We start from the raw sequence: 288,358 nt of genomic DNA on the forward strand, positions 1-288,358 counted from the left end.
GCTGTTTGCTCATTTTTCTTGATTTTCTTGCATCACTCTCAGTTCTCATCCCAACTTTTTTCTCCATTTCTTTCACTTGATTTTCAAAATCCTTTCTGAGCTTTTCCATGGCCTGACACCAATTCATATTTTTCTTGGAGGCTTTGGATATAGGAACTTTTACTTTGTTATCTTCATCTGTTTATATGTTTTGATCTTCCTTCTCACCAAAGTAAGATTCCATAGTCTGATTTCTTTCTGCTATTTGCTCCTTTTCCCATCCAGTTGATATTTTAGTGCTATGTTAAGGTCTCTGATTTCAGTGTGGAAGGTGTACCATCCCAGGCTTTAGGGGTTTTGTGCTACTCTTTTCCAATATACTTCTAGAGACCTGTAAATTTTCAGTTATCCCAAATTTGTATGAAAAAAGGAGAGATCTTTACTCGTCTCCTTGTCTGTGTTCTAGTCTGTGAGTTACAACACACATTCCTTTCTGCCTTAGAACTATTAGGAAGATTCCCTCCTCACCCCCTCCACAAGTTCCATTATGCCAACACTCCTTCTCATCCCAGGACTACCATCAAGGACTGTGACCCAGATCAAAATAAAGGTGAAGAAAGACAGTCCTGCCTCAGTGCCAACAAACAGGTCTTTGCAATTCCTTTCTGATCAACTGCTTGATCCCCCCCACAGTCTATGAACTGAGAGCTGCAGAAAAACTACTAATACTGTCCCCAATGTTACTACCCTGGGATTGGGGCTAGAAAGTGCTACTCTCTCACTCAGGTCAGAAAGACCTTTCCTACTGACCTTATAAGTAATCTTTGGTGTTTGTGTATTGAGAAGTCAGGAAACCATGAAATCTGCAAGTGATTCAGTCCCTGGGGCCTGCTTCAGCCCTATCTGTGCTGGCATGGCCTGTGCTGGACTGTGCAAAAGACATTCCCTTTTAATGTTCCAGGTTCTCTTGGGCTGGATTTTTTTTTCATTCTGTCATTCTGTGGGTTCTGCCACTCTAGAATTCATTTAGAGACATTTTTTTTTTTTTACAGGTATTTATATGGTTGTAGGGCAGATCTCAAGAAAACCCCTGCTTTATTCTGTTATCTTGACTCCACCCCATATGACAGCTATTCTCAGCAATGCAATGATCCAAGACAATTAATTCTAAAGTGTCAGGGGCGGAACCCCGACCACCGCATCAACTTACCCTGCCCAGGGTCTTCAGACGTCTCTGGCTCCCCCCTTGGGGATCAGGGGGAGAAATTACCAGGCAGAACTCCGGAGGTGGATAAGAGCACCTTTATTACATGATAGTCAGCCAGAAGTCCCCCCGTCCCCTTCCGTGTTGTGCCTTATATCCCCCAGAACTCACCCTCCTATTCCGGGTAAGCCCCTCCCCAGTTCCTCCCTGAGGGCGGAGCCCAGCCCAGCATAGAGCCGCCCCAGTGCTGAGGTGGCAATGCCGCGTCAGCAGTGCCACCGTGGCAAAGCCACGTCAGCAGGTCCAGACCCTTGGGCGTCTCCTATCCTCTCAGGGGGGCCCAGGTCCAGAGCGCCCCTCACAACTCCCCCTTTTTGTTTTAATGATGGGGGCGGGCGAGTTCTGCCTTTATGGACTCAAGTGACTCACGGACAGCTCTAAACAAACATGAGATGAGGCACGGTAAGCATAAGCAGACAAGAAACCCAAGAATCAACATGACGCCCCCTAAGGACACCCACTGGAGCAGCTGGTGCAGGTTCAACCCGTCCCACCAATCCCTTGCATCATTATAGTTTTTCTCCCAGTCCTCATGGAATTGTATTGTTGCATTCTCCATAGCTCTAATCACCAAATCTAGTGCTGCTAACTCAGAGGTAAAGTTAGTGACCGTAGTGGCAGTTTTCAATATGTCCTCGAGCTCTTTGTATCCGGCAAGGGGGCCTTTGCTCCCCCCGCAATGAGGGTGGCATTCCCCGTCACTATGAGCGGAATTGCCTCATGGTGCCAGGTCACTAGCTGAAACACTGGGAGATGGGGAGTGATGGCCCAATGTGTAGGCGGCTGCGACCGTGCAGGCGCTAGAAGGGTCTCGTTAAAGTGAATCCCAGTCGTCAGGGAAACTGCCTGAACTAGCGTCAGGAGCTGCAGCATCCTAGCCATCTGCATCTTTCGCCGACTCCGAGATTTCCTCTTCCCCTTCTTTCCTCTGCGCCATCTCTTGCTCTTCTGTGGCAGGCGGTGCCTCTCTCGTCCTTCGGAGGGGGACCCAGACTCCAGGTTCTTTGTTGCCTGTGGAGACACAAAGATACCCTTTCCCCCTCACAATGACCTCGTTGGGACCCTGCCATTCTCCCTGGTCGTCTTTCCACCAGACTTTACTCCCTACCGGACAAGGGGGTGCTTTATTGCATTCGGGACTTTGGGGGCTCATGCTTTTACAGTGCCCGTAGAACCTCATGGCTGGGGTGAGGCCATCGTCCCGGAATTGCAGAAAATTTAAGGTATAGACAGCGCGGGCTAGCTGTGCGCGTGTCAGCTGTCCCACAACTCCCCCTTTTTGTTTTTTGAGCATGTTTTTTAAGGTCTAGTGTGCTCGCTCAACAATGGCCTGTCCGGTGGGGTTATAAGGGATCCCAGTAACATGGCGTATGCCAAATTCGGCAAGGAAGGTGGCAAAGCCGTTAGAGGTGTAGGCAGGGCCATTATCGGTCTTAAGGACCTTAGGGACGCCAGCCATGGCAAAGCATTCAAGGAGATGGGCAATAACGGCTGAGGTCGTCTCTCGGGGTTGTAAGGTGGCCATAATGAACCCTGAGGCGGTATCTACACACACATGGAGGAGAGACGTATGGTAGTGGGTAACGTCCATTTGCCAAAGATCATTGGGATGTTCCCCTTTGGGATTAACGACCTGATCAGGAGGGGGTGGACAGAAAGGAACACATGCAGTACAGCGCTTTACAATCTTTCTAGCCTCGTCACATGGGATGCCATAGAGCATCCTAAGGGAGCGCGCAGAAAGGTGGAATCTATTATGCGCCTCCATGGGGGTGACATAGAGAATGTACGAGGCTGGGGAATAGAGGGAAGAATCAGCAACATGATTACCATGAAAGATAGGGCCTTCACGAGAAACGTGAGAACGAACATGAAGCACGTAGATAGGGTGCAAGCGACATTGAAGAAGACTCTTAGCCTTGGAGAGTAAGTTAGCAATAGTAGAGCGAGATGGCACCACAATAGCTTCTTGCAGCTGGAGAATAGCATTAGCACAATAAAGACTATCAGTAATAAGATTAAAAGATTCTGCTGAGAACATCTCAAGAGCACAAATGATGGCAGCCATTTCATTCTTTTGTGCTGATGAGTATGGAGTAGAAAACACATGCAAAATTTTCCTCTGTGGAACGTAGACTGAAGCCCTCCCAGCCTTAGTAGCATCTGTGAATACACTGGGTCCTTTTACTGGCTGTGATGCTACAATTGGCGGTGGCCTGGAAAGGGGTAAGGTGTGCCATCCGCGTAAAGGGAGTGGTAGTGGAGTATTTGAGACGTCATGGTTGACATAAAGTGCAGCCCACTGCAAGGAGGCCTGCGCAAGGGCACGCAGGGCCTCGGGAGAGGCCGACAGGTTTATGATAGGCCGGACCCCAAAGTTCTGCACACACTTTTCGCTAGCTCGTAAAAGGAAAAGTGCATGTACCTCCCACTCATTAGGCAGAACCTTCTTCTGCTTAGGGCTGTAAATCCACTCTAGAACCCCATGGGATTGGTAAAGGGCTGCGATGCCTCCCAAGTCCTGTAGTAAGGCCAATTGAACAGGTTTATCGGGATCAATGCGAGCCAAGGAGGATGAGGCTTTTTGATGAATGAGTTCTATAACACGATAGGCCTCTTCCGTCCATTGACGAGGGGACATAAGGTTAGAGTCACCCCGCAGAATACGATATAGGGGCTCCATCTGTTGGTCGGTGAGGGGAATGACTGACCAGAGCCATTGAATGGATCCTATAAGTTTCTGAAAATCATTGAGGGTTTTTATTTCATCAGTTCGTATATGTGGGACGGAGCTAGTGATCCTGTCCCCATCGATGTGATGACCAAGATATTGATAGGGGGAGGTGATCTGAATCTTTTCAGGAGCTATGTATAGTTGGTAGGCCTTAAGGGCATTGATGACCTCCTGTAAAGCCCGTTGGGTTTGTTTTTCGGTGGCGCATGATACCAGGATGTCATCCATGTAATGAATTATCATGGCCTCTGAATGTTTCTTTCTGACTGGTTGTAGGATGGCGGCTACATACGCCTGGCACATTGTTGGGCTGTTTGCCATCCCTTGAGGGAGGACTCTGAATTGATATCTCTCTGCGGGGGCAGCCAAATTGATAGAGGGTATCGAAAAGGCAAATTTCTCTTTATCTCTAGGGTGCAGTGGTATTGAATAAAAGCAATCCTTAATGTCTATTATTGCCATAGACCAACGTCTGGGGATTGCGGTTGGTGTAGGGAGGCCAGGTTGCAGCGCGCCGAAAGGTAGGAGTGCCGCATTGACTCTTCTCAGATCAATAAGCATGCGCCATTTGCCACTTTTCTTTTTAATCACAAATACTGGGGAGTTATAGGGGCTAAAGGATGGCTCAATTTGCCCCTTTTTCAACAAATCACTAACAATCTCTCGGAAGGCCGTTAGTTTTTCCATTGTAAGGGGCCACTGCTCAACCCATATAGGGGTGTTGTCTTTCCACTGCATTCGAATGGCCCTCACTGGAGGAGTGACCCCAACTAGTTTAAATGGCTCTCTGTGCAAAGGTGGGTACCCATAGCGCTCAGAACGTCCCTTCCCCATAAGTTAACGGGGAGACCAGGCACGCAGAGCGGTTTGAATTTCTCTTGGGTATCCTCATATTGCCACGCCAGAAAGCGCTCCGACTTCCGAGCTAACTGGGTTCCCCCTACCCCGGCCACAGTTTGTGAAGCTCGCTGGGTAGGCCATTGGGAATCCCAATCTGAGTCTTTGATCACCGAGACGTCTGCCCTGGTATCTACCATTCCCTCCAGGGGGCGCCCATCCACCATTAAGGTGATTGTGGGCCTCTCTGACAGAATTTGTTGTGTTCAATAGAGAAAGCTTCGTGGGCCCTGTGGACGGTGATCCTTATCGAGCCAAGGTAGACTGATGGCCTTTGCTATTTCAGTTTCGGGAGTCAGCGTCACTGACCATGAGTGAGGGTTGGTGACCCATATCTCTCTTTCCTGGGGGGAGAGGAGTTGGCTGTGGACCACCACGGAGGGACAATGTTCTGATCCAATTACCAAGCGGGGGAAATTACGGCTCAGGACTGAGACCGACACGGTGGTCCAGGGAGGGATTTCTAATGGGCATTTATTCTTTTGGTCTACCATTAAAACCTCCATTAGTTTTGGGGGTGTTGCTGAGTCCTCTGAGATGAGTTTCGGGGGCCCCCTCCCCCTGGAGACCCCCTCTTCCCGTTTCCTGACCCCTGTGGGTTGGATCTACAATATTTAGCTATGTGCCCGGGCTTTCCGCAAGAAAAGCACTGAACTCCTTTAGGGGTTTTTCGGCAGGCAGCCTTAAAATGCCCTTCAATGCCACAATTAAAGCATGTTGGCCTGCCTCCCTTCTTGTCCAATACTGCCGCTAGGAGGCGCTGTTGGCCCTCCAAGGTCTCGGCTATGGCTGTAAAGGGGTCTTTCTGGGGGAGGTCCATTAACTTCTCAACTATTTGTTCTAGGGTGGGTGGATACGGGAGTGAGGAAAAGACGGTGCCAAATTCTGGCTTGAGCCCTTCTTTGATTAATTGCACCACTAGATGGGGGGCTGCTCCCTGGTTACCTCCAAACGTGGCATGGACAGTTTCCTTTACCCTGCTTACAAAGTCAAGGGGGCTCTTGTTCTTTCTCTGTTTTAGGGAGGACAACATGGTCCCCGCCCCAGGGGTACCTAACCTCTCCAGAGCCTTAAGATAGACCACATTCACGGCATGCCTGACATTCCCATCAAAGTCTAACTGCCTCTGTAGCGTGGACCAAGTTCCCGACCCGGTGATCATCTTCAGGGCTTCCTCGGTGTTGGCTATTCTGGCTTCCTCTATATAGGCTTTAGCAGTGCGACGCACATAGGCTTTATAGGCTATGAAGGTGGCTGGGTCAAGGATCGCCTGCATCACCTCTAGGAAGTCATATGGAAGCCAAGGAAAGGCTGCCACTGAGGAAGCCAATGCCTTCTGTACGAATACTGAGCCTGGGCCATACTTGGACACGGCCTCTTTCAATTCCTTCATAAACTTAAAGGGAACTGGCCGATGATGTCTAGTTTCATTTTCCTGGCCGGGATTCTCAACTAAGACCAGGTAAAAGCCTGTCCCCCACTCCGCCCATTCTACATCTTCCCCGTCTCTCGCAGCTTGCTGGAGGCTATGAGCGAGGAGGCTCATTGGCGGGGGGGGGCTGTCTGCGAGGGCGGGCGATATTCAAACCCTGCATTCTTACCAACCTGCTCGGACTTATACTGAAAGTTCACTGGGGGCCCGGTGGATAACTGGGCCATAAGAGTAGTAACTCCTCCTACCCCACCCTCTTCCTTTTGTCCTGCTCCTCTGTGGGTTGTTACCCCTTTAGGCGTTTTCTGAGCAGCCTGAGCTCCCTTTGGAGCTTTCCACTGTTTCTGTTTTTCTAGCAGGTCCCAGTCGGGAGGCGGAGGAAAGTCCCATTTAGGGGGGTCAGTATTCTCACTTCGCCTCATCTCTTCCCAGGGGTACAGTTTCTCTCCCTCGTCCTCGCTGTCCGACCCCATAATAGAATCTCCCACCTGAGTACTCTGATTTCCAGAAATGGGAGGCGGCACGGGGTTAAATGCCGTGCCAATTGCTGAGTATACTACAAAATCCTTGGGCGTTAGGAGCGAAGGATTATCCTTATGGTAGGAGGCCATCTGTTGGCCCACCACCGCCCATCTGCCCAGATCTATTCCTGCGTGCTCTATCCAAGGGCTGACTATCCAAATCTTATTCACCCATTCTCAGCAGTCTCTGATGTGAATCCTGATGCCTTGTTCTTTACAGACTTTATAAATCTGACAGGCGAGAACGCCTTTATCCTCTGGATCAATGCGGGCTTTTATCTGCTTCTGTCCCATTCTTCCTAAAGTCCTCCGACTCTAGGGCTGCCTGATCTTCCCCCACCCGCCTGCGGTCTGGGGGGCTAGCGGTCTCCTACGGCGGTCCCTGTTTCGGGCGCCAGCTGTCAGGGGCGGAACCCCGACCACCGCATCAACTTACCCTGCCCAGGGTCTTCAGACGTCTCTGGCTCCCCCCTTGGGGATCAGGGGGAGAAATTACCAGGCAGAACTCCGGAGGTGGATAAGAGCACCTTTATTACATGATAGTCAGCCAGAAGTCCCCCCGTCCCCTTCCGTGTTGTGCCTTATATCCCCCAGAACTCGCCCTCCTATTCCGGGTAAGCCCCTCCCCAGTTCCTCCCTGAGGGCGGAGCCCAGCCCAGCATAGAGCCGCCCCAGTGCTGAGGTGGCAATGCCGCATCAGCAGGTCCAGACCCTTGGGCGTCTCCTATCCTCTCAGGGGGACCCAGGTCCAGAGCGCCCCTCACACTAAAGGACTAATGATGAAGCATATTATCAGCCACCAGAGAAAGAACTGATATTATTTGAATAGAGACTGAAACATGCTAGCTTTCACTTGAGTTCCTTGAGTTTTTCCTTTTTATTTAAGTCTTCTTATACAAAATGACTAATATGGAAATATTTTACATAATTACACAAGTATACCATATTTCTTTATTCTTTATCATCCCAAGTGGTGGGAAGGTAGGTACACAAGTAGGGATACAATTTGGAACTCAAAACTTTAAATAAAAACCTTTATCAAATTGAAGGAAATAGCGATGACACTGAAGGAAGCTCAATTTTTTAAAAATAAACTATCATTGGATTATTAATTTTTAAGATTTAAATTTATTTATTTACTTTTACTTGTCAACATTAACTTTCATAAAATTTTGAGGTCCAAATTTTGTCCCCATCATTCCCCTCCCCCCATCCTGAAATACCATGCATTCTGATTGCCCCTGACATGATTCTGCTCTCCTTTTTTATCATCCACTCATCTTCTTCATTTTTTTACATTCCTATTAAATGCATTTTCGCCTTAGTAATGTTTCATAGAAAAATTTAGAATGAATGGGAGAAATCATAAAACAAATCAAAACATAATACAAAAGGAAATCATCTGCTTCATTCTGATATCAAATTCCATTGTTCTTTCTTTGGACCTGAAGGCATTAGAAATTTTTTAAGTTCATGCATTGAAATTAAGTAGTAAGTCTACCAGAAAAATTTCTCACACACTGTGATTGTGGCTGTGTACAAAGTTCTCCTAGTTCTTCTCCTTTCACTCAGCATCAGTTCATACAAGTCTTTCCAGGACTCTCTTAAATCTTCCTGTTCATCATTTCTCATAGCACAATAGTATTTCATTACATTCATATACTACAAGTTATTCAGTCTTTCCCCAATTGATGGGCATCCCCTTGGTTTCCAGTTTTGGGCCACCACAAAGAGAGTTGATATAAATATTGTTGTACATGTGGATCCCTTTTTCCATTTTTATGATCTCTTGGGGATACAGTCCTAGAAGCGTTATTGCTGGATCAAAGTGTATACACATTTTTGTAGCTCTTTGACCATAGTTTCAAATTGCTCTCCAGAATGGTTGGATCAGTTCACAGCTCCACCAACAACGAGTTAGTGTTCCAACTCTTCCACATCTTCTCCAGTGTTTATCATTTTGCTGTTTTGTCCTGTTAGCCAATCTAATAGGTGTGATATGGTATCTCAGAGTTGTTTTGATTTGCATCTCTCTAATCAAAAGTGATTTAGAGCATTTTTTTATATGACCATAGATGGCTTTAATTTCATCTTCTGAAAACTTCCTGTTCATATCCTTTGAGTACTTATCAACTGGGAATAACATTCTTTCTTCTTATGCTCTTCCCTTTTACTTTCTTGAAGGGCATGATCAATTTCTATGCTTCATTGCTTGTATATCTTGTTTTCCGGTTGAACATAAAAACAATTTTTTAACGTTTATTTCAAAAACTTTAAGTTCTAAATTCTCTCCTTTCTTCTCTCCAACCCACCCACAATGAGAAGGAAACCAATTCAATACATTATGCATGTGTAGCTATGCAAAACACCTCCTTAATGATCATGTTGTGAAAGACTAACTATATTTCCCTCCATCCTATCTTGATCCACAATTATTCCATTTTCTCCTTTGACCCTGTCCCTTTTCTAAAGTGTTTGCTTATGACTACCCTTCCTTTCTATCACCCCCCTTAATTCCCTTCCTGCCTGCTTTCCTTAAGGTTGATTTTTTCTTTCATTTGATCATTTGTTGATTTCTTTCAAGCAAGTTATTTCAGGATAAAAACACATTAAGGAACCCAAAACAGCAATAACAAAAAAAATCTATTTGACACAGTAGTATCAAGTACAAAAGATACAGTAAAGTCAAAATTCCAAATTAAATACAATATTTTTTTCAGATTACGTTACTAAATAGAGCTTTAAATAACAGAGTTTTTATTTTACACATTGAGAACATAGATATTGAAAGCACAGAATTTTTAAAAGCTCTTAAATACAGCATTATGAAACTTTTCATAAAGGATATTATAAGAAATCAAATTGCCGATTAATGGGTGAAAAAGCTTCCAATGTCTTTATTGGTGTGATAACTACACATTTTAAAATGGAATGAAGTAGGAAGCTTTATAATAACATTACAGTGTTCCCCTCTGAGAACAGCATTGTCAAATCCTATTTAATGATCCTTTTTGAATCTCCCAAATTATAGAGTGAATGAAAGAAGTAAAAGGAGTATATTACATTTTTAATATTTCTGAAGTAGTTTTTCCAACTTTAAAGGGAGAATAAATGTTATACTCCCATCAAAAGTTCATTCAGAAATACCCAAGGTGGATAAAAAGAATATGAATTTCTTTTCTTGCACAACAGATATGAAAGCACAAATAAAGATTTATCTATAAATATATTGTATAAATTAATCTAGCTAGGAAAGGTTCTTAGCAAAACATGTAAAGGAAGTGCCTATTTTCAGTAGCTAGGTATGTGCTTAATCACAAATGTAGGTCTTCATCTTTCTTCTCATCATAGGTCTAAGAACAACAGACTACATTTTGCATTCCAGAGAGCCAGCCCACTATTGCAGTTTTGTGCATTGGAAAATAAAAACATTTTAGGAATCAAAACTGTCATCCAAGCACAGGGCCAAAATGGAAGCATTTGGTAGACTAGAGTCAACATTTAACTGTGATTATAGATCCAGAATATTTGAAAGTGTTTTAATGACATTCAGCAGAAATATCCCTGCATTCTTCCCTACAAAGAGAAAGATCAGTCAAACACTGAGTTAGGATAGAAATCATAGTATCCCTATCTCTTCTTTAAGGTAGGCATAAAATGAAAATATGTCAAACAAATAGTTCTCCTTGTATCATGTTCCAGATTCTCTTAATTGGTGGACCATTATTTAAAAAAATAATGACTTTAATAGTTCCAGCAAGCAAGATGGTATAGTAAGCAGTAAATCACTGTAACTGTCCCATACTCTCTTAAAATCAACCATAAAATAGTGACCCAAAACAAATCCTGGAATAGAAGAACCAGCAATAAAACAGGGTGAAGTGATCTTTCAGGCCAAGAAACTTCAAGGATTGGCAAGAAAGGTCTGTCTCATTTGGGAAAAGGGGGAATGAAGTCCAAGGCAGTATAAGCCCTATCAGAGCAAGTCAGTGGGAAATCTCAAGCCCCAGTGTGGTACAGCAAGCAAAATTCAACACCAGGACCCTCCCATATGCTTTAGCATAGACACTGGAACAGACAGACTCCAGCTTCAAAGAATGCACAGCCCCAGGGAAACAGGCAGATGCCAACCCTACACGTACCTAAGCAAACAGACAGCTTCCAACTCTAGGACCCCTCTGCATTTCAGTGCAGCTCCAGATGAAACATGAAGTCTCCAGAGGCCAGACTGCCATATGCTTCAGTGGATCCCAAGAAAAATGCTGAAACACCCTACCTACCTCAACATACACCAGACACCAGCATGAGAAGCGTATCAGGTAACCTGTGAGACCAGTACTGCTTCCAGCAGCACCACCACCCAATAGCCAAACCCCTCAGCAAAGCACCAGTCAAAAGGATCCCTTGAGGGCATCAGTGCAACATCAAGTAAACAAGCAGGGCCTGCAGCCACTGGTTAGAAAAGTCTGAGAGTGCCTCTTCTGCCCTGGGAGCAGAGCTCAAATTTAAAAGAAAGGAAAAAGGCAAAAAGAAAAGATGGATGAAAAACAAAAAGAGAAGAATCTGACCATAAAAAGTTATGATGGCAGGGAAGATCAACACACAAACTTAGAAGAGAACAATAACAAAACAGTTGGGAACAAAAGCTCCAGGAAAAAATGGGAAGTGCTCTCAAGCACTGAAAAAACTCATAAAAGAGCTCAAAAAGGACCTTAAAATCATATAAGAAAGGTGGAAGAAAAAAATGAGAAAACAATAAGAATGATGCAAGAGAATTATGAAAAAAGAGTCAACAGCTTGGAAAAAGAAAACAACTCTTTAAAAAGCATAAGTGACCAAAAGAAAAAGAAGATACAAAAACCCACTGAAGGAAATAGCTCTCTAAAATATACAATTGGCCAAATGGAAAAGGAAGTATAAAAGCTAACTGGCAAAAACAATACGCTAAAAGTTAAACTTGGAAAAGTGGAAGTTAAAAACATCATGAGACACAAAGAATCAACCAAAGAAATTCCAAAAAAAAGGAATAAATAGAAGAAAATGTAAAATCCCTCATTCGAAAAACAACTGACCTGAAAAATAGATATGGGAAAGACAACATCAGAATCACTGGATTACTTGAAAGGTATAAGAAAAAAAGAAGAACACGTACAGTATTTTTGAAGTATTTATCCAAACTTCCCTGATACCCTGGAACGAGACAACAAAATAGGCATTGAAAGAATCCACCAAACACCTCAGGAAAAAGATGTCAAAATAAAAAATTAGAAGGAATATTAAAGCAAAATTACAGAAATATCAAGTCAAGAAAAAATACAACCAATGACCAGAAAGAAACAATTCAGATACTAGGGATGCACAATCAGTACTACAGAGAAATTAGCAGCTGTAACATTAAAGGATCAGAGGTCATGGAACATGATATTCTGGAAGGTATAACTGCAGCCAAGAATCACTCACTCAGTGAAATTAATCATAATACTTTAAAGGCAAAAATGGTTATTCATAAGAAGACCAGAATTGAAAAACAATTTGATCCGAAATATTAAGACCCAAAAGAAGCCTTAAAAAGTTTAAAAGGGAAAAGAAAACATGGAATTCAATTGAGCTGTACTGTTTATATTTCTCCATGGGAAGATGTTACTTATAATTCTTAAAAAACTTTATCACTAATAATTCAGCTGGAGGGAAGATACATAGACAGAGAGTATGGTAATAAGGTAAATTTGAGGAAATGGCATAAAAAAACTAAGAAATGAGAAAGAGGCATGTGATGGGTGCAGAAGGAATGGAGAGGTAGAATTAGGCAAATTATTTCACATAAAGAGACACAAAAAAACTAATGTGGAGAAGATGGGAGGGTAGGTGATGGGCATCAATTGAACTTTACTCTCATCTGTATTGGCTCAAAGAGAGCATAATGAATTGGTTGAATGTAGAAAAGTGTCTCACCCATTAGAGAAGTAATCAAATTTCTAACAATACAAGCCATTCTCCAGTTGTTAAATGGTCAAAGGATATGAACAGGCAGTTTACAGGTAAAGAAATCAAAGATATCTATAAACATATGAAGAAGTGCTCTACATCACTTTGGATTAGAGAAATGAAAATAAAAATAAGTCTGAGCTACTACGTCACACCTATCAGATTGACTGATATGACAAAAATGGAAAACGATAAATGTAGGAAAGGATGTGAGGGAAATGGGACAGTAATACACTGTTAGTGGAATTGTGAACTGATTCAACAATTCTGAAGAACAATTTGGAACTATGCTCAAAGGGCAACCAAACCATGCATGCCCTTTGATGCAATAATACCACTACTAGGTCTGTAATTAAAAGAGATTAGTAAAAAGGCAAAAGTACCAACATGTGCAAAAATATTTATAGTAGTCATTTCTTTGGCAGCAAAATATTGAAAATTGGGGACATATTCATCAATTGGTGAAGAGCTGAACAAGCTATGTATATGAATATGAGGGAGTATGATTACATAATAAATGATGAACAAGCAGATTTCAGAAAATTCTAGAAAAACTTGTATAAACTGATGCAAAGTGAAATAAATTGAAGTAGGAAAACATTATACACAGTATAAGTAACATTGTGTGATGATCAACTATGAAGAACTCAGCTCTTCTTAGCAACACAATGATTTAAGATAAGTACAAAGGATTCACAAAGGAGAATGCTATCCATATCCAGAAAAAGAACTGATGCCCACGTGCAGAGAAACAACTAAGGAGTCTGTAGAGGGCCAAGCTCTGGACCATGGCCCCCTGGTGAGCCCGGAGCTGCCCAAGGGTGAGAACCCACCTCTGGGTGCTGGGAACACTCTTACGGAGCTGGATCAGCCTCCAGGGCAGAACATGGGAGGAGCCTTGGCTGGGTATATAAGGGGGAAGAGAGGGAAGGGAGAGGAAGGATGTAACCAACAAAGTGAAGCTCAGCTGCCTCCTCGGGTGCTCTGTTTGGTCATTCCCCTCTCCCACATGAGGGGCCAGAGACGTTGGAAGACCAGGAATGGTAAGCTTACAGGAACAGTAAGCATCCAAGCGATGGCTCGGGGACAGCCCCTAGCAGCTGGCGCCCGAACAGGGACTTGAGCCAGGGAATCTGCTTGGCCTCCCCATAACTGGGGAGAAGGACCAAACAGCCTCACTGTTAGACAGCGGGAAGGAGGGTGAATCATGGATCAGGGGAATAGCATCCCACTGATTAAGCCCAAGGAGAAGGCAGTGCTCACCTGTCACTTATTTAAGCTTTGCAAGAACCCCACCTAAGGCATTGTTGTGACTTTGTCGAACATATCTGGGAGATCTCCCCATGCCTAGAACATTCAGGGATTACAGGGAGCAACTGGACGCTAGCAGGCCAACAGATGGCTTCCTATGACAAAACTACGCCCAGCTTGTTAACAGACATGGATTTTACCATGTAAGGGCTAATAAAGATAGTCCTCCAGGGTGCGCTGGGCCCTGCCGCAGCAGTGACATGTGCAACCCAAGTGGGGGAGTCTCTAGGTGAAACATCTGAGAAGGAAGAAGAGAGGCCCTTGCCAACCGTACCCCCACCATACTGATATCCTTTGCGAGCCGTGGCGCAGCAAGAATTACAACCTGGAAGTATTCCTTCCAGACTTGGCATGCAGCCCAGATCCATAGCGCAGCAGCAAAAAACAGCCTGGAAGTACCTCTGGAGCTGGCGCAAAGCACAAACAGTTCTCACCTCTGGCCAATACATAACATGGGAAGCATTACAAAAAAGAGAGGCTGAGCTATATATTGAGGAAAAGGACATCACTAATGCTGATGATGCCTATGAAATGTTCACTGGCACTGGGCAGTGGAAGAACTCTCGGGATCAAAACACTTACCACCCATTGGTTTCGCAGGGGTCACAGCCTGTGCTATAGGAGCCTTTTCCAAAAAAAGGGGGGCCCAGGGGAACTTCTAGTGATGATTGTGAGGATTGCACTCAAATTTGAAAGCAAGTGCTACAGCACCATCTTGTGGCCCCAAATCCTGTGTGCAACACGTAGTGTGAGCACTGAGACAACAAGGGGATTTTCAGACTATGGATGAATTGGGTTTGTTACATTATCCAGTATTGGAAACACCCCAGAAAAATGGTGCCCCTGTTCAGCGAAGTCATGGCCCTGTACCCTCTTATGAAATCAAAGAATGGAAAAAGGCTATAACTGAGTATGGTTTGCAGTCACCCTATGTAAAAGTTAGACTTAAAGACTTGGCTCACCATGTTCTCACACCAAACGAATGGAAACTGGTATTCCAGACAATATTAGAGCCTGGTGATTATGTTATGTTTCATTGCTTTCTCACCAAAGAATGCAGAAAAAATGGCTATAGAGCATAATCCTGATAATGCTCAAAATACTCAAAGATATTTCAACATGTTCTTTGGAGTTGGCGAATTTGCTACAGATGCTGTGCAAATCACACATCCTATAGAGGTATATCTAAGATTGGCTACCTGTGTAGAAAATGCTTGTGAGAAAATCCCTGCTAGAGGGGACAGAAAATCATCCTTGCCTAACATAAAGCAAGGAAATGATGAGCCTTTTATAGATTTCTGCGCTAGGGTGCAAAACATGGTCACCAAAGTGATGGGTGAGGTGGAAGGCACAATGATAGTTATCAAAGACATATTGAGAAATGGATGCAATACAGATTGTAGAATGGCTATGATAGGATTGCCCAGAACTGCAGGAGTGGAAGAGATGATGCAAAGGTGTGAAGATGTAGGTTCGGCAACATTTGCAGCTCACATTACAGAACAGGTAAAGACACAGTATAGAACTGAAACTGCCAGCATGAGACAAGGACAGAAGTGTTATAGCTGTGGAAAAACAGGTCATTGTAAAAAAGACTGTAGGAGCAGGCCAGGAGTTAGGCCTAAAACACCATGCCCAAAGTGTAGAAGAAAGGGTCATTGGGCCTCAGAATGCCGAAGAGCCCTGTCACAACAATATGTAAAAGTCACAGCGGACAGCCCTCTAGCCCAGGATCTGAAGGAAGGACAAATGTTCCAACCCAAAGCTATGACAGAATGGAGAGACAATCTCAACAAGGAGACTCAACACCTCAGACAACAGTACTGACGACTGGCCACAGTGAAAGAAAGCAAGCCAAATACCTAAGCTGTACAAAGAATTTTCGACAATCCTTCCTCAGGTTTGGATTTTTTAGTGTCTGTATCTGTGTTCTGTCTTTCTGTATTTTGTGTGCATGTGTTTGTGTGTTATACAGCTGGTGCCCTTGTGCTGGTTGGAATTCAGTCTTTTCTTTTCCTCCCCCTCTGTCTCTCTCTCTCTCTCTCTCTCTCTCTCTCTCTCTCTCTCTCTCTCTCTCTCTCTCTCTCTCTGATGGCTGTAGCATCAGGGAAGAGAATGGGAGAGAGAAAGAGAGGAACTTGTCTGGTTTAGTTTATATGACTGCTAAAGTCAGTTCAGGTCAAAAACATGTACCAAGAAACAATGTACGTGCAGTTTTAAAAGGGGCTGCTATCAAAGCCCACTAGGAGAATGACATGTAAAATACAGTTTCAGAAATTGTTGGAAAGTTGTTGGTAAAATTCTCTCTCTCTCTTTCCACCTTCTAACCCTGGCCAGATTGTGAAGGTGGGGAGACAGACCAGAAATTGGGGAAACTTTTCCCCTCGTATTACAGAGGCAAACTGACTAGCATTTTAATTATCTCATGCCCCTCTTGGCACTAAGGCAATTTGGGTTTATGAAATAAGACACCTCAGAAATAAAGCTTTGAACTCCACAATGGAAAGGAGGGGACTAGCCGCCACTGGATCTTGTTCCAGAAGTCTCCCTCATTTCCACTGGCAGATTCACAAAGTTTTAAGGAGTGGACACAGAAGATTTTTTACCCTGTAGTCCCAACTCCCACCATCGAGCTAGGACTGCAGTGAATACTTAGTACAGTTAAAAACATTTTAGTGGATTCTGTTAACTCCTCTCATCCTGGATTAGTGTTAGGAAAGAGGGTGTTAAAAGATAGTAGGGAATTTAAGTCATCCTCCCTGGGAGTAGGGGGGGGACCAGGGTAGTACAAGATCACAAGCCAACCAGCCTCCACATTTGGTAAGCCTAGTCTTCTATTAATAATTTTATAATGGATATGTAATAATGGTACCTAAAGTTCACTGTTTGGGTTACTATTGTGTTTCTAAATTGTAATAAAACTGTCTTGTATTGTAAAAATTAAGTGATCATGGTAATCCAGAAATGGTGTTACAAAAGGCAATTTTAACTCTGAATTTTGTTGAAACTAGAGATGTTGGGAAAATTGTGTAAAACAAGTTATGTTATTTTAAACTTTATCCATCCTGCACCCTTGTCTTATAATGTTTTGTAATTGCCATTTAGAAAACCAGGTATTTTCATCTTTGGCTGTTAAAGAAGTTACAGCTAAAACACTTTGACTATCATTTATAAAAGTCGTAAGTAAGATTGGTAACTAAATTTTTAGGGTTTACTGTAGTAGTGCTAAAACCTGACATTGTCATTGGCTCATTGTGTGTGGATAGAAAGAAATTGAGTAAAAACTTTACTTAGACTGGTTCTGCCCATTCAGAACAGTCCTCCTGTACGTTTAGGGGTTGGTAGGCATGGGATCTGTGCCAATTCCTTTTATTTTGTAAAACTACTAAGGACCCTGGAAACCATCCATGTGAGCAAGGTCATCAGTACTAAGAAAGAAATTTGTATAAACAATGAATGTGACTTGCTCAAAAGTTGTTATAGAGAGAAAGGATTTTTGACAATTGGCTTCTATAGCAGGACAAGTATTAAATTTAAGAAGGATAAATGTTAAATGGAATCCCTTATGTATGTGAGTCCTGGTAAAACTTTATTGCTTATTGCAACTCCATGAGAATAGAAATAACTGTATCTGGCTCTAAGCTTTATTTAGTGAAACTTGCTGTGTAAGGTAAAAGGCATTTGGGACTATAGCTATTTTCATTTTTAAGTTTAGTTTGAATTTGGGTATAGTTGCTTGCATTAAATCAGTATCTGAGAGAAATGCCACAAGTTATTCAGAGGGAATGTGATCCTGCACTGTTAACAGGTGAAGTTTGTATCTAGAAAGGAGACACTGAGGGGACAATTCTAGACTCAGTCTTGGATGGGATCCTCCTGGTCAGTTTCCCCATTGTGTCCTTTGAAAAAGGAAAGTTTCTCATCTGACTATTCCTGAGTCTGGCTTTGAAATAGATACTGCATGATTTGGAGAATTTCACTGTTATCCAATTCAAACAGAGTCAAGGATGTTTTATCCTGTCATATTTGGTATGCCACATGTCCTTACTTTTTCCTCTTATAGCAAATTTCTATGATCTATAGCAAGTGACCAGCAAAATATGTGAGTCCTTTTGTACTGGGAACACTAATATTATTTGTATCTGAAATTGGAAATGATCAAAAATTTATGTAAATTCCTTTCACCTTAAGATGTCCCTAATGTTTAAAAGTATTTTGAAAGCTGTAGCATTTTTCTATAATCAGTCTCGTACTGTTACCAACATGAAATTCCCCTGCACATTTTCCCTAAGCATTCTGTAATAATTATGGCTTTGGTTTGTTCGATGGATGTTACTTTCACTTTCACAAGGTTATTTTATGTCCAAGAAAACTATCATTGTAAATGGTTTTGACTCCTTTTTCTTTGTAAGCGTTTGGTGACTCTCAAATTGGGGTAAAAATTGACACTGTTTTAAAGGCAGTGGACATATTTCTGGAAGACGTGTTTCCACCCAAACCAACTACCATTGTCAATCTTCAAGATAAGGCATTATGAAGCAGAAAATATTTTGCTATTTTGATACGCAGCAGTTGAAATTCATGTGTGAATGTATTCTCCACTTCATTTCTACGAATTTTTCTTCCAGCATGAACATTATCTAGAGGATGATAAACAAGCCTGTGCAACATTGATGGAAATCTCTTCAGTTGTGCAGTTCAAGTTAGGGGCCTCTTTTGTTTATGGTCCTACAGATCTGCTAGTGACGCTATGCCTTGTGCACTATCCTGTCTGTGGTAGGAAGATTGCGGAAGGTGAAGCAGTCTGGATGATGGGTTCAATGGCTTTGGATACATAACAGGTTTGATTGACACTGTGGAAGGCAAATGGGAAGTTGGGGTGTATGGGGCCGTCAAGGCCCTTCATATCCCCCGATAGTTGCTGTGGGTACTTTTGTGCCACTCTCAGGGGGTTTAAGTATGTTGGGAAAGTGTGGGGACGTATGTTCAGAAGACAGCAGAATGATGTAACTACCATTTTTAACCCCTTCTGGTCAATTTTGGCCTTTGCTTGCTTCACCTCCTTGCCAGCTTTGTCTCCTCCAGGTTTCGTGTCTTCCACTTTAAAGATGACTGTTCTGGCTCTATGTGACCTACTATCCAAGACTCCTGACCCTCTGGACTGCTAAGACCTCTCCACTGTCAGGACCTTGTGTGCCAGGGACAGCTCTACGTCTACTCTCAGCGGGAAGCAAATTGCAGAAACCGAGACCTTCGTCCCTTACCCCACAGATTTGGCTTCATCTCTTTATCAAAAACAAAAAGGGGGAGTTGTAGAGGGCCGAGCTCTGGACCGTGGCCCCCTGGTGAGCCTGGAGCTGCCCAAGAGTGAGAACCTGCCTCTGGGTGCTGGGAACACCCTTACAGAGCTGGCTCTTCCTCCAGGGTGGAACATGGGAGGAGCCCTAGCCGGGTATATAAGGGGGAAGCAAGGGAAGGGAGAGGAAGGATGTAACCAATAAAGTGAAGTTCAGTTGCCTCCTTGGGTGCTCTGTTTGGTCATTCTACTCCCCCACCGGAGGGGCCAGAGACTTTGGAAGACCAGGAATGGTAAACTTACAGGAACGGTAAGCATCCAAGCGAAGGCTCAGGGACATCCCCAAGCAGGAGTCAAAATGTAGATCAAAGCATAATACTTTCACTTTTTTGTCTGTTTATTTTCCTTTCTTCTGGTTTGTCTCTTTTGTTCTGATTCTTCTTTCAAAATATTATTAATGTGGAAATTTTTTTTGCCATTATTGTATTGCACAACCTATATCAGATTGCTGGGGAAAGAGGAAAGGAAAGAGAGGGAGGAAGAAAACTTTGAAACTCAAAATTTTACAAAAAAAAAAAAAGAATGTTGAAAACTATCATTAAATATAATTGATAAAATACTATTCAGGAAAAAATTTTGGAAAAGAATTGATGGACTCTGAGTGCAGATTGAAGCGTACTTTTTCACTTTCTTTAATCTTTTTCATGACTTTTTCCTGTTGATCTATTTCCTCTTTCAAAGCTGTGACTAATATGGAAATATGATAGCACATACATAACCTATATCAAGTTGCCTACCACTTTTTGAAAAGTGGAGGGGAAGGTGGAAGGGAGAAAAATTGCAACTCGAAATCTTGTAAAACAGAATGCTAAAAATTGTCTTCACATTTAATTGGGTAAAAATAAAACAGTTATTTTTGAAAATAAAATATTTTCATAATTGTAGTATAATTGGTTTCTTTTATAATTCAATGCATTTTATTTATTCATTTAAAAACGTAATGCTTGGCTGAAAAAGTTGTCATATATGAATATAATGGAACACTATTGTATTATAAGAAATAATGAGCAGGTGGAATTCAGAAAAACCTTGAAAAACTGATATGAATTGATGCTGAGTGTGGGACACAGAACCAGGGGAATATTGTACACAATTATAACTACACTGTGAGATGCCTAACTTTCATTGACTTGGCTCTTCTCAGCAATGCAAGATTCTAAGACAACTCCAAAAGGTTCAATATGGAATCTGTTATCCACATCCAGAGAAAGAAATGTGGAGTTTGGATACAGATCAAAGGATACTATTTGCTGTATCTCTTTTTTGTTTTGTTTCTTCTTTCTCATGGTTCATTCTATTGGTTATAATTGTTCTTTACAACATGACACATGTGAAAATATGTTTTTTCTTTTTTTTTTTTAGTTTATTTATTTAACTTTTAACATTAATTTTCACAAAATTTTGGGTTCCAAATTTTCTCCCCATTTCCCCCCTCCCTCTCCACCAAACGCTGAGCATTCTAATTGCCCCTATCACTGATCTGCGCTCTCTTCTAACATCCCTCCCTTCCCTTATCGCCATCTTCTCTTTTGTCCTGTAGGGCAAGATAACTTTCTATACTCCATTACCTGTATTTCTTATTTTCTAGTAGTAAGAACAATACTTGACAGTTGTTCCTAAAACTTTGATTTCCAACTTCTCTTCATCCCTCCCTCCCCACCCATTCCCTTTGGGAAGCAAGCAATTCAATACAGGCCATATCTCTGTAGTTTTGCAGTTGACTTCCATAATAGTCATGATGTGTAAGACTAACCATATTTCCCTCCAGCCTATCCTGCCCCCCATTGCTTCTGTTCTCTCTTTGGATCTTGTCCCTCCCCAAGAGTGTTGACCTCAAATTGCTCTCTCCTCCTACTGCTCTCCCCTCCATCATGCTCCCCACCCCCCCATCCTCTTCTCCTCCACTTTCCTGTATTGTAAGATAGGTTTTCATACCAAAATGATTATGCATTTATTCCTTCCTTTAGTCGAATGTGATTAGAGTAAGCTTCACGTTTTTCTCTCACCTCCCCTCTTTTTCGCTCCACTGAAAAGTCTTTTGCTTGCCTCTTTTATGAGGGATAATTTGCCCCATTCCATTTCTTCCTTTCTCCTCCCAATATATTTCTCTCACTGCTAATTTCATTTTGTTAAGATATGATCCCATCTTATTCAACTCTCTCTGTGCTCTGTGTGTGTGTGTATGTGTGTGTGTGTGTGTGTGTGTGCATAATCCCAACAACTACCCAGATACTGAAAAGTTTCAAGAGTTACAAATATTGTCTTTCCATGTAGGAATGTAAACAGTTCAACTTTAGTAAGTCCCTCATGACTTCTCTTTGCTGTTTACCTTTTTATGCTTCTTTTCATTCTTGTGTTTGAAGGTCAAATTTTCTTTTCAGCTCTGGTCTTTTCATCAAGAATGCTTGAAAGTCCTTGGTTTCATTGAAAGACCATTTTTTCCCCTGAAGTATTGTGCTCAGTTTTGCTGGGTAGGTGATTCTTGGTTTTAGTCCTAGTTCCTTTGACTTCTGGAATATCCTATTCCATGCCCTTCGATCCCTTAATGTAGAAGCTGCTAGATCTTGTGTTATCCTGATTGTATTTCCACAATACTTGAATTGTTTCTCTCTAGCTGCTTGCAATATTTTCTCCTTGACCAGAGAACTCTGGAATTTTGCCACAATGTTCCTAGGAGTTTCTCTTTCTGGATCTCTTTCCAGTGGTGATTGGTGGATTCTTTTAATATTTATTTTGCCCTCTGGTTCTAGAATCTCAGGGCAGTTTTCATTGATAATTTCATGAAAGATGATGTCTAGGCTCTCTTTTTGATCATGGCTTTCAGGTAGTCCCATAATTTTTAAATTGTCTCTCCTGGATCTATTTTCCAGGTCAGTTGTTTTTCCAATGATCTTCTATTTTTTCATTCTTTTGGTTTTGTTTTGTGATTTCTTGGTTTCTCTTAAAGTCATTAGCCTCTATCTGTTCCATTCTAATTTTGAAAGAAGTATTTTCTTCATTGAGCTTTTGGACCTCCTTTTCCATTTAGCTCATTCTGCTTTTTAAAGCATTCTTCTCCTCATTGGCTTTTTGAGACTCTTTTGCCAATTGAGTTAGCCTATTTTTCAATGTGTTATTTTCTTCAGCATTTTTGGGGGTCTCCTTTAGCAAGGTATTGACTTGCTTTTCATGCTTTTCTTGCATCTCTCTTATTTCTCTTCCCATTTTTCCTCCACCTCTCTAACTTGATTTTCAAAATCCTTTTTGAGCTCTTCCATGGCCTGAGCCCACTGAATATTTATTTTCGGTGTTTTGGATACAGAAGCCTTGACTTTTATGTCTTTCCCTGATGGTAAGCATTGTTCTTCCTCATCTGAAAGGATGGGAGGAGATATGTGTTCACCAAGAAAGTAGTTTTATATGGTCTTACATTTTTCCCCTTTTTTGGGCATTTTCCCAACCACTTACTTGACTTTTGGGTCCTTTGTCAAGAGTTGGGTATACTCAGGGAATCTGTGAGATCTCAGTTCCTCTAAGGTGGCACAATCAAGCGTGAACTGGTCTGGATGCAGAGAGGGATTTTTGTACCCAGAATCTTAGCAGATACCTCTCTACAGTCACTTGGCCTCCAGTTCCCATGTCAGCACTAGGGGCTGGTTTTCAGATAAGCTGGATGGGCAGGGTTGCCATTCAGTGTGAGACAAAGACCAGCTCTCCCAGGGCCTCCACCCAGGGCTGAGGTAAGACTAAGCTCTTCAATGCCTCCAGGGGTTTTTATGCTCCAACAATGGAGCTTCCCTATGGGCTGCTGTGCAGGCTCTGTGACCGCTGCCTGCTGCGGGAGCTATGGGAAAGCCCTTCTCCCTTCCTGGCCTGCTGATTAAACCCTGTCACTGACTTTTGGGGCCTGTGGGCCAAGGGATCTGTGTCCCCGCTATTGCGACTGGATGTCGCCCTATGGTGCAGCTCGGCCAAGTCTGGTCTGGGCTCCGCGCTTGGCTCCATGTCCAGCGCAACCAACATTTCTGTCGGCCTTTCAGGTCATCGTGGGCTGGAAATCTCCTCCACTCTGTTGTTCTCCACTTTTGCTGCTCCAAAATTTGTTGAGAGTCCCTCTCTACAAGTATCTTATAGGCTGTGGGGAGAACCCTAAGGAAGTGTCTTTCTAGTCCACCATCTTGGCTCTGCCCACCTAAAAATATATTTAATGTCAATGTATATGTACAGCCTATATCAGATCACATGACATCTTGGGAAGGAGGGTGGGAAAGGAAGAAGAGAAATTTAGAAACACAAAAGCTTATAGAACTGAATATTGCAAACTAAAAATAAATAAATAAACATATTGTACTAAGGAAGATCCATCATCTTCAACAGACTATCAAAGGTGGACCATTTTACAAGCCAAATTTCAAGAACCTCTGTTTTATGCCATATTTCAACCAGAATAATTTCTATTACTCATACCTCTCTTTATTAGGTTTACTAGAAATAGTCACATTTCATCCTTTAGTTTTGTTATTATGACAGTTATTATGAGGTTAAAATATTTTGGACTCCCTACCTTAGAAGGTCATTGGAAAGATAATTAATAAGCTTAAGACAATAAAAATGTGATAATTTTTTTTGTAAAATGTGACATAGCTGTTGTTGTTTGGTTGCTTGCTTTTTTGTTGTTGTTTGTTTTGTTTTCCCCCATTTGCCTGAGATTCACTGCATCTTTTCTATGTTTAAACTTAGGAGAGAAATAAATTCACATAACAGAACTATTATAATGTGAAGATCTCTATTCTTGATGTGATTGTGTGAATTTATTCTTTCTGTGTCATTATCACCTTGTTTTTGCTGTTCTCAATTATCTCTATATATAGACTTACAAAAAGTAAGTTGAATAAAAATAAACCTTTGTTGTGCAGGTTATATAAGACAACTATTACATGACAAGTAATATCCACAACTGAATTAGTAGTCAAAAATGAGTATTCAGAGTTAAGTTTATATTTACATTAAGTTACTGGGTTTAATTAAAAAAATGGAGACATTCAGAGAAACAGCTAGAGAGACTGAATGGAGATTGATGCATACTATTTTTTCTTTGTTTTCTTTTTTCTTCATGTGATTTTACCCTTTTGTTCTGATTCTTCTTTCACAACTTGATCAAAGCAAAAATACGTATAATATGATAATACATGTATAGCCTATATAAAATTGCATGGCATCTTAAGGAGAGGTGAATGGAGGGAGAGGGAAACTAATAAAAGTGAATGATAAAAAGAAAAAATTAATTAATCAAAAAATAAAGATAATTAAAAGTGGGGAAGAATATCGATGATTACAGGACTATTAGAGCATAAACCAAAATTTCAACTTTTTGACCAAAGATAAAAATGAGGAAATATCTCCCATTGACTAGTTGGTGAAAGTTCTGATCCCTTTCTTTCACTGTGTTAGTGTACTAATTGACATATTAGGATCTAAGGGAATACAATATAGAGGCACAGGAATTGCTTCTGTAAAATTATAAAACATTTCAGAAGATGGCCAAGTAAAAGCAGGAACTTGCTTGAGTTCTCTCCCCAAATCCCTACAAATACCTATAAAAATGACTCTAAACAATACAGAACCCACATAATGATGAAGGGAAGCAAATCTCCAGCCATAGGACAGCCAATAATGGGAGACATTTAATGCCCTAGCCTGGCACACCTAGTGTACTAATGCACTGGGAGCATAGGGAAGAGTAGTCCATCAGGAACTGCACAGGCACTAACAGGGTTGGACCAGGGCTCAGGGGACAGAATCACTGACAGGTGTGGCAGGCTCCAGATTTTTAAATCACAAATGCTAAAGACAACATAGAAAGTCAGTGGGAAAACTCTGTTTTACCTGAGGGAAGGAAAGGTGTTGTCCAACAGGGTGTCCAGTCCCAGACTTGGAGCAGAGTAAGAGGCAACACCTGAAGCAGCTGTGGAAGCAGCAGATTCTGGAGTTCTGGGTCCCCAGACCAGGAATGAAGCAGCTGATACAAAACCCTTGAAGTCTGCAACAGCATATCAACCCCCACCACAACCCCCACTGGAAGCAGAGTCCTACCTTGACAAAAATCAGAAAGTAATATATTTGTCTCGAACATAAAAGAGGGGGGAAAGTCAGTTATTTTGGTAACAAAGATCAAAACACGGAACCAGAAGAAAACAAAGTCAAAACTGCAACATACAAAGCCTCCAATAAAAATATGAATGGGGCTCAATCCATGGAAAGGCTCAAAAAAGGATTTTGAAAATCAAGAGAAGTAGAGGAAAAATTGGGAAGAGAAATGAGAGTGATACAAGAAAATCATGGAAAACAAAACAGCAGCTTGCTAAAGGAGACCCAAAAGAGTACTGAAGAAGATAACACTTGAAAAAATAGACAACCCCAAATGTCAAATAAGGTTCATAAAGCCAATGGGGAAAAGAATGCTTTAAAAACAGGATTTTTTCTAATGGAAAAAGAGATCTAAAACCTTCCAAAAGAAAATAATTTCTTAAAAATTAGAATCGAACAAATGGAAGATAATAAGTTTTAAAGAAATCAAGAAAATATAAAACAGAATGAAAAGAATGAAAAAAATGCAAGACAACGTGAAATATTTCACTGAAAAAATAACTGACCTGGAAAACAGATCTAAGAGACACATTTCAAAAATTATTGGACTACCTGAAAGCCATAATAAAAAAAAAAATAGCCTAGGCATCATCTTTCGAGAATTGCTGATGGGCTGAGTCAAAATCAGGGGGGTGGGGGGAACAGATCCAAGATGGCAGAGTGGAAAGATGCACCTACTCCAGCTCATAAAATACCTGTAAAAAATGACTCTAAACAAATTCTAGAGCAGCAGAAGCCACAAAACGACAGAGTGAAAGATATTTCCAGCCCAAGATAGCCTGAAAGGCCAAAAGAAAGATGTATCACATGGGGCTCTGAGCAGAGGGCAGCCCTTTGAGCCCAGGACAGCCTTGGCTGCACAGCACCCGCAGGAACAGGACCAGAACAGGACTCAGGGGTGGAATCCCTGGAGGCAATTGAAGTTCTCAGATACTTAAACCCACAAATGCCAAAACCACCTTCAAACGTCAATGAGAAAGCTTTTTCACCTGGGTGCGAAGAGAGAAGGGCCCTCCACTAGCCCTGGCCCCAAGCAGTGGCAGCAGCAGCAGCAACAGGATCAGCAACGACAGCAGCAGCAGGGTCCATTTTTAGAACCCTCAGCCTAAAGAACCTGGAGGAACTGAGCTGCTAATCTTGGTCTCAGGCCTGAGGGGTGACTCGAGACTGAGGAAGAGTGTTTGCTGTTGGGGAGGAGCTGGTGGAAGTTCTGGAAAAGTAATTTAACTTGCAGACCCTGGGCAGAAAAGCTTTGGTAGCTCTCAAACCAGAGTGCAGGCCAGGAGAAGAGTAAACTCCTCTCCCTAGATTGTGCCACCTTGTAGGAACTGAGAACTTACAGGTCCCTAGAATATACCCCCTTCCTTGACAAAGGACTCAAAAGTCAAGTAACTGGCTAGGAAAATGCCCCAAAAAGGAGGAAAAACGTAAGACTATGTAAGGTTACTTTCTTGATGAACAGGTATTTCCTTTCATCCTTTTAGATGAGGAGGAACAATGCTTATCATCAGAGGAAGATATAAAATTCAAGGATTCTGCTTCCAAAACCACCAAAATAGATATGCAATGGTCTCAGGGCATAGAAAAACTCAAAAAGGATTTTGAAAATAAAATAAGAATTGGAGGAAAACTTGGGAAGAGAAATGAGAGCGATGCAAGAAAATAATGAAAAGCAAGTCAACAGCTTGCTAAAGGACACCCAAAAAATGCTGAAGAAAATAACACCTTGAAAAATAGGCTAACTCAATTGACAAAAGAGGTCCAAAAAGCCAATGAGGAGAAGAATGCTTTAAAAAGCAGAATTAGTCAAATGGAAAAGGGTGCTTCAAAAACTCACTGAAGAAAATAGTTCTTTAAAAATTAGAATGGAACAGATGGAAGTTAATGACATTAAGAGAAACTAAGAAATTACAAAACAACACCAAAAGAATTAAAAAATAAAAGAAACCATGAAATATGTCATTGGAAAAACAACTGACCTGGAAATTAGATCCAAGAGAGACAATTTAAAAATTATGGGACTGCCTGAAAGCCATGATCAAAAAAAGAGCCTATGCATCATCTTTCACGAAATTATCAAGTAAAATTGCCCTGATATTCTAGAACCAGAGGGCAAAAAAAGTATTGAAAGAATCCACTGATCACCTCCTGATGAAAGAGATCCAAAGAGAGAAACTCCTAGGAATATTGTAGCCAAATTCTAGAGTTCCCATGTCAAGGAGAAAATGTTGCAAGCAGCTAGAAAGAAACAATTCAAGTGTTGTGAAAAAACAATCAGAATAACACAATATCAAGCAGCATCTATATTAAGGGATCAAAGGGGTTGGAATATGATATTCCAGAAGTCAGAGGAACTATGATTAAAACCAAGAATCACCTACCCAGAAAAACTGAGTAGAGTACTTCAGGGGAAAATGGTCAATCAATGAAAAAGAGGACTTTCAAGCATTATTGAAGAGAAGACCAGAGCTGAGTTTGACTTTGAAACACAAGAATCAAGGGAAGTATAAAAAGGAAAACAGGAAACCAAAATCACAAGGAATTTACTACAGTAGAACTGTTTACATTCTTACATGGAAAGATAATATTTGTGACTCCTTAAACTTTTCTCAGTACTTGGGTAGTTAGAGGGATTATACACACATACATGCACACACATATGTATAGTTAGATAGATAGATAGATAGATAGATAGATAGATAGATAGATAGATAGATAGATAGATAGGTAGGTAGGTAGGTAGACAGACAGACAGGCAGGCAGACAGACAGACAGACAGACAGACAGACAGACAGACAGACAGACAGACAGATAGATAGATAGATAGATAGATAGATAGATAGATAGATAGATAGATAGATAGATAGATAGATAGATAGACAGACAGACAGACATAGAGCACAGTGTGACTTGAAAAGGAAGGTATGATATTTTAAAAAATAAACTTAAGGGGTAAGAGAGGAATCTATTGGGAGGAGAAAGGGACAAATGGAATGAGGCAAATTGTCTCTCGTAAAAGAGGCAAGAGAAAGCTTTTTTCAATGCAGGGGAAAAGGGGGAAGGTGAGAGGGGAAAAGTGAAGCTTACCCTCATCCCATGTGGCTTAAGGAAGGAATAACATGCGCACTCAATTTGGTATGAAAATCTATCTTACAATACAGGAAAGTAGGGCAGAAGGAGACAAGTGAGGTGAGGGGGTGATGGAAGGGAGGGCAAATGGGAGGAGGGAGTAATTAGAAGTAAGCACTTTTGGGGAGGAACAAGTCAAAAATGAGAATAGAATAAATGGGGGGCAGGATAGGATGGAGGGAAACACAGTTAGTCTTACACAACATGACTATTATGGAAGTCACTGTAAAACTACACATGTATAGCATATATTGAATTTCTTGCCTTCTCAGTGGGGGGTGGATGGGGAGCAAGGAAGGGAGAGAAGATGGAACTCAAAGTTTTAGGAAAAAAATTTGAGAATTGTTTTTGCATGTAACTGGGAAATAAAAAATACAGGTAATTAGATATAGAAATTTGTCTTGACCTACAAGACTAGAAAGAAGATGGGGATAAGGGAAGGGAGAGGTGTGATAGTAGGGAGAGCAGATTGGGAGAAGACATAATCAGAGTACATGGTGCTTTGAGGTGGGAGAGGAACAAGATGGGAAGAAAATTTGAAACTCAAAATTTTGTGGAAGTGAATGGTGAAAGTCAAAAATAAATAAATAAACTTAAAAAAAAAAAAGAATTATCAAGGATTACTGCCCTGATATTCCATAACCAGCGGGTAAAATAGAAATGGAAAGAATCCATCTATTGCCTCTGGAAAGAGATCATAAATGAATACTCCTAGGAATATTGTACTCAAATTCCAGAGTTCCGAGGTCAAGGAGAAAATGTTGCAAGCTGCCAGAAAGAAACAATTTATGTATTGTGGAAGTAAAATCAGGACAGTATAAGATCTAGCAGCATAAATATTAAGGTACCGAAAGACTTGAAATCTGATATTCTGGAGGTCAGAGGAGGTAGGATTAAGAACAAGAATCATCTACTCAGCAAAACTGAACATAATACTTTCAATGAAATACAGGACTTGCAAGCATTCCTGCAGAATAGTCCATCATGACTTTCAAATGCAAGAATTGAGTGATGAAAAGATAAACAGGAAAGAGGAAATATAAGAGAATTATTCAAGTTGAATTGTTTGCATTCATACATGGAAACATGATATTCATAACTCATGAGACCTTTCTCACTGTTAGAGTAGTTGGAGAAAACAGGTAGATAAATAGATAGATAGATAGATAGATAGATAGATAGATAGATAGATAGATAGATAGGTAGGTAGGTAGATAGATAGATAGATAGATAGATAGATAGATAGATAGATAGATAGATAGATAGATAGATAGATAGATAGATAGATGCATACATGCACAGATGGATAGATAGACATATAGAAAGAGAACATATGGAGTGTTTAATATGAAAGAGTGATATATAAAAATAAAATGAAAGAGTGATAAAGGAATATTTTGGGAGAAGAAGAAAGGGAAAGATAGACTTGGGTAAGTTATCTCATGTAAAAGAGGCAAGGAAAAGGTTTCACAGTGGATGAGCAGAGGGGGAGGTGAGAAGGAATGAATGAATCTCAATATAATCAGATTTGCCTTAATGCACTCAATTGGGTATCTTTCCTTACAGCAACGTAGGGGAGAAAGAATAAGGGGGGCAATGATAGAAGAGACAATATACTGGGGAAGGGGGTACTCAGCACCAAATACTTTTAAAAGGGGCAGGGTCATTTTCCAGATCCAGGACCCAAGATGGCAGAGTGGTCAGTAATTGCTGTCTTCCTCCCTCTATTGACCTTGAGGAGCCCAGAGAATATCTTCCTTGGGAAAAACCCTGGAACATTGAGAGCAGCTGAAGGGGTAAATCAATTCTAAGCCTGTGAGGCTAGGAAGATCGCTAAGGAGAGTCCCTCTTGCTGTGGCTGAAGGGCACCAGTGTAGGATCAGAGCTGTCCCACACAGCCTGTATTAAGAAAGTTCGGATTCGCTCCTGTAAATGACGCTCTCGGACTCAATCAAAACGAAAGTAAAAAAAAGCTTTAATTACACAAGGCACAGCACAGACAGTTTAGGACAGCAGAATAAGCAGAAGGCAAATATAATGATTATTAATACAAGAGCTATAACTACGATAGGCAGTGGAAGAGAATACATCACCAATTCAAGGGAACCTCCAATAACTCAATCGGCTGGGAGACCCGTTGCAGCCGGAACAACTTGAATTGTGTAAAGATGGTCCTGCGCGAAGCGTCCTCCCATGGGTGAGCTCAACAGGACTTTGTAGTCCGAGCTTTTTATAGGGTTGGCAAACAAAGAAGGCTCTCAGCCAAGGCAGTTACATACAGAGTTTTAGCACACGTCCATAGCATGTGCAGCTTGTGTGACTGGATCTAATTCTGGCTTTTTAATTGCTGACATGTTCAAAAACCTTGAAGCTCAGCACATTTTATCACTGTCAAGTGTTCATGTTCAAGGAAGGGGCCACGTTCCCTTGAACATAAGCAGTTCCAGGAATGGTGAGTTCCTGGTTTTTATTGCCAAGGACGTACAAGGTTCAAAGAACTGTCAAGTCCTGAGACTAAACATTCAATAGCTCAGGCCTATTAAATCTGAATGATATTACAATTTTAATAAGAAAATCTAATTTCTTATTCACAGCCTTACATCAACAATCCAAAAGAAGATTCTGAGCCCCAGGGGGGTGAAGCCAGCAACTGCCAACCCCAGGACCCCAGGCCTGCCTCAGCACACCAGGAGAATCAGGAAGACATTAGCGCAAACAGGATCACAAACCACTCACCTTGCCTATACTCTAGCTCAGCAGATAAGGCCTCCTTTGGCCAGACCATTCTTCCTCCACACTTCGTTAGCTGACCCCAGGGTAACTGCAGGGCAGCCCAAAATGCCCTCACCTGGTCTCTGCTTTCCAACGCCAGCCAGCTCGCACCAGGAAAGCTACATTTTAGCTTCTAGCTGAAAGAACCAGAGGCCACGGCACACAAAACCTCAAGTTTTAGACACAAGAACTCTGGAATAGAGCCCCCTGTGCTTCAGATGCAGAGATCTACTTTAAAAGGCAGGAAAAGGGTGACTATCACGAGTAAGGAGCATAGCAGAAAAGAAAAGGCCATAGCATCTTTCTATGGGGACAAAGAACAGAACACAAATGCCAAAGAAGTCAACATTGAGACTCTCCTCCCATCTGAAACTTCAGAAGAGAATATGAACTGATCTAAAACACAAAGAGCCTTCTTGCAAGAGCAAAGAAAGGATTACAAAAGTCAAATTAGAGAAACAGAAGAAAAGCTAACCAACGACTTAAAAAATACGAAAAAAGAAATCAGAATAATTTCAAAGGCATCTTGGACCAATTAAAAAAGAAGTATAAGGCGTAACTGAAGAAAATATCTCATTAAAAGGAAAAATTGAACAGATGGAAAAGGAGATGCAAAAGTTAACTGAAGAAAACAACTTGATAAAAAATAGCATCAGGCAAGTAGAAGCTAATCAATCTATGAGACATTAAGAATCAGTCAAGCAGAACCTAAATAATGAAAAGATAGAAGAAAATATAAAATATCTAACTGGAAAAACAACTGACCTGGAAAATAGATTCAGGAGAGAAATTCCAAGGAATATTGGTCTACTAGAAAGTAATGATGAAAAAAGAGCCTGGACAATGTCATCCAAAACATCATCAAGGAAAATTGCCCAGAAGTCCTAGATCCAGATGGCAAAATCATCATTGAAAGAATCCACAGTAAGGCACAGCAAACTAAGAGAAACATCATTGCCAAATTTCAGAATTATCAAGTGAAGGAGAAAATACTGCGGGTAGCCAGAAAGAAACCATAGAAATATCGAGGTTCAGAATACCAAGGGAACTAATGAAAAAAATGCGACGGAACATGGCTTAGCCCTACCAGATCTCAAATTGTACTATTAAGCAGAAATCATCAAAACCCCTTGGTACTGGCTAAGAAACGGAGAGGTAGACCAGTGGAACATGTTAGGTAATGAAGACACAACATTTAAAGAATATAGCAATCTGCAGTTTGATAAACCCAAGGACCCCAGCTTCTGGAATAAAGACTCATTGTTTGACAAAAATTGCTGCGAAAACTTAATCACAGTTTTTGCCTGACATCATACACAAGAATAAAATCCAAATGAAAACACGATCTAGATATAAAGATTGGTAGTATAAACAAATTAGAGGAGCAAGAAATTGTGTGTTTGTCAGATTTATAGAGGACAGAGAAATTTATTATCCTGCAAGAGACAGAGTATATTAAGAGTGCAAAATAAATAATTTTGATTACATTAAATTCTAAAGTTTTTTCACAAACAAACCCAATTCAACCAAGATTAGGAGGGAAGCAGAAAACTGGGAAAGAATTTTTGCAGCTAGTGTCTGTGATAAAGGCCTCATTTCTAAAATATATAGAGAACTGAGTTAAATGTACAACAAGTTAAGTCATTCCCCAGGTGATAAATGGTCCAAGGATATGATCAGGCAGTTTTCAGAGGATGAAATTAAAACTATCTATAATCATTTGAAAAATGCTATAAATCAATTTTAATTAGAGAGATGCAAATCAAAGAAACTCTGAGATACCACATTACACCTATCAGATTGGATAACATGACAAAATAGGAAGAAACAGATGTTGGAGAAGATGTGGGAGAGTGGGAACGTTAATTTCTTACTGGTGGAGCTGTGGAGTGATCCAATCATTCTGGAGAGCAATTTTGAACTATGCCCAAAGGGCTACAATAATCTGCATACCCTTTGTCCCAGCAATATCACTTCTGGAACTCTGTTCCTAAGAGATCCTAGAAATGGGAAAGGGTCCCACATGTACAAAAATATTTATAGCAGCTCTCTTTGTGGTGGCCAAAAACTGGAAATCAAGGGAATGCCCATCAATTGGGGAATGGCTGAACAAGTTGTGGAATACGACTGTAATGGAATACTATTGTACTAAGAAAAGCAATGAACAGGAAGACTTCAAAGAAGTCTGGAATGGTTTATATGAAGTGATACTGAGTGAAAACAGCAGAATCAGGAGAACTTTGTACACAGCAACAATCACAATGTGTGAGGAATTTTTCTGGTAGACTTAGTACTTCATTGAAATGCATGGACTTAAAAAATTTCCAATGGACTCTTGAGGCAAAATGCCTTCCACATCCAGAGAAAAACTATGGAATTGGATTGCAGAGAGAAACAGATAATTTTTCTTTTGTATTGGTTTTATTTGTTTTATGCTTTCTCTCATTCATTTTAATTCTTCTATGCAGCATGTATTTAATAGAAATGTACATGTAGAACATATATAAATTTGTACACTGTTTTGGAGAGTGAGTGAGGAGGGAGTGGGGAAGGAGGGAAAGGGAATGGAAAGCAATCTAAGATATGTGGAAGTGATTGTCGAACAGTGCAAACAAATAAAGTAATTCAATTTAAAAAAAGAAAAGACAGCGTAAAAAGAAAAAATAAAATAATTGTGGATGGAAAAATGGAGATAAATATAGTTAGTTTTTCAGAACATGAGTATTATGAAAGTGTTTTCTATAACTGCACATATATAACCTGTGTTGAAATGACTGCCTTCTCAATGAGAGTGGGTGGGGAGGGAAGAAGAGAGAGAATCTGAAACTCAAAGTTTTAAAAACAAATGTTAAAATAATTGTTTTTATATACAACTGGGAAGTAAGATATGTAGGCAATGAGGTATACAAATCAATCTTGTCCCTCAAGAAAGTAAAGAGGAAGCAAATAAGGCGGGAGGGATAATAAAAAGGAAGGCAGACTGGGGGAAAGGGTAATCACAATGCATGCCACTTTAGGGTGAGGTGGAAGAGAGAAATGGGGACAAAATTTGGAACTCAAAATCTTGTGGAAATGAATGTTGAAAGCTAAACATAAATATTTTAAAAATTAAATGCAATATTTTTAAAAAATCTTATGAAACATAGAAGAAAAATGTGAAAAATAAATGAGTGATGCAAAAGAATTAGGAAAAAAGGGTCAGCTGCTTAGGAAAAGAAAAATAACTACTTACAAGTAGAATTGGCCAAATGGGAAAGGAAATATCAAAAAAAAATGAGGATAACAACTCCTTAAAATTTTGAATTATGCAAGTGAAAACTAATAGCTCTTTAAGACATCAAGAGTCAAACAAATTCATAAAATTGAAAAAAATAGAAGAAAATGTAGAATACTTCATTGGAAAAATAACTGACCTGAAAAAATAGATGCAGGAGAAACATTCTTAGAATCTTTGGAAGACCTGAAAGCCATAATGCAAAGGAGATTGTGGACAGATTCTTTTCATGGTATGTGAATGCAATGATTTACTACTGTACACAAAGAAATTATGAATAGGCAGATTTCAGAAAAATATTTGAAAACATTTTTTTCAACTAATGCAAAGTGAAATTAGCAGAATGAAGAAAATATTGTACACAGTATCAGCAACACCATGATGATCAACTATGAATAACTCATCTCTTCTCAGCAACACAATGATCCAAGGCAAAAATGAAGGACTCACAAAGGAAAATGCTATCCACATCCAGATAAAGGGTACTTTAAAACAAATTATTTATTTGTTTTAAGTTTTAAAGAATCACTTCAATAAATTTTAAGTTATCTTCCCATATATCCCCCCTCCCTCCCCATGATGGCATTCAATCTTATATTGGTTCTACACAAACATTCCCATTAAACACATTTTCACATTAGTCATGTATCATAGAAGAATTAACAAAAATGGGAGCAACCGTGAGAAAAAAAACAATATATAACAAAAGAGAGCATAGTCTGCTTCATTATACGTTGTGTTTCTATAGTTCTTTCTCTGGATTTGGGTGGAATTTTGTATGAAGAATCCTTTGGAAAAATTTTAGGTCCTTGTATTGCTGTGAAAGGCTAAGTCTATCTGGAACCAGTCCTCTAATACTGTGGCTGTTACTAGGTACAATGTTCTCCTGGTTCTGATCATTTCACTCAGCACCAGTACATATAAGTTATTCTAGGTTTTTTCTGATGTCCACCTGTTCATCTTTTCTTATAACACAATAGTATTTCATTATATTCATATGCTACAAATTATTCAGCAATTCCTCAAATTGATGGACATTCCCATGATTTGTAGGTCTTGGCCAACACAAAGATTGATGCCATAAACATTTTTGTACATGTGGGTCCTTTTCTCATTTTTGTAATTTCTTTAGGATAAATTCTAGAAGCTGGGTTAAAAGGTATGCACAATTTTATAGCCCTCTGGGCATAGTTCCAAATTGTTCTCCAGAATGATTGAATCAGTTCCCAGGTGCACCAACAATGAATTAGTGTTCCAACTCTGCTACATCTCCTCCAACATTTATCATCTTCCTATTTTGTTGTTTTATAAAATCTGATAGGTGTGATATGGCACCATGGAGTTGATTTGATTTGCATTTCACTACTAATAGTGATTTAGAGCATCATTTCATATGACTATAGATATCTTTAATTTCTTTCTCTGAAAGCTGCCTGTTCATATACTTTTACCATTTATCAATTGGGGAATGATTTGTTTTCTTGTGAATTTGACTCAGTTTTTCATATATTTTTGAAATGAGGCCTTTATCATAGAAGCTAATTGTAAAAAATTATTTCCCAGTTTTTCTACTTCCCTCCTAATCTTGGTTGCATTAGTTATTTTTTGTGCAAAAACTTCAACTTAATGTAATCAGAATTATCTATTTTGCATTTCAGAAAGTTCTCTATCTCTTATATGTTCATAAATTTCTCCATTCTCCATAAATCTGAAAAATAATTTATTCCTTGCCCCCCTAAATTTGTTTATAGTACCAGTATTTATAGCTAGATAGTGTACTTAATTTGGACTTAATTTTTGGGTGCGGTATGAGACATTGATCTATGTCTAGTTTCTGCCACAATATTATCCAGTTTTCCCAGGAGTTTTTGTCAAAGAGTGAGTCCTTATCCCAGAAACTGGGGTCCCTGTGGTTTGTCAAACAGTAGACTGCTATAATCCTTGACTACTGGGTCTTGTGTAGTACTTAACATATTCCACTGATCTACCCCTCTATTCCTTAGCCAGTAACAAGTGATCGGCAGTATTACAACTTTGCAACATAATTAGAGATCTGATATTGCTAGGCCACCTTCCCTAGCATTACTTTCCCTTAATTTCCTTAATATTCCACACCTTTTGTTCTTCCAGATGAATTTTAATATTATTTTTTTCCAGCTCTAGAAAATAATTTTCTGGTAATTTGTTTTTTTTATGAGATGGGTTTATTTAATATTTATGTATTTTACTTCCTCTTCTGTCAGTCTGGATTATGGAAACACACACACATATGCATTTATACATATACATACATATATACATACATAGATGCATGTACATGCATACATACAAATATATACATGCATATACATATATTCATATGTATGCATGTACATGCATACATACAAATATATACATGCATATACATATATTCACATGTACATATATACATATATAAATATATACACATATGTATATATATGCATATATATTAAAATATTTATCTATTTCACTGAGATTGTAAAATTTTTAGAAATACAGTTGGACAAAGTAATTTCTAATTATTATTTTAATTTCCTCTTCATTGGAAATGAGTTCCCTCTTTTCATTTTTTATGTTGGTAATTTGTTTTTTTCTGATCAAAGTGATTGGAAATTATTAATTTTATTGATTTTTTTCCATAAACCAACTCTTAGTTTTATTTCTCAGTTCCATAGCTTTGTAGAAGGGGTCAGGGACAAGAAGGTGGAATGAGAAGAACTACTCACCTAAGCTCTTAGACAAACTCCTTCAGAAACCTCTCAAAAGAGATTCTGACAAAATTTTGGAGTTGCAGAATCCAATAGGAGACAGACTGTGGCAGATTCACAGATGAGGACAGACTGGAACATGGGTGGGAAGGATATGTTCTACGGGTTTGGAAAGCCCACAGCACGCAGCATAGAATGTCCTGCCAGAGCATGGCCAAGCACAAAACCACCAGAGTGGTTTGAAGCAGTGGAAGCATGGCAGAATGGCAGAGTGGCAGCCCAGGGCAGGAGACCAGCCAAGTCAAGTGAGTGACAGCAGCTGAGCACCAGGTATTAGCCACAGCCCTCTTGAGACTTTCTGCCTGCAGATTAAATGTCTGTAAGTCACCTCTTTGAACTTCCAGAAGCCAAAATGGCAGAGTGATAAGTAAATGCTCTCTCCTCCACCCCTTGTTGACCTCAAAAAACCATAAAATATTTCCTCAGAAAATTCCTGGATCAGTGGGATCAGCAGAAGGGGCAAACAGTCTAGTAGCAACTGAGGCTAGGAAAATAGCTAAGGGCTATTCCTCTTACTATGGCAGAGGGGAACCAGAAGGACAGGCTCCCCAGGTCAGGGGTGGAGGGGGACTCAAACTAGGACCCTTGCTTACCTCAGTGTTCCAGGGCTGAGATCACCAAACAATGAGCTTACCTTTGCTCTCAGTCAGTTGAGGAGAACTACCATGACCAGACCACGCCTCCCCCACACTTAACAAGCTAGCCCCAGGGTTGATGCCGGGATACACAAAACAAAAAGAAATAAAAAGCACCTGCTCTTAGCTTTTTCTCACCAGTCTGCTCAAAACCAGGTTCTCCAGCTTCTAACTGAAAGAACTAGAGGCCACAACACACAAAGCCTCACTATCATGAGCAAAAGAAAGAAAAGCAAGCAGGAAAAGAACATAGAATATTTCCATGGGGACAAGGATCAAAACGCAAATACCAAAGAGGTTAGTATTGAGACTGTACACCCATCTGAAATTCCAGAAGGGAATATAAACTGCTCACATGCTCTCTTTGAACAGCTGAGGAAGGAAATAGAAGAAAAGTTGGCTAATGATTATAAATGTATGAAAAAAAGAATTCCCTGAAGAGAATAGCTCTTTAAAAAGGAAAATTGAACAAATGGAAAAGGAAGCACAAAACAAAACTGGAGAAAATAATTCCTTAAAATGAATAAATGGACAGATGGAAAAGGAGATGCTGAAGTTAAGTCAAGAAAACAACTTCATAAAAAATAGAATTAAGCAAGTAGAAGCTAATCAATCTATGAGACATAAAGAATCAGTCAAACAGAATCTAAAGAATGAAAAGATAGAAGAAAATGTAAAATATCTAATTGGAAAACCCACTGACTCAGAAAATAGATCCAGGAGAGAAAATTTAAGAATTATTGGCCTACCAGAAAGCCATGATGAAAAAAAAGTCTGGACAATATTTTCCAGGAAATCATCAAGAAAAACTTCCCAGAAGTGCTAGATCCAGAGGGCAAAATAGTCATTGAAAGAATCCACTGTTCATCTCCCAAAAAGGAATCACAGACTCAAAACCACAATAAATATTGTTGACAAATTCCAGAACTATCAAGTGCAGGAGAAAATACCACAGGCAGCCAGAAAGAAATCATTCAAATATCGAGGAGCTACAGTCAGGATCGCACAGGACTTTGCAGCTTCTACTTTAAAAGACCAAAGGAATTGGAATCCGATATTCTGTAAGGCAAAGTAGGTGGGACTACAACCAAGGATCAATTACCCAGCAAAGTTCAGCATAACATTTCAGGCAAGGAGATTGATATTCAGCAAAATTAAGATTTTCCAGACCTTTCTGACAAAAAGGCCAGAACTCAATAGAAAATTCATTTTTCAAATACAGGTCTCAAGAGATGCGTAAAAAGGTAAACAAGGGAAAAAAAACAACAACTTGTTACTCAATTTGGGCAAACTGTTTATCTCCCTATAGTGGAAGATGATACTTGTTAATCTTGAGAATTGTACATCTATCATGAAATATAAAAGGGATATACATAGAAAGAACGAACAGGTATAAAGCAAATGATGTGTTTATAAAAATATGATTTAAGTATGTGACTGGAATTGTAACAGGAGATGTGAAAAGGAAGAAGCAGAAAATGGTAAGCTACATCACAGAAAGAAGTACAAAATTATATTATATTAGAGGGAAAGAGGGGAGGGAGATGAGCATGGTTTGAGAAGTACTCTCATCTCTTTGCAGATGATATGATGATATACTTAGAGAATCTCAGAGATTCAAGTAAAAAACTACTTGAAATAATAAACAACTTTGGTAAAGTTGCAGGTTACAAAATAAACCTGCACAAATCTTCAGCATTCCTCTACATTAGGAATAAAGTCCACTAACAAGAGACAGAAAGAGAAATCCCATTTAAAGCTAGGGTAGACACCATAAATTATTTGGGAGTTTACCTGTCAAAACAAACCCAGGGACTATATGAACACAATTACAAGACACTTTTTTCACAAATAAAGTCAAATCTAAGTAAGTGGAAAAACATCATTTGCTCATGGATAGGCTGAGCCAATATAATAAAAATGATAATTCTACCCAAATTAATTTACTTATTTAGTGCCATACCAATTAAACTATCAGATAATTATTTTCTAGAACTCGTTAAAATAGTATCAAAATTCATCTGGAAGAACAAAAGGTCCAGAATATCAATGGAACTAATGAAAAGAAATGCTCAGGAAGGTGGCCTAAAGCAACCAGATTTCAAATTGTATTTTAAAGCAGTAATTATCAGAACTACTTGGTTATGACTAAGAAACAGGAGGGTAGACAAGTGAAATATTCTAGGTACTCAAGACACAGTAGGCAATGAATATAGCAACCTCCTGTTTGTTAAACCCAAGGACTCCAGCTTCTGGTATAAGAACTCACTGTTCAACAAAAATTGCTGGGAAAACTGGATAACAATGTGGTGGAAACTAGGCATAGACCCATGCCTGACACCATACACAAGAATAAAGTACAAATGGGTACACTATCTAGATATAAAGATTGATAGCATGGACAAACTGGAGGATCAAGAAATAGTGTATTTATCAGATTTTGGAGAAGGGAAGAATTTTTGACTAAAGAACAGATAGAAAGCATTATGAAGTGCAAGATGAATAATTTTGATGACATTAAACTGAGAAGTGTTTGCACAACCAAACCCAATGCAACCACAATTCAGAGGGAAGTAGAATATTGGGAAAGAATTTTTACAACTAATCTCAGGAATAAAGGCTTAATTTCTAGAACATATAGAGAACTGAGTCAAATGTACAACAATGCAAGTCGTTCTTCAATTGATAAATGGTCAAAGGGTATGATCAAGCAATTTTCAGAGGAATAAATTAAAGATATGTATAATCATATGAAAAATGCTCTAAATCACTTTTGATTAGAGAGATGCACATCAAAGGAACTCTGAGTTACCACATCACACCTATCATATTGGCAAACATGACAGAACAGGAAAATGATAAATCTTGGAGGAGATGTAGCAGAGTTGGAACACTAATTCGTTATTGGTGGAGCTGTGAGCTCATCCAACCATTCTGGAGAGCAATTTGGAACTATGCCCAAAGGGCTACAAAAAATATGTATGCCCTTTGACCCAGCAATATTTCTTCTAGGACTGTATCACCAAGTGATTGTAAAATTGAGAAAGGATCTCATGTACAAAAATATTTATACCAGCACTCTTTGTAGTGGCCCCAAACTGGAAATCAAGGGGATGTTCACCAATTGGGGAATGACTTTATAAATTATGGTATATCAACGTAATGGAATACTATTGTGCCATAAGAAATGAAGAAGACTTCAGAGAGGCCTGGAAAGACTTATATGATCTGATGCTGAGCAGAAGGAGCAGAGCCAGGAGAACTTTGTGCACAGCAACGATCACAGTGCACAAGAGCTTTTTTTCTGGTAGACTTGGATCTTCATAGCAATATAAGGACTTAAAAAAAAAGTTCCACATGGTCTTCTAAGGCAAAATGCCTTCCACATCCAGAGAAAGAACTATGGAATTCAGTTGCAGAATGTAGCAGATCATTTGTGTGTGTGTGTGTGTGTGTGTTTGTATTATGTTTTGTTTTGTTATATGATTTCTCTCATTTATTTTAGTTCTTCTACACAGCATGATTAGAGTGAAAATGTATTCAATGGAAATGTATGCATAGATCCTATGTAGAATTGTATGCCATCTTGGGGAGTGAGGGGGGTGGTGGAGGGTAGGTAGGGGGAAAGAAAAAATATAAGTTTTATGGTAGTGATTTTAGAATACTAAAATTAAATAAAATTTACCATATATGTATATGTATATATTCATATACATATATATATTCTAAAAAATTTCTTTATATGTTATTGGGAAAATAAATAAGATACTATTTAAATTAATCAAACAAAGAAAACTGAAAGAAAATGGAGAAATAAGAAAATTTTGAAAAAGAAACCAACCGACCTGGGGAATAGATACAGAAGAGACAAAGGGGGAATCATTGGACCACCTGAAAGGTATAATCAGAAGACTGACCTGGACAGTATCTTTCTAGAAATCATTAAGAAAAACTACCTTGATATCCTAGAGCCAAAGGACAAAATAGCCTTTGAAGGAATCAGTCAATTACCCACTGAAAGAGATCCCTAAATGAAAACTCCAAGAATATTGTAGCAAAATTCCAGATATATCAGGTCAAGAAGAAAATACTGCAAGCAGTCAGAAAGAAAAGAAAAGAAAACAGTCAGAATTCCACTAGACTTCAATAGAAAAGGATCAAAGGTCCTGAACTATAATATTCCAGATAGCAAAAGCACTTGGTTTACAAACAAGAAGCAATTATCCAGCAAAACTGACCATCCCTTTCAGGGTAAAAGATGGATATTCAATGAAATAAAGGATTTGAGAATTTTCAAACATTTCGGATGAAAGGACTAGAAAATTCAACTTTCAAATCAAGACTCAAGAGAAGCATAAAAAGGCAAACAGGAAAGAAGGAAAAAATATTCAATAAGATTAAACTGTTTACATTCCCTGTTTTTTTTGTTTGGATGATATTTTTATTCCTTTTTTTTCTGTTTGGTGTTTTGTTTTCCCCAGTTACATGCAGAACTATTTTTAACATTCATTCTTAAAACTTTGAGCTCTGATTCTCTTCTTTCCACCCTCCCTAAAACCCACTGACCATTTCTAATGTTAATTACAGAGTTAAAAATCTCCCCCACCCATTGATGGGCCTGCCCATTAAGGGAAGCTTGATTAGGAGAGACCCACACCTTTTTGTTAAGTTCTAATGAGGCACTGGCTCTCATGGGTTGTGATACCTTCTGGTTCTGAAAAATATATATATACTCAGAGGTGAGGTTTAATTTGGGGCTTTCTCATTGGAAGTGTTTATTTGGACAGATGAAACTCTGGAAAGCTGCTAAGGAGCCACCCAGTTTGAAAACTCATATGTTGGTGCTTCTCTCTCAGGTGACTATGTATGTATTGCTGATGGTCAGACAGTTGGAAGACCTATCTGTTTTTCTTTCTCTGTATTTTCTCTAAAGTTCCAAGTGCTAACCTTTTCCCCTGAACTAAGTGAATAATATTTGTGCGTGATTAAAGTAGATTGTTGCTTTCCTTTCAAAATAATCAGATCTAAGACCCTGTAGAGTAAGCCCCCTTGTATATGCTGGGCTCCTTGCTGATATGCTGTTGAAAAGCCAAACAATTCAATTTAGTTTATACATGTATAGTCTTGCAAAACATTATCATAATAGTCTTCTTATGAAAGATGACATAAATCCCTCCCCAAAAAATCCCCCTCAGAAATATAGTAAAAAATGCATACTTCAGTCTGTATTCAGACACCATCAGTTGTCTCTCTGAGGATGGATAGCGTTTTTCATCACAAATCCTTCAGAGTTATCTTAGATGATTATATTGCTGAGAATACTTAAGTCATTGAAAACTTACATCTTACTTTCATCTTACAATATTGCTGTTACTTTGTACATAATACTTCTCACTTTGCATCAGCTTATGTAAGTCTTCTAGGTTTTTCTGAGAACATCCTGCTCATCAATTCTTAAAGCACAATAGTATTCCACTACAATCACATACCACAATCTGTTCCACCATTTTTCAACTCATGGACATCACCTCAATTTCCCCAGAAAAGAGCTGTTATAAATAAATATAATATAAATATAAATAAATATATAGATCTTTTTCTTTCTTGTTTTTTCTCTTTTGGAATACAGACCAAGTCGTGGTTATTGCTAGATCAAAGGTCTATATATTTATAGCCCTTTGGGCATAGTTCCCAAATGCTCTACAGAATGATTGAATCAACTCACAACTCCACTAGCAGTGTATTAATGTCTCACTCACTTCCAACATTGTTCATTTTCTTTTCCTGTCCTATTAGCCAATCTAATAGGTTTGAAGTATTACCTCAGAATTGTTTTAATTTTCAATTTTCCAACAAATTCTGAGTTAGAGTATATTTCATATAGCTATAGATAGCTTTGATTACTTCATCAGAAAACTGATCATATGTTTTGATCATTTATCCGTTGTGGAATGGCTCTTATTTTTTATAAATTGGATTCAGTTGTCTACATATTTGAGAAATGAGGCCTTTATTGGAGAAAGTTGATTCATTTTTTTTTTCAGTTGCTATTAGGAACTGTTTTTCCCTCGATCCTATTTCCTCATTTATTCTATTGGTGTTTGTTCCACCCCCAAACGTGTTTTGTTTCTGATTAGCCCTTACCCAATCTACCCTCCCTTCTATTTCCCCCTCCCCTTCTATTACCCCTTTAACCTTCTATTTTCCTGTAGGGTAAAATAGATTTCCATACCCATTTGAGTGTGTATGTTATTCCCTCTTTGAGCTAATTATAATGAAAGTAAGATTCACTCATTCCCCTTCTTCCTTCTTCCCATCTGCTATCAAATCTTTCTCTTGCCTCTCTTATATGAGATAATTTACCACTCTCTACCTTTCCCTTTCCCTTTCTCCCAGTACATTCCTCTCTCACTGTTTAATTTTATTTTTTTAGATAGCATCCCTTCATAGTCAACTCACACCTGTGACCACTGTTTATATATACTCCTTCTATCTCCCCTAATAATGAGAAACATCTTATGAGTTACAATTATCATCTTCCTGTGTAGAAATGTAATAAGCTATTTATATTCCCACATGAGAAGACACTTTTAACTCTTGAGAACTGTATCTCTATTATGGCAGTTAGAAGGAGTATACATAGACAGAGAGTGTGAATACAAGTTCACTTTTACATGATGATATAAAAAATTAGGGAGTGAAAAAACATAATAGGAGAAGTGGAAAAGGAGAGGCACAATGCCATAAATTACATTATGTGAAGAAGCACAAAAGGCCTACTACACAGAGAGAAAAAAATGGGAAGGGTCAAGCATTGATTAACCTTGCTCCTGTTGGATTTGGCTGAAAATGGGAATAGGAGACACTCAGATGGGTATCAAAATCCTTATTCTATAAGAAAGTCGGAGGAGAAAAGGTAAAGAAAAAGAAGGAGCAACTGATAGAAGGGAGGGTAGACTGAGGGAGGTGATGTTCAGAAGCAAAAAACTGATCAGGAGTGACTGGGTGAATGGAGAGAGAGAAAAATATAAATGGGGAAAATATAGAATGGATTGAAATACACAGTAATCATAGCTGTGAATGTGAATGGGAGAAGTGGATAGCAGAGTGGATTAATTAACATAATCCTACAATATGTTATTTACAAGAAACATATTCGAAGTAGAGAGATACACACAGAGTAAAGATAAAAGTTTGGGATAAAATATATTATGTTTCATCTGCATGTAAAAAAAAGGAAACAAATAAACAAGGGATAGCAATCCTCATCACAGATAAAGCAAACTAAAAGAGGTAAGGAAGCAAACTACATCTGACAATGAAGTAATAAAATACTCAACATACATGCACCAATGCTATATCATTCAAATTTTTAGAGAAAGAGTTAAATGCATTACTGAAAGATATAAAGAGCAAAACTCTACTAGTGTGGGACCTCAACATCCCCCACTCAGAACTAGATAAATATAGCCACAAAATGAACAGGAAAGAAGTTAAGGTGGTGAAAAAATGTTTTGAAAAGTTAAATATGATAGCCCTCTGGAGAAAACTGAATGGAAATAGAAAGAAATATCCCTTTTTCTCAGTGGTGCATGGCACCTACACAAAAATTGGCCATGTATTAGGGCATAAAAATCTAAAGATCAAAGGCAGAAAGGCAGAAATATTAATACATCTTTTCTAGATCATGATGCAATAAAAATATTATGTAATAAAAGGTCATAGAAAGGTAAATTTAAAAACAAAGGCCAAACAAAACACTTTACCAGTGAAATCATAAATTACAAAAACCAACAAAAGGCCTCTGTTGAACTTATGACATGGAATATGATTCAGACATCAGTGTAATTATTATAAATTCTAATTAGTCTCAGCATCTCCCCAATCTAACCTCTATGCAGTTATCAAAATTATATTCTTAAAGCCCAGGTCTTACCCATATCACTTCTATGTTCAACAAATTCCAAGAACTCTCCATTATTTTAGGATCAAATACACATTTCATCTTTTGTTATTTAAACCACTTCACAACCTGACTCAGTTCTGACTTTCTAGATTTTTATAAATTACCTATCTTCCTCAACTTCATAATCTATCCAAACTGGATTTCTAACCACATGACCTCCCATCTGTTCTTTTATGCCTTTGCAAAAGCTATGGATTATGTGGGGATTATAAGCTTCTTGTGGGCAGGGAATTTCTTTTATCTTTCTTGGTCCCCAGCTCATTAAAGTTTCTAGTATACTACAGGAGCTTAAGAAATGCTTATTGAATTGAATTTCCTTCTTCTATTCAACTTCTTGGAGTCTTTAGTTTTCTTTGAGTTTCAGCTCAACTGCCATCTCCTCACAAAAAGCCTTTCATGATTCCCTCAGATTTTAGAGGTTTTAGTGCTGGGTGATCTCCAGTCATCCTCAGCTGTATCTGGCCATTGTACCCAGGTGGCTCTAGAGGAGAAAGTGAGTCTGGTAACTTCACACAGTCCTCCCTCCCTCAAATCTAATGCAATGCAAGTCATGTCATCATCTCCCCAATGTCATAGTCCTCTTTGAGAAGGAAGGACAAACCACAACTCTTGAGTAGTCCAAGTTGCCAGAATGGGGACCCACCTGACCAGTTCCAGTTGGGTAACTTAACTCTTTCTCTCCAATCCTGTCCTCTTCTTTCTTCTCCTCTTTTCTCCCAAAATGAGATATCATACCCTTACCTGAGGGTGTTCTGCCCAAAGGAAGGTAAATTTTGATAACTCAAACCCATCTAGGTATCTTGGAGTTAGATTTCTTTCTCAAAAACCATACCTTAAACCTAATTCATTCTAGGTCTCATTGATCAGACAACAACTGGTCTCTGCTGAAACACCACTTAATGGTTACTCTTTGGGCCTTCCTGGTTCAGAGTCAGTGTAAATAATAATTGTTTCATTTTTGTCCAGCAAGCATGAAAGTCTTCCCCTCCCATTTTGATTTTTTTTTTCATTAAAAGGTCCATCCTTTGACTCAGTTCAACAGGCCTATTCAGTCTGTAGGAATTGCCTCACTCAGAGTGAGAACTAAGAATGACCTTAGCTTAAAAAGGCTAAGTTCTCCCACTAAATCCTGGGCCATCTCCAGTTGTGCTGAGCTATATTTGGCCACTGAATCAAGATGGTTCTGGAGGAGAAAGTGAGTCTGGTGATTTCGCACAGCCCTCCCTCAATCAGTTCCAGTTCAGTACAAGTCATATCATCATCTCTCTCATGTCATGATCTTCTTCAAGAATAAAGGACAAATGCCCCTCCCCCCATGCCATCACCACACACACACACTCACACATAGAGTTTTTAGTGTTTTCCCACAACCCAAATTACTTTGTTTTAACTATCTTTATTTTTTTTTTTTTACTATTTACTATTTTTTTTACTGTTTTAAAATTTTCCATTCATGTATTTGTGCACGTGTCCTCCCGGCCCCATTAGAATATAAGCTCCAAGATGTTAGGAGGTTTTTTTTTTTTTTTATATCACTACATGTCTCTCAATTGAGGTACAGTCCTGGGATAAGTTAAATCTCACAGTAAACATCATCTCTTCACTGCATGAACCCTGACCTACATTAAATCGGCCCAATCACTTCAATCAGTGAATGATATGAATAGCAAATTAAACAAGTACAGTGAGGGGATCATTGAGCGGTCCTCAGGTAGGTTATGCAGTAATTTTACCTGCATAAACTCCTGTAATTTCTCAAAATCCTTGTAAAACTCTGTGACAGTCACCTCACTGCCAATTTGGTGACCCCTACTAAACAAATCAATAGAATTCCAATTCATCAGTTCATCTTTCAACTTTTTTTCCCCACTTTCTCCACTGCTTCTTTCTTCCCTAATTCCTATTTAGCACAGTAGGGGCATAGTAAAAGTTTACACTCTCCTTAAGTGCCTCCTGATGTCTGCTTATTCCTCTCCTTTTCTAGATATATCTCCCACACCTTAAGAACAGGTAGGTACTGTAACTCAGTCTTAGGCCTTAGTCTCCTCTTTCTCTATACCATCTCTCTTGGTGATGTCATCAGTTTCCTTGGGTTCCATTATCACCTCCACACAGATCACTCCTATAGGTATATATTTAACCCTAATGACTCATAAGAATTCCAATTCTGCTTCATCAAATGGTTGTTGGATGCTCCACTTGAATTTCCAACAGTACCTCAAACTCATCATTTCATAAAGTTGTCTTGTGACCTTATAAAAATTTCCCCTTTGCCAAATATCAACATTTATTTTGAAGGCATAATCATCTTCCCAATCATCCATGGTCATTATCTCAGAATATTCTTTGACTCTTCCTTTCTCTCTTGTCCTGGGATATTCATTCAACAGTCAAGTCTTGTTGATTCAACCTCTATAGCATTGTGTATCTGTCTTTTTCTCTCCCTGCTACAGAAATTATCTTAGTTCAGTGCCAAATAATCTCTTGTTGGGATAATGGCAGTAACCTCTTAATTTGTCCTATTACTTCAATCTCTAAATCTTCATTTACATGTTTCTTCTACATGTAGTTGAAAACAAAAAAGACTCTGTGAGTCACAAGTCTGACCTTGTCTCACCACTGCTTAAAAAGTCTTTAGTGATACTCGGTGTCAGTAACATTATTCAGTATCGTTTTAGGCAATTTGCTAGACAATATAAAACACTGGATAGTTTAGGTGCCAAAATAGACAGAGGAAATATGTGAAAATAAATGTAAAACATTTTTATACAAATAAAGTCAGATCTAAATATTGAAGTAACATTTGTTGTTTGTGAGTAGGTAAAACCAACATGATCAAAAAAGACAATGTTATGTAACTATTCTACTAACTTAATACCATCCCAATTAAATTACTAAAATTTATCTTACTGATTTAGAAAAAATAAAAATCAGAACAAAAGATCAAGAACTTCAAAGAAATCAGGGGAAAAAAGATGTAAAGGAAACAGATTCAGTAGTACCAGACCTTAAACTATATTATAAAGCAAGAGCATTTTTGAAGTATAAAATTGCTGATTTTAATTACTTGAAATTAATTTTTTAACATGCAAATAAAACCTATGAAATCAAGAATAGAAAGAATGCAGAAATTTGAGGAAAAACCTTTTGTAGACAATGTTTCAGATAGATTATGATTGGGTTGGAATATTGCTGTGGTGTAGGAAATCATAAGATGGTTGATTCAGAAAACAAGGAAAGACTGAAACTTATGAAGGAAGATGCTATTCACCTTCAGAAAAACAGATTACAAGTGGAAATAAGCATAATATGATCTTTTATATGTGTGTATGAGTGCTCATGTACATATGTTCATAGATATCTATGTATATGTGTATGTATATATACATATGTACTCATATATATGTGTGTAATATGTAGACATTTGTATTTTTACACACATACACTCACACACACATATGCACACTTAATTATAACTTTATTTAATGGCAGAGTGGGGAAAGTGAGAGGAAAAATTAAGTAAAATGTTCAGAGAAGAGAAAAAAAGAAAACATACAAGGAAGCAAAAAAAAACTAGGTAGCTTTGAAAACAATGCATTGCATTTATTACATAGACTTTCTTGAAACGGAAATGTATTGCTTTATATTGAATCCTCTCTTGTTTTCCACTATGTACATGACTGTTGTTTTTTCTTTTCTCATTTTGTATTTAAGTTTAAAATAAATTTGAAAATTACCAAAAAAAAAAAAAAAACAAAACAAAAACAGAACTTGTTTAAGTGTTTAGTAATCCCTTACTGCCAATTGAATAAAATATAAACTCCTTAACTTAGTACATAAAACTTCATATTATCTGGTTCTAACTTATGTTTCTGTCCTTATTTTACATTATTTTTCTCTATTGATTTTTTGTTTCAGTTAAACTGGACTATCAGATGTTCCAGTATAGGACACTTCATACCCTCTGCCTCTATGGTTGTAGAAACCAAATCTCATGCCTGGAGTATAATTCTTTGTTTCCTGCTTGTGAGGACCAGACTATTACTAGACCCTAGCTGAGAGAGTTTAATCCATGTTTAACCACTCATTGACACTCCTATATCACAGGAAGTTCCTATGTACCCTACAACCTGCTTGATCAGCCACATTCTGAGTTAGGAATGCAATATAATCAAATTATCATCTATATTATTTCATCCTAGGAAACTAAATGGGACAATGTTTGGAGCCCCAGGTCTAGAATTCAATTCATATTGGCATCAGACCTTTACTAGCCTTGTGATCCCCCACAAGTCAATTAACTTCAATTTATCTCAGTTTCTTCAACTGCAAAATGGAGCTATAATAGCAACCACCTCCTAGGATTGCTGTGTGGATCAAATGAAATAATATATATATATATTTTTAAGTTCTAGGCAAAATGCCTGACACATACCTGGTGATTATATGTTTATTATTATTTTATTTCTATTATTTGTCTGTGAAGCTATAGAGAAAATTAGATGCACATTTGAATGTCTGCTAGTAATAAACTTCCTGACTCATGATCCTCTGAATGCTTACGTAACTTCTATCTCCTCACCTATTACCGGTTCATATTGCTGTTTGCAATCTAAGACTTAGCTCTCATGTGACTTTCTTCATAAAAGGTTCCCTGATTCTCTCAGATATTAGATTTTTCTCCCTGCTTGAATTTATATAGATCACTTTTTTCTGATGTCTTGTTTGACCTTCTGTGCTCTATGTTCCATTATACTCTCTCACTATCCAGTCTCCTTCTTCTAACATAAACTGCTTGAGATCAGCCGCCCTCCCTCTTCTCTCTCTCTCTCTCTCTCTCTCTCTCTCTCTCTCTCTCTCTCTCTCTCTCTCTCTCTCTCTCTCTCTCTCTCTCTCTCTCTCTCTCTCTCTCTCTCTCTCTCTCCCTCTGTTTGTATTCCTACCGCACAGTACCATGCTGTCCACTTAGGAGTCACTTAGAAAATATTTGTTGAGTTGAACTGGGTTGTTTGATACAATAATTTAAATTCTCCTATGACTTAGCTGTGGCTAATTCATGTTTCTGTCTTACCTTGTCAGTATTTGGGAAGGTAACAGCAGGTTCCCTCCAGGAACACAACCTGGACAATTTCCTAGCTGTACTCAGTTTAAGTGACATGTCTAATGTCTAGAACTAATAGTGCCTCTCTTTCTGAGTTGCTGCTGAGCCTACTTAACCCGCTTTAAATTGCTCATTCATATTCAACCTTCACTTTCTTCTCACTTTCTCCTGAAGAAAACAGGCACAGAAAGTATAGTCTGAAGGAGCTACAGACAAGGTAATGAAAGTTCTTAAATTAGAGATAGGAGTAGAATGACAAATATGGAAATGACTGGTTTCTTCAATTTTCACACTTCTCTCTTTTCTGATTTTTAAAATAAGATCTTCAGAATTTAGGACAACTGGGACCTTCAGGAAACTGCTGTTCTAACAGAGAGGACACTTTAATGTCTTTAATTTCCTGTCTCTCATTTAATTTGGTTCTTAAACAGTGAATTTGGTTCTCAAAACTAAGTAATTTACTTGGATAACCTAGTCTCCTGATGTATATGGTATATCTTCCAAACAGAAACACTAGGGAAGGAAATGCTTTCATTTCACATATCTGTTTATCAGAGACTTTAACGGCATTACAAGACCTTTCAAATCTCAGAGTGAAACAAATAAAATATAGGTGCTAGGTTCATTAGCATTTAATGAATAACAAATTAGTTTGCCTGTTCTAGTAATCTGAACTTGTCTTCCTCCTGAGTTTTTCATTTATGTTACCTTCTTTTATGCAAATTAAGAAACTACACAAACATAATTAGATGTGGCAGCTCTCTCTGTAACAAATAAGAGAAAAGGGGCTTTACAAAATGCATTACAGATCTTTCTTTTTTCACACCACTAAAGATCAAATATATCAGTTTAGGCAATCTTTAGCCTTCCTTAGTTTTCACCTCATGTAAGTTAGAGAGGAAGCTAATACAAAGTTAAAATTTTCTTTGAAAATAAATTAAGTTGTTTTTCCCTTGTTTCCATTTTTTACTTATGCATAATTCATTTTATGAAGTCTTGAGTGATGCACATTATAGCATCTCGGTTAAATGCATGAGTTTACTAACCTAGAATAAACAACTTATTCAAAGAATGGCCCAATGAACAGATTTCACATTCTTCTTTGCTACGAGACATTATTCAGCATTATATACACAATAACACTTGTTGGCTTCTTTATTGGAAAATAGGTCTTTGTCTCAGGCTCTTCAGGAACACTGAGTATAATTAATGGAAGGAGAAATGGACAATAAAGTCAAAAGGGATTTTGTAGGTCATCTGGTCCAACCTTCTCCTTTTTCAGGAGAGAAAACAGGCCCAGACATTTGCTTGGAGTTACCAAAATCACTTTGAGAAGAAATTGACAGTGAAACCATGTTTACCAATTTCAAAACTATTATACTTTCCAATGTGCCACAATGTGTCTCCCTTTTAGTCATTCTACCATATAGTCAAACAAGATTACTATCATCAAACGTGAAGTCAAAGGCCTGAAGTTCACATCATAGCTCTCCTGTATCTCAACCTCAATCAGCTAAGTGACACAAGAGGCAGAAAACTGGGTCTGGAGTCAAGAAGATCTGAATTCAAATCCAGCCTGAGATACTCATTGTGTGACCCTGAGCAAGTCATTTAACTTCTGACTGGCTCTATTTCCTTGAATGTAAAATGAGAATAATAATAGCACCTATTTAGCAGAGTTGCTCAAATGTTTGCTTACCATCTCTCACTCCAAACACCTTGGACAAATCTTACTTTTCTGGACCTCAGTTTAACTTACTTATATTTTTGTTGACTTTAAAATTCTCTTATAATTCAAAACATGGGATTCTGTGATCTTTTTAGGTAGGCAAGTTTTTGAAGAAAATAAAGTTTATTCTGTTTTTCAAATTCTCTCTTCTCACACAAGCACACACATACACACACTTAAAAAACTGAATATCTTCTATCTTTATCTCCATTTCCTCCATCTTCATAGCCATCTATTTCTCTCAAACTCTTTTTTCCCCTTTTTTCCATTGCTATTTCTGTTTCTGTCTCTGTCTATATGTCTGTCTCTGTCTCTGGATATTGATAGGTAGGTAGCTATGGTCCTATTTTCCATGTGATTTGTGCTTCTAAATGTTAGGCTATTGAGGTTAGGCCAAGCCTAGCAGACAGATCTATTTTTGGACCTTCTTGACCTTTGGGAAAGGCAAAGCAAGTTCCCTTTCCTTATTCTAAATTGGCCTTTGGAAAGGGATAAATAGCCTGGAGTTTATTCATTTGCCTTGGTCATCTTGCCTAGAGTACTCACAATTCATAGAGATCATAGATTTAGAAGCATAAGGGATGTTAAGTGGAGTACATATACATAGGGTACAATTTCTTGTACATGAAATTTAGGCAGAAAGAAACTTTTGTAGGTGTCTGAGATAATTGTTAGGCATGCATATCACTGCCCTTTTGGAGTGTGCAAATTTTTTGAGGAAAAACTATAAACATAATTACAACAATTACCCAACAATCCAAAAACAGCATATGAGGAAGTGACCTGAAGGAATGATACAGAGAGTATTCTCAGAACTTTAAGAGTTCAAACTGGGAGAGATTAAGGTAAGTGATAGGTTATGTAAAGCTCCTGTGTTCCTTTCTTGGTACCTATTTGTGTCTTCCCCACCATGCTATTAATCTTTATATCAAATAATCAATTCTTCAACAAATGATGTTGTCATAGTGTTGTCTATGTCATTAAATATATAAAATTGAGGAGGGGCATGAGTTAAAACAACATAGCAGGCATGGAATTATGATTTTCAAAGATTTATTAATTTGTAATCATGTAGTAATTGTGAAGTTTAATCCTTATATCCAAGGAAATACACTTCATTTATTCAAGGAAATACATTTCATTTATTCATAGGCACTCATGCTCTTGTGTAAAATGTCTAAAGTTATTAAAGTCATGAAAGGTGGGAATAGTAAACTATGACAGTATTTGAATTGAGACTTTAAATTATACTTCAAGAATATTGCTCACATTCTTTACTTTTCTGCACTCCAAAAATAATCCTATTAGTTTAAGCTTTCCTCACTTCTTGCCTAGACTGTTGTACTAGCTTCTTGATTAATCTCTCTTTTTCATGTTTATTCTTATGTTAGACCATTAGATTATGTTAGACCATTGGTGGTGGTTATGAATATGTTGGCATAGTCCTCAATTGCAAAGTATAGCAGACTCTTCATATAGAAGGCAGAAGAAAAACATTTATTCAGACACCAGAAAGCCAAATCTCCAAACCAGAAAGTTAAATCTGTCATGGTAGCCAAGAAGTCAAAACATACTAGCACTGATGAGGACAAAGGTATTCCCAAGCCTCCCCTACCTTACCTTGGCCTTCTCACAAGCAAACATTCACTAGCCTTGCTATTCCTGCTGGCCTGCATCCTCTCTCCTCTGCCAGACCACTCTCACTAACTTCCTCCCTGTTCTGCTCCACCCTTTTTGCTCCACCTCTTCAGCAAGCTCCTCCCACCACATGTGACTTAGGCTTCCAGATTCAAGCAGGTCACATGGGCCTATTAATGAATGAGAAAGATCTTAACATTTAAATTGCCATTACAAGAACAAACTGTCTTTTGCTTTTCTTCCTGTGACCAACATTTAGCACAATGCCTGTTGTTTTTCAGTCATTTAGTCATGTCTGATTTTTTTGTGACCCATGTGGAGTTTTCTTGACAAAGATACTAAAGCTCTTTGTCATTTCCATCTCTGGTGCATTAGGCAGTCAGAGATTAAGTGACCTCCCCTGGATCACAAAATTAGTGAAAGTCTGAGGCCTGATTTGACCTCTGATCTTCCTGACTCCAGGCTCAGTACTCTATTCGCTGAGCCCTCTAGCCACCTTACTATTTACTTAATAAATGCTCATCAACTGAGTTATGTCACTCCCCTGCTTTGTCAACTCCATTGGTTCCCTATTGCTATTGAAAAGGAATAAAAAACATCTAATTTGTATTTAAAGCCCTCACACTCTAACTCCAAACTATTTTTTTAGACATACCAAATTACTTTTCCTCCTGTTCCCTACATTTTAGCAGAACTGATCTAGTTAGTGTTTGCCCTACCTAAAATAATATTGCCTAATTTCATAGTTCCTTAAAAGCTCATTTCAGGTGCTCTCTCCTACATGAGACCTTTCTTTACCCACCAATTCCTGCTCTTTCCTTCTGAAACAATTTTGTATTTACTCAATGGGATGACTTAGTTGTAACACACCTTTTATAAATGTTTATCTGAATACATGTTGTCCCTGTTCTACCTTCATTCCCAATAGAATATATGAATCTTGGGGCTATAAATTGTTTTGTTTTGTTTTTGCATCCCAGTCTAGCACTATATATGTCTAAATAGGTAACTAGTGTTTTCTGATTGATTAACTGTAAAATGATTAGTCATCCTGATACGATTCCAAGGGAATACACTAAAGAAACAATTCACAGGATCATGTTTTACAAAATGTCTAATGATTGTTGCTTTAAAAGTCTCTGTATTATATAGCAAATATACAATTATCAGGCAGCTTTCTTTTGCTAGATGATGCCATGAATGATATCCTGGAAGTTGGGCTCTTACTGTGTATGAAATTTCGACAAGTAATGACCCTCATTTCTTTGATGCTATTAATGGAATGCTTTTCATTCATTTATATAACATTCAAACAACCTAACAGATATGATTAGGTACCTTACTTCATTTGAATTAAATTAGATTTTTAATTTCCACCATATAGTTAGCATAATAACTTGTTAATTCAATTTACTCAAGAACTACTGTATTGCTTAAATAACATTTATATTATCCTCAGAAACTATTACAATAATATGCATTGTGAAGGTCTAAAATAACTGTTTATCAAACTGAATTGAAGGGATAAGTGTGCTAATTTTAATTCTTTTGGAATATTTTTTAATGAATGTAATAATGTTTTAATTATTCAGAATATATTGTGTTTAGCTCATCATCAAGAACAGGTGAAGTATTGTTTTGTTGTTGCTATTTTTGCCAGAATTAAGTTTCTGGTAACAAAAGAGGTGATGCTGGAAGTAGAAAGCAAAGGTTGTTAATGAATTAACTTCTTATTTGATAACTGACCTTGACAACTGCCTTACTCTAACAATGGAACCAAGCCTAGAGAAGGAAAGGGAACAAAGTCAACAGGAAAGAAAATGTCACAAAGAAACAAAGTATCTCTTACTTCCAATATATGCCTTCCTCTGCCTTGTAAAAAAACATGATTTTAGGACTAAGAGAGGTGGGACTGGTTGCCATCCTCTCCCTTTTTAGACTCATGAAAAGATACTTAGGAAAAAGCAAAAAATATATAAATAAATAAATTAAAGCAAAAGGCTTTGATCTGGCAATTGCAATAGCTTTGATACTAATAGCTTGCCAAAATAGATCTTAAAGAGTATCATTAGAAAAATAAGCTTCTATCTGCTACTCTCTGGACAAAACAAGGATCCACAGGTTATAGTTGAAGTGGCTGGGACAGGCAAGATTGCAAGCTTTGATGTATCTTCAAAGAGAACTGCCAATTTAATCTGGAAGTGTAGCAGTAAGGATTTTAAGAAAAAAAAAAAAAGTCTTTAAGTTACTGTAGAATAAGAAATAGCAAATACACATTAAAAAATTCTTTAGTGTGTTTCTGCCAAAGTTAAAGTTCCCTTCAAAGTTTGATGATGAATTTGATTAAAAAAAAAATACATTCTGACAAAAAATTCCATGTGTCAGATGAAGCTCTAGTATTTACTGAGCTACTGACTTTGTAAAAGAAAGATACTACCACTGCTACTACTGCTATCACTGCTACTACTATTACCACTACTACTACTTCTACCACTGCTACTACTACTACTACCACTGCTGCTGCTGCTGCTACTACTACTGCTACTACTACTACTACTACTAGTGTTTAGATAGTGTTTTATGGTTTGCAAAGTATCTTTTATTTTCTAAATCATATATAGAAACAAATTTGAAGATTATTTTTTCATATTTTAAGTTCTCAATTTTCTCCCTCTCTCCTTCTGCTCATCCTTTCTTGAGAAGGCAAGAAACTTGAGATAGATTATACGTGTGCAGTCATGTAAAACATATTTCCGTATTAACAATATTACAAAAAATACATATAAAAACAGTAAAATATATTTGTTTGTTGTTGTTAATATTCTGTCTATATTCAGACTCCATCATTTCTTTTTCTAGAGATGGATAGTATTTTTTATCATAAGTTCTTTGGAATTGTCTTAAATTATTATATTGCTAATAATAGCTAAGATATTCACAGTTGTTTGTTATACATTATTGTTGTTACTGTGAACAACGTTCTCCTGGTTTTGCTCATTCCACTTTTCATGAGTTTATGTAAGCCTTTCCAGATTTTAATTAAACCATCCTGCTCAAAATTTCTCATAGCACCAGTGCCTATTCTAATTCCTTCAATTTTGTTTTTCCAATTATCATATAGCCAGCAACTCTATTATAATATTGAACAATAGTGGTGATAATGGGCATCCTTACATCAAGCTTGATCTTATTTGAAAAGCTGCTACTTTATCCCTGTTACAAATAACACATTAATGGTTTTAGATAGACACTGGAGATGACCAAAGATGCAATGGGAGACCCTATCCCTTTTAGTCTAAGGTCTTTTCAGGTTCTCACTTTTAATGAGTTAATTTCCATTCCGTGAGTAGGCCTCTTTAAGTAGATACTCAAGGGATAGCCCCTTAAGTTAAAAAAAAAAAAATCAGACTTGCTGTGGGAGACCCTCATGGTTCTCACCAAAACAGAAACAAAAGTTATTATTTAGTATTTGCATTCAGTCTTTGTTAGGAGGGCAGGGGCCTATTGTCCAATCTATGAGCTCCAGAGCGCTCTGGAGAAGAAAGTGAGGCTGGTGATCTTGCACTGCCCTTCCTTACTCAGCTCAAAGTCAACTGCAAGTCATGGTCCTCTTCGAGAAGCAAGGACAAACACAACCTATGAATGAGTAGCAGCTTCTCCTCTACCCTTCCTTGTTCTCCTCTGTCCTTACCTGAAAGTGCTCTGACAAGGAGATGGTACACTGCCTTTTTTCCTTTGGGTTTACTGGATAGATTTCTTTCTCAAAGACCAAGCCTTAAGCTCAATTCACTCTGGAGTTTATAGACTGGACAATAGGTCCCTCCCCTCCTAGCTCAGAGTGAATATAAATACTAACTAGTACCTATTTCTCTTTTGACCAGGAACCCTGAGTATCTCCCCCTCCCAGTTTGATTTTTTTTTTTAATTTTCATTAAAGATGTCAGCCATTGAGTAACTACTTAAAGAGGGCTATTCATTGAATGCACATTATCTCACTCAAAGTGAGAGTCTAAAAACACCTTAACCTAAAAGGGTCATGTTCTCTCATTTCATGGTGGACCATCTCCAGTCATTCTGATCTGGTCACTGCCTCCAGATGGCTCTGGAGAAGAAAGTGAGACTGGTCACCTTGCATGGTGCTCCCTCATTCAAATCAAAGTCAACTGCAAGTTATGTCATCTCCCTGATGTCATGTTTCTCTTTGAGAAAGAAGGACAAACACAGATAGGTGCTACTTACCATCTGAAGGAAAGCTCCATTTAATTTTCAGTTGTTTTTTTTTTTTTTATATGGATGTGTTAATTTTTTAAAAATCTTTTTCTACATCTATTGAAACAATCACATGGTTTTTGTTGGCTTACCTAACGATATGATCAATGATGCTAATGTCTTTCCTCATATTTTACTAACCCTGCATTCCTGGTGTAAATTCTACCTGGTCATATTGCATTATTTCTGTTATATATTGCTGCAATTTCCTTGTCAGTATTTTATTTAAAATTTGGCATCATATTCATTAGGGAAATTGGTGATGATTTTCTTTATGTTTATGATACTCTTGGTTTAAGTACCATATTTGTGTCATTAAAAAAAATGGTAGCACCACTGTTTTACTTATTTTTCCAAAAAGCTTCTATGGCATTAGAATTAATTGTTCTTTAAATTTTTGATAGAATTGACTTGCTAAATCTTCTGATTCTGAGTTGTTGGCTTTCTTTTTTCCCTTCACTGATGTTTTTAAATCTTGATTTCCAAAATATTTTCCAAATATTATTTCATTTTATCTTCTCAGAAATTCTGGGAGGTAAGTACTATTATTGTACTCAATTATTGGATTGAGGAATCTAATAGTGACAGTGGTTGTGACCCACCCAGATTCATAAAACTAGCAAGTGTCTGAGGCAAGTTGGATTTTGAGTCAGATCTTCCCAAGTATAGTTTCTGGGCTCTAACTATTGACAACTTTCGCTTTTATCTTCTTTTTCTTCACTTGTCCAAGCAAAACCATTGTGGAGAAGGATTGTACCTTTCTTAATGCTAACTGGAGCCACATGGTAATATGGAAATCTTGCTAAGGGAAATCAGCAGAGATCACAGTTGAAGGGCAGATAAAAGCATGATGGTAAGATAAATATCCTATTCTTGATGGCATTTTTTTTTTGAAATCATGAATTTATACTAAAGCTCCAAGAGAGTACTTTTTCCCAGTCTACATCTCAAATTACTTAAATCTAGGGCTTAGTTATTTAAAAACCCTAGAGATATTGATATCTGTTCAGCCCATCACACTGATCCTATTTTGAACTTGTTAATGAAATAAAGGGAGCCAGGCATATATTTCTTTTGTTTACACATTAAAACCTTATTATATATGACTACATTATGTAACTTCATCAACTGAACTATGGGGATAGGTGCAGAATCATCACGTCTCCCTTACAAAAATAAATAGCACTTAACTCTACGTGGAGTAGATGTTTGTCTACCCTGTCAAAAATGTGTGTAACTATACAGTTAAATAATAACTCAAATGCTATTGAAGAGTATCACTTACTGATGGTGGCATAATCAAACTAAAAACAAGTGAACCTTCTAACTGCTTCCCCTTCAAGCCTACCTATCAAGAGATGAAGAAAAAAAATAACTTAGAAAGGTGCAAAAATAAAAGGTTCTCCTACTTCCAAATGCAAATAGCAATTGATAATGCTTGATACTACAAATAAAACACTAAATTCTTTTTAATTCTTTCAAGGAAGAGTAAAGTTATCTCAGAACAATTTTCCTCTCTCTTTTTTTGCCTAGTTTTGAATTTCCCTTATCTAATTTCAACAAAAATATGGGTCAGTCTTGTTTCAGGTACACTGCTATAGTCTTTTTTATTGTAATCATATCTTTTAAACATGAAATATAGTTTGATAATAAAATCAGATACTTCTGTATTGGCTACATAAAAATAGTAAAACAAGTAGTTAATAATAAGGAGAGATCAGAATTTATTAAAATAGTACTCAACATGTTTAAGAACTAATATTAACTGTCACATTAGACTAAACAAAAGAATAAACATTGTTTCTGAGAATCAGGAAGTGCTGAGCCTAAGTTATAATTCAGATACATTATGACTGTTTGAACTATGGTAAGACATTTGTCCTTGTGTCTGCTACTAAATTTTCAATTCTCTGTGATCTTAACCGAAACTACATGAATAGACTGAGTTTCCTTACCTGGAGTGTCCCATGCCAATGGAATCAGAAGTTCTTCCAGACCAAAAATAAAGAAAAATAACCAAACAATAATTCACCTTCCTACTGTATCAAATCCTGTGAACAAAAGCATTACTCTGGATAAGACCTATATTGCCTCAATTCAGAAATATCCCTTTTCCTTGTGTAATAGTACCCACTTTTTTCACATGATTGTATATGTTTTATGGGATAGGAAAACATTTTAGAACACATAAGTTCATACTCATAAATAAATACAATAAATTCTTCAGCATATTTTTTAATTGGGAGCTTTGAGAAGATTCCAGGAATCTCATGATGTGTCAAAAATGTACATATTTGTGTGTGTGTGTTTATGTTTGTGTGTGTGTGTATTCTGCTTTCCCAAATTTGGCCATTCCCTTTCCTTTCCTCTATGCACAAAAGGAAAACTGATTTAAGAATAATTTCAAGTGTAATAAATCATTTACATGCATAATCAAACAATGTGCATTTCTTCTAATTATGTTAGGCAACTTGAGAAGAAAATTACCAATTCCAGTGATTAGCAAGAACTTTCATAGCATGTGGGAACTTTAAAGTTATGGTTACTAAAGGATGTTTACCAAAATTAAATTTAGAATTGACATTCTTTCTTTACCTATTGTCAGATTTATATCAGAAAATGGTCCTCAGGCAAGCAGCAATAAAGGTGCTACTCAAGTCAACTCTATCAAAAAAACCAGCATGAAAGGGAGTAAGGTCAGAGAAAGACCTCAGACAGAACATGGCAGAGCCTTGTGGAAGGTGAGACTCTGAAAAATTATGTAGAAATGTTTGTCAAAGACCCTCTGACAGAGACCTCATTCGTGGAGATACCAGAGATCCAGGGGAAATGGCATCACAGAAATTTCAAGATTTTTTTTTTAATACTAACCCCCTATTTTAATTAATTCTTCTTAGTGAGTAGATACTCAACTCAGTTGTTTTTTTCTACCTGGTAAAGGAGTATAAGTGCTATCAAGACCCTTTAAATTTAGTTAGCCTGGAATAGGGTACTGATCTTTCCTACTTATAGAGTATCTCTAGGTATTATATTCATTTCTATTGGAAACTGAATAGTTCAATAACAAACAGCACTTTAGCTATTTGGAACAAACACATTTAGCTGTTTACAAGAACTGCTATTATTCAATATTTACTACACAAGAAGAATTACCCATGAGGAAACATGAGGAGATTAAAACTGTTGTGATCATTCCATGGTTTGTGTTTCTAAAGTCACAGATTATAATAATATTTGCATGCCATGTTGCAGAAAGTTTTGCTCAAGTCCTGTATTGAAGGTTTATCTACATGGCAGGAACGCAGAGGTTTTCTCTGCCATCCACATGGACAATTTTATTGTGATAGTATTAATTTGTTAAAAACAATTTATGATTATGTGCTTCATTGTAAACAAGGAAGAATTATGTGGGAGGGAGGAATGAGAGATTGGTGGTATGGATGCCATGACTGACCTACTTGCTTTAAACATATCCAGAAGTCAAAATTTCGATTTGTCTTGGCTTCCATTCTTCATTTTCAATGCTGCCAATTTCCAGAGTACCAAGAGATGATGCTATCAGCAGGCAATTAATTAGGTCACTTAATCTCATATCTTCTAGAAGGAATTTAAAGGTGGCATATTTAAGCAGCGTTCACCATCGATTTATCTACTTCATGAGATCCAAGAAATTCCTAGGGTACATTCAAAAGAGAAACCCTTATGACATAAAAAGTCCTGGAGAAGTTGTGGGAGAAGCCAAATTTGCCTGTGTCATTTGTAGAGAAGGCATTAAAGTTATTTGTGAACATGTTTTACACTCCATCTTCCTTATGCTTTCTATTTTTGTTGACAGGGAGTATTCCAATAGTGAGATAGTTCAGTAATCCAGGTAAAATATTGATCAGTGTATCTAGTCCCCTCATTTTTTGTGTACCCATTTATTTTTGGGGTTTTTTTGGCCCTTTTAGCTTTCTATTCTACTCAGCCTTTCTGACTCCACTCTCTTACATTTCAATTTAACAGCTTTCTCAGGAACAGAATCTGAATTCCCCAGATGATTCTGGAAATTGTAATTTTGGTTCATCCTTCTCAGGTCTTTGTGTGTGGGGAAGCCTAGGAATTTTTAAATTAGAGCGATGAAGAGAATGAAAAAGATGGCACATGTTTCCATTAGGACTATAGAGACTGGCTAATGAGTTGCCTAGCACCAATAGGTTTCCTGTCCTAGGAGTACCAGGAGCAGGTAGAAAGATATTGAAGGTGACTTATAAAATAACAACTGGTCCTGGAAAAGGGGAAATATCTCTCTCACCAAAGAGCTGAGAATGCAACCAGTTTGCTTCACATTCCCCCTTAATTCTGAAACTATAGCCATAGGGGTAAATAATAATATTTTCTATTTTCCTGCTAAGCTGCTACCCCTTATTTCAAAATAACTCAAACACTGAGTAAAGTGGCCTTTTCCACACACATAGAACAGAAAAACATGATATTATGTACTCTACCATGCACAGCTTTTGCTTTTATTTACACACATTAACTTAAAGATTTTAAAACTATCCTGCTTATTTATGCTTCTTTCTTCTTTCCCTTATATTTTCATAGCTGCGTTTAAAATGTATCTTAATGTCTTTTTTGCTATCCTATATTTATTCTCTCTCTCTCACCCACCCCAACTGAAAAAGAATAAAACATCAAACTCTGAAACTAATATGTATTGGGAAATTCTCTCTACCAAGATGATGAGACCATTGGGAGAGGAATATAGTCAGCAGTGGTCTGATAACTATGGAATAAGTTAGAAGGGTAGTCTGAAAGCCAATGAATGTATTAGCATGTGAAAGAAGACTGTCCTTAGCAGCTTCAATTTTTTTAAGACATATTTTTTTCTTGTTGTTTACATAACTTTTCAGGCCTCTTTAGTGTATATAGTCCATCAGTAGCATTCTGTAGCAATTTAAGATAGACAATTAAGGCCTTACATAGGGAAGAGTAGAGAAAATGGAAATATTGAAGGGGAAAAAAGGAGTTTGTAAAAGGATATTCATCATGCAGATGCAATAGATTATTGTAAGAAGGAGAGGACATTCTCTTTTCAAAGCCAAGAAACAAGGGGAGATGACCAAATTCTTTTAAGTTTGTTAATGCAGTGCTTTTAGACAAAATTGCAGGGTGGAGGTAACCATTTGTATAAGACTGTAGGTATCTTTATTGTGCAAGGACAAACAGTAAATTTTCCAACAAAAGTGAATGGGACTTATGTAGATTGCTCTATTTTATTTCTCCTTACTTTCCACTATTAAGAGACAAGATAGTTGGGACATTTTTATATTGTTAGTCTATCAAGATGTCAAAAGATTTTGATTCTTATTTTTCCCTGACATATATGTAATCAAGCAAAGCAAATTCTTATATTGGTGATATCTGAAAATATATGTCTTGTTTATCTTGTATTTCAACACATTGAATTTCTTTTGAAATTCTTTGTTTCCAGATATATCTTTGGTTGTGATGAGACTTCAAAAAGTGTACCAAAGAAAGGCGGTATAGCTCCCAGGACAATGAAAGTTGGACGTTTCTCCCTTCCGGAGTTGTAGGTAGGACTTCCAGGGATCTCACTAGGACATGACAATATCTTTTCAAATCATTCTATACTTCTTCTCACTCCCAAATCCCTCAAACCTGTGTTTGGGTGTTCATTTAATTTTCTCCTGAATAACTGAGTCTGCTGGAAATAGGTTGCAGCTGAACTTGAAAGTAGGGTAGAAGCAGGGTAGTTCAGGAACGAAACTCTTCAGGAAGAGGAGAGTGTCATTCTTTCCACCAACTGATCACATCTTTGCTATACAAAGATACAGTAACACCTAACCATGGCAACTTGTACCTACTTACACTTATAAGAAGAGCTTGCAGCCTTCTTACAACCAGGGAAAGGAAGTCACGTGACTTCTCTAGGTCTGCAAAAGGCCCATAATGTTCTCTTAGCAATTGAGAGTCTTACTCTCTAGCTCACATCAGTTCTCTTTTTTTCCCCTTAGGATCTAGATCTAATCACTATTTAATGGGTTTCTCTATTAGCCTTAGTACAAGTTTTTGCCTTTTACACACTGGCCCTTGTCTCAGAAAAGATCTGTTTCTTTTGCAGGACTGATCTTGCTGCACCTCCTAATCTCCTGTATATATTTAAATGTTTACAGAGTTTTTAAAGAAATATATTAGTGATTTCTTCATGGTTATATGTCTATACCATTTTATGTTTAATGTTTCTTCAAATGCTTTTCTTATCTATTGTTTCATATTTTTGCAACAACCATATTTTGAGAAGCAGGACAGCTGCTGAATCATCATTTAAGAGATAAAACTAAGAAGTGCTACTAGTTGTTAGTGAATTATTGGAGTCCAATCCACCAGCCTCAAATGTGGTAGTTCATAAATATTTTGACACTTTTCAATCATTATTTACTTTCTAAGGAATACTTGTTCTGAACTGCTTTTTTCTCTTTCATATATTATTGGCCATTTTGTGGGGACTCAAAAGATATTGTTCTGAGCATTTTAAAATAAATTGGTTCTCTAAAGGTAATTTTTCTTTGGCTTTCAGAAAAAACAAATGAAGAGTTAGCATGTGAAAATTTACTATCCACCACCAAGGACATGCAGGTCACTGCTGACCCTATCTAAGATTTAATTTAGGTAAATTTTTACATCTAAAAATGTGCTGATGTTTCCTAGAATGAGATGAGATTAATGGATTTGTTTTGCTATCAATGAAATTGATTTTAGATAGACTTTAAAGAAATACTGTTCTAGAGGACAGAGTGTGCTTTCAATGAGAGAGAAGCTTTAGATGTAGGTTATTTGAAAGTCTTTTTCTTGTTAATATAACATTTGTCATTAGGACAGTATACCTACACCTACCATAAATTTTAAAATGCCCATACTACAACTCTAGAATCTCTTCCTCCACTCTGTTTTCTGTTACAAATTCATGTAAAATAATCCTTCTTCAAAATATCTCTCTTGTTTGTTTTTCTTTAAATTCTTTTATATCATTATCAGAGTTCAGGCCCCTATTACTCAACTTATTATTTTTAAAGGCATATTTTGATGCTTTTTTTCTTTATATCAGACTTATTTCTTGAAAAGGAAACTTATCTCCAGGTAAACCCATCCTTGTAGTAAAGGAAAATAGTTAAACCAAAGCTTCTGATGAAGTGATTATATCTGACAATGTATACAACATTTTATCCCTCTACCTCTTTGTTGAAATGAAGAAAATAGATTTCATTGTCTGTTCTCTAGTACCATCATCGATTGTTCATTTGTTCAGATTTTGACTTCCTTTCACTGAATATTTTTCATTTACGTTGTCATTGTCAAAGTGCAGTTTATGGATTTGGTTTTTCTTATTCCTTTCAGCATCATAGGATATAGAACTAAAGAAGAGAAGAATCTTAGGTCATTAAATTCAACTCTGTTATCTTTAAATAATAAAAAATTATGTATCATAGAAGCAGTGACTTTCACAAAATGATGAACACAGGAATTATTCAGCAGAAGAAGGATTTTGACTGAGCTCCTTTTACTCTAAAGTCATGCCTCCTCATATGACACAAAATTTGCTGTAGTTCTCTGAATTCCTCATATTCATTTTTTTTTCCTAATGGCATTAAGAAATTCTCTTACATTGATATCCCACTTTAGGTAACTTCCTAAATGGTGGGTACTCACTTTGTAGGTCTTTGATAAAACACACTATTGGTATGAATATTTTGGTATGTATTTGATTTTCATTTCAATCTTTGACTTCCTTAAAAGCATATACTCAGTAGTGGGATCAGAGGGAAGGGTTATAGAAAATTTAGTCACTTTTTTTTGGTCAAAGTTACTCAGATTAGATGAACCAATTCCCAGCTATACCAACAAGCTGGCCTTCCCCACAGCACCTCCAAATTGGCTTCCCTGCTACAGTACCTGGCACATGGTAGTAATTTAATAAATTCTTGCAGATTGATTTATAAAGTCCTCTATAGTTTCCTTATATATAATTATAAAATAAAGATGACAGTAAAACAATATAACAACAATAATGAATTGGTTTTTATCAAGATAAAGTTTATGAAAACACAGTATCATCAATAATATAATTATTCATTTTTAAGTGAGTATTAGAGTTTGATTTTTCTATGATAGTCATAATAGAAAACTTAATTTCAAATCAATAATATTAATGACAGTAGCACTTGCCTTGCTTTGTTTGATAAACCTGAAAATTCTCTATTTGCCCAGAGCCAAAATATAAGATTTTCATATTCATATTAATTTCAAAGGAAGATACAAAACTTGTCTATCAACTACTATTTTCAGAACAAGAACAAATTCATATTTTTCCTTAAAAATAGATTCCTTAGCTATTCACATTACGGTAAAATAAAATGAAAACTGCTTTAAATAGAGCAGTCAAATAATTAAAAATTGGTTTTTACTTCCTTTTCAGTTATATTACTGATAGTTTTCTTTTAATTGAGAAACATACCAAATGATTTTGAAAATGTTTATCCATAGCTTTAACTTTTTCATGATTGCATTTATCTTTCTGGATCAGAGTATGGATTTGGGAAAGTTGTACAGTTTTTTGTTTTGTTTTGTTTTGTTTAGACTTCTCCATTTAAAATATATGTCAACCACTCACAAGCGTTTCCGTTAGAAATTTTTGTTATAAAATGAATTGGCTTAGTCTTTAATGAATATATTTTTACTTGTATCTAAAATATTTTTCAAAGAACTAAAGATAGAGAAAAGCAGAATAAGTTACAAAATATATAGAATTTTCATGTGCTCTGTCCTCATAATCTGAGGTAAGCTTTTAATGAACTATACTTTATAAAGCTTTTTTCTGGTTTGTGACAGATTGAAAAATTCTATATAATTCTTCATCAAAGTATCACAATATAATTTATTATTTTGTGGATTGCGTTCAAGGTTCATGAAAGGCCATACATTTATCCAGTGATTATAGACCTACGTTTTGTCCTGACATCACTTGATCCTCATTAATGTGGAGTATAATATCATTCTGCCATCATTTTCAATATGAAATTCAACAATTATACTGGAAAATTATATTGATGTGGTGTCACCATCAATAGTTTTTAAAATAATGAATATTTCTTTACATCAATTTCAACAACATACCATACATATAATGAAATAAGCATTTTTAATTACATCTCTTGCTTCATCTACTTGCAATGCAAAAAAAAATTATTTCATGTTCTTGATTTAATTGAGGATAAAAGCTTATCCACTCAATCATCACCAACTAGAACTTATCAAAGCTGCTTTACATATGAATCACCAAGTATTATTTTAAATATATGAGTAGCTGGATGAAGCATCAGCATTTCTCCTAATAAAATGAGACCCTTTTACATTAAACAATTCCATAATCAACTTTATATAATATAAAAAATTCTGATGTTACAGGCATTTTTTTTAAGTTTCCTTTTGTTTTCAATGCATGTGCTTTACTCTAGAAAATTCAACTGAAATTTAATGTCTGCAATTTCTAACAGTTTTCAATTATTTGAATTGTCAACTTGGCAGGTTTTTGTTTTTCAAAAAAATCATAGAAAAATTGTAATTAAAAATAAGCAAAAAAACCACCCAACTACCATATAGTTTTATTGACCCTTAATCATAGAAAAAACTATATTTGTTCATAATCTTTGATTTATAGCTAAATATGCTCATCTTCTTTTTGTTTTTTCAGTTTGCATGATGAACATTCTGCTTATCAAATGGTTCTTTTGAAGAGTAGTTTTTTTTTTTTTACTTTTTACTTTTTTTTATTTTAACTTTTACCTAATACAGTGCCTTGCTCTTAGGAAGCTTTCCCTATGCTTCATTACATTTTATATATACAAAGTATATGTACACTTATATATGTGTGTGTATACATATACATGTAAATATATATTCATATGTGTGTGTGCATGTAAATCTATATATCTGTCTGTCTGGACAATAAAGGAAAAGTGAACAGTGAATACAACAAAGAGGTTGTAAGTATTGCATTCTGTGGAACAATTATCCTTCTGTCTTGTAGTTAGGTATGTATTTTGATATGTTTTGTGCATTGGAATTCCTAACACTAGATGAGGTTTGATTTCATAGCTGCAGAGAACAAAACAATCAGCACTTTGGAGCAGACATGCTTTGAGTTGCTGAGTAGCATTTTATATTATTATATGTTGTTTTTTTTTGGTTAAGCTTTAAGGTTAAAGAGGAAAAGGTATGAGATACAGCACTCAGTCTTATTTTTTTAAAAAAAGTTCAATAAGGAGAACTGCTTAATGGCATTTTCACGTAGTCAACACCTTCCCACATTTATTTCTATGATCATGTAGGAATTGAAAAAAAAACAAACATAGGAATCCATTTCAAGTTCAGGATATAGTATTCATGCACACTGAGACAGAGAGAGAGAGAGAGACAGAGAGAGAGAGAGACAGAGACAGAGACAGAGAGAGAAGACTCCTTTTCTTCTCTGAAAAAAAAAATCTGTGAAAGCAATAAGATGGGATTAGTGTTACATTAAACTTTCTCTTTCAAAGCCATGGCTATAAGTCCTACAGGTATGTCATTTAGGGCTTATTTGGACAAAAGACAAAGATAATGAAATATCATTTAAAATAAGGTATTGAAGTTGTACTAATTGTCATTGGTCATAAGAAGACTATTCTGATGATACTGAATACTATGATGATTTGTTATATCATAACCCAAGTAAAACTTCTTATCTAAGGAGATACTTGTTCACATCTTTCCATCAAGATATACTCACTTCACTAATGACCCTTGTCTAGTACCTTTATCATTTTGTTGAATCAATTCAACATAATGGAAATCTATTTATTATTCTTCATTTTTAATACATAACTGGCATTCCACCTTTTCTGAACAAATGAGTCCTTGACAATGTTATTATTATCCCTTCTCATGGACAAATTAGTTTTGGTAATATGTTATCAGCACGAAAACAAATCACCTAGTTAACAAAGTTTCCATGATGAATCCCTCTGTACTTAAATTGATCCTCAAATAGTAGAAGCAGTTGCCAAGGGCAAACTTTTTTTTTTCTTTCTTGGCAGAGTATTTTATAGAAAATATTCATTTGGTATGCTCCTTTAAAACTTTCTTGTCTTGAATATTGCAGTTACAGTTCATCCATGTCTGCTCCATGTTTCAATGAGACTACAGAAGTCTTTAGCTCAGTAACATATCCTAATTTTAAATAGCTTTTTTGGGTACCTGTATAGAATGGAAGAATCTCCATCAAAGTTCATATGCAAAGTAGTGCAAATGGATTAAAGGTACTTTTCAGGGGCAACATTGTCTATGTTATACACACACACACACATACACACACACACACACACACACACACACACACAATTTATCATTTAGAGCCTGACCACTTTTTTTCCATCAAGAACTATGGAACAAATTCATTTAAGGTATAGAGGGCAATAAGAATAAAATGTACCATAGCCTTGATTATTATACAATTCAAAATAATCTGGTCATATAAAATCCATTTGAATTCCTTTGCTTAAGAGAAATTCATTACATGTCAAGGCTGTACATTACACATTTTGAGAGGTCTAAATAATATTTTTTCCCTTTCATTGTATGAATTTGTCTCTTTGCAAATTCTAACAAGGTTTTCTAGTTATGCCTCTGGAGCCAAGCAGGATGAGTCTAAATTCTTTTGACATGATAGCATAGAATATTTTAAAAAATGGGTATCAGGTTTCATTTATGCATTATTTTTTCCAGGATAACATTCAGTTTTTGAAACTGATTCATGTAAGTAATATCCCTAATACCTGTTCTCATCCTGGTTCCTGTCTTCTGGATTTTCATCAATTAATCAATTTTTCATAAAATATCATGCCCAGACACAATCCTATAGATTTGGTTTTACATTAAAAGATAAGAAGGACTGAAATATTATATTCTGTAAGGAAAAGAAACTTGGACTACAAGCTAGGATTAATTACTCAGCAAAATTGAGTATAATATTTCAGGCAAGGAGAAGGGCATTCAGTGAAATAAGGGATTTCCAGATCATCCTGATGAAAAGACCAGAGCTTATTAGAAAATTTGATCTTCAAACACAAGTCTCCAGGGAGGCACAAAAAGGTAAACAGGGGAAAAAAAAACTTGTTATTGAATATAGGCAAACTGTTTACATATGTATATGAAAGAGTGATACTTTTTAATCTTGAGAATTGTATATTTATTATGACATTTAAAAGTGATATACACAGACAGTATGAGTGGGTATAAATTGAATGACGTGATGATAAATATGTGATTCAAGGGTGTGAATGAATTGTAAAAGGAGACGTGAAAACAAGGAGACAGAAAAAAGTAAATTACATCACAGGAAGAGGCACAAAACGTATTACAGTAGAGGGAAAGATGGGAGGGAGATGAGCACTGTTTGAGATTTACTCTCATCTGATTTGGCTCAAGGAGGAAACAACAAACTCAGTTAAGTTTGGAAATCTAACTAGCTCTATAGGCAGTAGGAGGGGAAAGGGGAAAGAAAAGGGAGGGGAGGCTAAAAGGAAGGGAAGAAGTAGTAAAAGAAAAGGGAGTAAAATGGAGGGGGCTGAAAAAAGAGAGGGAAGACTGAGGGAGGTGGTGGTCAAAAATTGAAATTATTGTGGAGGAGAAGGGAGAACTAAGAGAATAAAGAGAGGAAGAGGATGGAAGGAAAAACACAGATAGTAATCACAACTGTGAATGTGAATGGGATGAACTCTCTCGTAAAATGTAGGCAAATAGCAGAATGGATTAAAAACAATAATCCAACAATATATTGTTTACAAGAGACACATTTGAAACATGGGGATACACACAGGGTAAAAGTAAAAGACTGGAGAAGAATATATTTTGCTTTAGCAATTTGTAAAGTTGTAAAAAAAGCAGAAATAGGAATCCTGATCTCAGACAAAGCAGAATTAGGAAAAGATCTAATCAAAGAGATAAGAAAGGAAATTATAGGCTGCTAAAAGGCACCACAAATAGCAAAACAATATCATTACTAAACCTATATGCTCCTAGTGGTGTAGAATACCTATTCTTAGAGGAGAAGTTAAGGGAAGTACAGGAAGAAATAGACAGCAAAATTATACTAGTGGGAGACCTCAACCTCCCCCTCTCTGAACTGCATAAATCTAAACTTAAAATAAACAAGAAAGAAGTTAAAGAGGTGAATAAAACTCTAGATAATGAAGATATGATAGGTCTCTGGAAAAAAGTAAATGGGGATAGAAAGGAACATACCTTTTTCTCACTGGTACATGGCACATATACAAAAACTGACCATGTACTGGGGCATAAAATCCTCACAATCCAATGCAGAAAGGCAGAGATAATCAATGCATCCTTCTCAGACCATAATGCAAGAAAAATTAAATTTTATAAAAGACCATGGAAAGGTAGAAGAAAAATTAATTAGAAACTAAATAATCTATTCCTAAAGAATGAGTGGCTTAAACAACAAATCATAGATACAGCCAAGAACTTCATGTAAGGGAATGACAATAATGACACAACCTAGCAAAACTTACATGATATGGCAAATGCAGTTCATAGGGGAATTTTTATATAATTAAAAGCCTACATGAATAAAATAGAGAAAGAGGACACCAAAAATTGGGTATTCAGCTGAAAGCTCTAGAAAAAGAACAAATTGAAAATCCCCAAGTAAATACCAAATAAGAAATACAGAAAACCAAAGAAAGATTAATAAAATTGAAATTAAGAAAACTATTGAACTAATAAATAAAGTGAAGAGTTGGTTTTATGAAAAAAACAATAAAATGGAGAAACCTTTGGTCAATTTGATTTTAAAAAAGAAAGAAAACCCAATTACCAATACCAAAAGTCGAAAGGGTGAACTCAATTATAATTATAATTTACTTTGTCAAACTCTATGCCCAAAAATTGGATAATGTAAGTGAGATGGATGAATATTTAAAACAATATAAATCTCACAGATTAACAGAAGAGGAAGCTGAATACTTAAATAATCTCGTCTCAGAAAGAGAAATTGAGCAAGTCATCAATGAACTCCCTAGGAAAAAATCTCCAGGGCCACATGTATTTATAAGTGAATTCTTTTAAACATTAAAAGAAGAGTTAATTTCAATAGAATATTGGGGAATATTGGGGAAGAAGGAGTCCTACCAAATCCTTTTTATGATACAAATATGGTTTTGACACCTAAACCAGGAAGAGCTAAAACAGAATATATATATATATATATATATATATATATATATATATATATATATATATATACACACACACACACACACACACACACACACACACACACACACACACACATATATATGTATATATATATATATATATATATACACACACACACACACACACACACACACATATATATATATAGACTCATTTCTCTAATGAATATAGATGCAAAAATTTTAAATAAGATATTAGCAGAAAGAATACAGCAACTTATCATAAAAATAATACATTATGATCATGTAGGATTTATACCAGGAAGGCAAGACTGGTTCAATATTAGGAAAACTATCAACATTATGGGTCATATCAACAACAAAATTAACAAACATCATATGTTTATCTCAATAGATGCAGAAAAGGCTTTTGACAATATACAACATGCATTCCCATTGAAAACTCTGGAGAGCATAGGAATAAATGGAACCTTCTATGAAATAATAAGTAATATCTACCTAAAACCATCAGCAAGCATTCTATGCAATGAGGATAAGATAGATACATGTCCAATAAGTTCAGGGGTGAAACAAGGATGTCCATTATCACCTCTGTTATTCAGTATGGTACTAGAAATATTAGCTCTAGCGATAAGAGAAGAAAAGGAAATTGAAGGAATTAGAATAGGCAAAGAAGAAGCTATTATCATTCTTTGCAGATGACATGATGATATACTTAGAGAATCCCAGAGAAACAAGTAAAAAACTCCTTGAAATGTTAAACAACTTTGGCAAAGTTGCAGGTTACAAAATAAACCCAGAGAAATCACCTGCATTTCTATATATTACTAACAAAGTCCAACAGCAGGAGACAGACAGAGAAATCCCACTTAAAGCTACAACTGACAATGTAAAATATCTGGGAGTCTATCCACCAAAACAAACCCAGGGACTGGATGAGCACAATTATAAAGCCCTTTTCCCATAAATAAAGTGAAACTAAGTAAGTAGAAAAACATCAGTTGCTCATATGTAAGTGGAACTAACATAATAAAAGTGACAATTCTACTTAAACTACTTTGCTTATTCAATGCCATGATGATCAAACTACCACATAATTACTTTCTAGAGCTGAAAAAAATAGTATCAGAATTCATCTGGAAGAACAAAAGGTCCAGAATCTCAGGGAAACTAATGAAAAGAAATGCTAGAGAAGGTAGTCTAACACTACCAGATCTCAAATTGTATTATAAAACAGCAATCATCAAAACTACTTGGTACTGGTTATGAAATAGAGGGGCAGACCAGTAGAATAGATTAGATACTCAATATACAGTAATCAATGAATATAGCAATCTACTGTTTGATAAACCCAAAGACGCCAGCTTCTGGGATAAGAACTGACTGTTTGACAAAATCTGCTGAGGAAACCAGATAACAGTGTGGCAGAAACTGGGCACAGAACAATGCTTGACACTGTATACAAGAATAAAATCTGGAGGCGGAGCCAAGATGGCGGAGTATAAAGACGCACATACACATAGCTCCGAACCGACAACCCACAGAACTGCTAGAGGGGAGTAACTCACGGAGAATTCTGCACCCAGAGGCCACGGAATATTGGAGCGAGGGAGATTTCTGTTCCGGAGAGACCTGCAAACCTCTCATGGGGGGGTCCTTCGTGCTGTGGACTGGGCGCTGGGACTGGGAGCAGAGGGCAGCCCTGCAGCAGCCGCCACACCGTGAGGAAAAGATTGGAGCAGGCTACGGAGACGGGATCTCCAGCGGCCACGCGGGTCCCTCCACCCACAGAGGGACCTGCAAACCTCTCACAAAAGGTCCGTGGCGCTGCAGATGCAGAGCCCAGTCCAGACCTGTGGCAGGCGGGGCTCCGAGAGGTACAGATCCTAGCAGGCTTCAGGGACGGGATATCCAGCGGCGGCACAAGCCCCGCCACCCACAGGTGATGAGGGTCTGTGAGAGAGTCTCTTTGACGGGTTGAGAGGGGAGTGGGGTGTCCCCATGGCTCGGGCCCCCCTTGGAGATAGAAGCTGAGAGGCAGCTGCAGACAGGGGCTTCCCAAGCGGGCGGGAGCCTGGATCCATTGTGGAAGGTCTGTGCATAAACCCCCCGAGGGAACGGTGCCTGAGAGGCAGCCCTGCCCCGACCTGACCATCTGAACTTAATTCTCACACTGAATAGCAGCCCTGCCCCCGCCAAAAGCCCTAAGGTGGGAAGCAGCATTTGAATCCCAGTCCCCAAACCCTGGCTGGGAGGATCAGGAGGTGAGGTGGGTGTGAGGAAAATATTCAGAGGTCAAGCCACTGGTTGGGGAGAATGCCCAGAAAAGGGAAAAGAAATAAAACTGTTGAAGGGCACTTTCTCGGAGAAAAGACACGTCCTCCCTTCCTTTCTGATGAGGAAGAACAATGCTTACCATCAGACAAAGACACAGAAATCAAGGATTCTGTGTCCCAGCCCACCCAATGGGCTCAGGCCATGGAAGAGCTCAAAAAGAATTTTGAAAATCAAGTTAGAGAGGTGGAGGAAAAACTGGGAAGAGAAAAGAGAGGGATGAAAGAGAAGCATGAAAAGCAGATCAGCTCCCTGCTAAAGGAGAACCAAAAAAATGTTGAAGAAATTAACACCTTGAAAACTAGCCTAACTCAATTGGCAAAAGAGGTTCAAAAGGCCAATGAGGAGAAGCATGCTTTCAAAAGCAGAATTATCCAAATGGAAAAGGAGATTCAAAAGCTCACTGAAGAAAATAGATCTTTCAAAACTGGAATGGCACAGATGGACGCTAAGGACTTTATGAGAAAGACAGATATCACAGAACATAGAGAGAAGGTTCGAAAAATGGAAGATAATGTGAAATATCTTATTGGAAAAACAACTGACCTGGAAAATAGAATCAGGAGAGACAATGTAAAAATTCTGGGACTACCTGAAAACCATGATCAAAAGAAGAGCTTAGACATCATCTTCCATGAAATTATCAAGGAAAACTGCCCTGAGATTCTAGAACCAGAGGGCACAATAAATATTCAAGGAATCCACAGAACACCGCATGAAAGAGATCCAAAAAGAGAAACTCCTAGGAACATTGGGGCCAAATTCCAGAATTCCCAGGTGAAAGAGAAAATATTGCAAGCAGCTAGAAAGAAACAATTCAAGTATTGTGGAAATACAATCAGGATAACACAAGATCTAGCACCCTCTACATTAAGGGATCAAAGGGAATGGAATAGGATATTCCAGAAGTCAAAGGAACTAGGACTAAAACCAAGAATCACCTACCCAGCAAAACTGAGTATAATACTTCAGGAGAAAAAATGGTCTTTCAATGAAATAGAGGATTTTCAAATTTTCTTGATGAAAAGACCAGAGCTGGAAAGAAAATTTGACTTTCTAACACAAGAATGAAGAGAACCATGAAAAGGTGAACAGCAAAGAGAAGTCATAAGGGACTTACTAAAGTTGAACTGTTTACATTCCTACATGGAAAGACAATATTTGTAACTCTTGAAACATTTCAGTATCTGGGTAGTGGGTGGGAGTACATACACACACATGCACACACGCACACATACATAGAGACAGAGTGCACAGAGTGATTTGAAGAGGATGGGATCATATCTTAAAAAAAAATGAAATCAAGCAGTGAGAGAGAAATATTGGGAGGAGAAAGGGAGAAGTTGAATGGGGCAAATTATCTCTCATAAAAGAGGCAAGCAAAAGACTTATTAGTGGAGGGATAAAGAGGGGAGGCAAGAGAAAAGTATGAGGTCTACTCTCATCACATTCCACGAAAGGAAAGAATAAAATGCACACTCATTTTGATAGGAAAACCTATCTCATAATACAGGAGAGTGGGGGACAGGGGCACAAGCAGGGTGGGGAGGAGGATGGAGGGGAGGGCATGAGGAGGAGAATGCAATCCGAGGCCAACACTCATGGGGAGGGAAAGGATCTAAAGAGAATAGAAGTAATGGGGGACAGGATAGGATGGAGGGAAATATAGTTAGTCCCATACAACACAACTAGTATGGAAATCATTTGCAAAACTACACAGATTTGGCCTATATTGAATTGCTTGTCTTCCAAGGGGAAGGGGTGGAGAGGGAGGGAGCTAAAGAAGTTGGAACTCAAAGTGTTAGGATCAAATGTAATGTTCTTACCACTGGGAAATAAGAAATACAGGTTAAGGGGTTAAGAAAGCTATCTGGCCCTACAGGACAAAAGCGAAGACGGAGACAAGAGCAGGGAGAGAGGATAGAGGAGAGAGCAGATTGGTCACAGGGGCAACTAGAATGCTTGGGTTTGGGGGGGGAGGGGATAAAAGGGGAGAAAATTTATAACCCAAAATTTTGTGAAAATAAATGTTAAAAGTTAAATAAAAAAAAAAGAATAAAATCCAAATGAACACATGATCTAGGCATAAAGATTGATTCTATAAACAAAATAGAAAAGTAGAGAATAGTGCATTTCTCAGATTTATGGAGAATGGAGAAATTTTTTACCAAACAAGAGACAGAGAATATTATGAAATGCAAAATTGATAATTTGGATTACATTAATCTGAAAAGTCTTTGCACAAACAAACCCTATGCAACCAAGATTAGGAGGGAAGGAAAAAACTGGGGGGGGGGGGAGTTTTGCATCTTATGTCTGTGATAATGACCTCACTTCTAAAACATATGGAGAACTGAGTAAAATGCACAAGAGTGCAAGTCATTCTCCAGTTCATAAATGGTCAAAGGATATGAATAGGAAGTTTTCAGAGGAAGAAATTAAAGCTATCTATAGTCATATGAAAAAATGCTCTAAATCATTATTGATTAGAGAGATGAAAATCAAAGCAATTCTGAGCTACCACATCATACCTATCAGATTGGCTAGCATGACAAAACAGGAAGAGGATAAATGTGGGAAAAGATGTGGGAAAGCTGGAACACTTATTCATTGTTGATGAAGCTGTGAACTGATCCAACCATTCTGGAGAATAAATTGGAACTATACTCAAAGGACTACAAAAGTATGAATACCCTTTGACCCAGAAATATTGCCTCTAGAACTGTATCCCAAAGACATAACAGAAATGGGAAAGGGTCCCACATATACAAAAATATTTATAGTAGGTCTCTTCGTGGTGGCCAGCAATTGGGAATAGAAGGGATGGCCATCAATTGGTGAATGGCTGAACAAGTTGTGGTATATGAATGTAATGGAATACTATTGTGCCATAAGAAATGATGAACAGAAGACATAAGAGAGGCTGGAAGGACTTATATGAACTGATGCTGAGCGAAAGGAGCAGAACCTGGAGAACTTTGTGGACAGCAACAACCAAAGTGTGCAAGGAATTATCACATCCAAATAAAGAATTATGGAATTGTATTGCAGAATGAAGCACAGCATTTTATCTTCTGTTTTGTTTTGTTATGTCTTGATTTTTTCTCATGGTTTCTCCTAATCATTTTGTTTCTTCTATAAACATGACCAAGGTGAAAATGTATTTAGTAAGAATGTATGTATAGAATCCACATAACATGGCACGCCATCACAGGGAGGGAGGCGGCAGTGGAGAGGAAAGGAAGGGAGAAGGAGGAGGAGAAAATATAAGATTTATGAAAGTGATTGTAGAAAACAGAAAACAAATAAATTCATTAATTTAAAAATAAATAAAAGTACTCCCAAGAGGAAAAAAAAAAAAACAAGATAGTACCTTCTTGATTAAAAACTTAATTGTCCCTTAATAGCAACAAATTAACTGACCTTCATATATTATTGCATAGACATCATAGAGTACAAGGAACCTTTCAAATTTCAAAAGTCAGTGCTAAGTAAGCCTAGAATATAGGAAGACCAAAAATACAGTAAATTATGAATGAGTAACAGCATAGGCCCAGACAATACTGGAAGCACTAGGTTTTATGTATTTAACACCTGCTATTGTTAAATCTTATTCATCTCAGACATAGGCTAAATAACTCCAGTTCCTTTAACCTCCTTTCATAGGTTATTTTCAATATTAATTTAACCATTTCTACTGCTTTGCTCTATGCTTTCATGGTTTAGCACTCCAGGGTTTCATTTTATACACATAACACATATGGTAGACTCCACCCCATGTGATTTTGTTAAGATATTTAAGATAAATACCATAGGCAAGAAAATCAGGAAAATGTAATTGAAGTAGATTTTCTTATGATATTGGATTTATCCAAATTGTATAGGTATGAATCATTGTGACTCAATCCATATTAAATTCAGTACAAAGAGTTCTTGTTATTATTTAACATTCAATACTTCTAAGCCTAATAGCAAGATCTTTGCATACCTCAAGATTTTGGTTTTTTGCAGAAAAATTTTCCTTCATATAAGCATGTTATGAAAAGATAAGCACATAACTGAGATTTCATTAAAGTTTTTAAGTTGTTAATCATATTCTTGAAGCTTTGCAAACATAAAGATTGAAATGTGAAAAAAACGTTTTTCAATTTCAAATCATACCCTTAGTGACAGATGTTTGATATTTTAAGCATTTAAAAACAAAGGTGCACTTGTCCATTTCTAAGACTTAAAAAGTTAACCTACTAAGTTGGCATAATTGTATCAGTCCTATTGTTTTTATTGTGGTTTAGTTTTTGTTTTGTTTTGTTTTTTCAGTCATGTCCAACTCTTTGTAGGATGCTGGGTTTCTAATGCTGCATCTGCCCCTTTTTAATTTGGTGCTTCTTGGGCAAATCATTCTACCTCTAATGACCTTAGTTTTATCCAATGTAAAACTAAAAGTGTGATTTAAAATACTTTTTTAACAGCATTGTTATAGTTTTGTGATTTTTTTTTTTTGTTTTGACTTTTCTGGTAGTAGTTACAAAGCATATGCATTAAAGAAAACTGAGAGATTTTGCTTTACTTTTTTCTCACTCAGTTAAATTTACATGCGTAAAATCTATCTATATTTTCTGGAAAACCAGCAAAAAATGTGCTATCATGCAAATACTCCTAGAGTTTTTTGAATTGAATTTTATTTCATTTTAAATTACAAATTCTCTCTCTCCCACCACCCCTTGTGTACCAATTGAGAAGGTAAGAATTACAAAACCCATTACAAATATGAAAATAAAAAATTTATATTGGCCATATTCCAAATGAGTAATATAGAAAAAAAAAGAAAATTTTTTTCAATTTGCATTCTGAATCTATCAGTTTTCTATCAGGAGATGAGAAGATGTTTCATTATAATTTCTTTCAAATGTGGTGGATCATTTTGTTGATCAGTTAGTAGACTTTTTACAGTTGATTATCTTTACAGCTTTGTTACTGTGTAATTTTTTTCTCCTAGTTCTATTTACTTCACTTTATATGAGCTCACATAAGTTTTTCCAGATTTTTTTTCTAAAACCACCTCTTTCATTTGTTTCTTAGAACACAATAAAATAATTTCAAATGCACGTACCATAAATTGTTCAGCCATTCCCCACTTGATGGGCATCCCCTCAGTTTCCAATTCTTTGTCATCACAAAAGGAGATGCTATGAATGATTTTGTACTTATGGGTTTTTACCTCTTTCAGATATTGGCCTAGTAGCACTAGTGCTTTGTTACAGGATATATACTGCTTAATAAATTTTTGGGAATAGTTCTAAACTATTTAAATTACTTGGAAGTCTAAGTCACATGTGGTAGAAGGAACTTGTTGAAAGGGTGGGACAGGAAGGATGGAGCGGAACTGAAAGGAAGTGAATGAGAACAGTTGGGGCCGAGAGAGACAGAGGGAGAGAGAGAGAGAGAGAGAGAGAGAGAGAGAGAGAGAGAGAGAGAGAGAGAGAGAGAGAGAGAGAGAGAGAGAGAGAACACAGGTAGGCAGACAGCCAGGTTCCTGAGTGTTTGTTTGTCTGTGGGAAGGCCCCAGCAGTAAGTGGAAGGAGGCTTTGGGATGGCTTTGTCCCCTGTAGTGCTAATGTGTATTGACTTCTTGGCTACTATGATGGATTTGGCTTTCTGGTGTTGGGATTTGGCTTTCTGGTATCTGAATAAATGTTTTGGTTCTGTCTTCCATGTGGCGAATCTGTTGTATTCTGTGATTCAGAATTGTACTTGCATATTCATGAACATCGTAGGTGCTGTGAATATTGAACTGGCACTATAAATGGTGACAAGGATGGGGAAAGAACTAGTAGGGGTATATAGTAGAGGCTGGGCCTTGCTAATAAGTTATTGTATTATGTGTGAAAGCAGAGAAAACCTGCTGGAAGAGAAAGCTCAGATGGTAAGGAGTTGGCTGGTTTGTATAAGAGGCTTCTTGTGCTGCAACATTCAAACCCTTTTCTAGAATAGCAAGCTGGAGAGTCTCAGGGTAGAAGAAAAAGCTAGTGTTGATTTAGCTTACAGAAAGAAGCAAAAACATATCAAGAAAAAGCATAGGTGGCTTCTCAGACAGAAGCATGCAGGAGAAACAAGGGGGGCACACAGTGGTTAGGGAGGTAATTGAGGAATTTACTCAGCAGGAGGTCAGATATTTTGAGTCTGTTCACCCAAAGGATGGGAGAGTCATTGCTGTTTTGGATAGTGAGAATGACTGAAAAAGATGAATCTCCTCAAGAGAAAAGTTAATGACCAGCAGATGCAAAGTCAAAATAGACTGACAAGAATTGTTTACTGCCCTATTGAGATCAGGGGTAGATTTTGGAAGCAAAGATGGCATTCCAACTAATGAACTATATAAAATGTATTCAAGAAAGAGGCTTGATATTAGACTGAGCAGGAAATTAAGAACTGCCCAGGCCGATCCTCCTGAAACATTGTATCCAAGTTCATCACCCCTGCAGCGATTATGGGAGGTTGCCCAGGCCCCAGCTCAGATTAAAGAAAGTATATCTCTAGTGAAAATGATGACCCCAAAACTGCAAATGACAAAACAGTAAACAACAGTGAATGAAGCTATAATAGAAGGACCCCAGAAGCATGATTGACCCTATGTCTATCCTGCTTCTGGTTGTTGTGTCCTTGTTTCTTTTTTGGCTTTTTATCTGTTCACCTTGTTTGTCAGATGTGTTTTCTACAGGCTTAATGCACTCTACCTGCTGATGTCTGATCACTTATGATCAGGAAGAATGTTACCCCATGCCTTATGTGCTATGTCACCCCTGACCTAGCATTGACCTAGCTCTGGATGCCATCTGAGAAACTGACCCCTCTAATGGGACCTCTTGGGGCAGGAATAGCTGTACATCCAGTTTCAGCAGGAAGAAGAAACCTTTGCCCCTTATCCCAGATTTTAGACCTCATTCATTTGAGGAAGGAATGATGGGGTGCTTGTGCTGAAGTCCTACCCTAGGATATTGTTTTATGTGCTCATTTTGTGTGATTCCTGTTATATTGTTGTAAAGTTCTGTTGACACCAGCTGTCTAAGATATTGTTGTTGTTTTCTTTTCTTTTCTTTTTTTTTGCTTATTTTCTGTTATCCTTGCTAAAGTTCTGTTGATACCAGTTGCCATGCTAACCTACATAATGAACACAAAAGATCTTGGTAATGGTAATTTAAATGGGAAGATCTTTTCCATTCATTAATAGACCCATGTGACCTGCCTGTGTCACATTGAAGCCTGAGTCACATAGAGGCTGTGGTGGTAGGAGTTTTCTGAATGGGTGGAACAGGAAGGAGTGGAACAGGAAGGGCAGAACAAGAGAAGGTGGAGTTGGAGCAGAGCTGAGAGAAATTTGGTGAGAGAGCAGTCAGAACTGAAGGACTCAGGCAGGCCCCCAGCTGGCTGTGAGACTTCTCCAATCTTTTAATATGGAAGCTGCTAAATCTTGTGTTATCCTGACTGTGGCTCCACAATACTGAAATGATTTCTTTCTGGCTTCTTGCAAGATTTTCTCCTTTATCTGGGAGCTATAGAATTTTGCTATAGTATTCCTAGCAGGTTTCATTTTGGAATCTCATTCAGGAGGTAATTGGTGCATTCTTTCAATTTCTATTTTATTCTCTAGCTCTAGAATATCAGAGCAATTTTCTTTGATAGTGTCTTGAAAGAAGATATTTAGGTTCTTTTTTGATTTTAGCTGTCATCTAGTTCAGTATTTTTTAATTATCTCTATTAGATCTATTTTCCAGGTCAGTTGCTTTTCCAATGAGATATTTCACATTGTCTTCTATTTTCTTTTCATGCTTTTGGTTTTCTTTTCTTTTTTCTTGATTTCTCATAAAGTCATTAGCTTCCATTTGCCCAATCTTAATTTTCAAGGAATGATTTTCTTTACTGAACTTTTATACCTCCTTTTCCATTTGACCAATACTACTTTTTAAGGAGTTTTTGTTTGTTTCCTTTTTACCTTCAGTGAAATTTTGTGCTTTTTCTTCCATTTGGCCAATTTTGCTTGAAAGTCATTTCTCTCTTCATTAGCTTTTTGTATCTCTTCTGTCATTTGGCCTAGTATGTTTTTAAGTTGTTATGTTCTTCTGTATGTTTTGTGTGTGTTTCCTTTACCAAGATGCTGATTAATTTTTCATAATTTTCTTGTATCACTCTAATTTTTCTTCCCAGTTTTTCCTCTACTGCTTTTACTTGATTTTCAGAATCATTTTTTGAGCTCTTCTATGGCCTGAGTCTTTGGATATAGAAGCTTTGACATTGTTTTCTTCTTCCCAGTATGTGTTTTGATATTGCTTGTCACCATAGCAATGGTCAGAATTTTTTTCTGTTGTTTGCTCATTTTCCCAGACTATTTCTTGTCTTTTTAATCTTTGTTAAAGTATGGCTCTGCTTCCAGGATGAAGTACACCTGTTCAGGGACTGGTGTACTGTCCCAGGCTTCAAAAGTTTTGTGTAGCTGCTTTCAGAGATATTTCTAAACACCTGTAAGTTTTCATTTCTTCTAAGGTGATATGATCTAAGAAGAGATGTAATTACTATTCTTCTCTCCTGTACTCTCATGTATGAGTGACCACAAACACTCTTTTCTGCCCTTGGACTGTTCTTAGGGTCTTTGTTCCACTGTAGCTGCAAGCTCTGGTGTGCTACTGCTTCTCCTTCCCCTGAGACTGCCACCCAGGACTGTGACCTGGATTTGAGTATGGGAAAAGCAACAGAGTTCAGCCTCAGTACTAGCAAGGAGATGCCTGTCATCTCCTTCTGACCAGTTGTTTGATCTATTACCATGCAGGGGCTGAGAGTTAAAGAATCTGCTCCTGGTACTCTTGATTCATTGACTCCCAAGGCTTATTCTTCAATAGCTGAGGCTGAGTCGGTGCTGGCATGTCCTGTACTGGACTGTGCTCCACTCTCACCCAGGTGTGACAGACTTTTCCTGCTGACTTTTTAAGTTGTCTTTCCTATCTGTGGTCTGAGAGGTGTGGAAACTAACACCAATTCAGTCACCCTGAGATCTGTTCCTCATTTGCTGGGGCTGGTCTTTGTTGGTCTTGCCTGCATTGGAACTCTGCTCCTCTCTCACCCTGGTACAATAGGCTTTTCCTGCTGTACTTCCAACTTGTCTGGGGCTGGGAAATTGTTTCACTTCACTTTTCTGTTGGATTCTGCCACTCTAGAATTTTTGAGAGTCATTACTTAAAGCTAATTGGAGGGGTTTGGGGGAGAGTTCAGGCAAGTTCCTGACTTTACTCTGCCATCTTAACTCTGTCTCTATATTTTAATTGGTTAATCTAAAATATTTAGAGGTATAAATTTTCTACTAAGTACAACTTTGCATCCCTCAAATTTTGAAAATGTTTTCTCATTGCTGTCTTTATCTTTAATGAAATTATTGAATATTTCTATGATGGTCTTTGACCCACTCTTTAGTTTTAGATTATTTAATTTAAAATTAATTATAAATCTGTTTCAGAAGGTAATTTTGTTACATTTTCATCACAAAAGCTACATTAAATATTTCTGCTTTACTGCATTTGTTTGTGAAGTTTTTATGCCCATGTATATACATGGTCACTTTTTGAGAAGGTGTCATGCACAGCTGAGAAATAGGTGTATGCCTTTATATTCCCATTCATTGTTCACCAGAACTCTGTTATTTCTAGCATCTAAAATTTTATTAAATCTTATAATTTTTTTCTTGACATATTTATCAAAATACGAGAAGGGTATATTGAGATCCCCCACTAGTACAAAACAAATTAGAGAAACAACATTTGAAAAATGAGATTGCACACACCTGTAATCCAATACCATACTCCAAAGTGATGCAAACCTAAATGTTATATAATGAAAGGGAAAACTACATAGTAATTTTACTTGGTTTAGAATGATAGTGGTTAGTTGAGAATGTGGAGAGTAGATTTCTGGCAAGATATGTTACTGATGTGAGTAAATGGTTTGTTACATTCTGTTGATGAAATGAAATAGGATGTTGGCCCATAACCTCATAATTATTAAAGATCTCATGGTTTTAAAACCCATGAGCACTAATTAGCAAACTGGACTTGGAATTATGAAGACCTGAATTCAAGTCTTGTCTCAGACACTTACTAACTATATGAAATCTCTCTCTTCTGCTTGCCTCTATTTCTCCTTCTGTAAAATTGAATGCTAATGACACACCTCTCAGGATTGTTGTGAAGATAGGAGATATTTTCAAAGTACTTTGTAAAGCTTAAAATGTCATGTAAATGCTAGTGTTATTTCATTAGTCTTCTTCATGAATTGGTGGAAAAGATATTTTCTACCTATTTTTCAGCTCCTTCATAGATTAAATCTCATGATATCAATGTAAATGGAAATATTATTGTGTTACATTTAGTTACTATCAACTGTCTAGTCCATTGAAAATATTATTTTATAAAACATAGAACCAAATTTTTTCATTGTAGAGATCATCACTAAAATGGACCCTTAGAATTTGATCATATTACCCATTACATAATAGCATCTTTTTTCCAAATTTGTGATATGATTTAAGGTAAAATAGGAGTCATGTCATATTACCTATTAATGGCTCCTTGAGACTCTGGACAATATGTAAGGGATAATATGCTGTACATGACTAAAGTGTCCTTAATGTTTCTCTACAATAGCTTGGATAAGAGCCCTTTATCTTTTTTAATAGCTTCATTATCTCTTTCAGTATTAGACCTAAGAAATTCCAGGAAGGAGAAATTAAAAAGGAAAGATCAAGCATGTAGAACTTTCCTTTAAAAGATTTACAAGTTTAATAATGATAAATAGGATAGTTTAATCTATTACATTCCAGTAATGTATTGAAATGCTATTCAAGTTTCTCTCAAGTGCTGATTTACTTCTTATAATTGTTTCAATTTTTAAAAATTTATTCTTTCATAATACAATGCTCTGCCTAAAAACAATGGTATTGTGCTGCTTAACTCACTCAGGGCTTTTCATATAAAATAACTGGAGAATGGAGGCAACTGAAAAGTGAACAAGAAGGTTGCAGGAACCCAAAGTTGAAAAAAAAAAAATGAAGCCTCTGGGGCTGTTCAGAAGAACAATTATAGCTCAGACAATCACTAGTTTGCATGAAACTTAACAAAATGCACATTCTATTTGCATCTGGTACACCCATAGATAGGCTCGTAACAAGAAGTTACTGTTTAAATGATACTTCTTAACTAAATTAAAACAAATTGTCAGCATTGACCTTAATGCCTCCTGCTCTCCCTTTGAAGTAAAAATTCTTTAGTACCCTTGGGAGATCTTTTCATCAATATCTGTCACATTTAATGAATGAGAAGGTCATTTTTCCTGTTAATTGCTTTTGAATTACCATTGCATGTATGTGTGTATATAGGACATAGAGAACAGATCTCTGATTCCCATGGTAAAGAGAACTCTCAGGTAAAGAAACTATCAATGAGTTCCCATTTAAATATAATGCTTTGGGATCACCTTTAACACTGAGTGGTTACTCTGCTACCTTCATATAGCCTCCATATTTGAGGCAGAACTTGAACCCACAGCTCCTAGCTTTGTGGTTTCCTCTCTATCAATATCAATAACACCAATAATACCCGACATTGATGTAGTTTTAAAGTTTACAAAAGCACTTTAGAACTATCATTTCTCCCTTTCAGCAAAGGTAGATGCTACTATTATCCCCATTTTACCAGTGAGGAAAGAGATCCAGACAGGTTAAAGTAACTTGTCTAGGAACATATAGCTAGTTAGTTTCTGATAGCAAATTTGAACTCTTGATATTCCAGACTTCAGGTTTAGCACTTTATCCATGGGGCCACCTGGCTACCTAATTATTTAAAACAGACTGCGTGTGTGTTTATGTGTAAGTTTGTGTGTATGTGTGCATGTGTGAAATAGTTAATCTTAAGCTCATATGTAGGGGGAAGATCAAATATGGTACATATTTGTAGTAATATTTTTGGAAATATACTTATGAAATGGCTCCTATTGGTGCTATCAGTTAGATTTGAACTCCCTGTTTCAGATTGGAAAGAAGTTACTCTCTTTTATGTGGCTCTCAGAATTCTCCTCAGCCCTAATGCTGCAAACAAAGGTGCATCAGATAGCATAAGGACTGTGTCAAGTTGAGAAATAATATTAAATTGGTAAAGGTATTCTTTAGCAGATTTTTTTAAAGCACAATAAAGCTGATTAAGGCAGGGGAGGGGTATAGTACACATTCTTTCTATCTGACTTGTTTTCATTTTTCCCGCTACTGAAGTGAAAACACACTTTTTTATAGACTTTTCTATTTGTCCATTTTCAAATCGTCTCTCATGGTTTTGAAGAGGGGAACATACATGTGTGTACATATAGCATACATGTACACATGCATATGTAGACAGATATCTACATATATGTATATGTATATATGTTAGATTTATATTACATCCTTTAAGGTGTGCCCTGGTGAATATTTAATAATTTGTTTCCTCAAAAAAAATGCACAATGTATTTTAAAGTTTAATATACATGTAAATATTTTTGTCATCATTTTTTTTAACCCTAGCTAATCAACAACAGCAACAAAAATTAAGTTCTGATTTGTAGAATTTGCTTATTTTTGAGGTGTGGAATGTTCATACAAAATGAATTCACAGAATTCAAAGCATATCCTTCATAGCTGTTGAACATATATATGTTATATAAATGTGTACATAGTAATAGACATGTACATACATGCTCTATGGATGCATCTTTGAGAGAAGATCTGTCATAGAGGATAGGTAAAAAACCTGGATTCAAGTCTTGACTCAGACACATATTAGTTGCATGGCCCTGAGCATGTCACTTCAATTTTTATCACCCCTACAATTTTCTCAATCTGTAAATTATAGACGAATTGTCCTTGGTATGTGTTGGTGGTATTTTCATAATAGTGTTTCCTTGTGATTGTGAACTTGCAAGCCATAGCAAAATGTATACATCAACGTCTGTATGCTCATTCATTTATACAATTCAAAAGAGCCCATTTTCAAAATTCTGAAAGACTGGAAGATGGCAATTATGTAAATGAAATCCTTCTTTAGAAGTCTTTTTTCAAACTAATTCCTTCTTGGACATAAAACTAAGTCCAACTGAGCAAAGAAGTTTGATATGGCTCATGTGCTTGACATAAAGAACTATAATAATCATATTTCTATAATAACAATGTTCCTAGGTAGAATATACCAAAAGACTTTTTGTAGTTTTAAACTACTAAAGCATCAAACTACACTAAGACTTGTGGGACATCTTGTATAGACACCAATTGTTATAGCTATGACAGACAGCATTATCAAAGTACAGAAAAAGGGAGATATACTTTGGTTACTTTGGAGATAAATACTAAAGAGGTGAATATACATCCACACACATATACACAATCACACAGATGTGAGTGTGTGTGTGTGTGTGTGTGTGTGTGCTTTGAATATAGTTATATGCAAACATATGTAGAGCTAGGTGGCATAGTGGATAAAATGACAGGCCTGGATTTAGGAAGACCAGAGTTTAAATCTGGTCTCATAAACTTACTAGCTGAGTGATGCTGAGCAAGTTACTTAACTCTGTTTTTCTTAGTTCTTTGTAAGTAAAAAATGAGCTAGAGAAGTTAATGTCATGCCATTCAAGTATCTTTGATAAGAAAACTTATCTTAAAACTTAGCTTAAAAGACACAACAGTAGCAACTCCGAACACATGAGACCTGCTTAAAGAACTATAATGAGGATGTTATTTAAATACAAACCATCTTAAAACAGTCACTGCATTTAGAAATATATGTGACATTAAAAATCATCTTTTGCAATGAGTTTATTCTGCAATTAGGACATTGAAACCCAGAGATGTGAAGGAGTTGCACAGTCACACACATAGTAAGTAGAGCTTGGAATTTGAATATACACATATGTACATAATCTCCTTTGATTGTCTTTGAAGTAAGTACTATTTTATAAGTGATAACATTAAGTTAGTTAATGTCAAGTGACTTCCCCAGGGTTATAGGTCTTGTAAATAAATACAGTGCAATTCAAATTCAGATCTTCTTAACTCCAACCCTCATCCACAATTAACTCATAGTTATTAGTATTCTTTTGACTCTAATACACAGTGGTGTCCAACAGAAATAGAAACAAATATGTATCTCCACATATTGACTTAGAAAATTACAAATTTACATTATGCTGTGTTGTAGTTTTATTTTGTTAAGCATTTCTCACTTACATTTTAATCTATTCCTTGAGGTCAGCATGAGTTTCCTATTTTTGTAAATAAACTACTACCCTTGTGTTAAAGTCCTGGTAGTTGTGAAATGTATATGACATCAAACATGTTCCTCAACTATTCTTCTAACTAAGAAGACATCTCTAGTTACACCTAGTTTTTTCAAGGACTCAAATGTCATCATTAATCATTGACTCATGAGTTTTTCATTAGCATTCATACCAAATTTTTACCCACACATACACACAAAAGTCAGACACCAGACCCTGATGCAAAATATAGACAAAGAAATTTGGTGCTTGGTCACAGAACAAAGTTTCTCATTCTGATCAAAGCACACAATCAAGTGAAATGGAAAGAAATGATTACTGTGATCAAGGAAGGCTTCCTTCCAGTGTTGGCATCTGATCTGGGTCTTAAAGTATGCATAGAAATTCAATAGCTATTAATAAGAATTAAATGGGAGGACGTTTTATACAGAGAATAATATAAGCAAAGGTGGAAGGAGAAGAAAACAGCATATTTTTGGGAAGAAAAGTCATCAGACAGTATGGAAAATATGAATAATATAAAATACTACTGGAAAGGCAATATAAAACACGGTCTTGAATACTAGGCACTTCAGTTTGGAATTTTATTTGAAAGGTGATAGATCTTTTGTTAATAGAAATGACTTTACTAGTTCTAACAATTAACAATATTCTGGAACTCTCTTGAAGGATGAATTGTAAGGGATTGATAAGAGTGAAACTTATGAATGTATTTGAATAAGTTATTGCAGTATTTCAGAGGAGGGCTAATAAGACATTGTATTTGAGTGTTGACATTGGAAATAGAGAAGAGGAAGCAGATATATGAGATATTATGGAGGCAGGATTTTGACAACTATTTGACTATGATACACCAAGAAAGAGGGAAGAGTCAAAAACAACACAGGTTTGAGCATGGAAAACAACCAAATTGATGCTGTTTCTCTCACAAAAAATTGAGTCAGATTGGAGAGTGATTAAATAACCAATAAATAATGATTTTTGTGCCTGTTTTGTACCAAGAATTGTGGTAGGTGCTAGGGGAAAAAGTACAAAGAAAAAAATGATAATCTTTTCTTTCAGGGAAATTAAAAATACATAAATAAATATATAGTGCACAAATATAAAGTGAAGAAATATAAACAATAAAAAATTGTTAAATATAAGATCATTTGGGAAGGTGTGCATGTACAGAATGACACGTTTCAACTGCATGTCCAATAAAGAGAGGGCCTTTGTGAGCTGGAAATGAGGAGTGAGTGAACTAGACATATGGGCCAATCAGAACAAAGGCACAGAGAGGTATATGGGAGGAGAGTTTTCTGTGGAGAGAGAAAAGTAGATTTGCCAGAGTTTGGGGGGTTGAGGGAAGTAATGTTCAAATATGTTCTCTAAATAAAGCTTGCATCTATGTTGTAAAGGGCTTCAGAAGATAAATAAATATGTTTATAATTCATCCTAGAGGCAATAGAAAGCCTCTGAAGTAGATTGGATAGAGGAAGCCTCATACCATCTGAAGTTTCAGTGAATAAGGATAATAAACTGAGAATGAAGTACTGGTAGAATATCTGAGCCAAATTATCTTATTAAAAGTTTGAGGGATCTAAGATGGCAGAATAGAGAATGCACTATAGCTGACTTCAAGCAATTTTAAAATAATGCCTCAAATCAAATTCTAGAGTGACAGAATCAACTTAAAGTCAGATAAGATATTTTTTCCAGCCCAAGACAATGTAGGAGGATGAAAGCAGAGGTCTTTGACACTGGAGTGGTTGCAATGTTAGCTGTGGATCTTGAAGACAGTGACAGAAGTAATAAAAGCTTTAGGAGCTTTCAAGCCTGAGATAATAAAGGGACGTGGAAACTGGTGAGAAACAGATTTAAAGGGACCCTTATGCTAGCACTGGGCAGTAGACAGAGAACTGTAAGCAAATTCCATGGTTTAGACCCACGAGTGGGTCCCAAGTCCGGGAAGTACTTCACTGATGAGGGAGCAGAGACCCTGAGGAGCAGTATAACATAGCTGCAAGAAATCAGGGAACCCTCCTGGATAGAGATCAGAGTGCAAACTAAAAGAACAATGAGTATATCTCTCTGTGGATCATATCACCCTGGAAGCACCAAAAACTTCCAAACATCCAGAACTAGATGTGAAAACATCAGTACAAAAAAACATGAAGTTTGAGATATGGACTCCATTCCCACCACCCAGTTTGACTAACATTAACATAAAATTCTTAGTCAAGAAATAGGAAGAAAAACAAACAAAGAAATAGAGCAACCAAAAAAAAATGCCTAAATGTGACTATAAAATACTTATGTGACAGAGAAGATCAAGACAGATACTCAGAAGACAATGATGTCAAAACAGTTGTTAAAACAGCTTTGCTCATAGCAAAGCCTTGAAAGGGGGTGGGGGTGGGGGGAGACAGGAAACATATGAATAGGACCCAGTCCCAACAAGAACTTTTCAAAGACATAAAGAAAGACTTTTAAAATTAAATAACAGAGTGAAAAGAAGTGATAGCAATACCATATGTTGTAAAAATCAAGAGGCAGTCATTGTATTAAGTTAATGAGAAATTTATTGTCACATGTAGTGGATGAAATGCATGTACTAGGCTGAATACATGTATACAGGTAGCCCGTGAAAGAAACTATAAAAATTTCCCCTAAGTTACCCTAAATTTCCTATCCTTGGTGAAGCAACTTGTGATCTTCTCTTCTCTAACCATTGTTCCCTAGGTAACATAATATTGATTTAACTGATTTTTCTTATCCTGAAGACATTTTGTTTTTAAGACCATTTAGTCTCCCGTAACAAAATCCCACTGGTATCAGCAACTCTATTTCTTCCTCTTTTTTATATTTTGCAGTCTTATGGGTTAGTAAAAACTATTCTCCCTCATTAAAGAACTCTATTAGTCTTATATAAAAATTTAACCCTTCACATACAAGAAACTTACGGAAAGGCATTTAATGATTTAGACAAAGAGTCACAAAAATATTGAAGAATATAACAACTTCAAAAACAGAATTGATCAAGTGGTTAAAAATGTAGAAAACTTTGTTAGTGAAAATAACACCTCAAAGTCAGAATTGATAAAATGGAAAACAAGAAATAGATAAGCTCACTGAGGAATAAAATTCCTTAAAAATTACAAATGGACAAGTTGAAGGTAATGACATGAGACAACAAAAAGATAATAAAACAAAGTCAAAAGAAGGAAAAAAAGAGAAGAAAATATAAATTATTTCATAAAAACAAATAAAGTTAAAAATAGAATGTAAAGAGATAATTTGAGAATTATTAAATTACCTGAAAGTCATGATCAAATGAAGAGCCTAAATATCATATTTCAAAAATTTTAAGGAAAATCTGCCCTAATATTATAGATCCAGAAAGTAGAGGAGAAACTGAAAACATATGCTCATAATCTACTGAAAGAATTTCAAACGTAAAAACTCTCAGGAATATCATAGTCAAATTCTAGAACTCCCAGCTGAAAGAAAAACATTACACATATTCAGAAAAAAGAAACTCCTCTAATAATATAAAGCCATAACAAAGACTACACAAGATTTAGTAGTTAACACATTAAAGAAGCAGAGAACTTAGAAAATGATTTCTGGAAGGCAAAGGAGCTAGGATTACAACCAAGATTAACCTGCTTAGCAACACTAAGCATAATCCTTTGGGAGGAAACATATATTTAATGAAATCAAGGGTTGTCAAGCATTTCTGGTGAAAAGAAGAGAGATAAATACAAATTTGCACTCACAAATACAAGACTCAAAAGCAGCATAAAAATGTAAACCCAAAAGAGAAATGTGACTCAGTACGTCTAAACGTTTTACATTCTTATATGGGAAGATGATAAATGTAACTCAGAACAACACTGTAGTTATTATGGTAGTTGGACTGACTCCAAACAGTTAGAGGGCACAGGTTCATGCCTTGATTATGTTGGTATGATCTCAAAAATAGATATGTTAGAAAGAGGGATATTAGTAGAGGCAGATTGGGGGAAATTATTTCTAGGAGGGAGATGTAAAAAAGAGTTATTACAGTGGAGGGGAAAATGGACTGGGCAGGCAACACTTGAACCTCACTCTCCTCTGAATTCATTGAAAGACTGAAGTCCCAGGATAGGAGGACCGCACTAGAGATGCTAGCAGCAAAGGAGCAGGGAACAGTATTTGTGGCTGCTCACAAACCAAGAGAACAGTGATCAAAACTCTCTTCAGGTGGCACCATCTCAGAAGAACTGAAAACCATGAGACTCTCAGAACTAGCTTTGCAAACAACAGAGTAAACAACCTGAATGTTATGACAGTTCCCCCTCCACTCAGTAGCACCACTGCACTTTAATATAAAGTTAAATGTCAAGAAATGAACTGGAAAAAAAGAACAACAAAAAAAGAATTTGACCATAGAAAGTTACTATGGTGACCGAGAAGATAAAAATGCAAACCTAAAAGATACAATGTCAAAAACAACTACATGCAAAGCCTTAAACAAGAATGTTATTCTCAAGCCCTAAAAGAATACATGAAAAAAGCAAAAAAAAAAAATAATAAGAATAAGAATTTTTTAAATGAGAGATAGAGGAAAAATAGGCAAAAAAATGAGTGACACCAGAAGAAAACAACACTGAATAACAAAAAAGGCCAAATTGAGAAAGAGGCCCAAAAATTCATTGGAAAAGGACTCTTTAAGGAGAAAATTGACCAAAAAGATTTTCTTAAATGAAGAAAGGTTAATTATAGCAGCTCTTTTTGGAGTGAATAAGATATTGAGAGGATTTCGATCAATCTGTAAATGGCTGAACAAGCTTTGGTATGTGATTATAATGGATTTCTATCACTCTATAAGAAGAGAAGTTCAGAATGATTTCAGGAGAATCTAGAAAACCTTACACGAAATGATGAAAAGTGAATTGAGTAGAACTGGGAGATAAATGTAAAAGCAATATTTTAAGACAAACCATTGTCAATGACTTATTTATTCTCAACAATATAATGATATAATACAATAACAGAGAACTTATAATGAAAAATATTATTTGCCTATAGATAAGGAAATGAGAGTTTCTGAATGCAGACCCAAAATATATTTTTCACTTTCTCACTTTCTAATTTTTTGGAGAGATTGAGTTGTCTTCCAAAAAATGACTAATATGCTTCCTGTCTCAAAAATTGCAAAAGATTGACTAAAGAATATAACTCATAAAATGTAGCGTTGGCCAAATTTAAAAGAAGGTACAAAAGTTCATTGATGATTTCATTTTAAAATTAGGATTGGTCACGTGGAATCTAGTGACTCAGGAAGACATGAAGAAATAATAAAACAAAATCAAGAGTAGAAATAATAGAAAACATGAGAAATATCTCATTGAAAAAATTACATGGAAAATAGATGGAGAAAAATCTTGAGAATAAACAGATTAGCTAATAACTATGATCAAAGAAGAGTCCATATACCACGATTGAATAAATAATTGATGAAAACTGCACTTATAACCTAGAATCAGATGGTTAAATAGAAGTTGAAAAATCTACTGATCGCCTCTCTGAAAGATGTCCCAAAATCGGAACTCCAGGCAGTATTATATATGAATTCCAGTGTTCCCAGGTGAGGCAGAAAATGGTGCAAGCAATCAAAATGAAAGAATTCAGGTACTGTGAAGTTACAGTGAGGAGTAAAAAGTATGGAGCAGTTTATATATTATATGATCGAAAGAGATGTAATATGATATTTTTGAAGACAAAGGAGCTAGAATTACAGCTAAGAATCATCTACCCAGCAAAAGTGAATATAGTTTTGGGGGATGGGAAGTGAGAGGAGAATAGATTTTAATGAAATAGGGGATTTTCTTTTTTTTACGTGTCCAGTTATGTAAAATATTTCTGTATTAGTCATTTTGTACAAGAAGACGCAAATCATAGAAAAAAAAAGAAAGTGAAAATTGCATGCTTCAATTTGTATTCAATCAATACAAGCTCTTTCTCTGGAGGTGGACAGCATGCTTCATCAAGAGTCCTTTGGGATTGTCTTGGATTATTTTGTTGCTGAGAATAGCTAAGGCATTCACAGCTCTTCATTGAACAATATTGCTGTTACTGTGCATAATGTCCTCTTGGTTCTGTTCACTTCACTATGCATTACTTCATATAAATCTTTCCAGGTTTTTCTGAAATCATCCTGCTTGTTATTTGTTATAGCATAATACCATAATACAGCAAAATCATGTACCACAGCTTGTTTACCTGTTCCTCATTTTATGGGCATCCCTTCAATTTCCAACTCTTTAAAAATACATGTATTTTTTGTTTGTTTGATACGTTCATTCATTTTTCTATCTGTTTGTTTGTTTGTTTGTTTGTTTATGGTTTTCAACATTCACTTCCACAAGATTCTGAGTTCATAATTTTCTCCACATCTGTACCCTTGGACTACCCCAAGACGTTGTACATTCCAATTTCCCCTTACTCCAATCTGCCCTCACTTCTATCACACCTCTACCATCTCTTACTTCCTTCCCCTCTATTTTCCTGTGCTGTAAGATAGATTTCCATACCCCATTTCCTGCATGTCTTATTTTCTAATTGCCTGTGAAAGCAACTTTTAGCACTCATTTTTGAAATATTGAGTTCCAACACCTCTCCTTTCCGTCCTCCCCACCCATCCTCAGTGAGAAAGCAAACAATTCAACATAGGTTATACATGTGTAGTTATGCAAAGCACTGTCATAGCAGTCATATTGTGAAAGTCTAACAATATTTCCCCCCATCCTCCTGCCCCCTATTTATTCTATTTGCTTTTGACCCTCTCCCTCCTAAAAAGTGTTTCCTTCTAATTACCCCCTCCTCCCATTTGCCTGCCCTTTTGTGATTCTCCCACCCCCCACTTATCCTCTTACAGTCTATTTTTCTGTAGAGTAAAATAGATTTTCATAACAAATTGAGTGTGTATGTTATTTCCATCTCAAGCCAAATGTGATTAGAGTAAGGTTCTCTCTTTCCTTCTCAACTCCTCCCTCTTCCCCTCAATTGAAAAGGCTTTTTCTTGCTTCTTTTATGAGAGATAATTGGCCAAATTCCATTTCTCCCTTTCTTTTCCCAATATATTCCTCTCTCACCCCTTAATTTTATTTTTTTAGATATCATCCCTATGTATTCAATTCACTCTGTGCCCTCTGTCTTTATGTATATAATCTCTCCAACTACCCTAATACTGAGAAAAGTCTCAAGAGTTACAAATGTGACATTTCCATGTAGGAGTGTATACAGCTCAATTTTAATAAGCCCCTTATGATTTCTATTTCTTCTTTATATTTTCATATTTCTCTTGATTCTAGCATTTGAAAGTCAAATTTTCTATTCAACTCTGGGTTTTTCAACAAGAATGTTTGAAAGTCCTCTATTTCATTGAATGATCATTTTTTGCCCAGAAGTATTATATTCAGTTGTGCTGGGTAGGTGATTTTTTTTAATCCTAGATCCTTTGATCTCTGGAATATCATATTCCAAATCCTGTAATCACTAAAGTTGCAAGTGGCCAAGTCTTATGTTATCCTCATTGTATTTCAACAATACTCAAATAGTATTGCTTTCTGGCTGCTTGCAGTATTTGCTCCTTCACCTGAGAGCCCTGAGATTTGGTTACAATACTCCTAGGACTTTTCCTTTTGGGATCTCTTTAAAGAGGAAAGCAGTGGATTCTTCCAATGTTTATTTTACCATCTAGTTCTGCAATATCAGGGCAGTTTTCCTTGATAATTTCTTGAAAGATGATGTCTCTGCTCTTTTTTGACCATGACTTTCAAGTAGTTCCATAATTTTAAATTGTCTCTTCTGGATCTATTTTCCAGGTGACTGGTTTTTCCAACTACGTATTTCACATTGTCTGCTATTTTACCATTCCTTTGTTTTTGTTTTAAAATTCCTTAATTTTTCATGAAGTCATCAGCTTCCATCTGCTCCACTCCAGTCTTTAAGGAAATTATTTTCTTCAGTGTGCTTTTGAGCCTCCTTTTCAATGCTTCCAATTCCACTTTTTTAAGGCATTCTTCCACTCATTGACTTTTTGGGTTAGTGTATTTCTAAAAGTGTTATTTTTTTCAGCATTTTTTAAGTTTCCTTTAGTAAGTAGTTGACTCGTTTTTCATGATCTTCTTGCTTCACTCTCATTTCTCTTTCCTTTTTTTGATCTACTTGTTTTACTTGATTTTCAAAATCCTTTTTGAGCTCTTCCATGGCCTGAGATCAATTCATATTTTTTCTTGGAGACTTTGAATGTAGAAGCTTTAACTTCATTGGCATCTGTATGTATACTTTGGTCTTCCTTGTCACTACAGTAAGATTCTAAAGCCTGAATTTTTTTCTGGTTTTTGCTCATTTTCCCCACCATTTACTTGACTTTTGAGCTCTTTATCAATGTAGCTTTCTGTGTTCAGTGTGGGTGGGGAGTTTATTATCAGCTGCTCAATCCTTGCTGCAATCAGAGTACCTAAAGCTCAAGAAACAGCTGCTGCCACTGCCTCTGATGCTGCTGTTGTGACTGCCTTGGAATTTCCATTGATCTTCCAAAGTGTCCTCAGCATTTGGGATTGTGAATTCAGGAAACTGCCACAGGTACCAGAAATTCAGTCCCCCTGAGGCCTCCTCAGGTTCAATCTGTGCCAAGCAGTCCACACTGTACTGTGCTCTGCACCCAGCATGGTGTGATTGTCTCTTCCTGTCTACCTTCTAGGCTGTCTTGTACTGGAAATTTACTTCACTCCGTCATTCTGTGGTTTCTACAGTTCCAGAATTCATTTAGAGTCATTTTTTACAGGTATTTGGTTGGTCTTGTGCGGAGAGCTCTAGCAAGTCTTTGCTTCCACACTGCCATCTTGGCTCCCCTCACCCCATCTGAAATAGAAGACTTTCAAGCGTTGTGGTGAAATTTCTACAAGTGAGAAGAAAACTTGTCTTTCAAATATAATACCCTCAAAAAGGCATAAGAAGGGGAACAGGGAAGAGAAATCATAAGGAGTTATAAAACGGATAACAATATTAAAAAAAATATGGTGAAAGATAGAGGAATGCACTTGGAGAAGAAAGAAGAGGTAGTATGCTAAATTATCTCACATAAAAGATACACGAGATAGCTTTTACAATGAAAGGTAAGATGGAATAGTGACAGGAAATGCTTGAACATTATTGTGTCTGAATTCCCTGAAACAGATAATAACATAAACACTTAGTTGGATAGAGAAATCTGTCTTACCCCGTGAGGAAGTAGGAGAGGTGGGGAATAAAAGAAAAAAAGGTGCTGATAGGTGGGAAGACAGATTGTGGGAGCACTGATAAGAAACAAAGCACTTTCAAAAATGGACAGATTCAAAGGAAAAAGAGACTGAGAGAAAGAGAGAGAGAGAGAGAGAGAGAGAGAGAGAGAGTGAGAAAGAGAGAGAGAGAGAAAAGGAGAGGAGGATAAGAGGGGTAAACAGGAAGGAGGGAAACAGATACTTGATAAATACAACTTTGAATGTTAACCCATAAAACAGAAACAAAGAGAAGAGTGGATTGAAAACCAGAATCCTACAACATGTTGTTTACAACAACATATATGAAGCAGAGAGACACAAATAGAGTAAAGATAAGGGCCTGGAACAGGATCTATCATGCTTCTGCTGAAGTAAAAACAAAACAAAACAAGTCTAGCAATCATCATCTCAGAAAAACAGAAAGCAAATCCAGATATAATTAAAAGAAATAAGCAAAGAAACTACATCCTGCTCAAAGGTACCATAGACAATGATGTTATATCAATATTGCACAAATGTGCCAAATGACATAGTATGCACATTTTGAAGTAAGATTTAAATAACTTACAAGAGGAAATTGACAATAAAATATATCCACAGGGATCTCAACTTTCTTATCTCAGGACTAGATGAATCTAATCATAAAATAAATAAGACAAAAGTTAAGGAGATAAGCACATGTTTAGAAAAGATATGATAAAAGATAAGATAAGAAAATTGAATGGGAATGAAAGGAATGTAACATTTTTTTCTGTGGTAAATGGCTATCACAGAAATTGACCAACTATTAAGACATAAAAACCTCACAACCAAATGCAGAAAAGGAGAAATATTAAATGCATTCTTTTCAAATCATGATACAATAAAAGTAATATTCAATAAAGTGTTTTGGAAACATACTTTGAAAATTAATTGGAACTAAATAATCTAATCATAAAGAATAAGTCTGTCAAAGAAAAAAATCATAGAAACAATAAATAATTTCCCTAAGTGAAAGGAAAACAGTGAGATAACATGACAGTGATGCAAGAAAATTAAGGAGGTCCAGAAAATAATGAAGAAAATAACACTATAAAAAATAGACTAATTCAAATGCCCAAAAAGCAGAATTGGCCAGATGGAAAAGGAGGTTCAAAACTCATTGAAGAAAATAAGTCCTTAAAGAATAGAATGGAGGGCAGAGCCAAGAAGACAGAGTAACACATGGACTTTCTAGGGTGTTCCCACCAAGCCCAGCGAAACACCGGTAAAAAATGACTCTAAACAAATTCTGGAGTTACAGAATACACATAATGACGGAATGAAACAAATCCTCATGCCAAGACAGCCTGGAAGGTCATGACCCAGGAATCGTCTATTCTATCACAGTGAGGGCAGTGTACAGTCCAACTTGGACCACACCAGCATAGCTAGGACCTGAGTAGGCCTTGGAAGGACTGAATTCTCTCATCTATGGCAGTTTTTAGAATTCTAGACCACAAAATACTAAGAGTGAAGTGAAAGGTAAGTGGTACCAGTGCAGGAGAATGGAGTGGACCCCAGGGTGGTTAAGGGAAGAAGGGTGGAGGAGCTGACAGCAGCAGCAGCCACAGCAGCAGTAGGGGCACAGGTAATAACTGTTTTTGGAGCTCTAGGCCCACAAATTGTGTGTGTGTGGGGGGGGGGGACAAATAGCTGATAGTACACCCCCCACCTCCACTGGAAACAGAAATGTACTTTGACAAAGAGCTCAAAAGTCAAGTAAATGGCTGGGGAAATGAACAAAAACTAGAAAAAGAATCAGGCTACAGGATCGTGTTTTGGTCACAAGGAAGACAAAAGCATGCAAACAGAAGAAAATAAAGTCAAAACTCCTCCCTCCAAAGCCCCCAAGAAAAATATGAATTGGTCTCAGACCATGGAAGAGCTCAAAAAGGATTTTGAAAATCAAATAAGAGAAGTAAAGGAAAAATTGGGAACACAAACAATAGTGACACAAGAAAATCATGAAAAACAGATCAACTGCTTGCTAAAGGAGACGTAAAAAATGCTGAAGACTATAACTTTTTTAAAAAATAGACTAGCATAAATAGCAAAAGAAATCCAAAAAAGACAATGAGGAGAAGAATGCCCTAGAAATTATAATCGGCCAGATGGAAAAGGAGATTCAAAAGTTCACTGAAGAAAATAATTCTTATAAGATTAGAATGGAGCAGATGGAAGCTAATGACTTTATGAAAAATCAAGAAATTATAAAGCAAAACCAATGTAATGAAAAAATAGCAATGTAAAATAGCTCATTAGAAAAACAAATGACCTGGAAAATACATCCAATAAAGACAATTTAAACATGGTAGGACTAACTGAAAGCCATGCTTTAAAAAAAAAAACAAAAAGCCTAGACATCATGTTTTTGGAAATTAGCAAGAAGGGGGTGGAGTCAGGGTAATCGAGATAGAATAACTACTCTCCTAAGCACTTAGACAAACTCCTTCAGATATCTTGAAAAAGATAATCTGAGTAAATTTTGGAGGGCTAGAATCCAATAGGAGACAGACTGTGGCAAATTCCCAGCTCAGGACACACTGGATGGTCAACAGGTAGGATATGTTCTGTGGGGCTGCAGAAGCACATAGTGCACAGCCCACAGGCTGTACCAGCTTGTCCCTGCTGCAACAGGGCCGAGCAGGAAGCCCCAGAATGTCTGAGGCAATGGCTGCCATGCGGGATCTTAAGCATATCTGTCCAGGATGGGAGTCCAGCAGACCTGAGCAAATGAGAGCCACGGAGTCCCAGGTATCTGCAGTGCCTGCTGCTGAGACTATAAGACTGAAGATTAAATGTCTGTAAGTCACCTACTTGAATTTCTGGGAGCCAAAATGGCGACCTGATTGGTAAATACTCTCTTCCCCTCCCTGGTTGACCTTGAAAGAATCATAAATTATTTCCCCAGAAAAGTCCTGAAACAGTGGGATCAGCAGAAGGGACAAACAGTCTCTTAACATGTGAGGCTAGAAAACTTCTAAGGACAGTCCCTTTGGCTGCTGCTGAAGGGAACCAGTGTAGGACTGGAGCTGTCCCAAACAACCCCACCTCAGCAAAGTAGAAGGAGATGAGGAGCCCGAGAGGATGGAACCCCAAAACCACCAAAACCAGGACCCCAAGTGTGCCTCAACACCTCAGGGGAAGCAGGAAGACACTAGGACAACCAGGATCAACAACCACTGAGCTTACCTAAGTTCTAGCTCAGCAGAGGAGACCTCCTATGTTCAGAGTACCTCTCCCCCACACTTAACAAGCTAGCTCCAGGGTAAATCGAGGGAAGCACAAAAAGACTTCACCTGGCCTCAGATTTCTCACACCAGCCAGTTCAGAAATAGGTGAGATACAGTACTTTAGTTTCTAGCTGAAAGAACCAGAGGCCAAAACACACAAAACAAAGCCTCAAGTTCAAGACATAAGAATTTTGGGACAGAGACTCTGGTGCCCTAGAAGCATAAATCTACTTTAAAAGTCATTAAAAGTGTGATTATCATCATCATGAGTAAGAAGCAAAGCAGGAAAGAAAGGACCATAGAATCTTTCTATGGGGACAAGGACCAAAAGATGAATACCAGAGAGGTCAGCATTGAGACTGTACTCTCATCTGAAACTTCACAAGGGGCTATGAACTGGTTGCAACCACAAAGAGCACTCTTGGAAGAGCTGAAGAAAGCTTTTAAAAGCCAAATTAGAGAAACAGTACAACTGTCCAATGATTTCAAAAGTATGAAAATAGAATTCATGGAAAAGAACAGCTTCCTGAAAAGGAAAATTAGACAAATGGAAATGGAAGCACAAAGCCTAACTGGGAAAATTGGACAAGTGAAAAAGGAAGTACAAAAACTAACTGGAGAAAATAACTCCTTAAAAGGAATAATTGGACACATGGAAAAGGAGACACAAAAGTTAACTGAAGAAAACAATTTGATAAAAATTAGCATGGGGCAAGAAGAAGCTAATGACTCTATGAAATATCAAGAATCATTCAAGCAAAATCTAAAGAATGAAAAGATGGAAGAAAATGTAAAATATCTACTTGGAAAAACAACTGACTTGCAAAATAGATCCAGGAGAGAAAATCTAGGAATTATTGGTTGATCAAAAAGGCATGATGAAAAAAAGAGTCTGGACAATACCTTCCAAGATATCATCAAGGAAAACTGCCCAGAAGTCCTAGATCCAGAGGACGAAATAGTCATCAAAAGAATCCACCATTTACTTCCCAAAAGGGATCCCAAACTGAAAACACCAAGGAATATCATTGCCAAATTCCAGAACTATCAAGTGAAAGAGAAAATACTATAGGAAGCCAGTAAAAAAACATTCAAATATCGAGGAGCTACAGTCAGGATCACACAGGACCTTGCAACTTCCATATTAAAAGACTGAAAGAATTGAAATGAGATATTCCTTAAGGCAAAGGAGCTGGAACTACAACCAAGGATCAATTACCCAGAAAAGTTGAGCATAATATTTCAAGTAAGGAGATAGAAATTCAGTGAAATACGTGATTTCCAGATCTTCATGACAAAAAGGCCAGAACTGAGTAGAAAATTGGATCTTCAAATGCAAGTCTCAAGAGAGATATAAAAAGGTAATCAGGCAGAAAAAAAGAAATTATCAAGGAAAATTGTTGTGATATTCTAGAACAAAAGGTAAATTAAATATTGAAAGAACCCACCAATCACCTCCTGAAAGAGAAATCAAAAGGAAAACTAGAACTATCGAAGCCAAATTCCAGAACTCAAAGTTCAAGGAGAAAATATTGCAAGCAGCCAGAAAGAAACAATTAAATCCAGTGGAAATACAATCAGGATAACATAAAATGTAGTAGCTTCTGCATTAAGGGATCTTAGGGCTTGTTATATGGCATTCCAGAACTCAAAGGAGCTAGGATTAAAACCAAGAATCACCTACCCAACAAAACTGAGTATAAATCTCCAGGGGAAAAATGGTCATTCAATGAAATATAGGATTTTCAAGCATTATTGGTGGAAAGACCAGAGCTGAATAGAAAATTTGATTTTCAAACACAAGACTCAAGAGAAGCATGAAATGTTAAACGGGAAAGACAAATCATAAAGGACTTATTAAAGTTGAACTGTTTATATTCCTGCATGGAAAGACAATATTTATAACTCTTGAGACTTTTCTCAGTGCTAGGGTACTTGGAGGGATTATGTACATATAGACAGAGGGCACAGGGTGAGTTGAATAGGAAGGGATAATATCTAAAAGAAAAAGGTAACAGTTGAGAGAGGAATATTTGGGAGGGAAAGGGAAAAAAAAGAATGGGACAAAGTATTATGCACACAAAAGAGACAAGAAAAAGCTTTTTCAATGAAAGGAAAGAGAAGGGAGGTGAAAGGAAAAAAGTAAAACTCATCACATTGGCTTATGGAGAAAATAACATGCATACTCAATTTGCTATGAAAATCTATCTTGCACTACAACAAATTATGGGAGAAGGCAATAAGTGGGTGGTGATAGAAGGGAGGGCAAATGGGAGGAGGGCATAATTAGAAGCAAATACTTTTGAGGTCAAGAGGGAATAGAATAAATGGGTAGCAGGTAGGATGGAAGGAAATATAGTCTTTCACAATGTGAATTTTATGGAAATCTTTTCAATAATTACACACGTAAAATATATGTCAAATTGCTTGCCCTGTCAATGGGGATGGTTGGGGAGGGAGGAAGGGAGAGAATTTAGAATTCAAAGTTTTAAAAATTAATGTTAAAAATTGCTTTGGCATGCTACTGGGAAATAAGATATATAGCCAAAAAAGTATAGAAATCTATGTTGACTTCCAAGTAAACAGACTGGATAGAGATTAGAGAAGGGAAAGGTGTGATGGAAAGGAGGGAAAATTGAGTGGAAGGGGTAATCAGAATGCATGATGTCATGGATTTCGTGGAAAGGAGAGATGGGGAGAAAATTTGGAACTCAAAATCTTAAGAAAATGAATGTTGAAAACTAAAAATAGACTATAAATATGTAAATGAATAAATTAGAAAAAATAGAAAACCATTTTTAATGTTTATTTATTTACTTTTAGTTTCAACTTTCATTTTCACAAAGTTTTGAGTTTCAAATGTTCTCTCTATCTCTCCCCTCTCCCCACCCCATAACACCTCGCATTCTGATTACCCTTTGCCTCAACATGCCCTCCCTTCTATCACACCCTTCCCTTCCCTATCCCCATCTTCTCTCATTTCTTGTAGGGTAAGACAGATTTCTATACCCCATTACCCGTATTTCTTATTTCCCAGTTGTATGAAAACACAATTCTCAACATTTATTCCTAAAACCATGAGTTCTGACTTCTTTCCCTTCCTCCCTCCCCACCCAACCCCACTGAGAAGACGAGCAATTCAATATGGGCTACATATGTGTAGTTTTGCAAAAGACTTCCATAATAGTCATGTTGTGAAAGACTAACTAAATTTTCCTTTATCCATTCTGCCCTGCATTTATTCTAGTCTCTCATTTGACCTTGTCTGTCCCCAAAATTGTTTACTTCCAATTACTCTCCCTTACCATTTGCCCTCCCTTCTAACATTCCCCCACCCCACTTGTCCCCTTCCTCTCTACTTTCCTGTAGTTTAGCATAGATTTTCATGCCAAATTGAGTGAATATATTATACCTCCTTTAGCCAAATGTGAAGAGAGTAAGCTTCACTTTTTCCCTCTAACCTCCTCCCTTTTCTCATCCATTGAAAAAACTTTTTCTTGCCTCTTTTATGAGAGATTATTTGTCGCACTCCTTTTCTTCATTTCTTTTTCCAATACATTCACTCTTACCTTGTAATTTTATTTAGATATCCTCTCTTCTTATTCAACTCACCGTGTGCTCTCTGTCTATATATACATATATACACATATGTATATATGCACATATACGTACATATGCATATGTGTACATTTACATGTGCATATATGCATATATATACATGCCTGTGTGTGCATGTATGTGTAATCCCTCCAACTATCCATATACTGAGAAAAGTCTTAAGATTTACAAATTTTATCTTTCCGTGTAGGAATGCAAATAGTTCAACTTTAGAAAGTCCATTATAATTTCTCTTTCTGGTTTACCTGTTCATGTTTCTCTTGATTCTTGTGTTTGAAAGTCAAATTTTCTATTCAGTTCTGGTGATTTCATGAAGAATGCCTGAAAGTTCTCTATATCACTGAATAACCATGTTTTCTCCTGAAGTGTTATACTCAATTTTGCTAGGTAGGTGGTTCTTGGTTTTTAATTCTAGATCCTTTGTCTTCTGGAATATCATATTCCAAGCCCTTTGATCCCTTAAGGTGGAAGTTTCTCAATCTTGTGGTATCCTGATTGTATTTCCACAATACTCGAATTTTGTCTTTCTGGCTGCTTATAATATTTTCTTCTTGACCTGGGAACTCTGGAATTTGGCTACAATATTCTTAGGAGTTTCTCTTTTTGGTTCTTTTTCAGAAGTTGATTGGTGGATTCTTTCAATATTTATTTTGCCCCCTGACAATTCTTTTCCTTGATAATTTTCCTTGACAATTTCATGAAAGATGATGTCTAGGCTCTTTTTTTGATCATGACTTTCAGGCAGTTCCATAATTTTAAAATTGTCTCTCCTAGATCTATTTTCCAAGTCAGTTGTTTTTCCAATGAGTTACTTGCAGTATCTTCTATTTTTTCATTCTTTTGGTTTTGTTATGTAATTTCTTCATTTCTTATAAAGTCATTAGCTTCAATCTGCTCCTCTCTAATTTTTAAAGAACAATTTTCTTCAGTGAGCTTTTCAACCTCCGTTTCCATTTGGCTAATTCTTCTTTCTAAAGCATTCTCCTCCTCATTGGCTCTCTGGACCTCTTTTGCCTATTGAGTTAGCTTATTTTTAAAGGTGTCATTTTCTTCAGCATTTTTGGGGTCTCCTTTTGCAAGTTGTTTACTAGTGTTGCAAGATTTTCTTGCATTACTCTCATTTCTCTTCCCAATTTTTCATCCACCTCTCTTCCTTGATTTTCAAAATCCTTTTGAGCTCTTCCATGGACTGAGACCATTACATATTCATTTTGGAGGCTTTGGATGCCGGAGCCTTCGTCTGATGGAATGCATTTTTCTTCCTCATCTGAAAGGATGAAAGAACATACGTGTTCACCAAGAAAGCAACCTTCTATTGTATTATTTTTTTCCTCCTTTTTGGGCATTTTTCCATCCACTTACTTGACTTTTGAGTCCTTGGTCAAGAGGAGGGTATGCCCTGAGGACCTGTAAGTTCTTAGTACCTCCAAGGTGACACAATCAAGAGAGAGGAAGTTACTCCTCTCCTGGCCTGTGTACTGATCTGGGAGCAACCAAAAACTTTTCTATCCAGAATCTGTGAGTAGAATTCCCTCTCTGCAACCACCTCCAGCTACACCACGTAAGCCCTCCTCTTCACCCCAGGGATGTGCTAAAGACTGAGATTCAAATCACCTGCTCAATTCCCCCAAGGTCTTTAGGTGAAAGGCTTCAAAAATTGATGATGCTGCTGCAGTGACTGCTGCTGGCAGTCCAGACTGCGTTACATTCTCCTGGCTGAAGAAGTTTTCTCCCTGACCTTTGAAGTTGGCTTTGGTGTTTCTGGGTTGAGCAATCTGGGATCTTCTTCTGCTGGTGACTCCCTAAAGGCTGTTCCAGGTCCTGTTCCTGCCACACTGCATGGCCCACTCTGGGTTGTGCCACGCTCTGTGCCTGGTGTGATAGAACTTTCCTGTGGGCCTTTCAGGCTCTCTTGGGCTGGAAATATCTTTAACTCTGTGGTTTTGTGGCATCTGCTGCCTTAAAATTTGTTTAGAGTCATTTTTTTACAGATATGTAAGGGAGCTTCTACAAGTCCGTCTTTCTACCCAAAAAACCATTTAGGTAATAAATAAACTAGGAGTGGGTTTTATGAGACAAAGCAATAAAACAGGTAAAATATTGGTTAATTATGATTAAAAGACAAAGAAGAATACCAAATGAACACTAGCAAAAATGAAAAAAGCAAATTCATCACCACTGAAGAGGAAATTAAAGCAATTATTAGGAAATATTTTATTCAATTAAATCTTAAGAAATCTGACCATTTAAGTGAAACAGATAAATGTTTTTTAAAAAATATAAATTGCCTAGATTAACATAATAGGAAGTAGAATACTTAAATACATTTATCATAGAAAAATAAATTGAAGACGACATCACTGAGCCCTTCAAAAAAAATCTTCCAGTTCACATAACAATATAGTAGAATTTTTTGAAACTTTTAAACAATTAATTCCACTAATACATAAACTCTTTGGAAAAACAGGCAAAGATGGAGTCCCAGAAAATTCTTTTTATGGCAATAATGTGGTACTGAATACTAAACCAGTAAAGTCTGAAAACAAATAAACAAAACTGTAGACTGATTTCCCTTATGAATATTAATGCAAAGTTTTCAAATAACATACTACCAAGGACATTACAGAAATATATTACAAAGATCATACAGTATGATCAGATGGGATTCATAACGTGAATGCAGGGCTGGTTCAGTTGGAGGAAAACTATCCACATAATGGACCATTTCAATAACATAAGCAACAAAAATCATATAATTCTTAATACATGCAGAAAAAAAAACTTTTGATAAAGTATAATGTACTTTCCTATTCAATGCTGTAAAAATTAGTAATAAGTGGAGCTTTCCTTAAAATGGTTTGTACTATTTATCAAAATGAAAAACAAGTATCTGTAATGAGAATAAGGTAGAAGCCTTCTGGATATATCAAGGGAGAATCAAGAATGCAATTATTACCACCGTTATTCGATATTGTACAAGAAATGCTAGCTACAGCAATAAGAAAAGAAAAAAGTTATAGAAACTAAAATAGGCATCATGAAAACAAAACTACATCTCTGCACAAATGATATAAGGGTATATTCAGAGAATCCTACAGAATCAACTTAAAAAACTAGTTGACAATTCACATCTTTAGCAAACTCACAGAATATAAAATAAGCCAAAATAAATCAACATTTCTCTATATATTATGAACAACGTATAGCTGCAATAGATCTAAAGAGAAAGTCCATTTAAAATAACTGTAGGTAAGATAAAATACTTGAGAGTCTACCTGTCAAGAAAAATACAAAAACTATCTGAACACAGTTACAGAACATTTTTCACACTAAAAAAGTAGGATCTAAAAGCGAATAAAACCTTTAATTGCTCATGGGTAGACAATGTACCAATGTACCAATATATGTAGAAAGAAAACTTCACCTAAGTTAATATACTTATTCTTTGCCATATATAGCAAAGCATCAACAATTATTTTGTACAGCCAGAAAAAGCTATAACAAAATTCAACTGGAAGAAGGAAAGTTCATGAATATGAGGGAAATAGTGGGAAAAAAAATCAATGGAAAGGAAAAGGGACTAGCCCTACCAGAACTCAAACTGTATTATAAAGAGGTAGTCATCAATACAATCAGACACTGGTTAAATTGAGGTTGAGCAATAATTAGGTACAGAATAACAAAATAGGAATTGATCATAATAATCTTCTGTTTGATAAACACAAAAGTCAAGACTTTGGGGACAAAAAGTCGCTATTGACAAAAACAACTAAGAACACTGGAAAGCAGTTTGACAGAAACTAGGTATAAACCCATACCACCCACTGTACACCAACACAAGATCAAAATGAATATGTGATTTAGACATAAAAGATGATATCATAAAGAAATTAGAGGATTGTGGAATAATTTACCTGTAAGATTTATGGATAAGACAATTAATCATTAACAAACAGGAGATAGTGTAATGAGATATAAACTGGATAATTTTGAGTACATTAAATGCAAACTGTTTTGCACAGCAAACCCAATAGAGTCAAGAACAGAAGGAAAGCAGAAAACGGTGAGAAATAGTTAACATCAAATTTCTGTGAGAAGGGTCATGTATCTCAAATGCAGAGAGAACTGGATAAAATTTATAATAGAAATCATTTCCCAATTGATAAATGATCAAAGGATATGAATGATTTTCAGAATGAAATGAAATGAAAACTATCTGTGGCTATATAAAAATTATATAAATCACTATTAATTAGAGAAATGGAAATGAAAACAATCCTGATCTGTCAGATTTCCTGTTAGATTACCTAATGTGATAGATGAAAGGTTTAAAATGTAAGAAGGGATATGCAATCACTGAGACCATAATACACAGTTGGTGGAATTGTGAATTGATCCACTCATCATGGAGAGTAATTAGGAACTTTTTGCCAAAGAGCATAAAATTATCCCTTGGACAGAGTAATAAGACTGCTAGTTCTATACTCCACAGAGATAAAAAAGAAAAAGGAAAAAGCCCTCTTTCTTTAATATGACAACCCAATAATACTACACTGATTGAAATATTCCTAATAAGAAAAAGAACAATTAATTTCTAGTCTGTTTAAAAGTTACTTTCAATATTTAAAAAGCCCATAACAATTGTTAAGAGTGTTAAAAAAAAAATAAAACCTTGCTTTTAAGACTAGAATATATAATAAGAGCAAAAGGCTAACTTCTATGAAAAATACTCCAAATCATTAATAAAAATATAAGTTAAATAACAATTCAACCATAAAAATGGCAAGAGTTAATAAAAAAGTAAAAATGTTGGAAGGGTCATGGAAGAGAAGTAGAGTGCACACTTTATTTGGAGTCAGAGGCCCTGAGATCAAATTCCAACTCTGTCACTTAACAAACATAAGTTCTTATGAAAACACCTTAAACTTATCTTGGCCTCAGTGTTATGATCTTTAAAATGAAATATTTTGACCCAATAAACTTTGAAGTCCATTCCTTCTCAATTATATGACCTTGTAATCTTTCAACGTTAAGGCAAAAATGTTAATACACTATTAGTGGACCTGGGAATTCATTAGACTTTGGGGAAATGGAATTCAGAATTTTATTAGAAAAGTGACTAATCTGTTCATGACTTTTCACCCAATCCTGCAGACATGTTCTAATGATGATATCAAAGGCAGAAAGAAATATTTATGCAATACTTTTTGTCTTAAGAAAAAACTGGACAAAAATGGGAACACCAAATATGGTTGAATAAACAGAATTTTAAGAATCATACCTATGAGGATTTCACAAAAAATATGGGAAGACTTATGTGTACCTGTACAGAACAAAGAAAGCAAAAGTAAGAAACTTACATTAAGGACTACAACAACGTAAATGAAAACATCAGAGAAAAGTAGTTGAACTCCATTTAAATCTAATTATTAATACTGATTCTTGAGGATAGATGATGAAACACACTTTCCTCCTCCCCAAAGAGGTAAGGCAAGAGTTCAATGGTTGGAGATTATTACAAAATCTGGTCTGAGACGGTCCTTGTACTAGTTGATTTCCCTTCCCCCCCCCCCCCATGTTACAAGGATGATTCCAATGAATGTATTGTATACAAGGAAATGATTGGGTTATAAGAAAGCAAAATGCATTGATATTTTTTTTAAAGCTAGTAAATTAAAAACCTTTTGCAATAAAATGGAATAAAGTAGTAAGAATATAAATGCAGAAAACATTATAACACATAATATGCTCATATCTGTCCATTGAGATTGATATATTTTGGTTGTTTATTATGTGTATCAAGATTTTGGTAGCATGTAAAAAGTAATCATAAAAATATATTAAACATAATAATCTTTATGCTACACCCCAAAAATCTTGGGCTGTTTCCTCCTCTGTCCTCCCTCCCATATCAATATCTTATGACTTTTGACTCCTAGAGAGGTGACACTTGAGATTCTTCCAGTGTGTTGTCTGAACAGTCACAGACAATTTAACTTCCTTAGAATATATTAGTTTATGCTGTTGCTATAAAAGATCCAAATTGAATTCCCCACAGGGATTTTTAACTGCCATATTAGAATGTACAAAGTAATTTTTTTCCTGAGCAACAGGGACTACAATAATGACTGCTGAATATCATTTTGATTATGACAGATGTTGCAGAGACAAAAGAGGAATTCTAAATGAGCCTTTGGGTGTTTTCATCATAATTTCATTTGTTAGTACATTTGAAATGCATGCAATGTTGGAATGAAAAGAAAAACTCTACATGACACAAATGTTCGTTAGTTTGTTATTTTATATAACTTCCTTTTGTTTTTTTTAAAGACTTCTCTATTTTCTGCTGCCTTGATTGAGCTTCCCAAATGGTAATAACAAAATAGCAAAATGTGAAAATTTTCATTTAACTTTTGGAATTGATGACCTAAGAATCAACCTGAGTTTATCCAAGTCCATGTGAATAGTTTCTTGTTTTATATTTAATCAAAAGAGTTTCCTGTGATTTCACATAGATCTAGAAAGTGCAGTCATGGTGCTTTTATATTTCTCTGAGACTTTAAATTGCAAAACCATGCAATTGAAATCCCTTAAAGGAATAAATATGATTTATATAATTCTATTTTGAATTTCAGTGAAGCAAGGTATGAATCTCATTTATAGTGCAGTCTCTAAAATGTATATAGAATGAAGTAAATATGTCTGGGTAAAATAAGCTGGGTAAAATCCTATATTCTAATCATCTCAGATAAAAAGTCCATATTTTCTAATGTTGAATTTTTATCTGGGAAATAAAATACTTTGATTCAAATTAATTTCATGGCATACATCAAAATAGATAGCTCCTTCTACTGAAAATTCAATTAACCCAGCCAATACAGGTAGATATCTGGTTTTGATTTCACTTGGAAGAATCACCTGAATGATCACTAAATTTCCCACTGAACTGATCAGGTATTTTAATATCACATATGCATAGCCTCAAACATATGATATATGTTTTTATGCTGGTAATTAACAAATATCTTGCATATAGAAAGTCCTTAATAGATGCTTTCCAGATAGATGAAAATGAGGAATAGTAATCATTCAGAGACTGTTATCTAACACTTCCAATATTAATAATTGTGACATAGTAACCATATGCCATGTCCTCTGGGGAAATATATAACAAGTAAACAATACAACGTGATACTACTGATATTAATTCTGTAACTTCATGTACTGCCACGATTCTCATCAACATTTTACTAACTACAATCCATTAGCAGAAACTAAGTATTCCTAGAAATATAATTTTGTTTTGTTGTTGTCTTTTTTTTTTTAAGGTACACAATATAGAATTAATGAAGAAAAGATAGGCTATGTTCTGATTGTTTGAACTACTTCCCAGAAGAAACTGATAACCGACATAATGCTAGTCACCTCTGCTTGCCTGCCATGTGTTAGAAAGGGTGGTATACATAGCTTCTCTCATTGTTCTCATTAGCTGTATCTTTAGAGCTGGAATAGTAATGATTGTTCAAGTTGTTGCAGATCAATATTCAGTCATCTTGAATACTTCATTTCCCTCATTCTTGTAGTCAGGAGAAAGAATTTGGGTTTCTCAGGAGCACTGGGCCTGTGGCACATGATGTGGCAAAATCTGAAGCAGCTGAGGTTTTAATCTGCCTTTGGTACCTCCTGCTTTTGATGCTTTGTTCTCCTACCTGTGGGAGGAAATTCCCAGAGGCTCCAACTTTGCCATAATTGTCTCTAGCATGTAAATTGAGATAGGAACTGGGTTCAAAGCAAATTCATTTAAAATGAAAACAATGAAATATTAACTGTTCTTAAAGTGCCTTCATAAAATGAGATATTTTAAAATAGACCTAATTTACTTATATTGTAGCTTATATTCCAATATTTTAAAACATATGTAATTTATTTATTTTTCAGTTTTTGACATTTGCTTCCACAAGAATTTGAAGTAAAAATTTTCTCCCTATCTCTCCCCACACCCCATCTCAGGAAAGCATGCATCCCATTCACCCCTTCCCCAAGTTTGCCCTGCCTTCTATTACCCATCCCCCTTCTTTCATTCCTCTCCCTTCTATTTTGCTGTAGAACAAAATAGATATCTATAGCCCATTGCTGGTACATCTTATTTCCTAGTTGCTTATTTTTGACATTTATTTTTGAAGTTTTGAGTTCCATATTCTCTCCCTTTCTCCCTCCCTACCAACACTCATTGAGAAAACAAGCAATTCAATGTAGGTCCTGTGTGCGCATAGCCATGCAAAACACTTCCATAATAGTTATGTTGCAAAAGGCTAACCACATTTGTCTCAGTTCTATCCTGCCCTCCATTTACTCCATTCTCTCCCTTGACCTGTCCTCCCACAATAGTGTTTTCTTCTAGTTATCCTTTTCCTCAGTTTAGTGTCCCTTCTATTATCTTTCCTCTCCTATCCCCTTCCTCCCTGCCTTAGTGCATGGAAAAAATAGATTTCCAAATTCAGTTGAGTGTGTTATTCCCTCCTTAAGCCAAATCCCATTGGAGTAAGGTTCACTTATTCCCTTTCATCTCCCCCCTCTTCTCCTCCATTGTAAAAGTTATTTCTTGCCTTGTTTATGTGAAATGATTTGTTACATTCTACCTCTCCCTTTCTCTTATTCCTAGTACATTCCACTCAAGCATAAATTTTATTTTTTTAAGTATTCTCCCTTCATATCAAGCTCACTCTGTGCCCTGTCTCTCTTTTTCTGTATCTGTCTCTGTCTCTCTATGTATGTATATGTATGTATGTATGTATGTATATATGTGTGTGTATGCATATATGATATGCATATATGTGTATAAGTGTATATATATATGCATGTACATATGCATACTTATGTGTGTCTGTGACTCTGTATCTGCATGTGTATATATATATATGTGTGTGTGTGTGCATATATAATATAATATACACACATGCACTCATGTACATATGCATACCTACACATATATAATGCACACGTGCATATACACCCCTACATACCTAAATATGTGTGTGTGTGCATTTTCTCTAACTAGAGAAATACTGAAAAAGGTCTCATGAGTTAGAAACATCATCTTTCCATGCAGGAATGTAAACAGGCCAACTCTAACAAGTCCCGTATGACTTCTCTTTCCTATTTATCTTTACATGTTTCTCTTGATTCTTGTGTTTGAAAGTCACATTTTATATTCAACTCTGCTCTTTTCAACAAGCATTCTGAGAAGTCTTCTATTTCATTGAAATTTCATTTTTTTTCCTCTGAAGTATTATACTCAATTTTCCTGGATAGGTGATATATTCTCCTTGACTTAGGAACTCTGGAATTTGTCTAAAATATTCCTAGGAGTTTTCCTTTTGCAGGCTCTTTCAGGAGGTTATAGGCAAATTCTTTCCATTTCTATTTTACCCTATGGTTCTAGAATATCACAGCAGTTTTCCTTGACAATTTCTTATAAGATGATGTCTAAGCTCTTTTTTTATCAGTCACACTCCCCTCTCACCCTCTCATCCATGTGAAAGAGCTTTCTCATTGACCTTTGAAGCTGTCTTTGGCGTTTGTGGTTTGAGAAATCTGGAAACAGAAGCACCTGCTCATGATTCAATACCCTGATGCCTGCTCCAGTCCTGTCTGTGCCAGCATGGCCCATGCAAGGCTATGCTCCTCTATGAGACTGGTTTCATAGACCCTTCCTGTAGACCTTCTAAGCTGTCTTGGCACGGAAATCTGTTTCACTCTGTCATTTTGTGGCTTTGGCTGCTCTAGAATTTTTTTAGAGTCATTTTTTTCTTTTTTTTTTTCTTTTTAATTAATTTATTTAACTTTTAACATTCATTTTCACAAAATTTTGGGTTCCAAATTTTCTCCCCTTTTGTCCCCTGCCCCCCAAAACACCGAGCATTCTAATTGCCCCTATCACCAATCTGCCCTCTCTTCTATCATCTCTCCCTTACGTTGTCCCCATCTTCTCTTTTGTCCTGTAGGGCCAGATAATTTTCTATACCCCTTTACCTGTATTTCTTATTTCCTAGTAGCAAGAACAGTACTCGACAGTTGTTCCTAACACTTTGAGTTACAACTTCTCTTCATCCCTCCCTCCCCACCCATTCCCTTTGGAAGGCAAGTAATTCCATATAGGCCATATCTGTATAGTTTTGCAAATGACTTCCATAATAGTCATGTTGTGTCAGACTAACTACATTTCCCTCCATCCCATCCTGCCCCCCTTTGCTTCTAGTCTCTCTTTTGATCCTGTCGCTCCCCAAGAGTGCTGACGTCTAATTGCTCCCTCCTCCCATTACCCTCCCTTCCATCCTCCCCCTCACCCTGATTATCCCCTTCTCCCCTACTTTCCTGTATTGTAAGATAGGTTTTCATACCAAAATGAGTGTGCATTTTATTCCTTCCTTTATTGGAATGTGATGAGAGTAAACTTCATGTTTTTCTCTCACCTCCCTTCTTTTTCCCTCCACTAAAAAGTCTTTTTCTTGCTTCTTTTATGAGATAAAATTTGCCCCATTCCATTTATCCCTTCCTCCTCCCAATATATTTCCCTCTCAGCACTTAATTTCATTTTTTTAAGATATGATCCATCCTATTCAATTCACTCTGTGCTCTCTCTGTGTGTGTGTGTGCGTGTGTGTGTGTGTGTGTGTGTAATCCCACCCACTACCCAGATACTGAAAAGTTTCAAGAGTTACAAATATTGTCTTTTCATGTAGGAATATAAAGAGTTCAACTTTAGTAAGTCCCTTATGACTTCTCTTTGTTGTTTACCTTTTCATGCTTCTCTTCTTTCTTGTGTTTGAAAGTCAAATTTTCCTTTCATCTCTGGTCTTTTCATCAAGAATGCTTGAAACTCCTTGATTTCATTGAAAGACCAATTTTTCCCCTGAAGTATTATACTCAGTTTTGCTGGGTAGGTGATTCTCGATTTTAGTCCTAGTTCCTTTGACTTCTGGAATATCATATTCCATGCCTTTCAATCTCTTAATGTAGAAGGTGCTAGATCTTGTGTTATCCTGATTGTATTTCCACAATACTTGAATTGTTTCTTTCTAGCTGCTTGAAATATTTTCTCCTTGACCAGGGAACTCTGGAATTTGGCCACAATGTTCCTAGAGTTTCTCCTTTTGGATCTCTTTCAGGCAGTGATTGGTGGATTCCTTGAATACTTATTTTGCCCTCTGGTTCTAGAATATCAGGGAAGTTTTCCTTGATAATTTCGTGAAAGATGATATCTAGGCTCTTTTTTTGATCATGGCTTTCAGGTAGTCCCATAATTTTTAAATTGTCTCTCCTGGATCTATTTTCCAGGTCAGTTGTTTTTCCAATGAGATATTTCACATGATCTTCCATTTTTTCATTCTTTTGGTTTTGTTTTGTGATTTCTTGGTTTCTCAGAAAGTCATTAGCCTCCATCTGTTCCATTCTAATTTTGAAAGAACTATTTTCTTCAGTGAGCTTTTGAACCTCCTTTTCCATTTGGCTAATTCTGCTTTTTAAAGCATTCTTCTCCTCATTGGCTTTTTGAACCTCTTTTGCCAATTGAGTTAGTCTATTTTTCAAGGTGTTATTTTCTTCAGCATTTTTTTGGGTCTCCTTTAGCAAGGTGTTGACCTGCTTTTCATGCTTTTCTTGCATCTCTCTCATTTCTTTTCCCAGTTTTTCCTCCACCTCTCTTACTTGATTTTCAAAATCCTTTTTGAGCTCTTCCATGGCCTGAGCCCATCGAGTGGGCTGGCGTACAGAAGCTTTGACTTCTGTGTTTTTCCCTGATGGTAAGCATTGTTCTTCCTCATCTGAAAGGAAGGGAGGAAGTGTCTTTTCTCCGAGAAAGCAACCTTCTATAGTCTTATTTTTTTCCCCTTTTCTGGGCATTTTCTCAGCCAATGACTTGACTTCTGAGTTTTCTTTCCACCCCCACCTCACCTCCAGATCTGACCAGCTAGTGCTTGGGGTCTGAGATTCAAATGCTGCTTCCCAGCTTCAGGGCTTTGTGTGGGGGTGGGGCTGCTATTCAGTGTGAGATTAAGTTCAGGTGCTCAGGTAAGGACAGGGCCTCCACTAGGGGCTCAGTTCCCTCAGGGGGTTTATGCAGAGACCTTCAACAATGGATCTGGGCTCCTGCCTGCTTGGGGAGCCCCTGTCCACCGCCACCCCTGCTGCTGTCTCCCAACGGGGCCTGAGTTATGAGGACACCCCACTCTTCTCTTGACCAGCCAAAGAGACCCTCTCACAGACCCTTGTCACCTGTGGGTGGAGGGACCTGCGTGGCTGCTAGAGATTCTGTCCCTGAAGCCTGATTGGATCTGCTCCTCTCCGTGCCATGCGGCCAAGGAAGGGCTGGGCTCTGCTCTGGGTCCTGTGCATGATGGACCTTTCGCATCAGGTTTTCAAGTCTCTCTGGAATAGAAATCTCATCTGCTCTGTTGTTCTGTGGCTTCTGCTGCTTCAGAATTTGCTGGGAGTTTTTCTTTACAGATATTTTATGGACTGTGGGTTCGGAGCTAGCATATGTGTGTCTTTCTACTCCACCATCTTGGCTCCTCCCCCTAGAGTCATTTTTAACAGGTATTTTAAGGACTCTTTAGGGAGAGCATGAGCAGATCCATGCTTCTATTCTGCCATCTTGACTCTGTTCCTGTACTGACATTTTTTTTTGCCAGGAATGAAGAGAACTATTAATGGCAATATGATAAAACTCTCTGAAAGAAATTGATATATAGTTTATAAAACTATATTTAACTATTATGTCAACTAGTGGGAAGCATATGGAAATAAAGTGTAAAATGTATTGAAAAGTATAACTCATGAGTAATAGATATACTAAATATTTATAGATTACATTGAAATAACAACTATACGTCATTATTATTTTCTCCAAGAAAATATTTTGTAGTACCTGTTCTTGTGGACACCAAAAACATCACTAAAAAAATCCATTATTTTTTTTAACAGACAAGAAGTCAGATTATTGCTTGGGGAAGTCATTTCTAAGTAGGGTATCTATAAACTAACGAAACCACCAGCATGATTGTGTGAAAGTAAGGATCAAAAATCAAACTACAAAAAAAATTAATAAAAATTAGGAGATATAGCATGCATTTGAGGCAATTTAAAGCTTCTCTGTCTGTTGAGGAAATGGGAAATAGACAAAAGAAAATACACCTATCCTAATTATAACAATGAAACCTAAATGTAATGAGTATAAAAGCTACCTGAATTACAAAATGCTTGATATGCTTGCCAAGAAAATGTTATGGCAGTAGAAAGAAACAGTTTTAGAAGAGTAGTTTCTAGCAAATCATTTTTGTTTTTATTCTGCAAATCCCGTCCAATAACAACAAAAGGTGTTATGAACATCCAAAGATAATTTAATTTGATATTCATAATATTCTTTTAGATTTATTCATTAAGTACTTACAAAAACTACAGTGATAAATTTTGTTGAAAGTCCCCAAAGTAAAATTTGCGTTGTGCCATAATTATAAATTTGCCATCCTACCTACAATTATCAAAATTCTAAATATGAAATTACAAAACATAGTATAAAGTAATCATAAATATTTTATACAGAGGATTATTTAATAATTAAAAGAAGTATTGCAGCAACAACTCATATGGATATTATTCTGTATACAAGAAATACAATTTATATTTTTGCAAAATATTTGTGATGGTCCACAATTGTTTCAAGAAGGCTTATAGCACAAATGTCTAAAGGTCTTGATTTTCAAGTAGCCTGTCAGTTATGGTGGGAAAAAACAAAAATTCATAATATCAGGTTACATGAGTAGACAACTAGTGAGTTATAATTACAGGGCAACAGAGTAGAACAAAGGACCTAGTGTGGTGTAGTGAATAGAATGTAAGTGAGGGTACACTCATTAATATGACATTAGAAATCAGTTTTCCATGGAATGTAAAATACTTGTGGTATTTTCAAGACAGTTTAATTGTGGGTTAAGAAACTGAAAAGATACATTGTGCACAGAGTTTGTACTCACTATGCAAAACACCACAATCATTTTGGGCAAAATCATGGCATTTTAAAATCATGATGAAAACAAATTTATAATGCTATAATACTTTAAACATGTACAAACTGGGCACAAAGGATATTTTATAATACAGATGTATATATCTATATGTACATATGTATATAACATAAAGATTTTGTCCTTAAGGGACAATTTTTTTGTACAAACTTTTGGTATGCTCATCATGAATCCCTAAGGTATCTATGAACCACTAAATAGGAGTCAATGATTTGGAATATAAACTAAATTGTAAAATCTTTTGGAGAATATTAATGCAATATTATGAATATTATTACCTCACAAAATAATCAGAATCAATGGGGGGAGGCAAAGGATTTCTAAATGGCTTATTAATGTATGAAATTGAGATACATCAGAATATTTAATGATGAAATTGGATATCAATAGCTAGAGAGATGGGTAGATAAAACATTTGTTAAAAGATGTGACTAAAAATACAAGCAAAATGAGACATACTTCTTGTCCTTGGGGAGCTTGCAATGTAAAGAGGAAAGACAACATATAATAGGGAACTGCAAAGTAGGGGTGGGGCAGCTGTGAAGAGACAATATAAAGAGTTCTAAGGAGAGGCAGAAGCATAGCTGAGAATAGAGTGAATATTGCAGAATCGGTCATTTCCTTGAATGAAAGTTCTAAGGAGGAACTTACCAATAAGAGGTGGTCTTCTACAGCCAAAAGTCATACTTTCTTCTTCTTTTTTTTTTTTTTACAGAAAAAATGGTCTGTTTCTATCTGCGATCCAATTCCATAGTTCTTTCTCTGGATATGGAAGCAATTTGCCTCAAGAGTCCATTGGAAATTATTTAAGTCCAGGCATTTCAATGAAGTACGAAGTCTACCAGAAAAATTCCTTGCACACTGTAGTTGCTGCTGTGCACAAAGTATTCCTGGTTCTGCTCCTTCCACTCAACATCAGTTCATATATGTCTTTCCAGGCTTCCCTGAAGTCTTCTGGTTCATCGTTTCTCAGAACAACAGTATTTCATTACATTCATATACCACAACTTGTTTAGCCATTCTGTAATTGATGGGCAGACCCTTGATTTCCAGTTTTTGGCCACCACAAAGAGTGCTGCTATAAATATTTTATGTACATGTGGGATCCTTTTCAATTTCTGTGATCTCTTTGAGATAGAGTCCCAGAGGCAATACTGCTGGGTCAAAGGGCATGCACATTTTTTTAGCCCTTTGGGCATATTTCCAAATTGTTCTCCAGAATGGTTGGATCAGCTTATAGCTCCACCAACAAGGAATTAGTGTTGCAATTCTCCCACATCTTCTCCAACATTTATCATCTTCCTGTTTTTTCATGTTAACCAATCTGATTGGTGCGATGTGGTACGTCAGAGTTGTTTTGATTTGTGTCTCTCTAATCAATACTGATTGACAGTATTTTTTTATATGATTATAAATAATTCAATTTCTTCCTCTGAAAACTCTTTGTTCTTTGAACATTTAACAATTGGGGAATGACTTATATTCCTGTACATTTCACTCAGTTCTCTATATATTTTAGAAATGAGGCCTTTATCATAGACATTAGTTGCAAAACTTCTTTTCCAGTTTTCTGCTTCTCTACTAGTCTTGGCTGCATTGGGTTTGTTTGTGGAAAAAATTTTCCATTTAATGTAATCAATACTATCCATTTTGCACTTCATATTGTTCTCTATCTGTTGTTTGGTCACAAATTTCTCCATTCTCCATAAATCTGACAAATACACTATTCCTTGCTCACCTAATTTGTTTATAGTACCAATCTTTATACCTTGATCATGTATCCATTTGGACTTTATTCTTACCTACGATGTCAGGTTTTGGTCTATGCCCAGTTTCCGCTGCACTGCTATCCAGTTTTCTGAGCAACTTTTCTCAAACAGTGAGTTCTTATCCCAGAAGCTGGGGGCATTGGGTTTATCAAACAGTAGATTGCTATATTTATTGACAACTGTGTCTTGAGTACCTAACCTATTACACTGGTCTACCCCTCTGATTCTTAGCCAGGAAAACCATAACTTTTTAAGGAGAAAAGTAGAAAGTGTATTTCAAAATTTCCCTCTCTAAATGAGGATGTGTTTCAATTCATTCATGCCATTACTGCATATAGAATTCTGATTATGACACTCAAATAGCATTTATCTTAAGTTACTTTATATTTTAGTTATAAATATAAATGTCTTATCTCACCAGTAATCTACATGCAACTAGAGGGCTAGGTGTTATATCTTGCATCTTTCTAGTCAAAAGAGTGATTAGAACAGTGCTATGCACATAGCAGAGATTTTTAAAAAGTATCTATTAAATGAACTGGGCACTGTATCAATGTTCTAAGGTGATGTGTGATGATGCACTGTTTAGGGGAAATGTAGCTCACTGAGATGAGTTGTCTAGATTGGAATATAAGTAAGAAAGGCATTTCTGAGATGAGATAAAATATTGTCAGCACTTATGCTTTTAAAACAGAAGTTTTCTTATGCATCATTAATTGACATTCCTTTCTCCTGCTAAGAAACAGAAACAATACTCCTTTCTGGAAATGTACCATTAAATAAGTAAATATTAAATCTTACTAAACTAAGAAAATTATTATACTCTGAAATGATAACACATACACACCTAAGGGAATTATCTTTATCCCAGGGGTTGGAGTTAGTAACAATTACCAAAAATGGAAAATAGAGAGATAGATAATAGATAAGTAGATAGAGAGAGATAGATGATAGATAAATGTGTGTGTGTGTGTGTGTGTAATATTTGTATAAATAGTATTGTTCCTCAATACCATGATAACTTTTTTCAGAATGAGACAACAACACAAAATACAAATGAATATAATAATAAAAAAATCTGAAGATGTAGAATATTTTTTTTAAAAAATTGAACAATGATAAAGAGCTAAGTTAATTGACAACACAATAAACTCTTTAGCTGTACAAAAACAACTAGAAACCAATAAATATTTTCAGTCATGTGGAGTGATCTTTGCACTTACATATTTCTCCCTCTGTAGCACTGAAATGCCTAGCAGGACAAGAATAATGACTATAAATTTACTAAAATTCATTGTCTACTCAAATGTTCTCTAGTATATGTTGTATTCTCCATTATTAAACCATAACATTATAATTTTGCTAGGCATGGCCAGAATTTTCAGTGAATATATAAGGAAAAAGAACAATCGTTTATTAAGCACATATAATTTGCCAAACACTACACTGAGTTTCAAAATATTTTCTCATTTGAACTCACAGCAACTTTGGGAGGGAAGTGCTATTATTATTCCTATTTTATAGTTGAGGAAACTGAGCCAGACAGGTAAAGTAACTTGTCAAAGGTCACATAGGTAACAAGTCTCTGAGGTCACATTTGAACTCAGGTCTTTGTGACTCTATGCCAAGCATTCTATTCATTTTGTCACCTAGCTGCCCCTGTGTATGAAAGGCTCTTTGAAGCAAGTATAATTTTTGCCGTTATTTTTATTCAAAATTGATTTTAAAATTCCATAAATATTGGACCTTGTTCAGGGAAATCTATTCATAGAAATACTTGTATTTTTATTCAAATTCTTGGATGGATAGAATGTTTAAAAATTGAGTTGTTCATTTCTTAAAAAATATCAAAAGAATATTATGTTTTATACATTTTTTTGTTATTTAAGGTTTAAATATGTATTCAGCTGAGATATTTGCACTACTGTGTTTCCATTTGGATCAATAAAATTTACTTTAAACTTAGCATGTTTATCCACCCTTCTTTTGCTTGTCATACTGACAGAAATTTTTAATGAAATTAAATTATTCAAAAGGAGAAGTAGTATGAAATAGAGTTTTGCTAACAGAAGTAACAAGTTCATTGTGGGTGGGTTAAGATAATAAAGCATTATTTTGATCAGGATGTTGAATTGAACAAGAGCAAAAAAACATGAAAGTACTAGAGCAAAAGGGACAGACTAGTCATAGTTTTCAGAGTATATTGAAAGGTGGTTACCAATACTCTTTTGTTGCTAGATTAGAGAATCTTGAAGAAGCAAAGTTTGTAGCAACACAGGGAAAAGTAGAAAAGAATTCCTGAAAGTCATTACAAATTGTAAGGTAAGAAGAAATACCTTGTGATCAGAGCTGTGGTATCTTGACATTAAAGAGAAAAAACTGAGTAGAAAAACAAAAAGATACTATTGTAATATTTTAATTCAGTCTGTCAGGGAGCATTTACTATGTCCATCCTTGGATGCCATTTTAAGTAATTTACATCCCCATTTTAAGTAATGGGAATATAAAAAAGTCAAAACAATATCTACTGTCAAGAATCTTAGAACTCTAATAGGGGAAATAACATGTAGACAGTTATGTAAAAAACAATATGCATATATATGTATATGCTAAAGGGAATAAGGTATGAAAATACTTGAAAGTTATGAAATGGTCAGGTTAGGAAGGACTTTAAAAGCTAAAAAGAGAGAGAGTTTGGGGGTTGGTTTTTCATCCTGAAGGTAATGTGAACTCCAGGAGTATATTGAACAGTGGAATGAATGAACTCCCTAGGAAAAAATCTCTGGAGTCAGATGTCTTTACAAGTGAATTCTGTCAAACATTTAAAGAACTGTTCATTCCAATTATATAGACTATATTCCAATATTATATAGACTACTTTGGAAAATTGGGGAAGAAGGAATCCTCTCCAATTCTTTTTATGATGCAAATATGGTTTTGATACCTAAACCAGGAAGAGTCAAAACAGAGAAAGACAGTCATAGACCAATTTCTCTAACGAATATAGATACAAAAATTTTAAATAGAATTTCAGCAAAAAGAGTAGAGCAAATTATCACCGGAATAATATATTAAGATCAAGTAGGATTCATACCAGAAATGCAGGACTAGTTCAATATTAGGAAAAATATTATTGTTATTGATTGTATCAACAACAAACCTAACAGAAACCACATGATTATCTCAAAAAATGCAGAAAAAGCTTTTGACAAAATATAAAAGTCATTCCTACTAAAAACACTGGAGAGCATAGAAACTAATGTAATGTTCCATAAAATATTAAGCAGTATCTAGATAAAATGTTCAGCAAGCATTATACGCAATGGAGATAAGCTAGATTAATTTCCAATAAGATCAGGGGTGAAACAAGGATGTCCATCATCACCACTAGTATTCAATAGGGTACTAGAAATGTTGGTTGTAGCAATAAGAGAAGATAAAGAAATTGCAGGAATTAGACTAGGCAAAGAAAAAACTAAGTTATCACTCTTTGCAGAGGATATGATGATATGCTTAGAGACTCCCAGAAATTAAAGTAAAAAAACTATTTGAAACGACAAATATCTTTGGAAAAGTTGCAGGTTACAAAATACACACACACAAATCTTCTGCATTTCTATGTATTAGTAACAAAACCCAACAACAAGAGACAGAAAGAGAAATCCCATTTAAAGCTAGGGTAGACATTATAAAATATTTGGGAGTCTGCCTGCCAAAACACACCCAGGGACTATATGAACAAAATTACAAGATACTTTTCACACAAATAAAACCAGATCTAAGTAAATGAAAACCATCAGGTGCTTGTGGGTAGGCCAAGCCAATATAATAAAAATGACAGTTCTACCTAGCTTAATTGACTTATTTTGTGCCATACCAATCAAACTATCAGATAATTATTATCCTGTGTTGCAAAAAATAATAGTAAAATTCATCTGGAAGAAGAAAATGTCCAGAATATCAAGTGAGCTAATGAAAAGACATTCCAGGGAAGGGGGCTTAGCTCTACCAAATCTCAAATCGTATTATAAAGCAGCAATTATCAAAACCACTTGATACTGGCTAAGAAACAGAAGGGTAGACCAGTGGAATATGCTAGGTACTCAAGACACAGTAGTTAATGAGTATAGCAATTTAGTGTTTGATAAGCACAATGACCCCAGCTTCTGGGAGAAGAGCTCACTTTTCAACAAAAATTGCCGGAAAAACTGGATAACAGTGTGGTGGAAACTAGGCACAGACTAATGCCTGACACCATACACAAGAATAAAGTCCAAAAGGGTACATCATCTAGGTACAAAGATTGACACTATAAAAAAAAATTAGTAGAGCAAGGAATCGTGCTTTTATTAGATTATGGAGAAGGGAAGAATTTTTGACTAAACAAGAGACACAAAGCACTATGAAATGCAAAACGAAGAATTGTGATTACATTAAACTGAAAAGCTTTTGCACAACTGAACCCAATGCTACCATGATTAGGAGGGAAGCGGAAAACTGGGAAAGATTTTTTGCAACTAGTGTCTGTGATAAAGGCCTCATTTCTAAAATATATAGAGAACTGAGTCAAGTGTACAGGAATACAAGTCATTCCCCAGTTGATAAATGGTCAAAGCATATGAACAGGCACTTTTCAGGGGAAGAAATTAAAGATGTCTACAGTCATATGAAAAAATGCTCTAAATCACTATTGATTAGAGAGATGCAAATTCAAACAGCCCTGAGATACCACATCACAAGTATCAGATTGTCCAACATGACAAAAGAGGAAGATGATAAATGTTAGAGAAGAAGTGGGAGATATGAAACATTAGTTCCTTGTTGGTGGAGCTGTAAGCTGATCCAGTCATTCTGGAGAGCAATTTGGAACTATGCACAAAGGGCTACAAAAATATGCCTATCCTTTGACCCAGCAATACCACTTCTAGGACTACATCCCCAAGAGATCATAAAAATGGGAAAGGGTCCCACATGTACAAAAATATTTATAGCAGCACTCTTTTTTGTGGCCCCAAACTGAAAATCAAGGGGATGCCCATCAATTGGGGAATGGCTGAATAAATTATGGTATATGAATGTAATGGAATATTATTGTGCTATAAGAAATGATGAACAGGAAAACTTCAGAGAGGCCTGGAAATACTTATATGAACTGATGCTGAGTGAAAGGAGCAGAACCAGGAGAACGTTGTAGATGGCAATAACCACAGTGTGTGAGGATTTTTTCTGGTAGATTTAGAACTTCATAGCAATGCAAGGACTTAAAAAATTCCCAATTCTCTTTGAAGACAAAATGCTTTCCATATCCAGAGAAAGAACTGTGAAATTCAATTGCAGAATGTAGCAGAACATTTTCTTTTATACTATGTTTTGGTTTGTTATGTGATTTCTCTCATTTGTTTTAATTCTTCTATGCAGCATGACTATGGTGAAAATGTGTGTATGTGTAGAACCTGTATATACTTGTATCCCATCTCAGGGAAGGAGGTAGAAGGCAGGAGGGGGAGGAAGGGAAAAAAATCTAAGTTATGTGGTAGTGATTGTAGAACACTGAAAATAAATTTTAAAAAGTGAAAAGTGAAATAAGCAATTAGCTTCCTTATATATTTAAAGACAATAAAAAATTCTCATTGAGTACTTGGACATGTTATTTGGCAGTCAGAATTAAAAATATTTCACAAACACTATGAAGATAATTGCAGATGATGCATCGGGGAGAAACATTTTATAAAGGATTGAGGAGACCTTTTTATTAAAGAAACATAAATTTTAATACCTAGTGATGTCAATTCAAAGATAGGTATGGGAAAGGTATTGAAAAATTATGTTCTAAACATGATTCAAAGGAAGAAATGAAAAAGTCAAAAGTCATAATAGCTATGTGGTAACTATACTATATACAAATACTTCATTTATAAAGAGAGGCAATCAATCAAAAAGTATTTACTAAGTCCCTACAATGATCCGAGTCTTTTGCTAAAGCCTGGGAATAGACAAAAAAGGCAAAAATGTCATCCCTGCCCTCAAGCATCTCCCATTGCAATATCAATCAGGAACAGTAGATATTTCAGCACTGGAATGAAATATATTCTAACAGATCAAACATAATTACTGGAGGAAGGTATTTCTGAATTTTGTGGTGAGTAGAAATGTCAGTTTTTCAAAACAAACAAAAATCAATACCAATTTAGAAAATTTAGAAGTGTGTGTGACATGCAATTGAAGCAATTCTAAACTGAATTTGTTCAACAGACTATTGATACAAAAAAGGGGAGAAATGGAAAAATAAGATTCTGATAGTCTATTATCTAAGCAATGTTATATAATGGAAATAAGCTGCACTAGTGAGTAGATCAAAATAGTATCAAAAATCTCTCAACTAGAAAACATTTCATTTCCTTATCAAAGACAGACCTACCAGACAATGACATTAGTGTAGAAAATATGAATTTAGCTTTTGAAAACTTTTTAAATTTCTTATACTCAAGCTTATCCATTTAATGTCCCATGATTATCACTACCTCATTTTGTCACAAACACCTCCCTTATCCTTAGATCTGACAGAAAATTTTTCTGTGTTCCCCTAATTTGTTTATGATATTGCTCTTTATGTCTAAATCAAGTACTTATATTGACCTTATCTTGGAATACTGTGTGAGAGGTTGGTGTATGTCTAATTTCTGCCAGAATACTTTCCAGATTTCCTAGCAGTTTTTTTTTTGTCTTTGTGTTCATAAAAAAACTAAATTACTATGAATGGGAAGCTAGGTGGTACAGTAGGTAGAGTTCAGGGCCTAAATTCCAGAAGACTCATCCTCCTGAATTTGAATTGGAACTCGTCTGAATAACTCTGTGACTCTAGGCAAGCCACTTAACCCTGTTTGCCTCAGTTTCTCATATGTTAAGCATAAGTTGGAGAAGGAAATGGTACACCACTGCAATATTTTTGCCAAGAAAACTGCAAATAGGGCCCAAAACAGCTGGAAATGACTGAATAACGACTGAACAGCAAAAGATTACTCTGGTCATCTAGTATGATATATTCTGTACTCAATCTATTACTCTGATCTTTAATTTAATTGTCAGTATTCTCTTTATTTTTGCATCAATATTAGCTAGATAAATTGGTTTATAATTTTATTATTTTTTTGTTTTTTGCTGTATCCAGAGGGCATGAAGGAATCCACTGTTCACCTCCTGAAATGGACTCCAAACTAAAATCACCAAGGAATATCGGTGCCTTTGCCCCAGCTCAGCTGAAAGAAGTTGGTGATCCTGGCTGCCCTATTATCTTTCCTATTTCTGCTTTTGCTTTGTCTGAGATTAAGATTGCTACCACTGCTTTTATTATATCAGCTGAAGTACAATATATTCAGGCAACCAGAAAGAAACTATTCAAATATAGAGGAGCTACAGTCAGGATCACACAGGACCTTGCAGCTTGTGCATTAAAAGACTGAAGGAATTGGAATACGATATTCCATAGGGCAAAGGATCTGGGACTACAAAGAAGGATTAATTACCCACCAAAGCTGAACATAATATTTCAGACAAGGGGATGGACAATCAATGAAACAGGGGATTTCCAGACCTTCCTGATGAAAAGGCCAGAACTCAATAGAAAATTTGATCTTCAAATACAGGTTTCAAGAGAGGCATTAAAAGGTAAACAGGGGGGAAAAAAAACTTGTCACTCAATATGGGCAAGCTGTTTACATCCCTATAAGGGAAGATGATATGTGTTAATCTTGAGAACTGTATATTTATTGCAAAATATAAAAGGGATATAAATAGATATAGAGAGTGTGTATAATTTAAATGACGTGATGATAACAAATGTGATTTAAGGGTGCAAAGGGATTGTAATGAGAGACGTGAGAAGGAAGAGGCAGAAAAAAATAAATTCCATCATAGGAAAGGGCAGAAAAATATATTTCAATAGAGGGAAAGGTGGAGGGAGATGAGTATTGCTTGAGAGATACTCTCATCTGATTGGATTCAAAGGAGGTACAACAAAATCAGTTAAGTATAGTAATATAACTAGCTCTATAGGCCATAGGAGGGGATGGGGAAAAGAAAAGGGAGGGGAGGCTAAAAGGGAAGGATGAAGTAAGGGAAAAGGGGAGTAAAAGGGAGGGGGGAAGAAAGAAGAGAGGGAATACTGAAGGATGCAGTGGTTAAAAATTAAAACTCTATTGGGGAGGTGAAGGGAGAAGGGAGAACTAAAAGCATAAAAAAGGGGAAAGAAGATGGAGGAAAATACACAGATAGTAATCATAATTGTGAATGTGAATGAAATGAACACTCCCATGAAACAGAGAGAGAAGGCAGAATGGATTAAAAACTGTAATCCAACAATACATTGCTTACAAGAAACACATTTGAAATAGGGGCATACAGACAGGGTTAATGTAAAAGGTTGGAACAGAATATTTGGTCCTTCAGCTGATGTAAAAAAAAGCGGGACAGGAATTCTAATCTCAGACAAAGCAAAAGTAGAAATAGATCTAATCAAAAGGATTAAGGAAGGAAACTATATTCTGCTAAAAGTCACCATAGACAATGAAGCAATTTCATTACTAAATATATATGGTCTAAGTGCTATAGCATTCAAATTCTTAGAGGAGAAGTTAAGGGAGTTACAGGATGAAATAGACAGCCAAACGATACTAGTGGGTAACTTCAACCTCTCCCTCTCGAAACTTGATAAATCTAACCTGTAAACAAGAAAGATGTTAAGGAGGTGAATAGAACTCTTGATAAGGTAGATATGATAGACCTCTGCAGAAAATTGAAAGGGAATAGAAAGGAATATACCCTTTTCACAGTGGCACATATACAAAAATTGACCATATTCTAGGACATAAAAACCTCACAATAAGTGCAGGAATGCAGAGATAGTCAATGCATTCTTCTCCAATCATAATGCAATAAAATTATCTGTAATCAAAGACAAAGGAAATTTAAACTAAATCTATTTGGAAACTAAACAATCTAATGCTAAAAAATGAGTGGGTTAAACAAGAAATTATAGAAACAGCCAAGAACTTCATTCAAGAGTATGACAGTAATGGAACAACCTACCAAATCTTATGGGATATTGCAAAAGCAGTTCTGAGGTGAAGTTCAATATCTTTGAATGCCTACATGGATATGATAGAGAAAGACGAGATCAATGAAGTAGGTATGCAGCTGAAAAGCTCTAAAAAGAACAACTTGAAAATCCCCAAGTGAATACCAAATTAGAAATACTGAAAACCAAAAGAGAGATTGATAAAACTGAAATTAAAAAACCTATGGAACTAATAAATAAAACTAAGACTTGGTTTTATGAAAAAGCCAATAAAATTGATAAAGCCTTGGTCAACCTGATTAAAAAAAGAAGAAAACCAAATTACTGATATCAAAAATGAAAAGGGTGAACTAACCTCCAATGAGGAAGAAATTAAAACACTAATTAAAATTACTTTGCCCAACTGTATGCCCCAAAATTAGACAATCTAAATAAAATGAATGATTATTTTAAAAGATATAAATTTTCTAGATTAACATAAGAGGAAGTTGAATACTTAAATAATCCCACCTCATAAAATGAAATTGAACAAGTCATCAATGACTTCCCTAGGAAAAAAATCTCCAAGTGAATTCTTTACAAGTGAATTATATCAAATATTTAAAAACAGTTAATTCCCATCCTATATACAGTATTTGGGGAAATTGCCATAGAAGGAGTCATCCCAAAGTCTTTTTATGATACAAATATGGTTTTGATACCTAAACCAGGAAGAGCCAAAACAGGGAAAGAAAGTTATACACTAATTTCTCTCATGAATACAGATGCAAAAATTTTAAATAAGATATTAGCAAAAAGAATACAACAATTTATCAAGAGAATAAAATATGATGATCAGGAAGGATTTATACCAGGAATGTAGGGCTGGTTCAATATTAGAAAAACTATTAGTGTTATTGATCATATTGGCAGCAAAACTAATAGAAACCACATGATTTGCTCAGTAGATGCAGAAAAAGCTTTTGAAAAATACCACACCCATCCCTTTCAAAAACACTGGAAAGCACAGGAATAAATGGAACTTTCCATAAAATAATAAGCAACGTCTATGTAAAACTATCAGCAAGCATTATATGCAATGAGGACAACCTAGATGGATTTCCAATAAGATCAGGGGTGAAACAAGGATGTCCATTATCACCGTTATTCAATATGATATTAGAAATGGTAACTGTGGCAATAAGAGAAGAAAAACAATTGAAGGAATTAGAATAGGCACAGAAGAAAGTTATCACTCTTTGCAGGTTACATAATAAACCCACATAAATCATCTGCATTTCTATATATCACTAACAAAGCCCAATATCAAGAGACAGAAAAAGAAATCTCATTTAAAGCTATGGTAGACACTACAAAATATCTGGGAGTCTACCTGCCAAAAGAAACCCAGGGACTATATGAACACAATTACAAAATACTTTTTACACAAAGAAAGTCAAATCTAAGTAAGTGGAAAAACATCAGTTGCTCATGGGTAGGCCGAGATAATATAATAAAAATAACAATTCTATGTAAATTAATTTACTTCTTCAATGCCATACCAAGCAAACTACTAGATAATTATTTTGAAGAGCTAGAAAAAATAATATCAAAATTCATCTGGAAGAACAAAGTGTCCAGAATATCAAGGAAACTAATGAAAAGAAATGTTAGGGAAAGTGGCCTCGCTCTACCAGATCTCAAATTATATTATGAAATAGCAATCGTCAAAACCACTTGGTACTGTCTAAGAAACAGAGGAGTAAACCAGTGGAATAATTTAGCTACTCAAGACACAATAGTTAATGAATATAGCAAACTACTGTTTGATAAGCCCAAGGACACCAGGCTCTTAGAAAAGAACTCACTGTTTGACAAAAATTGCTGGGAAAACTGAACAACAGTGTGGCGGGAACCGGGCATCGATACAGCTAACACTGTACACAAGAATAAAGTCAAAATAGATACATGATCTAGGTGTAAAGATCAATACTATAAAAAAATTAGGGAAGCAAGATATAGTGTATTTGTCAGGTGTTTGGAGAATTGAGAAATTATGAGTCAACAAGAACATTATGAAGTGCAAAAAGAATAATTTTGATTATATTATATTGATAAATTTTTGCACAAACATACCCAGTGCAGCCAAGATTATGAGTGAAGCAGAAAACTGGGAAATAATTTTTTGCAACTGGTGTGTGTGATAAAAGCCTCATTTCTAAAATGTGTAAAGAACTGAGTCAAATGTACAAGAATACAAGTCACTCCCCAGTTGATAAATGGTCAAAGTATATGAACAGGCAATTTTCAGAGGAAGAAATTAAAGCTATGTATAATCATATCAAAAATGCTCTAAATCAGTATTGATTACAGAGATGAAAAATCAAAACTACTCTGAAGTGCTATATCACACCTATCAGATGGGCTAACATGAGAGACAGGACAATGGTAAATGCTGGAAAAGATGGGGGAGAGTTGGAGCACTAATTCATTGTTGTTGGAAGTGTGAGCTGATCCAACCAGTCTGGAGAGCAAGGAACTATGTGAAAAGGGCTACAAAAAATGTGCATACCCTTTGATCTAGCAATATTGCTTCTCAGACTATAGCATAAAAATGTGAAAGGGTCCCATATGTACAAACATATTTATAGCACCTCTCTTTGTGGTGGCCAAAAAGTGGAAATCAAGGGGATTCTCCTTAATTGGAGATTGGTTGAAGAAATTGTGGCATATGCATGGAATGGAATACTATTATGCTATGAGAAACGATGAGCAGGAAAATCTCAATGAAGCCTGGAAAAACTTATATAAACTGGTGCTGAGCAAAAGGAGCAGAATCAGGAGAACTTTACACACAGCAACAACCACAGTGTGAGAGGATCTTTTTGGTAGACTTAGATCTTCATTGAAGTTAAAGGACTTAAAATATTCCCAGTGATCTCTTAAGGCAAAATCCCTTCCACATTCAGAGAAAGAACTATGGAATTCAATCACAGAATGTAACAGATCATTTTCTTTACTATTACATTTTGGTTTGTTTTATTATTTCTCCCATTCACTGTAATTCTTCTATGCAACGTGACTAAGGTGCAAATGTATTTAATAGGAATGTATGTGTAGAACCTATATAAAATCGTATGCTGACTCAGGGAGGGAAGGAGGAAGGAGGAAGAGGGAGGGGGAAAAATCTAAGTTATATGGAGGTGATTGTAGAACACTGAAAACAAATAAAGTAAGAAAAAAGAAAAAAGAAAAAACAAAGACATGCATGGACTTAAAAAATTTCCAGTGGACTCTTGAAGTAAAATGCCTTCGACATCCAGAGAAAGAACTATGGAATTTGATCTTAGATAGAAGCAGACCATTTTCTTTTTTGTTATGTTGTGTTTTGTTTTATGGTTTCTCCCATTCATTTTAATTCTTCTATGCAATATGCATTTAATAGGAATGTACGTGTAGAACCTACATAAGATTGTACACTGTCTCAAGGTGGGTGTGGGGAGGGAGGGGGAATGAGGGGTGAGGAGGTGAAAAAAATCTAAGATACGTGGAAGTGATTGTCGAACACTGAAAACAAATAAAATAATTCATTAAAAGAAATGTAATCCTGCAAAAAAAAAAAGGAGGGGTTTAAATATTTTGAGAGTCAGATTTTACTTTGCGGCTTAGTTTATGTAGTAAGGTTTGAGTGCCATACTCAAGTTCCTTTCCTTTTCTCCCAGTACATTCCTCTCACCCATTACTTTTATTTGTTTTATGTACCATCCTTTCATATTCAACATCCTCATGTGCTCTGTCTATATACATATACATATATACTCCTACCTACCCTAATAATGAGAAATTCAAATTACAAACATCATCCTATCATGTAGAAATATAAATAGTGTAATCTCTTTAAGACCCTTATAATTTGCCTTTCCTGTTTACCTTTTTATGTTTCTCTTGAGTTTTTTATTTGAAAACTAATTTTTCTTTCCAGTCTTTTCATCAAGAATACTTGAAAGTCCTCTATCTCACTGAAAATTCATTTTTACCCCTGAAGAATTATATTCAGCTTTGCTGGATAGGTGATTCTTGGTTGCAGTCTTATATCCTTACTGCTCTAGAATATCATATTCCAAGCCCTCTAAGACTTTAAAATAGATGCTGCTAAATCTTGTGTTATTCTAACTGTGGCTCCACTATACTTGAATTGTTTCTTTCTGGATGCTTGCATTATTTTCTTCTTGACCTGGGAGTTGTGGAATTTGGCTATAATATTCCTGGTAGTTGTAATTTGGGAATCTATTTCAAAAGGTGATCATTGGATTATTTCAATGTCTATTTTATCCTCTGCTTCTAGAATATCAGAGCAATTTTCTGTGTTAGTTTCTTGAAAAATGTCTAGGCTTTCTCTTTTTCTACTTTTTGATCATGGTTTTCAGGTAGTCTAATAATGTTAAAATTTTCTCTCTTGGATCTATTTTCCAGGTCAGTTGTTCTACCAATGGAATATTTCACATTGTCTTCTTTTCAATCTTCTTTGTTTTGTTTCTTTTTTCTTGATTTCTCATAAAGTTATTAACTTCCATTTGCTCAATTTTGATTTTTGAGGAATTATTTTCTTCACTAAGCTTTTGGACCACTTTTTCCATTTAGCCAATTCTACTTTTCAGAGCATTCCACTCCTCATTAATTTTTTAAAGATTTTTTTTAACATTTAACCTAATCTGTTTTTAAGATGCTATTTTCTTCAGTATTTTGTGTCTCCTTTATCAAGCTATTAACTCATTTTTTCAAAAGTTTCTTGTATCACTCTCTTTTCTCTTCACAGTTTTTCCACTCCCTCTCTTACTTGATTTTCAAAATCATTTTTGAGTTCTTCCATGGTCTGAGACCAATTCATATTTTTCTTTAAGGCTTTGGTTGTAGGAGCTTTCATATTTTTTATCTCCTTCTGAGCATGTGTTTTGATCTTCCTTGTCACCATAGCAATTTTCTTTGGTCAGAAGTTTATTTTTTGTTTTTTTGTTTTTTTTTCCTGTTCTTTGCTCATTTCTTCAGCCTGTTTCTTAACTTCTAATTCTTTGTTAAGAGTAGGGTTCTACTTCAAGGTTGGAGCTTCAGGAGTTTTGTGTAACTGTTTTCAGACATACTTCTAACAACTTGTAAGTTTTCCATTCTTCCAAGGTACTATAAGCTAAACTCTGTATTTAGTTCTTTCCCAGCCTGTGCTCTTTTCTGTGAGTGACCACAAGCATTCTTTTCTGCCCTGGAGCTGTGAAGAGGTTCTCCACTCCACTGTGGCCAGAAGCTCTGGTTTATTTGTTCTCCTCTTTGCCATGAGACTGCCACCCAGAACTGTGACCCAGATCTGAGTATAGGCAAAGCAATAGAGTCCTGCCTCGATGCTCATAAAGAAAGCCCTGCACTCTTCTAATCATTTGTTTGACCCCCTTACCATTTGTGGACTGAAAGTTCCAGAAGCAACAGTGGCAGCTACTGCTGCTAATTCAGTGCCTTGCAAGGCCTGCTCCTGGTTTACTATGAATGAGTCTGTGCTGGTGCCTCCTCATCTGGATGGTGCTCCTCTCTCATCCTGATGTGACAGATCTTTTCTACTGACCTTCTAAGTTGTCTTTGGATGGAAAATTATTTGACCCTATCCTTTTGTTGGTTCTGTTGCTCCAGAAATTATTTTATGGAAATGTTTAAATATGTCTGGAGGGTTTTGGGGGAGAGCTCAGATGAGTCACTGTCTTTTCTCTGCCATCTTTGCACTTCCCTTCCTCCTGGTTTCTTCTGCCCATCTTTCTTTCTCTATTCTTTTCCTCTTTTTCTCCTCAAAAGTCTGTTTTTCTTCTGACTATTGCTTCCTTTAATCTCTCTTCCCTTTCATTAGCCTTCTCCTCTTTCTTTTACCCCTTACCCCTTCTACTTCCCTGTTGGATAAGATAGATTTCTTTATCCAACAGAATGTTTGTGTATACACATATACACATGTATACACACATATATGTATACATGGGTGCATAATCTTTCCCTCTTTGACCTAGTCCAGAGAAGTTAGATTGTTCTTCTCCCACCATTTCACCTACTTTATGAAAACTCTTCTTTGCACACTTCTTTTCTTTGAAGTAAATCTTTCATTCTTCCTGTTCCTTTCTCCTTCAAGGGCATCCATCTTTCTCACACCACCATTTTTTGAAATACTATCAACATAATTAATTTATACCTATGCTCTCTGTCTACGAAGATACCTTCCACCTGCCCTAACAATGACAAAGTTCTTAGGAGTTGTGTATAGGAATATAAACACTTTAACCTTATTAAGTCCTTTATGATTTTTCTTTCATATTTACCTTTTGGTACTTCTCTTCAGTCATATTTGAATGTCATATTTTCTACTCAGTCTGACCTTAGAATATATAGATTTTGAATATATATATATATATATATATGTGTGTGTGTGTGTGTGTGTGTGTGTGTGTGTGTGTGTGTGTGTGTGTGTGTGTGTATCTATATCTGTCTGTGTCTATCTATCTATCTATCTATCCATATATATATCTATATATATCTATATCTATATCTATATATATCTTTTGGGAAACTGTAATGTCCAGGAGAATAGAAGATTTTATACAATATCACCTCATGAAACAGTAAAATATGGAAAGTAAAAGAAAAAGTTTCCAGAAAACTCAGCGAAAATCTATTTCTTTTTTTTTACCATATCATGTTTTATGTATTTAAAGTACCAGAAATACATTAGCCAGGATATGAATGATTGATCAATAAGAAATTATTTTCTGTAAGAATTATCGTGAACCTGCCACATTTGGACTCCAACATTATGGAACTTCATATGTTCTAGGAAGTGATAAAAATAGAACAAAAGGGAACAAAGTGCAAAGAACAACTGGGTTACCCCAACTGTACAAAGAGGAGTCCTTCAATGGTGATGTAATTTTGTGGTTATTCGAGAATCTGTTTTCATGGTAACTGAAAGAGGGGGAGGTAAGGGAAAATATAGATTTTGGGGGGAAAATAATTAATCTTACTATCAAAAATTGGTTTGTCAGAAAAAAAATATCAGTAACTAGTGAGCCACAAACTTCCATAAAGAGGTTTCCATTATCTTTTTAAATAAGCAATTTCCAGTTCCTCAGAATATTAAAAAAGGATATTCTCTGTATATAATGTGGTCATCCTTATTGAAACCTGAAGAGAGAACAAGAACAGATTTGCAAACATTATTCTACTGAAGATCATCTCTTTGCAGTAATATGTTGACTGTAAGGCACAGATATAACATAACCCTAATGCATTTATTTGTTTCTTTTCCTTCTTTGCTTACAAACAAACAAAAACATTATCATCATCTTCATCAACAACAACAACAAACTTGATGCCACTGGGAAAAATATAGCATTTAAGCCTTCAAGTCTTTAAGTTATATAAACAAGCTAGATTGCATTGTAGATAGAGTGCTGGGTCTGGAGTCAAGAAGACCTGAATTACTTAACCTCTGTGTGACTCAACTGTAAAATGTGGATAAACACCTACCTGTTGTGAAGATCAAATGAGATAATATTTGTGATGCATTTGGACAGTATTTAGGGCATAGTAGGTGCTTAATAAATGTTTATTCATTTCTCTACCCTCATTTTTCTTTCCCTTCATTCAGATGGAGTGTTTACTATGCATATTTTAAGGTAATACAGATGTAATGGGAGTTGATCATTCCCAGACTCAGTTGCAAGATTGCCCTTTAATTTCTGAAATATAGCAAAGTATAAACAAGGCAATAAAGGTGTTTTCTTCTGTCCTGGAGGTTGTCCAATGTGAAATCAAGATGGAATGTCAAGGATGAGATTTACCAGAAGCTTTTCTTTATGTATACCTTGCACTACTTCACTCAAGCTCCTGAACATTGCATAGCCAAAATAATAGTAGTAATAGCTAACATAATAAAAGAGCTTTAAGATTTATGGAGTTATTTATATAGTCTATTTCATATAAAGGCTAAAGAGCCTTGTGAAACTATTATTGTTCTAAATTTTCTAATGAGAAAACTGAAATTGAGAGTAACTTTTCTAATCCTTTAGAGTTAGTAAACATCTGAGACAGAATTTAAATCAAGGTTTTGTAATTCCAAATCAAGCATTTTCTTCACTGTAACATACAACTTCTATTAAGATCAATAATTATCAATGTAAAGTATACATACATAGACACACACATATGTGCATATGTGTGTGTACATGAAAATATGTGTGATTTTTCTAGTTCTGACCTAACAATTAACATGGAGAAAACAGAGGTTCTCCACCAGCTAGTACCACATCATCCACACTTGGAAGTGTTGGTTATAGAAAAATAGAGAAATGTTGAATGCTGTGGATAAGTTCACTTACCTTGGCAGTTTACATTCCAGGGATATATACATAAATGAAGAGGTTTATGCACAATTTGATGGAGCTAGCTCAGTGTTTAGGAGACTCTAAAGGAAAGTGTGGGAGGGAAAAGATATTATACTGTCTACCAAACTGAAGACCCGTTGTGCTGACCTCATTATATATCATATATTATATTATATAACTTCATATAGTTGTGAAAAGTATTATACCAGTGTCATGCCAGGATATTGAATCACTTCTATTTGAATTTTCTTGGAAGGATTATGAGGATTACGTGGTAAGATAAGGTATCAGAAAAAGAAGTCTTTTCTCAAGCTGAACTACCAAGTATTCAAACTTTCCTGTATACACTGAAACTTTAATAAGATGACCACATTGTTCAAATGCCAAAAGCATGCTTGCCTAAAAGACTATTTTACAGAAAATTCACACAAGACAACTTCTCACATGGTGATCAGAAGAAGCTTGCAAGAACACTCTCAAGTTCTCCGTGGAAAAACTTTGGAATTGGTTGTGAGATATGGGAGACACTGGCACAGAACCATCCAGCACGGCATGCCTGAATCCAAAAAGGTGCTGTACTCTATGAGCAAATCAGTATGGCAGTACTGAAAAGAAACCCGAGATACACAAATATAGAGATATATTTAATGCAAATGTTCATATGGATTACTTGTGTCCAACCTGCAACAGAGGCTCCCAAGCTTATATTAGTCTGATCATACAGTACCTTGATTTAGTGGTGTAATTTTGATCCTCTTTGAAAATGAAGGGCAACAATCACATATGTGTAATTATGCATACATTCATAAACACATATATACATATATACATGCACAAATATATGTGTATGTATATATTATATAAAGCTATTTTGTATGAGTGCATATGTAAACTACATATATGCACATATAACTATAACTGAGTGTGCATATATATACATATGTATATATGTCTATTTCTATATACATATACATATAACTATTCAAAAGAATTTGACCTGTTTAGAAAACAAAATTTAATAGGTGAATAATACTATAATATCTGTAGTCTAGATTATTAATTCAGTTACATAAAACATGGCATTGTACTTGATAATATGCACAGCACTTTAAGTTATCACACACTTTCTCTGAAGTAAAGATATATTATTTTTTCCACCCATCAAGCATTTACTTTTCCCTGTCCTACTTCATCATAGCATTGGAAAAAATATAGGAACCTTGTAACAAAGCAAAAGAAAAACAAGTTTCCATGTTGATTAAATCTAAAAATATGTTTCTTATTCTACCTATTAGTGTATCATTTCTCTCTCATGAGTTGGGAAGCATTTTTCATTATTAGTCTGTAGAATCATAGTTGACATGTCTTTTAAACATAAAAATAATAACAAGAGTTTACATAACATTTTAAGATTTTCGAAGTAACTTACAAATTTTATCTCATTTTATCTTTACAACAATCTTGTGAGTTAGACATTATTATAACCCCCTATATTGTAGATGAAGAAATTCTGGCAGTTATAGTCTAAGTGACTTGCCCCAGATCATACATATATTCAGTGTCTGTTACCATATTTCAAATCATGTCTCCTTGACTACAGGTACAGGTACTGCATTGTCTCCACTCTTTTACCTTGCTGCCGCTATATCTACATTATTCAAGTATGGCATGTGGATTTGAGTCATAGAATATCAGTCTCCACAAAGTTAATTTGAAAACCTCCAAAACAACTCTGGAAGGACTGATGATAGCCGTGAGTATGCTGAAATTTATAATGAATCATATATATTATCAACTGATATATTGGGGCAGCTAGATGGTGCAGTAGATAGAGCACCAGTGCAGGAGTCATGAGGACCTGAGTTCAAATCTCACCTCAGACACTTGACACTCACTAGCTGTGTGACCTTAGCCAAGTCACTTTACCCCAATTGCCTCATCCTGGCTCATCTGCAGTCATTCTGATGAATATCTGGTCACTGGGTTCAGATGGCTCTGGAGGAGAAGTGAGGCTGGTGACCTGCACAGCCCTCCCTCTCTCAAAACAAAAGTCAAATGCAAGTCACGTCATCATTTCTCTGATGGCATGGTCTTCTTTAACAACGAAGGATGAATACACACAAACACACACACACACACACACACACACACCTTATAAATATTGACTAGAAAAAGAAGTGGGCTGGTCATATATCAAGATAGTGGAAGAACCAATGGGTATATTCTGTATGCCACTGGAATTGATTCAGTTGTGAAAGTTGAAAAGGAAGGATCCTGACACACTGGTTTGATTCCCTTCAGACTATTAGCAGGAGGATATAGAGAAGGAGTGTGATGTGTACTAGTAGAGGAAGAGCTTGCATCAAAGAAATCCAATCCAGGTATGAAGTTACTATATAATAAAGAATATTTAATATGCATTATTATTATATTTTAAATACAGAATAATTATCAATTCATTATTCTTCCTATATTATGAAAGAAAAATCTAGAATTTATTAAAGAGTTACTGTTAGCAGAATGAGATTTCCAGAAAACAGCTGGAGAGAAAATGACCTATACTTCTACCTCATATTTTACCTATGTTCCAGTTAGTGTTACTATTGTGTCTCTCCCTTCGTATTGTACATTCTATAGTGTATTGCCACATCAATTGTCATTATTTCACTTTCTCTTCCTCTGTATCCAAATTCTTTGCACTGTGAATCTACTTTAACGTTTAAAGCTTCCCATATAGGTGAATACCTTGTCAATGTACAATATGTCCTCCATTACTGATATATTGAAATCTCTTGAAAGTTGGGCTTCCATTGTAACTTCCAGGTTATTATTCCTATTCAATCAAAGATATTGTGTGGTTCTAGAAGGAGAAAATATATTCTTCCTTTATGCCATATTATTTAACTCTGTTGGTTTTATGCTTACTAGTCTAGTGTTACTATATAGTCTGTACAAAAACAAGACAAAATCTGAATCATTGGTGGACATCACAATGGAAAAGATAATAGTAGATTTGAGAATTGGCTCTTTTTACCAGGCCCTAACAATACCTTTTTTCTCCTGAAAATTCTGATGAGTTTAACAAATATAATAAATGAATAGTTGAAGAAGAATTGACTGCTATGGTTGTTCTATAGTAAAAAAGGTATCAGTATTTCAGTATTTTCCAATCTCACCTCTAAATATGCAGACATCCTTTATTCTAGACATTTTACATAGTATAAGAGAGGAAGGTTTCCTTTGTTTATTCATATAAGAATGTATTTAATAAATGAATATCAAGGTTAATGTAATGATGCCTAAGTATAACTGTGCAAGCAAATGACCCAAACAATTTATGATACTGCTTTGCTTTCTACAAAATGTTTCTTATTTGTTTGTTTGTCCTTATGTTCCTCCATATGTCATTGCTTGAAATGATGTTGAGGAATATTGCTGTCATATTACTTGGCATAGTTGTTACTTTAATTGATTGAACAAATAAGCTGCCTTAAATTAAATATGGGGAATTTTGTACTTTTGAGATATAAATTGCTTTGTAAACATAGTCATTTTCATGAGCTAAATTTGTTGGCTTCTAAAGATCATGTCCAGTTAGCATAATTTTAAAATGTCTATAAATACTATAGAGATAGGAAAAATTGTAGCAAATGATATTGATGCAATTGAGAGAAAGAGAGAGAGAGAGAAAGAGAGAGAAGCATAGTTCTGTACAGTGGTGAGAGAACACACATTGGAACCATTTTGGTTCAAAAGTCAAATTTGAAACTCACTGACTGTGTGACCCTTGGCAAGTCAAAACCTCTCACTGATCTAGGCAACTCTCCAAAATTTAAGTTAATGTGTTTCCCCATTTGGAGGTTCCCTATACCAATTATGTTACAGGTATAGTATCTAAATTAAATTGATACAGAACTATAGAAACACACATTCAGCTGAGGGAAAAGAGTTTGAGAAATGGATCCCATTTCAACATTTTGAAGATTTATTGTTCTGTTTTTTCCGTTTTCAGAAACTGTGTCTAAACATGGAAAAGATAGCACATCTGATTTATTGAGATTTATATGTTTTACTTTCTTTTGATAAGAAATACTATTTTATTTGGGTTAAGTGCACTCTGTTGTTGATGTGTTCATCCTTTGTTGCCAAAGAAGACCATGACAACAGAGAAATGATGACATGACTCACACTTGATTTTGTTTTGAGTGAGGGAGGGCTGTGCAAGGTCATCAGTCTCACTTCCCCTCCACAGCAATCTCAATCCAGTGACCAGATATTCATCAGCATGATTGGAGATGAACCAGGATGCAATGGGAGACCTTGGCCCCTTTAGGCCAAGTTCCATTCAGAAACTCACTTAAGGTGAGGTAAAGCCCATTCATTGAATAGGTCTCTCCTCACCTCTGCTCTCCTCTCCACTCTTTTGCCTTCCTTTCCTTTCTCAAAACTTTAAAACCACTGCACTCTCAAGTTCCTATATTGGAGGACCCTAGGCCCCTGAGTAAGGGCTCTCTTCTGGACCCTCCTGGCTTAAGACTGATTATCAATAGTAACTTTTGCTGTTTCCCTCCCAGCCTGATGTTGTAGTTATTTTTTTCTATGCCTCATTAAAGGGGCCATCCTCTTTCTAAGTGCACTCTATATTAGCAAAGGGAGCAGAAGAATTTTCTTATTCTTAAATGCTAGTTAGAGTTTACAGAATCACCACGTCATTGCAACTCTCTTCCTCTTTCAAGTGAAATACAAAAAAAAGAGGTCAAGTCCCTGGTCACTGAGTAAATGCCTATTTTCTGGAGTATTCTGATCCATTCAAGTTATATTTGAGGAGTAATGATAACATTTACTACTAACAACAAGTTATGGCAAATGCCAACTTCCAGGATATGTCCCAAGGAATAGTGGGCAAACTGTAATTTTGCCTTTTCCATCTTTCTTTTTTATTTGACAAAGCAATTAAATGTTTTCTAATTTCACTTTTTTGGAAGCTATCAGTTAGTTCTTAAGTGAAAGCAATATATGTTATATCAAAGTAAAGACTCCACTCTGTTTACCTGTATGTATTAGCTTCTCCATTTTTAGCTGTATAGTATGAAAACTGAAAAGAAATTCCATCTTAAACAAAGGAGAAACAGGAAGTCAATAATAAACATGACTTAAGGAAAAACTGAAATCTGAAATGTAACTGTTACCATATGAAATATAAGAATCAATAAATTGTAATTTTATATTGGCCTGTTGATTTTGATTTTGTTTTATTTGGAATGTGGAACCTCCTTTTCCATTAAGGATGTGGGAAAATTGAGAAGCTTCCAAAAAGCTTTCCAACACTTTGCAGAGTTCTCTAAACTTAGTAGAGTTTACAGATAGGTATTAGGACATATGAAGGCAATTAAAAGTAATTAGGGCTATTTATCCTAGGGAATATAATTTTGCATTTTATTAAAATTTTCAGTTTTTTATAAGCAAGATGAAGGATGTCAAATGTATTTCTTTTTTTAGTTAAAATATTTAATTTAATTTAAAAAGAATACAAAGGTATTTGCTAAGATATACTAAGTACAAAGCGTCTTCCCCATAAAAGCCTGGGGCACACTCACCAACAAATATGTAAAGGTCAATGAGAAAAGTAGGTTCCAAATTGCAGAACGATGGGAGTGAAGTTCCTGTAAAGCCCACAAACCTTTAAAATGTTCTTTATTAAGGAAAAGTTGTAGAAACGTTGCTCTAGTTTCACCTATCTATTGTATGAGAGTTTCTCACTTTATTAATTGTCCCCGTCCCTCCCCATTGTAGAGCTGAATAAACTTAAAATAAATTTAAGTTAGTGGTACCCTGGAGTAAAAGGCTAGAGCAAGTTAAATGATGAAGACGCCAGCCAATGTATATTCAATTCAACTTCAATGAACATTTATTAGCATACCTCCTATGCCAAGGTACCATGCTTCCACAGTACAAAACAGTTATTTTCTGTCACATTTTAGGAAAATCTCCAAAATTTCTCCAAATAATAAAATAGTATATATTTTTCAAATCTGTGCTGACCATAGTAGTATGGAAAACAGAAAAATACTAAGAGGTATATTTTATACTCACCAAGTATCCTCTTTTTCCTTTCCCTCCTCTTCCTTTCCCCCCCCTCCCATAAATGTAATTATAGGTATAATAAATAAAGCATGGCACTGAAATCACAAATCTGGAGTATGTTTGATGAATAAAGGTGAATTACTATAAAGATTATACATTAACTACTTAGTAATAATAAAGGAAGTCACTCTCCACAACTGCTCAACAGAGTAAACAGAACTATTTTGTTCCCCTAAATGCCTTGCACACAGTAGGTGCTTAGTAAGTACTTGCTATTTTGAACAGAATTTGGAGTCAGAAAATATGAACTCAAATTGCTCCTCTGCAACCTTCCACCTCTATGACTCTGAAGAAGGCACTAAGTCTTATGGATCTCAGTTTTGTCTTATGCAAAATGAATTGATTGGATTAGATGATCCAACTTGCCAGCTAGAATCTTATGATTCTATTCCCTGGGCATAATTTGTGCCTGGACACATGGCAAGCACTTAAACACTTTTCTCTCTTCAGGTACTCTGTAAGTACCTGAAACTTCCCTGTGGTAACAGAAGTTCACTCTTATAAACACTCAGGTCATTAAAAATAGAACTACTTTTATTTAAATTATGGTAAGAGACATTAAAAAAAGTGGCACTAGAAACCATAAAGAATACAGACAGCCCCTTTGTCCCCTCCTGGTATGTCCCTGCACCCTCACCCTTCAGACCTGTTGTTCTTTTCTTTTTTTACTGTGATTATTTATTTATTTTTAGTTTTCAACATTCATTTCCACAAAATTTTGAGTTCCAAATTTTCTCCTTATCGCTTCCCTCCCCTACCCCAACACACTATGCGTTCTGATTACCCCATCCCCCAATCTGCCCTCCCTTCTATCACACCCCTCCCTTCCCTTATCTCCATCTTCTCTCTTTTCTTGTAGGGCAAGATAGATTTTTATATACCACTATCTGTATGTCTTATTTCCCCGTTGTATGCAAAAACAGTTCTCAACATTCCTTCCAAAGACTTTGAGTTCCAACTTCTCTCCCTTCCTCACTCCACACCCATCTCCACTGAAAAGGCAAGCAACTCAATATAGGCTATCTATCTATCTATCTATGTATCTATCTCTCTATCTATCTATCTCTCTAACTATCTATCTATCTATCTATCTATCTATCTATCTATCTATCTATCTATGTAGTTTTGCAAAACGCTTCCAAAATAGTCATGGTGTGTAAGACTAACTATATTTCCCTCTATTCTATCCTGCCCCCCATTTATTCTATTCTCTCTTTTGACTTGTCCCTCCCCAAAAGTGTTTACTTCTAATTACTCCCTCCTCCCACTTGACCTACCTTGTATCATTCCCCCACCCCACTTATCCCCTTCTCCCCTACTTTCCTGTAGTGTAAGGTAAATTTTCATAACAAATTGAGTATGCATGTTATTCCTTCCTTGAGCCAAATGTGATGAGAGTAAACTTCACTTTTTCCCTCTTGCCTCTCCCCTTTTCTCCTTCAATGTAAAAGCTTTTTCTTGCCTCTTTTATGAGAGATAATTTGTCCTATTTCATTTTTCCCTTTCTACTCCCAATATATTCCTCTCTCATTCCCTTAATTTTATTTTTTAGATATCATCCCTTCCTATTCAACTCACCCTCTACTTGCTTTCTTTTTTCTCTTTTCTATTCAGCTCTGATCTTTTCATCAAGAATGTTTGAAAGTCCTGTATTTCATTGAATGACCATTTTTCCCCTGAAGTATTATACTCAGTTTTGCTAGGTCAGCGATTCTTGGTTTTAATCTTAGCCCCTTTGACTTCTGGAATATGATATTCCAAGGCCTTTGATCCCTCAGTGTAGAAGCTGCTAGATATTGTGTTATCCTGATTGCATTTCCACAATATTTGAATTGTTTCTTTCTAACTGCTTGCACTATTTTCTCTGTCACCTGGGAACTCTGGAATTTGGCTACAATAGTCCTAGGATTTTCTTTTTTTGGATCTCTTTCAGGATTTATTTTGTCCTCTGGTTCTAGAGTATCACAGCAGTTTTCCTTCATAATTTCATGAAAGATTATGTGTAGGCTCTTTGATCATGGCTTTCAAGTAGTGCCATAATTTTTAAATTGTCTCTCCCGGACTTATTTTCCAGGTCAGTTGTTTTTCCAATGAGTTATTTCACATTATCTTCTATGTTTTTTTCATTCTTTTGGTTTTGTTTGGTAATTTTTTGGTTTCTCATAAAGTCATTAACTTCCATCTGCTCTGATTTCATTTTAAAAGAACTATTTTCTTCAGTGAGCTTTTGAACCTTCTTCTCCATTTGGCTAATTCTGTTTTTTAAAGCATTCTTCTCCTCATTGACTTTTTCAGCCTCTTTTGCCAAATGAGTCAACCTATTTTTAAAGGTGCTATTTTCTTCAGCATTTTTTGGGACTCCTTTGAAAAGGTGTTGATTCACTTTTCATTATTTTCTTGCATTGCTTTCATTTCTCTTCTCAATTTTTCCTCCACCTCTCTTACTTGATTTTCAAAATTCTTTTTGAGCTCTTCCATGGCCTGAGACCATTGCATATTTATTTTGGAGGCTTTGGATGCAGAAGACTTGAGTTTTAGGTCTCCTTCTGATGATATGCATTTTTCTTCCTCATCTGATAGAATGGAAGAAAATAGCTCTTCACCAAGAAAATAGCCTTCTACAGTTTTATGTTTATTTCCTTTTTTTGGGCATTTTCCCAACCTGTTACTTGACTTTTGAGTCCTTCCTCAAGAGGAGGGTATACTCTGGGGACCTGTAAGATCTCAGGTCATCCAAGGTGGTACAATCAAGGGAGAAGAGTTTACTTCTCTCTTGGTCTGTGCTCTTGTCTGTGAGCAACCACAAGCACTCAGTTCTGCCCAGGATCTGTGAGTACAATTCCTTCTCCACAACTGCCTCCAGCTCCACTACATCAGCACTCTTCCTCAACCCAGGAGAGCCACTCAGGGCTGAGAGTCAGATCAGCTACTCAATTGCCCCCAGGACTTTATGAGGAGGGCTCCAAAAATGGATACTGATGCTGAAGTTGCTGCTTCTACCTGTAGGGCCACACCCTGTTCCCTTCTCCCTCAGGTAATAGAGCCTTCTCATTGACCTTTGAGGCTATATTTGGCGTTTGTAGGTTGCACAGTCTGGGAACTGCTGCTGCTGCCGACTCCCTGAAGCCCGTTCTCGGTCTTGTTCCTGCTGTGCTGTGTGGCCCACACTGGGCTGTGCTTTGCTCCTTGCCCAGTGCGAACTTCCAGGCTGCCTTGGGCTGGAAAATCTCTTTCACTCTTTCATTTTGTGACTTCTGCTGCTCTAAATTTTGTTTAGAGTCATTTTTGCAGGTATTTTATAGGCTATGTGATGGGAGCTCTACAGGTCCATCTTTCTACTTTGCCATTTTGGCTCCACCCCATGTCACTGAGAATATGCAAGGGAAAAATAGGATTCAATCAATGAATATATAGAGAGCACCAACCACATTCCAGGTACTGTGCTAGGTGTTGGAGCTACAAAAAGAGGGGAAACTGAATTCCTTCCTTCAAAGAATTATGAACTAATGGGATTAATAAGGAGTTCTGACTTTGAAGGTGTTCATGTTCCTCATTGACTCAAAACTAGATATTTTTGTCTGCTGATTTATAAAACAATGACAATATTTTCAGAATAATATAGAAGATTTTGTCAATCTATAGAACCCTTAAACTGTTACAATATTTATAAAAAGCTATCACTTACTGTTAGAGAACCATAAGCTTTATCTAGTGACTTACTTAATTGGGTGCACTAGCCAATCAAAAAATAAATACAGAGGGTGGCATAAGGAGAGAGAAGATTACTATGATTTCCTTAACTGGAGTTGAACTTTCTACATGAATTTAAATGTTTGAAAGATCTTAATACTAAATTTTATCACATTTCTCCTACCCAGCACCTTCATCCATAAACCTCTTGCTTAGTGAATTATTAGGTTGTTTTATTGCAAATCTGAGACTGTCTGTCTACATATGACAGCCTAACCACTCATCAACCAGCATGGAAGGATGAGTAGAGAATGACCTTGAAGTTTGGAAGACTGCATTTGAATTCTGCTTCTGATGCATACTGAATATATTACCCTAGGCAAGTCATCTAACTTTTCTGTGTCTCAGACTACTTTCTACCAGACTACTTACTGAAACTATCAGTTTCAGAGTAGGTGTCAACAACCTGAATTCATAAAGGGAATTTCTCTCATTGAGATTTCTTTATGCCAATGAAATGATGGACAGGTGTCATTCTTGCTCAGTCCCCTCTCCCCACCAAAAAAAAAAAAAGCCAAACAAAAGATGAACAAATACCTTTATTTCAGTTTGTTATATGCTGTGTAGGTGCTTCTGTGACAACGAAACTTGCATTTATCAAGCCCAATTTCTTGTTTTTGTCATGTCAATTTATGCTAAACTATACTTATATTTTTCACCTGCAGTTATGTTTTGCTCTGACTCATTCTTTCATAATCAAGCTGTTACATCTGCCTCTCTGGATTATAAGATACCCTAATGGGGTGGATGGGATGACTTTTTAACACTCACCATTACACTGATGTAGAGCCAATCATAGCAGCACACGAGTACTACTGCTGTGAAAGACTTAAAGTTTCTAATCACATATTATAATGAACTCTCTGTTTATTCAGCAACAAACTAAGCATTATTTGACAAAGGAAAGCATAAGATTTATATCAACATCCTTAAGCAAAATAACTAGAACTGGTTGCAGAAAATCTTTTCATTCTCCAGAGTCATTACAGGTGCATGCCTTACACATCATCATGACTTTCCCATAAGCGACATCCTGAACTTTGCATAAGGACAAGCTGTATCATTTTAGCAAGCTGAGGAAGTCTTTGTATGTGCTAGATGTTGGTTATGCAAATTCAAACGTATGTGGAAATTCAGTTAAATTTAAGTTTGGATAATTGTCTGTCTGGGAGAATAAGTATAGATGTGAAAACAGTACTGGATTTGGAGAATTTGGGTGTGAACTGTGTCTTTACTATTGACTTGATCAAGACAATTAACTTTTCTGCGTTTCAGTTTCCTTATTTTTGAAAAGATAGTTGGACTAGGAGGCCATGAATATGTGTGAACAGAAGAAGGAAAAATTCAAGCAAGATGGCAGAAGATGAACGCCAAGACACAACGTTCAAAAGGCTATATTTTGAGCTGAAATATGGGAAGAGACATTACATTAAAGAAAAGAAGGCATAGATTGTATAGTGCATTTTATTTCTATGAATAATAACAAAAATAATTTTAAAAAAGAAAGTACTTAAAAGAGCCAATGGCAACATACTACATACCTATGGCATCCAGATGGAGGTGAGTATGGAATAGAAATAGCACATGGAGATGGCAAGGTTTAATAAATAAAAAGAATTAAACAAGAGAGTGAGCATGAAATAACTCACAGGCTGGCAACTGAGAAGTTAAAAAGTTAAGGGTCAGGCGGTATAAGGAAAGTAGCCAATAAATCAAATGAAACCTAACAGCAACCAGTTATATGTTGAATTGATTATGTATGTCCTGGTGAAATAAACAGAAACAATATGGGGGTGAGCACAGTGTTATTTAAAGGAGCATTCTATCATGTTGGGGTTATTAGGTCTGATGAGAGGAGAAAATGAAGAAATTTACTCACATAACTATGAAACTTTACCTATACATCAGACTCTCATATATCCCACAGTTTCTTGTCCTTATGAAAAGAACTTCTGAGTCAAAAAGTTACACTGAGTTGGCATTGATCTGGATTATTTAAATGAAAAACAATTGGAATTAAAAAACAAAACAAAACAAAACACTTTTCCTTACGTCATATAACTTCTTCTTCTAAGACTATGAGAACTGTATAAGGTAAGCATTAGATAGATGGTTTTGTCAAAATTCAAGAATATATCCTAAGTGAAGCACTTTAAATTTACTTGAAATTTGAATTGAATCAAATATATATGCTCTCCAGATCCATCAGAGCTGTTTAGTTATAAATTACTATATACCAATCTTCAACTGAAGCATTGAACATTACATATGTGATCCTATCTTTAGACAGTGATACTTCTTTTTTTCTCTCTGAAATGTTTATGAAAAGTTTCAATAAATTCAAACTATTCAAAAGGACATTCAAAAAGTAACATTTTTCTATACAGTCAGACCATACTTATTTCTACAAATCTAGCAATAGGATTAAAAATAATAAGTGCTGCAGGCCAGTGTAATCTGTTTTTTCAAGTCTGAAACCTTTTATGGCTACAGCTCAGGCATAGCTATGGATTGGTGAAGAGAATGATGGCTCAAAAACGCATGTTTGTGTGAGATGCAAGCTTTGTCCAAGAGCTTAGAAAGGAAAAACATTACACATTCGGACTTCAAAAGCGCTATCTAAGGTTTTAGATTTTCAGAGTAGAAATCTGTGGAGAGGCGGAAATGACCTTAGGAAGTAGCAGACATGTAAAAGAGCTGGCTTTTTAACATGGAAAGGAACTGACAACTGACTTCTAGCTTACCTCCCTGGAAACTGTGGCTAATAGCTTTTTGGGTAAGACATCCTCCTTTCTTTTAAGAGAGCTAAGATCACACTTCCAGTGGGAAAACTTCTTTAACTCTGTGTCTTTTCTGAAATTCTAATACGTTCTCTTTGCAATCTGTTTGGAAAAATTAATTAATCTTCGCACATTAGTTGTGATAATTTTTATGTAACTGATATTTGGTGGAAAGGAGTTGTGACTATTGATGTAAGTTTAAAAGTTAACCCTTCCCTTTTAAGAGATAATGGAAAAGAAATGGCTTGAACCTAAAACAAACAAAAATACCTCTAGACCAGCAGTATTTAGGGGAGTGGGGCACATGGTTATAACTAGAATTCAATATCCTTCTCACTCAGAGAAGAACAGAGCAGTTAGCTTGGTGGACCTTTCTGCTCCCTTCCAAGCAGGAATCAGTTTCCCTTGGAGAGAGCTGTGTCAAAATCCAAAGATATATGTGACTGTCTGTTAGCCACATTTACAGAACCCATGTGGACATATATAGCATACAAGGGCAACACAAAAAAACAGATATGTCTCTTGTAAATGTTTCTACAAATGTTATTCAAATGATTAAACTTAATTCAGTCAAATTTTTATTGAAGACACAACATTCAGTCTCTTTTAAGAAAAATTTTGCAATTATAGAAGTGTCAACAATACCAATGCATAAAGAAAGAAGTGGTAGTCATGACTACTAGAATACAAATCAACCCCTTAAATGATTTGTAAATGCAAAGTCAGGAAGATTTGGATGGTCTATTCAATTTACTTGAAACCAAGTTTGTGAACTGAAGCATCACTATTTTTGTCCTCTCCTCCTCTATCCCATAAAGATAGGGATTGTAAAAATTGCATGTAGAATTATATTGGAGAACAAAAGATAATTTCTCTTTCAAAATGTATCTCCATTTATGGGCACATATACCTAGAGCACATCTGACAAGCTGGATAAGTAAAATGTTAAGACATTAGACAAACTGAAAAGGGGTACAATGGAGCTCATACCCTTGTGGTTATCTGAGGACAGCACTACAGGGGAATACAGAGACATGTTTGGCCCCATGCTTTAATTTGTCTGTACATGGTTTGTTAAGCAAACAAAGGGATGTGGGATGGAAGTGTTCTTGTCAGTGTAAGCCAAGGCTGCAATCAGTCACTTCATCCATTACAATATAGTCTGCCACCCCTTGTGAGAGCTGCAGATGCAGAACAGCTGGCTGCTGCACCCAGTTAAACAGCAGTGCACTTTCTAGAAAGAGTTTTGAACCACTAAAGTATTCACCACCAAAACTTGACTGCTGTGAAAAGGCAGCCACAGCATTAAAAATTTCAAAAGGCAAAAAGCATATGATGACACTCCTGCTCTTGGCTCTCTAAAAGTAGACAGGTGTCCCAATGAATAAACGCCAGTGATGACAGTGACTGAATCTGAGAATAACAGCCAATCACATGATAGCCAAGCTTCGAATAGTGAAGTAGTTCTGAGCACATGTGAAGTGTCACCAAAGTTCAAAGCTGTCATTCAGGGCCCTGTCCCTTTACCTAAGTCCCTCCTCCTCAGTTCTGGTTGTATAATTATTTCTATCCATCTTTCTGGGTCTACTTCAAATGTTTTCCCTTCAAATGCCCTGAAACACCTTCCTCTTCCAAACTTTCAGGTGGAAGTAACTGGTTCAACTCTGAGTTTCCATAGCATTTAATGCCTTTCAAAAGACCTAGACAAACCTGGCCAAATGACATCACTTCTTAGTGTGCCTAGAAACTAAGAATACTTTCACATCCTACCTTGCATTATAGTTAATTAAGGATATTTCAAATTCTAACAGGTTACGATCTTTCATAAGAGCAAGGACCTAAATGGTGTAGTTTATAGAGTGCCAGGACAGAAGACAGGAAGATCTGAGTTGAAATCTGGTGTCAAATACTTACCAACTGGATCACATTGAGCAAGTCACTTAAGTTCAGCTTTCCTCAGCATCTTCATCTATAAAATGGGGGCAGTAATAGTCCCTCCCTCTCAGGATTGCTGTGAGAAGCAAATGAAATAGTTGCATAGTGTTTATCACAGTGTCTAGCAGTGCCAAAGTTGTTTATTATTTGAAGTACTTTTTTACTTGAATCTCTAGGATTCTCTAAGGTTATCATCATGTCATCTGCAAAGAGTGATAACTTAGTTTCTTCTTTGCCTATTCTAATTCCTGCAATTTCTTTTTCTTCTCTGATTGCTATAGCTAATATTTCTAGTACCATATTGAATAATAGTGATGGTAATGGACATTCTTAATTCCCCCCTGATATTATTGGAAATATATCTAGCTTATCTCCATTGCTTATGATGCTTGCTGAAAGTTTTAGGTAGATACTGCTCATTATTTTATGGACAGTTCCCTTTATTCCTATGCTCTCCAGTGTTTTTAATAGGAATGGGTGTTTTATTTTGGCAAAAGCTTTCTCTGCATCTATTGAGATAATAATATGGTTTCTTTAGGTTTATTGTTGATATGATCAATAATGCTAATAGATTTCGTATATTGAACAAGCCCTTCATTCCTGGCATGAATCCTACCTGATCATAATGTATTATTCCCATGATAAGTTGATGTATTCCTTTTGCTAAAATCTTATTTAAAATTTTTGCATCTATATTCATTAGGGAAATTGGTCTATAATTTTCTTTCTCTGTTTAGTTGTTCCTGGCTTAGGTATCAAAATCATATTTGTATCATAAAAAAATTTGGGAGGACTCCTTCCCCAATTTTCCCAAATAGTGTATGTAATAGTGGCTTTAACGCTTCTTTAAATCTTTGATAGAATTTGCTTGTACATACATCTGGCCCTGGAGATTTTTTCCTAGTGAGTTCGTTGATGGCTTGTTCAATTTCTTTTTCTGACATAGGGTTGTTTAAGTATTAAATTTCCTCTTCTGTTAATCTGGGCAACTTATGTCTTTTTAAAAATACTCATCCTTCTCATTTGGATTGTTGAATTTATGGCCATAAAGTTGTACAAAGTAATTTCTAATTATTGTTTTAATTTCCTCCTCACTGGAAGTGAGTTCACCCCTTTCATTTTAGATGTGGATATTTTGGTTTTGTTCTTTCTTTTTTAAGCAAATTGACCAAAATTTTATCAATTTTGTTAGTTTTTTCATAAAACGAAGTATTAGTTTACTTATTAGTTCAATAGTTTTCCTACTTTCAGTTTTATTAATCTCTCATTTGGTTTTCAGTACTTCTATTTTGGTATTTACTTGGGGATTTTCAATTTGTTCTTTTTCTAGCTTTTTCAGCTGCGTGCTGAAGTCATTGATCTCCTCTTTGTCTATTTTATTCATGTATGTATTCAAAGATACAAAACTTCCCCTAAGAAGAATATTTGAGGTTTACAATAAGATTTGGTAGGTTGTCTCACTATTGTCTTTCCCTTAAATGAAACTGTTGATTGTTTCTATGATTTTTGCTTTAACTTACTCCTTCTTTAGGGTTAGCCTATTTAGTTTCCAATTAATTTTTCATTTATCTTTCCATGGCCTTTTATTATATATAATTTTTATTGCTTTAGGATCTGAGAAGTATGCATTGACTACCTCTGTCTTTCTGCACTGGAATGTGAGATTTTTATGCCCTTGAACATAGTCAGTTTTTGTATATGTGCCACATGCTTCCACAAAACAGGTATATTCCTTTCTATTCCCATTCAATTTTTTTTTAAAGCCAAAGAAAACAAAGTTTATTAAAGATTCGCTAAATTGGGTTGCCTCTTATGGAACCTAAGCATTTGTGATGCTTGTATTCACAAGCAGGCCAGATAGAATCCCAGCTCCAGATAGAATCCTAGCTAGACAGAGTCTGAGCTGGATTGAATCTGAGTACCTTCATGAAGGCAAAATGGAACTTAAATACAGAAAAGAGTATAGGCAGGATCTGGGGAGTGGTCTGGCAATCCATGGTGAAGGGAGGAGGGGTTTAGGAAGGATCTTGAGGAAAAGTCCAAGGAGGGAATCCAAGGAGGGTCAAAGGCTGGTAACACCTGGAGGCTATCAGGAGATATCAGAAAATGGAGGGTTTGGGTGGGAAGCAGGTGGGGCAATGAAGACATAACAGACAATGGTCACAGATTTGAGTATGAAAAGCCGGGTTCTGTGGAGAGATACAAGGGGATCTCAATTTGAGTATGAAAGGCCAGATCCTGTGAGGAGATACAAGGAGAGCTCAATTTGAGCATGAAAAACCAGGTTAAGTGAGGAGATTCCAGGGGAGCTCAAGGAAGTTCCCAGAGTCTGAACCTCATTATTCCCCCCTCAAACAGATTGAATCCAAATTCTTTTGGGGTAAAGGGCTAAGGCCTCAGTTTCTGAAACTTCTTCCTGCTGGCAAGGGGCATAGAGCTGTCCCTGCCTCGATGGGTCCTGTTCAAGGGGTCAGACTTCAGAATCTGGGTGGTGCCAGGTCCAGTGGGATGGAGACCTTGGATTCAGATGGAGGTTGGTATGCAGCATGGGCTGTCATCTGGAAGCTGATGGCTTATGCTCTGGAAAAGACAAATCTGGCAAGGAGGTTAGTCAAACACACACCAAACAGGTACAAAAGAAGTATAAAGAAAAGACAATTTCCCTGGCATAAAAGATAATTTCTCTGGACAGAATCAAAGATGACTGTGGCAAGGCCAAAACATAGAAGGGCATGTTTGATAGGGTAGTTTTTTGCTGTCAGATATCCCCTTTCTTTCCAGATTGCTCCATGGGCATGTAGAACAAGGAAAGCATATTTTGAGTAAATAAAACATCTACTGGCCTGGGGTCAGGTCCTAAGGAATGTGGTAAGACTCCCAAAGCCTGTCCTCTCCTTTCATCAACGTACAAAGTGAAAGGTTTTCCCAGACTAGGTAGGTCTAGTGATGGGGTAGTGGTCAAATTAGTTTTCAGTGTCTCAAAAACTTTAGCCTGGTCTGAGTCAGTGTCCTGAGTAGGGTCATAAAGGGGTTTAGCAGTAAAACCAAAATTAGGAATCCAGAGTCTATAAAATCCAGTCATGCCTAAAGACACTTGAACTTGTTTCTTAGTGGCTGGAACAGGGATAGACAGGATTGTCCTTCTTCTCTCAGAGGTTAAGGAGAGAGAGGTGGGCTTGAGTTCATGGCCCAGATACTTTATGGACTGGCATGCTATCTGGACTTTGTTCCAAAAGACCCTATAGCCTCCAATGCCTAAGAAATTAAGGGCTTCTATGGAAGCAGCCAAAGAACCTGCCTGGGTGGGACTACAAATAAGAAAATCATGCACATACTGAATTAAGCTACTGCCTGCTAGTTTCAGGTGCCTTAAATCCCTTCCCAAAGCCTGGCCAAATAAATGAGGATTATCTAGAATTCCTTGGGGCAAGATTGCCCATGTTAGCTGATATGGACTTGAAAAGTACATTCAAAAGCAAAAATAAATTGTGAGTATTCTCCATTAGGCCTTTTTGTGGGAAGAGTTGCAGTGTTGCAAGTAGATGAACAAGGGACAAAGATTCTATACTTAAGGAATTTTTCAATTAAAGGTTTTGGTCCTTCCCAGGTCTCAGTCTTAATCAGATACTGGCTGAGATGGCGGAGCACTTTAGGGTCTGGGACACTAACAATGGCTGGGGTGGCACAAGTACCTCGCTCTGGAATCCCAGTATCCCAAATATTTGACCTGACTGTCTCCCATACTCTCAAGCAGGGAAGATGTAGTAAATAGAGGCAAAAGGGAGATGGGAGGTTTAACTAGAGAAAATTGGCTTCCCAATTTCACCATCAGGTCCCTTCCCAACAAGGGGGCAGGGTCAGAGGAGGGCATAAGGAAGGAGTGTTTGAACAACAGATCCTCAAGCAGGCTGTGGAGGGGGTATGTCTGAAGACATTCCTTAGTTTCCCTCTCAATGCCTATGACCTGAGGGGTCAAGGAATGGGTAGGGCCAGAGTGAGTGGTTAAAGCAGAGAATTTAGCCATGTTAAAGAGGGTAACCTTACCTTCAGACTTCATTTTTGCCCAGGGCTTGGTGAGAGAGGTGGAGAAAGTGGGAGCACTGCCGGCACCCAGGCTTTCCCATTGTTCCAGGCCTTGAGAAGACTAGAGGACAGGATACTGGGGGGGTGACTCCACCACTCTTCCAACCTGAGGGACGATCTTTCCTCCAGTGTCACTCCTGGTCACATAGGCACGATTCCACAGGCGTTGGTTCCTGGGGTTACCTCTGGGGGGGGGGGAGCGCCCTGGAGGGGCACTCCTTGGACCAGTGACCCTCCTTGTGTCAATGAAAGCAGGTTTCCCCACTGCCCAAGTAGCCAGCCTTCCTCCAGGGGGGGTGCCCTGGAGGGGTGCTCCCTGGGTTTTTTCCTAGCCAAGGCAGCAGCAAAGAATTGAGCGTGTTCCCTGGCCCTGGCCCTTCTTCTTCATTCTCTTTCCTTTGCTGCAAAGAGGTCTCTGTTGTTAAAGACTCCAAAGGCCATGTCCAGTAATTGGGCCTGAGGTGTTTGGGGTCCCATTGCCAATTTCTGCAGTTTCCTACCAATATCTGGGGCAGACTGATTAATAAAATACATGCTAAGAATTGCTGCCCCTTCTGTGGAGTCAGGATTAATAGCTTCTACTAGCCAGTTTTGAAAAAGGGCAGGGTTTTCCTTTTCTCCCTGAGTAATTTCCCTACTTTTTTGAAAATTACTTGTTTTTGAAATGCAGTTTTTAGGCCTTCTAACAGGCAAACTGCAATAAGGTCTCTCTTTCCCCTGTCCCCACTCTTTTGATAATCCCATCTGGGGTCACTAGTGGGAACAGCAGCTGTTCCTGGGGTGTATTTTATGGGATTATTGCTAGCCATACAATCCCCAAACTTTTGGGCATGTTCCCAAATTCTTCCCTTCTCTTCAACGGTACAACAGACAGAGAAAAGAATATGCAGATCCTTCCAAGAAAGTTCAGATTGTAGGGATATGTCCCTAAAACCCTCAGTAAACATAGTGGGATCTTCCAAGTATCTCCCCAGTTTCTCTTTAATCTGGGTGAGATCCGATAAAGAGAGTGGAACACGCATCCTGGTTGTCCCACTGGGTGGGGTAGGTACTTCTCTCAAGGGAAACAGCCCTGATGGCCCAGTGGGGACAGGGGCTTGTGGAGGAAGATAAGAAGTCCCACTTTTTGTGAGGGAGGGGCTGGGGAATGCCTGCTGAACTGGATTCGGCTGCAGGGCTAGAGGATCTGGCTGGCAAGGGGAAAGATCCCCTGGTATCTGAGGAAGAGTAGGGATCAAAGGGGGAGATGCCCCAGAGAATGCCACTGGAGCGGGGCCTAAGGCCTGAGTGAATATTGCCACAGCAAGAGGGGCTGCAGAGGGAGGCACCTCAGTAAGGCCTGTAGTTGGGGCCTGAGGTAAAGTGCCCAAGGAGGGGTGGGTTATGGGCAGTGATACTGTAGAGACTGCCGTTGGGGTGGGGCCTGAGATCTGAGTGAATGTTGCCCCAGCGAGAGGGGCTACAGAGGGAGGCACGGAAGCAAACCCAGTGGCTGGGAACTGATTGGGGGTTAGCAAGGGGGGGAGGGGCACAGGAGGAGATACAGGATAGGTAAATGAGGCAAGAATTGAGGGGGGTTGGAGTAAAGGAAAGGTTGGGGTAGAGGTGGCTGAGGGGGAGGTGGAAGGACTGGGGGGGAGGTGCGGGGGCAGTAGGAAGTTGGGGAGCTGGAGGAGGGCTCAGGAAGGATTGGGGAGGGAGAGGGGGTTGGGATGGCAGTAAAGGAGGTAGAAAAGGAGGTGAGGTCGAGACCCTAGGAGCCATAAACAGGGGGTCATCCAAAATATCCAATTCACCCCCATTTCCCTTTTGCATGACGGCTCTAGCTAGAAGCATCTTACAATCTTTACTGAGAATGGGATCCTGAGAGAGTTTGACAAAGGCCCTTATGTAAGATATTTCTATCCATTTTCCCTTTTGGAGGCAATATAATTGTAATTGTAAAAGGATATTACATTTTAAGGTCCCATATATGGGCCACACTTTGTTGTCCTCCAGGTGATACTGAGGCCAAAGTGTGTTGCAAAAGAATACCAACTTTTTCTTTTTAAGGTCTTTAGAGAAGTTAAATTTTTTCCAATTTTGTAAAAGACAGCCCAAAGTCGAATTCCTTGGAACTGATGAATTTTGACCCTTTTTTTTTTTTCTGTGGGGCTGGAAGTTCCCCCCCCCTCCTTAAAGGAGGACATGGAAGTAAGCCTTGAGAAAAAAAAAAAAAAACACAAGAGGACAAAAATAACCAAGCTTTCCCTGATTTCCTTGCGCCCAGGAAATCCAGAGAATTGGGCACCCACTTAACTGATGTTTCTCTAACGTTCTAGCACCCAGAAAGTTCAGAGAATTGTGCTTTGGAAGGTACGACCAGAACCATGGCCTCAAACACGGCCACTGGACCAACAACCTGAGTCTCTAACTCTCTAGCACCCAGAAAGTTCAGAGACAGCCTGATAACTAGGACCTGAAGCTAGGACCTAGAAAATCCGCTTCGAAAGTGCTTGGAGAGCAAGTAGGGGATAGGGAGACGGGGAGGCTTACATACCTTCCAGTTTGAGCAGAAGAATTTGAGATTAGCAGCTTTTCCAGATCAGGGAACCATAAATGAAGAGCTGAGGGGTGATGGGGGACCCCAAAATACCAGCAGTCTGGGTCGTGCTCGAATGAATTCGACTCAAGCCTTCTTAAAGCCAAAGAAAACAAAGTTTATTAAAGATTTGCCAAATTGGGTTGACTCTTATGGAACCTAAGCATTTATGACGTTTGTATTCACAAGCAGGCCAGATAGAATCCCAGCTAGACAGAGTCTGAGCTGGATTGAATCTGAGCCCCCATTCACTTTTTTCCAGAGATCTATCGTATCTACCTTTTCTAGAGTTTTATTCACCTCCTTATCATCTTTCTTGTTTATTTTGAGGTTAGATTTATCAAATTAAGAGAGGGAGATATTGAGGTACTCACTAATATGCTTTTGCTGTAAATTTCTTCCTCTAAATCCCACAAACTCTCCTCTAAGAATCTGGATGCTATAACACTTGGAGCATACATGTCTAGTAATGATATTGCTTCATTGTCTATAATGCCTTTTAGCAGGATATAGTTTCCTTTCTCATCTCTTTTGATTAGATCTATTTCTGCTTTTGCTTTGTCTGAGATTAAGATTGCTACTCCTGCTTTTCCTACATCAGCTGAAGCACAATATTTTCTGCTCCACCCTTTTACCCTTACCCTTTGTGTATCCCCCTATTTCAAATGTGTTTCTTTTAAACAACATATTGTTGGATTATGGCTTTCAATCCACTCTGCTATCTTTCTCTGATTTACTGGAGAATTCATTCCATTCACATTCAGTTATGATTACAATCTCTGTCTTTCCCTCCATCCTCTTTCCCACTGTGATTTTAGTTCTCCCATCTGCCTTCTTCTCCTCAATAGAGTTTTCACTTTTGGTCACCACCTCCCACAGTCTTTTCCTCCTTCTTTCAGCTGCCCTCCCTTTTACTATCCTTACTACTTCTTCCCTCCCTTTTAGCTTCATCTCGCCTTTCTTCCCCCTTCCCCTCCTACCGTCAAAGGAGCTAGTTAGATTTATATACTTATTTAAGTTTATTGTTCCCTCCTTGATCCAAATCAGATGAGAGTGTCTCTCAAACTGTGCTCATCTCCCTCCCCTCTTTCCCTCTATTATAATATAATTTTACTTTTTCCTGTGAGGTAATTTGCCATTTACTGTTTCCTCCTTTCCACATCTCCTGTTGCAATCTCTTTGGATGCTTGAATCACATTTTTATCCTCATATCATTTACTTTATGTCTGTTCCCTCTATCTATGTATATCCTATTTATATTTCATAATAAACATACAATTCTCATGATTAACAATTATCATATTCCCTTATAGGGAGGTAAACAGTTTGCCCCAATTGAGTAACAAGTTTTTCTTTTCCCCTGTTTAACTTTTTATGTCTCTTTGGAGACCTGCATTTGAAGATTGAATTTTCTACTGAGTTTTGGCCTTTTTGTCAGGAAGGTCTGGAAATCCCTTATTTCATTGAATTTCCATCTCCTTGCCTGATATTTTACACTGAACTTTGCTAGGTAATTGATCCTTAGTTGTAGTCCCAGTTCCTTTGCTTTTCCAAATCTCATATTCCAATTCCTTTGACCTTTTAATGTTGAAGCTGCAAGGTCCTGTGTGATCTTGACTGTAGCTCCTTGATATTTGAATGTTTTCTTTCTGGCTGCCTGTAGTATTTTCTCCTTCACTTGATAGTTCTGGAATTTGGCAACAATACTTCTTGGTGTTTTCAGTTTTGGATCCCTTTGGGAGGTGAACTTTGAATTCTTTCCATGACTATTTTGCCCTCTGGATCTAGTACTTTTAAGTAGTTTCCCTTGATGCTTTCTTGGACAATGTTGTCCAGACCCTTTCTTTCATTGTGGATTTTTGGCAGACCAATAATTCTTAAATTTTCTCTCCTAGATTTATTTTCCATGCCAGTAGTTTTTCCAGTTAGATATTTTACATTTTCTTCTATCTTTTCATTCTTTAGATTTTGTTTGACTGATTCTTGATGTCTCCTAGAATCATTAGTTTCTACTTGCCCAGTTCTAATTTTTACCAAATTGTTTTCTTCAGTTAACCTTTGCATCTTCTTTTCCATCTGTCCAGTTATTTCTTTTAAGAAACTATTTTCTCCAGTTAGTTTTTTACTTCCTTTTCCATTAGTCCAATTTTCCCAGTTAGGTTTTTTCTTCTTTGTCCATTTGTTCAATTTTTCCTTTTAAACAGCTGTTTTACTGACAGAATTCTTTTTTCATACTTGTAAAATCTTTGGCCAGTTTCTCTTCTATTGCCTTCTTCAGCTGTTCCAGGAAAGCTCTTCTCTCTTGCAAGTAGTTCCTGGTCCCTTCTGAAGTTTCAGATGGGAGTACAGTCTCAATACTGACCTCTTTGATTTTTGTGTTTTGGTCCTATGATCTTTTCATTCTTGTTTTGCTTCTTCTTTGTCATGATGATGACCCTTTGTGTATTGTGGCCTCTGGTTCTTTCAGCTAGAAGTTGGAGAACCTGGTCTTGAGCTAGCTGGTGTAAGAAAGCAAGAAGCAGGTGTCTTTTTTCTGTTTTGTTTTGTGTTTCCCTGGATTAATCCTGGGGCTAGCTTGTTAAGTGTGAGGGAGGGATGGTCTGGTCACTGGAGATCTCCTCAGCTGAACTAGAGCAAAGGCAAGCTCAGGGCTTGGTTATCCTGCCTGCCTTCCACTTTCCCCTGGAGCACTGAGGCACAGCAGTGTACTAGTGTGAGGCTCCACTCCCTTGCCCCCTGGTTCTGGATCTCCTTGTGGTTGGTTTGCTGAGATGGGGCTGTTTTCATCATAATATTCCCAGTCTTGGGTGCTATGAGACTATTTTCCTCTTCTGCTGATCCCACTGATCCAGGATTTTTCTTTGGAAATATTTTATGGTTCCTTCAAGGTCAACAAGGGGAGGAGGAGAGAGCATTTCTGAATCACTCCACCATTTTGCCTCCCAGAAGTTCAAGTAGGTGACTTACAGTCGTTTAATCTTTGGGCTGATACCTGGGGCTCAGCAGCTGTCACTCACTTGGCTCAGCTGGTCCAGGAAAACCAGTCTGTCTACCCTAACAGAGTTTAGAAATTTGAAATTAATTTTTTCTTTGTCTCCCTTTTCAAAAAGTTTTTAAACAGGACAATTGTGTAAAGTTGTTTAGTGATCATTCAACTGCTTAAAATACTTTCATTTAAAATAAAAGATTAGGAAACAGCTTTGCCACAGTAAAAAGAAAGCCAGACAACATACAAGAAGTAATATGAAATTTTGCAGTACTTCGTGGAAGATCATTATTATTATTAATTGCTAACATTTACATAGTGCCTATTATGTACTTGGGACTATGATAAATGCTGTACAAATATTATTATTGTTTGTCCTGCATATACTATACAATGCCTATGAGACCCTGGTCAATCCTATGACTTCTTGATGTCCCAGGAAACTCTCTAAGACTAGACGGCGAAGCAGATGCTTATTTGCATGCTAATATATAACCTGTCTGATAATTCCCTAAATAAATGAAATCACAGGTCTAATTAAATTAAAATGAATAACTCAGTTCCATTATGGGAAACAAATCAATTTACCTTTCTCATTTCTTCATATAAGACCTATACCTTACTCAGAGATGAGGGATAAGAGTCCATTAAACCAAACAGTTTCGATGTAGAAGGTTTACTTCATAAATTTGTCCATTTATTCCAAAAATCACTTTTTATTGGTGCTGCATAGAACATTTTGTTGGTGCTAGAGAAATCAGACCCATAAATCCAATTGCATAGAAAACTTGCATAGTCAAAAAAATATTCACATGACAATTTCCTGGGCCACTGAGAGACTACCTGGCTTGGTCATGGCCACACAGTTATTGCATGTGATAGGCAGGTTTTGGTTCTAGGTCTTTCTTATACAAAGCTTGACACACAGTATATTGTTCCACAGTGTCACATTAATGGATGTTCCAAAACTGTTTTTGACTAAAGTTCTTGAACAAATTCCTTTTTGAGAATATAAGTTCATGATTTGTCTTTCCAGTTCTTATTATATATTTTGGACATTATTAACACAATGAAATTCCAGGAAAAGTAAATACTGCAGGCACCACATTAATGTTCATTATAATGAGTTTTATCTTGAACAAATGTTGAAGAAGAAATGAATCAAATTACCCAGATTTTGACTGCAATTTTAGAGAATTAAGGTATTAATGGAACTCAACTTGTATTTCTGATTGGGTATAAAGTGATCTAGTTTTTATAGATCTTAGCTCTTAAATGGGTGGTGTCCAGATGGAGGTGTCTATTCTGAAGTCCATGGAGCCATAGGTAAAATCTGTTGACTCATTAGGGTGCACACCATCTGTCTATCTCATTGAAGTTTACTTATACTGAAATTCGTTGTTATATTTCATTATTATCCTTCTCTGCTGTGTAATTGTAGAGTATGAAAAAGCCTTCCTGTAAACAATGAAGATATAAAAAACTGAGAAATTTATGTACTAGAACCAGATACATTGTACATAGTAACAGAAGGAAAATATGTTCAATTAGTTATTTAATAACCGTGTTTCAAATGTATAAAAATGAATTATTATTAATTCTTGCCAATAGGTAATAATTTGGACATATGCACATATTAAATATAAGCATCATGTATATTTAACATAAAGCATTGAAAATTGTATTTTTAAAGTTACATGACAGTTTATGTGCATGCTTTATTTCATATGTGTGTATGCACATAAAATAATATAATAGTTTTTAAAGTATAATTCTTCAGTCTCTCATAGTTGGGAAGATGTATATAACCAACATTTTACTTGCTCAGTACTGCTGTCATAACAATTTTAACTTCCATGGAATTATTTTGTTTAAAAAATGTCATTAACTTCAAAACTTAAAAAATATTTTCCTGCATAACAGCATTGAAGAAATGTTATCCCTCTGCTATATTCTATCATATGTGTAAAAAGAATCTAAAGAGATGAAAGAACTGTACTTTTAAAGTTATAGTATTAAATGTGTGCCCATATGCATTTAATATATGTGTATATGTATGCATATCACATAACAATTTTAATAGTTCAATTTTTTCACTTCTTTAAATCCACTTTATATATGTGATAGAATACAACAGAGGGATAGCATTTGATCAGTGGTGTTATGCATTAAAATGTATTCTAATTAATGAGATTATTGAGACTTTATAACAAAATAATTCTATAAAAGTTGAAATCAGAATCACATCAGTGTTGGGCAAATGAGGCTTTAATCATACATACTTCACCTATGAGAAATCATTGATTAATAATTCGCATTTTCTATTAAAGCCGAAGTGTGACTCATTCATTTATTTAATTTACAATGAATCATGAAAATAACCTTAGATTTGACTGCATAACTGGTGGTGAATTGTTTAAACTACCAATTTTTTTTTCAATTGAATAATAGTTTAGAAACAGATATTGATGTTTCTATTCTTATTTCTTTTCTGTAGTACTTCAGAATTGTATGAAATGCGAAAATTCATTATGCTTGAAGATTTATACCCTTTAAAAGTCCTTTACTAAACTTTACTTAAAAGCCCTTTTGTTAAATTTTTCCTCTTATATTAGCTGCAGAGAGGAAAGAGCATTCTCTATTGTTCAATGAAAGATGTGTAAATTCATTCTTGTCCAATACCAGGTATAATAAAATGAGTGTCCTCTCTAAGAACTGGAAGAATTTGGTGCCTTTCTCTCCTAATCAAAAAAGATAAAGACCTGAAGACAGGACAAGAGCCACTCACTTAGTAGCCTTAAATTCTGTAATCTGTTGAAGAAAAAAAAATAAAAGACTGTCACTCTCTTTGCACATTGTCAATTACTAAGCATGGCATTGCTACAGGACCTTGACAGAATTTGCATTTCTTTGTTTCCCCTGGAGTTCTTGTATTCTGGTTTTTCAGGTGAACCAAATCACTTATATTTACATGTTAAGTGTAAACTAATTTTGAATGTGATATGTATGTATTTTTGCATTCTTCCATATAAAGATAACCCTATTAAACTAATGTAGGCATGAATGAGGATGACATAAGAAAATTCTTGAAAACCTATTGCAATTGCAGTCAGCTTTCAATACTTCAAATTTTTTTGTTGTTTTTTGTTTTGTTTTGTTTTGTTTTTTGCTTTCCATCATTCATGGGTGTGACTCTGAAACTTATGGTATAAAATCTATGCTGACTGAGACCACAATATACTTTTTACAAATTTTGCTATCATCAATTACATCTAACAGAAGAACGGTAAATATCAATGAAGTCATTGATTCATACTTTCTATACCGAGAACATGAAAAGTCTATGTTCAGGTTAATGACTGTGTAATCCTTGTTCCAAGTCTATTGTGACTCCTTACAGTTGTTTTTTAAGGTATATCACTTTCTGATAGGAATTACAAATAAGTTCTTTCATTCAACAGAAATTTATACTGAACAGAAATTTATGTCACATGGAGCTAGGTTGGCAACGAGGACATACTCCATATATAACTGTACAGTAACAATATGTGAAAAGTAAATCTGTATGTAATATAATTTCAGCATGTGATGCTCAAGGGAGAAAGGAGAATTTCTGAAATTCTCACTGAATCAGAAAAAGTTTTATAGAAAACGTGGTATTTAAACATATTTTAGGTCTCATGGCTTAAGTAGATTTCTTTATTTTTACATTAACTTTTATTTTTTTTAACTTAAAAACATTTATTTTCTTTCTCTCCAGCCCCCATCAACAGCATTTTAGATGTAAGGAGGTGAAAAAAAAGTAGGGATGGTGGGAAGTATTGAAAACATTTGTGAGATAAGTAGATAAAGACAAAAAAGTAGGGTAAGGAGATGCCAATTTGTGGAGCAATTGAGGTGTGAAGTTGAGGGGTTTTAGATTTATTCATGAGGCAATAAGGAGCCTTGAATGCATTTTCACAGAAGGTGAAAGGTAAAGGTATGTTAGATTCTACTTGAACCCAACTTACAAAAGTAAATTGTTAAATTTTCAGTGTGAATATTTATACTTTGAAAATCAGAAAGTGCTAAAAATCAGGGCTTGGTTTATTGCTTCATAGATTGGCTAGACTTAAGAAGATGATAGAGAAAATAATAATTATGCAGACTAAAATTAAAACTATGTAATGCATGTAACTCCCCAGCTAGTCCTGAAATATTTAATGGCATTCTCTTGGTAGCAGTCAATAAAACTTTATTAGGCAACTACTATATTTCAAACCGTTCAAAGTGCTGGACATACAAAAAAGATAGAAGACAGTTCCTACTCTCAAGGAGATTACATCAAAGAAAAGAAGGGAAACAACAAGCAAACTGCTATGTACAAATATTTATACAACATAAATTGGAAATAATATAAGTCAGAAATTATTTAGGTGACACAGTGGGTAGAATGCTGGGCCTGGAGGTAGGAAGAACTGAATTCAAAGCTAGTCTCAAATATCACATATGTGATAATGGGCAAGTCACTTAACCTCTGTTTACCTCCATTTTCTCAACTGTAAAATGGGCATACTACCCTTCCCCATAGAGTTTGTTGTGAGGATCAAATGAGATGGCATTAAAGGAAGCCAGGGAAGTCAGGCAAGAAAGGAAGTGAAGACAGGGAAGGGGGGCTTTTCAGGCATGAGGGATATTTAGTGGTAATGTCCAGAGTGAAGAGATTAAGTTTCTTATGCAAGGATGCCAGTGTCACTGGATTGTAGCATACTTGGTAGAGTTTATGGAATAAGAAGACTGGAAAGATTGGGGGAATGCACTTATGAAAGACTTTGAATACCAGGATTCTATATGTGATCCTGCATGTGATAGGGAGCCACTATAGTTTACCAAGTGTGCAAGGGAAAGGGTGGCATTATCAGACCTATAGTTTTGACATCTCAATGGTGAAATGATTAGAGTGAGGAAAGACTTGCATCCAGGAAACCAACAGCCAACCACTTGCCTATTGTCCAGATTTGAGATAGCAAGAGACCTCAGCTAGGGTGGTCACTGAATCAAGAGAAAGAAAGGGAAATACATGAAGGGTGTCATGAAGGTAAAATTGACAAGCTTTGGCAACAGATCAGATGGAGGGAAGAGGTAAAAGAATGAGAATTTGAAGATGGCATCTATGTTGTGAGCCTAGATGACTAGGAAGGTGACAGAGCCCTTAATAGCAATAGCAAAGTTTGGAGGAAGCTGTTGTTTGTGGGAAAAGATAAGTTCAAGTCTGAAGACATTAGCTGTAAGATGTCTATGGGACAGCCTGTTCAAGATTTCTAGTAGATATTTTGAGATTTCAGACTGGAAGTCAGCAGAAAGGATAAGGCTATGTAATTAGATTTGAAAATCAACAACATACAAATATGTTGAAATATGTTCTCATTGAAGCCATGAGAACAGATATTACCAAGTAAAATAGTATATAGAGAGAAAAGAGGACAGCTAAGGACAGAATTCTCAGGAACAATAAGTTAGCTTCTGTGACCTGAATGGTCTAACAACAAACAGAGAAAGAATAGATGGATAAGTAGGAGGAGAAACAGAAGAAATTAGTGTTACAAAAACCTAGAGAAAAGAAAATATCAATGAGAAATGGGTATTAAATCAAGACAAAGGCTGCAGAGAAGTTAAGAAGGATGTGGATTTAAAAAAGGCAAATAGATTTGGCAATTAAGAGATCATTGGTAGCTTTGGAGAGAGCAGTTGTGGTGGATAAGGCTTGAAGCTGTAATGTAAGGGATTAAGAGAGTGAGGGCAAAGTGGAGGCATCTATTATAGAAGACTTTCTGAAGGAGTTTAGCTACCTAAGGGAAGAAGGCATATGGTACAATAACTAAAAGGGTTAGATGGATCAAGTAAGAATTTTTTGAGGATAGGGGAGACATAAGTATGTTTGTAAGCAGTATGGAAGCAGCTAGTAGACAGAGAGAGATCAAAGATAAGTAGGATTACAACAGCATTTGAGGGAGCAATCTCCTTGAGAAGATAGGATATCTGTGCAAAAAGTAATTCATCAGGCAGCAGTATAAAGTTAAGATTAATGTATGAAGAATCCAGAGGTAGGAAGCTATGTACGAGACTATTCTAATAGTCTCCTACTAATAAGAATATTAATAAATCTGCATCATGGTGATATCTCTGAGCTAGAAAAGACAATTACCAAGTAAGGATTAAAATACCCAGTATAGAACTTTGAAGTTTTTGTAGAGATTTCCTCACAACAGTCCTTTAAGATAGGTAATATAATTTCTGTTGCTCCCATTTTATAGATGAGTATATTGAGGCTTATAAAAGTTACATGATTTGCCCAGAAAGAATTGAAATTTGAACTCTTCTGATTCTAAACACTATAATATGATATATTATATCACACTGAGGGAAAGTTGATATGCTTTAATGAGTGGATATGGAAGTTGAAGGAGAAGGAATAATCAAAGATAAAATGATATCAAGTATTTATTCCTATATTTTCTTTACTGAGAGGACAAAAATGGAAATAGTGGGTAAAAGTTACAGAGCAGTAGGTTTCTACATACAGTAATGAAAAATCTTCCTAATAATTTGAACTTTACTAAAGTACAAATTGAAAAGGGAGTAGATTTTACATGAATGTAAAATGGTATCTTCACAAAATTATAGGACACTCAGTTCTCATCTGTGGCTCCAAGAAGTTGTAGGAAACACAACACACACCAGCAAACCATCTCAGCAGACAGGTTAAGCCAGGTTAGGTGTAACCAATAAGGCTCAAACTTGTTGTTTAATTAGGAGACTGTCTCCCCAAAGAATGTGAAGGTTTCTAGTAGAATGGATGGATAAGTACATTTTTTCCCAATAGTCATGAAGGCAGTTGAAACAGATGCTGTGGAGAGCCCAAATGTTGAACAGATATCAAAGGCAACATGTTCATCCACTGCATCACAGGCCATCATCAGTTGTCCTAACTTTTTTCTTGCTACTGGACTTCAGTGACTCAGGAAGAGAGAAATTGATGACTTTGTACTCCTCTGCTTTACTCAAATCCAATTCACCCACAAGTCAGGATATTACCTATGATGTCACTGGTCCTATTTGAAAATGAAGGATGAACAACAAGAGATCTTAAAGGAAAGACCATATGACCACTTAGGTGATTAACTGTAAAGAGTATTCTTCTTCAGTTATGAAGTAAAACTCCAATATTTCCTTTGTCTGATGTTCTATTATTCTATGATACCTAAAATATTGTTTTTTTTCTATCTTCATTTCTCCTTTCTACAGCTGTGCTTATTGTCCTCTCACTGTCTCTGTTTGACTTAACATATGACAATTGTGAAGTCATCAAGTCAACTATATAGTTTAAATACAAGATTTTTCATAATTGCATCACAGAACATTGTGGCTACAAGGAAGCTTAGAGAGTCCAACTCCCTAATTTTATAGAAGGAACCAAATACATTAATTCAGAGGTGACCTAACCAAGTCTGTTACTTCCTTGGTCCTGGATACTGTACCTTTATTACCTAACTTTACATTCATATGAGCTATCATATTGTTGAGCTGGCACTTTTCCAAGCTCCCACATTTTTTTTTCCAAATGACTATCTAATGATATCTCTCCCAGCTTTTATGTTTAATGATGTCTTTTTTAATCCACATAGGACATTTTGCTTATCACTATTAAATGCACATTTTCAGGCAATGCCAATTTTTCAATTTGCTTTCTCTTCTCACTGTTCTCCTCCTCTTCATTTCATTACTCTCCTAATAGGGTATTAAATGAATCTTTCTTTCTGTATACCTTTCAATATTAAATGTGCCCATTATATAAAATCTTTGCCAAATTGTTGTTCATGCAATAAAACCTTAGCATTGTCATGTGTGAATTTTCTTTTCTTATTAATGATATAGAAACCATCTTTCTTAAAATTTTAATTGTTTCAGATTCTCATTTTAATACTGATACCTTTTGACCACTTATCCACTGAGGAATACCGCTTTGTATTATATATTTGTATTAATTTCCTACATATGACAAATTTTACATAAAAATATTTCTCAGTCAATAACTTAACTTCTTTCCCTACCTATATAAATATCCAATTTTTTCCGACATTTTCACTATGTATGCCTTTATCAATCCATTCTCTAATTGTTCCAGTAATCAAAACCAAGTTCAATGGCATGTAGTGTGGTTGCTCTACTGTCCTTGAAAATGAGATTATTTGCTCTTCTCCTTTCTTTATCAAGTCTTCCATTTTACTTTATTTTTATTTTGTTAATCAGAGTATCTCAAACATCCTGTCAAATAGATGTCCCACCCCCAGAACACAATTCATTCCAACATGGTGATTTGAGATCATCAAGAGTTTCTATCAGCTATTTTTATTGTTTTAGACCAGGCATCTGAGAAGAGCAATTGACTGAAATCAAACAATTAACTTAGCTTCATTCTGCAACCCAATTCCCTAGTTCTTTCTCTGGATGTGGAAGGCATTTAGGTTCAAGAATCCATTGGGAATGTTTTAGGACCTTGTATTGCTGTGAAGGGTTAAGTCTACCAGAAAAATTCCTCTCACACTGTGGTTGTTATTGTGTACAATGTTCTACTGGTTCTGCTCCATTCACTGAGCATCAGTTTGTATAAGTCCTTCCAGGCCTCTCTGAAGTCTTCCTGTTCATCACTTCTTATAGCAAAATATTATTCCATTACATTTATATACTACAACTTGGTCAGTTATTCCCCAGTGGATGGGGACCCACTCGATTTCCAGTTCTTGGTCACAACAAAGAGAGCTACTACAAATATTTTTGTACATGTGGGACCCTTTCCCATTTTTATGATATGGTCTGAGAAGCTATATTGCTGGGTTGAAGGGTATGCACATTTTTGTAGCCCTTTGGGCAGAGTTCCACATTGCTCTCCAGAATGGCTGAATCAGCTCACAGTTCCACCAAAAATGAATTAGTGTTCCAACTCTGCCACATCTTCTCCAACATTTGTCATCTTCCTTTTTTGTCATGTTAGCCAGTCTGATAGATGTGTACCTCAGAGTTGTTTTGATTTGCATCTCTGTAATCAATGGTGATTTAGAGCATTTTCTCATGTCACTATAGATAACTTTAATTTCTTCCTCTGAAAACTGCATGTTCATATCATTTGATTATTTATCAATTGGGAATGACATATTCTTATATATTTGATTCAGTTCTCTAATTATATTTAAGAAATGAGGTCTTCATCACAGACATTAGTGGCAAAACTTCTTTCACAGTGTTATGTTTCCCTCCTAATCTTGGTTGCATTGGGTATCTTGATGGAAAATCTTTTCAATTTAACGTAATAAAAATTATTCATTTTGCACTTCATAAAGTTCTCTATGTCTTGTTTAGTCATAAATTTTTCCATTCTCCATAAATCTTACAAATACTGTACTCCTTGCTCCCCTAATTTGGTTATAGTATCAATCTTTATGTCTAGAACATGTATCTACTTGCACTTTATTCTTGTGTGCAGTGTCAGACATTTTTCTATGCCCAGTTTCCACTACAATGGTTTTCTGTTTTCTCAGCAGTTTTTGTCAAACAGTGAATTCTTAATACAGAAACTGGGGTCCTTGGGTTTCTCAAACAGTAGATTGCTATATATATTAACTACTATGTCAGGAGTACCTAATTTATTCCACTGGTCTACTCTTCTATTTCTTAGCCAGTACCAAGTGGTTTTGATGACTGTTCCTTTATTAATTTTTTTTTTTTTGTAAATAGAACAGTAAGTCCTTTAATAGAAAAATAATGGCTGTGTATCACTGCCATAAAGTTCATCTGTCGTACACACACTTCTGTTAGACATATGCACTCCCCTTCCCTTTACCAAGATGAGAAATTGATATCGTAAGCAATCACAGCCTTCTCTTTAAATTCAATTTCATTTTACTGGAGTGGATTGTGAATCATTTATCCCATAATCCTCTTAGATCATAAGGCAAGATAATCCTTGTGATACATCTTTATGTCACTGCATACTGAAAACTTTAGTAATGAATTCGGAATTGTCTTAAAAAAAAACAAAAGTTCATTATTTTAAATGTTAGAAATTCTGATAGAAATAAAGCTATTAAATTTGATCATCTTGATCTTAGTGAAATTGATTTGGTTTCTCCCTCCCTTTCTGTACTATAAAATGCATTCAGCATGAACAGAATTTATTTTTTATCTCTTTATAGTCATCAAATCAGAATGAAAAAGTGATCAAATTAACTATATTTATCAACCTATATCTCTTGCTTAATTAGTCCTTGATTTCTGATGCTCTGCAACTTAGTTAATTAAATTTATATATTCCCTATTCAATAGTTATCAATGAAATTTGATGGCAAGCATCTTTCATAATTTTCCATTTAGTAATCACTTTGTAGTAATAATTTGCATCTTTTTTGTTGAATCATAAAGAATACATAGGTTCAGGCAACTACATTCTCACGATGTATTTTAATAAATAAAATAGCAGATGGATATGCAAATTCCACAATGATGACTCTTATTGCATCATTTTTCAAGAGTTACAAATATTGTCTTTCCATGTAGGAATGTAAACAGTTCAGCTTTAGTAAAGTCCCTTATGACTTCTCTTTGCTATTTACTTTTTCATGCTTCTCTTCATTCTTGTGTTTGAAAGTCAAATTTTCTTTTCAGCTCTGGTCTTTTCATCAAGAATGCTTGAAAGTCCTCTATTTCATTTAAAGACCAGTTGTTCCCCTGAAGTATTATACTCAGTTTTGCTGGGTAGGTGATTCTTGGTTTTAGTCCTAGTTCCAATACATTGATCTCTTCTTTCTCTATTTTAATCATGTAAGCATTCAATGTTATAAAACTTCCCCTAAAAACTGCTTATTCAGCATCTCATAAGTATTGGTATGTTGTCTCATTATGATCATTCTCTTGAATGAAGTTCTTGATTATTTCTACCATTTCTTGTTTATCACATTCTTTATGATTAGATTATTTAGTTTCCAATTAATTTTGGTCTATCTTTCTGTGGTCTTTTACCACATATAATTTTTGTTGCATTATGATCTGAGAAGGATGCATTGACTATCTTTGCCTTTCTCCACTGAATTGTGAGTGTTTATGTACTACTGCACGGTCAATTTTTGCATATGTGCAATCTACGGAGGAGAAAAACATTTTTCTTTCTATCTCCATTCAATTTTCTCCATAGATCTATCATATCTACCTTATCCAGAGTTCTCTTCACCTTCTTAACTTCTTTCTTGTTTACTTTGAGGTTAGATTTGTCAAGTTCACGAGGGGGAGGTTGAGGTCTCCCCATATGGTTTTTCTGTCTTTTTCTTCCTGTAACTCCTTTAACTCCTCCTCTAAGGATTTGGATGCAATAACACTTGTAGTATATATGTGTAGTAATGATACTGCTTCATTGTCTATGGCAACTTTCAACAGGATATAGTTTCCTTCCTTATATCTTTTGATTAGATCTATTTCTGCTTTTGCTTTGTCTGAGATTAGGATTGCTACCCCTGCTTTTTTTACATCAGTTAAAGCTTAATATATTCTACTCCAACCTTTTACCTTTACCCTGTGTGTATCCCCCTATTTCCAATGTGTATCGTGTTAACAATATATTGTTTGATTATTGTTTTTAATTCATTCTACTATTCATCTCAGTTTTATGAGAGGGTTCATCCCATTCACAGCTGCAGTTATAATTATATCTTTTTCTTTCCCTCCAGCCCATTTCTCACACTTATGCTTTTAGTTTTCCCTTCTTCCTTCCCCTCCACAAAAGAGTTTTAATTTTTGACCACCTTGTCCCTCAGTCTTCCCTCCCTTCTCTCATTCCTCCTCTCTTTTATTCCTCTTTTCCCTTACTATTTCTTCCCACCCTTTTACCCTCCCTTCCCTTTTCTTTCCCTTTTCCCCTTTCTTTCTATTGAGCTAGTTAGATTTCTATACTTAACTTAGTTGTAGTTCCCTCCTCGCACCAAAACAGATGACAGCAAAGCTTAAACAGTGCTCACCCTCCTCCCCTCTTTTCCTCTACTGTAAAATATTTTGTGCCTCCTCCTATGATGTAATTTACCTTCTTCTGACTCCTCCTTTTCACATCTCTGATTACAATCTCTTTGCACCCTCTAATCACATTTTTTTATCATCACATCATTTAATTTATACGTGCTCCCTCTATGTATATACCTTTTAAATATCATAATAAATATGCATTTCTCAAGATTAATGATATCATCTTCCCTTATAGGGATGTAAACAGTTTGCCCATACTGAATAACATGTTTTTCTCCTGTTTATCCTTTTTTGCCTCATTGAGACGCATATTTTAAAACCAAATTTTCTGTTGAGCTTTGATTTTTTCATCAGGAAGGTCTGGAAATTCTGTATTTCCTTGAATGTCCATCTCCTGGACTGAAAAATTATGCTCAGTTTCTCTGGGTAATTGATCCTGAGTTGTAGTCCACTCTTCTTTGCTTTATGGAACATCATATTCCAATCCCTTTGTTCTTTTAAATGTAGAAACTGCAAGATGCTGTTTGAACCTGACTGTAGTCACTTGGTATTTGAATTGTTTCTTTCTAGCTGCTTACAAGCATTTTCTCCTTAATTTGATCTTACTGGAATTTGGCAACTGTATTCCTTGGTCTTTTCAATTGGGAATCTTTTTCAGGAGGTGATCAATGGATTCTTTAGATGACATTTTACCTCTGGTTCTAGGACCTCAGGGCAATTTTCCTTGATGATTTCTTGGAAGATATTATTTAGGCTCTTTTTCTTCACCATGGCTTTCCAGTAGACCAGTAATTCTTAGATTTTCTCTTGTGGATCTATTTTCCAAGCCCATTGTTTTTCTGATGAGATACTTTAAATTTTATTCCATTTGTTTCATTCTTTAGATTCTGTTTGACTGCTTCTCGATGTCTCATAGAATTTCCTCAGTTAATTTTTGCATTTACTTTTCTATTTGCACAAATGTTCCTTTTAAGGAGTTATTTTCTCCAGTTAGGTTTTGTACTTACTCTTCTATTTGTTCAATTTTATTTTTTAAGGAACTGTTCTCTTCAGTGTATTATTTTTATGTTTTCAAAATCATTGGACAATTTTTCTTCTACCTCTCTAATTTGGCTTTTAAAATACCTCTTGAGCTCTTCCAGGAGTGATCTTTGGACTTGATATCAGTTCATATTTCCTTCTGAGGTTTCAAATGGGAATACAGTCTCAATGCTGACCTCTTCACTATTCCTGTTTTGGTCCTTGTCCCCACAGTAAGGTTCTATGATCTTTTCTTTTCTGGTTTGCTTTCTTTTTCCTCATGATGAGTGCCTTTTTTCCTGACTTTTAAGGTGGATCTCTGCTTCTGGGGCACAGAGTGCTCTGTCTCATGTTTCTTGTGCTTGGAATTTGAGGCTGTGAATTTCGGCCTGTGGTTTGGTTCTTTCAGCCAGACACTAGAATGCTGCAGTTTACCTGGTGCTGAGTTGGCTGGTGTGCCAGAGCAGAGGCCAGGCAAAATCTTTCTGAATTTACCCAGAGTTACCCTGGAGCTTGCTGTGTGAGGTGTGGAGGAAGGGTGATCTGGAAACAAGAGGTCTCTCCTGTTGAACTAGAGAACAGGAGGGCTCAGTGGTTTGTGAACCCCATCTGTGCTAGTGTCTTCCTAATTTCCCTGGTTGTTCTAATGTGGGTTCTGGTGTTGGCACTTATGGGCTCCACCCCTCAGTGGCTCAGGATCATCTCCTGGTTTGCTGAGGTGTGGCTTTCTGGGACAGCTCTGTCCTGCACTGGTTCCCTTCATCAACAGCAAGAGAGACCTCCCTTTGCAATTTTTCTGGCCTAATGGGCTGACACTTATTAACCCTTCAGCTAATCCCACTATTCCAAGATTTTTCCTGGGGAAATATTATCTGGGTTTTTCAAAGTCAATAAGGAGAGGGGGAGAACATTTATGGATGACTTCATTATTTTTGTTCCCAGAAGTTCCAAGTAGGTGACTTACAGATATGTAATCTATGGGCTGATGGTCTCAGTAGAAGCTGCTGTTGTTACCTGGAGTTCTGCACTTCTCTCTCACTCAGTTCCACTGGACACCTGTTCATATGTTTGAGATTTCACAATACTGGTGCTGCTTCTGACCACCAGGTGGTTCCTGTTTGACCTTGCTATGACAGGATCCATGCTGGTACAGCCTGTGTACTCTGTGTTCTTCTAGCCCCATGCAAAAGATTCTTCTCATCACCCTCTATGCAGTCTTGGGCTGGAAATCTGCCACAATCTTTCTCCTAGTGGATTCTGCCACTCTAAAATTTGTACAAGTTCTCTTTTTAGAAGTATCTGAAAGAGCTTGTCCTAGAGCTTAAGTGAGTACTTGCTCTCTCTCTGCGATCTTGGCTCCACTCCCCCCTCCCCCAAGTATCTCTGGAAGGTTTATAGTATATAGAATTTAAACCTCAGCCCCCAAACACAAACAGCAGGAGCAGATGTGCTGCTTCTTTTGGTGCTCCTTCAGGGATAACATTAAGAAAGATAAACATATCTAGAGGAGCAAAACCAGACCAACTTGTGTCATTTGGGATGTTTAATGTTGTTTTGCAACCCCACATTAGTCTAAGGAATTTGCAAAGATATAGGCAATAAGGGCAAGAACAATTTAGAATCTTTCATGAATGACAGTAACAGTTCTTGGGTATCCAATTTTATAACAATATAATATATTATATATATACATATATATATATCAGTCATCCTGATATATTTGTCAATATTTTGTTGATTTATTAACTATAAATATACATATGGTTCTAGTGTCGTGTTATTTTTATACTTGTGTTTAATAGATGTCACACTTGAAAAGGTTTCCCACTCAAATAAGTCAGTCAACAAACATTTGCTAAGCAACTATATATACTAATTGCTGTTCTAAGCACTGGTAGCTCAGATGGAAGATATGCATCATTAGTTCTTATTAATAAATTAGGATACTCATTTTTAGTCCCATTCTCCAATAATATAAAGATTTTTGTGGAATTTAGCTATTAAATGCCTATCTTTTCTGATGCCAATCATTTTTTTTTCCAGAAGCTAATCAGAAAGTATCACATACATGCACAGAGAGAGATTAAAAATCACTGAAATTCTTATTTTCAAAGATTTTTAGGCACATCAGAAAAATATGTTTCTAATAATTTAAAATGCAGCTATATGAGAATTTTATTGAAGAGGCATTGTTTTTGGCAAAAAAAAAATCACATATCATTGGAAGCATTTCCTGACATTCATTTCCAAAATTTTTTTTTCATATCATGGTTCAAAAAAAAGGAGTTGTTAACTCAGGCATTGTTTAAATATCACCATTGTCTTATCTTCAAGACATATGTAGAACTAACAAAGGTATATCAAAAGCTATTCTCTAATAAAGATAGCCAAAGGATATGGTCAAATAGTTCTCACAAAACATTGTAAAGTATTAAACAACCACACAAAAGATTGTTTCAAATCACTAAGAAAAATGTAAATGAAAATAACAATGAGGTTTTATCTCACACTAAGTAAATTGGCAACAATGTCCAGAGAAGGGCATTATCAATACCACCAATATTGTAGAAATATAGGCACAGTGAAAGACCATGGATGGGACTCAGAATTGGTCCATGAATTCTGGAAAGTAGTTTGTGATTGTGATTAAAAAAAAGTCATTAATACTACAACTACAACTAATTCTACAACTATTAGTACTACCAAAACTACTAGTATTACTACTGTTGTTACTAATACTACTACTACTAAATGTATATCACATTAAGATTTGCCAGTCTCTCTATGCATGTTATCTTATTTGTCACTCACAATAACCATACAAAAGTGTAAGTTGTCTAAATTATCTATACTTTTTGATTCACAGTCCTACTTCTTGGCAGGCCAAAGAAGTCAAAGATGTCAAGGTATAATCTAAGTGTTTATAGTGGTGCTTTTTGTTTTAGTAAATAATTGAAAAGATAAATTTGAGCCAGATTGTGAAGTTCTTTAAATGCCCACAAGAACAATTTACATTTAATGCCAGGGTCATTAGGAAACTATTAGATTTTACCGAGTTAAAAAGTGGCCTAGTAATACCTATGTTTTTTTTTTATTTTTATTTTTTAATGTTTAACAATCACTGCCATACAATTGAGATTTTATCCCCCCCACCTACCCCCCACTACCCCCCTCCCTCCCCACGACTGCATACAATTCTGTATAAATTCTACATATACTTTCCTATTGAGTATATATTCACTATAGTCATGCTATGTAGTCAGACTAAGATAAATGAAAGAAATCATATAACAAATCAGAACACGATACACAAACACATACACATACACAAACATGATCTGCTACATTATGTGAGTGACTTCCATATTTCTCTCTCTGAGTGTGGAAGGCATTTTGCCTTGAGATCCACCATTGGGATTTTTTTTTTTTTTTATAAGAAGTTCTTGTGTTATTACAAAAATCTAAGTCTACCAGAAAAAACTCTCACACACTGTGGTCGTTGCTGTGCATAAAGTTCTCCTGGTTCTGCTCCTTTCACTCAGCATCAGGTCATATAAGTCCTTCCAGGCCTCTCTGAAGTCTTCTTGTTCATCATTTCTTATGGCACAATAGTACTCCATTACATTCATATACCATAATTTATTCAGCCATTCCCCAATTGATGGACATCCCCTTGACTTCCAGTTTTTGGCAACTACATAGAGTGCTGCTATAAATATTCTTGTACATGTGGGACCCTTTCCCATTTTTATGATCTCTTGGGGATACAGTCCTAGTAGCGATGTAATACTTATGTTTTAAGAAAAGCACTTTGGCAAATCTGTGAAAGACTGATTTGACAGGAAGCGATTTGAGGCAAAGGTGCTGATCAAAAGACTATTGCAACAGGACAGATGAAAGTTGTTAAGTTCTCAAAATATCTTAGTGACTAAATCAGTAGAGAGAAGGGATCAGGTGCAAGAGAAGTCAGAGAGATAGGAAACACCAATGACAAGAAGATCTGACAATTGATTGCACAAAAAAGGAAAAAATGTTACAAAATAAATTACATAATAATTTAGATAATTGCATAAATTACTTAATAATTTTATCACATATTTAAGAGGAATAGAAAATTGTCCATAATAGATTGGCAGTTTCATATGCGAACATCTTTTTTATTCTAATACCAATTTAAGTCAGAGTAATGGCAGCCACAGGAAATTTATTGAGGTAAAGAGTCAGTCCTAAGATTTAATTGCTCAACTTTGATGTCACAATATGTTCACAGTGAACTGAAATTTAACTGGACCCTGCCTGTTGGAGAAAGAAACTAAAAGTAATATTTAAAACTTGTTAAAGCAAGTTTAATAATGTGATAACTACAGGATAATCAGCATTCTAGACTGATTGATTGATTGGTATAAAGAGCTCCCAGTGAGGAAACTTCCTTTAACAAAACAGACCTCCATTTGATCTGCCTTAGAGTTGATTGACACACTTTGAGATTATGTGATTTGCCCAGATCATGAATAAACCTGGGACTTTCTGATTGAAATTACCTCTCTGCCCTGCCTACCATTTTGTACTCCTTTCCTAATATAGCTGAGAAAAGCTAGGAGTTGAGAGGTAAAGTGACTTGTCCAGAATCAAATAGGTAACACATCATAAACATAAGATTAAAATCTACCTTGTCTGATGCAAAATCCAAAGTCTTTACTAGTTACTATGCTCTTTCACTTTAATGATATGCTTACTATCTTAATAATCATATTTCAATATAATGCGTTATCTTGCTAAACCTAGATATTTCATTTTATTCATTTTAAAATGTCAGATGTTTAAGGACATAGAGATATTTGAAGACTGAACTTTGAAAGAAAGATTGCATTTCCTTCATTTACCTGCAAGAAATATCTGTCCTTTATCAATGAATTTCTAGAGAATTGAAAATTTTTCTTTGTCAAATTTGACATCATTTCAAAATAATGTATTTTTCAATAGGATAGCACATATTTCATATGGAAATTTTGTAGCAGGTGCCAATAAAAGATTTCTTTCCCTTCATCCAAAATGATGAATTCAGGCATGCAAATCATTAAAACATGGTTTCTTTCTCCTACAAAAATGCAATAAAACAATAAGCATTTGGCAATTGACTCATAGATATTTTACACAATAAAAACAGTTAAAACTAAAAAAATCTAAAAAACTCTATAACTTTTACTGTACTCAATTATTATAAAGAAAGTTATGTCTTAATTACATTCCATTCTGAAAACAGGTTGATGATTGAATAATAGCTACAGCATCTAAACATAGGTTTCTTATACCAAAATTTAGATTTTTTTTATTTTAAAATATTAATATAATCTGCTTTGTGAAAAATGTAGTATTAATGCCAAGAAATGTCAAAATCCTTTTGGAATTTTTATAATGATGTTTCAATTTTTCTTCAAATAATTAATATTATACAAATTTGTAGAGCAACTAGTTTTCCTTCATATCCATTCCAGATGAAGAATGTATTTACCAATAAAATTTTGGCAAGTAGAATGAAGAATTTACAGTACTATTTTGAGCACCCAGGTAAAAGTATATGATGATCTCTTTCCCTGGATATTAGTCAACACAATGTCTTAGGGGACATCAGGAGAAGAAATTTTACTCAATTGTATTTTTTTAATCTATCTGTATAGTTACCTGCCAGAATTTATTGAAGGGAAAGTTTGGCTTATAAAAGTTTGTCAATATCCCAAAGTTTTGCTAGGAGCAATGGAGTCCACAAAATTAAGGCATTCATGATCTACTTCAATGAATCCTTCTGAAAATATATACTATTTTATTTTTAGTTATTACCCATCACTCAGCCTGGAGATATATATATATATATATATATATATATACATTTTTATTTCAGATGCATCAAATCAAATTGCATTTGAGGAAAACAAACTTTTAGAATCAAATATTGATGTAGCCTGAAACCCATTCTGCTACCATATATCAGTTGTTTATTTGACTACGGATATGTTTTTCATTTGAATGTGAGCTTTCACTCCTTTCTGGCTTGACAGATATAACACTCAATCATATTTATTTATCTGTTTGGCTTTCATTGCAGAAGAATGGAATCAAAGGCAACTCATACTGGTGGAGCTTAGAGGTAAGTCATTCTCGTCATATTCTACAAATGTCATTTTCAATTTGTTCAAATTGTCTACATCATTAAAATAGTACCAGAATGTAAGGTTATTTAAGTGGTAACTTTAATTATTGATAAAAGCTAATAACAGTTGAGGGTCAATGACCAAAACTCATGTGAAAGAAGCAAGGTGCTATTGGCAACTGCCAAGATATGGGCACTTAAATGCCTGCCCAGTTTTCATTTTGATAAAAGCTAGAATAAAAGTTAATAGTTATATTTATTTTCTATTTAAAAAAATCTCAAAGTAAATTAGTTTTTCTCTTAAGTGCACCACACATTTTCATATGTATAATAGAGCTGTAGGTAAACTAACCTATATAGTTAAAACAGAATCTTAGAAATAGGCTTGATTAGAGAAATGCAAATCAAAACAACCTTAAGTTATCATTTTATACCTATCAGATTGACTAAAATGATTGAAAGGGAAAGCAATAAATGTTAAAGGGGATATGAAAAAGTTGGAACACTAATTCTCTGTTGTTGGAACTGCTTTTGCCCTTTGACATAATAGCAAAACCAGGTTTATTTACAAAGATGATTAGGGGATAGGGAAAAAAAACCTATCTGTTCTAAAACATTTATAGCTGCTCTCTTTGTAGTGGCAAAGAATTGGAAAGTCTGGGGAAGCCTGTTAACTGGACAATGGCTGAACAAATAGAAGTATGTGATCATGATGGAATACTACTGTACCATAAGAAACAGTGAACTCAATGACCTTAGAAAATATGGATAGAGCTGCACGAAATAATGAAGAGTAAAGTGAGAAGAACCAAGAGAGTATTATATGCAACAGCAGCAATATTGTTTTAGGAACAACTTTGAGTGGATAAGTCATTTTGAGTATCATGCATACCAAATTAACAGGGAACTATGAAGGAAGATCCTATATGCAACAAGAGAAAGAACTGATAAATATAAGTTGGTATTAGAATGATTTTATATACATAACCATATTTGAGTCTAGTGACAACCACCTCTACATTGGGGGTGGGAAGAGAAGAAACTAAGGGAAAAGGAAATTTATACAATTACTATAGTGTTTGTTTAAATAGTAAGTTGTATAGAAAAGATTTTTCATTTTTTATACAATCATCTTTTATTATGCTATATTATGGAAATGTTTACTTTGTTATGCAGGTTAAAAAAGAAATAAACATAAAAGCATAAAAAAAGAAAACATGGACAGAGTAGCATGAAATAATGAAGAGAAAAATGAGCAGAACCAAGAGAATGTTGTGTACAGTACAGTATTGTTTTGAGAAAAATTTTGAGTGACTACATCATTTTTAATGGAATAAACACCCAAATTAACTACAAAGGACATAGGAAGGAAAATGCTAAATGCATCTAGAGAAAACTGATGACTAGAAATATGTATCAAATGCGGTTTTTTTGTGTGTGTGTCTATGTTTATGTACACACATACATACATATATCTTTGTGCATAATTATATCCATTTCTATGGCAGAAATTAAGAAAAAAATGAAAAAGTTAAATATAACTTCATTGTATTTATGAAATAGCAACCTACGCATAATAGATTTGCAGTTTCATGTACATGTTTTCTTTTTTTCTTTTTCTACTATGTTATGGAAATGCTTCTCATTTCTTGAGTACAGAATAAAATAAATAAATAATTTAAAGAAGAGATAAGGGGGTGGAGCCAAGATGGTGGAGTGAGAGCAAATACTCACATAAGCTCTTAGACAAACTCCTTCAGATACCTCTATAAAGAGAATCTGACCAAATTTTGGAGGTGCAGAATCCAATAGGAGACAGACTGTGGCAGATTCACAGACCAGGACAGACTGGAAGATGGATGGGAAGGATCTGTTTCATGGGGATGAAAGAGCCCACAGCATATAGCACAGCATGTCTTGCCATGGTGCAAGTGAGCGGGAAAGCCCTGGGGTGGCCTGAGGAAGCAACTGTATGGTGGAACCAAGGTGTGGCAGCCCAGGGCAGGAGACTGATGGAGGCAAGAGACAGCTGCTGAGCCTCAGATATCAACAGTAGCCTGCTGATTAAACATCTGTAAGTCACTTACTTGAACTTCCGGGAGCCAAAATGGCAGAGTGATTGGTAAATGCTCTCTCCTCCTCCACTTGTTAACCTTGACAGAACTATAAAATATTTCCCCAGAAAAATTCTAGTTCAGTGGGATCAGCAGAAAGGGCAAACAGTCTTATATAGCACACGAGGCTAAGAAAACCGCTAAGGAATATTCCTCTTACTGTGGAGGAAGTGAACTGGGAAGAGAGGAGCCCCAGGCTGGGATGGAGCCTCACAATCACCCACACTATGAGCCCAGGCTTTCCTCAGGGGAAAAGGGAAGATAATAGGGCAGCCAGGATCACCAACCTCCTAGTTTGCCTTTGCCCCAGCTCAGTTGAAAGAATGAAAGGAAGACTGTGGGAGGTAGCAGTCAAAAGTGAAAATTATTGAGGAGGAGAAGGGAGAAGGGAGAACTCAAAACACAAACTGTGGGAAAGAGGATGGAGGGAAAGACACAGATTGCAATCATAACTGTGAATGGAATGAACTATCCCATAAAATGGAGATGGATAGCAGAATGGATTAAAAGCCATAATCCAAAAACATCTTGTTTACAAGAAACACATTTGAAACAGGGGGATTACACACAGGGTAAAGGTCAAAGGTTGGAGCAGAATATATTGTGCTTCAGCTGATGTAAGAAAAGCAGTGGCAGCAATCTTAATCTCAGACAAAGCAAAAGCAAAAATAGATCTAATCAAAAGAGATAAGGAAGGAAGCTATATCCTGCTAAAAGGGACTATAGACAATGAAGCAATATCATTACTGAACATATATGCTCCAAGTGCTATAGCATCCAAATTCTCAAAGTAGAAGTTAAGGGAGTTGCAGGAAGAAATAGACAGTAAAACTATACTAGTGGGGTACCTCAACCTCTCCTTCTCTGAACTTGATAAATCTAACCTCAAAATAAAAAAAAGAAAGAAGTTAAGGAGGTCTGTATTAAGTAAATTTGATAGGTGGAGAAAATTGAATAGGGATGGACAGGAATATACATTTTTTCTAAGTGGTACCTGGCACCTATACAAAAATTGATCTTGTTCTGGGGCATAAAAGCCTCACAATCTGGTGCAGAAAAGCAGAGATAGTCAAGAGAATGACAATAATGAGACAACATAACAAATCTTATGGGATATTGCAAAAACAGTTCTTAGGAAAAGCTTTATATTTTTGAATGCATACATGAGTAAAATATAAAAAGAAGAGATCAATACATTGGGCATGCAGCTGAAAAATCTTGAAAAAGAACAAATGGGAAATCCCCAAGTAAGTACCAAATCAGAAATACTGAAAACCAAAGTAGAGATTAATAAAACTGAAATTAAGAAAACTATTGAACTAATAAATAAAGCTAATAGTTGGTTTTATTAAAAAAAACTGATAAAATTGATAAAGCTTTGGTCAATTTTAATTTAGAAAAAAAGAAAGAAGAACACTAAATTACCAGTATCAAACATGAAAGGGGTGAGCTCACCTCCAATGAGGAGAAAATTAAAACACTAATTAGAAATTACTTTGCCCAAATTTATACCCATATATTCAACAATCTAAATGGGATGGATGAGTATTTTAAAAAGTATAAATTGCCCAGATTGACAGAAGAGGAAGTTGAATACTTTAACAACCCCACCTCAGAAAAAGAAATTGAAAAAGCCATCAATGAACTCACTTAGAAAAAATCTCCTGGGCCAGATGGATTTGCAAATGAATTCTATCAAAGACTTAAATAATAGTTAATTGCAATACTATATAGACTATTTGGAAAAACTGGGGAAGAAAGAATCCTCCCAAATTCTTTTTATGATACAAATCCAGTTTTGATACCTAAACTAGGAAGAGTCAAAACAGACAAAGAAAATTATAGACTAATTTCTCTGAAAATAGATGCAAAAATTTTAAATCAAATTTTAGAAAAAATAACACAGCAACTTATCGTGAAAATAATGCATTATGATTAGGTAGGATTCATACCAGGAATGCAGGACTAGCTCAGTCTTTAGGAAAACTATTAGCATTATTGATCATATCAACAAAAAAACTAACAGAAACCCCAGGATTATATCAATAGATGGAGAAAATGCGTTTGACAAAATAAAACACCCATTACTCTTACTCTACTGGAATGGTTTGTCATTGCCTTCTCTAGTAGATTAGGTCAAACACACCTTAAATGACTTTCCCAGGGTCACACAGTAAGCATGGAAACAGGAAGAATAGTTCCAGTCAAATGTCAGGGGGGTGGAGGGAAGGTCAAGAAGAGAGGTATATATCATTAGATGAGGAAGTGCTTTTTCAAGGGGTAGTGTCCTCTCTGACAGCTGCAACGATTGGGAATATGATGGGTAAGACACACGAGACATGCACAAAAAGTGCCTGAAGGGTGGATTCTAGAATGGATACCTTGAAAGCTTTGATAGTACAAAGTATACAGAAAAAAGTATACAGAAAAAAAGATGATTTATAGGAACCATGAAACAGAGAATTAGCTTCTTCATTAAGCATAAAGGACAGACGGACAATGCAAAGTGAAATTGACCCTTTTTTGTAAGAGGTACAAAAATAAAATAAAAACATATTAATAAATAGGATTAGTTGGAGCAGTGGAGAGAAAAGAATAATCTGTGAGATGAACTGAGAGAAAAAAAGAGGGGTGGAGGAAGAAATGTATAGACAGATAAAAGCAGGAGAAAGGAACCATTAAACAACACCCTAAAATGAAATAGGTAACAAATGAGAAAGGGAAATCAGAAGAGAGAGGAAAAGAGCTAGTTGAATCAAGATTATTTTTAAGAATAAGATTTACATAAAGCACCTGAAATAATATAAAGTTGTGTTTACAACAGAGAGGAAAAAAATAATTTGAAAAAAAATTTATAGATCAATGGAGGAAAATAAAAATCTAATTATTATAATTTTATATATGAATGAATTAAACAATCTAATAAAACAGAAAGAATGATAGATTAGAAAATAAGATGATACTCTACAACCTGTTGCTGACAAATGGCATATTAAAAAAAAGCACAAAGATATAATAAAATAAAACTGAAAGAATGGAAAAATATATTGTACATTAAATGGATTAAAAGGCAGTTGTCACCACGCTATTAGACAAAGCTAAAAGAAACGCTAAAAAGAGGGTAAACAAACTATGTATTTGCTGGAAAAAACTCCAGTATCAATAATAAACTCATATGCTTCTAATGCTTTAACATACAAATTCATAAAGGAAATATCTGAGTTTCAAGAAAACATTGAAAGCTACACAACAGTCATAGGAGACTTCGATATCCCTTTACCAGTTTTGATTAAGTCTAACCAAAAGAAAAACAAAAGGGAAAATTGTAAAACACTAACTAAATGCAATGGAAAGCAATGATAACCATAATATAACGTAAGAGTCTACCCACAATCATAATGGATATAATCATTACCCATGCTTATGGTATCATAATCAGTAATAAACATAATGTCTTTAGTGTAAAGTGGTCATTATGGCAGGGAAAGAGAAAATGAATGAGAAAATAAAAGTGCAAGTTTTTGAGCATATTGAATTACCAAGCAATGCATGCCAATTGCCCAACAAATCAGGACCAGTAGCTTTCCTTGGCTTTGGCGTTGGACCCCAAATATAGGGGGAGACAGATTTTATTAGGCATTAAAACAATTAATCAAATAAGATCAATTAATTGAAAGAAAACAATATACATTAGATAAATGGATTTATAATTTGGAGGAAAGATTAGGCACTTTCTAAATTGGGAGAAAGCAGAAATTTTCAATTGCATGAAATCATAAAGAAGAAGTGTTCGACTTCCCCTAAGTGACTGAGAAAAATCAAAGGAACTTGGAAACAATAATTGATTTGTCAGTACAAGGCTAATTTTTAGATAAGACATATGGGGTGCTTGAGAGGTACAACACTGAGAAAACTCCTTGCATGAAATTGTGGGTCTAAATGAGTTTCTGCTTGGTATCACCTTTACTTAAGATTCTCTGGGCATTAGATTGAAGTGGTCCAGCTTCCTAGCCATGCAAGGCTAGGTTGAAACAATTCAGCTAAGTTTTCTCCAAATTTCCACAACTGAATAAAATTTTCCAAGGAGACATAAATTGGACTGGACCATAATTGAATAGAAAGGGAACTAAATTAGCTCCAGAATTGAGTGAAAAGATAGAGTCAGTGTAGTTCACTCAATTTTCACAATTAACCACTTGCATCCTACTCCCCTCATTTCCCTTATAAAAATTTACAGACTCTTAGAACTGAAGTAATCAAATAGGAAAGCCCATGTGGCTGTGGCAACTCATTACTCTAGACTCCAAGTCTTGATGTCCTTGGTTTCTCAAGGTAACAACCTGCACTTGTAAATTGGAATGTTACTCTCTTGTGATCCTTTCCACTCTGTGCCTGGCAGGGTTAATTTTTTTTTCTTAAGTAAGCAACAGCCTTCAATTTAGGATCTGAAAAGGTTCTGAGGTCTTGTCTTATATTTGGAGTATCTTTTTTTTCTGTTTATAAAAATTAGTTCCCTTAAGCATGAACTCCGCAAAGAAAATTAGTTTTGTTCTCTTGTTTTATCATCCCAAACTGCCAAGGAGAATAAAGGGAAAAGTATATGACAAAGTGTCCCTCTCTCAAGCAGTAGATGATGGTAGATAGCAAGGTAGCCTTCCATTAGCCTTTTCTTCAAACATCTGATAATTCACCTTGTTCAAATCAGCTCCCTTTATCAGAGCTTCACTCAATCATGTCAACTCCCAACACTCTCATAAAGCCTTCTATCTCTTATGCTTCTCCTGTGAGTAGTCTGAGCTGCCCAAATGTTGCCCAATTGACCAGTTCCAGTTGGGCAAGTCAACTCATATTGTCCTCTTCTGTCCTGTCCTGTACTGTCCTCTCCTCTACCAAAATGGAGTATCATACCCTTACTTGATGGTGTTCTATCCAAAGGAAGGTAAATTTTGATGGCTAAAATCTACCTAGTTGTCTTGGGGTTTACTGGCTAGATTTCTTTCTTGAAGACCATGCCTCAAACCAAATCCATTTTGGATCTCATTGATTGGACAATAGATTCCTGACCAAATACCACTTAAGGGTTATTTTTTTGGGCTCTCTTGGATCAGAGTGATTGTAAAGAGTAATTGTGTCTCCTTTGGCCAACAAGTCTGAGGGTCTTCCTTTCCCAACTTATTTGTATTTTAGTAAAGATACATAATGGTAATTTAAATGGGAAGATCTTTCCCACTCATTAATAGGCCCATGTGACCTGCTTAAGTCACATGGAAGCCTAAGACACATGTGGTAGGAAGAGCTTGCTGAATGGGGTGGAACAGAAAGGAGGTCAGTGAGAGCAGTTAGATTGGAGGTAGAAGAGGATACAGGTCAGCAAACATCCAGGCTAAGGAGTGTTTGTTTGTGGGAAGGCCCAGGGTGGGAAGGGGGAAAGTTTGGGAATGCCCATGTCCCCTGCAGTGAAAATGTGTATTGACTTATTGGTTACTAGGATGGATTTGGCTTTCCAATGTTGGGATTTGATTTTCTAGTGTCTGAATGAATGATTTTATTCTGCCTTCTGTATGGAAAGTCTCTTATATTTTGTGATTCAGAACTACACAGACATATTCATAGGCATCATTGGTTCTGTGAATATTGCCTTAGTGATATAAAGAGCCATTCCTTGACTCACTTCTTCAGCAGGTCTATTCACTGAATGGGTGTTGCCTAACTCAAAGTGAGAACTTAGCTTAAAGAGCCCAAGGTCTTCCACTGCATCCTGGGCCATGTCCAGGCATTCTGACCTATATCTGGCCTTGGGACCCAGATGACTCTGGACAAGAAATTGAGTCTGGTAATTTTGCATAGCCCTCCATCACTCAAATACAATTCAATGTCAGTCATGTTATCATCTCTCTGATGTCACAGTTAACTTTGAGAATAAAGGACAAACTACACACTTTGTTTGCTTCTAGGATCAGTTCAGAGCAGTTACTATTGTCTTCTTTGTCAACCTCTTTCCTGCTTTCAGTGATATTTCAGTTTTCTCAGTTTATTGGTTCTGTGGTTTTCTATTATCTGATATTTTATATGCAGTTTCTAAACATTTACCTTCTAATTCCTCAGCTTCTCAGTGACTCTCCTGCATCAAATTATGTTTTCCTCATATGTAATGATCTACCTTTACCTTAGGTTGAGAAATCAAAAATCATTTCTGTTGTATTTGATACAGTCGACATAAAATTACACTATGGTTTCCAAATAGTTGTTTGATTTAGTTTTTCAGTCATAGGGATCTGAGTGATGTGATATGAAAAGAAGGGGATATATATGAGCAATTAGAATAAACATTAATTAAAAGAAGAATCTTTGTATCCTAAATGCCCAGATAAAATCTTTAAACAAAACACTTAAAAATAATGTCTGTTGAACAGGACAAAAACAAATGCTTTATATTTTAAGCACATCAGACCTAGTCAATACAATTCATGGTTATAAAAACAAGCACCCTGACCTACAGACCTGCCATCATAGGTACTTAGATCTGCTTTTCTCAAAGGAAAGGCAACTTTTGAGTGGGTAATAATTGCTTTAATCAGGCACATACATATCATTCATTTAGCTCAGGGGAAATAGTCAGCACTCTGAACTTCAGAGAAATACAAAGAAATAATGATCAACAGACAGTGCTTCCAGCTGCCTGAAAGTAAGCAATGCATGCATCACAAATCAACAGACAGATGACCATACATATGTAGTTACCAGTGAGAGAAGAACCAACATCTGGATTTTCAAAGCCAGGGATCTCCTTAGCAGCTGCCCATTGTCCATTCTGGCCAAACACTTCTAATCAGTAAGTCCCAAAGTAAAATCTCACCTCAGAGTACTTATACATTTTTTAGAGCCAGAGGGCATTAGAACCATTGGAAACCAGTACATCATTAGAAAATTAACAAAAAGTATGGGCTCCCCTTATCAAGTTTTCCCTAGTGGGCAGGCCCATTAATGGGGAGGGGGGTAAGATCTTCCCATTAACAATCAAAATTATATTAATAATAAGCAAAAATGTATTATCAATACAATGGTAAAGTGAAATAAAAAAAATAAAACTATGATTTTACCAAGTGCTAAATCTTAAGCATATCCAGAGTACATTTCTGAGCTCTATATCTGACTTTGAACCTACCTCAGTGCCACCTTGAATCCTAATTTTTAATATTGTCATTATGTCTTCTCCTTGTATACATGGTCTCTAGCTATTTAAAGGGAGGGTTTGAGGAAGACAGGGACCTTTGGTTCACATTTCAGCAAGCAAACATCTTTTTTTCTACCTTAATTTTAATGAGGCATAGGAGATATTGTACTGCCCTTTCATAGTATATGTTTCAAAAACATTAAATCTCAATTTAATGGGAACCAGTGGTTTTCAAAACAATACTAACTGAAAAAACTCACCCCTCCTCCATGCACCAATATCTGACATTTTGAGAAAAATGTGTTAGCACTTGATCATTGCTTTTTTCTTAAAAACAAAACTGACTTTTTCAGATGAAGAAGAATAAATTTCTGGGCTAAAGAAGCATGGATTACTTATTTTTATGTGATTTTATCTTGTATTTTTTTGAGACTGTGACTTCCTATCTTCCTGAGTTGGAAGTACAACAGCAACTCATATGCTGAATCTGGGTTTCTAAATGACAGAGGAAATTTGTTTTGTTTTGACCTAAGGTTGTTCATGAATCCTTAGGTACCTTGATGATTCCTTGTTCCTCAGATCAAACGGCTATTGAACAGGCAGTGAAAATACCTATTCCTGATTGACTTTAGCTCTACCGTAGCTCAGAACTCCTGACCTCAAGCAATTTACCAGCTCAAAATTTCAGGTAGCAAAGACTGAAGTTACTTGCCATGTCTCCTGGCACTATATGGTTTGTAATACATGTTTATATGGCATCTTTTAGATTGGGATAATCTTCTGTTCTAAGAAAAAAAATTGTAAGTGTATTTTGGACCAAAAGAGCAAATTCATGAACTTGAATGAGAAGGTACTTTAATGCTTCAGACATAGTTGTTTTTATACTGTGATTGCTTTATATACCATTATTCAATTTATACATGTATGTATATATGTGCATGTATTCATATACAAAGTAACTGTGATATGAATTTAATGGTAGAACATTCTAAATATTTAAAAGTAATTTGAATAGGTATTATTCATGATAATAGCACAATTTATGAATGCCAGCGAGGAATGGAAATTTTTCTATGACAAATGTTATCCATAGAATTCAGTAATAAATGAATTTTTAATAAGGCAATGATCTTGTTAGCTTTAAAGGTGACTTGCCTTCCTTCATCACACTTAAAATCTGGATGAACTTCACTGGGTAATTAACCAAAACTAATTATTTGCTACAAGAAAGAGCTATTATTTCACACCCTTTCAGAAGGTTGCATCTATAGTCACTTTTCTCTCTCTCTCTCTCTCTCTCTCTCTCTCTCTCTCTCTCTCTCTCTCTCCAACTTTTAATGAATCTTTTATGGAACAGGCTATTTGAAGATATTGTTAACATTTTTCAGTGTTGCAAAGATGCCAATTAGTAAAGGGCAAACAAAGCTTCCATGTTTATTATTAGCTGTATGTACAATGTAACAGTTTTAATCTCTTTTCTTTACATAATGAAGAATTCTGTTCCCCAGACAATTTGTCTTCTGCAATGTGGCTTGGGAAAAGTAGTTTTAGGGTAAAAAAGATACACACGCATATAAATGTATACATACGTATAAACACATATGTGTATATATATACATAAATACATATGCATGTGTGTACATCTTTCTAAACTTAAAATTGCTAGTCATATATAGGAGTGTATGCATGCATATAATGTATGTAGGAACATACCTACATGCACGCATATATAACACTTAGGTTGACAATTTCAAGTAGTATAAAAGGGTTTATGAATCAGCTTCTCTGCTTGCTTGTCTCCCACTCCACCCTCTTCATCTAAGTTTCTCTTCAAGAAACATGTAAGGAGTCTTGTTAGAAGTGAAATCTCTCTGTGTAGTATCATTGAGTTTGCAGCATTTTTTGTGTGATATTACAACTCTCAGAAGTTCTGATTTTGAACAATCAGCACTTTATTTATCAATCCATTCACTCCCCCATTCAACACATATTTATTAGGTACTGCGTTTTGGGCACTGTGCTACATACTAGACATACAATAGAGAAAACTGAACAGTCTTTGCTTTCAAGGGGCTTAATTCAATTGGTGATGGAGGAAGAGAACAATATATTCAAATATAAACAATGATGTGTTGGAGGTATCTTGTACAAGCTAACAGGAGTCAGTTTTTAAATTTTCAGTGTGATCATTTACAACTTGGAAATTGGGAAATGCCACAAGTCGGGGCTTGATTTATTGATTTGTTGATATCTCTACTTTAGAAACTAATGAAGAAATGTTAGTAGGGGAGATTAAACTTAAAAGTGTTTTGCTTGAACAGCTTTTCAGGGACAATTGTTAAAAAATCACCAGCACATCCCTGAATATAAATAAGTGCAAAATATATACCAAGTGAAAACAAAATAAATTGAGATTAATATACAAGAGGGAAATGTCAGGGGGACAGGAAATTTTGAGTTTCAGAGATATTGATATGCAAAGGATGTATTTTGGATTTCTGAAATGAATATGATTAGCATTACTGATTTTCTGGCCTTAACCTCCCTGTTACTAGTATTCCTTGACAGATATGTGCAGCTCCGTGATTAGCTGCAAAGTTCCTAGAGAGAAATTCATTCTTCTCTTGGAATTCTAAGCAAAAAATAGGGATAATAACACTTCTACTACCTATTCCACAGATGTGTGGCAGAGCAAAATGCTTTTTAACCTTTAAGAGTTACATAAATACAAATTCTTTTTTTTTCTTTCTCTCTTGTACCTTCTTAATTTCATCAGCTTCACTGATTACTATTAAAGCCAACTATAGACACAACTATCCCAGACATACAACTAAGGTTGTTGGTACTTTGTTCTTGAAGAGGACCAATGATATCTTGAGGGTAACATCTTGACTTGCTTGTTAATTGGGTTTCAGTAACGCAGAGGTATACAAAGTAAGGAGCCTCACCCTCTCCTCCAGAGTCATCCAAGCTCAGTAGCAAGACAAAAGTCAAGACAACTGACAATGGTCCAAGATGCAATGAGTGACATTGGCCTTTCTAAATTATAGTCTTTCTCAGGTCTCAGTTTGTCTGAGACAAGCTCATTCACTGATTAACAGCTAGGTAAGAATTGAAACAAAAGATCACCCAATTTACATTCGCAAAATTATTAACTAGGCAAAGAAGACCCTCAGAATCTCTGAACAGAAAAGAAAATTATTGCTATCGAAACTTACTCTAAGACATCTAAACCTAAAGAGTGAGTCATAGATATTTGGAATGGGGGCTATTATTGGTCATTCAAGGAAAATCAGAATAATGTGTCTTTAATGGCATAATCAAATATTTCCTTTTAAAATACTGTAGGATGTTTTAAAGACAGTTATTCTTACAGATCTATTTCAATAAATCATAAATGAAGACTGTACAGGATAAATAGTAAATTGTCTCATCTTTTTGTAAAACAATAATGAAGAAGGAAAAGGAAGAGGAAGAAAAGGAAGAGAAAAAAGAGGAGAAGGAAGAAGAAGCAGAAGAAAAAGAATCTGCTGCTTCCATTGCCTCTTTTGCTTCTACTGCTGCTTCTGCTGTTGTGGCCTTATTTGCTTAAACTTCTTCTGGTTCTTTTGCTGCTCTTTCTTCTGCTGCTTTTGCTGTTGCTGCCTCTTGCTTCTGCTGCTGCTGCTTCTAATACTTTTGCTGCTGCTCAGAGAGAGCAGTAAGAGAAGAAACAGGAGAAGGAGGAAGGAGAAAAGGGGGAGGGGAGGAGGAGGAAGGGAAGGAGATGAATCAGGAGCAGCAGAAGCAGCAGAAGCAGCAGTAGCAGCAGCAGAAGAAGAGGAGGAGAATGGTTGAATCAGCATACAACTTTACCAACAATGAATTAATGTTTTTATTTTCCCATGTCCACCCCAAAATTTATCATTTTCCTTTTCTGTCCTATTACCCAGTGTAATAGGTGCATAGTGGTAGTTGGGAGTTGTTTTAGTTTGCATTTCTCTAATCAACAGTGATTTAGAACATTTTTAGTATGACTATAGATAGCTTTACTTACTTTAAAAATTGCCTATTCAAATCCTTTGAAAATTATTCAATTGATAAATGACTCCTATTTTCATAAATTTGACTCCATTTGCTATATATTTGAGAAAAAAAAAACAAACTGGCTGCATTTTTTTCACAATAATGATTAATATATATTTCCGTCAATTCTGTTTCTCCCCTATTTATCCTATGGTCTCTTGGCCCTTTCACCCCGTCCATTCTCAAAAGTGTTTTATTTCTGACTTTTACCCCAATCTTCCCTTCCTTCTATCAGGTCTCCCCTTCCCCTTCTCTTCTCTTCATTCCTATCCAACTTTCCTGTATGGTAAGTTATATTTCTATGCCTAACTGAATGAGTAGATTCTTCCCTCTTTGAGTCAATTCTGATGAGAAGAAGGTTCATGCACTCCTCTCCCCCACTCCTTCCCCAACCTTTCCCCCCCACTTTAAAATCTCTCTTGGGCCTCTTTTATGCCAGACAAGTTATCCAATTCTACCTCTCCCTTTTTCCTTCTCTCAGTACACTATTTTCTCACATATTAATTTTATTTTTTAGATAATTATCCCATAGTATTCAATTCACACTTGTGCTCTCTTTCTATATGTACTATACACCTTCTAACTGTTATAGTATTAAGAAAATTTTTAGGAGTTACAAATATCATTTTCCATGTAGGAATGTACAATGTTTAATCATTGAATCCCTTTTGATTTCTCTTTGCTAATTCCCTTTTAATACTACTTTTAAGTTTTTTAAAAGTCAAATTATCTACTTAGCTCCGGTCTTTTTTTTATCAGAAATGCTTGAAAGTTCTCAATTTCACTGAAAATCCATTTTTCCTCTTAACGGAATTCTAATAAAGCTGCCCCCAGTTCCAATATTCAAACTTCCTTATTGGCCTCACTGAACAGCATGTGTGTCCTGATTTGATCACACAATCTGACTTTAACCACAGCATAGGCCCCTCAAACTCAATCATAGGGCTCACTGAACAGCAGACCCACTAATCCTACCTAGCCACTACCTACCCCTCCAACCCAAATCAATATCCTTACTTCCTCATATGTTTCACTGCCTCATTAGAAGAACAGGCATGTTCATGAACTCTTGCCCCGCTAGAACAGCAGGCAAGTCCATGTGATGAAATGCTACCCACTATTCTAGCCAGACAATTCCCCCAGAACCATTCCTCTTATTTCCCACAGAAACAGGAAATGTGTCCACATATTCAACTACAATCACATTCATCTAATCTCAGACAGCACCACAACAGTCAGCCAATCAGAAAGCAGCACCACCAGGATGCCTGAGCAGAATGTGGACTCTAAAACAACAGAAAGGACTTTTCTTATGTACAGAACTTATGATGTAGAGAAGCTTATTAAAATATCATTATCATACATATAAGCCCCTCAAACCAAGGTTTTGTTTTGTTTTGTTTTGTTTTCTGTATGCGTTGTGGATACTCACATGTGTGGTTCCAGTGAGGCTGGAACCTCTTCCCCATTACCTAATGCCTTGACAAACCCCTCCTGCCCTTCTAATATCCATAATTTTTGTCATGTAATCAGCGTCATTATACTGTAAAATTGCCTACTTTGTCTTGCTGTAGTTGCTGGTTCCTCTTGTAACTCAGCCAGCTGGAGACAATCACCAGCAATAAAGGTCTGAGCTTGGATTGGAGGTGGTCTGAGTCTCAATACTTTCAAATAACCCCCACAACACACCATAAAACTGCAGTACCCTGAAGGATTATACTCAGTTTCACTGGACAGGTGATTCTTGGTTGTAATCCTTGGTCTTTTGTTCTCTGAAACATCATATTTCAAGTGCTCTGATCATTTAATGTAGGAACAGCTAAATTTTATGCTATCTTAAATATGATTTCGTGGTACTTGAATTGTTTCATTTTTGCTACTTGTAACATTTTATCATTTACCTAGGAGTTCTAGAATTTGGCTATAATGTTCCTGGAATCTTTCATTTTGGGGTGTCTTTCAGGAAGTGAGTGGTGAATTCTTTCATTTTCCATTTTACCCTCAGATTCTGGAATATCAAGGCACTTTGCTAATTATTTGAAAGATGTAGGCTCATTTTTTGATGATGGCTTTCAGGTAGTCCAATAATTTCTTAAATTATGTCTTCTGGATCTATTTTCCAGGTAAGTTGTTTCCCCATGAGAAATTTCATATTGTCTTCTATGTTTTTCATTATTTTGATTTAGTTTTATTGTTTCTTGGTGTCTTGTGGGGTCATTAGCTTTCCATTTGCCTAATTTTAATTTTTCCATTTAGTAGTATTATTTTGCAGTTATATGTAAAGATAGTATTCAACATTCATTTTTATAAGATTTTCAAAATTTTCTGCCTCCCTTCCACCATCCCTTTAGAGGACATCAAGCAATCTGATATAGGTTTTATAGTACAATCATGTTAAACATATTTCTGCACTGGTTATGTTGTGGAAGAAGAATCAGAACAAATGGGAAATCCAAAAGAAGGAATAACAAAACAATAAATGTGAAGGGTATGTTTCAATCTGTATTTAGAGTCCATAGTTCTTTCTCTGGATGTGAAGAGCATGGACCATCATGAGTCTTATGAAATTGCCTTGAATCATTGTATTGCTAAGAGCTAAATCTATCAGAGCTGATCATTGCACAATGTTGCTGTTGCTATGTACAATGTTCTCCTGGTTCTACTTACTTCACTAAGCATCAGGTTATGCAAATCTTTCCAGGTGTTTTTCTGAAATCTGCCTGTTCATCATTTCTTACTGTATAATAGTAATCAATTGTATTCATATTCCGTAACTTGTTCACTCATTCCCCAATTGATTGACATCCCTTCAATTTCCAATTATTTGCCAATAAAAAATAGAGCTGCTATAAATATGTGGGTACATGTGGGTATCTTTTACATTTTGATGATTTCTTTGAGAGACAGATCTAGTAGACACATTGCTGAATTAAAGGGTATGCCCAGTTTTACAGCCTTTTGAGCATAGTTTCAAATTGCTCTCCAGAATAGTTGAATCAGTTCACAACTCCACCAATAATGCATTAGTGTTCTAATTTACCAAATCTCCAACATCTATCATTTTCTTTTACTGTCATATGATCAAATCTGATAGGTGTGATATGGTACCTCAGAGTTGGTTTAATTTGATTTTTCTGATCAAAAGTGATTTAGAGCATTTTTTTCATATGGCTAAAAGGAGCTCTAATTTCTTTCTTTGAAAACTGCCTGTTAATATCCTTTAACCATTTATCCAATGGGGAATGGCTTGTATTATTATAAATTTGACTTAATTCTCTAAATATTTAAGAACTGATGCCTTTATCAGAAAGAACAGTCATAAAAATTGTTTTACAGATTTCTGCTTTCATTCTAGTCTTGTTTCATTAACTCTGGTTGTGCATAAACTTTTTAAAAAATTTAATGTATTCAAAATTATCCATTTTGCATTTCACAATGTTCTCTTTCTCTTGTTTGGTCATAAATTCTTCACTTCTCAATAAAGTTGACAGGTAAACTATTCCCTGCTCTCCTAATCTGTTTGTGGTATCACCCTTTATATCTAAATCATGTACCCATTTTTACCTTATCTTGGTGTATGGTGTATGATGTTGGTCTATGGCTAGTTTCTGCCATACTACATTCTGGTTTTCCCAGAAGGTTTTGTCAAATAGTGAGTTCTTATCCCAGAGGCTGATTTCTTTGGATTGATCAAGCAGTATATTACTATAGTCATTTTTACTAAGCCTTTTGTACCTTATCTATTCCATTGATCCACTACTCTATTACTTACCCAGTATCAAATAGTTTTGATTACCCCATTATAACGTAGTTTTATATTTGAATTGTCTTAGGAAGATTCTGATGATCACGTGGCAGGATAAGGTACCAGACACTGAGGTCCTTACTCAAACTAAACTGCCAAGCATTCACACTCTGCTTCATAGAGCGCAACTCCAATGGGCTGGCCATTTTATTTGAATACAAAATACTTTCACCAAAAGGACTGTTTAATGGAGAACTCACACAGGGTTCATACAGTGTTCAGAAGAAGCAATATGAGGACACTCTCAAAGTCTCATTCAAGAACTTTGGAATTGATTGTGTGGCATGGGAGACTCTGGCACAAGATCACTCACTCACATGAGAGAAGGTGCTGTGCTCTATAAGCAAAGTAGAATTAAAACAGTTCAAAGGAAATGCAAGATGCACAAATTTAGAGTATCCACCATAAAAGTTCACACAGACTATTTGTGTCCAAACTGTGATAGAGCATTCTGAACTCATATTTGTCTGATCAACCATAGTTGGACATATTGAAACTTGACTTTAGCACAGTGATGTCATTTTGGTCCTCACTGAGAATGAAAGACAAAAACCAATCAATCAACAACTGACTCTCCTTCCTTTGTATTTTTGTCATTAATTCCCTTCATATTCTTCAATTTTTGTCCTTCTAGATGAATTTTGTTATTATTTTTATAACTCTATATAATAATTTTGGGCTCCTTTGTATGACACCTGAATAAGCAAATTAATTTACATAGAATTGTCATTTTTATTGTATTGGTTCAAACTACAGATGAACATTTGAAATGTTTCCAATTGTTTAGATCTGTCTTTATTTTTGTGAAAAGTGTTTTGTAGTTGTATTAGCATAGTTCCTGGGTTTGTATTGGCAGGTAGATTCTCAAATATTTTATATGGTTTAGAATTGTTTTGAATGAAATTTCTCTTTCTATATCTTGTTACTGGGCTTTGTTAGTATTGTATAGAAATGCTGATGTTTTGTGTGGGTTTTTTTTATGTCTTGCCACTTTGTTAAAATAATTAATTATTTCCAATACTTTTTTATTTGATTCTCTGTAGACCATGATATCATGCAAAAGGAGTGATAATTTTGTTTTCTCATCATCTATTCTAATTACTTTAATTACTTTTTCTTCTCTTATTGCTAAAGCTAACATTTCATTACAATACTGAATAATAATGGTGATAATGGGCAAACTTATCTCACCCCTGATCTTGTTAGGAAAGCTTCTAGCTTATCCCCATTACATATAATCCGTGCTGATCGTTTTAAATAGATGCTACTCATCATCTTAAGGAAAACTCCATTTATTCCTATGCTTTTAATAGTAATGGGTGCTGTATTGTATTAAAAGCTTTTTCTCCATCTGTTGAGATAATCATATGATTTCTGTTGATTTCGTTATTGATACAGTCAATTACATTCATAGTTTTCCTAATATTAAACCAGTCCTACATTGCTGGTATGAATGCCACTTGGTATCCTCATTATAAATTGCTGTAATCTCTTTACTAATGCTTTATTTTAAAATTCTGTATCCATATTCATTAGGGAAATTGGTCTATAATTTTCTTTCTCTGTTTTGACTCTTCCTAGATTAGGTATCAGTAACATACTTATGTTTTAAAAGGAATTTGGTAGGACTCCTGTGCGCTGGCCTATGAGTGACCACAAGCACTCTTTTCCACCCTGAAACTGTGAACAGGGTCCCTGCTCCCCTAAGGCTAGAAGTTCTGGTGTGTTAGTACTTTTTCTCACACTGAATTGAACCCAGATCCATATATTGGCAATGTAACAGAGGCTGCTCCTGGTGTCAGTAAAGGGACCTCTGTTATCTCCTCCTGACCATTTGCCCAGCCCTCTTACCCTCTTTAGGCTGAGAGGTCTGGAAGCAGTTTCAGTTTCAGTCACTCCTGACCCCTGCTCTTGGTTTGCAGGGCCCAATCTGTGCTGTTGTTGTGCTCTACTCCCACTCTGCTGCAACATATCTTTATTGTCAATCTTGTAGTTTGTCTTGGGTGGGAAAATTGTTTCACTCCATCCTTTTTTGTTGTTTTTTCTCTGTTGCTTTAGAATTTGGGGGGAGTATTTTTTAAAAGTGTTTGGAGGAGTTTGGGTGAGATCTCAGGCTAGTCCCTGCCTTTTCCCCACCATCCTGGCTCCCATTCCTTTAGTTTAGAATATTAAATTTCCAAAGTCCTTATTTTTCAGTATCTCATACTCCAGTTGAATAGAATCTGTAATCTCATTATGTGGATTTTTCCTCTAAAAATGAAAATTAGTATGCATTCTTAACTATTCTTTCTTGTCAACATCCTTCCATTAGTTCATCAAAGAGCATGCATCCAGTGTACTCAGGCTTTCCTTTTTAATCATAGGAATAACACTAGAGGAGAGAGACTGACCTTAGGTTATACACCTCTCTATCAGTGTAACTGTCCCATTTTCTTTTTCTGTCATATATTTCTTTCATAATGATGTTCTTTTCCCATTTCTGTTTCATTGGTCATTTCATATTGTGAATCCTACTCAAACAAACCATATGTCTTCCTATTGCTCTCATTGTGGTTTTCATATTTATTTCTGCAGAGACTGTAATATTCCACGAGTCATGAGTATACAATAGCACTGGTGGAATGATGAAATTAAAGACATGGGCTTTTCTTTTAAGGAAAAGTTCTGTGCTATTAAAGAAATTCTACCATCTGCCAAAGGAAATTCAGCCTACTCTCTTCCTTATTTTGAATTCTAATCCAAACTTATTATACAGTTACAATGTCTTTCTCAGACATATCTATCTATATCTATTTATGTCCATATATGTCCATGTATCTATCTAGATGCCTATATAGATAGATAGATAGATATGCAACTATGCATATGTATATTTTCATTGTCTTCCATGTGATATTGATAGATAGATAGACAGAAAGACAAACAGACAGACAGAAAGATAGATAGATAGATAGATAGATAGATAGATAGATAGATAGATAGATAGATAGATACAAGTATACATACAGATAAACTAGACATATATGCACAGAGGAACTTATACTCTGTGCTGAAAATACTCACCAAGAGTATAGAAACAGAAGGTACTGGGGAAGGACATCAAAATATACATTGACATACCAGGACTGCTTGAAGTATAAGATCTGACATCCAGCTGAGAACAATTCTGTGCCACTATAAAGCACTTTGAGAAGAGACTGCAAAGAGTAAAAAGTGAATTGTCTATAACAGGTGCATGTTAAGAGGATTTTTAATTTCACATCCTAGAGAAATTAAAATCAAAGAGGAAAGAGTCAGAAAGCGTACAATAAGGTACAAATTGAAAAAAAAAAAAAAAAAGACTGAAGATTCCAAATAACTCAGGAAGAGGAAAATTCAGTTAAAGTGTTTGAGCATAGGAAAATAAAATAACAGGAACTATATTGATATTAATAAAAAATACAGCTTCTAGATGAGGTAAATGAGTAAGGATATCTATGAATAAATATTGCTAGACAAGGGAAAATGAATAAATACATTTTTAATCAGAGAAACCTGTGGATTCCCAAGAGAACATGAAATTATAAAAGGCTGTTCACAAATTATGTAAAAGAGAAATAAGAATTGTAAAGACAGAAAGAATGGCATATTGAGAGAAAAGTTAGCAAAATTATTTCTAATTTCTAAAATTTAAATGCATGGTGATAAACTTTATCAAAGAAAGAAAAAATAATTCATAAATAATTGGGATTACAAATTTTCAGAAGTAAAGGGCAATCTGGAATAAGAAAAAAATAGCAATAAATTTAAAACAAAAATAAGAATAAAAACAATATTATGTTTTCTATACAAGGAAAATATATTTATATTTAAGACAAGAGAGGTAGAGAAAGTTTATTTATAATAAGTTTTCCAGTAGATTATAAGTAAAAAAATGAACATCATAGTGCAAGTGTTTTTTTCATTGTCCAGAACTGCTGAACACAGATGAATTCATAGAAATTCACCTGGAGGGTATCCCAGATTAAACTCTGATCAAGAAAATCAAGATAAAAGTTATACTGACTGATTTCTGTAGACTGAGGCAACTGAGGAACATAGAAAGGGCTCAAACACAGCAGCAGAAGCCTAGCAGCTAGCTGAAGCATCCATCCAACCAAAGTATCAGTAACTTCTCAATCTTTGACAAGTCACTTGTATTTATGCCATGTATCTAGTCAGTTTCCAAAAATATCTACATGATATCTTTTGTATCTGATTGTTTCTCTCTTTTCATATAGAATATATGAATATAGAGTATATCAGAACATTCTTAATCAGTCTGCATACATCATTTCTCCCCAACCCAGACAATCAATCATTTCAAGTCATCTAACACTCATTAAACATCTTCTAAATGACAGATATCATACCAATTCCTGTTGATACAAGGAAAGGCAACAACAATAACAAAACAGTACCTCATCTCAATTAGCTCTCAGTCTAATGTGAAAGAACATATGTACAAATAAGATATAGACAAGAAAAACTGGAGATAATCTAAAGAACAATGTGCTAAGAAGAAGGAGGACTAGAAAAGGCTTCTTGCAAAAAGTTTACAGGTTAGACAAAACTTCACTGATTTCAATTTTTGCATTAAAGAACCAATAATTGTTAGTGATAATGACATGGCTATTGTTTACCTGTTTGCTTTTTTTTCTTTCTTTCTGCTTTCTTTTATTCTGAACATGTGATCTTGTCTCTGAAATATACTCAATTTAAGAAATCACTCCACCATGTGAGATCAGCATATAAATTATGTTCTTAGAGATTTACCTGGGCTCTGAAAGATTAATTGATAGAGATAGGACTTAAACCCCATTCTCATTTACTTGTCTTCCTGTGACCTTTGGCAAGTAATTTAACTTCCATGAGTCTTCCTTTATTCAATTTCAAAATGCATAGGTAGACAATAGTTCCCCTTATCTCTAAAACTATGATCATATGACTTGCTGATTTCAAGAATCTACATCCTTTGTGCCAAACCACCTCTTATACTGCTTTTGTGTTATTTGGGGCATTTATTCATTCATTGGACAGGACTAAAATGTTATTTAGATTTGATAACTTTTCAATGCCCTTATTATTCCCTCTCATTTAATTCTTGGAGGCATTTGATTTTAAATAGACATGCATGAAGACTAGAAACAGTCAAAATGATGATGATATCATTATAGAAAAAGTGCTAGGTTAAATACAGGATGTTTCAAAAGTTTTATGAGTTTTGAGTCATTGAAGCTTGAAATTCACCTAAGACTCTTTAGACACTGCATATTGGAGCAGGAGACCTGGCCTGGCATCCTCTCATTAAATCCAATTCAAATGTCTATCTACTTTACAGATGCTAGCATCATGTAGTAGAAAGAATTATGATTTTGCCATGAGAAGATATGAATTCTTCAGTCTATATTGATTACCAGCCATATGACATAGAACTAGATATTTAAATTCCCTTAATTTCATTTTTATAATCCAAAAAGTAGGCATAGCAAATGCATTTCTTGCCTCACAAAGACTATGTGAAAAGCAAAGTATGTAACATATACTTAAATGTTTTTGTAGCCATCAAGTACTGTGTAGATGTAAGTGAATACAATTCAGATAAAAGAAACACAATACTTGAAGAACTTTTATTTTGACTGTAGACCTGTGACCATTTATTAACTACTTTGAAGTTCTCTGAGATAAGCACAATGCTAAACCTTGAAGTTAGGATCTTCAAATATGAGGGTATTGAACTTTAGACAAATGTGGTTACAAGAGACTTTTAAAAAATTCCCCATGCCTTTAAGACACAAAGAAAAAAATGCTGCTTTTCTTAAAGACTTTCCTTAATTTATGAAGGAATTACCTGATAAGTAGATCCCTCAAATAAACCTGTGATCTATTGCAATGTTAATATAGCCCTCCAGCTGGCAGAAAAAGATAAGAATATAGCAGCAATCTTAATGAGCACTTGTTCAGAACAATTACATTATAATAGTCATTTTATATAATATTTGGATGTTTGACATTTATTCTACTTTTTAAAATCCATCGATTAATATATATTTTTCATACCCAAGTTTTCATGTAAAATAATGTTGGCAATGAAAATAGTCATTTTTTTATTTCTGCAATTAAAGACATTTTATTTCTATATTGTTTTTAATTTAAAAAAAAAAGTTTACATTGTTTAATTGCTTCTTACCGAAAAAGAAAGAGAATGAAAAGAAGAAAGGAAGGAAAGAAGGTAGGTTAGATGGAAGAATGGGAGGAAGGAAGGATCAATTGAAAGAAGGAAGAAAGGAAAGAACGAAAAAAAAGAAGGGAGGAAGAAGAGGAAGAAGAAGGAAAAATGTAGTGGGAAGAAAGGTGGATAGAAGATTTAAAAAGTCTTTATTGAAGTTTTCCCGAAGAGCAGGTAGATAGCTGAGGTTGATGAAAATCCCATATCTTGAGTCCAAATTTTTTAAAAAACAAATTCAGATAATTATTGTAACATAGTTGTCCCTTTTTTAGTTCTCTGTGTTTTATGTATTGAATGATATTTTCTGGATAAGGGGTCCATAGACTTCACCAGAATATCAAAGTGGTACATAACATAGAAAAGGTAAAGGACAGCTGAGATACTATAGAGCAATGAAGAAGCCAGAAGTAAACACATTACATGGAAGTTAAAGGAAATAAGCTTTTTGCTATATATTACAGAGGCTAATTTAACAACCAAAATTTCACTAAATAAGAAAAGTAGAGTATATTTGGTTGGGTGGGGTCATTAGTATAATCTATAGTCATAGAATTTAGAATTAAATTTAAAGTTTGGAAATCTAGCTTAAGCCTCTTTTATCAAGTAATTTAGCACAACTACCTAATGTAAAAGGTACTTAAAGGAAAGGAGGATTAAAGGAATCTCATTGTCAAATTTTTTCCCTTATTTTCTGCTTAAAATTCCATTATTGGAAATATCCATTTGTTCAGGTCTTGAAATATGTTTCGTTTTCCAGAATTCTTTATTAAGTGATAGTAACTTAGAATCTGTAAAATTTCTATTCAATAAAAATGCATTAAGCAGTTGCCATGTTTAGGATTCAGTACTAAAGATAGAAACCAAAGACTGTGTTCTTCAGGTACTTATAATTTGATAGAGGATAAGTTACTAAAGTGGTTTGCCATTTCCATCTCCAGCTCATTTTACAGATGAGGACTTGAGTCAAACCAGGTTAAATGACTTGCCCAGGGTCACACAGCTAGTAAGCGTCTGAAGCCAGATTTGAACTCAAGATGAGTCTTCCTGTCTCCAAGCCTAACATTCTATCCACTGCACCACTTAGCTACCTACAGAAATAACTATAATAAAAAGCAAAATGTAACAAATCTGGACAAAGTACTAAGAGACAATTTAGAGGAGAGAAATTATTTTCAATTGATCAGATCAAAAATAAAATATTGATGAAGGAAATGGTACCTGAATTGACATCTGAATTAAGAGAAAGCTTTGGCAATAGAGAAGGGGACGTTATTAATCATGGAAAGGGAGGGAGCTAGTATAAGCAGTAATGAAAGAAAGGAATGAAAACTATATGGTAGTAAAGAGTTTAAACTGACTGGAAAGTAGTATGAAAGCAGTGTAAATTATATCTTTAAAAGTATTTTTATTTCAAGAAAGGACTCAAATTGCATTACTGGAATTGGTGGTCATAAAAATAAAAACCATCCTTTAATACCTTTTTATTGGATTGATATCTTTTATTTTCATAACAACAATTTCAAAATTTTCCCTCCATCTTTTGTAGAAAAGAGCCATTCTATGTTGCGAAGAATAAAAATAAAGGGATTTTTAAAAAAAGCAATTCAACAAAAAGCAATACAATTGCTTGAGAGCATAAACGATCATCCACACCATAATTCTCCATCTCTGCAAAGAAAAAAGAAATTTACATTTTTCATTTCATCTTCAGTATCACATTTGGGCATGATAATCCCATAGCACTTCATTTCAGAGTTTTGGATCACTCCCTTGAGGTTATTGTAGTCACTAGGTAACTTGTTTCCTTGGTTCTTCTGACTTCACTTTGAAGCAGTTCTTGTAAATCTTCCTATGCTTCTCTGAATTCTTCTCATTCACTATAATAATATTCCATTACATTCATTCACCACAATTTTTTTTGTAGTTCCCTATGAAAAGGCATCTAATTTTTTCCATTTTTTCTAACACACATACAAACACAGTTCTTTCATGAATATTTTAGTATGTATGACAATTTCTTTCTGATTTTGACATTCTTGAGGCAGATGTCTAGCACTAGGATCTATGGGTTAAAAGAGATGAATATTTTAATCATTTTTTAAAAGTAATTCTAAACCATACTTTATTATAGTTGGTCAAATTAAGATTTAATCAATAGTGAGTTTGTCTGGATATCTTTCCATGATATCTCCAAAACTGATTATTCTGATAGATTGTTTCTTCCCCACTTGTTTACATCAATATATGTTTCTGAAATAAAACAAGCATTTCTATAACATAGTATGATTGTCCATGAAACTGCAAATCTACTAAGCATATCTTGCTATTCCTTTAAAATATAAAACAAAATTATCATGTAATTTTTTTCCTTTTTTCTACTGTCCCCCCACCTTTTCCTAGAGATGGCTTTGCTTACACACAAATAGGTATTTATATGTATGTGTACCTATGTATACATGTGCGCATATGCACATGCAAATATGCATATATTCATATGTGTATGTAACATTATTCTATGCAGAATTCTATTTCAGTTCTTTCTCTGGATGCAGATGGCATCTTCATATGTCCTTTATAATTAGTTTGTGTATGTATAATAGTCAAAATAGCCTATTCATTCAAAAGTGTTCTTAAATTAATATTGCCGTTACTACATACAATGTTTTCTTGGTTTTGTTCATTTTGCTCTTCATTATTTCATGCAAGTCTTATCATTTTTAAAGATCATTGAACTCATCGTTTCTTATATCACAGTAGTATTCCGTATTATACCACATATATCATCACTTTTCAAGCATTCCACAATTGATGGGCATCCCCACAACTTCCACTTCTTTGCCACTACAAAGAAAGGTGCTATAATTATTTTAGAATATTTAGAACACTTTGCCAAGAGTGCATTAGTGTCTCAATTTTCCCACATCCATTCCAACACTTGTCACATTTTTCTTTGTCATATTAACCCATATGATAGATGTTCGGTGGTAGCTTAGAGTTGTTCTAAGTTGTATTTATCTAATTAACAGTGATTTATAGCATTTTTACGTATAAATAGTTTTGATTGCTTTTCCTGAAAGCTGCCTGTTTGCACCTTTCACCAATTAACAATTGAGGAATGGCTCTTATTTCCATAAATTGATTCAGTTCTCTATATGTTTGAGAAAAGACATCTTTGCTAGAGATCTAGCAATTTTTTAGAGCTGTAATTTTTTCAGTTATGATTATTATATTTCCCTTCACCCTGCTTTCCTCCTATTTACTCTTCTCTCCCTTTCTCTCCCTCTCTCTCTCTCTCTCCCTCTCCCTCTCTCTCTCCCTCTCTCTTCTCTGTCTCTCTGTCTGTCTCTCTGTCTCTGTCTCTGTCTCTCTTCTCTGTCTCTCTGTCTCTGTCTCTCTCTCTTTTTCTCTCTCACATACATACATACTCACACCTTCCCTATTTTAGGCATTAGAATTATATAAGGAAAGTTCAGTTGATTTTTTTTTATTTTCAATTTTTATAACATAATCTATGTAACAAACATCCTAATTATTCTATAAGATCTAGACAAAACTGACCTGTAAATCTGTCTACACAAGAGTCTTATTTCATTTTATTTTCACTTTAAGTTTTTTTTATTTATAACTTTCTTTTCAAAATTTTGAGGTCCAAGTTCTTGCACTGCTTACAGCCCTTCTCCCATCCATTGAGAAGTAAAGTATTATAATATTCCTTATATATATAAAGGCATACAGAATACATTTTTCCATGTTAGCCATTTTATAAAGGCAAATAAAAAAAATAAAGTGAAAAAATATTCTTCAATTTGTACTCACTAATTGATACATATTAGATTAGATTACATTGCTCAGAGTCAAATGGTTGAAGGCTTTAAATGCCCAAATTAGGAGTCTATGAATTTGTTTCTCAAACAGTGGGGAGCCACTCAGGACTTCTGAGTAGATGAATAAATGATAAGAAGAACATGTTAGGAATACTACATTTGCACAAATGTTAAGATTAGATTGGTAAACTGAATGCAGAAAGTTCAGGTGGAAGAATATTAGAATAGCTAAAGCAAAATTTAAGGAGAATAGAAATTTAGATGGTCTATGTGGAACTGTATAGAAAGGCAGAGGTGGAACAAATGTGTGGAGGTGGACTTGCTTGTACTTACAAACTAATTAAATAGAGGGGATAGTGAAAGATAAAGATCAGCCGTGACTTGAGGTTATTACCTTAGATAAAAAGGAAGATAGTCATGTCATGAACTGAAAAAGAAGTTAGAGAAATTGAAGAGGTGAGTTTCTGAGAGGAAATCAAAAGTTTAATTTGGACATGCACAGTCTGAGCTCCAATGAGAATATAAGCATGAAAATACCTAATACATTTTTATGGCCACAACCTCTGGTATGCCAGTGCTCCTCCTTCACCTAGAACTGCCGCCCAGGACTGCAACTGGGATCTGAGTATGGGTAAAGCAACAGAATCCTGCCTCAGTGCTAGCAAAGAGACCCCTGTAATCTCCTGTCCAGTTGTTCAACCGTCTTAATGTCTGTGAGCCGAGAACTCTGAAAGCAGCTATGACTGCCGCTGAATCAGTGGCTCCCAAGGCCTACTCCTGTCTTGCTGGGTTTCTTTTTGAGCTGCTTGCACTCCTCTATCAACAGATCTTTTTTACCAACCTTCCAAATTATTTTGGCCTTGAAAATTGTTTCACTCTTTCTTTTTGTGTGTTCTGCTGCTCTAGAATTTATTTAGAGTCTTTACTTAAAGGTATTTGGAGGAGTGAGGAGAGCTCAGGCAAATCCTTGCTTTACTCCAGGATCTTGGCTCCATCTCCCCAAATTTATAAATTATTTGAAAGTAAACAGTTTTGCTGGTGATGCAATAGATTTGACTATATTGAAAATAATAAATTGATAGGACAGAGTCAATGAGAGTAAAATTTATGAAGTTATTATCTGCATAATACTATCCTTAATGCTGGGAATAAAAGATTTACTTTCTAATGGATTCCCACCCTTAAGGAGTTTATGCTATAATAAGAGAGAACACAGGTACCCAAATATCAATGACACAAAGGATAATAAGATCAGAGTAATGGAGGGCCCCCAATAAAGCACTATGAGAAATTTCAAAACTAAGGGGTAATTTTTACCTTTAGGGGTATGAGAAAGTGGAATATTTCTGATTGAGTAATACAGGGAGAATTTTAAATGAAAGAGGATGATACAAGGCTGAAAAAAGTAGGATGACACATGATTTTTGGAGGGGTTAAATGTCAAAAGAAAAATGTATGCTTTATTTAGTATGTGATAGAGAAACTATAGGTTTTGGATAAAGCAGTTCTGAGTTTGTTATCTTCTTTTGGGTGTTTTGTAATCTTCCTTGTCACCACAGTAACTTTGTATATTCAGAATTTTTTCTGTTGTTTGCTCGTTTTGCCAGTGTATTTCTTGTCTTTTAACTCTATGCTAAAGTGGGGCTGTGCTCCGATGGGAGAGGGTGTACTTTCCCAAGCTTTAGGGTTTTTGTGCAGTTTATTTTCAGAGCTGATTTTGAGAGGCTATAAGCATTTCTTCCAAGGTGGTGTGACCTAAGGAGGGGTGATTTTACTTCTCTCTTGGCCTGTATTCTGGTCTGTGAGTGACCACAAGTATTCATGTGCTCTGGAACTGTGACCTGGGACTCTGTTCCTTTGCAGCTACAAGTTTTGTTGTGCTGGTGCTCATCCTTGTCCTGGGATTACCACTTAGGCCTGTAATACAGATCTGATTATGGGCAATGCAACAGAGTCCTGCTCCCCAATGCCAGCAAAGAGACCCCTGTAATCTCCTTCTGACCAATTGTCTGACTGCTTTACTATTTGTGGGCTGAGAACTCTTGAATAAACTGATGTCACAGTTGATTCTTTCACTCCCAAGACCTGCTCCTGGTTTTCTGGGGCCCAGGTCTGTGCTGATGCTGGATTGTGCTTGTCCCACTGCCACAGATCTTTCTTGTCAACCATCCAAGTTGTCTTTGTCTGGAAAATTACTTCACCCTGTCTTTTTGTGGTTTATGCTGCTTCAGAATTATCTGGAAGCATTATCTTAAAGGTCTTTGGTGAAGAACATGTGAAAGCAAAGTCCTTTCTCCTCCATCTTGTCTCTGCCCCCCCCAGAAAAACCTATTTTTTATTAAAGACCTTTATTTTATAAATCAAATGTTTCTACCCCTTTGCAGAGTGTGGGTGAATATCAATTTAGCTACAAGCAGAAACAAAAAAAATTGTTACTGACTCCAGCTTGTCCCTTTTATGAAACTCTGGAGTAACTTACATGGTTCCAGGTAGCATGAGATGATTTGAAGTGACTTATTGTTTCTTCTGTAAAGGAATAGAACAAATTCAAAGACTGTAAGAATAAAAGTAATAGAATTTTGTTTTAAAGAGTCCTTGATGACTGCTGCCTAGCATGTTAAGTTTGAAGGGAATCACAAAAGAGATAAAGTGGGGCTAGGAACTAAAGGAACTATGATACCTTTTCTCTGATGGAGAAAAAAAATACATAGTAGCAGCAATTCAGCACAGAATCACTGAATGAAAGCTTCGGAGATCTAGTAGAAAACAGGCCAGAGACTTCTGCATATAGCAGTATAGTGGAGACAACTGACCAACAGAGGATCCTGGCACTATGCAGTAGAAGCAAAAGCAACTTGCTGTTCAGGGATATCACTAGAATAACATAATATTAGCAAATGTTTAGAGAATAAAACAGCAGTATTGGAGACAAAAAGGCATTTGCACAGAGATGCCACCCTAAGAATGTGAGTTGCCATGACTACATGCACTTCACAGCAATACATGTTCCCTGGACAGATGTGTTTTCAATTACAATTCTTTTTTACACATGGTGTGATACTGTCTGGGGGAATGTATCTTTGCATTTGTGGTAGTATTATTAATGCCTTTCTTTGAATTCTTTTCCCTTCTAGTTGATATAGTGAAAGCATCATTAGTGAGGACTCTCAACAAGTAATTTTCACTGGATATCGATGCAGAATATGCCTTATATGTACAATAACTTTCAAATAATCCACATTTGGGATGTGAAAAAAAGCAGGATACAGTATGGTACATTGTTATTTAACTAAAGCCTTCTTTGTGTTTTGATGTAATTACAAAAGTCATTAGACTATTTTGGACATTTTGCTTTAATTGAATCCAAAAAAGAAATGGAGAAACCCTCAATAATTTGGAATAGAATTCTTGGTCTCAGTGAAAAGGGGTAAAGCAATGACATTCTGAAATAATCGACCCTGCTACCTGCCAGTGGAATGATTGCTATCAGAAACATGACATATTCAGTGTCTTCAAATTCAATTTAAGACTGTCACTGAAAAAACATTTTGTGCATTACTCTTTATTCAATATTTTCTTCTCTGACTTCACCAAGTAATCACCTACATTTTTTTTCATTTCAGGAAAACTGTGAATGTAACCTAGCATATGTTTTATTGTTGACTAGAGGACTTTCAGAATAGTCTTGAGATAGCTCCCTGAGGAAATCCCTATCATCAGCTTCCTTTCTCCCTGAATCTTCAAGAGAAAAATAATGTAAAAACTAAGAATATGTTATAACATGAAGTGGGTCAAGGAAGGACTTTAGTAAAGAGTGAAAAGAACTCATAATAAAGTAATTTATGATCTAGATATCCATTTGTAATGGGAGTTGAAGATCATACCCACCCACTGACAGGCCTCAAATGGGGTTATTGAGGAAGGCTTGATTAGAGGAGGCTTGTTTCCTATGAAGGCCCACACCTTTACCTGATTGCTAACGAGTCACTGGGTCATGAGGTGTCTTGCCCTCTGGCTCTGAAAAAAGTATGTATACTCTGAGGGGAGGTTTGGCTTTGGGAGTAAGTTTTAGAAGATGGTTTGTGTACCAGATTAGACTCCTGGAAGCCACTTTGCAGCCCTCTGACTCTGAAAACCCAGATGTTGGTGCTTCCCTTTCTGGTAACTATGTATGTATGTAATGGTCAGACAATTGGAAGCCTGTCTTTATTTCTTTTCTAGTATTTTTCTCTCTTAGTGAACAATATATGCACTTGATTAAAAGAGACTGTTAAAAAGTTTGTCAAAAGTTGCCTTTCATTTTAGAAAACAGATCAAAGAACTTGTGATAGCAGATCCCCAGTGTATGTTGGGGTGGTTATTGTTACAGTGTTTCATTGGGGGCTTCACTGTAAGCCCCCCATAATAACTTTTGTATGTTCAAGTACACACACCCACATTCACACCGACACACACACACACGCACACACACACACACACACACACACACTGGGGTGAAGGACGTATTCAGGGAAGACTAGTACTTCCAATGTCTGGCCTACTGAGATTTTTTCAGGACTGCTTGACATTTGATAAGATAAATCTTCATAAATTGATCTATTTTAAAGGAAAAAGAAAGTTTGAATTTTCCACAAAGAGTATAGGCAATGTGGACAGGAAACATAAAAATAGAATGAACCTACACACACACCCTTGTTTGCTGAGACAATTACCAAGTGTCAAATTCTCCCACAATCTGATTCAAGATTTCTATATTCAACTGAATGTTATAGTGTTCCTTCTTTGAGCTAATACTGATGAGACTAAGGTTCAAGTAATACCATTGTCCACCCTCCCGTGTTCCCCTCCACTGTAATAGGTCTTTCTTGCCTCTTCATGTGAGATAATGTACCCCATTCTACCTCTGCCTTCCTTCTGCACCGATTGTACTCATCCTTCTCATCCCTTAACTTTGTTTGTGTCATTCTCTCAAATTCACCTTATATCCATACTCTTATGTATATTCCTTCTTTCTTGATTGTTACTGATAATTTTTAAGAGTTACAAGTATAGACTTCGCATGTAGGGGTGTAAACAGTTTAACTGCACTGAATACCTTGTGTTTTCTTTTCCCTTTTTCCCTTTTTGTGCTTCTTTTGAATCTTGATGTTGGAGGTCAAGTTTTTGATGTAGTTCTAGTGTTCTTATAAAGGCTTGAGATTCTTCTATTTTGTTAAATGACCATCTTCCCTTTGATATGCTATGCTTAATTTTTCCAGGTAAGTGATTCTTAGTTGTAGCCATAGCTCCTTGGCCTTCTAGAATACCATGTTCCATGACCTCTAATTCTTTAATGTTGCAGCTGTCAAGTCCTGTGTGATCCTGACCATGACTCGCCAATATTTGAATTGCTTATTTCTGGTCACTTGTAGGATATTTTCCTTGGCCTGATAACTTTGAAATTTGGCAATAATGTTCCTTGGTGTTTTTATCTCTTTCCTGAGGTGATCAATGTATTCTTTCAATGCCTACTCTGCCCTCTAGTGGGGCAGTTAGGTGGTGCAGTCGATAGAGCACCAGTGCAGGAGTCAGGAGGACCTGAGTTCAAATCTCACCTCAGACACTTCACACTCACTAATTGCGTGTTCTTGGGCAAGTCACTTAATCCCAGTTGCCTCATCCTGGGTCATCTCCACTCATCCTGATGAATATCTGGTCACTGGATTCAGATGGCTCCAGAGGAGAAGTGAGGCTGGTGACCTGCACAGCCCTCCCTCACTCAAAACAAAGTCAAGTGCAAGTCCTGTCATTATTTCTCTGATGACATGGTCTTGTTTGGCAAGAAGGACGAACACACTCTGCCCTCTGGTTCCAAGATATTAGAGGTTTCAAGATATCAAGAAATTGATAATTTCTTGAAAAGTGCTTACCAGGTTTACATTTTGATTATAACTTTCAGGTAGTCCAATGATTTTGATATTCTCTTTCCTGGATCTATTTTCCAGATGAATTGTTTTTCCCATAAGGCAGTTTGCATTTTCTTTCTTTTTTCATTCCTTTGAATTTGCTGAATTGATTCTGGATGTTTCCTAGAGTCATTAGCTTTCACTGGCCCAGTTCTCACTTTTCAGATATTGTTTTCCTCAGTTAGTTTTATTTGCATGTTCATCCTTCATTGCCTGAAGAAGACCATGCCATCAGAGAAATAATGACATGACTTGCACTTGACTTTGTTTTGAGTGAGGGAGGGCTGTACAGGTCACCAGCCTCACTTCTCCAGAGCCATCTGAATCCAGTGACCAGATATTCATCAGGATGACTGGAGATAATCCAGGATGAGGCAATTGGGGTTAAGTGACTTGCCCAAGGTCACACAGTTAGTGAGTATCAAGTGTCTGAGGTGAGATTTGAACTCAGGTCCTCCCAGTTTCTTTTTCATTTGGCCAGTTGTATTCTATAAGTAGTTGTTTTCCTCAGTGGATTTTTGCACGTCCTTTTTCATTTAGCCAGTTCTGCTTTTTAAACAATTTTCCAAATTTTGACTCTTTTTTCATAATTTTCTTTACTCTCATTTATTTTCCCATTTTTATCTTTTACCTCCTTGGTATGATTTTTAAACTCATTTTTGAGTTCTTCAATGAGTTCTTTCTGAGCTTGAGATCACTTAATTTTTTTTTCTTTGGGGTTTTCCCCATAGGTATTTCAACTTTCTTGTCCTCTTCTGAGTTGTGTCTTGGTTTTCCTTTTCCCCATAATAACCTTTTATGATTATGATTCTTTTTTGTTTATTTTGCTTATCTTTTGGGGGAGATCTTTTTTCCCTTTCTTTTGGATTTAAGCTCTGCATCTAGAAGAGAAACGGAACTGCCTCTGGCTTTTATACTAGTGGCTGCAGGCTTTGGATGTCTACCTGGTACTGTATTGATATTGCCCTGAGATCCATAGGGGACCCTTGAGTATGGTGCTGTGCTGAGGTAGTCAGGTAGGGATTGACAGATACTGCTGAAGTCCATAAGGGTGCAACAGCTTACCTGGTGCAAACATAGGGTCCCACTGGAGGTGTCTGCCATGTGCTGAGGCACAGTGGAATATTTCTACATTTCCCCACAGAGGAGAAGAAGAGGAAAAAGAGGAAGAAGAGGAAGAGGACTAACACTGAAGCATGTGGTGGTCTGGTCTCTGGAGGCTGCCTGTTTGACCAGGGTTATGTTGGTGTTGGGGCTGGTCCTGGCTGGCATCTCTCTGCTTAAGCACCCATAGGTTTGGTGTCCACTCTGGAGGCTGCCTATTTGTCTAGGACTAGCTGCAGAAAATGGAGGTCTGGCTATTGGATGATGCCTGTTTGCCTGGAGTACACTGAAGCATGTGGTGGCTTTCAGAGTTAGACTCTGCAGTTTCCCCCAGCTATGCTAAGGCATTTGGAGGGCCCTGGTGGGGGTTTGCCTGCTCCACCACATTGGGGCTCTGGAGTCCCTTTGGTTTGTTGAGGTGGGGCTTGCTGCTTGCTTCCTGGGATGCTTCCCATCCTGCATTGCACTCTTCTTTCTCTTGTGTGAGACAGACCTTTCTTGCTAATCTTCCAAGTTTTTTGAAGTAAAAGATTACTTCACACTCTCCTTTTTCTAGTTCTGCAATTCTAGAATTTGTTTGGGGGCTCTATGGTTTGGTTGTTTGGAGATGATTATGGGAGAGTAACATTGATTTACTCCTTACTCCACTATTTTAGCTCCAGGAAGTCAATTGTTCTTCATCATCTTCTTCTTCTCCTCCTCCTCCTCCCCTTTGTCCTTCTCCTTTTTCTCCTTCTCCTACTTCTCCTCCTCCCTTTCCTCTCTCTTTCTCCAAATTGTAATTTTAGTACCTAGGCCTATTTCCATTTTTTATTTCTTGCTTGGCTCTCTGAGTTCTGAGAAATTTCTGCTACATGCCAAATTGCCTCTACCTAAGGGTATGCTGGTAAATATTTAGCAGCCAGGCCTCTAGGCAGGGAAAAAGTATGTTTAACACACATTCAATTTTAATTTGCATTATTATCATTTTCCATCAATTTCTTAAATCTAAACATTCTGCAAAAAAAATTCAAGCAATGATTTATAACAGTTGCCATTCCTGAGGTACAAATGCTAACTGAGCTTGTTTGACCTGCCTTCAGCACACGGTTGCATTTATCCTGTCATTTACCCCTCTTGCCCTAATTGCTTATCTATGTCTAGCATTCTGTTCTCTTCCTTATCCCTGATGCCTCACATTTTCCAAGTTTTAATTGTTAAAGTAAAAGAGTATATAAGTGTGACAATAATGCACAAGGCTAAAATAATATATCAGAGCAGTTGGGTGGTATAGTGGATAAAATGCCAGGGCAGGAGTCAAGAAGACTCATCATCATGAGTTCAAATAAAGTCTCAGATCAGACTGTCTAACTCTGGGAAAGTCTCTTAATCTTGTTTGCCTCAGTTCCTCATCTATAAAATGTGCTATAGAATGAAATGGCAAACTACTCCAATATCTTTGCCAAGAAAATCCCAAATAAGGTCATGAGGAGTTGGACACAACAGAAATGACTCAACAGGTATAACAACAAAAAGTAATTTATTAAAGCATATCAAGAAAACTTCCCGGTTTTAGACTTGATAGTTCTTTGGGATTTAAGGTGAGTTCTCTAATTAAGGCTCCCTAGGATTAATTTGCCTTTGCACTCCTCACTAAGTCTAATATGACTAGCTTCCAATGGCCCCAGAAGAGAAACCTGTGTTCCATAGCTCAGTGCCCCACACCTTCAAAATAAAGAGCAACCTCTACTTTGAAGTTGAATAAATGAAACATTTCATCATGGAGCCTATCTGAAGTATGTGTGGGGAGGATGTAATTATGGTTCCTGTAGGTAACAATCCAGGTATGCCTGCATATGAAGTTGAGGGAATATAATATAATATAAAACTTTGAAATGCCAGACTCTTAGAAGTAGAAGGATTGCTTAGATATATGTGAGTTTGTGGTGGTTAAAAAATAAATCATTTATATTCTTTATTCTGTCTGGCATCTCCTGAAATGGAAAAGCACATTATGTCTAGTCCATATGTCAAAGATGGCTTTTTTTGTCATTAAGCTTTTAAAAAATGCTATAGAACTTATTACACTCTAACCTACTAACTATAATTTAAATATTTCTGGATGCTCAAATTGAGTAACTCCTTAGCTAATATATCCCAAATTTCATAATGTATGCAGTAAATAACTGCTTACTCAGGGCTTTTTTATAATATACAATATGATAAATCTTTTTTGAAAGTATTTAATATAACAAGGCTCAGAGACAGGAGATAATACGTGTATTAAACATTTAGAATGAAACATTAGGGTCTGGCCTGTCGGTCCTTATGTTTCAGGTATTGTATGTGTCTTCATCCTTCAATGCCAAAGAAGACCATGCCACTGAAGAAATAATGACATGACTTGCACTTGACTTTGTTTTGAGGGAGGGAGGGCTGTGCAGGTCACCAGCCTCACTTCTCCTCTGGAGCCATCTGAATCCAGTGACCAGATATTCATCAGGATGATGGGAAATGAACCAGGATGAGACAATTAGGGCTGAGTGAATTGCCCAAGGTCACACAGGTAGTGAGTGTCTAAGCCAGATGAAGTTTGATGTGACTTCTGTAAGGCTCACCAATTGCTGAGAATGATATGATGTCCTAATTAGGCTTTCTAAGTACTGTATTTACATGCCATACTAACATAGAAGTAGCCCTCTCCATTTACAAACAAACCAAGAATAATCCATGTCGGAGATATTTCTATAGTATTTTTGTTGCCTTATGGCCAGTAAATTTTTATTATTCCCCTAAATATCCTTAGTAACTTACTGAATAAAAGCAATTCATGAAAGGAAAAGAAAAATGGAAGAAAATAGGATATGGGAAACAAGAATATCTTCAAATGGTTTATCCTGATTTTGTAGATAGATGGAATAATGACATTCAGTTCCAGTCAGAAATTCTGGATTATACTTAGTGGAAATATGGTTCTGTCAGCTAGGACATTCAAATTTACATAGTTTAACTTTTAGTAAGCCATGAACTTATTTGCCTCACTGCCTGAGTTTTTCCATTAAGAACTAAAACTAGTGTACTCCAGGCTACAAAATTTAAAGCTGTGTCCTCACCTGCAGTGGCACTTTTTACCTGAGATCAAGGGAGAGAGAAACTTATTTTAACTACCCATGACAACACCAAGCATTCCCGATATTCTGTGCTAGGATCTAGGGATAAAATATTCCAGAATTAGCTATACTACTGGCTGAGAGAGATGGAAAAGGTAATATGAAAGGCCATTAGTCTCCATGATATTTTCATAGGAGGTAAGCATTCAAGTAGTCCCCTGTGTGATTCTTTCAAGGAAGCAGTATAGTACATGTGTAGAAAGCATCATCTTAGCATGAACTTAAAGACAATCTACATACTCCTTCCATAGGTTTATCAAGTCTCTTGCTTAGTTTGGTATAATGGTTTCTTCCATCTTTGGTTCATTTCCATATTATATCAACTCTTCAATGAAATAAGCCCTTTGGAATGAACAAAATAATTCTGTAAATATATCATTCAGTTTACCTTTTATTAAAAAATGAAACTTGGAAGTCATAAAAATGTGCTTCTATATTTTATTAGGACCATTTAACAAATGTAATGGATTCATAATTCCCTGGCACATTTTAAGATTACCAGAAAAGATTTTGTTCTTACAGTTTTAAGAACTATATTCTAATATGGTTGGTTTTCAATAAATGTAAATATTAGATTTAGTTAATTCAAAAATGTAACATGTTTTTTTTTCCTTATGCATCCTGAGTCATATTTCTCAGTTTAAGATATAACCATTTAAAATTGTAAAACTTAAAAGAAACTGGGCTCTGTTTCTCTATAAACTCATAGTGTAAAGGAGAAAAAAACCTTGCATTTGGCGTCAGAGAAAATTGGTTTACTTTCCAACTTTTATAATGCCTCATTGTGTGACCTTAGGTAAGTAACTTAATTTCTCTAGGTCTCAGTTTCCTCTTCTGTAAAATAAGTGGATTTGGGTTGGATAATCTCTGAAGTCCCATCTAATTAATTTGATTAAGTTTATTCTTTCATCTTCCAGAAAACTTACTATAAACATCGATCACCTCTTAAGTCATTGAGCAAAGAAGACAAACAAGGTCAATGATATGTGAATCTCACCTGAGTTATTTCTACATACCTCGCACAGTGCTAATCTTAGAATTACTCCTTGACTGTAAACATCAACATATGATCTTTTGTTTACTCAATAAAAGTCTGTTATTAATCATGATAGGAGCATATTCTATTCCACTCACTCAGCATTTAAATGATTAGGAGGTAGGCATTATACTTAGTATTTGTTACATAAAGACTAAAATGTAGTAGTCCTTGCACTCTAGGAGTTGTCATTACTTGACTATATGAATACAGACAAACACATTTTTGTAAAATTATATACCTTGATAGAATCACTGCAAAAGTCACTAAAACTCATTTTTAAATGAAGTCTATGAAGTGTTAACTCTTATTTCTCATCTAATAAGGTTCTTTTTTGCCAATGGAATATTTTACTTTATAAATACTAATAGCTTTCAAAGCTGGATTAAATCTCTGAAGGCCTTCAATAAAACATCTGATATTTTCTTATAGCCATCTGGCAGTTTTAAAGATCACATTCATTTAAATCCCTCTGGATACTACATTTTTCTAAAATTGTACAAGGAATTTTGATTGATATGTCAGTCATTTTTTTTAAGTGTCAGCTTTCTTTAGAACCCTAATTCAGGAAATATTATGCCATTTATTAAAGATGTATAACACATCAGAAACCACTTTGAAATATTTTTGGCAGAGTTACTAAACTGGTAGATCAGGGGAATGCCACAGACAACAATAACTCAGATTTATGTAGCACTTAAGGTTTTGTGAAACATTTACCTGTGTTATCTTATGTGTGTGTGTGCATGTGTGTGTGTGTGTGTATTTACAGCAAGCCTTTGAGATAGATAATATTATCATTTGAACTTTACATGTGAGGAAAGTGAGTCTCAGAGATTGAGAGAATTCCATACAATCACATAACCGGTATTATAAGAGTCTCGATTGAAACTTGGATCTCCCTGATTCCAGGTCCAGCTCTCTAGCCATCATGCTAAAATGTCTCTCAAAAGATATAGATTTCTTGAATTCTCTGAGATGTTTGTCAAAGTTTCCCTAAAAATTTTTATGAATAGGATCAGAGGGCATGGAATATGTGATGATAGGATCGCAAAAGCCAGACCTGAAGACTGTTAATTCATGAATTAATCACAACCTAATGTAGTGCCATGGGAATCTGTCACTGGCCTTGTTTTTTCTCGTAGGCTTTTTTTTGTTTTGTTTTGTTTTTATTTATTTATAACTTGTGTATCAGAAGAGATGGGATGCTTATGCAATAGCAGATGACAGAAACCTGTGATTGATGGCTAACATTGGATAACAGAATTGGGATCCAAAAAGATATTGGCAGATTGGAACAATGCAATAATCCTAGGCTGCTGAATTTAATAGAGATACATATAAAGGCCTAATTTGACTTCTAAGAATGAACTGCAGAAGCTCACAATGGGACAGACAAGATTAGACCACTGATCATGTGAAAAAGACTTCAACATGGATCAATAGTATGATAAGAATTTCAAATAAAAATTAATGAACAGAAACAAAATGTCCATCTAGAACAAGAGATTTTGACCTTATAAGGTCTTATGTTACACTATTATGCCAACTTCTAAACACTACATTTTTGAAATAGCATTGATAATTTTGAGGGGAAAAAAGTGGGGAGTGCACAGAATACCATGAAGACATGGAACTGGATCATGAAATGATCAGTTGAAGGAAATGAGGATTTTTAGCCTTCAGAAGAAAAGATTTTTTTTGGAGGGGGAATGGGGTCCTGGAGAATGATATATGAGTTTATTTTAGGTCTTTGAAAGACTGTCATGTCAAAGGGATATTTGTTTTTTGCTGGCCCCAGAGAGCAGGATAAGTAGCAAAAAGTCAGAGACAGATTTCTGTTAAAACAATGGAGTCGGGTAGTGAGGTTGACAAAATTTAGAGCTGTTCAAAAGTAAAACAAGTTACCTCAGGAAATAGTGAGCTCCCCATAAATGGAGATCTTCAAATGATCACAGGGTGGAGAGGACATAATTACTGCTCAAGTATGAATTGGACTGTGGGATTTTTGAGCCCCTCTAACTCATTAAGTTTATGACTCCCTTATAGAAACATATTCATTTTCCATTGAACTTTCCAAACTGAATAACACTTGTGGCCTCATTTGAACATGTATCAGATATGAAAAACTGATTAGTTGAATATAAAATTTGGAAAATTATTTTAGCCTCATATAATCACAGGAAAACAGTCAAAATGAATTATGGCTGTATAATATGTACCCCAAAGAAAGAAAAAATAGTTTTACAGATCAAAACTTCATGTCTTGTGACTAATACTTCATTTTCATCATTGAATTAAATGAAATCATTCTTCTGAATAATTTGTACTGAAGAGTGGCTGTTACATTCCATGGTATTTCCCTAGACCTATGGCCTTCAGAGAGTATTGGTTAATGACAGTTTTCTGAAACATGAAATACAGCCTGTCTTCATACTCTTTAATTGTTTCCATTTCTTTTGACTCAAAGTAATGGGAACTGATATGGAAGCTAAAAAAATATTCTTCAGTTTCTTTGATGAAGCAATGTTTACATATAGAATGAACACATACACACAAATATATGTATGCATGTATGTATGTATGTATGTATGTATGTATGTGTATATATATATATGTGTGTGTGTATATATATATATGTACATATATATATATGGACCTAAGAAGTGAGCATTTCTTTCTAATCATTTATTTAGGTTATATTGAGTTTCATTTCTCTTTGCCTCTATTTTTTTCTTCTTTAGAGAGATATAAAAATTATTTCAGCTCTTAAGATTAGTGTTCCCAGATTCACAACCTCAGTTCCATCCTTAACTCTTCTGCATCTCACTATCAATCATTTATCAAGTCCTATTCTTTCTACTTCAACAGTATCATTTATTTCTGTTCCCCCATCTATAATCACAGAGCTTCCACACTAGAATCCAAGACCTCATCACCTTTTGTCTAAACTATTACTCCCATAATTTGTCTCTATGTCTTCAATCATTCACATTTACTTGCTAACCAACTTAATCTGAAACCTCTGTTTTGTTTCCCTACAAATAGAAACAAGATTGGACTGAGCCCTTACCCAAAAGACAGTTGTCCTGCCCTTGTCTGTCCTTGTAAAGAAAAAGAAGAGGGGTGGATTGGTCTCCTCATGGAGACAGCTAACCAGGCAATCCTGATTGGGGTGGTTCCAATTTTCTACCAAAGATTACTAAAGACGGTTGAGGTTCATAAAGCAAGCAACATACCTTAGTTGCTAGAGGGGCATTATCATCTACACTTAAAGGTCAATCAATCTACCCCAACTGCAGCCAATTGTAGGGTTTCCCAAGTACCCCAACTACCTCTCATGCTACATCTCAACATATTTTTGTACTGTCTGAGTCCCTGGCTTTGCTGAGGTGACCAGAATGACCCGTTTTATTAACAGCTATATACATCACTTTTAATAAGGTGTTAACTTGCCTAGAAAAAAAAATATGACTCAGTTTGCCTCAGGTTTATTTCAAATGTATGTGTGCATATTTGTGTGTGAGATATGCCTTCCTTAAATCCAATTCACACATAAGTCAAGATATCAGTCTTTTAATGTCTTTGAAAAATGGAGCACCTTGCTGCCACCATGTGGCTCTCTCTGTTGTAGCCCCTGTTTCTGGGGGCTCTGGGACCTGTGATCCATGGCTTTGTTGTGGAAAGTGAAGGTTCATTGCCTGAACATCAGGGACGCACTGAAATTGAACTACTCAATCCAGATGCTGTCCATTTAAGTAATGGAGAACATGAACTTGGGCAGACAGACTAGTGCAACACTGGTGAAATAGCTTATGCAGCCCTAGGAAATGAAGTGAATGGTGATCATTTAATGTCTGCGATTCCAGAAGAGACAAAAGACAGGCATAGTCCAGACCTCAATAGGCAGTTGTCATACTGGAGTTGAAGGCTCTAAATGCAACATCCACAAGAGCCTTTTTTTTTATCTAATTAGGTCTGGGGCAAATATTCCTGGTTAAGGAGAATATAACATAGTTCCTGAAGCTGTTCTCACAAGTTCACCACCTAAAGATGACTTTAATGGCACAGACAGTGCAAAACACCAAAGATGGATTGTGAGGAAAGAAATGTTACTGGTTTAAAAAGTTTCACTTTGCAAATTCTCAACATTTCACAGGACCTGATGGAATTTTTAAAACCAAATACTAGTGATTGTACATTAGTCTTATTTTACACCCCTTGATGTTGCTTCCATGACTCCACATTTTAATTTTTTACTACGAATATTTCCTTCCCTTCATTTTTTGTCATTGAATGACTCTCAACACAGCAGTCTCTTTACCAGATTTGGCACTGTGGCTGCTCCCAACATCTTGTTATTTCAAGGAGCTAAATCAACAATGAAATTTAATCATCCAGATCAGACAGTGGAAATTCTAAAAGACTTCATTTTTAATCAAACAGAGATAGAAGCCAAGAATGGTGTGAGAGTGACTGAAGATGATCAGATAGGCCCTCTTCCTTGCACTTTGGTGAAAACTATGCATTGGTTGCTTGTACTTTTCTTATACTTTTTAGTTAGTTTTATTGTGCATGCAACTATTTGGGCTGAAAGTATTCAATAGCTAATTCCTGAACAAGAATATGAGCATTCATAGCAATAATGGATTGAAAGATGAAATTGGAAAGATTAATTTCCATTTTTGATTCAGCAATTTATGCCAAAATTTCATTGTTTTACATGTATTACATTTTAGCTTAGGTTAAAGTAATTTTGCCTTTGAGCTACCAAATGTGCAAAAAAAAAAAAATATCACACCCTGGTGTTGTATACTAGTGTTTTAAAAAACATGAAAAGATTCAGAAAAAAATAATTGTTTTTCTTTTTTTAGTGCTTGGATTTAAAATTTCAAGGAACTCGGTTTTAAATGTGAAAAACTTTTCTGAATACAGAAGCAAATGAATACAGTAACCAAGTGTTTGGTAAACCCAAAGATTTCAAGTATTGGGGCAAGAACTCATTATTTGACAAAAAAAAGTTAGGAAAACTGGAAAATGGTTAGGTAGAAACTAGATATAGACCAACACTTCACAGTGTATACTGCATAGAAGTTCAAAATATTACATGATTTAGACAAGCTATCTTAAGCAAAACAGTGGAGCATAGAAGAAATTCCTGTCAAACTTATGGATAGTGAAAGCATCCGTATCCAAAGAAGAGAGGTTCAAGAGATTCATAGGAGGTAAAATGGCTAATTTTGACTAAATAAAATTAAATAGCTTTCACACAAACAAAACCAGTACAGATAATATTAGAAGAAAAGCAGGGAACTGGGGAAAATATTTGCATCAAATTTCTCTGGTAAAGGTCTCACTTTTAGAACATATAGAGAACTGAGCCAGATTTGTATGAAGAAAAGCCATTCCTCAGTTCACAAATTATCAAAGAATATGAATAGGCAGTTTTCAGAGGAAAGAAGTCCAAGCTATCAGTAGCCATATGAAAAAATATTCTAAAGCACTAACAGAGAAATGCAAATTAAAACAATTTTGAACTTACAACCCCACTCCACTCCCCTCAGACTGGCTAAGATGACAGGAAAGGAAAATGGCAAACATTGGGGGGATGTGGAAAAACAAATGAACTAATGCACTATTTGTGGAGCTATGAAGTAGTTCAACCATTCTGGAAAGCAATTTGGAACTGTTCCCCAAAACCTCCTTGGGGTTTACCAAACAGTTTAAATAAAGAGGTAAAGGATCCATATGTACAAATATATTTATAATGACTCCATTTGTGGTAATAAAGAATTGAAAACTCAGGGAATGCCCAGCAATTGGATAGTGACTGAATAAGTTACGATATATGAATGTGATGGAGTACGATTGTGCTGTAAAAAATGAAGAGAAGGAGATGATTTCAAAAGAACTCTGAGAATATTTGTTTAAACTGGTAAAAGTGAAGTGAGAAGAACCAGGAGAACAATTTATACTATAACAGAAATATTGTAAAAATGATCAAACTTGAAAGACTCAGTAACTTTGATCTACACAATGACCAACCTCAGTTCCACAGGATTCATAATGAAATATGTTGTCTGCCTCCAGATGGACAAGTGATGGAATCAGTATACACACAGAATGAAATTTTCTTTTCTTTTTCTTGGGGGGGGGGGGGGGGAGCTATTAGCATGGCTAATGTGGAAATTTTGTTTGCTTGAAAATACATATTTGTAATGAGTTATATTTTTCTTGTTTCCTCAATGGGTCTTAGAGGAAAAGGATGGAAGAAAGGAGAAAATTTAGAACTGAAAGTGAAATTGAATAGATAAGGTTCTTCTTCTTTTTCTTTTTCTTCTAGATGAAAAAAAAATGTATGTGTGGTTTACATGTGTGGTAAGAAAACATGATGTGTCTCCCAGTAAAAGGTAAGCTCCATGACATGAGGGACTTATTATTTTTTGTCTTTTTATTGCTTTCCTTAATGTCTTGCACCTAGTAGATGATATATAAATGCTAAGTGAAGTAAATATAAATGCAAACATTCTTTAAAATAGTAAAAAAAATGCTTAATTGAACTTCACATAACTTCTGACATAGTGAAAGAATTTGCTATATTGAGACCTACTTCAACTTGAATTATTCTAGAATATACAAAATCTTGGTTTGGAATATTGCCTTTTTTTTCTCAAATGGGTGAGAGACATTCACATTGTATATTTATTTCAGCATATACGATTACAAATATTAGTAAAAACTATAATTACAAACATGGATAAAACGTAGATTCAGGCAACAGTTTCATATCCATCAAATTTTTAAGATACTATATAGTTTGTATTTTCCACTGCTGCCCCAATACTGTCCAAAATAAGAATAACGTCATCAAAAATAGAACAGACCAAACTTTAAAAGAATATTCACTTTATGAAGTAAGTGCTAAAAGCAGTATTTCATACATGGACTCAGAATGTGGAATTGTATTTAACTATTCCTTGAACACTAGAACACAAACAACTGCCAGAACCAGTGTGCTAAAAGAAAAACAAAAAAAATTCATTTTGAATATCATTATTGGAAATTGTTGGACCCTCTTAAAAATGTCATGAATCAGTTTCTATTAATTTAAAATTTAATGCTAATTTCATTGTCTGGCAAGTCCTCCTCATTTTGTCTTAAATTGTCCAGTTTTTATTGATAAAGGGTAATAATTTTGTTTAAGCAGTTTGCCCTTTTGCAGAAAAATGTCACCAGGGAGCAGAACAATTATTCTTTAGGCAGAATTTCAACAAAATACTTCTGAAATATTTCCTTCATCTTCAAGTAACCTTTCAAAAATGCCTAGGGAAGTCTATATTTAGAAAATTGGCTTTTAATTAAGATTAATTGCTTAATGAGTCACTGAACAGATAATAAAACTTCACTCAATATCAGCATTGACTGTACTAGAACTTATTCTACTGGCTACCTTTACATTTTGAATTTTAGCAAAATCTGTTTACTGAGATTCACTTTCCTTGATCATTTCCTTTGTAGGAAAAGCTAAGACATTTTGGGAAGAAATATATGTAGATTCATATTTCTATTCCAAATTTTATGAATAGATGTATACATATGTTTGCCTCCTCAATGAGGGTGAGTGAAGAGGGGGGAAGGGAAAGAATGTGGCAGTCAAAGATTTAAAATGAATGTTAAAATTGTACATACATGCAACTAGGAAATAGGATATATAGGCATTGGGGTTTAGAAATATATCTTTCTCTACAGGAAAATAAGAGAGAAAGGGATAAAGGGGGGTGATGATAGAAGGGAGGACGTTTTGGAGAAAAGGAAAATTAGAATACACAATATCCTGGGGGAAGGTTAGGGGAGAGATGGGGAGAAAATTTGAAATTCAAAATTTTGTGGAAGTCAATGTTGAAAGTTGAGAATAAACGAATTAAACAAAATAAACTGAAGAAAAAGTATGCTGATGGTTACTCATAAATGAGTACACAGTACAGGAGATTAGTAAACACACCTCTCCTCATACCTCATACCACCTTGGAAGAGCCAAAATTATACAGGTCCCCAGAATTGCCTCTGAAAATAGCTACACAGAAAAACCTGAAGCTTCAGACAGTGCTCCATACATTTGAGAAGTAAAATTCAACTTTAGCATGAAGTTAAACATCAAGAAATTTTCTGGAAAATGAGTAAACAACAGAAAAAAAACTAACCACAGAAAGTTATTATGATGACAAGGAAGATCAGAACACACACTCACCAAAAGACAACAAAGTCAAAATTTTTGCATCCAAATTTCCAGGAAAAATATAAATTAGTATCCTGCTTTAAAAGAGTATGAAAAGGATTGTAAAAATCAAGTGAAAGAGGTAGAGGAAAATTTGGGGAGAGAAATGAAGATGATGCAAGAAAAACATGAAAAAAGAGTCAACAGCTTGGTAAAGGAGGCACCGAAATATACTGAAGAAAATAACATCCTAAAAACAGAATAAGCCAAATGGTAAAACAGGCACAAAAATACAATGAAGAGAAGAATGCCTTGAAAAACACAATTGACCAAATATAAAAAGAGGTACAAAAGGGTAGTGCCAATGTGATATTCACAGTGCCTATGGCAGCCATGAGTATACCAGCACAATTCTGTATCGTGAAATAAAACCTTCTCTCCACATGGAAGACAGAACCAAAGCATTTTTTCAGACATCAGAAAGTCAAATACCAACACCATTGCTGTGAAGAGCTAAGTCTATCAGAATTCAATCTTTGCACAATGTGCATGTTACTGGGTTTAATGTTTTCCTGGTTCTGCTCATTTCACACAGCATCACTTCAAAAAAGTCTTACCAGGTTTTCTCAAGTTCTCCTGTTTGTCATTTTTTATAGCACAATAGTATTCCATTACATTCATATACCAAAACTTGTTCAGCCATTCCCCAATTGATGGGCATCCCCTCATTTTCCAGTTCTTGTCCATCACAAAGAGAGGTGCTATAAATACTTTTGCACATATAGGACCCTTTCCCATTCTTATGATCTCTTTGAGACACAATCCTAGAAACAATGTTGCTGGGACAAAGGGTATGCCCACTTTTGTAGTTCCAAATTTCTCTCCAGAATGATCGGATCATCTCACAGCTCCACCCACACATCTTCTCCAATATTTGTCATCTTCCTGTTTTGTTAAGTTAGTCAATCTGATAGGTGTGATGTGGTACCTCAGAATTGTTTTGATTTGCATCTCTCTAATCAATAGGAATTTGTAGCATTTTTTTCTATGGCTATAGATAGCTTTAATTTCTTCCTCTGAAAATTGCCAGTTCATATTCTTTGTCCATTTATCAATGAGGAATGAGTTGTATTCTTGTAAATTTGAATCAGTTTCCTAATTTAGAAATGAGGCCTTTGTCACAGACACATGTTGTACAAATTCTTTTCCAGTTTTCTTCTTACATCATAATGTCAGTTGCTTTGGGTTTGTTTGTGCAAAACCTTTTAAATTTAAAGTAATCAAAATTATCCATTTTGTGCTTCATAATGTTCTCTATCTTTTCTTGGTTCATAAATTTCTCCATAAATCTGACAAATGCACTCACTATACCTTGCTTCCCTGATTTTTTTTTAGTGTCAGTCTTTATACCTAGATCATGTACCCATTTGGACTTTATTCTTATATATGGTGTCAGATAGTGGTCTATGCCCAGTTCCCACCACACTACCATCCAGTTTTCCCAGCAGGTTTTGTCAAATAGTGAGTTCTTATCCCAGAAGCTGGGTCCTTGGGTTTATCAAACAGTAGAGTGCAATACAGAATACTGCTTCTTGAGTATCTAAGAGAGTCCACTGACCTATTCTTCTATTTCTTAGTCAATGGCAAGTGGTTTTGGTAATTGCTGCTTTATAATACAATTTGAGATGTGGTAGGACTAGGCCCTTCCCTAGCATTTCTTTTCATTAATTCTGTTAATATTCTGGACCTTTTTTTCTTCGAGAGGAATTTTGACAGTATTTTTTTCTAGCTCTAGAAAATAATTTTCTTGTAGTTTGATTGGTATGACACTGAATAAGTAAATTAATTTAGGTAGAATTTTCATTTTTATTACATTAGCTAGTCCAACACACAAACAACTGATATTTTTGCACTTACTTAGATCTGACTTTATTTGTGTGAAAAGCATTTTGTAATTGTGTTCATACAGTCCCTGGTTTGTTTTGGCAGATAGACTCCCAGATATTTTATAGTGTCTACTATAATTGCAAATGTGACTTCTCTTTCTATATCTTGTTGTTGGACTTTCCTAGCAATATATAGAAATGTAGGTAATTTATGTGGATATATTTTGTAACCTGCAACTTTGTCAAAGTTGTTTATCATTTCAACTACTTTTTTCCTTGATTCTCTGTCCCGGGTCTGTCCCCGGGACCTTCGAGTGAGAATCTCCCTTCGGTGGGCACCGCTTCGGACGTCTCCGGACCTACCCCGGGGGACACGGCGGCAGGCAATAATCAGGCAATGCGCAGGAGGTTCATAGCTTTATTGCATGGAGGAGTCCCCCGAGCAGTTCAGGGCGTTGTCTTATATAGGGAGGTTCTTCCGGGCTGCCATCCTAACCCGCCCCGAGGGCGAGGCCTACCACCCGATTGGATCCAGCCCACCCGACCAATCCCGTGGGCTCACAACTCCTCTATGGGAGCCGTGTCTCCCTCGGATTGGTGGGCTGCCACTCCCGGGGAGGCCCCTATCCGCCCAGGCGCCTAGGACCGACCCCCGTCAACTCCCCCTTTTTGTTTTATTATAAGGACATCCGCCTTTACCTGCTCTAGGACCCTCTTCCAAAGTTTTATCGTGCAAGAAATAAGACAGGGAAGCAGCACACACAAGAGTATTACTATCACAACCATTCCAGCAGCAACCCCAATGGTATGCAGAAATGTGGTAAAATCTAATCTGGAAATCCAGTCAGGAAATGTCCCATGTTGTTTCTCCAAGTCCCTCTTATATATCTCAGTTACATTCCTAATCTGTCTTACAATGTCATCTAGGTGCTCTATATAGACCTCTAGATTTCTGTGGTCCTGCAATCGCCGGATCGCATCGTCCAGCTCCTGGCTGGCGTTCAGTCTGAGCGCCGTCATGCACAGGGGCCGTGGCAGCCTGACGTGACATGGGAGTCCCTCCAATATGGCGTTTACTCGGAGGAGTGCTGAGATCGCCTGTACAGCATCAGTCAGCGCACTGAGCTCTAGGGCTACCCGCCTGTTAATTTGTTGTTGCAGAGCCCATGCTCGAGCGGACGTCGCCACAAATTCCGACAGGTCGGCAGCCATCGTGTGGACCTGCCGCTGTATGGCAGAGATTTCCATCTGTTCTAAAAGGCTAGCCACTAACCCTACCATATCTATGGCGGATATTTCCAAGCCCCTCTTCTCCCTGACCATCACAGCCCTAAGGAAATCAGTCGGCAAATGCCTCATCGGACCCAACAGGGAGAAAGGTAACTGGGGGAATGGATAGAAGTATGACAAAGGTGGTATTGGAATGTACATCATTGGGCGTCAAGGTGTTAGAGAGGGTCCCATTGGAGCAGGATACATTGTATTTGCCCCCTGTCTGAGTAATGTTCCCTTCCCTACAGATTAGAAACATATCAGTCCTTTTCAGGGTCTGGACTGCAAGGGAGAAACGATTGCAGTGTCCAGAGACCTGACCCTCATGGCAGGTAAATCCTTTCTTCATGATGAGGTCCCACCATTGGGAGCGGATGGTGTCATTGTCTGTCAGCGGCCCACTATTGTCTGTCATATGGGTGATGTTTCCAAAGGCCGCTGCCATTTTCCAGAGATGGCTTTGGATGACTACGCTCCCATTTCTCGCCAGGACGTGGGGCACTGGAGCTGCATAATACGGTCCTGGTGCTCCATCCATGAAGTAGATCTGCTGGGTGTCGTTCCACTGCTGTCCCATTACTGCATGCCCTGTGGAACAAACTTGCATACCAATGAACATATTGGGTGTAGACACGCAGGGGGGTAGAGGGGAGTAGGGGATCTTTCCACTGGGTAGAAAGCTTCCCGTGGCATTAAGGAGTGATAAGTGGTCGCAAGGGAAGTCCCTAGTAGCATTGCAGACGGTACTTTTGGTGGACCGGGTGCTGTTCCAGAACCCTTGCATCCCCTCCTTGAAGAGGGGGCGATGCTGAGTGAGACTACGATTCAGCATGTACATATGGATGTAATTCCCCAGACCCAGGGCCCCATGTGGTCCATGTGGGAGCTCCTGTATGGACTCGTTCCGTACCTGGGCACAGGGGGTGATGTTGGCCCCTTTGGTGAGACATATAGGTAACTGTGCCATTGACCAGTGGACCGTCTTATTGAGATCATGACGGCTCTCCGGGTAGCCACCCCCCGATCCTCCCAACACCAGGGCGGCTTCCCCTAGGATGCTCAGCTCAATAGAATCCCCTTCCCAGGCGGCTGGTCGGGCTGCTGGGAAGCCAGGGACGGCAGCCCAATACACCCATGGTGGGTCCTTGTTGCGGGGGAGGGAGCGAAGAGACGCCCCGGCCCCCAGTTGGAGGCTGCATAGCATCCCCACCAGGATTATATACTTATCCATGTTTCTCCTCCTAGTTGTTCTGTTCAGCCGCTTCTTCTTTTTGCGGGGCCTGCGTCGAGCCCTTTGGGGAGTCCTCACACGCTCGGGTCCATTTAAGTGGCAGCCACCTCCGCTGTCCTCCTCCTATATCAAGACACAACCCTTTCCCCTCACCACTACCTTGTTCGGTCCATGCCACTGTCCTTCCGTGTCCCTCCACCATACTGTGGCGGGGCTTTGTCCCTCATTTGTTATGGCGGGTGGCGGACGGCGGGGCGTTTGCACTGCGTGCATCATGGCTGGTGTGATCTGTTGCTCATTTGCTATTAAGTAATTTCGTGTGGACACGGCGGTTGCTAATTGTGCCGTGGTCAGCCGACCTGCCACTCCCCCTTTTTGTTTTTGAAGAGTGCGCTTCAGGGACTGGTTAGCGCGTTCGACAATGGCTTGCCCCGTGGGGTTATAGGGGAGGCCCGTGACGTGCCGAATGCCGAATTGAAGGCAGAATTGGGCAAATGCGCGGGACGTGTAGGCGGGCCCATTATCTGTCTTTAATGTTTGGGGTGTGCGGTGAGCGGCGAAGCAGAGGAGGCAGTGCGTGATCACATGTTTGGTGGCTTCCCCAGGTTGGAGGGTAGCCATGACAAGGGAGGAGCAAGTATCTACTGTGACATGGATTATGGAGGACTGGAAATGAGTGACATCCATCTGCCATATTTCATTAGGGAAGGTACCCCAAGGGTTGATGGTGGTAAGAGGGGGTGGTGGCCGGAAGGGGACACAGGCGCGGCAGCGCTTGACTATTTGCCTAGCCTCCTCTTTAGGTATATTATAGAGGCGTGACAGCATGCGGGCTGGGAGGTAGAAATAATTATGAGCGGCAATGGGGTCAGTATAGAAGACCTGAGATGTCCCTAATAAGGAATCTGCAATGGCATTCCCTTTAAATATAGGTCCGGAGGTGGAAAGATGTGAACGCACATGTAAAACATAAAGGGGATGGGAGCGGGCAAGGAGGGCTTGTTGTACTCTTACAAGTAAGGGGCGGACTGAGGAGGTAGACAGGGAAAGATCCGCTTCGGGAAGGACTGGGAGAAGATTATGACAATAAAGGCTATCTGTTACTAAATTAAAGGCTTCTTTTGCGCAAATCTGCAAGGCCACAAGAATTGCAAACAACTCATTCTTCTGAGCAGAGGAATAGGGTGTGGTGAGCACCTTAGTGATCTGTTTATCTGGGATGTAAACTGCCGCTTTGCAATGCTTGGTGGCATCAGTGAAGGCTATAGGTCCCGCTACGGGCTCTGAGACCACCGGGTTTCTCTGCTTTGTTAAGGGAAATTGGTCCCAAGCCTGAAGGGCAGGGGGGAGATCTCCAGCACGAATTTCATGGGAGCACAGGAGGACGGCTCACAATTCAGACAATTGTGCTAACTCGGTTAGTATCTCAATGGGGCTGGAGAGCAAAATGACAGGATAGTGGCCAGATAGCTGTCTGCATAAATCTTCGCTTGTCTGTTCCAGTAGGCCTTCCAGGCAGTAAACACAGCGGGATCTAGCACTGCCATCATAATCTCATTCCAATCTCCCAGGAGCCAAGCGGCCACGGAGACGGAAGAGCCCAGTAATTGCTTTACATATGCCGACCCTGCGCCATACTTTGCTACTGCATCTTTCAAATCCTTTAAAAACTTATATGGAGTGGGACGGTGGGTACGTTGTACGGTACCGTCTTGTTGGGTCTGCTGGAACACCGGGAAGGCAAGGGCCTCCCGGTCCACTCCTCAAAATCAACTTCCTCCCCCTCCTCCGCCGCCTTCAGCAACGCGGCTTGTAGCCGAGAGTGGGCACGGGGATTTCCAGCCGCTGGTTTCGGTTCCTCTAGGGACTTTCCAGCTGCCGGGGGGTGTCTGCGACAGCAAGCACAAGCGCCCTGACACTTGGACGGCCGGGGATTTGTCTGCTTTCGTTTTTGAGAGAGATCTAGCTCCTTATCTGTCTCTTTTGGGGGGGCAGCGCTACAATGTCTCATGTCCTCCCAGGGGTAGAGCGGGAGCGGTAGCGCACCCTCCTCCCCCCAAGGGGGCTCCTTCTCCCCCGCCTCGGACCCGCATAGAGAGGGGCCAGTCTGTGTACTTATGGCTTGTTCTAAAGGAGGAGGTGAAGGCTGGAGTGCAGAGCTAACCGTGGCATATATAACAAAATCTCTGGAGCTCAGGAATTGAGGATCCTCTTTTTGGTAGGAAGCCATCTGCTGTCCTACTACCCTCCACTTATCATGATCCAAGCCTGTGTGAGCCAACCACGGGGAGACTGTTAGAATTTTCTGCACCCACTGTCTACAATCCTTTATGTGTATTTTTATTCCCACCTGCTTACATATCTTGTACACTTGGCAGGCGAGAACTCCTGCATCCTCCGGTTCCATTCCCTTGGAAATCTGAGAGCCCATGTTTCCTCTAGATAGCCCCGACTATCTAGGTTGCCTGACTCTTCTACCCTTAACTGGGTAGGGTTATACTCACCTCACTCGGCGGGGGCTGCAGTCCCTGTCCAGGCGCCAGCTGTCCCGGGTCTGTCCCCGGGACCTTCGAGTGAGAATCTCCCTTCGGTGGGCACCGCTTCGGACGTCTCCGGACCTACCCCGGGGGACACGGCGGCAGGCAATAATCAGGCAATGCGCAGGAGGTTCATAGCTTTATTGCATGGAGGAGTCCCCCGAGCAGTTCAGGGCGTTGTCTTATATAGGGAGGTTCTTCCGGGCTGCCATCCTAACCCGCCCCGAGGGCGAGGCCTACCACCCGATTGGATCCAGCCCACCCGACCAATCCCATGGGCTCACAACTCCTCTATGGGAGCCGTGTCTCCCTCGGATTGGTGGGCTGCCACTCCCGGGGAGGCCCCTATCCGCCCAGGCGCCTAGGACCGACCCCCGTCAATTCTCTAGAATTCTCTAAGTATATCATCATATCATCTGCAGAGAATGATAACTTAGTTTCTTCTTTTACTATTCTAATTCCTTCAATTTCTGTTTCTCTTCTTATTGCTAAAGCTAACATATCTAGTACCATATTGAATAATAGTGATGATAATGGACATCCCTGTTTTACCCCTACTTTTATTGGAGGTGCATCTAACTTGTCCCCATTCCATATAATGATTACTGATGGTTTTAGGTAAATATTGCTTATTATTTTAAAGAAGGCGTCATTTATTCCTATGCTCTCCAATGTTTTCAATAGGAATGGGTGTTGTATTTTGTCAAAAGCTTTTTCAGCATCTATTGAGATAATCATATGGGTTCTGTGAGTTTTGTTGTTGATACGATCAATAATGCTGATAGTTTTTCTAACATGGAATCAGCCCTGCATTCCTCGTATAAAGTCTTTCTGATCATAATGTACCATTCTCATGATGAGCTATTTTAATCTTTTTGCTAATATCTTATTTAAAATTTTTGCATCTATATTCATGGAAATTGGTCTATAATTAGTCTATAATTTTTTCTCTGTTTTGTCTCTTCCTGGTTTATGTATCAGAACCATATTTATATTATAAAAAGAATTTGGTGGGATTACTTCTTCACCAATTTCCCCAAATAGTCTGTATAGTATCGGAATTAACTGTTCTTTATATCCTTGATAGCATGCACTTGTAAATTCATCTGGCCCTGGAAATTTTTTCCTAGGGAGTTCATTGATAACTTGTTCAATTTCTTTTTCTGAGATGGGATTATTTAGGTATTTAATTTCCTCTTCTCTTAATCTAGGCAATTTATACTTTTTAAAATGCTCATCTTTTTCATTTAGATTGTCAAATTTATTGGCATCCTGTTGAGCAAAGTAATTTGTAATTATTGCTTCAGTTTCCTTCTCTTTGTAGGTGAGTTCACCCTTCCCAATTTTGATATTGGTAATTTGAATTTCTTTTTTTCTTTTTCTTAATCAAATGGGACAAAGGCTTTATCAATTTAAATGTTTTTTCATAAATCCAACTTATACTTTTATTTGTTAGTTCAATATTTTTCTTCACTTCAATTTTATTAATCTCTCCTTTGATTTTCATTATTTCTAATTTGGTATTTATTTGGAGATTTTGATTTTTTTCTGACTTTTTCAATTGCATGCCAATTCATTGATCTCCCCTTTCTCTACTTATTCATGTAGGCATTCAAAAATATAAAACTTCCTCTAAGAACTGTGTTTGCACTATCACATTAGATTTGGTAGGTTGTCTCATTATTATAATTCTCTTGAATGAATTGTTGATTATTTCTATGATCTCTTGTTTAACCCATTCATTGTTTAGGATTAGATCATTTACTTTCCAATTAATTTTTGGTCTATCTTGACATGACCTTTTATTATATATAATTTTTACTGCATTATGATGTGAAAAGAATACATTGACAATGTCTACCTTTAGTCACTGAGTTGTGAAGATTTTATGTCTTAGTACATGATCAATTTTTGTGCATGTGCCATGTACCTCCGAGAAAAACGTATGTTCCTTTATATTCCCATTCAATTTTCCCTAGAGATCTATCATATTTACCTTGTCCAGAGTTCTATTCATTTCCTTAACATCTTTCTTCTTTATTTTGAGGTTAGATTTATCGAGATCAGAGAGGGGGAGATTGAAGTCAATCTCTTCTACAGTTTTGCTGACTAGTTCTTCCTATAACTCCCTTAATTTTTCCTCTAAGAATTTGGATGCTATATCACTTGGTACATAGATGTTTAGTAATGCTATGGCTTCAATGTCAATGGTGCCTTTTAGCAGGATACAGTTTCCTTCATTATCTCTTTTGATTAGATCTATTTCTCCTTTTCTTTGTCTGAGATTAGGATTGCTACCCCTGCTTTTTTTACATCAACTGAAGCATAATATATTCTGCTCCAACCTTTTACCTTTGCCCTGTGTGTATCCCTATATTCCAAATGTGTTTCTTGTATACACATATTGTTAGATTGTGTTTTTTAATCCTTTCTGCTATCCACCTCCATTATAAGGGAGAGTTCATCCCATGCACATTCACACTTATGATTACTATCTGTGTCTTTCTCAACATCTTATTTCCCCCCTTTTTGTTCTCCCTTCACCTCCACTACAGCTTTAGTTTTGACCATTGTCTCTCTCTGTCTTCCCTCCTTTCTATCAGCCCCCTCCCTTTTATTCCCTTTTTCTCTTACCACTTCCTTCGTCCCTTTTAACCCACCTCCATTTTCTTTGCCTTTTCCGTCCATAGTGCCTATAGTGCAAGTTAGATTTATATATGTAACTGAGTTTAGCATTCCCTCCTTGATTCAAATCAGATTAGAATAAATCTCAAACAAGGTTCTTCTTCCTCCCCTCTTTCCTTCTACTATAATACTTTTCCATGCTTCTTCCTGTGATGTGATTTAACTTTTTCTGCCTTCTCCGTTTCTCTTCTCCTGTGATAATCCCTCCACAAGCTTGAATAACATTTTTATCCTCACAACAATTAATTTATACCCACTCCTTCTATCTATGCATATCCTTTTTCAATATTGTAATACATACACAGTTCTCAAGATTAACAATACCATCCTCCCTTATATGGATACAAGCAGTTTGCCCATATTGAATAACAAGTTTTTTTTTTTCTTTCCCCTGTTTATCTTTTCATGACTCTCTTCAGTCTTGTATTTGAAGATCAAATTTTTCTGGTGAGCTCTGGCCTTGCAATCAGGAAGCTCTAGAAATCCCTTATTTCACTGAATGTCCATGCCCTGCCTGAAATATTATGCTCAATTTTGCTGGATAATTGATCCTTGGTTATACTCGCAGCTCTTTCACCTTACAGAATATCCTGTTCCAATCCCCTCTGATCTTTCTTGTAGAAACTGCAAGGTCCTGTGTGGTCCTGTATCATACTGGCTGTAGCTCTTCAGTATTTGAGTTGTTTCTTTCTGTCTGCTTTCAGTCTTTCTCCTTAACTTGATAATTTTGGAATTTCATATTTTCACTTTGGGATCTCTTTCAGGAGGTGATTGTTGGATTCTTTCAATGCCTACTTTGCCCTCTGTATTTAGAACCACAGGGCAGTTTTCCTTGATAATTTCTTGGAAGACATTATTCAGGTTCTTTTTTTTTTCATCATGGCTTTCTAGTAGACCAATAAATCATAGAATTTATCTCCTGGATCTATTTTCCAGGTCAATTGTTTGTCCAATGAGATAGTCTGATTAACAGATTATTGATGTCACATGGAGTGATTAGCTTCTTCTTGCCCAAATCTAATTTTTATTTTTTATTATTTTCTTTATTTTCAGTGTTCCATAATCACAGCCATATGATTTGGATTTTTTCTCCCTCCCTGTCTTTCCCTCCTCTCTCCCCCCTCCCTCCCCTTGACAACATACAATTTTATATAGGTTCTATGCATACACTCCTATTAAATACATTTTCACTATAGTCAGGATGCATAGAAGAATTAAAATGAGTGGGAGAAGTCATAAAGCAAACCAAAACATAATACAAAATAAAATGATCTGCTATATTCTGCCATTGAATTCTGGTATTCTTTCTCTGAATGTGGAAGACATTTTGCCTTAAAAGACCACTGGGAATTTTTTAAGTCCTTACATTGCAATGAAGTTCAAAGTCTACCAGAAAAAAAATCTCATACACTGTGGGCTTTGCTGTGTACAAATTTCCCCTAGTTCTGCTCTTTTCCCTCAGCATCAAATCATGTAAGATATTTCCAGGCCTCTCTGAAGTCTTCCTCTTCATCACTTCCTATAGCACAATAGTATCCCATTACACCCATATACCACAATTTATTCAGTCATTCCCCAATTTATGGGCATCCCCTTGATTTCCCGTTTTGGCCACCACAAAGAGAGTTGCTATCAATATGTTTTACATGTCAGAACCTTTTTTATTTTTATGATCTCTTGGGGATAAAGTCCTATAAGTGATATTGCTGGGTCAAAGGTTATGCACATTTTTGTAACCCTTTGGACATAGTTCCACATTGTTCTCTAGAATGGTTGGATCAACTTAGAGCTCCGCCAACAATGAATCAGTTTTCCAACTCTCCCACATCTTCTCCAACATTTATCATCTTCCTGCTTTGTTATGTTAACCAAACTTATAAGTCTAATGTGGTCTCAAAGAGTTGTCTTGATTTGCATTTCTCTAATCAAAAGTGATTTAGAGCATTTTTTCATATGACTAGAGATAGTTTTAATTTATTCCTCTGAAAACTGTCTGTTAATGTGCTCTGACCATTTATCAATTGGGTAATGATGTATTCTTGTAAATTTGACTCAGTTCTCTATATATTTTAGAAATGAGACCCTCATCACAGGCACCAGTTGCAAAACTTCTTTTGCAATTTTTTTGCTTCACTCTTAATCTTGGTTGCATTGGGTTTGGTTGTGCAAAATCTTTTCATTTTGATGTAGTCAAAATTATCCATTTTTTACTTCATAATGTTTTCTATCTCTTGTTCAGTAGAAAATTCTTCCCTTCCCCATAAATCTGACTAATACAGAATTCCTTGCTCCATTAGTTTGTTTAGAATATCAATCTTTATACCTAGATCAAGTACCTATTTGGACTTTATTCTTGTGTACAGTGTCAGCATTGTACCATACCTCGTTTCTGCCACACTGTTATCCAGTTTTCCCAGCAATTTTGTTGAACAATGAGTTCTTATTCCAGAAGGTTAAGTCCTTGGGTTTATCAAACAATAGATTGCTATATTCATTGACTACTGTGTCTTGAGTACCTAATCTATTTCACTGGTCTACCCTTCTATGGCTTAGCCAGTACCAAGAACTTTTGACAATTGCTGCTTTATAATACAATTTGAAATCTGGTAGAGCTAGGCCACCTTCCCTAGCATTTCATTCATGAGTTCCCTTGATATTGTGGACCCTTTTGTTCTTCCAGGTTAATTCTGATATTATTTTTCTACATCTAGAAAATAACTGTCTGATAGTTTGATAGGTATGGCACTGAATAAGTAAATTAATTAAAATAGAATTGTAATTTTTATTACATTAGCTCAGCCTACCGATGAGCAATGATGTTTTTCCACTTACTTAGATCTGATTTTATTTGTGTGAAAAGTGTTTTGTAATTGTGTTCATATAGTCCCTGGATTTGTTTTGGCAGTTAGCTTCCCAAATATTTTATAGTGTCTACCTGAGCTTTAAATGGGATTTCTCTTTCTATCTCTTGCTGCTGGGTTTTGTTATTAATATACAGAAATGCAGATTTGTGTGAGTTTATTTTGTAACCTGCAAGTTTGCCAAAGTTGTTTTTCATTTGAAGTAGTGTTTTACTTGAATCTCTGGGATTCTCTAAGGATATAATCATATCATGTCCAAAAAGCAATAACTTAGTTTCTTTGCCTATTTTAATTCCTTCAATTTCTTTTTCTTCTTTTATTGCTACAGCTAACATTTCTGGTACCACATTGAATTATAGTGGTGATAATGGACATCCTTGTTTCACCCTTGATCTCATTGGGAATGCATTTCACTTCTCTCCATTGCATATAATACTTGCTGAAGGTTTTAGGTAGATGCTTCTTATTGTTTTATGGAAAGTTCCATTTATTCCTATACTCTCCAGTATTTTCAGCAGGAAAGTTTTAGCTCTTCCTGGTTTAGGTATCAAAACCATATTTGTGTCATAAAAAGAATTTGGAAGGACTCCTTCTTCCCCAATTTTCCCATATAGTCGATATAGTATTGGAATTAACTTTTCTTTAAATGTTTGATAGAATTAACTTGTAAATCCATCTGGCCCTGGAAAATTTTTCCTAGGAGTTCATTGATGGTTTGTTCAATTTCTTTTTCTGAGTTGGGGTTAGCAAGTATTCAACTTCCTCTTCTGTTACTTTGAGCAATTTATATCTTTTAAAATAATCATACATCTCATTTAGATTGTCAAATTTGTGAGCATATAGTTGGGCAAGGTAATTTCTTATTATTGTTTCAATTTCCTCCTCATTGGAGGTGAGTTCAGCCGTTTCATTTTTGATATTGGTAATATGGTTTTCTCCTTTCTTTTTTGTAAGTCAAATTAACCAAAGGTTTACCAGATTTATTGGGTTTTTTTTTCATAAAACCAACTCTTAGTTTTATTTATTAGTTCAATAGTTATCTAAATTTCAATTTTATTAATTTTTCCTTTGGTTTTCAGAATTTCTAATTTAGTCTAGCAGGAAAGCCCTAGGGAAGCCTGAGGCAGTAGCACCATCATAGAATCTCAAGCAAAACACCCCAAGATGGGAGTCCAGTGGAAATGAATGAGGGAGAGTTGCGGAGCCCCAGGTATCTGCAACAGCGACTACAGAGACTGTCAGCCCTCAGATTAAATATTTGTCAGTCACCTACTTGAACTTCCAGGAGCCACATTGGCAGAGTGATCAGTAAATGCTCTTTCCCTCTCCCCTTGTTGACCTTGGAAAAACCACAAAATATTTCCCCAAAAAAATCCTGAATAAGTGGGATCAGCATAAAGGGCAACCAGTCTCATTGTACCCGAGGCTCGGAAAATCACTAAAGAGTATTCCTCTGACTGTGGCAGAAGAAGGGAGCTATCAAAGAGAGCCCCACCTCAGTGAACCAGGAGGAGATCTGGAACTCCTAGGGGGTAGAGCCTCACAACCACTAACACCAGGAACCCAGGCATGCCTCAGAACTCCAAGGGAAATGGGAAGACACTAGGGCAACTGGGAACCCCAACTACTGAGTTTGCCTTTGCTCTAGCTCAGCTAGGGGGTCTCCTGTGATTAGACCACTCCTCCCCCACACTTAACAAGCTAACTCCAAGGCTAATCCTGGGAAACACAAAACAAAAAACAAAAGAATTCACCTGGCCTCTACTTTCTTACAGCAGTCAGCTCAGCACCAGGTTCTTTAATTTCTAGCTGAAAGAATCAGAGATCACAATACACGAAGCATCATCATCATGAGTAAGAAGCAAAGCAGGAAGGAAAAAATCATAGAACCTTTCTATGGGGACAAGGACCAAAACATGAACACAAAAGAGGTCAGTATTGAGACTGTACTCCCATCTGACCCCTCAGAAGGGACTATGAACTGCTCACATCCACAATGAATGCTCTTGGAAGATCTGAAGAAGGAAATAGAAGAAAAAATGGTCAATGATTTTAAAAGTATGAAAAAAAGAATTCACTGAAGAGAACAGGTCTTTAAAAAGGAAAATTGAACAAATAGAAAAAGAAGCACAAAACCTAACTGGGAAAATTGGACAAATGAAAAAGGGAGTACAAAAACTAACTGGAGTAAATAATTCCTTAAAAGGAATAATTGTACAGATGGAAAAAGAGATACAAAAGTTAACTGAAGAAAACAATTTGGTAAAAGTTAGCATTGACCAAGTAGAAACTACTGACTCTATGAGACATCAAGAATTAGTCAAACAAAACCTAAAGAATGAATAGATAGAATAATATGCAAAATACCCAATTGGAAAAACAATCAATCTTGAAAATAGATGCAAGAGAGAAAATTTAAGAATTATTGGCCTACTAGAAAACCACGATGAAAGAAAGAGCCTGGCCAATATCTTCCAAAAAAATCATCAAGGAAACTTGCCCAGAAGTGCTAGGTCCAGAGGGCACAATAATTATCAAAAGAATCCACCATTCACTGCCCAAAAGGGATTCCAAACTAAAAACACCAAGGGATATTGTTGCCAAACTCAAGAACTATTAAGTGAAGGAGAAAATAGTATAGGCAGTCAGAAAGAAATCATTCAGATATCGAGGAGCTGCAGTCAGGATCACATTTCTTCATTTTACTTTTGCATCTCCTTTTCCATTTGTCCAATTGTTGCAGTTAGTTTTTGTGTCTCCGTATCCATTTGTCCAATTTTCCTTTTTAATTCTTTAATGAAGTCTTTTTCTCATTTTTTTAAAAATCATTTGCTGCTTTTTCTTCTACCTCTCTAGTATGGCTTTTTAAACTCTTCTTGACCTCTTCCAAGAATTCTCTTTGGGATTGAGATCAGTTTATATTCCCTTCTCAGGTTTCAGATGTGAGTAAATTTTTAAGGCTGACCTCTTTGTCCCCCTAGTCAACTTCTATGCTCTTTGAATTTGTAGTTTACTTCTTGCTAATGATGATTGACTTTTTCCCTGACTTTAAAGTTGATATCTGCTTCTAGGGCACAGGGGACTGTGTCCCTCATTTCCTGTGCTAAGTACTTGAGACTTTGTGTGTTGTGGCCTCTGAGTCTTTCAGCTTGAAGCTAGAATGCTGCAGTTTACCTGGTGCTGAGCTTCCTGGCATACCAAGGCAGAGACGAGGGGAAGCCTTTCTGAGTTTCCCTAATGTTAACCTGAAGATCACTATGTGAGGTGTGGGGGAGGGGTGGTCTGGCCTTATACGATCTCCTCTGTCCCTGAGCTAGAGCACAGGCAGGCTCAGTGGCTGGTTAACTCCTATCTGTTCTGGCATCTGTCTAATTGCCGTGGCTGTGCTAAGGCACCCCTGGGTCCCTTACAGGCTATTATAGGCCCTTACAGGCTTCACCTCCTTGGGGCTCGGGATCTCCTCCTGATTTGTTTAGGTAGAGCTGTTTGGGATAGCTCCAGTCCTACACTGGTCTCCTTCAGGCACAGGAAGAGGGATTCTCCTTAATTATCTTCCTAGCCCCCTGAGCTGAGAGACTGATTACCCCTTCAGCTGATACTACTATTCTAGGATTTTTCCTGGGGCGGTATTTTCTGGGGATTTTTCAAGGTCAGCAACAGAAGGGAGAGTGCACTTACAGTTCACTCTGCCATCTTTTCTCCCAAAACTTCCAGTAGGTGATTTTCAAACCTTTAATCCATGGTTGGATAGTCTCATGAGTGGCTGCTGCTGTTAGCAGGGATCTTGAGCTTCTCTCTCACTCAATTACACTGGGATCACATCCTGTGCTGATACGTTTGAGAATCTTCACTGCTGCTTCTGATTCAGTTCACCCTGGTGGTTCCTGCTCCGCTCCGCTATAGTGGAGTCTGAGCTTGTACAGTCTGTGTGCTCTGCACTTCTCCAGACCTATGTAATAGATCCTTCCCATAGACCTTCTGGGCTTTCTTGGCTATAAATCTCGCACACTTTATTTTCTAGTAGATTCTGCCACTCTAAAATTTGTTCAGATTCTCTTTTTGGAGGTATCTTAAGGAATTTGTCTTAAAGCTAAGGTAAGTCCATGATCTTACTGCACCATCTTGGCTCTGCCCCTCGAGTTTCATCATTCTTAAAAAACAAATAACAACAAAACATTTGCTTGATCCTGACGCAGTGTATGGCAAAACTTGTGATTAAAGACATCTGACTACACCGTTTGACTACATTATACCGATGACAGACTTAAAAAATTTGTTTACTGAAAAGAGAAACCATGGAGATGTTAGCCGTTTTGTAGACTCAAGATATTGGCATTTTCCACTGACAAAGCAACATGGCGATTACAGGGATGCTGGTGAGCAGACTACAGGAAAAACAGATACCCTATTCATAGACAAAACACCAGAAGATGCTTTGTTCTCATTTCCTACATTCATCAACAAATTACTAAATACCTACTTTGCATAAGTTAATGTACTGGGTCCTGGGACAGAGATAAATGAATAGAACATGGTCTGGTAACAACTGATATAGAGAGTAGATCAATGTAAGAGAAAGACAATATAAGAACTGAAAGGACTACCTGACAGCTATGATGGAAAAAAGAATCTAGATACAATATTGCAAGAAATTATTAAGGAAAAGTATCCTGAATTTCTAGAAAAAGGGAGTAAAGTGAATCTATTGTTCACCACCTAAAAGGGATCCCAGGATAAAAACTTACCAAAATGTCAGCCAAGTTTCAAAATTCCCAGGTTAGGGAGAAAATATTGCAAGCAACAACAGCAAACATTATGTTATATATAAAATTATATTTTGAAGAGAAAAAGAGCTAGGGTTGTATCCAAGAATAACTAATACCACAAAGTTGAGTATAATCCTAAAAGGACAAAAAAGGACATTTGACAAACTGAAAGGTTTTCAGGTATTTGTAAAAAAGAACAGAACCCAATGGAAAATTCAAATGAAAGATCCAGAAGAAATATAGGCAAAACAGTTAAGACTACTTATAAGGCACTCCTTGAAGTCAAACTGTTATAGATAAGCAGATAGACAGACAGAAAGACAGACAGACAGATAGATAGATGAAGATTTAAATGAAAATGTTATCAGTATTTTTACAACTGTCATCATAACAAAGGTAGTTTGAAAGAAAGATAGGCTCTGTATAATGGAGTGATTCTGAAAAACAGAATTGGGTGAGAAAATGTAAAAGTGAACAATTTTAAAAATGAAGCATGAAAGTAAGAATACAGAGGAAGTGGGTTTTGTTGGAAGGCTGGTAATACTGGAAACTTACTCCCATCAGGTTTGAAGAGGAACCAATGTGTACATCTGCAATGGTGTAGAAGTTTTCTGGACATGCATGGAGGTGAGAAAACTGGGAGACTGTATATGGGAGTGACTTTTAAAGGGGTGTAGATTGAGATTTGGAAAGGTGGGGGAAAGGATGGTGGAAGTATTTTTGGAGGGGTGTGTGGATTGAGATTGTGAGCATGGGGAAGAAAGGTAGGGGACTTTTGAAGGGATAGGTGAGATAGGAAGAGGGAGAGTGGGAGAAGAAGGTAATGTAACAGTGATTGGGTAAAAAGAGAGGCTTAGAAAGAAAATATTTAAAATATGATTGAAGGAAATTCACAAATAGTAATTATAACTTTGTGAATTGAATATTTATAGCAACTCTCTTTGTGGTGGCAAAGAACTGGAAATTTCAGAGATCCCCATCACTTGGAAAATGGCTGGACAAGTTGCAGTGTATGGTTGTGATGAAATGCTACTGTGCTATAAGAAATTATGATCTCAATAATCTTAGAAAGGCATGGAAAGACTTACACAAAACAGAGGAATGAAGTGAGCAAAACCAAGAGATAATTGTATACAGTAACAACAATATTGTTTTAAGAACAACTTTTGAGCTACTAAATCATTTTGACTTATAAATACACAAATTAAAAATAAAGAATATATGAAGAAAGACACTACTTGCATCCAGAGAAAACTGATGGACAATAGTGTGTATAGAACTATTTTACATATGTGTATAAATAGCATTTGCATCTAATGGTAACAATTTCTAGGGCAGAGTGGGAGGAAGGGAAGAAAAAAAGGAAAAACAGAAATTTTCTTCATAACATTTAAAAAGAATAGCAAGTTGTGCTTAATAGATTTTCAGTTTCACATTGAATCTTTTTTATTATATGACATTATGGAAGTGCTTGTTTTATTTCACAAATTAAAAAATAAAACTTTTTTTTAAAGTATTAGAAAAATAAATCGATTGGTCAAGTGTTTCTATTTTCAATGAGTTTTATTATTCCAAGAGATCTGGGAGGTTGTCATTTATGATTTTTATATGGTATCAAAGCAGTTTTTGGTCATGATTTTCATATAGTTCACTAATTCCTTTTCTTTTCTTCTTCACTTATTATGGTTAGTTGTTTTTGGCATGAGATGTTGTGTACTTTTATTTCCCCTATGTTTTAAAATCTTTTGCCTTGGTTTAAGCTGTTATCATTGTTGCTGTTGTCCTGTGTTGACATTAATATCTGATTGACTCATTCTCATTTTCAAGGAGTTTTTTACTTTGCTAAAATTTTATACTTCATGTACTAAGCTGTTAATCCAATTCCCAAGTCTTTCCTCATACACTCTCATTTTTTCTCAGTTCTTTCTTTTGTCATTTTAATTTCATTTATATTTTTTAAACTATTCTTTAAAAAAATATGCCTCATTTTATTTCTGCTAATTCTAATTAATCTTTTATCCAAGCTGTTTTTCTTTGACTCTTTGCCTATAGATATCTGAGAGTGATTTTCCTCTCCTAGGTTTGTCTTTGCAAGAGAATAGCTCTTTATGATGGGAGTCCTTGTTTTGTTTGGTTAGCTTGTTCATTCTTCTAGCCTTACTTCCTGAATAGGCATTGTTTTATGGTCAAGCTCTGGATAGCTGGAGAAAATATTGGGGCCTTGTATGGTGCTGTTCTCACTATCATTCTACTGCCTCCTCCAGATACTGTATCTTTTCTTGAAAGATCACTAGTATGACAGGATAAGCAGCTTCAAAATCTCAAAGCATCCTAAGCAATCTGATATAGAAGAAAAGCTTCTCATTGTTCTCTTACGCTGTACATTCTAGGCTCTGAGTTGTTTATTTTTTCTTCCTGAAATTGGCCAAAAAAAACTTTAGGCTTTCCCTGGTTTAAGCTACAATAATCAATTACTAGCCCAGTCACTTATAATCTAGATTAAAAATTCTACATTCCCAGAGTCGACAATGTCAGCCTCACCCATGCTCTAAACGTGATGCTCTGTTATCATCTATAGACTACAGGCTGAACCTATGGAATAAATCTTAGATACTGCTCTAAGATGAAAAATACATCTGCCAACTCTCCTCTGTTCTCTTCATTGGATCTATAAACATTTCTTGCTTGTATATATAGCACCAATGACTCCCATGGTCCTGGTCTGTTAAGTGAGTCTTCCTGGCTCAACCTCTACCTAGTTCTCAAAGACTTTTGGCTATCTCTCTATGCTGACCTAGACTAAACAAAGTACCTACTATGGATTCTTTTTATATTTCCCTATTACTATTCAGTCTGATGATATTCCTTGAACTTTGGTTGCAGCAGCAATGAGAGAGAACCAACCTGTACTCCTTCCTTCTAATCTGTCTTCTTCTCCAGTCTCCTGACCTTTTTTTTTCTTTAACTGAACACTTTCACCTGTACTTTTGGCAGCCTAGAGAAGCTTGTGTTGCTTGAGTGCAGATTCTTTTATAAGGAAAGCAACTGGAATAAGACCTTTGGAAACCATTTCTCATCAAGTTTCTGGTATATAAGTGAACTCTAAATACCTTCTCAGCAAGGTATAGAGGAACTAATTAAAATGAAATAAAGGTTTCTGAAGCTGACTCTTCTCTAACAACTGAATTCCAGTAGAGTGAATCTGTGACACATTTTACAAATTTAGAAGCTGTGGAGTTCTCTTGTCACTGGCAATAGACAAATATGTGGGATGTCTGCTATTTGTGTTACTACAGTCTTCAACTGGATGTGGTTAGTTGTATAAGACCACAGGATGTCAAAGAATCAGATACATCCCCCACAATTTTATGATTAAGCTAAAGTGACTCACTCATGTCAAGAAATGCAAATGAGCAGGACTTTTTTTAAAAAAAGGAGTTTTAAAGAAATCATCACTTTGTAATTGTACTACACCCCCAACCATGACTTCTCACACTCAAAATGTTGGGCACAGGAAAGTGTGTTAATGAATGAACCAAATCTGACTCTTGCACAGTCATCTCTAGGATGGAAGGGGGTATCTAAAGAGCTGAAATGCAAAAGCGGTGCAATAAATTGGACCAAAATATAATGGGAAGACAACTCCTAACACAGCATAGAACCAAATCGAGTAGGAAAAGACAAAGGGACCATTAATATAAAAGTCAAGAGATAAAGCAACTCTTCTTTATTTTTTACTTTAACAAATCCCTGTTTGAAACTCACACACATGAAAATTTTCTAATAATTATCAGCTGTTATATTTGAAAGGCAGAATAATGAACTTTAAAAAAAAGATTCAAAATTGAAGTTTTAAGTAAATTGTAGAAGTACAAATGCAAAATATATATATTTCAAAAAACTGGGAGAAAAAATAATACTATAGAAGGTTACCTTCTTGGTGAAGAGGTATTTTCTTCCATCCTTTCTGATGAGGAAGATAAAACCATTATATCAGAGGAAGCCAAGGTTTCTGCATCCAAAACTTCCAGAATAAATATGCAATGGCTGCAGGTCATGGAAGAGCTCAAAAGGATTTTGAAAATTAAGCAAGAGAGGTGGAGGAAAAATTTGGAATAAAAATGAAAGTGATGCAGGAAAATCATGAAAAGTGAGTCAACAACTTGCTAAAGGAAACCCCCCAAAATGCTCAAGAAAGCAATACCTTTAAAAGTAGGCTATTGGCAAAAGAGGCCCAAAAAAAGCAAGGAGGAGAAGAATGCTTTAAAAATCAGAACTAGCCAAATGGAAAAGGAGGTTCAAAATTTCACTTAAAAAAATTGTTCTTTACAACATAGAATGGAGCAGATGGAAGCTAACTTTAGGACAAGCCAAGAAATTACAAAACAAAATCAAAAGAAGAAAATATATAAGATAATGTGAAATATCTCATTGGAAAAGCAACTGACATGGAAAATAGATCCAGGAGAAACAATTTTTAAATTATGGGACTACCTGAAAGCCATGATCAAAAAAAGAGCCTAGATATTATCTTTCATGAAATTATCAAGGAAAACTGCCCTGATATTGTAGAACCAGAGGACAAAATAAATGTTGAAAGAATCCATCAATCACCTCCTAAAAGAGATACAAAAAGAGAAACTCCTAGGAATATTGTAGCCAAATTCTAGAGTTCTCAGGTCAAGGAGAAAATATTGCAAGCGGTTAGAAAGAGACAATTAGAGTATTGTGGAAATTCAATCAGGATAACACAGGATCTGGAAGCTTCTACATTAAGGGATTGAAAGGCTTGGGATATGATATTCCAGAAGTCAAGTGAACTACGAATAAAACCCAGAATCATCTACCCAGCAAAATTGAGTATGTTATTTCAAGGGAAAAAATGGTCATTCAACGAAATAGAGAACTTCCAAGCATTCTTGATGAAAAGACCAGAACTCAATAGAAAATTTGACTTTCAAACACAAGAATCAAGAGAAGCATGAAATGGTAAACAGGAAAGAGAAATCATAAATGACTTTCTAAAGTTGAACTGCTTGCATTCCTACATGTAGCAATAATATTTGTAACTCTTGAGACTTGTCTCAGTATTTGGGTAGTTGGAAGAATTTTACACACACACACAGACAGACAGAGAGAGAGAGAGAGAGAGAGAGAGAGAGAGAGAGAGAGAGAGAGAGAGAGAGAGCACAGGGTGCGTTGAATTAGAAGGAACGATACTTAAAAAACATAAAATTGAGGGGTGAGATAAGAATATATTGGGAGGAGAAAAGGAGAAATGGAAAGAGGCAAATTATCACTCATAAAAGAGGCGAGAAAAGCCTTTTTCAGTGGAGGAGAAAAGGGAAGAGGTGAGAGGAAAAAAGGAAGCTTACTGTCTTCACATTTGGCTTAAGGAGGAAATGACATGCTCACTCAGTTTTGTGTGAAAGTATATCTCGCACCACAGAAGGGTAGGGAAGAAGGAGATAAGTGGAGAGAAGGGGATGCTAGAAGGGAGGGCAAATGGGAGAAGGAAGTAACTAGAAGTAAACACTGTTGGGGAGTGACAAGATCAAAAGAGAGAATAGAATGAACGTGAGACTGGACAGGATTGAGGGAAAAATAGTTAGTCTTACACAACGTGACTATTATGGAAGTCTTTTACAAAGCTACACATAAACAGCTTATATTGAATTGTTTGCCTTAACAGTGGGGATGGGTGGGGAGAGAGGAAGAGAGAGAAGTTGGAATTCAAAGTATTAGGAATGAATGTTGAGAATTGTTTTTGCATACAACTGGCAAATAAGAAATACAGGTAATGAGGTATTGAGATCTGTCTCACCCTACAAGAAAAGAGCGAAGATGGGGATAAGGGAAGGGAGAGATGTGATAGAAGGGAGGGCATATTGATGGGAGGGGTAATCAGAATGCAAGGTGTTATGGGGTGGGGGAGGGGAGAGATGGGGAGAAAATTTGAAACTTGAAATTCTGTGGAAATAAATGTTGAAAACTAAAAATAAATAAAAATTTTAAAAGGTACTGTAAAAAAAATAAAAAAGAACAAAATTTTGTGCACCTGTCAATATACTGAATTATCTTCCAAATCCTTCACCCTAACTGTAGGTATTCCCCAACACTGTCTTCGTTCTTCTCCTCTTCTCTTTATATATCATATAGGTCAGAAACTTCTGCAACTCCTCTGGTTTTCAATTGTCACCTCTAATCAGGTGAATTCTAAACCTACATATCTAAATCTACAAATCTAAATCTACATAATTCTAAATCAGCCACATGTTCTCTCTTGAATTCCAGTCTGATAACATTATCCTCTGGGCATTTTGAAATAAGTATCTCATTGACATTTCACATTCAATCTAATTAAGAATTCATCTTTTTTCTTTTAAGCCCAAACATCCTCCAATCTTTACTATGTCCTTCCAAGGTAATATCTTTATCATTTTTTTGCTCCAATTCCACAATCAATCAGATGTATAATCTTCCATTTCAAGGAAATTTCTTGTATCATCTTTTTCTCTTGTCTCAGATGATCACCATCATAATTTAGTCTGTAATTCTCTCATCCTGACAATTTCAATAATCTCCCAATAGGTTTCCTTGTGTCAAGACTATCTTCTGCAATCTATCCTTCACATTACTATCAAAAAGATATTCCAAAAACTTGAGATCTTAGTATATCAGTCTCCTTATCAAAAAACTCCAATTACTCTCTCTTATATCTAACATCTAATAAAAGCTCTTGGGTTGGGCATTTACATACCTCACAAACTGTCTTACCTGTATTTCTCCTTCTTTTATCTACTACTGGAATATTTTCCCTCATGTTGGGTGTGCGTTCATGCTCATTTCCAGCAGAGTATTGAGCTCCTTGATGTTAGGGACATTTCATTACTTATTGAGGGCTGGATTGATTTCACAAAAGCTTAGATATCATACAGTCCCAGTGTCTCAGAATTGGAAAGTGCCTTTGAAGTCATCAAATACAACTAACGCTCATATTGGAATCTCACATACAACACTGGCAGTCAATGTGAAGGGTAAAAAGTTCTGTATTTTGAATCAAAGGTCCCTTTCTTTATATCCTGTCTCTGCAATTTAACACCTGTGTGGTCTTAGACTCTTCATTTTACCTATTTGGGGTGTATGTATTTTCTTGGTAAAATAAGGATGTTGGAGTAGATCAAAGATCCTGTGACCTCTTTGAGTGCATCATTCAATCTTCACTGAAAAAACTTCAGTTACAGGGAAAACTAATACTTCCTGAGGCTGCTAATTTCAGTTTTAGCAGTTTTTTTCTCATTTGAATTGTAAATCTGACTTTATAAATTTTACCAGTTGTTTCTAATTCTGCTTTCAAGGGCCAACCAGAAATAATTTAATTTTTTTTCCATGCAACAACCCTTCAAATTTTTACAGAGAACCATCATATGCTAACTCCTTGAGTTTTCTCTTTATCAGTCTCAAGATACCTAGCTCTGTTTGGAGTCTTTCTGCTTAGCTACCCTTGGCAAAATCATAATTGAAACTTACATCTCATTACATCCAGTTGATTAAGATTTGGAATGGGGGGAGTAGGGGAAATAATTTAATCCTCTCCCAATGGGAAGTAGCCAGAACAAATGGTCAGCAAAATGATCCCAGTGAGTTACAAGTAACTTACAAGATTACATTGAGAAAATAACTTACTGTTGTAAACTGGACACACCTACTACCAGATCATGGGTCCAATAAGAAAGAACACCACACTTTTTTCAGTCCCCAGGAATGTTTTTTTAGGAATTATATGTAATATGAAGAACTATTGTAAATAAATCCCCACAACAATTATTAGAGAATCCTTCCAGAAAAGGAAATTGAAGGACCTATAAAAGAACTCTCAATGAGGAGAGGCCATGGAATACACTTGTCCAGATGGATTTATAAGAGAACTCTATCAAACTTAAAAAAAAAAAAAACTATTGTAAACAAGCTATTCTCAAAAATTGAGAAAAATGCACTCTACCAAATTACTTTCATGATGTAAATAGTGTCTGTAGGGTTCCTATTGGGAAAAAGCCCTAAAATACATTAATAGGTAGAAAATCATAAAAACTTAAACTCTGAAAGGTGGAAAACTGAAGATGATGACCACTTAACAATCATAACTTAGATACGGAATTATTTTTAGACATTGAGACATAGCTTGAGATAATGACTTAAGAAAGCCATAATAAGAATATTGTGACCTACATGTGACCAGGACATGATCAATACACAAATTTATATTTGAGCATAACATTGGCTTATCTCTCAAACACATCACTAAACAGAAAATCAAAAGTATCCGCTAGTCAGTAGTGATGCACTTTATAGCTCCTCTTTCTTTTCTCTGTTTTCTATAATTAATATGGGAATTCTGGAGATACTTCACTGGGATTCAATGATTGTTCTGATCGGTGACCCATTCATAAAACGTGCGTGCGTGTGTGTGTTTGTGTCTATTGCTACCTTTTCGTTTTGGTTTTTCATATCCCTAGATTTTTCCCTACTATGCTTTCCCTTTCTTATTCTGGATTACCATTCCATAATTTTTTTTTTCAAAAAAGCATCTTCTGATGACAAAAGAAACGAGAGACTGAAAAGAGGGAAAGAAACAGTAAATTGACTTCTATTGAAACATCAGGAAGTATATTCTTCAGTTTCATGATCTCTTAAGAATCCACAGGATGCTGTTTTTATTAGGTGTTAGTGCAATTTTTTTTGTCTTCCAAGATATAGAGGGTAACACAAAGATTTCAAAGCTCCTCTCCAATTTGAATAAAACTAACAGAAAGATAAAAGGGAAAATATAGAACTCAGCCAATTGCTGGAGAAGCTAGAGCAAAACAACTTCTGGAATCTTTTAAATGGGATCGCAATACCATATGTATATATGTCTATACATATTGGCATATATATATATATATATATATATATATATATAGAAACATAGGCCAACATGTATGCATGAACATATATGTATTTTGTTTGTATATGTATATTGAAACATGTATTCAAGCATACATACATATATACACCTGATATTGTCAGGAATTGTTGATGTTGTTCAGTCATTCAGTCATGTCCAATCTTTCATGAACCCATGGACCAGCACACCAGGCTCCTCTATGCTCCATTATCTCTCAGAGTCTGTATAAGTTTATGTTCATTGCTACTACGACACTATCTATCCGTCTTATCCTCTACCACCTCTTTTTCCTTTTGCCTTCAATATTTCCCATCATCAGGGTCTTTTCCAATAAGTCTCATGTTCTCATTATGTGGCCAAAGTATTTAAAGCTTAAGCTTCAATATTTGGCATTCTAGATAATATTTTGAATTGATGATTTGATCTCCTTGCTGTCCAAGGGACACTTCTCCAGCAGTACAATACAAAAGTTTCAATTCTGAAGTGCTCAGCTTTCCTTATAGTCCAACTCTTACAGCCATACATTACAAGTGGAAAAAACCATTGGCTGCATGGAATTTTGTTGGCAAGGTGATTTCTCTGCTTTTTAATACTCTGTCCACATTTTCCATAGTTTTCCTTCACTTAATTTCATGGCTGCAGGAGCCATCTCCGGTGACCTTTGAGTCTCAAAATATGAAATCTGACACTGCTTCCATTTCTTCTACCTCTGTTTGCCAGGAAGTAATTGGACCAGTTGCCATGATCTTAAAGTATTTTTTTATTTGGTTTGTTTTGGGTAAGGTTTTAATATTTTTTATGTTAAGCACCAAAGATGTTTTTACATTTTCTTCTTTCACACACTTCAAGAGGTTTCTTAATTGCTCTTCACTTTCTGCCATCAGAATGGTGTCATCTGCATATCTGAGGTTGTTGATATCTCTCCTGGCAACCTTAATTCTGGCATTTGATTCATCCAGACTGGCATATCGCATGATGTACTCTGAATATAAATTAAATAAATAAAGTGAGAAAAGGCAGCTTTATCATACTGTCCATTTTTAACCCAATAATTTTTTTTTCCATATTCGGTTCTAACTATTGCTTTTTGGCCCACATACAGATTCCTCAGGAACATAGTAAAATGATCTGGTACTTCCATCTTTTTGAGGACTTCCCACATTTTGCTGTGATCCACATAGTCTAGAGGATTTAGTATTATCAATGAAGTATAAGTACATTTTTTCCCCTGTAACTCCCTTGCCTTCTCCAAAATCCAGAGAATTTTTGAGATTTGGTCTCCAGTTCCTTTGCCCCTTCAAAAAACAACAATAAAAACAACAACCCAGCCTGTTCTTCTGGTAATTTTTGGTTCACATGTTTTTGAAATAGCTTGCAGAATCTTAAGCATAACTGCTAGCATGTGAAATGATTAAAACTGTTTGGTAATTTGAATATTCCTTAGCATTAAGCTTTTTTAAGGGAAGTAAACTGATCTTTTTCAACATAGAGGTCACTGGTGAGTTTTCCAAATTTGCTGACAGCTAAGTGGCATAGTGGATAGAGTGCAATCCTGAAGATAGGAAGTCTTATCTTCCTCAGTTCAAGTTCTGTCTCATACACTTACTAACTGTGTGACCCTAGGCCAGTCAGTTAACTCTGTTTGCCTCAGTTTCCACAACTATAAAATGAGCTTGAGAAGGAAATGGCAATCTGCTCTAGTATCTATGCCAAGAAAACCCTAGATGTGGTCAGACAGAGTCTGAAATAACTGAAAAGTGAATGACCGACTCTTCTCTTTCCCCTTCTTCCTTTCTCCAAAAGGAATCATGAGGAAGGAATAGTCAGGAATACCTGAATTCAAATGACTTTAGACACTTACTAGCTGTGAGACCCAAGAGAAGTCACTTAGGTTTTGTTTGTTTGGGGGGGGGGGCTTGATAGATTTATTAATTTTATAGATGGTGCTCTGTTAGAATGATGACTAGGAAAATTCAGCAGAACTGAGAGTGGGGAAGTAATATTACTAGGAAAAGCACAGAGGCAGGGGAAGCAGATGAAATTTATCACAAGTAATTAGGCAGTCATCTTGATCTGCCTAGGTGAAACTTAGCTGAAGTATTTAAGGAGAAGGGGTAGTGTTTTTGTTGTTGGAAAAGTCAGTCCTCTTGCTTTTTGGTAGATCTGATTTGGCAATGGAGACACGCCTTTAACAAATGGGAAAGGAGACCAATACAGCTTTTTGTGTAAGCCAGTGGGGGACAGAAAATTATTCTAATCCGTAACAAAAATCAGCACTCTGGGCATATTTAATTTATTAGGGGTACCCTTGGTCCCTAATTTATTGGATCCAAGACTTCCTCAAGTTCAGTGACCCTTTGGTTGTTAGCTACTTTTATACACTTGAGAGAACACTAAAAATAGAAGGCATCACAATTTACTGATTGGTCAATTTCAACATTGGGAAACTTTGTGATTGACTAAGGGAAATATCCATCAATTGTAACCGCTTTGGCAAGGGACCTTGTAAATGTCATTAACTCCAGGTCATTTCAGCAATAGCTTTCCAAAGTTCATAAGATTCTTTCAACAACTTCTCAGGGCCTTCTGTAAATTATAAGACTTGTAGTTTGATCATTGGTATCCTAATGTCCAAGGAAGTTGGGGGCTTAAAGCAAAGATCATAAAGAAGTGGACAACAGTTATTCATATGGATGATGGGTATTACATCAGCAACTGAACCTTATTACAATACTTTATAGAATGGGGGTAGAGGGCAGCAATTGCTTTCTTTTTACATTTACAACTAATAATACCAATCTAGATGATAAATATAAGCAATATAATTATTCATGCATGGAAGTTTACTCCTTCATAGTTCTTATCCTAATGGTATTAACATATATAATTCACTTAAACTTAATCTTATTCTGATTAATTCACTAATACAATCTGAAACCCATCAAATCGCAACAAATTGAATAAAATATTGATTAATTTGAGTAGGACTTTTCAAAATTATTGTCTGACCAGGTACCTTTCTTCTAAGAGCTGTTTTGTGTGCTTTACCAGTATGTTGACTTAATGGGAAAGTAGCTGGGCATAAGGAAGGCAAGAAATTTTATGATTCTGTTTCTCATTCTTAGAAACCTCATATTCTAAGTCTGTTCTAGGTACATTTCCTGAAGTAGCAGTATTAGTTCATTATGAAGTTGGCCATGATGACATAATAATTCAGATACTGACAAGGCTTTTTATATGAAGAAGGGATATGATACTATACCCTGTATTTCTAGATTAGGGATTCATAACCCAGGATCCATGAAATTATTTTTAAAATATTTTGATAACTGGATTTTACTATAATTGGGTTCCTACATAATTATATTTGCTTTATTTGAGATATTTTATATTGAGGAGGAACATTTGGACTTAATACTTTTATAAGCAGAACTGATCAACAAAAACTGCCTTTCAAAACATTGAACTCTCCAGTAATGTGAATGTTCATCATATTAGTCATGCAGCGGAAAACCTCTTTCCTTTGGGTTGAAAATTGGAGACTAAATGCCACATTAGTTACCTTTCTACTCTAAAATGTTCTTCTACCTCTAAGCCAGGTTATTCTATGCAAAGATTTGAGAGAAGTGTAAATTGTTGATATGATCTAAAGTCTTTCGGAAAATTCAGAAAATTTAGTTTGTTTTATGACTGAAGTTACATAAAAAAAGGGAAGAATCTTCTTACTTTAATACCTCAGGAATCTTGCTTTTTCATATTTAGACATAAAATGGACACATTTAACATGGAAGAAATTTCAATTGTTTAACACAGCTTCCCTACACAGTTTAAAACTTTTGACAATCCAAATCAACTCCTCTATATTTTTGTGAATTAAATAAGGTTATTTTTTTGGACAGAAAGCATGTATTTCTGTGTCATTCTTGACAATATCTTATTAAGTAGATTTTTAGCATAACATTCAACAAGGCAATTTAAAGAAACTTTTAACAGTAATAAATAATACTAAACTGTGATAGCAGAGAAAATATCTTTCTCTTCCTTTTCCTTCAAAGTTCAAATCCAAAGCACTTTTGTTCATAAATATGCATATAAATTTAGATTTCAAAAACTACAGAAAGAAAATTTAGGCAACAAAGATGATATTGATTAACTAAATCATAACATGAGATATTCAATCATTTCCATTTTATGAAGCAGAAAATCAAGCTTGTGAGTTTCAGTCTATAAATGTAAAATAGGTCCACTCTGTTATTTATTCATAATTTTAGAGAACTATTACGTTCATAAACCTTTATCTCCTTTCAATTTGTCCATCTATTATTACTTGAGAATATTCACAATTGCTTCCTATGTTCATTTATTCACCATAAAACAAGACTCAACATGTTATGAAAACATTATAACCTATGATGCCTATAAATAATACTTTTACTTGTATTCAATTTCTAAAGGTTATCTTTAATGCACAAACACAAGTATTCAGCAGTAGTGCATGACTGTGAGTTGTTTCCTGCATGAAAAATACTTTGCCTATAAATTTTTGAGATACCGTCTGTAATCTGCAAAAAAATATGGTTTTATATGACTTACATGCCTTCCCTTCCTTCTCTCTTCACCTCTCCTATGTCCCTCCATTATAACATATTCATCACTAAAAGAACATAGTCTCAGATTCTTGAGCACTGAAATTTTTCCTGCAATCATCAAAAAAGAGTATTTCGAGATCAAAGGTCATTTTTATAGAAATAGTGACATATTTATAATTAGATTTGGATAATCTTGCTCCCAAAATGTCTTAGAGTGATGACACTATGTCTCAAATGAATGATACAGAGAGGATTTAGGCCTGCTGAAAGGCACCTTGTGTTTTTCATTTGTGAAATAAACATATGGCTCAGATTTTACTTTTGGACATCCAAGGGCTCTGATAAAATACCAAAAGACCAAAAAAAAAGGAAATGTTCAGCAATTATTTATTGTAGTGGGAACTGGAGGGGGGGCTAGAAACAATATGTATTACAATCAAATAAAAATAAGAAAAGAGAAAATTTTAAGAAAATTATTTCATTCTTAAAGTAAATTCAATTCAATTCAACTAAGCTCAACTCCATTCTGTGCCATTTTAAGCCAATTCAATCCAATTCAATAAAACAATCATTTGTTAGGTGCCTACTGTTTCTACACAAAGTGCTAGAAATTAAAATTAAAAATGAAAGAGATGCATGGAGTCAAGGAACTTGTATTCTTTTGAAAGGAAAATGTTATGTACATGAATTATACATATACAAATATACACACATGCACATGTATGTTTAATACACACATATATGTATAATGTATAGTGTGTATATAGACATGCATTTATATATGCATGCAAGTCTGTATGTGCAATTTTGGGGAAGTAGAGCAAAAACAACCGGGAAAATAAGGAAAGATCTCTTACATGATGGTTCTTAAGAAGGGACTTACAGGCTTATAGTATAAGAACAAGCAGTCAACTTTATTCTTTCTCCACACACCCTCCCCCCCCCAAAAGTATAATTATATATTAAAAAATAATTGGGAAATGACTGGTGGATTTGCTGTTTGAAAGATTTCTGAACACACATTAAGGTTAAGGAGGAAGTTTGCCATTAAGTTTCCTGGTATCTTCAATCAGGACAGCAGGAGCAGAACAAATTAGCATGTTAGGGCTCAGCAGCCTGATGTTATACATCTTTTATAATTGTTGAAATAGAAAGGGAACAAGACAATTAATATTTAATTCTTAAGTTTCAATGGAAAATTATAAAAACTACTTATCTATTATAAAATAAAATTCATCTCTAAATAAGCTTTGGCTTCACACATTCTGCTTTCTCGTTAATTACCAGTCATTATGATTGGCATTGTTATGCAGTTAAAGGCTCAAAGGGGGGAAAATCACATCAGTTTCTTGATTACAAAGAAACATTCTATGAACAGCTTGGTATGAAGTAGACTAATTATCCCAGTAAAACATGGCTTGATATAGTGGAGAAGGATTTTATGATTAGTTTCCTCTGCTCCAGATTATTTCTAAAATGGGTAACTAAGTTCCTCCAAATTGAATACATTAGGGTTTAATTTAAATTTCTTGGTGAGGGGTTCTTCTCTAGCCTGTATATTCACTAATGTCCAATATCAGAGTGGAAGCATTATACATTATAAAAGGAACCTGTCTGGCTCTGGGAAAGTTATTTAAACTTTTTGTGTCTTAACTTACTGAGCTACAAACTGACAAAATGTTTTCTAAGGTCCTTTTCCTTTTCAGGTATGACTAGTGTGTTATGACAAGGGTTTGCTCTAGAATATCCTCTTCATGGTTGTCTAAAGATTACTATCCCTGGGGTACTACCTCCTTGTGCTCCATGCCAGCATGACAGTACCACCTCACTTGGCTCAGAACCACTACTCCCTGGGTCATAAACAGTTTTGTCTCTTTGTCATTCCCCCCCAGAAACAACCCAAACTCTGCAGGGACATTAACATGAGTCATTTGAGGATGGTTTGTCTCTTTTACTGATATGGCTTTATACAAAGCCCAATTAAACAGCCCAGTAGGAAGAAGATAGTCAAGGCATTTTGACTGGTTGATACATGAGAAACTTTTGTAACAAGTCTTAGTGCATGTTAGACCACCTAAAAAGGGATTACTAAAATGGGAAATGCCATGTGGATACAGGAGAACTAGAACATGGGCAAACATCTTTTTTTTTTCCTTTGGCTTAACATGTGGTTGGGAGTGGTCATTTTCAATTAGCTGCATAACAAGAAGTCTGTGTATCTAAAATTACTTAATCACAGCTGTTGTCCATTCTGAATTCACATCTGGGGGAAGGACTCACTCATGCACAGTAAATTATACCATTTTTAAAAGAGGAAGGGCTGAGGGCCACCTTACCTTTAGGTCATATGGTTCTGCAAATATTCTCAGAGTTTTTATTTTGTTTTTTTTAATTTGTCCCTTTTTTAGTTCTAGATGCAGGAAATGGAGTCACCAACCATAATCTGAGTCATTGGGATGTTGGAGCCTGGGATTTCAGGTCAGATATAGTGGCCATCCCAGCATTAAAGTCTGCAGGGGCAATGATCTAGGATACTAATTTATTGATCCTTTGGATTTGATTTAGTAGATGTAATGTTATATGGGGCAGAGCCAAGATGGTGGAGTAGAAGCATAAAATTGCTAGAGCCCTAAGCTCAACCAAACACCTGTAAAAAATGACTCCAAATTCTGGAAACAGAACTCACACAAAGGCAGAGTGAAGTAAATCTCTGCCTAAGACAGCCTGAAGGTTAACAGGAAACAACTATCACCCTGTGCCAGGAGCAGAACACAGTCTAGTGTGGACCATGCCAACACAGAGAGGCCCTGAGCATGGCTTAGGGGGATTGAATCTCTGGTGGTTTCTGTGACTTTACAGCCCTAAAATGCCTAAGACAAATTGGAAAGTCAGTGGAAAAAATGATCAGACCTGTGTGAGAGAGCAGAGTGGTCAGGCCACAGTTCCAGGGAGGTGGAGGGAGTGGAGGAGCCCCGTGGCCATCACAGCAGGGGAGCGGCTATTTCTGGAGCTCTAGGGCTACATATGATGGGAGAATCATGTGGCTAACACTACACCCCCTCACCACCACTGGAAACAGAGAAATATCTTTACAAAGAGCTCAAAAATCAGGTAAATGGCTGGGGAAATGAACAAAAAGCAGAAAAGGAATCACACTTTAGAATCTTACTTTGGTGACATAGAAGACCAAAATATACAAACAGAAGACAACAAAGTAAAAACTCCTACATCCAAAGCCTCCAAGAAAAATATGAATTTGTCTTAGGACATGGAAGAGATCAAAAAGGATTTTGAAAATCAAGCAAGAGAAGCAGAGCAAAAATTGGGAAAATAAATGTCATTAACGCAAGAACATCAAGAAAAAGTAAGTCAACTGCTTGCTAGAAAGGAAACCAAAAATGCTGAAGAAAATAACACCTTAAAATAAAATAATCCAAATGACAAAAGAGATTCAAAAAGCCGATGAGGAAAGAATGCCTTAAAAAGCAAAATTGGCCAAATGGAAAAAGAGGCCCAAAAAGCTCACTGAAGAAAATAATTCTTTAAAGATTAGAATGAAGGTAATAACTTTATGAAAAAATCAAGAAATTATAAAACAAAACCAAAGGAGTGAAAAAATACCAGACAATGTGAAATATCTCATTGGAAAAACAGCTTATCTGGAAAATATATCCAGGAGAGACAATTTAAGAATTATTGTATTACCTAAAAACCATGATCAAAAAAAAAAAAGAACCTAGACATCATTTTTCAAGAAATTATCAAGGAAAACTGCCCTGATATTCTAGAACCAGAAGGTAAAATCGATATTAAAAGAATCCACCTATCACCTCCTGTAGAAGATCCCAACAGAAAGCTCCTAGGAATATTGTAGCCAAATTCCAGAGTTTCCAGATCAAGGAGAAAATACTGCAATCAGCCAGAAAGAAACAATTCCAGTATTGTGGAAACACAATCAGAATAACTCAAGATATAGCAGCTTGTACATTAAGAGATCAAAGGGCTTAGAATATGATATTCTGGAGGTCAAAGTACCTAAGATTAATACCAAGAATTTCACTGAGTAAACCTGACTATGATGCTTCAAGAGCCAAAAAATGATCATTCAGTGAAAAAGAGGCCTTTCAATCATTCTTGATGAAAAAGTCCAGAGCTGAATAGAAAATTTAACATTCAACACAAAAGTCAAGAGAAGTGTGTAAAGGTAAATGGAAAAGAGAAATCATGAGATAATTAATAAAGTTGAACTGTTTACATTCCTACATGGAAAGATAATATTTGTAACTTGAGACTTTTCTCAAAATTAGGGCAGTTGGAGGGATTGTGTGTGTGTGTGTGTGTATACACACACACACATATATATATATGTACATATATGTACATATATATATATGAAGGGATGTTGTCTAAATAAAAAGGGGTGAAAGGAATATATTGAGTGGAGAATGGGATAAATAGAATGGGGTAAATTATTTCTCTCATAAAAGAGGCAAGAGAAAGCTTTTTCAAAGAGAGGAAGAGGAGAGAGGTGACAGGGAAAGTAAACTTATTCTCTTTGGATTTGGCTTAGGGAGGAAATAGCATACACACTCAATTTGGTATGAAAATTTATCTTACACTACAGGAAAGTGGGAGGAAGGGGATAAACAGACAATGGGTGATGACAGAAGGGAAGGCAAATGGGAGGATGGGGTAATTAGGAGTAAATATTTTTGAACAGGGAGAGGGTCAGAAAAGTGAACAGAATTCATGGGGGACAGTATAGAATAAAGGGAAATACAGTTAGTCTTTCATATCATGAATGTCATGGAAGTGTTTTGCATGACTACACATGTTTAACCTATATTGAATTGTGTGCCTTCTTAGAGGGGAAGAGCGATGAGGGAGAAGGGAAAGAAGTTGGAGCTCAAAGTTTTAAAAATGTATGTGAAAAATTGTTTTAATACACAAATGCAAAATAAGGCATGCAGGCAATGAGGTATAGAAATCTATTTTTCCCTTAAAGAAGATAAAGGAGAAGCGGAAGAGAGAGGGGAGAGGTGTAATAGAAGGGAGAGCTAATTGGGGTAAGGCATAATTAGAATGCATGATGGCTTCTAGTGGGTGGGAGAGATGGGGAGATAATTTGGAACTCAAAATCTTGTGGAAGTGAATGTCGAAAACTAAAAATTTATTGATTAATTAAATAAAAATGCAAATTAAACTTTAAAAAGAAGCAGTGTTATACAAGCCATGAACCTAATCCTCTTCCCCTCTCTAGAGATCAAGGTAGAATAGAAAACAACTATGTCCCCATGGTATTGGAAGCTCTATATCTAGAGTAAATATCCCTTTGCCCTTTATTCTGATGATAAGTGGTAAAATGGAATTGGAGTGCTAGTCACTGACCTCCTAAAAATGAAATGAATATAGAAGGTGAAGGTTCTAACCAATAGAAGAATATAAAAAAAAAAAAAAATCCCTCCTTCCCCCTCAATCCCTTCCCTCAGATCTTGGAGAACACAGAGCAAGGGATGAAATCTAACTCGGCCTCAAAGGGTGGGAAGAGAAAAACCCATGTTACTATTTCTCAAATATTCTTTTCAATCCTACCTATAACACATATTTCATTTATATCTTTTGGCAAGGTATTTTAGTCTTGAGTTTCAATTTCTTTACCTTGAAAAGGTAAGATTGGACCAGGACTCTGAGGTTCTTTCTAGCTCTAGATTTACACATTTCTATGTGGTCTTCTGTGTTTCCATTGATTAAAATGAATTTGTACCTATATCATTAATTCTCTTAGAATTTCTATGGACATTAACAAAAGCATGGGAAAAATAAAACTTATTTTTGGGATTGGAAGCTCAATTCCGTGTGGACAGTCTCGGGCGGGTAAAGGTGGGAGCTTCTAAATCTTAGAGCTCTCACGAGACCCCCCCAGGAAACGGCAGGGAATCGAGGTGAACCGAGCTATCTCCAGTAATTCCGCCTCTTCCCGTGAGAAACGTGATGGGAGAGAGATCTCCCCACCCTCGAGATTGTCCCGGATCTGGGCACACCTAGTTACCTAACAGCACGGTATTCAGATGCAAACTATGCGGCTGAAGGTTAAGTAGGATTGAGGAAGCCTGAAAGCTCTCTTAGCACGTGAGGAGCCAAGAGGACAGTAGGCTCCGCTTTTCTTCTTTCCTCTCTCCCCTCCCCCTCTCTCCCCACTTGTACTTCTACTTCCAATCCCTTAAGATCTTAGCCTCCTTAGGAAATCTCTCCCTCTTCCTCCTAAGGAAGACCTCCCTGCACTTGTAACCGAGACCCTGAAATAAAGCTCAACCCTTGTTCGACTCTGGAACGTCCTTTCTCTCATATGAGCATCCGGTTTTGGCCAACCGAAGACCTCGGAGGTGAGGTAAGAAGACTCGGGTAGCCCACAGGCCTCTAGGCCTGGCAACTTATAATTAGGAAGTAGGCAGAAGTTAGCAAAACTGTTCGTCACTTTTGTTGCTGTTCAATAAACAAAAGTAGAAATATGTGAAAGCAATAAGTATTAGCACTTTTAGCAATAACAATTACAGTAACATAAATGTAAACATGATGTTATTCATTGTGGAGTGTGGAATTAAACAACAAAATTATTTGGTATGTTAATAAAACAACTTTCCTTACACCAATAAGATCTTTGACCTCAATAATAGTGACTTATATAGATGAAAGTTAAACATACTATATTATACTTCCAGTGAATGCCCATGTTTATTTATATGATTACATTAATTCAATTTCCAGGCTGCTAGAATATCTGTTAAAGAAATAAGATCCCAAAAAGAAAGAAATAATTTTTAAGTGAAAAGACTATACATTATTTTCTCTATTTTTGTTATTCTCATTTATATTACAGAGAGAATTTTCTCCCAAGAACTCTAAGTAGAAACTTGGAGTTCAGAATCTATTCTGCACATTTAACTTTATGTGTTGTTGAAATGGTTTCTTGTTGTTTGTTTGCATTGAGATTTTTCATAAGGGGGAAACTGTATACTATAAATATCATTTTTTTTGTTTGTTTTAGATATGTAGTAAACCAAGTAAAGCCAAATCAAGAAACATTTATTAATCACCGAGTATATGCCATGCATTACACTATGTGATAGGGAGAGAAAGAAAAAAACAAAAAGTGTCTCTACCTTCAATGAGCTAATAATTTTAGAGGTAAGACAACAAGCAAATACAATATGCAAACAAGATTTTATATATGTGTAGCATAGATATGCATAATTGCAAATAATCTCAAAGGGAAGGTACTAGCATTAAGTGAGACATTTTACTTTTTGCAGAAGATATGATATTTTATTGGACTTGAAAGAAGACAAGGAAAACAGAAGGCAGAAGTAAGTATGCAAAATAATGTTATAGTTTTCTTTTCAGTACAAATCCAAAGGTGACATGCTGACTATGTAAGTAAATAGATATATGATTTTATTTATGTACACATATATTCATCCATGTATGGGTAGATAGATGGATGATAGATAGATAGATAGATAGATAGATAGATAGATAGATAGATAGATAGATAGATAGATAGATGGATGGATAAAGTAAGGAAAGACAGGGCATGAAGCATTTATCTAAAAGCACCAGGAAGCTTTATTTGTAATGAGGATAAACTAGAGACCATTCCAATAAGATCAAATGTGAAACAAGGATGTCTATTATCATCAATATTATTTAATACTGTGTTAGAAATTCTAGCAATAGCAATAAGAGAAAAAATAAATTGAAGGAATCAGAACATGGAATGAATTGATAAAACTCTCTTTCTGATATGATGATATCTTTGGAAAATCCCAAAAATTAAGCCACAAAGTTAGATGAAATAATTAGAAATTTTAGCTAAGTAGCAGGATGCAAATTAAATCCACATAAATTATCAGTATTCCCATATATCACAAACAAAACTCTACAAGGTTAGACACTTTAAAAATATCTCATTTGAAATAACCCTAGACAGTATAAAATACCCAGGAATTAAATTAAAATCATTTTTGAAAACTTTATACAAATAAAAACAGATTCAAATAATTGTAGAGATCTTAAATTGTTCATATTTTTGGCAAGGTCAGTACAATAAACATGACAATTGTATCCAAACTGAATTAATATATTCAATGCCATCCCAAATAAATTACCAAAAAAATTTATTTTACTGGAATAGAAAAAATAATGAAATTCATTTGGAAACAAAAGTCAAGAATACCTAAGGAAACAATAAAAAATTGTAAAGGAAGAAAGTTTAGCAGTACCCAATCATAAACTGTATTATAAGGCAGTATATCTATCTATCTATCAATACTATCTGGCACTCGCTAAGAAAGGTACATCAAAGGAATAGAGAAACCTACAAATTATGGCCGTCAATAAACAAAATAACCTTTTATTCCACAAGTTTCAAGACATAAGACTGTGGAATAAGAATTCATTATTTGGTAAAAATCATTGGAAAAACCTCAAAGCAGAAACTGGGCATGGACCAATCTCTCCCATCATTTACCACGATAAAGTCAAAATGGGTACATGTCTCAGATATAAAGATAAATTTTACAAGAAAATTAGAATATAGAAGGTAATACTCATCAGAATTATGGACAAGAGAACAATATATAACTAAACAAGAAATACAGAACAAAGTTAGGTGTAAAATGGATAATTTTGATTTCATTAAATTGAAAAATTTTTGTACAAATATAGCAAAAATAACCAAGAATGGAAGGAAAATGAGGAAAAATTGCAGTTTATCAGACAAAAGTCTCATATTATAAATAACTTTGTCAAGTCTATAAGAATGAGCCATTCCCAACTGCTAAATGATCAAAGATATGAAGAGGCAATTTTCCAATGAAAAAAAAATTAGTCATATAAAATGCTCTGCATGCTTTTTGATTACAGAAATGCATATTTAAACAACCTTCAGAGCTCATTTTACACTTATTAGACTGGATAAAATAATAGAAGGGGAAAGTTACAAATGTTGGAGGGGGTATTTAAAAATTGGAACTCCAACTTGATGCTGGTGTGATTGTGAGCTAAGCTAACCATTTTTGGGAACAATTTGGATTATGCCAAAGTGTTATTAAATTCCTTATATCCTTATGACTCACTGACTGAGCAATACCATAACTTCATCTGTTTTCAAAGACAATTAGAGGAAAATGAAAATAACCAATATACTCTTAAATATCTATAGCAGTTCTCTTTGTAGTTCCAAAGAACTGGATATTGCAAGGATGTCCATTAATTGGGGATTGGATTAACAAGCTGTGGTTGATGATTGTGATGGAATACTACTGTACTATAAGAAATAATGTGCTCAGTGATTTTAGAAAAAAAAAGGTAAGGCTTGCACAAAATGATGAAGAGTGAAATGAGCAGAACCAAGTGAATATTGTATACAGTAACAATATTATTTCAAGAACAAATTCAAGCATATAAGATATTTTGAAATACTTATTTTATTCATAAACTGAAAATAATTTTTTTGAGAAGATAATCTAAGAATCCTTATCAGAGGAGAAAAATGTGATGAAACAAAGACCTTAAATATTAAGGGAAGAACCCACAAAAATCTTGCAATAAATATTAAATTCGATTTACAGGACAAAATTCACAATGATCAAATCCATGGGACAATTCAGACAAGCTCCAAGCTCCAAAGCTTCAGAGTAAATGACATGCAGTCTTTTTCAAGTTTCTTGACAGAGAGAATTCACTTAAGAGTGAATAATAAAATTGGAACAGTTAAGCACAGAGAAAATGGGATGCAGGGGAGACAGAACCAAAAAGTGAAGGAAAAGAGCTTTTGTCTAAGATTAACATCTTGCACAACTGAGTTTAATCTTCTAGAAAGATGTTTTCAACAGAATTGATGACTTCTGTTCTCTCCTGTTGAGGGAATCAGAGTTGAGAAACACTTCAAAAACAGAAATTCAATTGACTTTTGAAAAGTAAACTAAATCAGATATGAAACGTACTGGCAATGATTTATTGTTTCCGTGATACAAGGAGGACATACAGCTATTATTTCATCCTCATTTATCTCTATGAATTTTTATGTTCATGAAAAATTCAGTTCGTGTGCTACTCTGATATAAATCTTTCCCAATCAACCCAATTGTTTTCTTTCTTTTCTAATTATGTTGTATTTACAATCAATCAGCAGATATTTATTAAGATCTTATTATTTATCAAGCTCTGTTTTAAGACTTGGAAAAGGGAGGGAGATTCACCTTACAATTAAAAAGCTCATTTTCTAATGAGCAGAAGCCAACATGTAAATGAATATGTAAAGACAAAGTACATATGGTAGGCAACCAAAGTAGGAAGGCACTAGTATTAGGAGTTTGGGTAGGGCAGAAATTGTAGAAGGCTTCCTACAAAATGTGAGCTGAGTTTTGAAGTAAGTTATACAAATCAAGAGTCACAGTAAGATCAAATATGATTTGGAGGTATCCATGTTAAAGGAGGTGAGGGTTGGGAATATGATATTCTGGGAGGCAAAGGAGATAGGATTACAACCAAGAATCACCTACCCAGTAAATCTGCATATAATCCTTTGAGGAAAAAGTAGAAATGTAATAAAATAGAGGACTTTTCAGCATTCCTGATAAAAAGACTAGATTGAAGAGAAAATTTGACATTCAAACAAAAGAGAAAAGAGGTACATAAAAAGATAATCATTGCTGTGATCTCTGTGTGGCTTTTAGAAAGGTGAATTGGGGAAATGTCAGAACAAGCTAGAATCAAGAAATTCAAAGAGAAGAGTTATAGATATTTGGATTGGCTTCCAAGAAAGGGAAACCTCCCATATTTGCCCCATGAAGAGGAGGAAACCATGTGGCCCCACAGGAGGGCAGCAACTGTAGTAACAGAATGGCATGGAATTCCTTGAAAAGATGGGAGCTGCAGGAATTAAAGCTGGCCTCAAGTGAATGGGGTTTTCAGACAATGTCAAATTCCTAGATCAAGGTTCTTGGAGAGCAGAGAAGTTCCTAAACAAATTAAAATTCTTGGACTTTAGACTGCTCTCTGCCTTTGGATTATGGATCTGAGTCAATAAGTTATTAAAGAAAAAAAATAATTTTCCATTTCAGATGAAAGAAAATAAGAATAGTATAAAATTAAATCAACAAAAGTTAATGATGGTTGATTTAGAATGCCATATTTTTGATCATTCATGTTAAAACAAAACATTTTCCAATAAAGCAGCAGAAACCAACAGAACCCAAGCCTCCTCCAATTTTATTTGTACAAATGGATTCCTATATTTTATTAAATACTAGGGGCTAGATTGAAATATAGAATTACTTCATCCATTTGGATGTAACATTGTATACAAGAAACTTAGAAAACACTGTTAATTTAATTTTATGCATAAGATGTTTAACAGTTTGGCAAAGAGCAAAAAGACCTTAGTTGTGTTATCACAGGCCAAAAAGAAAGAATATAACTTGAGTGGAATGTAAGTCAGGGTAACATAAATTTTTTAACTGAATAAGACAAATAAACGAATGACACTTGTACTCTATTCTTCACATCAGGACTAGTCCAACCACAAAACTTTTGAACTGGGGACCCTGACATTCCATTCATAATCCAGTGGTTCTACAACTCCTATCAAGTAAGAATGCTATAAAAGTATAAACTGGTTTCTTTCTCTTAGATTAATAGACAACAGAAAATTGGCTTTATAAGATACTCTTTTCTGTTCTATAGCTTTCATGGAACTTCACAATTCCCCAAAACAAGCAGTTCATGGCAGAAGATGAAAGTGAAAATGTAGACACAAAAGTCTGTGAAAACAGCTCCCATTTTGCTTCCCCTGTATTTCCATTCTATTGACAAAGTTTCTCACTAATCAACTGTTTTCTTAATTTCATTGCTTCATCACATCTGAAAAGATACTGGTCTAAGCCACGCTGGGGGTTTCTCTGGACAGTTTCCATTGTAAGATCCCCTCTTTTTCGATGATGAGGTTCAAGGTTACTATCACTACTACTCTCAGGTGGATTTACTAAAGAATTCTTTTTGTCTATCAGTTGGGTTCCCTTGATCTCTGTAATGCCACCTTTATAGTGCACTGTTCTTGTGTTAATCGAATCATCCAGCACCACTCGCTTTGAAACTGAAGGAACTGGGAAGAAGTTCAACTTATCAGTGTCATGCTGCTTTGATTCTGTGTTTGCTTCTTCTTCCTTGGCACTCCCGCTCCTGTGGAAGCCCATGATCCAGTTGATTAGCTGCTCTGAGTCCATTAGCAGCTTTCTTTGCTTCAACTCTGGCTGGCACTGGGAAGCAGACAGGCTCCCACTCTCCGAGGGCTGGGGCAGTCTGGGTTCATCATCTTCATTAGCGATGGTCAACGACTCCATTCTGGGCTGAAGCGGTGCCACCCAGAGCTGTGGCAGCGAGCGGTCCTCCTAAAAAGATAATCATGAAAGAGTAATCATAAGGGACTCATTCAAGTTAAATTGTTTACATTTCTATGTGGAAAGATGGTTCATTATCCTCCTAAGACTGTTATTATTACTACAGATAGAAGAATTCTACGTAAATAGAGGGCATGAATCTGAGTCCATTATGCTGTGATTATCTCCAGAAAAAAGTCTGAAGGAAGGAGAAAGAGGAATGCATTGTTAGAAATTGGAAGGGAGTGACTGAATACAGAATATTTTCTAGCATGGTAGAGGCACATAAAGAAGAGCTTTCAGAGTCAAGGGAAAAATGAGGGGGGGAAGGGGAGAATGCTTGAACCTCTCTCTGATTTGAATTAGTTAATAGAAGAAAGAACATATGTATGTGTGTGTCCATATTGGTATATGTATGCACACACACACACACAATCAGTTCAGTATGGAAGTCTTTCATACTCAATAGGAAAGTAGGTGGGGAAGGGGATAAGCTAAATGGGGAAGATGAGAAGAGGGAGGCAAACAAATTTGAATGGCACAGATAGAGTTAAAATAAAGATGTATAACAGAAGCTGTTAAGCTTTAGCTGAATCAAAAAAGGGGGGAAGGGTAACAATAATTTCAGAGAAAACAAAAATAAATCTAATTAAAAGAGAGAATCAGGGAAACCACATTTTCCTTAAAAAGGCACTATAGACAGTGAAATATTTTTTTTTAATTTATAGCAAGATTTTTCTGTTAAAAAGTGTTATTTCTCAAATATAAAGATAATTGAGTCAAATTTATAAAAAGAAGAGCTATTCCCCCAAGGATATGATCAGACTTTTTCAGAAGAAAAAATCAAAATAATCTATAGCCATATGAAAAAAATTATCCAAAATAATGAAAGGATGCTAACTTCATTATAATTGTAGAGGACCTGGGACAGGATGTGGATATGGATTAAGTAATTCTTAATTGTAAGAAGAAAACACTTTATATCAACTGAATTTCCTGTAGTTAAAATGTTTTGTTGTTAACCATATTGCAAAGGAATAAATACTGCAAAAACATTACTCTCCACTAAAATGATTGTGATGAAATGCTATTCCTTAAAACAAAACAAGAGGTTTCTGACTTTGACCTCACAGATTAATAGATTCATATCTTTGCTTCATAGGCTTTTTTTGAAGCCTTTATCCAATTCCTCCCATCACATAATTAAAGAATTAGCTACTTCAGGGACTTAATCTTATATATTATATGTAACTATTAGTGTACAGATGACAAGTACAAACAATAATTTACTTAGTCATTTGAGACATGGAATGGCCATACATTCAAAAAAAAAGTAATATCTTACATAATTGCATTGGGCTCATATTTTCCTAATTATAGAAATTTACTACAAAAGGAAAAGAAAAGGATATGACTATAACAACTTCAGAACTGGTCTTGCAGGTCTAAGTCTAAGATCACACAATGACTTAATACATATATTCCAGGATAAATTATCCTTAACTTTTTTTGATTTCAGGTAAGTGTCACATTTGGCAACCAATCACTCAGTAATATTTCCATGTCACAGCCAAACTCAAGATCAGGTTGGAAACATTCCTGTTGAAAATGAAGAAACACATTGGAGAAACGAGGATAACCATACTTTCAGCCATGCCAACAAGATCTTCTCTTCTGTCTTTCCCTCATATACAGACATTCACCTGTCACTGTTCATTATCATACTCCTTCTGAGTAGCTTTTTCCTTGAATGGGGGATTACTGACTTAATAATCTATCAAATAGCTAAATATGAATTCAAAACTCAAATAATACCAGAACACATTACAACAAGATTTTGCCTCAAATAACAAGTTTCACTAATGATAGCTTAGAGCTGGATACAATTGTTATTACTCTCTTGGTGTTGTAATAAACAATAAAGATTTACCAGGACACACACACACACACACACACACACACACACACACAATTTCACTTATTGCCTTTTATTTGTTTTTATTCTTCTGAAGTTTAAAATCATCTTACTGTAAGTATCAATATTTAGAAATCACTTTTATGTTATAAACAAATATGTAAATTCTCAGTAATCCAACTCAATATTTAGGAATTCCATAACTCAATCAAGCTCTTTTCCCATAGGTGATAAGATGTATGACATTGTTTCAAACAATGGTTTCAAGAAACCTGGCAAGTTTACAAATAATGGGATTCTACATTTTCTTGTACTTTACCTACATAGTAATGGTGGATTTCTTCAATGACTAGTTTGCCCTCTGGATCTAGGACCTCAGGACAGTTTTCCTTGATGATTTCTTGGAAGATGTTGTCCAGACTCTTTTTTTGTACTTTTCTTGTACTTTACCTACATAGTAATGGCCTAATTTTCCACAATTTTTCCAGTCCCTACTGGGTCTCATTACTCAGTAACAGACCTAACTGGCAAAATCTTTCCCAGACTATTGGAGCTCCTATTGGGGGTTCTAAGGAAGGCTTGGGTTCACTCCTTATCACTCAAATAAGTTTCTCTTTCTTGTAGGGAAAAAGCAAGACAGTTCTTAAAATCCAAATTGAACATAACCTGTCACACAAATGGGTAGAAGTGGCAGAGCCAAGATGGTGGAGTGAGAGTAGCTACTCCCAAAGCTCTAAGACAAACTCCTTCAGATACCTCTAAAAAGAGAATCTGAACAAATTTTAGAGTGAAAGAATTCAATAGGAGACAGAGTGTGGTATATTTCCAACCCATGACAGACTGGAAGGTCGACAGGAAGGATCTGTTACATGGGACTGGAGGAGAGCATAGTACACAGTGCACACACTATACCAGCTCAGACCCTGCCATAGCAAAGTCATACAGGAACTGCCAGGGGGTCTCAAGCAGCAGCAGCATTACAAAACCTCAAATATATGAGCCTAGGATGGGAGTCCACTGGAACTGAATGAGAGAGACCCACAGAACCCTCGGTAACTGTAGTAGCCTCTCCTGAGGCTATCAGCCCACAGATTAAATGTCTGTAAATCACCTACTTGAACTTCTGGGAGCCAAGATGGTGGGATGATCAGGAAATGCTATCTCTCTCCCTTGCTGAACTTGAAAAACCCAGAAAATATTTCCCCAGTAAAAATCCAGGAACAGTGAAATCAGCCAAAGGGGTAAAGAGTCTCTTCTCATGAGGTTAGGAAAATCTCCAAGGGAGGGGGGGGGGGGGTTCCTTTTTCTGTGGCTGAAGAGGACCAATGCAGTACCAGAAGTGTCCCAGACAGCCCCACCTCAGAAAATGACTGCTTAAAAGGAACAATTGGACAAATGGAAAAAGAGATGAAAAAGTTAACTGAAGAAAGCAATTTGTTAAAAATAAGAATTGGGCAAGTAGAAGTTAATGACTCTATGAGATATCAAAAATCAGACAAACATAATTTAAACAATGAAAAGACAGAAGAAAATGTAAAACATCTCATTAGAAAAACAAGTGATGTGGAAGAGATCCAGCAGAGAAAATCAAAGAATTATTGTTCTATTGGAAAGCCATAATGAAAAAAACAGTCTGGACAACATCTTCCAAGAAATCATCAAGCAAAACTGACCTGAGGTTCTAGATCCAGAGGGCAAACTAGTCATCGAAGGAATCCACCATTAACCCCCTGAAAGGGATCCCAAACTGAAAACACCAAGGAATGTGGTTGCCAAATTTAAGAACTATCAAGTGAAGGAGAAAATACTGCAAGCAGACAGAAACTATTCAAATATCGAGGAACTGCAGTCAGGACCACATAGGACCTTGCAGCTTCTACATTAAAATATCAGGGGGATTGGAATATAACATTCTATAAGGCAGAGGAGCTGGGACTACAACCAAGGATCAATTACCCAGCAAAATTCAGCATAATGTTTCAGATAAGGAGATGGACATTCAATGAAATAAGATATTTCCAGACCTTCGTAATAAAAAGTACAGAGATCAATAGAAAATTGGATGTTCAAACACAAGTCTCAAGAGAGGTATAGAAAGGTAAATGGGGGAAAAACTTGTTATTCAATATGATCAAGCTGTTTACATTCTTATAAAGTAAGATGATAATTGTTAATCCTGAGAATTGTATATGTATTGCGATATATAAAAGACACATACATATATAGAGCGAGTGGGTATGAAGTAAATGATGTGACAACAGAAATGTGAAAAGGGATTGTAATGGGAGATGTGAAAAGAGGAAGGAAAGAAAGGTAAATTACCACCAAAAGAGGCACAAAAAAATATATTAGAGTAGGGGAAAAGAGAGGAGAGAGATGAGCATTGTTTGAGATTTACTCCAATCTGATTTGGCCGAAAGAGGGAACAATAAACTCAGTTAAATATAAAAATTTAACTTGCACTATAGGCGCTAGGAGGGGAAAGAGGAAAGAAAAGGGAGAGTGATTAAAAGGAAGGAGGAAGTGGTAAGGGAAAAGGGTAATAAAAATGAGGGGGCTGATAGAACAGAGGGAAGATAGAGGGAGGCAGTGGTCAAAATAAAACTATAGTGGAGGGGAAGGGAGAAAGGATATTTAAAAGCATAAATAGGGGAAAATAAGATGGTGAGAAAGACACAGATAGTAATCATACCTGTGAATGTGAATGGCATGAATTCTCCCATAAAATGGAGGTCAAGAACACAATAGATTAAAAGCAATAATCCAACAACATGTTGTTTACAAAAAACACATTTAAAACAGGGGCATACACATAGGGCAAAGGTAAAAGATTTGAGCAGAATATATTGTGCTTCAACTGACATAAAAAGGCAGGTATACCAATACTAATATCAGACAAAGCCAAAGCAGAAAGAGATCTAATCAAAAGATATAAGGAAGAAAATCATATCCTCCTACAAGACACCATAGCCAGTGAAGCAATATCACTACTAAACATGTATGCTCCAAGTGGTATAGTATCCAAATTCTTGGAGGAGAAATTAAAGGAGCTACAGGAAGAAATAGAGAGCAAAACTATACCAGTGGGGGACCTCAACATCCCCCTCTATGAGCTTTATTAATCTAACCTCAACATAAAGAAGAGAGAAGTTAAGGAGGTGACTAAAACTTTGGATAAGGTACATATGACAGATCTCTGGGAAAAAATTGAATGGGGAAAGAAAGGAATATACCTTTTTCTCAGAATATACCTTTTTTCTCATGTATATATACATGGCATATATACAAAGTTGACCATATACTAAGGCATAAAACCCTCACAATCCAGTGCAGAAAGGCAGAGAGAGTCAATGCATCCTTCTTAGGACAAAATGTGATAAAAATTATGTGTAATAAAAGGTCATGGAAAGACAAACCAAAAATTAATTGAAAACTAAATAATGTAATCTTAAAGAATGAGTGGGTTAAACAACAAATCATAAAAACAATCAACAACTTCATTCAAGAGAATTACAATAATGAGACAACCTACCAAACTTATGAGATAATGCAAAAGCAGTTCTTAGGGGAAGTTTTATATCTTCGAATGCCTGCATGAATAAAATAGAGAAAGAGGAGATGAATGAATTGAGCATGCATTTGAAAAATTATAAAAAGGACAAATTGAAAATCTCTAAGTAAACACAAAATTGGAAAAGCTGAAAACCAAAGGAGAGATTTAAAACAATTGAAATTATGAAAACTATTGAACTACTAAATAAAACTAAGAGTTGGTTTTATGAAAAAACCAATAAAATTGTTAAAACTTTAGTCAATTTGATTTTAAAAAAAGAAAACCAAATTATGAATACCAAAAATGAAACTGGTGAATTCACCTCCACGAGGAGGAAATTAAAACAGTAATGAAAAATTAGTTTGTCCAATTGTATACCCATAAATTTTAAATTTAATTGAGATGGATGAATATTTAAAAAGTATAAATTCCCCAGATTAATGGAAGAGGAGGTTGAATACTTAAGTAGCCCGATGTCAGAAAAGAAATTGAACAAGCAATCAATGAACTCCTTAAGAAAAAATCTCCAGGGCCAAACGAATTTAAAAGTCAATTCTATCAAACACTTAAGGAACAGTTAATTCCAATACTATATAGATTATTTTAAAAATTTGGTGAAGAAGGAGTCCTACCAAATTCATTTTATGATGGAAATATGGTTCTGACACCTAAACAGAGAAAGAAAATTATAGATCCATTCCTCTAATGAAAATAGATGCAAAAATTTTAAATTAAATTTTAACAAAAACAATAAAGCAACTTATCATGAGAATAATAATTGTGATCAGGTGGGATTTATACCAGGAATGCAAGGCTGATTCAATCTTAGGAAAACTATCAGCATTATTGATCATATGAACAAACTAACACAAACCATATGATTAACTCAATTGATGCAGAAAAAGCCTTTGAAAAAATGTAACAACCATTCCTACTGAAAACACTGGAGAGCATAGGAATACATGGAGCCTTCCATAAAATAACAAGCAGTATCTACCTAAAACCATCAGCAAGCATTATATGTAATGGGGATATGTTGGATGTATTTCCAGTTAGATCAGGGTGAAACTAGGATGTCCATTATCACCACTGTTATTCAATATGGAACTAGAAATGTTACCTTTAGCAATGAGAGAAGAAAAAGAAATTGAAGGAATAAGAATAGGCAAAGAATAAATTAAGGTATCACTCTTTGCAGTTGCTAAGATGATATTCTCAGAGAATCCCAGAGAATCAAGTAAGAAAACTGCCTGAAATAATAAACCACTTTGGCAAAGTTGCAGGTTGCAAAATAAATCCACATAAATCATCTGCATTTTACACATCACTAACAAAGTCCAACAAGAGATAAAAAGAGAAATCCCATTTAGAGCTACGGTAGACACTATAAAATATCTTGGAGTCTACTGGCCAAAATAAACCCAGGGACTATGTGAACAAAGCTACAAAACACTTCTCACACACAAAAAAATCAGATGTAAGTGGAAAAGCATTAGTTACTCATGGGTAGGTCCAGCTAATATAATAAAAATGACAGTCCTACCTAAATTAATTTGCCTATTCAGTGCCATACCAATCAAACTACCAGATAATTATTTTCTAGAGCTAGAAAAAATAATATGAAAATTCATCTGGAAACATAAAATGTCCAGAATATCAAGGGAACTAATGAAAAAACATGCTAGGGATAGTGACCTAACCCTATCAGATCTCAAATTACATAACAAAGAAACAATCATCAAAACCATTTAATACTGGCTGAGAAATAAAGGGGTAGATCAGTGGAATAGGTTAGGTACTCAAGACACAGCTGTCAATGAATATAGCAATTTACTGTTTGATAAACCCAAGTACCCCAGCAGGAAAACTGGATAAAAATGTGGCATAAATGAGGCATAGACCAATGTCTGACACTGTACATAAGAAAAAAGTCCAAATGGATACATGATCTAGGCATAAAGATTGATACTATAAACAAATTATGGGAGCAAGGAATAGTGTATTTGTCAGATTTTTGGAGAATGGAGAAATTTTTGACCAAACAAGTGATAGAAAATATTATGAAATGCAAAATAGATAATTTTGATTACATTAAATTGAAAAGTTTTTTCACAAACCCAATACAATCATGATTAGGAGGGAAGCAGTAAACTGGGACAGAAGTTTTGCAACTAGCATCTGTGATAAAGGCCTCAATTAGTTTTTTTTTTTTAATTTTCATTTATTTATTTATTTATTTTTAATGTTTAACAATCACTGCCATACAATTGAGATTTTATCCCCCCCACCTACCCCCCACTACTCCCCTCCCTCCCCACGACTGCATACAATTCTGTATAGATTCTACATATACTTTCCTATTGAGTATATTTTCACTATAGTCATGCTATGTAGTCAGACTAAAATAAATGAAAGAAATCGTATAACAAATCAGAACATGATACACAAACACATACACATACACAAACATGATCTGCTACAATTTGTGAGTGACTTCCATATTTCTTTCTCTGAGTGTGGAAGGCATTTTGCCTTGAGAACCACCTTTGGGATTTTTTTTTTTTATAACAAGTTTTTGCATTATTACAAAATTCCAAGTCAATCAGAAAAAACTCTCACACACTGTGGTCATTGCTGTGCACAAAGTTCGCCTGGTAGTGCTCCTTTCGCTCAGCATCAGGTCATATAAGTCCTTCCAGGCCTCTCTGAAGTCTTCTTGTTCATCATTTCTTATGGCACAATAGTACTCCATTACATTCATATACCATAATTTATTCAGCCATTCCCCAATTGATGGACATCCCCTTGACTTCCAGTTTTTGGCAACTACATAGAGTGCTGCTATAAATATTTTTGTACATGTGGGACCCTTTCCCATTTTTATGATCTCTTGGGGATATAGTCCTAGTAGCGATATTGCTGGGTCAAAGGGTATGCACATTTTTGTAGCCCTTTGGGCATAGTTCCAAATTGCTCTCCAGAATGGTTGGATGCGCTCGCAGCTCCACCAACAATGAATTAGTGTTCCAACTCTCCCACATCCTCTCCAGCATTTATCATTTTCTTGTTCTGTCATGTTTGCCAATCTTATAGGTGTGATGTGGTACCTCAGAGTTGTTTTGATTTGCATCTCTCTAATCAATAGTGATTTAGAGCATTTTTTCATATGATTATAGATAGCTTTAATTTCTTCCTCTGAAAATTGCCTGTTCATATCCTTTGACCATTTATCAATTGGGGAATGACTTGTATGATTATACATTTGGGTCAGTTCTCTATATATTCTAGAAATGAGGCCTTTATCCCCGAGCTTAGCTGTAAAAATTCTTTCCCAATTTACTACATTCCTCCGGATTTTGGTTGCATTGGGTTTGGTTGTGCAAAAACTTCTCAGTTTAATGTAATCAAAGTTATCCATTTTGCATTTCATAATGCTTTCTATCTCTCCTTTAGTAAAGAATTCTTCCCTTCTCCATAGATCTGATAAATACACTATTCCTTGCTTCTCCAGTTATTCATGGTATCAATCTTTATACCTAAATCATGTACCCATTTGGACTTTATTCTTGTGTACGGTGTCAGGTATGGGTCTATGCCTAATTTCCACCACACTGTTATCCAGTTTTCCCAGCAATTTTTGTTTAACAGTGAGTTCTTATCCCAGAAGCTGGGGTCCTTGGGTTTATCAAACAAAAGGTTGCTATATTCCTTGCCTACTGCATCTTGAGTGCCAAGTCTATTCCACTTGTCTACCTCTCTGTTTCTTAGCCAATACCAAGTGGTTTTGATAATTGCTGCTTTATAGTACAGTTTGAGGTCTGGTAGCGCTAGACCACCTTCCCAAGCATTTCTTTTCATTAGTCCCTTTGATATTCTGGACCTTTTGTTTTTCCAAATGAATTTTGATATTATTTTATCCAGCTCTAGAAAGTAATTGTCTGATAGTTTAATTGGTATGGCACTAAATAAGTATATGAATTTAGGTAGAATTGTCATTTTTATTATATTAGCACGGCCTACCCATGAGCAACTAATGTTTTTCCACTTACTTAAATCTGACTTTATTGGTGCAAATAATGTCTTGTAATTGTGTTCATATAATCCCTGGGTTTGTTTTGGCAGGTAGACTCCTAAGTATTTTATACTGTCTACCCTAGCTTTAAATGGGATTTCTCTTTCTATCTGTTGCTGTTGGACTTTGTTGCTAATATATAGGAACGCAGAAGATTTGTGTGGGTTTATTTTATAACCTGCAACTTTGCCAAAGTTGTTTATTAATTCAAGTAATTTTTACTTGAATCTCTGGGATTCTCTAGGTAAATCATCATATCATCTGCAAAGAGTGATAACTTAGTTTCTTCTTTGGCTATTCTTATTCCTTGAATATCTTTATCTTGTCTAATTGCTAGAGCTAACATTTCTAGTACCATATTGAATAATAGTGGTGATAATGGACATCCTTGTTTCACCCCTGATCATCTTGGGAATGCATCTAGCTTATCCCCATTGCATATAATGCTTGCTGAAGGTTTTAGATGGATACTGCTTATTATTTTATGGAAAGTTCCATTTATTCCTACATTCTCCAGTGTTTTTAGTAGGAATGGGTATTGTATTTTGTCAAAAGCTTTTTCTGCATCTATTGAGATAATCATGTGGTTTTTGTTAGCTTTGTTGTCGATGTGATCGATAATGCTAATAGTTTTCTTAATATTGAACCAGCCCTGTAGTCCTGGTATGAATCCTATGTGATCATAACGTATTAATCTCATGATAAGATGCTGTATTCGTTTTGCTAAAATCTTATTTAAAATTTTTGCATCTATATTCATTAGGGAAATTGGTCTATAATTTTCTTTCTCTGTTTTGTCTCTTCCTGGTTTGGGTATCAAAACCATATTTGTATCATAGAAAGAATTTGGGAGGACTCTTTCTTCCCCAATTTTCAAAAATAGTCTATATAGCATTGGAATTAACTGTTCTTTAAATGTTTGATAGAATTCACTTGTGAATCCATCTGGCCCTGGAAATTTTTTGCTAGGGAGTTCATTGATGGCTTGTTCAATTTCTTTTTCTGAGATGGGGTTGTTTAAGTATTCAACTTCCTCTTCTGTTAATCTGGGCAATTTGTATTTTTTAAAATATTCATCCATCTCGTTTAGATTATCAAATTTGTGGGCATAAAGTTGGGCAAAGTAGTTTCTAATTATTGTTTTAATTTCCTCCTCATTGGAGGTGAGTTCACCCCTTTCATTTTTAATATTAGTAATTTGATTTTCTTCTTTCTTTTTTTAATCAGATTGACCAAAGGTTTATCAATTTTATTAGTTTTTTCATAAAACCAACTATTGGTTTTATTTATTAATTCAATAGTTTTCTTAATTTCAATTTTATTAATCTCTCCTTTAGTTTTCAGTATTTCTAATTTGGTATTTACTTGGGGATTTTCAATTTGTTCTTTTTCTAGCTTTTTCAACTGCAAGCCTAAGTCATTGATCTCCTCTTTCTCTATTTTATTTATGTAAGCATTCAAAGATATAAAACTTCCCCTAATAACTGCTTTTGCAGTATCCCATAAGTTTTGGTATGTTGTCTCACTATTGTCATTCTCTTGAATGAAATTGCTGATTATTTCTATGATTTCTTCTTTAACCAAACCCTTTTTTAGAATTAGATTATTTAGTTTCCAATTGATTTTTGGTTTCTCTTTCCATGGCCTTTATTACATGAAATTTTTAATGCATTATGATCTGAGAAGGATGCATTGATTATCTCTGCCTTTCTGCACTGGATTGTGAGATTTTTATGTCCTAGTACATGGTCAATTTTTGTAAATGTTCCATGTACCGCTGAGAAAAAGGTATATTCCTTTCTATTCCCATTTAATTTTCTCCAAAGATCTATCATATCTACCTTATCCAGAGTTTTATTTACCTCCTTAACCTCTTTCTTGTTTATTTTGAGGTTGGATTTATCGAGTTCAGAGAGGGAGAGGTTGAGGTCCCCCACTAGTATAGTTTTGCTATCAATTTCTTCCTTCAACTCCCCCAATCTCTCCTCTAAGAATCTGGATGCTATACCACTTGGAGCATACATGTTTAGTAATGATATTGCTTCATTGTCTATGGTGCCTTTTAGCAGGATATGGTTTCCATCCTTATCCCTTTTGATTAGATCTATTTCTGCTTTTGCTTTGTCTGAGATTAGGATTGCTACTCCTGCCTTTCCTATATAAACTGAAGCACAATATATTGTGCTCCATCCTTTGACCTTTATCCTATGTGTATCCCCCTGTTTCAAATGTGTTTCTTGTAAGCAGCATATTGTTGGATTATGGCTTTTAATCCATTCTGCTATCCGTCTCCCTTTTATGGGAGAGTTCATTCCATTCACATTCACAGTTATGATTACAATCTGTGTATTTCCCTCCAACCTCTTTCCCACCATTTGTGCTTTTAGCTCTCCCGTCTCCCTTCCCCTCCTCAATAGTATTCACTTTTCTCCCCCTCCTCCTGCAGCCTTCCCCTCCTTCTTTTATCCCCCCTCCCTTTTACTCCCCTTTACTCTTATTGCTTCTTTCCTCCCTTTTAGCCACCCTACCCTTTCTTCCCCCTTCCCCTCCTACTACCTATAGAGCTAGTTAGGATTATCTACTTAAGATTATTGTTCCCTCCTTTGAACAAATCAGATGAGAGTACCTCTCAAACAATGCTCATCTCCCTCCCCTCCTTCCCTCTACTATAGTTTTGTACTTCTTCCTGTGATATAATTTGCCATTTTCTCCTTCCCCCTTTTCACACCTCCTATTACAATCCCTTCTCATACTTAAATCATATTTTTGACATGACATCATTTACTTTGTGCCCGTTCCCTCTACATATATCCCTTTTATCATAATAGCTGCACAGTTCTCAAGAATAACAGGTATCATCTTCCCTTATAGGGAGGTAAACAGTTTGCCCTAATTGAGTAGCAAGTTTTTGTTTTTGTTTTTTTCCCTCTGTTTACCTTTTTATGATTCTCTGGAGACCTGCATTTGAAGATCAAATTATCTATTGAGTTTTGGTGTTTTGGTCAGGAAGCTCTGGAAATCCCTTATTTCGTTGCATGACTTTCTCCTTGCCTAAAATGTTATGCTGAACTTTGCTGGGTATTTGATCCTTGGTTGAAGTCCCAACTCCTTTGCCTTACGGAATATTGGGTTCCAATTCTTTTGATCTTTTAATGTAGAAGCTGCAAGGTCCTGTGTGATCCTGACTGTGTGTCCTTGATATTTGAATTGTTTCTTTCTGGCTGCTTGTAGTATTTTCTCCTTCACTTGATAGCTCTGGAATTTGGCAACTATATTTCTTGGGGTTTTGAGTTTGGGATCCCTTTTGAGAGGGGAACGGTGGATTCTTTCGATGACTATTTTGCCCTCTGAGTCTAGTACTTCTGGACAGTTTTCCTTAATGATTTCCTGGAAGATATTATCCAGACTCTTTTCTTCATCATGGGCTTCTGGCAGGCCAATAATTCTTAAATTTTCTCTCCTGGATCTATTTTCCAGGTTAGTTGTTTTTCCAATTAAATATTTTACATTTTCTTCTATCTTTTCATTCTTTAGATTTTGTTTGACTGATTCTTGTTGCCTCGTTGAGTCATTAGTTTCTACTTGCCCAATTCTAATCTTCATCGTATTGTTTTCTTCAGTTAGCTTTTGCATCTCCTTTTCCATCTGACCAATTTTTCCCTTTAAGGAGCTATTTTCTCCATTTAATTTTTGTACTTCTTTTTCCATTCGACCAATTTTCCCAGTTATGTTTTGGGTTTCCTTTTCCATCTGATCAATTTTCCCAATTAGGTTTTGGGTTTCCTTTTCCGTTTGATTAACTCTTCCTTTTAGGGAATTATTCTCTCCAGTTAATTTTTGAACTTCCTTTTCCATTTGTTCAATTTTCCTTTTCAGAGTGATGTTCTCATCAGTGAATTCTTTTTTTATAATTTTAAAATCATTGGCCAGTTTTTCTTTATATCCTTCTTCAGATGTTCCAGGTAATCTAGTTGTGCTTGCGAGAAATTCATAGTCCCATCTGAGGTTTCAGATGGAAGTACAGTCTCAGCTCTGACCTCTTTGGTGTTTGTGTTTTGGTCCTTATCCCCATAGAAAGATTCCATGGTTTTTTCACTTTTTGTCTGCTTTTTCCAATTCATGATGTTGGCTGAGTGTTGTAGCTTCTGGTTCTTTCAGTCAGAAGGTACAGATCTTTAAGTTGAGCTGATGTGTGTCTAGGCTAAAAGCAGGCTTTTTTTTTTTGTTTCCCAGATCAACCCTGGGGTTAGCTTGTTAGGTGTGTGGGAGGGGTGGTCTGGTCTCAGGAGATCTCCTCAGCTGACCTGAGGCAAAGGCAAGGTCAGGGGATGGTGATCCCAACTTCCCTATTGTCTTCCCTTTTCCCCTGGAGGGCTGGGGCACGCCTAGAAGCTAATGCGTGTTCCCACCTCTCCTGGGGCTTGTCTCCTGGCTCTGAGGCTTGCCTGGGTCTCAGTGCGAATTTTCTCTGCCCTGCGTCCTCTGTCCTTCCAGATTGCCTCTGCCACAGTGGGAAGAATCCCCCTTTGCTATTTTTCTAGCCTCTGGTGTTATGAGACTATTTGCCCCCTTCTGCTGTTCCCGCTGATCCAGGATTTATCTGGGGAAGAATTTTATGGTTCTTTCATGGTCATCAGCGGGGAGGAGAGAGCATTTACTGATCACTCCTCCATACTACCTCCCGGAAGTTCCAGTAGGTGACTTACCGAAGTTTAGTCTTCAGGCTGAAGGTTTCAAGGGCTGCTGTGCTGATATCTGGCGCTCAGCGGCTCTCACCGGCTTGGTTTGGCTTGTCTCCTGCTCCGCTGGTTTCACCCGCCACTCTCGAGATTCTCAGGTCCCTTCCGCCCTGCTGTGCTGACCACGCTGCGCTGTGTGCTGGGGGCTTACCCCCGTGGAACAGATCCTTCCCATGGACCTTCCAGTCCAACCTGGGCTCCGAATCTGTCAAAGTCTGTCACCCACTGGATTCTACACCTTCAAAGTCTGGTCAGATTCTCCTTTCAGAGATATCCAGAGGAGTTTGTCCAGGAGCTTAGGTGAGTTGTTGCTTTCACTCTGCCATCTTGGCTCTGCCCCAATCAGCCCTCAATTCTAAAATATATAGGGAACTGAGTGAAATGTACACAAATACAAGTCATTTCCCAATAGATAAATGGTCAAGGATATGAACAGGCAGTTTTCAAGGGAAGAAATTAAAGCCGTCTATAGTCATATGAAAAAGTGATTACAGAGATGCAAATCAAAACAATGCTGAGGTACCACATTACACCTATCAGAATGGCTAACATGACAAAACAGCAAGATCATAAATGTTGGAGAAGATGTAGGAGACTTAGAACACTAATTCATTGTTGGTGGAGCTGTGAGCTGATCCCACCATTCTGGAGAGTGATTTGGAACTATGCCCAAAGGGTTACAAAAGTGTGTATACCCTTTGACCCAGCAATATTGCCTCTAGGACTGTATCTCAAAGAAATAATAAAACTGGGAAAGTGTCCCACATGTACAAACATATTTAGAGTAGCGCTCTGTGTAGTGACCAAGCACTGGAAATCGAGGGGATGCCCATCAATTGAGGAATGGCTGAACAAATTGTGGTATATGAATGTAATGAAATACTATTGTGCTATAAGGAATGGTGACCAGAAAGACTTCAGAGAGGCCTGAAAGGACCTATATGAACTGATGCTGAGTGAAAGTAGCAGAACCAGGGAGCTTTGTACACAGCAACAACCACAGTGTAACAGGAATTTTTCTAGTGTACTTTGCCCTTCATAGCAATGCAAAGACCTAAAAAATTCCCAATGGATTCTTGAGGCAAAATGCCTTCCATGTCAAGAGAAAAAACTATGCAATTGGATCACAGAATGAAGCAGACCATTTTCTCTTGTGTTATGATTTGTTTTGTCATAGGTTCTCCCATTTCTTTTAATTCTTCTATACAACATGACTAAGGTGAAAATACATTTAATGAGAATGTATGTGTAGAACCTATATAAGATTGCTTGCCTTTTAGGGGAGGGAGAGGAGAAAGTGGGACAGAGAGGGACAAAAAGTCTAGGATATATGGAAATGATTGTAGAAAACTGAAAACAAATAAATTATTTAATTTT

At 36.3% G+C, this 288,358-nt stretch overlaps 1 protein-coding gene and 2 pseudogenes across 1 annotated transcript; 1 reads left to right on the forward strand and 2 right to left on the reverse strand.

Moving 5' to 3' along the window:
• Positions 1-101,751: 101,751 nt before the first annotated feature.
• LOC140507827 (thioredoxin domain-containing protein 15 pseudogene) lies at positions 101,752-225,916 on the forward strand (annotated as a pseudogene).
• A 5,870-nt stretch (positions 225,917-231,786) lies between these two features.
• LOC140505964 (uncharacterized) lies at positions 231,787-236,594 on the reverse strand. Its single transcript, XM_072612588.1, has 2 exons — positions 236,385-236,594; positions 231,787-234,003 (listed from the first exon to the last, which is right to left on the reverse strand). Exon 2 carries the CDS (start codon positions 233,878-233,880, stop codon positions 232,717-232,719), a length of 1,164 nt encoding a protein of 387 aa, XP_072468689.1. The 5' UTR covers positions 233,881-234,003; positions 236,385-236,594; the 3' UTR covers positions 231,787-232,716.
• A 35,163-nt stretch (positions 236,595-271,757) lies between these two features.
• Positions 271,758-272,703, reverse strand: LOC140509126 (guided entry of tail-anchored proteins factor CAMLG pseudogene; annotated as a pseudogene).
• Positions 272,704-288,358: the final 15,655 nt, after the last annotated feature.

Source organism: Notamacropus eugenii, chromosome 5 (assembly GCF_028372415.1).
Source record: "Notamacropus eugenii isolate mMacEug1 chromosome 5, mMacEug1.pri_v2, whole genome shotgun sequence".
Lineage (NCBI taxonomy): Eukaryota > Metazoa > Chordata > Mammalia > Diprotodontia > Macropodidae > Notamacropus > Notamacropus eugenii.

What these genes read in the sequence shown, in the direction of transcription:
- LOC140505964 (XM_072612588.1), bottom strand. Translation starts at nt 233,880, where the DNA reads ATGGATAAGTATATAATCCTGGTGGGGATGCTATGCAGCCTCCAACTG.